The 288,358-nt window shown below is 37.9% G+C and overlaps 2 protein-coding genes and 1 long non-coding RNA gene across 6 annotated transcripts; 2 read left to right on the forward strand and 1 right to left on the reverse strand.

The window, feature by feature from the left end:
* Positions 1 to 4,095: 4,095 nt before the first annotated feature.
* SLC12A2 (solute carrier family 12 member 2) lies at positions 4,096 to 56,852 on the forward strand. Of its 3 annotated transcripts, none has more exons than XM_052701077.1 (27): positions 4,096 to 4,784; positions 20,277 to 20,396; positions 22,215 to 22,290; positions 22,875 to 22,970; positions 23,696 to 23,835; positions 24,619 to 24,729; positions 26,566 to 26,674; positions 27,175 to 27,302; positions 27,398 to 27,482; positions 29,802 to 29,950; positions 32,573 to 32,680; positions 33,796 to 33,919; positions 35,257 to 35,358; positions 36,464 to 36,619; positions 37,515 to 37,614; positions 39,350 to 39,461; positions 41,059 to 41,199; positions 41,411 to 41,517; positions 43,364 to 43,443; positions 44,786 to 44,926; positions 45,608 to 45,655; positions 47,201 to 47,323; positions 47,491 to 47,602; positions 48,050 to 48,136; positions 50,255 to 50,390; positions 51,793 to 51,860; positions 53,909 to 56,852. In XM_052701077.1, exons 1-27 carry the CDS (start codon positions 4,221 to 4,223, stop codon positions 54,042 to 54,044), a joined length of 3,459 nt encoding a protein of 1,152 aa, XP_052557037.1. In that variant the 5' UTR covers positions 4,096 to 4,220; the 3' UTR covers positions 54,045 to 56,852. The 3 variants fall into 3 exon arrangements, with proteins under 3 accessions (XP_052557037.1, XP_052557038.1, XP_052557039.1); XM_052701078.1 differs by having other exon boundaries at positions 44,789 to 44,926; XM_052701079.1 differs by lacking the exon at positions 45,608 to 45,655.
* Positions 56,853 to 71,167: 14,315 nt separating this feature from the next.
* On the reverse strand, positions 71,168 to 229,020 carry FBN2 (fibrillin 2). Of its 2 annotated transcripts, XM_052701072.1 has the most exons (65): positions 228,243 to 229,020; positions 227,581 to 227,663; positions 224,501 to 224,599; positions 223,852 to 223,947; positions 221,803 to 221,898; positions 190,571 to 190,768; positions 180,677 to 180,802; positions 175,495 to 175,620; positions 171,026 to 171,178; positions 170,040 to 170,276; positions 169,203 to 169,340; positions 164,182 to 164,301; positions 163,523 to 163,648; positions 162,765 to 162,887; positions 161,605 to 161,727; positions 157,683 to 157,835; positions 156,788 to 156,841; positions 151,528 to 151,653; positions 150,322 to 150,447; positions 140,037 to 140,156; positions 135,697 to 135,834; positions 134,358 to 134,408; positions 133,791 to 133,916; positions 131,335 to 131,562; positions 130,838 to 130,963; positions 128,077 to 128,205; positions 123,051 to 123,176; positions 122,139 to 122,264; positions 121,676 to 121,798; positions 121,425 to 121,550; positions 120,234 to 120,359; positions 119,063 to 119,185; positions 117,581 to 117,703; positions 115,211 to 115,336; positions 113,079 to 113,201; positions 112,596 to 112,718; positions 107,222 to 107,383; positions 106,326 to 106,394; positions 105,643 to 105,768; positions 105,049 to 105,174; positions 104,301 to 104,453; positions 99,318 to 99,386; positions 98,666 to 98,791; positions 97,699 to 97,824; positions 97,154 to 97,279; positions 96,029 to 96,145; positions 94,128 to 94,256; positions 93,702 to 93,821; positions 91,538 to 91,663; positions 91,159 to 91,311; positions 90,499 to 90,564; positions 90,102 to 90,227; positions 89,873 to 89,992; positions 88,565 to 88,687; positions 88,029 to 88,160; positions 87,208 to 87,333; positions 84,690 to 84,896; positions 83,283 to 83,408; positions 82,588 to 82,710; positions 82,325 to 82,441; positions 81,447 to 81,575; positions 79,823 to 79,942; positions 77,321 to 77,552; positions 75,577 to 75,736; positions 71,168 to 73,075 (listed from the first exon to the last, which is right to left on the reverse strand). In XM_052701072.1, the coding sequence occupies exons 1-65, from the start codon at positions 228,476 to 228,478 to the stop codon at positions 72,701 to 72,703; spliced, it is 8,712 nt and encodes a 2,903-aa protein (XP_052557032.1). In that variant the 5' UTR covers positions 228,479 to 229,020; the 3' UTR covers positions 71,168 to 72,700. The 2 variants fall into 2 exon arrangements, with proteins under 2 accessions (XP_052557032.1, XP_052557033.1); XM_052701073.1 differs by lacking the exon at positions 175,495 to 175,620 and having other exon boundaries at positions 228,243 to 229,019.
* Positions 229,021 to 233,367: 4,347 nt separating this feature from the next.
* LOC128089552 (uncharacterized) lies at positions 233,368 to 242,067 on the forward strand. Its single transcript, XR_008210548.1, has 3 exons — positions 233,368 to 233,449; positions 239,366 to 239,535; positions 241,811 to 242,067. It is a non-coding gene; the product is annotated as an uncharacterized LOC128089552 (long non-coding RNA).
* The last annotated feature ends 46,291 nt before the right edge of the window (positions 242,068 to 288,358 follow it).

The raw sequence follows: 288,358 nt of genomic DNA on the forward strand, positions 1-288,358 counted from the left end.
GTTAGCAAATGGCAGATCCCAGGCCAAAAAAGGGTCATTTACACTTAGAAAACAACGTCACAAGAAGTTGCAAAAGCTTAACACTGTTTAGCATCAAGCGGAAAACAGACAGCTCCATGGAAGAGAAGGCACCTCTGGCTTGTCTAGTCCCTTAGCCACAGCATCTTTGAGGCTGGGAAAGTACCTGCTCGCCTTGCCCTCAGACAGCCTTTCCTTTTGTGGCCAACTGCTTCTGGCTAGTTACTGGACTAAATGAGCTCTTTGCCAACCCAGCACAGCTGTTCAGCTTTGATTTTCTAATGTTCAGGTTCAAATAGATGTTAGATTACTTTTAATACTGCTGATGGCCATGCTGACAAGCACTTCTAATGTCCTTCAGTGTCAAAAGAGTACATTTGTTGAATAAAGGTATCTTTGCCACTGAGCCAACTGCATATGGTACTTCCTCCCATGTGTATGTGCATTTATGAGTATGTACTATATATCCACATGCAGGTTGTAATCTAATGCTTCTTAAGTAGCCAGAACTGAATGTGCTTTTGCATCTTTGACAGGATGCTGAAGCCCTTACCATTTCTAAGTAACAATGTGTGGTAAATAATCTTAGCTGGTACTGGAGTAATTTCTTCTTTTTATTCACTGCATTGTTTTTATTTTATTCACCAATGACACCCAGATTCCATTATATTTTTAGTGTTTTAAGTGCTGCTATGTCAAGAGGTTAAAGTGAATATGCTTTTTTTTTTTCAAAATGCTTTTTTTTTTTTTTTTTAAATCAATGATATTTTACATAGCAGTCCAATTAGGATGTTTGTGCACCTTCTATTCCCATTTACTGTTAGATTCTGTCACCTTTCTCACCTTTTGGGTATATGAAGCCCCAAGACCTTTATGAAGACTCAGTCTCTTTACTTGTCTGTTTTCCGTACAGGGGTATTTCTTAATCTCTTTCATGCTTTCATTTCTGAGTAGCCTGTATTTTACTTTATAGATCTCCCTCCTATTCTTGGGTCTCCTATTTCCCTGTATGCTATGTGGACTACAATAGTGCCCCCAGGTCTGCTCTCACACCTGAGATGGGATGCCATAGAGACAGACTCAGACAGGCTTCAGCAGTGGACCTGGGAGAACTTCATGAGGTTCAACAGAGCAAAGCGCAAGGTCTTGCACCAGGACTGTGGCAACACCCACAATCAGTACAAGCTGAGGGATGAAAGGATTGAGCTCTTTTGGGGGACTGGTAGATAGCAGTTGTACATGAGCTAGCAATGTGCCCTCACCACCCAGAAAGCCAACCATATCCTGGGCTGCAGCAAAAGAAGCACGGCCAGAAGGACGAGGGAGGTAATCCTGTTCCTCTAATTGGTACTGGTGAGAGCTCACCTGGAATACTGGGTCCAGATGTGGAGTCCTCTGTAGAGGAGGAACATGGACCTGTTGAATCATGTCCAGAAAAGGGCCATAAAAATGATCCTAGGGAGGAAATGTCTCTCCTATGAGGACAGGCTGAGAGAGCTGGGGCTGTTCAGCCTGCAGAAGGCTTCAGGTGACTTGATAGTGGCCTCTTGGTACCTAAAGGGAAGAAGAATAAGAAAGAAGGGGACAGACAGCAGGGTCTGTTGTGATAGGAGAAGGGGAAATGGTTTAAACTAAAGGAGAGGAGATTTAGAATGGATATGAAGAAGTTTTTTTACAATAGAAGTAGTGAGGCACAGGAACAGATTGCCCAGAGAGGTGGTGGATGTCCTGTCCCTGGAGACGTTCAAGGTCAGGCTAGATGTGGCTCTGAGCACCCTGATGGAGCTGTAGATGTCCCTGTTCATAGCAAGGGAGTTGGATTAGATGGCCTTTAATGATTTCTTCCAATTCAAATAATTCTGTGGTTCTGTTCATCATCTCATATCACAAGATGAATGCACACACACTTCACTTGCTAAGAGCTCTACACCCTGTCATTTCCTGTTATTCCCATGAGGATCTCCCAGATCCGGATTCACATGCTCCTAGTATTCTACTACTAGAAAGTCCTCAGGACTTTTCAGTGCCCCACTTCCCACCAGAGTACTCCTTTCACCCAATAACCTCTTCCTGCTTCTAAGAAGAACACCATTCTCCAAGCTTTCATTCTCCAGGGTTCCATCTGCCTCCACCCACTACTCTCAGGCAGGGCTGTGGCTTCCCTCAGTACAACTAGGGCCTGTACTGACTCTGGGAATGCAGAACTGCAGGGCAGGCAAAATGTCTGAGCACTGCAGTACAAACATAAGGACAAAATGAGAACTGACATTAAACAGGTGGTAGGCCTTGCAAGTGTAATCAGTACCCATCTAGCCATACACATGAATACTGCTTGAATTAAAATAGCAAACTATCATGATATAAGCTCTCCATTCTCCTTTGCATACAGCAGTTCAGGAGATGTTTCCCTCCTCTTTCCTATTGTTATTTATTAGTACAGAGAAGTGACAGAAATTTGTTAACTATTTCCAAATCGCTTCCAAACCCCTGACAACAGGGCAATTTTTTCACAGGTATGATCATCTGATCTTTATGCCTGCTTATGGAAAATGTTGGGTTTTATTTGCATATCACCAGTTATTAAAGCGGTGTTTCAATCACAGAATCATAGTTTGCTTCCAGTTTTGAGCTGAAGACCTTTATTCTAACATCATCCACTCCTTTCAAAGACCTTACTGCCTGGCAGAAGCCAAACTTTACTACGGTTTCACTTTTTTACTTTCCAGCTCACTCGCTGATTTTCACAATTATACTTCATACAGTGTGAACATTTCCTGAATCCTGTCTGTTGTAGTCTGTCACGCTCCGAAGTTCTGGAGCATACCAGGAATTTCTCAAAAAGAAACAAACAAAGTGATTTTTGTTCTCTTGTAGAAGTGTTTGAAAAGGTAACACTGAGAATAAGATCAGTGCCTCCATCTCCTTTATTCACTCATTCCTAATATCAAATTATTTTTTTGAGAAGTGGGAGGTGGGGGGAAACTGTTGCCTGAGTTTCCTCCCATTCTGTGAGCTATGATTTGCACATGTATAAAACAGATAGCAATGAATAATGACAGTGTATGCGCTGACCTGATACTGTAGAGCAGAAGGTTTTCACATCACTCCAAGGTTCCCCTTCAAGCCTCAGAACTAACTTCGCATGTCCTAATGGGTTGTGCAGGCATCTTTATTGATACTTAAGAAGGATTGGTTACTTGCAGCACAGGACAGAGGAAGGAGACATTACTGGTACCAATTTATGCAGGAAGAAGTGCTTCACAGAAAGGACTCCACACTGCGCTCGGAAGACATCTGGAGGCCGGCAGGGGAGCGCAGTGTTCACCCACTCCCGCTCCGTGGTGACCTCGTGGGCACCCGCAGAGCACGCAGCTCCGCGCTGACCCACAGACGTACACCTTTCTCCGCGCTCGCTTATCCGAGCCGCACATGCGGACCCTCCCCAGACCCCTTCACGCCGGCGCCGAGCAGAGATAGCGCGCTCGCGAAGGATTGAGATGCGGCTCCAGAACGCCACGCCGGCGGCTGCGGAGCCGCCTCCTCCCGGGGGCTCCGGGTCGGAGCCACGCTCCTCTCGCGAGACAAGGCCCCGCGCCGGCGGGCTCGGCGGGGCGGGAGAGCCGGGGCGCCGCGCTCCCCCTCCCTTCCTCTCCCCCAACCTCCGCCTCGGGGCCGCTCCCCGCGGGGCGGATGCGGCGGCTCCACCGTCGTTTCGTTCCGCGTGGTGCCGCCACCGCCCTCCCCGGCAGCGGGCGGAGCCTGAGGAGCGGGCGGCCCCCCGCATCCCGCCTCTTCGCGAGCGGGGAAGCGAGGGGCGCGGCCAGGCCGTTCCGCGTCCCAGTTCCTCTCCCCGCGGCGCGGGGTTCAGGTGGAGGGGGCGGGGGGTGCGACGAGCGTCGTTTCCTTCTTTCTTTCTCCGGTGACGCGGCCGCTCCTCCCCGCGCGGCGCTGTCAGGCGGCGGGAGGCAGAGCCGGACGGAGGGGGCGGGCGGCGAGCGGGGGTCGAGGGCGGCGGCCACACCGGCGGCGGCATCATCACCTGGCGCTGCGGCGGGGCGGGGCGCGGCGCTGCGTTGTCTGCGGCGTGCTGCAGCCCCGGGCGCTGGTTGGCGGCTTAAAGCAGCGGAGCCGCCGCCGCGGGGGGCGTTCAGAGCAGCCGGGGCCGCCGCCGCGCGCACTGGTCGGCAGCGCAGGGAGCAGCCATGGAGGGAAAGCAGCAGCAGCAGCCGCCTCAACGGGAGCCGGGCCCCGGCGAGCTGAAGGTGCCGGGGGCCGCGGGTGGAGAGCCGTGCTCCGAGGGGAAAGATGCGGGTGCCGACGCACCGGGCAGACCGCTGGGACCCACGCCGAGCCAGAGCCGCTTCCAGGTGGACCTGGTGGCCGAGGCGCCCCGCAAGGCCAACGGAGAAGTCGACGCGGCGGGGAAGGGTAGCGAGGAAGCCAAGGGCCGCTTTCGGGTGAATTTCGTGGACCCGTCGGCCGGCGACGAGAGCCCCAGCGAGCCCGGCGCCGGCGGCAGCTCGGAGGGCGCCAACGTCAGCTTCCAGAACGGTGGCGACACGGTGCTGAGCGAGGGCAGCCTGCACTCCGGCGGGCACCACCACTACTACTACGACACCCACACCAACACCTACTACCTGCGCACCTTCGGCCACAACACCATGGACGCCGTGCCCCGCATCGACCACTACCGCCACACGGCCGCAGACCTGGGCGAGAAGCTGATCCGGCCCAGCCTGGCCGAGTTGCACGACGAGCTGGACAAGGTGAGCGGGCCTCGGGGCGGCCCCCGGGGCGGCGGGGCCCCCGGGACGTCGGGCCTCCTCCTGTCCATCCCCTTGCTGGAGACGGAGCCCGGCGGAGCGCTGCGGCTGTGCGTTCCGGGGCCGTGCTCCGCAGCCCGGGGAACGGCGGCCGCGGATGAAGCGGTTTTCCGTTCGCTGCCAAACGGGTCTGCGGGCTCTGCGGGGCATCGCTGCGGGGAGGGAAAGGGAGGGAGCACGTCTCAGCGAGGTGCTGCAGAAGGAGGCGGCCGCTGCTGCTGCGGGGTTTAACGAGAGGTAATCTCAGGGCCGTGTTGTGAGTGGAGCGTTAAAGTACTGCAGCGCAGCCCCCTGGGTTCTGCAGCGCGCTGATGTGTCCGTACCTCAGTTGGTTTTTCCACCGGTCGATTGGAATGAGGGAGCATGTGGGCCGCATCCTAATGAAGTGGGGAATGTTCTGCTTCCAGAGCTCTTTACATCCCATCTTTCACTCCTAGTTGGTCAGGCAGGAATTCCATGAGAAAATGTCGTCTTTGACGACTCCGGTGCTTCAGACCCTCATTAGGCAGCTCAGTGCATCCGTATATTCATCTGTGTTTTCTGGAAACATAGCTGATACAGGGATTGTTTGGTGATGCAAGGAGGTGTCTCCGTGACACAGTTCTGGTTAGATAGCACATTGCTTACTAACAGTAGTGGCATAGTCTTATTGCTTGTTAGGTTTGCTGAGGACTGATACCCGTTAGTCTGATTCTGAGTTAGTGCGGAGCAAAATCGACCAATCACTTGTTTTTGTGAGGTTAGAGCCACTATAAATAAGCCATATGATCTATGGGAAACGCACCAAACTTCTTTCATATTTCTGACTTCAGCTCTAAGCTGGGATGAGGAGCAGAAAGGGAAGGCTGTTGGATAACTGTCCTGCAATCCTAAGCTTGGCAAGCAGGTATTCTGTGTGTTTATATTGCGGCAGCCCAGCAAGCTCTTCGTGATACCATTAAGGCATTTCGGTGCATAATGAAACAGTTTGGAACCGTGCTTTCTATAAGCATCATTTATTCAAATTTAAAAGAATTGTTCTTGATAGGTTGCTTTGGACAGGATCTCAAAATAGATACATTGTAAGCATTGCTGAACTTAAAGTACTAATTTCTAAAATGGCCTTAATTTGTTCAGCAGAATGGATAGGTGTCTAAGGTTTTTTGTTTTTTTTTTTTTTCTGACTTGATCTTTTCCTTCCAACTTCTTATGAACTTGAAAAATTAAACTCTCTAATCAACAGTGATTTTGCTTGTACTGCCATAAGCTGTATTGCATGTAAGTGTTAGCAGGGCTGTTGGTACAAACATCCTAGCAGCACTGAATTCAATGTATACTAAGTAAAGATCTGTTGTTTCCCCACAAAAATGCTCGTTGTTCCTCAGGGAACTGCCATTCATTTTCTTGGCCTTGAATAGCTTCTTAATCCAGTGTACCAAGATTGGCTGTTACTTTGCATCAAGACTGATCTAGAAGCACTCACAGCAGTGTATTTGCTGCTTGAATTCATCTATTTCATCTTACCCTAGGTCTGCACAACACTTTTCTTGCTTTTCAAAAGTAAGTGCATGTTGACAGGCAGTGTTTCTGCAGTGCTAATGCTAGTGCGTGTGAAAGAATATATTTTGTATTTTTTCCGTAGCTTTGTTTACAATATCATTTGTCTAACAGTTGTTCTGATTCTGTTCTCACAGAGGAGCCCTGCTTGAGGAGGATGCGGTGCTTGAGGAAGATGCACATACGGAAGGAATACCTTTTTGCAGGAGTTTGTCTTATGAAGATAGGATAGGTGTCAGACCAGCCACCTGAGATGTTGTTTGGCCATTCTTATAGTAGGAAGGAATTGTTTTTAAAAGTGGCTATGGCAGTACAGCTGGGTGATGCTTCAGTACTCATTGGATGGATTGCATAGTACCAATGTTCTCTCTTATTTTAAGCTCCGAGTAAGGAACTTGTCACTTATCACTGGCTGCAGATAGCCAAGGTAGTTGGTGTTTTGCTTGTCTGCTTGGTTTGTGTTAATCTCTCTTGTAGAGAAACAGTAGTTTGGTGATACTGTCACAGTTGCTAATGTCACAGATAAGGTGATGCAGAAGCATCAGTCTGCAGAGACTTACAGCTGTGAAGATGGTTATTATTAGCAAAAAAGGGGGAGGGAAACAACCTTATGTGCTCTGCATATTTTTGTTGTATTTGCAGTGGTGTGTCCTGCCCTGCTGAGAGGATCTCCTTCAATCGTAACAAAGGTTGATAAGTGACCTTGATTTCCTTTTTTTTTTTTTTTTTCCTTTTTTTCTTAGAGTTTAGGAATATGTTTTGCCTATTAAAGTAAAAGTGTAGCTTGTAAAAGCATATGGAATGTCTTTTGTCTTCCTCAATGTAAATGTGCTATAATATCACACGCCTTACAGTTCCAGAAGGTAGATGCTTTTAAAGCCCGAATTGAATTGTTTAAGTTATCTACTGCCCTACAAAAATGTATGGAAGTGCCTTAACTGGGGAAATTATTTTTGAAACGAGCAACTTCACAGTCTGCGAACTGTTCTGATTTAATATTTGCCTTTTGTTCAGCCACTTAGAACTGTGGTCTGTGTGCAGACCAAGCCCTCTACTGGTAGCTTTGTTCTGTTGTTCGCTAAATACTTAATGAATGTGCTAGCCTGTCCTTTGACAGACACTGACATGGTGATCTCAGAGGACAAACTTTACCCCTGCTATCCAAATTAAACTGGGGGGAAAAAAAAAACCATTCCTTCTAGAACAAAAATGTGCCTGGCTTTCTCCACAAAAAGTCACATATCTTCCAATTCAGAGGACAGCTAAGTAAATAAAATGTTATTGAAATATTAGTGCAGGGTCATCTGAAATCGGGGTTGATTACTTTTTCTAATTTTTCAGTCCAGTTGGATGATGAGTTCTTTAAAATATCTTCTTTAATTTTTATTTTGTTGAAGGAACATTGCAGTTTCTCTTACAATTTAAAACACTGGGTACTGTGGAAAAACTGCATGGCACTATTTTTTTTTTTTTTTTTTTTTTTACAAAGAATATATACTCTCTTGAAAATAGTGAATGATTGCTGCAAAATACAAACTGTCCTTATAAAACAAACTCTGGAGAACTGACATAAAACTAACTGCTGCTGAAAATAGCAGTTTATTGCTTATCACAATCAAGGCAAAAAAAAATATAAAAATTGTGTGGTTCCAGGATAAACGAGAATTTTCCACAAAAATACAAACTGTCACAGTTTCTTCTACTTCTTGGTTTGTGTGTGAAGAACACAGGGCTTACTATTCGTAGGAGACTTAAGATGATTCTGGGCTATCCGGGTAGCTGGTGATGTAATGTGAGGTCTGAAAGCTGCTTCCTCCTTGCTGCCTTTTTTGTAAGGCTGGCTCCTGCAGGTAGGATTCTTCTTGCAGCACCTTGCTGAAAGCTGTCGTCAATCATGAGGCCTCATAGGTCTTGAGTTACTGTGATTTAATTCGGATCGCTTTTTATCTTTTTTTCTTTATATTTGTAAGCAGTACCTTTATTTCTTTCTGAACTTTAGTCCTGCTAAAATAAAACATGAGAAGTTCTCTAGCTTGGTCACTGTACTTCTAGATATCCTAGAAGCTTTTCATTTGTAACTGTTCTTGTTCACAGTTTTTGAAAAATGGTGAACTTTTGTGTTCATGAGCTTGGATGAAGCTTTACTAGCTTTGTGCAAAGTGGTGTTCTAATGTTTTTTTTAAAATCTGTGTGGAAAATTCTCGTTTATCCTGGAACCACACAATTTTTATATTTTTTTTGCCTTGATTGTGATAAGCAATAAACTGCTATTTTCAGCAGCAGTTAGTTTTATGTTAGTTCTCCAGAGTTTGTTTTATAAGGACAGTTTGTATTTTGCAAAATTGTTGCATGAGTTTTCTTTTATCTAATCTTTGTGATGTCTTCTGTCCAGAACCAGTAGAATAACGAAGCCTTGAACTGTCATTAGTAAATTGCTCATATTGTTCTTACTACTTTTTGTTTGGTTCCAGAGAAGCTGGAGATAATAGAACTGTTAACAGGCTATGGTTTGAAAATGCAAGCATAGGTTGCTGCTGGAAGCATACAAATTCTGCTTTGTCTTGTGGTTATGTATTTCAACAACTTTAAGTTGAATCTGGAAATTGGCATGGCTTATACAAAATAAACAACTCCCTCCCAGAATTGGAGATCTTTTTCTCTGACTCCCTAATAGGCTATAACAGTGGCCACCAAACTTCTTTGATTCTGCAACTATCAGTAAAATGATTTCGAGTTCATACCCACAGTATATGTGCATTTATAAATTACATAATGTGCTACTTTATTTATGTAATGTACATAATAAAATTTAAACAAATAGGATATAAAAAAATGATGAGATGAAGATAAGCACCACTTCAAAAAAAAACCAACAAAATCTATTGATGAGTATTAAAGGAAGAATACTCTCTTCCACATCCCAGTGAATTGTCCTGCATGTCTCTTGGTTTTCGTGCATCCCTCCTTGGAGACTTCTGCAGTACTCTGAGCCTTACGAGCATTAATGTCAGAAGGGAAGGCACACTAATTTTCTCGTGGAGTACAAGTAAGTGAGGAAACTTGTTCAGAAAAACATGATTTTTAATAAGGTGGTCTTTGCTCTCATATCATCTGTGTAAGTAACGTATTCAAGACCAAAATGTGAAAGAATAGTACTGGTTTCTGTCTGGATAGCTTTTCTTTCAGTGTAAGCTACTTCACAACAAGTTAAAAGTGAAGGTGCTGTGGAATGAATATGAATGTTCAGATTAACTTTTTTCCCCCTTTGGTACTGTATTTGATCAGATGTCATTTGATTTTTCAGTTCTAAAGAGTATTCTTGCAGAGCGGGATGTTGACAAGATCACTGTCCTGGAGTGATTTAAACCAGTGTGCTGTATCTACCATTGTATCCTTCAGATTTTTTGCTGAAGTTCTATATAATATTCAAATAATTTGAGCAATCATGAATCCATTCTTCCTGCTTCTCTTTTTTTCGTAGATAACAGTAACTGCAGTGTATTCATTTGCTAACTTAAAAAAATGTCTTTTTTAAGTGACTTAGTGATGGACTTAAAATCATTTGCCTCTTAGTGTTTTGGAAATTATCCAGTTCTTGCAGCTTGAGCATGGGGAACATCTTTGATTTTATTTTTTTTCTCCACTTCAGCATGTTGATTATTCCTGATAAACTTAATGAATTGTTTTGTGGGTTTTTTCTCTCAACATTTAAAAAAAAAAAAAAAAAAAAGAAATTCTCTGGACAATAAATTTAACTCACTCACAGATGTGGTGAGTAAAAATAAAAGAAAAATGGTCCTATCCAGTCACTTTAACAAGGAAGCTCACCTTATGTCTTCATTTCCCTTGTTAACTTCCTCAAATGAACAGCTTCTATTTCAGATTATTCAAACTTTTGAATTCAAAGGAAATAGCAACATCTGTTGCAGCTGTGAAGAAGCAGTCAGTGCCAGGTTAATGTTTCAACTTGCTTGGAGGAGTTTATATGGTAGAGAGACTCCTAAGACTATCGTGTGTAATCTTGCTCTTAAGCTGTAAGCAGTTTGGCACCTTTGACTTGAATATAACACTATGCTGGTACAGATGTTGTGCTTCATGGTAATAACTGTGCCCTGTGGTGGCTTAGGGTACTGTGCAGTAAGCTGCATCTGTCACTTTGTGGTATGACATTAAAAACTTAATCACTGATTAACTGATTTTTTTTTTCAATTACTTCACTGGACTATTTAGTCTATTGTAAGAAAATGGGTTAAATGTAAGTTCACTGCCTGGAAACAGACTTAAAATTAGAAACTGAAGAGTTTCCTTTTTTTTTTTTTTTTTTTTTTTTTAACTTGTATCTGCATACTGTGCTGTGCTTACTTCTTAATCCCTACCTCTTGAGTGGGAAGTGCATCGTTCTGTTTATCAGGAATAGATGACAATTGAAAAGCAGTTTCTTCAGCAAGAATTCTAAAAATCAACCTTTTAGAGGCATGGAGTGTAGAAGATGACTTGGGAATTTACTGTATTGAAAAAAGGTTCTTAAGTGAGGCTGAAATAGGGATTCTCCTGCATTTACGGACAGAACATTGTATTGTTTGGACTGTACTTCAGTGTGCAAAGTACTATGTCAGTGGCTTGCTTATAGGATTTGATTTGGCTCTTATGTGATTTAGTGCTGCATCTGCCTCATTATGGAGAAAAATTAAGTTGTATTAAAAAATCTGGGAAAGACCTTTAACTGTTACATATATTAGACTTTTTTTTTTTTTTTTCAGATAATCAAGTGAAAACTGCTTTTGTTCAGAACCTTGATTTGTTTTTCTGAGGAATGATTTTTCTTTTCATGTCAAATAAGTTTGATAGTCATTCATTGTACAGTGATTCTTTTGAAAAGGATCAAATTCAGTGGTGCAGCAGGGAAACCAGTATGATTCTGGAGAGGACAGGAAAGGAATTCTCACTTCCAACTGTAATGTTCTTCACGAGTAGATCCTAACACTCTGCTATTAAAACTTGTAAAAACTGCAGGGGTAAGACTTATCTAAATCAGAAAAGAGTTTGATAATATTTATACCAAAATAGAAGCTTTTACTATAATCCATGAAAACCAAGTCTTGATCTGTGAATTAGGCTACAAGTATTTCTTCCTCTTAAAGCTGGAGAGATTGGTTATCTCAGTGTTTGTGTCGGAAACGATTCCTCTGTGTTTTGTAACTTGACAGTAATGATAGAATTCCCGTTAACTAGAAGTGGAGACACTTTCTAAATCTTCCTTTGCCAGAAAGTTGTTTTTTTTAATGCCTGTGTCAGTTCTTCCTTGAGAGGAAGGGCTGACTTCATCTACCATATTTCTGGGAGTGCAGGATATGAGCATTGTAGATATACCATGGGATAGAGTTCATCTTTTGTTTCTTTTATTTTGGTATTGTGAGCTCACTTGGGTATTCATGTTGTGTTATCCTTATGGAGGAATCTATGAATCAAAGTATGAAAGTGGAGAGAGGTGTTTATCTTCATACAAATGCTCTTTGTCTCTATTATTACTAGCGTGGAAAATGAACTGAATGTATTTCAGATAGGTACACCAGGGTCCAGTCTCTTGAAGATTTCAACAGAACTGGTGTCTTGTCATGTGTAAGGTGCTTGGAAGGATTCTTTCCTTCTCATTCCATCTCATTGGCTGCAGGCTTTCAAATCTTAACCTTTCCTTGGATATTAGACTTGCTTACTCACAGTCCGTGTGACTGTTCCTCTTCAGTAAGTGAAATTCCTAATGGAGTCAAAGACTTAAATCTTAACTTCTTACGCTGACGTTAATGCCATTAAAAATTGTTGATGCTACCACTGTTTCCAGATGCACTGATGAACACTCTCTACTTGGAGAGAGACCTTGTTTTGATCTCATATTTAAAAAGAAATGTGAATTTTTTATTTTTTTTTTTCTATTTTTGAGCTAAAACCTAGTAATGCAGTAGGAGGAGAAGGTAAAGAAGGTAGTGGAATCAACCTTGGGATATGATGCACTGTTCTAATGTCATTATTGATCTGACATTACAAATTTGTCTGCAGAATATTTCTGTCTTTTGCCTCTGTCTTGAATTTTTCCTTTGGTAAAACCTTTGTTTTAAATCATGGTTGTACAACCTTTTGGTTTGTCTAGGCTGTATTGATTGAACAGGAATTATCTTGGGTTACTTATAAAATAGATAATATAGATAATGTATAAGTAGAAAAGCTTCCTTTTTTTGGTATATTTATTGTGACTCCTTGAAGATGTACTCTTTATCTGTTTCAGATTTTATCATAAAATATCTAACTTAGTATGTTGCTTTCTTGCGAAAAAAAAAAAAAAAAAAGTGGCTGTGAAATACACAATTTCTGAAGTTAGGGCTCTGCTCTTTGCCAGGCCCATATTCCTTGATCACAAACTGAACCAGGGCATAGTTGCATCAGCCTGGACTTGAATGAACTCCTCTGCATTGGTGAGCACCAGGTCCAGTAATGTCATCTCTGCCTGGTCTGTCCAATACCTGAACTGAAGGTGGTACTCAGTGTACACCAGAGGTCTCCTGGATTGCCTGTGGCTCACCATATATATTTTTTTGCAGCAGATATCTAGGTGGTTCAAATCCCTCATCAGGATGAGAGCATGCACGTAAGATTCAAGTGGTAGTCTGGTTAATAAGATTCCTATCTGTCTTTTAGTAAGTATACCACCTTCTGAGCACTTTGATTTACTCCTAAGTTGAAATCACTTGTTTGAATGAACTTCATTAACAGTCTTGCTTGCAAGATTAATAATTCCAAGTATTGGTGAGAGCTGGAAGGAAAAACAGATGATTTTCTATTCCTTTGGAAAAAAAAAATTAAGTATGAATGGCTCTTAAAATTGGAAAATAAGGATATGAATAAATACGCTCAAATGTTGTTTAATGTTTGTGTAAGAGTAGTATTGAGTTGCAAGACAGTGAAATACAAGCTGATAGCAGTGATATGGAGCTGGCTAAATCTTCAGCTGACATTTTAATTGTAACTATAAATTTCTCCTGTGTTTAAAATTGCTCCACTTAATCAAAGTACTACAGGCTAATTTCAGTTTAAGATAACAGTAAGAATCTCTGTTGTTGCAATCTCTTTTAAAATCTTTGGAAGTCAATGCCAAAAGTATTTGCTGCTATATTTTAAACATGTAATTGTGAAGAGGATAATGTAACCAAAGCACTTAAGTTTTTTGGTGTCTTGGCTGCAAACTCGAAAACAACTTCCTTTAATTGAAACTGGTATCCAGTGGTTGAATCTGTTCATGTTTCATTCCCTGAATCTTTAAGAGTAGGTCATGTTTCTTTTGGTTAATTAATCTGTTTTTGCAGTGGGTAAATTTTGGGTGCCATTTAATGCATTAGCAGACTTTTTTTCTAGGTTATAGCTGTAAAGATAAGCAGTAAGAAGCACTGCTTCAGCCAAATCCGAATACTGATATACTGAATAGTTCTGCATTCTTAGTAGGAGGGAGGGTTTGGTAAACTCATTTTGTCATAAGTGAAAGCAGTCTAATAGAACTTTAGGATTAATGCTTCTGATTCTGAAACAGATCAGTAGAGAACATAAATAATATATTCTCCATGTGAGTACTAACTTACCTTAAATGTGTGGTGATAGAGTAAAATATTTTTGAATGATTACCTATGGTAATTCTTTCCATCAGACACTTGAAAGCTGTCAGAACTGTAAATGTTACTCAATTTTATTAAAAATCTATTATGATTTGTTGTTAGTCTTCAGAGCAAAGCTATCAACTGTATCTGAGCCATTCTGAGCAGTAGTAGGCTGAGGAACTGTTTGAGAATTACTGTCACCAGATCGAGTTAAAGTTTGGAACTGTTTTGGTTGTTTTTTTTTCTCTCACATATTTAATTACTTAAATACCCTGTATTCACAGGCAAATTTGAAGCTGTTCTTGATAAATGTTCATGCAAATTTATCACAATACCTGTTTGTTTTGTTTTTTTTTTTTTTTTTTTTTTTTGGTCCCTTGGTAACAGTGTATTTTAACATGGCTCCATAGAGATTTACAAATTTTGGAAAGGAAACTCAGTACTTTGTTTTTTAGACTGGAGAAAACCAGGGAGATAAAACCTTTAAAACATGAGAGCAGTTTTTTGAAGACCCTTAAGTGCAAACTGCATGCTACAAACAAAGTGTTTTAAGAGCCAGCGTACTCTTTGCTGCTATGGTAGCACACTTGCATATATTTGCAGTTATATTGGTACAGAAGTTGTGTCTGCAGCAGAGTTGTACACTTATGTCAGCACATTATTCCATGCAGCTATTCTATGTATAAAATAAATTCAGTGCTGCTTAAATTTTATATTCAGACCATAAGAAATATCACAAGTGATGTGGGAGGAAGAATCTAAAAATTCATTCCAGAAGGGAAAATGGAAGGTCTGTTCCTTCAAGAAAGACTTTTTTTTTTTTTCCTAAAAGGGAAACATTTTGTAATTCTGCTGATTGTTTGATAACTATTCAAACTCTCATTTTCTTCTTATCTGTACTCTAGCAAAAGTATGCCTGAATTAAAAACACAATAACATAGTTATTGTTTTTGCTTCCCCATTGTTTTCAGCTTTGTCAACTCAAAAAAAAAAAAAAAAAAAAAAATTGTGCTATCTGTAGTGACAGGTTTTGTTCTTGGTGGTCATAGCATTACCTGTATGCAGCTGTGGAGTTGTAGAGATTATAGTCATAAACAGCTTATGTAGTGATACTTTTACTCTTGAGACAACTGGCATGCCACATCTGGATCAATACATTGCACCAATCGCTTCCTTCCTCTAAAAGGAATTTCTTAGAAGTGGTGGTGCCAATAGAGTTCATCTTTTCTTCCAGAAACTGAAAGCTGCATTGAAGACCTGTAGAAGATGTGTGAGGAGGAATTCTATTGTCAGTGATTGCTATAAACATGTCTAAACACAAGACCAGTAGCAGATAAAAGCACAGTCACCTTGTGTAGGCTTTGGTGGTGGTCGTTAATGAAAACAGAGACATGATGTTAAACCCAGCTGTTGTGCCTGTACTTGAGTTGATGAGAAACCATTCCTGGGTGGCTTGGCTGTTGCTCTGTCCTCAGAAAGTGTGTTAAATGATGAAAGTACTATGCTTGGTATGAGAGTATGTAAATAAAAGGCAGTCTTGAATACAAGCAACTGTTCTCTTGATTAAATGTAGGAGAGAACCACTTCTAAATATTGCTGTAGAAGTTGGAGCTTAAAAATATGAGGCCTTTTGATTTTCTTTGACAGTTTGATAGTACAGGCTATTTAAGTTTACTTCACTACCATATCCTACTAAGGGAAGGAGAAGCTACTGTTCTGAAGCCTAGGGAATTTGTGTTAAAGAAAGCACGTAGTTGGTTCTTTTTCCATGTACTAAATCAGTAACTGTTCAGATTTGAGTAGAAAAAAAATTTGTGTTGCACTCTCAGATGATACTTTAGCCTTCTCCCCTTTCATAAGAGTAAAGGAAATAGGAAGGATTAGGCAAATAAGTTACTCACTATTGGAGTGTGCCAAATCAGATCGAGTACAAAGCAGGTTGTGTATAGGCTTCTATTTAAACAGTCACAGAATTTTTACTTAAATTAAAAAAAAAAGTCCGTAAGATTGTCCTGGCAAAAAAAAAAAAAAAAGGTTTAGAGAAGCTTCAAACTTGGAGTACTTTGAAAGTGTGTTTAAAATATGGGGGGAAGGTGTTGGTGAGGGAAGAGGAAGGAATCTAAGCTACACCTATCCTCAGATTTTGACAGAATATTTGATAAAATCAGAATGAATATGTGGTGTGAGGTCTAAACATTATATCAAGTGTATTATTTTATGGCGAGATAAATTTTTTGTCTCTGTCTCCTAACCTAAGTGGTATTTACGTCTGGAGGATGAGAACTATTGGTAAGAAATCAAGAATCCATCAAGCCTCTGTTCAGTATTTTGAATTTGCTAGTAACTTTACACCGTTGTCTTCTGCCTGTTAACAGTGAATGGTGTACTTGCATTAGCACTGTCCCGTCCCCCTTGTCTTTCCAAGAGCAACTCATTTGAAAATTTGACAGATCAATACTTTAATGTGCATGCTTAAAACTACTGCTTAGCAGACATGTTTGCTATCTGCATTTCCTGATCATTTGTTTATTGACCTGAATATAAGTATAGACATAATGTTTTCATTCAAAATATGCTGAAATACACTCTACTGTAAGAAAAATATTAACAGTTAAGGGCAATGATGGTCTAAATAAGTAATTTTCAGTAGCATTTTTCTACAAAGGCATGTACTATAAGAGACAGACTTAGTAGTTGTCCTGTCCTCTTCTCCAGGCTTCAATGCAACTCTGGCTGGAGTGAGAACAAGTGAGTTAATGTGTATTCTTTCTGGTACTAGCTCATACAGTAGGCTGCAAAGCCTCAATATATCACTTTGAATGGAATCTAGATAAGTTCACCACAAACAAACATGCTGCAAAACTTAAGCAATTATCAGTTGATTCAAAACTCCGATTAGATAAAGCAGCATTTTTTTTTTATTTTTTTTTTTGCTGACAAGTTTTCTGGACACCAGTATACATGCTGCATATTGAAAAAACTCAAATTTCTTCGTCCTGTCAAGTTGTTCCTCATTTCTCATGCCCTTTTAATAAGTATGTGGGTATTCATAGTTGACACAAATAGCTTATTGTTATCCTCATGAAGAAACACTGGAGAGGAAGTAATTATCTTAAACTGTTAAATGAACTATGGTATAGCAATGTAGGTTTGTGTGTAGGAATAGAGTTCAGCTATTTCTTTCTAGATTCATATCAGTGTTTTACAGTTGTTAATGTTTAAATGTATCCTGGCTAAGTGTTGGTGAACGATGTGAGTATTCTTTGAGCTTCTCAGGTAAAAGACTACTTTGGTAGATAACTGCCCATTTCCTTCTGTGCCTCCCAACCCAGAAATTACAAAGTACTATAATGTTTATTTTTTATTATTGATTAAGATCTCATCATACATATATTTTTCCATTTTTCCCTACTCAATGACTTGATTAAAAGCAGTGCTTCCTCATGACCACAAACATGGCAGAATAAACAGTGTCTTTTATTTACAGCTGAGACCACAGTGATGCTTTATTAATCTGGCACTAAAAGACTAAACTTGGAATTATTTTGTGCCTACACTTTGTAATACTTGTGTTCTTGCTGCTGCTTTTTTGGGCACCCATTAGCGCTGATAACTAGCAGTAACCTTTCAGTTATTAAATTTTGTGTGTACTTTGAAATAACTTTCAAAGAAGTATTGCACAGTGTAGAGAGACAAGGCATACAGAACAAAACTTTCTTGTATTCATTGTGTGAGTATCTTGGAAATGATTTGGTAGATGATAAATATCAGTTACAAGCCATTATCTCCTTCAGAATCAGATGGACTAAGTGGTAGACTTGTTTGAGTACTCCAGTGAAATGTATAATTTTATGATGAGTGGAGGATCTTCTGTTACTTGATAAGCTATGGTCACACACAGAACTGTGTAATTGTGTCCTGCACTAGATACTAGGATGCTGTCATCTTTCTCTTAAAAAGCAGAGCATGCAGGAAAATGTTTGCCTTATTTCTTAAAACTGCTGTGACACAGTATTACTATGTTAACTACTTCAAATGTGTATCATGTTTCAGCATTTTTTGGACAGAAATTTTACATCTGTTTCTTGATTCACTCTTACCAGTCTTCCAAAAGAAAGAAAAACAAAATAAAACCCCACTTGTGTTATTTCTTACTAGAAACATTATGTGACTTTTTGTAAACCAGAATATGTTATCAAATGCTGGCAGTTTTCTTGGAGAAAGCTTTAAAAGCTGCTTTGTTAATACAAACGCAGCTCCCTTAATGCCACACTTGAAAACTGAGTTTGTTGCAAATGTGGTGTTGTGCTTTCTGATGGCAGCGTGTTTCTCCCTGGATAGGAATAATTAAGTACAATTACACAATTGCATACTTGACTGGAGGTTTTGTTTCAGGATGGTGAACTTATCAAATGATCTTTTATGACTTCAGGACTTGCTTTCTGAGCTGAAAGCATCTCAGGATTCCTCATTGTTATCAGGTTGCTGTGGCTACTCGGTTTAGTGGTGTAGAAGGAAATGGCAGTGTGTGTGTCACCACAAAAGTCTGTGGGGAGCTTGAATTGCTGATACCAGCAAACCTTCAGTCCATTGTATTAGATGTTCTCTTGATAAAGCAACATAATACTGAAAAAGATAGTACAGAAAGATTTGGATTGTGTCAAACCTTGTGTGCTAGCAGTTGTTTCTTTCTTGTTGAGACTCAAGCTGATCTGAATCAATAAGAACCTGAAAGTGTTCTCTGAGCAAGTTTTAGAGATATCACTCAGGTTTTTGTAGTTTAGAAAATGAGAACTTTTTGATTTTTGCTGTCTGTTAGGAGTGTGGGCAGTTGTTTAATTTCTTCTTCCTAGAGACGAGAAAGCCTACTTGGTAAATGTAATGATCTGAAAATTGTTGGGGATTCTGCCTAATGCCACATACGATCTCTGGATATGTTGTAGATGCAGCTATTTGTATGAATTCCAAGATACAAAGTACTTGAGAGAAGTACAGGCATGAGCCTGTGCTATATGTTTTGGATAAGATTGACATAATCTGTTTGTATAATAGCCTCTATAGCTGACACCTTCTATAAGTGATAGTTGTGTAAATGCTTCCTTGGATTCTGTGCTGATTATATATTTGGTATTAATACATAAGGTGGAGGAACAGAATAACATTTCTCATATGAAAACGTGTGTGCCTGCAGTACAAAGAATATTGAAAGTGTAAATCGAGTTCAGACCGTTTTGTTTTACTTAGTGAAGATAAATTCTGTTTTTACCTCATTGGGATGCAAGCTGCCTCACAAAAACAGCATGAGCTGTTTTGTCGAATAGTCTCTTCTGAATGGTAGTCAGTTTTTCTCCTAGTATATTCATTCTTATATTTGTTGCCTTGGATTACAAGCGTACTTTGCCTAGAATCTTTTCTGAAGAGTTCGTGCAGTGAGTGCAAGAAATACTTATGTTCAAATGCTTAGTTGTTGATTTGACTGGACAAAACGAAACAGGCTCTTAAAGAGCAAGCTTACTGTGTATGTGTGAATAATGCACATGCAGATAAATATATATGCACCTCAAATAATTGAGACTTATATATTGTAAGACTAAGATAAATGGTAAAGAGAAGCCCCAAATCGGTCTTTGTGCATGGGGCTCAAGCTCCTCCCATCTTTCATCATTCCCTTGTAAACTGCACAGTGTTTGTGAGCAGATCCTTCTTCCTTCTTTCCTGAAACACCACTCCCTCTCACCCTCCTTTCCAGCAGCATCATCTTACAATGTATAGTGGAATAGCTTACAGGAAAGTCAATAATTTATGTCCTGGAAAATTGATGAACTAACAGCTCAGCCTGGGCTACAGGAAGTCTTGTAGACAAAACCAGTAACTTGCTGCAATGCACTTTCAGATTAAGAAACAAAACTTCATACGCTGTACCAGTCACCTGTACTTGAAATTATGTACCTATTGTAGCAAAAAATAAATAAACAATAGATGTTTGTTTCTTGGTGCTGGAGAATGGATTCTTAAAAGTATTTATTACTCTGTGAACGGTTTTCACTGAGGTAGAATAGCTAAACTGTACTTCCAACCTTGATGTATATTTGTCAAAATTTGTAACCTATTCCATGTCTGTTGCACGGAGTGTAAAATGGTGATTTATGCCCTGTCACTCTCTAATTTTTCAACTTGCAGTACACTGTTCTTAAAATCTGGGTATTGTGTTCCTTTGTTATGCTGTTAAAAGAGTAAACATTTGTTTTATGTATTTAAGGAACCCTTTGAAGATGGCTATGCAAATGGAGAGGAAGGAACACCAGCTGGAGATGCTGCTGCCACTTATACACCTGACAGCAAAGGGATAGTTAAATTTGGGTGGATAAAAGGTGTATTGGTAAGTTTGATATATTGTACTTAAGTGCCTTAAAAAGGTCTTTCTAGTAACCCTATCTTTTGAGAAGGGACTGTAACAGCTTTGGATAAAGGCAGCACACGATGAACTATAGAAAAGTTTGTTGAAGTTTTCTTTTTACTGAATTTTAAGGATGTAAATACTGATTCTAAGTTTTGAAGCATTTGTGGTTTCTCTGTGTAGGATTTGTTGTTTTGAAGTTGCATAATTTGTAAAACGATAAAAGATAATATAAATATTCACATTTAGTAAAAACAAGCTATTAAACTGTGTATGAGTTGTAATTGGTACAAACAAACGAAAACTGAGAAAATACCTGTGTCTTCAATTTGTGATGTTTTGGGCAGTGAACTTGATACTTTCTTTTTTTTTTCGTAAACAATAAATACTGCTGTATGGAGGGCGCCTACATTTGTGTGGCAAAACTTGACTTCAGTTAAGTATGTGAATTTCATTGAGCCTGTTAGAAGAAGTCGACTTCTCCCAGGTTTTGGAGACTCAATGCTGGTACTTTTTTATGATAAAGAAACTTTTGAGTTTTTCCCCACTCAGAATACTGAAAAATTATGGATAACACAGGCAATTTTGTTTCAAGTACATGTTAACTTTTTTCAGTACTTTGGCAGAGAGAAGCTATGGTTAGTACCTGTGCTCTCCAAAGCTGTGAGACTTTGTAGTGGAGGCTTTAAGTGCAGTAACTGGTTAATATATGGTGAACTCAAACATTAGATCTTAGTTGAGCAAGATTCCACTATGCATTAACAACTTCCTTACAAGTCTTGAAGTAGTGATATGTTTTCGCATGGGAGAAAGAGTACCTGCAGCAGCTGTATAACGGATCTGGTCCCTTGCTCTTGTCGTACCCCAATGAAGGACTGAATTGCTTGTTTCAGAGCGGATGTGAAGCTGATGTTGAATTTCTCTAAACCTGAATTTTACATTTACGCTATTTTTCTAAGCAACAGTTCTAAGTATTAAAGAGTTTGAAAGCAAAGTTTGATAGTGCGTTTTCTCTACGATGACTTGAAGCTGATACTAGGTATTTTCATGGGATTAATGTTGCTGCCCCATGTCTTCAAAAACCTGTTTAGAACTTCTAAGGAGATTTGAAACTTCCAGTTAGTATTTCCCTGTAGGCATGAGCCGCCAAGGTGAATGCTTCTAAGAAGCTCAGATATTTTTGCATTTTGCAAAAGATAAATCTTTCCAAACATTTTACCTTAGTAGTTTGGAGAGGAACCTTCACTGACCAGCTAAACGTTTTTCAGGATTGATGCTGTATTCTCCAGCTGAGAGGGACACCTGAAACTTGCAGTTTGTCTCCTAACTGACATCTGTGCAGTGCAAAATCTATCTTATTGAGGATAAGAACAAGCAGATTCCTGTTAGCATGTTGTTGTACTGTGGTATATTGTTGAGTTTAACAGTTTATTAAACGGAGAAGATATTTAGCAGAGTATTGCTCTAGTGATTATATTCTGCAGTAGAAATTTTGAATCCTGAAGATTGGGGTCTGAATTACTTATTTGTATTTTTTGATCAAGAAGTACTGGAATGTCACATTTTGAACTCTTTAACTTTCTCTTGTTCAGGGTAGTAATATTTTAATTTTGGTTAGATTCCCTTTTATTTTTTTAATCCAACCAAAATTGTCTAACTTATTAATTTATTATTGTAAAAACCATTTGAAAAATAATGAGAGAGCTACAAGGTAACTCAAGCAGTATATAAAGTAGAATGAATTAATGGAGATGACTGCAGCTGTAAGACAAACATTAAATGTCTCTTTTGTCATCTTAGGTACGATGTATGTTAAATATTTGGGGTGTGATGCTCTTCATCAGACTGTCATGGATTGTAGGACAAGCTGGAATAGGTATGCATACAAATGCTATACATTGATTGCAGTGACTTTTAGATGCGATCTAATACAAATGTTGATCCTGAACTTATTAAACTGGAGTAGAAAACTGCTGTAATATGGCCAGTATTTTACCTTTATCAAAACTTCAAACAGTATAAGGTTGCTTAGAACTTCTCATTTGGCTACAAGGTCATAATTTTAAAATTGATATTCTCAAATCTTCAGTAAATTGTAGAGATAAATTTTTGGATATCTTGTTATTAAAATCTGTATATAGACTGTATAGTGTATAAGCCTTTGAAGAAAATAATGTGACTCAGAACTGGACTGTAGCACATCTATCACCTGCAAAAGGCACATGTTTCCTGGAACTTCTAGTATATAGTTTTTACTCTGCTGAGTGAAGATAACATCCAGTTTTGTTTGTATCCAGGAAAAGGAACAAAAGGGAAATACAGCCTTTTTTTTTGGCTTGAATGTAGGGGACCACGTACAGTAAACTCATGTCAGATTTGCAAGACCAATTCTTTAAACAAGTTGATGACTTTTACGTTTCAATTCTCTGTAACTTAAACATTTTTCATCTTTTCCATAAGGTCTGTCTGTTGTTGTTATTGCAATGGCCACTGTTGTGACAACTATTACAGGATTGTCTACTTCAGCTATAGCCACAAATGGATTTGTAAGAGGAGGTAAAGCTACTTTTGTATGGCTTTTTAAAGTATCTAATCACTTTGAATCATACATCTTAATGATGGACTTTTAATTTCTTTACCACTTTCTTTTAGCATCTGGGAGTAAGAAAAGAATGGATAAAAAGCAGGGAGGAGTTAAGTTTTGTCTTCATAGTTAATAGCTTTATAAACAGTTGGTACTAGTGATCTACTCAAACTGCTTCATGACATTACAGGATACCTACTATTGTATTGTGTAGGTAATTGTGGTAAAATTTTAAAAATACGCAGTTAATTCTTCTGTGCTTATAAAAGTCTCATGTTATAAGAATGGAAAGAAAAGTCTCACTGTAGTTTCTGTAGCTACTGTAAACGTGTAATTGTAAAATTATGTACAGTTGCTTCTAATAGTTTGCAATAAAAAGCCCAATAATATTGTTGCCTGTATATTACAACTTATTTTTGTTTATTTTTAAATAGTGGAGCTGTTTTCATTGCCAGATAATACAATGTGTTTTGTGAATCAGGTCTTCTGACTGGTGTTAAAAATTTGAAATGTAGTTCTGTTTCTCTAGTATGCCTGCCCCTGAAATACTGGAATTCAGGGTATTTTCTCATGTGCCAGGAAAGATGCAAGAATAAATTATACTGTAGTCATATATGCATTAAGTTACTGATGCCAGTATGTATTTCTTTGGCTCTTTCATGTAGTGTTTTTGTCATTTTTTTTCCTCTTCTTTCAGGAGGAGCATATTACTTAATTTCCAGAAGTTTGGGACCAGAATTTGGAGGTGCCATAGGTCTGATTTTTGCATTTGCCAATGCTGTTGCAGTAGCAATGTACGTTGTTGGCTTTGCAGAAACAGTTGTGGAGCTCCTTAAGGTATATTGATTGCGTTAATTATACTCTATCCAGATTAGACTTGTCATTTTTTGCCAGAAGTTTTTGTTTTAAGAAAACATGGAATGAGGTTGAAGGTTACTGCAGATTAGTTTACTGATATTAAATAGCTTTTCGATACAAAACAAATTATCACTGGTGTCAAACTAAAACTTTCTACACTGTTTCTCCTTGAAACATATGAAGAATTCACAGTGAATTCCTAAACAGATGTTGAGAAGGGTGGAGGTACAGATACATGATGTAGAACCGTAAGTTTGTAATACTAAGAGTCTTAGTAAGCATTTCTGTCATAAGTGATATTAACTTATATTAAGTTTCTTTTCTTGTTAAGAGCAGTTTCTTAAGATAAACATAACCTGTTGTAATTTTTGATGAAATGAAACTAAGGAAAATTTAACCTTTCAGAGAAGGGAAAAAGTTTGGAGTTCACTGAAGGAATTAAGAGTAAATAATGAACAACAAATTAAATCTGTAAATACAGGATGGTAGCTGTTGCTTTGCTGATTAATTTTTCTGACGCTTCAAGACAGACCATTCTCTATGGTGCTGTGTTATGATGAAGAATGGTTATTTTCATTTACAACGATTAGGTGGCTGAAAAAAAACAAATCATCTCTACAGGGAATTTTAAATGAACAAATATGTAATACAGAGGTTAACTGTTACTAGTAAATTACAGTCTGTAATAATACAGTTCTATTCTGTAGTAGGGAATACAAGTACCTGGTGAAGTATATGACTTGTTTGCTTTTGTTTTGTCAGGAAAATGGAACACTGATGATTGATGAAATGAATGACATTAGAATTATAGGAGCCATCACTGTAGTTATATTGTTAGGTATTTCTGTTGCGGGAATGGAATGGGAAGCAAAAGTAAGTAACTGTTAATTTCTCCTTTGAGTTCTTCAGTTTTGTCTATATTTTCTACTCAGCTCCCTGATTTATTTTTTTTTGGTATCATGTATACTCAGTTTGTTAGCAGTCAAGCAGTGGACAGTTCTTTTATAACAGCTCTGTCGAGCGCTAGCTTGCACAGCATTAGGTGGCTTTGCTCAACTGCAAGCTTAGGTGAATCTGATAACTTCAAAAGATCTGTTTTTGATGGCTTTTTCAAGTAGGTTAAAAGTTACTGCCTTCTGAACAAAAATAGCAAAACAGGAAACACAGTAACATGAAAATTTTCTGTCAGTGGGAGCTTCAAATGAGCTCTCTGATTGGAAAATGTACGTCCAGAGCTGAAGCCAAGCTCAAGTAGTGTACTGTGGGTTTTTTTGTTTGTTTTACTTGGAGTAGTCAGTCAATAGACCCAGCATTGAAGAGGAATGTGAAGGCTGTTGCTGATGAATGTACAGGAGGGCTAAGATACTTTTCTTATCTTTTTGTCTGTATGGTCTTAGATAACTCTATGAAACCAAACATACACAGATCCTAGGATACCTTAAGGTAGAATCTGAATTACAAGCCTACTGATGGGCAACCTGGCTTGCTCATTTTTTTTTCTGAACTAAAAAGGCTCTTTCTGCGTACCCCTCTGTATCATGCTCACTTGTCTCTTTTTTTTTTTTTTTTTTTTTTTCAAATAATTGAGCAGAACCTTATTTTATATTTTAAACTTATATGTCAAGATGCTACTTGTAATCAAAATGAGGGCTTTTTTTGTTGTTGCTGTTTCCAGCTGTAGAAGTAGAGATTGCAGAAAAGGACAGTAAAGATAAATGCATTTCTTGCCTCTACTACAGGGAGAAAAGAAACAAGAAAAAATAATTTTAACAAACACTTTTAAGTTGATCAGCATGCTGCTTTGAAAATTGTTTGCTTTTCTCACCATGTCCTCTCTGTAACTTGTATTCATCTGTATGCATTTAACTTTGAGCAATGCTGTTCTTAACCAGTTAATTTTTGTTTTGAAGGAGCTAGCTGCTACTGAACCTGTAGTCACTGTTGTTTCAACCTTCAGCTCTTGTTTTTCTCTGCAGCTTGAGTGATTTCATGACAATAACTTGCATAGAAATGTTCTCACGTTTAATGTCTCCATATTAAACCTGAACTGTTATACTCCACAACCTCATTTTTACTGGAAGTTTAATAGGTTTTTAAAAATCCCGCTCAGTGTGAAAATCAAGGCTGTTGGCTTGATTTCTACAACGTAAAAAAGCAGCTATGGTGATCTAATTGAGCTTGTCAAACAAACAATCCATGTGGGTTAACATGCAGCTCAGCGTACCAGAACACTGAATCTTTCCTCTTGATAATAGTATCTATGATGTTACCTAGGACTTAGAGAATTCCTTGTAAAAATAAGGGAAATTTACAACAACAGCTTTGAAGCTGACCAAAAAAGCTTATAAGATGACAGTTTCTGGAAAACCGTGCTTCAGAAACAACTTCTTAGAACTCAGATTCTTACCACTTGACTTAATATTGAAGTCTTCGAAGCCCATTTGTTCTAAAGTAAGATTATAAGTGAAGAAGAGATTTGGAAGATATTTTTAGCTTTGTGGGAAAGCCAAGGTTCATTACTGAATACATCCAGTTGGAATTGCTCTGTAGTAACTTCATACTGAATTTTCCACTTAAGGTTACTGAAGATTTCTGTAAGCACTGAGCTGCATCCTTACACCTCTTACTTGTTCTTCCGTACACTTGGCATGTTCTTAACATGGAGTCTTAAAGTTGAAGCAATAGTTTTTTTTTATTCTGTCATTTCAGGCACAGATAGTCTTATTGGTGATCCTCATACTTGCTATTGGAGACTTTGTTATAGGAACATTTATTCCTTTGGACAGCAAGAAGGCTAAAGGTTTCTTCGGTTATAAAGGTATGTTGGAACAGCTAATATAGTATAGTATATTTATGAAAAGTCAACTTGTTGTAATTGAGTGAAAATCTAAAATACTGGGTGAACGTGTAAAATAGCTGGTAGTTCTATTTAACTGTAGAGATTGTCCTGATTGTTTCAAACTTTTGCTGTTTGTTAAAGTTCTAGGATGTAAAGTTGGTGCTCCCAGCTTAATATCGATCACACTAATTGCTATAGTACCATATTATAATAATTATTCAATATTATAATTGTGCTAACTTTTCGAAAATCTGGATGAGATTATATGTACTTCTGTTTTCTTGTTTCTATTTAAACTTTTATTTTGAGAAATTGGAGCTTATCTATGTCAAAATGTTTTCTGGTTGATTTTTGTTAAATAGTTTACAGTACTGTGCTGTTAAGGCTTTACACAGAGCTATTAGGGGGCTAGAGCTGGCTAATAATACAGATTCTGTATCAGTACTGGTGGACTTATATACATAAATCTTTGTCTACAGCTGAAATATTTATGGAGAATTTTGGACCAGATTTCCGAAATGAGGAAACTTTCTTCTCTGTGTTTGCTATTTTCTTCCCTGCTGCAACTGGCATACTTGCTGGGGCTAATATCTCAGGTGATCTTGCTGTAAGTAATGAATTAGCAAATCAGCAAATTTTATTCAGAACCACTGAGTGTACCTCTATCCCTGTAATGACTGTCTACTGATATCTTCCTTTCAGGATCCTCAGTCAGCCATACCTAAAGGGACACTGTTGGCTATCTTAATTACTACGTTGGTTTACATGGGAATTGCAGTATCTGTAGGTAAGTAGTGAATATGTTTATTTTTGTGTTCTTTCTGATGCTGTTTTGATACAGTTCAACTGTATCAAAATTTACAGTTTGTAAATCAGTTCAACTTTTATGCATGGAGAATTAATCACAGAATCTTAGGGTCTGATGAGGCCTCTGGGATATCTTCAAGTCTACCTTCCCCTACTAAAGCAGATTCCCTAAAATAGGTAACTTTCTCTTTGGGAAAGTGCCTATATTGATTTTGAATATCTCCAGAGAAAAATACTCTGCAACACCATTGGGAAGCTTGTTTCAGTGCTCTGTTACCATTAAAGTAAATTTTTTTTTTCTCATTTTCATATGGAAATTCCTGTGTTCCAGTTTGTGCCCATTACCCCTTGTTCTGTTGCTGGGCATTGTTGGGAATTGCCTAGCCTCATCTGCTTTACTCCTGTCTGATAGATACTTAAAAGCGTTGGTAAGATCTTCTCCATCTTCTTGTCTCCAGGTCCCATGCCTTTTTCATACAGGAGATGCTCCATGCCCCTAATAATTATGGCCTTCTGTTGGGCTCTTTCCAGCAGTTCTGTCTTTCTTGAACTGAGGAGCCCAGAACTGGATACAGTACTCCAGATGTGGCCCCACTGACAAAGAGTAGAGGGAGGAGGATGACCTCCCTTGACCCACTGAATAGACAGAGCTGTCTAACTTTCGTTGGTAGAGATTTTGATCTTCAGATGTGCTCATTTCCTAAAATGTGTGACCTCTTCAGACCAAAGAGAAGCTAAGATTTCCTTTGCACTGATACTTCTTAACTTCTTGCAATCATTTAGATTAATGTGCTTAGAATTTGGCAGGAGCATGATGCTTGGATTAAAAGACTACATTTTAAGGAAATACTAAACAAATGTGTGTTGATTTGAAGACTGTGGTAGTCAGCTACTTTACCTGAAGCAAATTGTGGAAAAATCTCATGCAACTTACCTTAAGAGCTGTGTGCAGTAAATCTTCAGAAGAATTGAAAGAGCAAACAGTATTTGTATCTGGCCAGCCTTTTCTAGAAGTGATGTCATTTTCAGAAATCTCTATAGTTGTATCTTCATGTGGCCGGAGCACAAACAGTTGTAGGTTGGTCTGAGTAATGTAGAACCTCCATTCCCAGCCTCCCTTCTCCATGTGGCAGTGGTTTTGCATATTCTCAGCAGTACTTGCCATTGTGTTTGACATTGTGTTTGACATTCTCTGTTCTGCTCCAGAGCTTCAGTGGTTGTTCAGATTTCCAATTATTCACAGAATAATTGAATTAAAGTAATCATCTTGTGCATCTTACCTATGATAGAAACCGTTTTCATACATGTCACAAAAATTAGTTTCTGGGTGTTGTATTGAAAGTCCATGCCGTATCCTAGCTATGCTGCCTTCCAATGAAATTGACATTAGTAAGTGTCATCAGTGTTACCACTAGTGATACTTCCTTTGCAAAGATGGTGGTTTTGCTGGGCTTCTTCTATTGGCTAGCATTATAAGGTAGCTCTTCCAAATACTCTGTAGCAATTGTGCCCTGTGGAGCGTAATTATGTACATAATTAGACTTAATTGTATGTACTTAATGTACTTAATATGTACCTAGTTAGATTGACCACAGGCTTCTACTGCCAAATTTGAATGCTTTAGAACTTGAATCCACATGAGCAAGAAACTGATCAATTTGCTGATAGAATACTTTGATCAACTTTCAGACGTAAGAAACTGCAGTTTTTCATGTTGCAAAAGGAACACTTTGCAGACCAACTGAAGATGAAAGTGTTACTGAATCAGAAATGTGCTGCTCTAGTTGCTGCCTGTGTCTTGCAATTAGAAATCTGGTAATTTAAAAGACTGGTGCTATTATGGATGCAAGAGGTTATGAAATGAATGAAATCTAGCTTGCTTTTTTTTTTTTTTTTTTGAGGCACTGGACTATGAATCAGGCAAATGGAAATCCTCATGTTCTGTCCCCCTCCACAAACTATTCCACATTGTATACTTCTATTGTAGAGCTGAGGAAATCATTAAAACTTAGAAGAAGCTGCTAATATGACTGAGTAATAATCTCTAAAGGGGAGTATATTTTTTAATTTAGCTGACTGTATGTACTACAGTGAACAGGGAATTTCAGATTGAACAGAAAGTGCTTAGAAAGAGGAAGGATTTTAGTCCTTGAAACAGAAATGTATTAAAAATTGTTAATGCCATACTCAATGTACCTCTGTAAGAAATATGCTTATGTTGAAAAGTATTGGAGTTTGATGCATGTCTGTAAGTTTGGGCTTGGTCTGATGCTTATTTTTGTGATTGGGTCCACTCTAGGCTCCTGTGTTGTTCGAGATGCCACAGGGAACATTAATAACACCATTATCACTGAACTGACAAATTGTACTACTGCAGCTTGCAAGTTAAACTATGACTTCTCATCCTGTCAGAAGGAGTGTCACTATGGGCTGATGAACAATTTTCAGGTATGAAGCTTTTCTTACATTTGCTTGCTGGATTTTGTGGGGTGTGTTTTTTTTTTTTTTTTTTTAATTGCTTATTAAGAAAAATCAGTAGGCTAAAAATTCTTACCATAAGTACAAAGTTTGTCTGAAATAGCAAAGTAGTACCCTCTAGAAGGCATGAGAAGAGCAAGGTAGCTGTGTTAAACTTCAGCCTGTTTATACTTGGTTGTTTATAAATATTTACTTTTCTCCTTAGTTAACTGCATAGATTACATGTTGAGACTGCAGCTCGCTCCATTTAGCTGTGAATGTCATCATTCACTGGTGTGGATAGATGCAATCATTGTTTAAGCAATGTGTAGCAATCGTAGATAGTTTGCTCCAGTAACTTTTTTTTCTTAGCAAATATGCTTTTAAAAATGTTGATGTATTTTATATTTTTTTTATATTTTATGATAGGTGTGTTTTGAGGCTTCAAGAAATCTAGTTGTAATATTTAAAAACCATTGGCTTGTGGGGCATTCTGTTCTTCATACTTCATAGCTTGTGCTTGTGAATTATTTGTAACGGTCTGAAAGAAACCAAGAAAAACATACTCTTTAGTAATTGAATTAAACTTGCCTTATAGTAGTTTCTGCCCTACGCTTTTCTAATATCCCTACAGAGGTTTGGTTAGAAACTAGTCCATGAATGAAAAGCACTTGTTTTAATGGGTTCTATGTTTTGGTCATAAGTACATGTACCTACATCAGGCTGTCAGCCTGCCATTAAAGTAATTACAGTTTTTACATGCCAAAACAATGTTCCAGAGCAGGCCATTTTATTAGAGTAAAATATTTTCTTTTGCGATCTGTGTACCTGTGTAGCATTGCCCTGTTCTGGTTCAGGAAAAAAAAAAAAAAAATCTAAACTTAGAAACATTTCAGGACTGCTGTTAGAAGGATGTGGAGTGTTGGAGTGGGTCCAGAGGAGGACCACTAAGATGATCGGAGGACTGGAGCACCTCTCCTATGAGGAAAGGTTGAGGGAACTGGGCTTGATTAGCTTGGAGAGGAGGAGGCTCCAGGGAGACTTCATTATGGCCTTCCAGTACTTGACGGGAACATATAAACAGGAGGGGTACAACTGTTTACATGGGTGGATAGTGATAGGACAAGGAGAAATGGTTTTAAACTGAAACAGGAGAGGTTTAGGTTAGATTTTAGGAGGAAGTTTTTCACACAGAGGGTGGTGACACACTGGAACTGGAAAGGTTGCCCAAGGAGGTTGTGGATGCCCCATCCCTGGAGGCATTCAAGGCCAGGCTGGATGTGGCTCTGGGCAGCCTGCTCTGGTAGATGACAACCCTGCATGTGGCAGGGGGGTTGAAACTAGATGATCATTGTGGTCCTTTTCAACCCAGGCCATTCTATGATTCCGTGATGATTTTTGACAGCTCTCCTCATTTGTTCAAACTTGAAAGCCAGTGTTCTACTGTATCATACTGCTAAGAACTAAGCAATGAGACCTGATGCAATCTAGAGATTTAGCTGACTGAGAGACTCAGCAGTCTTTGGCAGTCTGATCTGGAGCTTTACAGAGCTGAATTTTACAATTCTGTGTAACAATAACTTAAACTAGATACTTTTCCCTCTTCTGCAGATTCAGTCTTTGTATTCTAGTTTGCCAGGATGAAAGACATGTCTGATCAGTCCAAATGATGCAGAACCTCATTTGAACAGACACTGTGTCTCTAAGTGACCATGCTAGGTTTGCTCTGAGTGAAATTCTAAGCTTTTCAAGATGTTATCAAATTATTAAGTACTCTGTCTTTAAGCAGCCTAAACTTTAATTTTGAAGGGAAAGTATCCATTAAAACTGACTGTTCTTAAATTCACGGTTCTTTATCTTAACTGACACTTGAAATGCTGTATGCATCTATGATAAAGGAGTAGAGCATTAGAATGGCAGAGGATGATAGTTCCTAGGCTGTATGATAATTAGGCAAGAAATTGCTTTGCTTTTTATTTGGGATTTTTTTGATTATATTAACATCACTTCTTTACATCTGGTTTACTCAACATTTATTGGTAGTCCTCCAATCTGCCAATAATGGTATATTGTATTTCATTCAGCTGATTGAAAATATGATCTTATGGGGATGAGAACCAAACTTGTGCTGTCCTTGTAGATGGAAATGGGAAACAAACAAACTGGGGGATGTGAGTGGGAAGCAAACCTAACTTAGGTGTGGCAAAAGATAAAACAAACCTTCCCAAGATGTTCCCCAAATTCAGTTGCTTTGTTACTTGGGCTGTTTCTTAGTGACTGGATGGTCAAAATGATTTACAGTGCGTATTTTTTTACTTCCATGGCTGAAGTTTCCTTTCTTTTTATTAGCCCATTGAGATTTCTGCCATCAGTCAGTTTACGAAGTTGGACTAAATAGTATGTGATAAGCTACTTTCTCTTATTCTGGATCACATAGATGTGAATGTGGCTTTTAAGTGAAGAGCGTCAAGTATTTTATATACTTTTTGTGTGCTGCTAATAGTAGCTTGTGTAGTTAGAATATTATGCTTCTTAACATTCTTTTTTTTTTTTAAAAAAAGACAAAAACAGCAACAGAAAACCCACAGTGAAACAAAATTTTTCTACTTGCAGGTGATGAGCATGGTATCAGGGTTTGCACCACTCATTTCTGCGGGCATTTTTTCAGCCACTCTGTCATCTGCATTAGCATCTCTTGTGAGTGCACCTAAAATCTTCCAGGTAAGTATGGATGCAAAACCGAGATCTTTTCAAGAATAATTTTAATTAAGTTTCAAATCAGAATTCTGGAAAAGGGACTCTGACATACTGTAATCATGACTCGTAACTGCTGCGTCCAGTAGATTTGCCTGTTTACCTGGTGCTTAAAATGGAAAAACAGCATGCTGTTGTTACTAAATGTAGCCAGAATGTAACTTATGTCAGATTTTAAGTAAGTGTGTCTGATTACTTTCTTAGGAGTGAATTATTACAGATCTTTGTAATGTCACTTATCCAAGACTTTCTGCCTTTTTGAACAAACCAAGGATTCAAATGAGTTGAAGTGAATGAAGTGATGGTTACTCTTGAAACTGGGATCTTACTGGTCATGCGTCCCAGGGTGCTTATATGTGGCATCCAAATGTGCTGCTATCCTTGTTTTTACTCTGTGGAGTGAGGGGTGCATAAAGTCTGTATTCTGTAAATTGCTTTTTCATGGAACTAGGAAGTTCCAAGAAATGAAGTACCACTAGCATACCATTAAAAATAATAGATCAGTTAATTCCTCAGTATAATGGAAGTAGAACCTGTAGCTCTTGAATCCTAATCACGGAATACTTCCACAAAATAATGCAATTGTGAACCAGTTCTTGTTTACGTCTCTTTACATTAATTTTGTTGGTGTTTCCAAATGAATGCCCCTCCTTCTTAAACTCCTTAATCTTATTTTTATTTAATGTTCTTTTTAATTGAATAAAACTTTACTGTTATCTAGTGGACCTCCTTCCCCGGAGTGTCAGTAAGTAGTCAAACGTAAAAGAGGCTTCGTTGCAGAATAAAAACAGAAGTGTTGATTCAGAGAACTACTGTAAATGTTAGGTAAACTTTCCACTTTCTGGAGAAATTGGTTTTGTCCTTAACGAGAGACTGACTGTGAAGTACAGTTAAAGCATTTAGTGAAGAGTGGCCCTTGCTTCTGAAGGATAGAATATTGGAAATGCAAAAAACTGAAATGATAAGACAATTGCTAACAGAATAAGTACAAGTTAGCTTCTTCTAGGAAGACAGCATTAGTAAACATTAATAAGGATATTTTTTACTCAGTGCACGCTAACTCTTTCATTTTATTTTTTTAGGCTTTGTGCAAAGATAACATCTATCCAGGATTTCAGATGTTTGCTAAAGGTTATGGGAAGAACAATGAACCACTGAGGGGATATCTTCTAACATTTTTAATTGCTCTTGGATTCATACTAATTGGTTAGTTTGAAATTAAAGTAAATCTGAATCTCCTTTTCGTCTTTCATAAAGCATTCTTTTCCATCTCGTGACTTGATGATATTGTCCCTGAGGTCTAACGCACAGCTGATTCCTAAGTGAGGATTCTAACTTTGTTTAGTTTAAGGATTTTCTTCTGTATCCTAAATATCTCAATGCTTAGAACTGGAATAAGTCTGAATTGAACAATAAGTAGATTTTGCTTTTCCTAATCACTTCAGGCATCTGTTGTTACAGTCAGTCAGTGAATGAAATACATTTTGTTTAAAGTAGAATGACATAATTTGTTGTAAATATGAAAATTTAATTTAGATTTTAATAATTACAAATGGCTTCAGTAAATGGCAAGCTTATATGAACTGAACTTTTTAAAATGTTCTTCATTTACACTACAAATGATAGAGATGATTGCTGCTGCTGTTGGCAGTAGTGAAGAGAGTCTAGGTGAAGGATTACCTTTGTTCTAGGAAGATGGTGAACTAATATTGCTATGTTTGCTCATATGTTCTGTGCTAGCACTCTCAGCTCTTCTAGTTATGTTATTTTATCCTTTATCCTGAGGTGTGTGTATATATATGTTGTCTTAACTGCAACAAGGTGACTGGAGGCTTAATTATAACAACTAAATGCTTGCAAATTGACACATTGTGATTGCTACTTTTTAATAGAGAGGGTACTGGTCTGAATTTTTTTATACCATACTGCCTTATGGAAGAGCTTGTTGCTTTCCTTTATCTCTTTCTTTGAAGAGAGAATATTCATTGCTGTTGCAGTGGAATTGATAAATAATAATGCACTAATGCTAATACCAATAATTCAGATTTTCAATTAAAATGCAAGCAAATGAACATGTTTGTCACATTTGTTCACACTAGTTTTCCTCTTACCATTTGCCATAGATGAGTATCTCTTGTTCTTACTAGCCTTTTACTTTTTTTTTTTGTTTTGGACCTAAGACATCACATAAAGAAATCTGACTTCTGGAGTTCTTCAGAACCCAATATATTACAGCACTGTTTAATCAAACCATGGTGGGAAAGAAATTCTCTCAAGTTATTTTAAGAAAGCATATAGTAATGAGAAGAAGCAGTTGTGGAATGCTCGATGGGCATGTAAAAATGCTTATTTTTAAAAAACTGAAACTTTCATTTCCTGACTATCAGAAGATACCTCAGTTAATACAAGACATTTAAGTTAATAGCTGCATTTACTGGAAAGCACAAAGTGATTTTGCCTATGTAACATAAAGTTAAGTCTGAAATGTACAAAGCCATTAGATGGTATATATTATAACATTCTACTTTATTCTTGTTTTGCAGCTGAACTGAACGTCATTGCTCCAATTATCTCTAACTTCTTCTTGGCTTCATATGCCTTGATTAACTTCTCTGTGTTCCATGCTTCTCTTGCAAAATCTCCAGGTAGGAACTGTATTCTCGGGTTCAAAGTTTATCTTGCAATTCCTAAATGCAGAAAAATTCAAAAGATACTAACATAAGTGAAAGTCTGCTTTAATTCAATACTGAATGTCTATTTGACTTTCATGACACATCTAAGTTATTCTTAATATAATATGTCCTTGAGTCTTCCAAAATTTGAAGGATGAAATGATTCAGAATAGCTTGGGAGTTAACAGTATTTGTCACTTTTGCTGAGGAAACAGAAGATAATTCAGTACTTGTTCAGTAGCTCTTGAATAGATCTCTAATAATATGCCTCAGCATCTCTTTTCTTATCAAGTATTCTTGAGACTATCTGTTCAAGAAAGTTTTCTTGCTGAATCAGTTTCTGGTGTTCAAGACCCACTCTTTTGTCATCTTTGGATTTCTCTTATAATATGTTCAGTTTTCTAGCCCAGAAGGAAATAGTGGGATGAGCATGTTTTTGTAGCCTTTGTTTGGTATGGGAGGCCGGTTAAAATATAAGACTGTACCAAGGAACAGTACTTGCAGACTATTGTTCACCTGGTCTCCTTTGCTAAAATATCCCTAAATGTAACAGTTAATGCACAGCTGCACAAATGTGTTTGTGGAGTATCTGTATGAGGGGGCTTTTCATATAATGAAGATTTCTGTGTGGAAATAGTAAATGTACCTAAAAACAGTTCAAAGTAGAGAGAGAGAGGTATTAGCTGATGACTTACGTTACACTTAGGCTGAGGTTTTGCTTTGAAAGGAAAAATCTATTTTCTTGAAACTTGTTGCCAAAGGTACCTCTAGTTTGCTTCAATATATGTACTGGCATGAGCATCTTCAACCTTTAGAGATAGCTTTTAGAAGACAACATTGAGAACTTTTACGTATCTGTGCAAGAAAAATGTAAATTATTTTGATAGATGGTGAAAAATTAAGTTTTTGTAAATGTGCCAAAGTGTCTATTTGTTATACTACTGAAACTGGTGTGTGTTATGGTGAAATGCGATTCAGAGCACTAAGCGAGGGAGAAGAGGAATAGGACCTTCTTTCTCTTGAATTAAATTATTTCCCCCTCATTCTTCTCTTATCCTCCAAATCAAATTTTGACTAGGTTGGCGTCCTGCTTTCAAATACTACAATATGTGGATTTCTCTTGTCGGAGCCATTCTGTGCTGCATTGTGATGTTTGTCATTAACTGGTGGGCCGCGCTTTTAACATATGTCATAGTCCTTGGTCTCTACATTTATGTCACTTACAAGAAACCAGGTATGTATAGGGGCCATTTCTGGTTCTAGTGGGCAGAAGAGGAATGTGGAAGATGGACAAAGTGCGTGTGTGTGCATGTGTGTGTTGGGGTTGGGGAGAGGGGAAATAAGGAACCTAAGTCTGTTTGATTCAAACTTCTGAAAGCATATTGCTAGCCAGAAGTGAAAGGGAGTATTTCTTTACCTTTCCAATTGGAAAAATGATTTTATTAGTATCTGGGTTTTTTTCAGTACACCATTCCTATAGCTTTGAAGAGGACTACATACACTCTTCCTCTGAGAATGCTCTATAACTGTAAGTGAAAGATGGAGCATATCTGAGCCAAAACATGCTGGCAATAAGGAAAAGACCAAATCCTGGGCTGTGTAGTTTCAAGTGTTTGAATCATAAGGATCATAAGTTCATTGTAGCTATCAAAAATAAATGGAAATAAATAGCAAATACGCTGGGAACTTTAATTTCCCTACTTAAAAAAAAATATCCATGTAGTACTGCTTAATCTAGACATTGTCCTCTTTACTGCTTAAGTTATTCACAGAAAGTAGTTGACTTGTTGAGGCATTGTTTTAAGGTTGCGTTTTCCTTTGCTGTGATGTAGCATAGCTCTAAGCATCTTCTTTCCAAAAGCATTATTTTTGCAGCTTTGAATTTTATTCTCTTTAATGTTGCAAAAAATTCAGTTCTTTCTTTCTATTTGTAAAATAACAAACTCTTATTTGCCAAAACTTCCATGTAAGTTTTATCTTTAATTGGAATTGCATATGTAACTTGAGGGTTTGTTTTGTGTAGTGTAGAACACATTGAGGTGTAGCTTAAATATTGTGTGTTACATGATTTAAGAAAAAAACATGTTGAATAGCTGTAAGTAAAACACTGAAAATGTCATATTTTACAGATGTAAACTGGGGATCATCAACTCAAGCTTTGACTTACTTGAATGCATTACAGCATTCTATTCGTCTTTCAGGAGTGGAAGATCATGTGAAAAACTTCAGGTGACACTTTTATACAACAAATTATTTATGCTGTGTAATCAGTAGGGTAGACTCATGATGATTGCCATGACAACATTAAGCTGTTTACTTCCTGTGGATTTTTACAGTTTTGAATTTAATTATCATGGAGATTGTCTGGACGTGGCTAAATGAACATTTTATTTTAGATTAAGAGTCCATTTCAGAAGCAACCCAATAAATGATGACCAGCTATTCACCGTCATGCACGATACATCATGTTTTCATGGAGTGCATCATGATCTATGAATTGTGTTGATTGTTAATGAAACTGAGCTGGTAGATGACCTCCCAGCAGCTAACAAGTGTTCAGTGCACATAAAGCTAAATCTGATCTAAGCTAAAATCCCAGAGATGTGTGTACTGTCCTAAACACCAGTCTCACATTAGATATGTTCTCATTGCTGTGGTAAATGCTACAGCTACAGACATGTTTGACACAACAGAAGGAGTGAACTGGTTTGTTATCAGCCTCTGACAACAGCCCAGGAAGAGCTTACTGAAATAGGCAGTATCTTGCATTATTTATTCCACTTCATGGGAGCAGGCAATTCCAGAGGAAATATGCTCTAAAAAAGCCGTTTAAAAAAGCATGTTGACTTACTAGACTTTGAGGAAATGGTTTATGAAACAGCTCTTTCTGAAATCCAAAGGTTTACGTGACATTAAAATCCCTGATTATTTACAAACACTGTCTTACCTCTGATGCCAAGTTGCACTGTTGTCAGCAAAATAGTCTGACTTCAGAAACTGATTTGTTGTTTCTTAGCCATCAAGAGCAGCAATTTTCAGTCTTAATGCAAATCTCAAATTTGGCATAAATAATTTATATTATCTTGCTATAATTAGTGTAGCATTGTCTCTAGTGCAAGTCTGTTTTGGATCGCAGACTGAAGAAACAGACATTACAGGAAAATTCTTGCCAAATAAAACTTCTTGCTTGTGCTGATAGTGAGTGCTCTGCTGGCCAGTATGCGTTTTAGGTTCCATTGGAAGTACTTCAGCTGTTTTGTTCAGAAGTTAGTATATAACCTTTTGAGTTGTAAACTTCACTAATTATTTTGTGAGGAAAGTATAGATCTTCTTGCCAGGTGTAAGCACAGGAGCTTTAGGGTAATATTTTTTGGCCTGATACTGGCTTCTCCTATGTAGTTTAGAAAAAATAAATAAATTTCCTGGAGCTTCTGGAGAGATGGATACTTCACTGATTCTTGTCTTAAAAATGAAGTCTTCTACTTGATCTTTATAATTGATTAGTAAGAATGGCTAGAACAACTGAACTTGCAGTTGTTTGACTTCTCAGTGCTAACAATGAGAGGAAAAATTGTGTAAGGCCACTTTTCCTGTATGACATAAGAATTGTAAGCTAGAAAGTGTAGGGATGTGACTGACTAATAGGGGAAGAAATTTACCTGCCTGGCTTAGTCTTGTCTAAAGTCTGTTTCTGATCTTTTTAAATGTGTAAGTTTTCAGAATTAATGGGATTTACTGATTTATTTATTTATTAGAAACCAGTTGCTCATAGATCTGCTGACAATTGTGGAAGATTGATCTTTGCTTAATTTAACATAGTCTTGTAAGAATAGATGAGGTTACTGTTTTCACTGAAGATTGTTCTTTTGGGACCAGCATTTAGAATTAGCTTTTCTAAACTATATAAACTCTCAAGATAAACAGTACTGTAACTATTTCTCCCAACTCTTATTCACAATTTTAGGCCACAGTGCTTAATTATGACAGGTGCCCCAAATGCACGTCCAGCTTTACTTCACCTTGTCCATGCTTTTACCAAAAATGTGGGCTTAATGATCTGCGGCCATGTACATATGGTAAGTGTATTCTATCTTTAAAGTTATATTGTGTTTTTGTTGTTTTTTTCCTTTAACAAAACTGTCTCTTTCCATTTTAAAGAAAAGCTATAGTATCCTGGGGTGTTGAAGTAGAGTAGGATCTATTCATGTATGTGTCATCACCATTCCCACTTAGGTGTGATGCAATTTTAGGGAGTTATGAAAGTTGTTAAAGCAGCTATTACAGACATCTGTGCGGTATGCTTTTTATATAATCTACTTGTACTTAAAGGGATCTTGCTCTGGTAAATGTGGAGGATATGCATGAAATATGGTGGAGAAGGGGGATACTTTGCAAAATTATTATCTTTGATCATTTAGCACTTAAATTCCTAGCAAGCCTTATAGGAGTAAAGTGAACATTGAATTACGGTGTACGTCTCTTTCTGTCCTTGTATCATTTGGTCTAAAGTATTCCATCAGGCCTTGTTTGGAGCAGTATGTGAAAAGTTTTCCTCATTGTGTTTCCGTGAAGCAGATATATTCATTGCTATGCTAATATTTCTTATACACCCTAGCCTAAAGAAAGTCTTACTGAGTAGTAAATTTTGTATCATTTAGCTGGTAATTTAGAGCTGTTTTTAGCTTCTAACTAGCTTTAATCCTGATTTGTTCCACTGGCAAAGTGAAACAGTGATTATTTCTAGTTATTATTAACAGTTTTTTTCCTCCCCTCCTTCTGTTTCTGACCAGCCCTGAGTATTTCAGTAACTTTTCATCATTTCTGTCAGGATGTGAGAGTCCTGGGAATGGGGAAAAGGTTTGTTCTTGGGAACGTAATTTCAGCACTTATTGCTACTTCACAACAACAACAACAAAAAATGAAAAACAAACATAATCACTTTAAGCACAAGAACAGAATGTGTCTGTCTTCTACTGAACACCAGTATTGGTGGGACAGAAGGAAGCAAACTTCAGATTGTTCATCACAATGCTATTCTGAAGAACGGTTGTCTTAATACAAGGTGTTTGTTGTACTACCACCTGTCCCAAAACTGCAATTAGCTGCGTTGTAGCTGTTGCATCTTTGGTAAATGTTACTGAATGCACTTTAGAGCAGTAGGATCACAAAGTTTTTTGCTAGATATTTTAGTGTCACTCTTTTGCAAATACAGTACTAAGAACATCTAAGTAAATGTAACATTTAAAGTGTGACTTTAGTACAAACCTTGGTTACTCTTCTATATGCTTCAACTTAACCATACTTTCTAAATAAGACTTATCATCTAAAATAAAAAAAAAAAAAGAGCAATACAGAATTGTATGCTTTTAAGCAGATATTGCCCAATTCTGTCTTCAGTAACATAACTTGAGCATTTTGGTGTCTGCAAGGAGCACAGGGATACATACTGATGCAGGTCATTAAAAGAAAAAATGAAAGAAAAGATGACTTTGCAACATGTTTGTTTTTTTGTTTTTTACAGTCACAGGCAAAATTGTAGTCCTTTTTCAGACAAGTTTGATTTTGATTCTAGCATTAAAGTAGCTTAAAAAAAAAAAAAGCACAAATAACACAGGGCTTTACTTGTGCTCATAATTCTTGTTCACCTTCCTTCATGTTTCCTCGTTTTAAAAGGGTCCTCGGAGGCAAGCCATGAAGGAGCTGTCAACTGATTTGGCTAAATACCAGCGATGGCTCATTAAAAACAAGATGAAGGCTTTCTATGCACCAGTGCATGCAGAGGATTTGAGGGATGGTGGACAGTACTTAATGCAGGTGTACCTCTCTTCCTTTTTCTTAATGAAAACAGGGACTTCTAATATCAAAAAACAAAAAAAAAACAGAAATGTTTTTACACTTTGCTGAAGTATTTTCATTATGTAAGGTTATCTTAAACTCTTCAAAGCTGTATTTTCTGCTTGAAATAAATAATTGAACCTTTACTAGTGTCAGTAACACAATTTTAAATGTATTATGTTCTTCTTAGGCTGCTGGATTGGGTAGAATGAGACCTAACACTCTTGTTGTTGGATTTAAGAAAAACTGGCGACAAAGTGACATGAGAGATGTTGAAACCTACATTAATTTGTTCCAGTAAGTAGAAAATGCAGAGAGGTTGCATTTGTGTTCCATTTCAGTACGTTTCTTAAAAAGTGAAAGAACTTCTACCCCAACGTCTTTGTTGCATAAGCTTTCCTCCTGTGTTTCAGATAGACTCGTCTATACTGCAATACAGAAAAGCTAGGTTTTTTTCCTGGTACAGGAATTATATGACCAACTCTTAATAGCTTTAGCAGACCCGATTTCCACATAACTCCTTCTGCCTCCAGAAGGAGTTGTGGCAGTAGTCTGAGATTTAACAATTCCTGTCTTCAGTGAAGGAAGTAGTGTCTTATGTGTCTGTTAAATTCATTAGACCATATTTTCTGTTGAAAGTGGGGGTTTTCTTACCTTTTTTTCCTCTGTGCAGATTAGGTGTAGAAAATGAATCAAGTGTTGGGCTGCAGCTTTCCCTCTTATAAGTAAGATACTTAGAGCAGATGCACTGCACTGACACCAAAAGTAAAAAGTAGCTAAAAGGTGGAAGAGAAAAGAAATCTGTCTGTACTTTCGGTAGTACTGAAAAGTAGACCAGTTGTGTCTGAAAATAATATTGACTGCTACTACTAACATTTTGGAAAAACATTTACGTAGATATTTCTTTCTGTTTTCCTAACACACTGTTAAACCTGTTTCATCTGTATTTTGCACTCATTTACTATGCTTTTAAAAGAAAGATGGGAAAGGGATTACAGGCAGATTCTAGAAAAGGAAAAAGCACACCCACTCAGTCTTCCAGTTTCTTTAAAAAAAAAAAAAAAAAAAAAAGTAGGAGTACAAAATAGATTGGAAAATAAGGCAGTATGTTGGTGAGTTCTTGGGTTTGCTTTTTTCTTTATTATTTACTTTGAAATGTCTTGTACTGGGAGAACTTTCATGTCCAACCCTCTGATTCTCTGTGTGATTCTCTGCATCACACAGAGAAACCTCGGGAGACAGTAACTGCAAGGCAAGTGTGTTTTCAGAAAATTTCTGGAAAATTGAATGTTTCTAAGATGCCCAATGCAGTACCATAGAGATCTGAAAAATTAAATAATGGGTGAAACTACTTAAATTTATCTCAGTTTCTTGCATTTGCTATAAAAATGTTGATACTTGAAACACGTTTCTTTAGAAGTAGTGAAACTTAATGAGAAGTGTTGAGTGAAATCTTGTAGAATTCCTCTGTGGGAAAAGCATAGGAGTTATCTGAATTAGTTGTAATGAGTTGTTGTAATTTAAAGACTGATGAATGGATAAAGCGAACAATATGATATGATTAATTTTATATTAGATTAGTCCTAAATCTCTGGGCATTCTTTTTGTTCTTCATTTCACTTAGACTTTAATTCTGATTATTAGTCAGTCTTTTTTTTCTACAATAATTAAGATTCCTTTTTTAGTTTCCAGTCTTTATAAGAGTGAGTTTCTTCCCCATCACATACAATGGAAATGAGTATCTAGTAGCTGTTCTCATTATAACTTACAACTTCATAGATTGCTTTTAATACCCAAATGTTTTGGAAGTTCATAACTATCAGGAAGATCTCAAGATAAATCCCTTCTTTGATGCCTCACTTTGCAGCATCACTTACATTTTCCAGTTCATCTTGTCATCATCTGTGTGGAACTTGAACGGCCTGTTACTCTTTTATCATTGTTCTATATAGGACAGAGTCAGAGGAAAGGTAGTAAATAACCTTTCCGTGTGTTCCTTTGGAATTGAAACTGAAATTGTAACAAATGTATGATTTGGGAGTTTAAATGGCAACATTTAATCATTAATATTTGTCTACAGAGGGCATGTAAAGTAGACTTTCTGGGAAAGAAGAGGTAAAATGTTTTGTTGTTTTCTTTTTAGTGATGCCTTTGACATTCAGTATGGTGTGGTTGTCATCCGCCTAAAGGAGGGTTTAGACATTTCTCACCTTCAGGGGCAAGGTAAGATTTTGTTTCCTGTCATTATTAGCTGTTACTGCTTTTAAAACCATTTTCTGAAAATACTAAATGAAGGTAGTTTATCTAAAAAAAAAAAAAAAAAAAAAAAAAAAAAGTGAAAGAAGGCAAGACTCCTGCACCAGTCTTTTCATAGAACAAAAGCCATTGAAATGAGTGAGCCTGAAATGTGCAATAAAAATAACCCATGTTCAGCAACAGAATTTGCTTTTCTGTGCATTTCAACTATCTGTATTTGTAAGTTGTTGCTTTCAAAGGAATTATATTTTTACTGAAATGATTTGAGGAACAAAATCAGCATTAAGTATTTCTAGATTTGGGCTGCCTGATCAGGTAGTGTGAGTCACGTGTCTCTCCCTTCTTCAGTGCTCCCTTTGCCACTACATACTTTAGAGACCACAACTGCAGTCTGTTGGGTTTCGAAATGTGTCAGGAAGGTGCTAGTACCCACTGAGACAAATAAGTTTGCTTTAACTCTGGCAGTAACCAGACAGCTCCACTGAAGCGAAGTGTGGGGGGGAAAAAAAAAGGAGCATTTTGTTTCGGGACCTGGTGTGAAGATAAACTTCCAGTTGGAATTAGAGTTTACAATCTTTTTTTGCATGTAAAATGTTTCATGAAACACATTTTTCCCCTTTTTGATTGTCAGGAAAAGGAACCTCAATGTGAGATGAAACCAGTAGTTTAACTCCATTAATATAATGGCAGAAAACGCAGTGCTTTTTTGGTGTGTTTCAAACTTAAGGCATCTTGTCAACGTTATGTTTACACTATCTGGATTTTTGTGCTTGCTAGTAACTGATACCAAAACCCAATATTTCTAAGAGGATTTTCCCCTTGTGGGGAACTTTACCTCAATGTGAAATATTTCTAGCCAGCAGTTATATTTAGCTCCCACTTTCAAATTCTATTTATGCTAGAGGTACTGTCATTATAGTGCTAAACATTTGCAAATAAAAAAAACAAGCCCCATAATGTAAATGGTAATTAGTACAAAATGAAACTTGTACTTCCTCAATGTTAAGTAGCTCTGTTTGATGTTTAGCCTTTGGTAATGCATTCAGAACTCAAAATCTCTTGGAAGTAGAGACTCAAGCTCTGTTCAGAGCTCTGTTCAGAGCAGGTACCTCTTTGTACTCAGAAGCTGTTCATTTGTGGTGGAGGTTTATTTTTGTTTTTGGTTTCCCTCTTTGCTATAGCATGACAGTGGCAGTGGAGTTGAGCTGTTTAGCTAAATGCAAATCATCTCAGTATAGGCACGTACCTCCATCTTCTACCATCTAGGACAAGTCAGTGGTTTATAATGTGTTTCTTTGCTTTCCCAAAGAAGAGTTACTGTCATCCCAAGAAAAATCTCCGTGTTCCAAGGATGTCATAGTAAAGGTGGATTATAGCAAGAAGTCTGAGACAGACACTTCTGTAGCTTTTGTTCCATCGTCTAGTGAGAGAACTCCTGCTCTACATAAAGGTAACTAGTTAAGGTAGCTAATTGCTAGTTAGCAGTGAAATTTGAGTTCTCATTCTTTCTCTCATTACCTCTTCAGTCCCTCTCTCCTCCTATTTTGTTGTATCTGTGAAAGAGAAGTTGTCATGGTTTTTGGGGCGCTGATGTCTAATAGCTCAAACACTTTGCTTTAGAGACTACAAGTATGTGAATCATATTTTTATGACATAAGTAAAACAGATGATGGGCTGTGACCAACAGTACCTTTTTTGTTTTCTTAGTTAATTGAGTGCCAATAAAAGTTGTTGGGAATCAGGCCTCACAGATAGTTGTTAGTAATGTGGTTTTTAAGGCTGGTGAATTCACAGTGATGGTTTTCACCTCAGGCTTGAATATTTTATGATCTGCATGTTAACCAACACAAATGATCCAGAATACCTGACATAACAATAACCAACCTTCCTCTTTTGCAAGTAAAACTTTGGATTGACTAAACTATTGAGAAATACGATTAAGTTACTATTATGTTCAAATACCTATTATTTTAGGACATGGTAGACCAAACCTGTGTGCTTTTCTTTGTATGAAAATTCACTTCATTTTGCATTTTTCTTTTCTTTGCTTTTTTTTATGCACTTGTACTGTTTTCATTAACATCACAAAGGATATTAACCTTTTTATTTTGTATCTTTAAAAATCTTCCAGAGGAGGACGAGGATGGAAAGACTCCAACACAACCACTGTTGAAAAAAGGCAGGCATTTTTCACCTTTTTGTTAAATCATACTTTCACATTGTTAATTTCAGTTTTCCTTTTGTACTTCATCCTGCACATATATTTGAAAGACAGGAAAATATCAGCCATACAAGCTCAATTTGTTTCTTCATATTTGCTCTGGAACGTGCTTCATCTATAGGGATTAAGTGTGTTCAGGAGCCTGCTAAGTTATTTATGTCTTAGGTATTTGAGTCCTCATTTGATTTTGGGCACAGTATAAGTATTAATGATGTAGTGGAAGTGCCTCATTGGTCTATTCAGTCATCTTCTAAAGCTATAATTGTTGCTTTTTTCTGATTTGTTCAGTAGTTTGCAAAGCAAGGGATAATGCAGCCAGTCTGTGAGATTAACATCTGAAATACTGTGAAGTAGTCATTCAAATAAACAGCATTTTCAGAGGTGAATTTTCACCTGGTTTGTTTCAGATGCTTTTAAGTGCAGGTTTTTAATCTTACCTAAGAAGCACGTTATCCTATTTGATGTTTCCTTCAGAATTTCAACATCCAGAAACCCTTGTTTTAATAACATACTGAGATTACATCTTAAACCACAAGATGGCAGTTTGGAGGAACAGTGTGTAGTAAAGTAGGATACTAATAAGTCAGTTACAGATGTACTCTAAACTTCAGAATAAAATAAGGACTGAGGAATGTTCAAATTCCTTGTTAAAACTAGTCTCTTAACTAAGCAGAGGGAGTTAATTTGACTTTATCTTTTTAGTTGTTACTTAAAATACATTTTCATGTATTAATGTAATTGAAAAAGCCAGTGTTGTCATCTTCTCAGTAAATCCAGTCTCTTCATTGCAAAAAATAAACTGCTTTGTGCTTTAGAGCCTAGCACACATTAAATTACTTTTTGCAGGTGACTTTGACATCTAGAACCAGCTTTTCTTTTGTCCACTTGAAGGAAGAAGAATTTGAGGAAAGATCAGTCCTGAGCATCAGGGCCCAAGAGAACGGCATGGAGCTGTGTGAGGGAGGGGCAGGGAAAGGGTCTGCACCAGAGGGCGGTGGGCACGGCCCTGATCTGCTGCAGCTCAAGGGACGTTTGTGTTTGGGTGGTCATTTGTGGAGCCAGGATTTGGACTTGATGATCCCTGTGAGTCCTTTCCAACTCAGGATAATCTGTGAAGAGTTGGTGTTTCCTTGTGAATTAGCATGTCAATGAATTTCAGAGAAATATTGTCACATGCAAGAGGTAGCAACAGTGTATCGCTTAATGCCCTGAATGTATGTGTGAAATGTAATTGTCCAGGCAAACAAGCATATCAAGATCTTGCAATCCTTTGTCAAATGTCTGCTAAATGATTAAGAGATTGAAGTTTTAACTACTGAAATTAGGATTTTACAGGCTCCCTAAATGTAGATCAGTTTCTATCAATTCAGTTCAATTTTGCAGCTTGGGGGATAATAGTTTAAGTAAAAAACATAGGGAGTCTGCAAAATATTAAGATCTTATTTGATTTTTGACATTATTAACCATAATACTTAAAAATGAACACTCTTTTTTTTTTTCTAGATTCAAAGAGCCCGTCTTCTCCTTTAAATTTGGCTGACCAAAGGCTTCTTGATGCTAGTAGTCAGTTTCAGAAGAAACAGGGCAAAAGCAATATTGATGTCTGGTGGCTCTTTGATGATGGAGGTGATGTACTTCGTATTTTAAAACTGTTGAAAAGAATTATTAAAGCGAAGTGATTTAAAACTTACTCTTAATAAATACTTTTCAGATGGTATATGTACAAGCTACTGTTAAATTCTCATATGAAACTGTACTTTCTGACACATTCCTAAATTCTGATCAAAATGCAGGTTTGACACTATTGATTCCGTATCTTATTACAACCAAGAAAAAATGGAAAGAGTGTAAGATAAGAGTGTTCATTGGTGGAAAAATAAACAGGATTGATCATGACAGGAGAGCGTAAGTTTACCTTCAAAATTTTCATTTCAAATGCTTGAAGAATAAGTGAGACTCTTCTTAGTAGCTTTTTAAGTTGTTTTTTATCAGAGGTGTAACCATATTCTATTTCTCCTCTCCATAAAAATGTTCCACTGCCACTAAATAGCATTAAGCAAGTTGCTTCAAAATAAAATATTACTTCTACAGCAGTCTGGCAGTAACATTTTCTCTAGTTTCTAACTAAAGAACTTCCTGGGAGAGCTTGAAGAGAGACTTAAAGGGAAAAGTTCTTATGTTTAAAAACAGTTTGCTGTTCGTTTCTTAGCAGTATGCCGGGTTTATAGCAATACTAGTCAGACAATTTCATGTTTAAGTTGCCTTTTTGAAAAAGTGTATTTATTACCAAATACTTACCTGTTTACCCTGGGGAAAAATCTGAATATACATTAAGGCTTTTTTTTGGTACAGGATGGCTACCCTGCTCAGCAAGTTTCGGATAGACTTCTCAGACATTATGGTTCTTGGGGATATTAATACTAAGCCAAAGAAAGAAAAGTAAGTCTCAGAAAAACCCAGCTTGTTTTTGAGTTCTTAATCTATTTCATGAATAGAATAGAGTTGTTTCCAACATAATAAATGTCAGAAAGAAGGCAGTATGGCATCTGGTGCCTTACAGAAATCTAAAAAGTAAACTAAAGAAAAACTCTTGCATCTAAGAACAGACCATTTCTTATTCTTCGGATCTCCAGCACTTAGGGCATTACATTAAACTTGAAGTTGTCCAGTTGCTAGAAATCTGGAAAAATCTTTAAAAAAAGAAATACTTGCAAAAATGTGAATTGTTAGTCTTACTGGGTGCTTAGTTAAATGTCATGAAACTTCATCTTCAAATAGTCTGATCTGTTTTTCCTTTAATTTTAGATTAGCTTGGATTTGTAACTTACCTAATTATGATCATGTATGTGAAAACTGATTTTCAAGATAAAAAAAAAAAAATACAAATTATGTGGAATATATCAAGTATCTAAAATGGTAGAGCTTTAGAGTACTCCTAGTGCTCTAGTATGTTTGTCTTGATTCTTGGGATTCCAGTACTGTAAAATGTGTAAATCAAGAGGCAGTGTATAAAAAATTGAGACTGTAGAATTTCATGCAAACATTTTTATTTCATGGAAGTGTTTAATAAGCTCTTTCTTCTGCAATCATTTTTCTTCTCTCTTTGAGAACATTCTCTACAATAAATCCAAAAGCTTATTAAAGAATCCAATTTAAGTTAACAGTATCTGTAAATTAAGTAGAAAGAATATTTATACAGTGCTGAAAACGTTAGAGGTAACAGAATACTGTTAATGGGGTCTGAGTTCCAATTTGACTGCGTGGATGCTTAGGTGTAAGTACGTTCTGATATTACTATATATCCTAAATAGTGGTTTTGAACTTTCTGTACTGTAATTTTCAACCATAGAAGCTGGTAATGTCTTGTTCTTTATATTTAAAAAAAAAAATTGACGTTTTTTAATTCATTGGATGTAACACATACTTTTCAGTGTCCTCTGCTAAACTTTTCATTGATGTTCTGACTTCTCATGTCATAAGCTGCAGATATTCAAAGATAAGTTACATTTTGTAACATGCAGCAGCCTTACTTTACTATTGAAGTATCATAATGTGGGTGGAGAAAGTAGGATAATTGTAAATCACCCTAAAAAAGTTGGGTGCTAATGCTAAGTCAGGGCCTGAATTAGTGATTGAACACCTGGTGGGAAGGCAGGGCTGACCCAGTGAAGTTCAGGTGCATGCAGTGCTCCTGAGTGACTGGAAGGGGTGGATGCTGGCCTCATTTAAGGTTTGGCAGTGAAGAGGAGGGTATTTCTCCTAGGAGATCCCTGTCTATCTGAGGCCTTCTAAAGGTAAGCAGCCCTTAATTTCTGTGTCCACGGCTGCTGCATTTGGGCTCATTCTCATTTGCTGCAACAAAAGACTTTGCCACCCCGCTATTATCGCAGTTATTTCCATCCCATTGTAGCATTACAGTAATCTGCTTTAAGTAGAAATCAATACCCTTCTGGCCTTCAGAAAGCTTTCTTTTGAAGCTGTTGATACAACATCCAAGTAGTTTCAAAATGACAGCTTATATTCTTGAAAAATAAAAACTAACAAAGAGGAAACAAAATTTCACTGCTTATTTGCAGTTGAATGCCACTTTTAGGCTGTTACAGGAAGATGAAAAGAGCAGAATGAGAACAAAGCTGAAGCCCTAGTGACACTAGCATGAGACCTGATAGTAGTTTAGGGCTTTTTTGTTTGTGACCTGTAAATTCATCTTCAAACTTAATAGTTTCTTCCAAATTCTAGCTTAGAAAGTGTACAGTAACTAGTCATCAGCTTTGGAATAACCGTAGTAAAATTCTTTAGTAAAACTCGTTAGTTTCTTTTAAACTGTCTAAAACTACATTTGCACCCAGAAAACAGTGAAAGTCACTAATTGAAGTTAAACTGCAGTATCTGCTTTTACCTTAATTGTGACATATATAAGTAGCTGATTCCATATTGCAAGTACAGACAGTTTGCTCAGGTTTTACATGTCAATCAAACTTTGTCTAATAGTGTGAAAGTCATTTTTGACACAGTAGTGCCATGTCTGTTTTAATGACTGTTCTCTTGATGTTACAGTATTGCAGCTTTTGAAGAAATGATAGAGCCTTTCAGACTTCATGAAGATGATAAAGAGCAAGAGCTTGCAGATAAGATGAAGGAGGATGAACCGTGGAGGATAACAGATAATGAACTTGAGCTTTATAAAACAAAGGTTCTGTATTCTTCAGCATGTTGTATTAAACACCAAGAAACTTTATGTTCTACTGTATTTGTGCACATAATGCCAGCTGGCTAATTATTGCTGTTTTGTGTTTCTGTAGTTGCTTTCATGAGTAACTACTAGAAAGCATCTAAATCCAATGGGGGGGATCACTTATAGTTAAAAAAAAAAAAAGTGCATTTTATGATTGTGGGCCTGAACCATTGCATTTTTTTTTTTTTTTAGTTGAGCCAAGTCTGCCCTTCAGTGCTTCATTATTTAAAAAAAAAAAAAAAGCAAACACTACCTACCTAGTTGTGGTTTTAGTGGATGTTTAAAGATGTGATGGTTTTTCTCAAGTGGTTGTGCACTGTACACTCCAGAAAGATTCCTTTTCCAGAGCTTCTGTGGAGGAGACTTCAGCTGCATCTTATAACAGGATGCAGACACAGACAAGAATCTGAAGACAGACTGATTAAAATTTCAGTGTTTGGAAGCTCTTAAAGATGTACCACCCATAATTTTATTTTCTGCTTCCTGAATTTTTTTCAACTTCTCTGAGGATTTGCAATGGAGAATAAATGGGAATGATAGGTCATGCTGCACTGCAAGTGTAAAAAAGCAAGGATTTAAACAACATGTAGATATAGATTGACTGGCAGCTTATGGCAGGACCTAGTAACTGTGTATTACAAAGATACTCGAGGAAAAAACTTACTAGTTTTCTTGTAGATGCTTTGCTGTCCCTCATAACTTACCTGCAAAACCTTTTTAACAAGATCATAGCAGTAACTTATCCATTTCCTCCTGATAGCTTATTTGTTACTGCAGCTAGCAGGCCAGGAAGAGACTTCAGCTGAGCTGAGAACAGCAAAACTATAAGAAGTAGCTAATAATGAATGTTTTTTGCAAGTTAGTTGACAGAAAAGAGATCTGCAGATGACTGTGAGTACAAGCTAAGAAAGAGAATGGCAATAGGAAGAATGAGAGGAACATCTTCAGCAGAAGATGTTAAGAAAGAACAGAGTGATAAAAAAGGAAGTACGTTCCTAAAGATCAGGATCACTTCTGAAATGCCTCCTTGCTCTGAGTGTACAAGATACCTTGTACAAACCTTGAGAGCACAAGGGCTCTTGCTTCCAGGACCTTTGGAGGATGATACTATTAGTAGAAAATCTGTATTGAAGTTGGCTTTTGTGGTACTTGGTTTAAGTTTTCACATTTTCTCAACCTAAGTCTTAGAGTCATAGATATTTAAGGGAAGTGAAATGGGTGCCAAACTGAACAGAAAGTACATGCTTATATAATGCTTAAATAATTCATACCAAAGAATTATTATAACTTATCGGTTTTGAAATGAACATTTTTTAACTTCTAGAAGATCTCTTCCTAACAAATTTCATTTTTGTTACAGACTTATCGGCAGATCAGACTAAATGAGTTGCTCAAAGAACACTCAAGTACAGCTAATGTAATTGTAATGTAAGTAAATGATTTTTACTGTTATTTTAATTCTAATTAATATAGAATTCTAATATGAACTATAAGTATATGTAAATACAGGTTGGGAAAAATGCCAAGGCATAAGATTGAATTATAGAAATAATCAAGAAGATACCAATGCTGGAAATATTTCAGAACACTTTAGAATTATGGACCTAGACTGCAAAAATAAGCTTTTTTGTCTTCCAAAACTCCCAAATTTTTCTTTACAGGGCTGCTCTCAATGAGCTCTTCTCCCAGTCTGTGCCTGGATCTGGGATTGTCCCAACCAAGTGCAGCGCCTTATACCTGTCTATCTTGAACCTCAACTTCTTTTATGAAGTTAACTGCATTATTGAGCAGCAGGTCCATTAATACTTCACCTCTAATTGTTCTGTTCCCTACCTGGAAATTGACCTTGGCAGATGCCAGGAGTATCCTGGGTTGCTTTATCTCACCATATTGCTTTCTGAGCAGATATCTGCATGGTTGAAGTCCTCCATCAGCATGAGAGCCTGTGAATGTGATGCTTCTTGTAGTTGTAGCTGAAGCAAGACTATCACGTCCACAAGCTCCCCTTGATCAGGTGACCTACAATAGACCTGACCATCAGAAGTCCATTTTGAGCTGGTCCCTAATTTAACCCACTAGCTCTCAACCTGTTCATGGCTGTTTGAGAGGCCATATTCTCTGCATTCCATGCACTTCTTAACATGAACAGCAACTCCTCTGCCTGTTGTGCCCTGCCTATAGCTTCTGAAACAGAATTTGTGAACCTCAGTACAGTATTCCTGTGGTGTAATTTGTCCCACTGTGTTTCTGTGACAGCAGTTAAGTCAGAGGTTTCTAATTGCACCTTGGGTTCCATCTTACCTGCTTATCTTCCAAGCTATATGTGTTGGTGTAGAGACACTAAAGCTACCTTCTTAGAGAGCCCCTCCCCTAATTTCTTTGGGACAAGTATTTTTTTTTTTTCCCTGCTGCTTTCTAATGTTTCAGTGTTCCCTGGCTCTTCTTTGCCACACAAGTATATCCTCTTTCTTTTCAAGTCTAGTTTAACTTCTGCTGGTCAGTGCAGTCAGCTTGCTGTCCAGAGCACTGTTGCCCTACCTGGGCAGTAGGTTTTGTCCCATCCATTGTCAACATGACTAGTCTCTGGAAGGAGTCCAAGAAAATAGAATCCAAAGCTGTGAGAATGGCACCATCTGCACAGCTGTTTGTTCATGGCCCATTTGCCTCCTCCTACCAGGGTCCCACTCTCCAACTGGGATGACAGACAAAGAACACTACCTGTGCTCCTTATCCCTTCAAAATCTTTCCAAGGGCCATAAAATTTCTTCCAATATTAAGTAATATCCTTGTGGCAGCCTAATGTGATCTACTTTGAGAAAGTAAGAGTGGATAGTAGTCCTCTGGCTTTATTCTACCAGATAGTAGCTTGATATCATTCATGTGGTCTCCTGGCAGACAGCAAACCTCTCTGGAGAGACTGTCTGGATGGCAAATGGCTGCCTCACTGCCTCTTGGTGAGAAATCCCCATTTACTAAAATGCTTTGCCATGTTTTGGTGGCACCGGTTCTAATACTGGTCCTTGGTTAGATTGCTTGTGGTACCACATTAAGGTAAAGTTAGAACAGGGCAAGTAGACTTAAAGTAGTTGTTTGAAGGAAAATATTATGGTGGTAGTTTGAAGGAAAATAGTATGGATATTTTGGAATGCCTGTGAGAAGGCTGCACCAATGTAGGATCATTTTAAAAAAAAAAAAAAAAAAAACTTTTTAAAATTTTAAAATCCGGAGTAGTAGTTCTCCTAACTAAGAAGAATTCCCCATTAAGCTACTTGAATACTGAATAGTGGTAGAAGGCCAAAAGTGAGGTGTGGATAGAGCCTGTTGTTGATTAACTTACTGAATTCTGAGGGGAAAAAAAAAGCAAAAACTTGCGAGGTTAGGAAATCTGTCTTAACCTCTTTGCAGAATTGTACTTTCATTGTATATGATAAATGTGTTGTTTTGGTTTGTTTGTTTTTCCCTAATGTGAACTTCAGGAGTCTGCCAGTTGCACGAAAAGGTGCAGTTTCTAGTGCACTCTACATGGCCTGGTTAGAAGCTCTTTCGAAAGATCTGCCACCAATTCTTCTTGTTCGTGGGAATCATCAGAGCGTTCTTACCTTCTATTCCTAAGATACTGCTCATGAGACAGCTGTAAGGACATGGTACTTAAGTGCCCTAGGAAGAGTGACTGATGTGGTCTATAGATTATTAACATCACAAAGGCAAAAAGTGACTCTTCTTTCACTATTTCACTGACTTGAAAGCACACAAGGAAAGTCAATGTATTTCTAAAGTTGTGACATCTTCAGTTTTATTCTATATTTTCTGTAATTTAATCTTGCTTAATGGGGGAGGATTCCTTGTTAGACTGAAGAACAAGGCAAGCTTTTTGTTTGCTATTTGAATAGCAGCAATAAAAGTGGTTTATTTTTAATCAATGAAAGGATTATAGATTTATAAAAGCCTTTTAGCCTTGAGGTGCCTTCTGAAATTAACCAAATCTCATCCATACATCCTACTTTGTAAATTTATATAGAATGTCAAAATCTGCCTTCAACTAAGACTTTAGATCAGACTTTCTTTAGTTTTTAGTCTCTTCCATATTACAATAAAAATGAATGCTGCTTTTTAGTCTTCCATTGAGTTATTAGTTCTTAGTACTGTATGTTTTCTATTGTCAGAAAGTTTTGTTGATTTTTTTTTTTTTATTATTATTATTACTATTATATCTGTTAGACTTTAAATAAAAGCAAGAATTGAGGCAGGTCAGTTGAACAAAGACAAATCCTTGATGTTGTCTGGACTTTGTTTTACTTTAACTGTTACAAAATTTAGCTCTGTTCCAAAATAAAACTGCTGTCAGAGAGAATCCTATTTCTCAAATTTGACATTGTGCTCTTTTTTGGCATTAGTCTGAAATACACAGCTATAAAGTTAGCTAGTGGTGGCAAAGGATGCTGTATAAATCCATAGTTCTAGTATGAAACAATTCATCTTATGGACTAAGGCCATTCATCTCCTTAAAATTGGAAGAAAGGACCTGTCCTAGTTCCTGGCCTATTGATGTTTTGGTGTCACTTAGAACTTATTTTGAAACAAAACTCAACTTAAGGCTTAAATGGGGATAATATGAGCAATGTGATGCTATCTAACAGAAAACAGTAAACACTATGTGGAATCTTGCTATCCAAAACAAAAACAAACAAACAAACAAACAAAAGCTAATGTTCTCTTGCATTTCTCTATAAATGGTTAAAAGGACCACTAGTTACTAGGGGGAGATGTTTTTAGTCAATTCATTCAGTTGTCAGAAAATATACCTAGTCTTATTAAAATATACTCAGGTTTGATCATCTGCCAGGTTAGATTTTTTCCATACATTCTACTTTATACATTTTATATGTTCAATCAAGAAACTGCCAATCTTGTGTGCCCTCTCGTTGTGTATTTTGACAACTTCATATTTTAGTCTACTATGTGAACACCTACACAAGAAATTACACTTGGGCCTTTATATGGAGGTTAGTAATGTGAGCTGTTTTTTAAATTCCTATGTATTTTGGATAGAAAGGATTGCCTAAAAACATTTCACAAGCTTTTGATATTAGTGTTGGATGTGCTAAGAGATCAGTTTACCAATGCTTCAGTGACTTTAATTTAAGGATGCACAGAAAAGTTGTATTATGCTAAATACAAGATCAAATTAAAATGTAACTGTTCCTTTTGGAGAATAAAACAATTAGTCATTGTGTGGCAACATAAAGCTTCGAGTTATGATTCAAGATAAAAATATACATGTATTCTACACAGTGCAGTATACACTGTCAATTTCTTGGTGAACTACGAAGATGTTTCCATTATTTCCATCAATTGGATTTAAGTCTATTCAATCATTTTGCCTAAACAAGAACTTGCATGTATTGCTGCTAAGTGTGAGATAACTGATGCCAGCATGAACCCAGCTTCTTACAGTAAAAATTATGATAAGACAGTTTGCAGTAGAAGTTCTACTTCCTTCTAAGTGAGGGGTGGGTATCAAAATTAATTAATTACAGGTTTCATTATGGTTTTTGGGAAACATGAATGTCACATTGTGAGTATGGAATCATTGCCATGTTTCTTCTTGTTTTGTGGGTTTTGCTCTTTTGAACAGACAGTAAGGCATAGACTTAGTGCTGCTATCTTTAAAAAAAAAAAAAAAAAAAAAAAAAAAGAATTGTGCACAGGTACACTTATTTAAAAGGTTTTTTGCCCATTCAGGAAATCATTGCTTGTGATCTGTAACACAGAAACCAAATGAAGTGTGTGTATACATGCATATATGTGTATAAAATTATATAAAATATATCTAAATATGCATATGGGGATAGTTAGGATGATGTCTGTGAAATACTGTAGGATGCTTTTCACATATGCACTCTCAGAAGTCCACTAACGCTAGGCATGAGGTCAACTTCCAAGAAACTTCAGTAGTTAATAGTGATTGTTAGCAACAAATGTTAGTGGCAGTCACTCCTGCTTTGATTTTGACGCCAAATTTAGTTAAGTTCCAATCGTGGTTAATTACTTGAAAAATGAAATATCACTGACACAGAAATTCATACTTTCTATAGGTTAGGTTTCTTTGTATGGATTTAGAAAGACAGCTGGAGAAAATCAATTATTTATTTGCTCACTCTGTGTTTGTATTTAGGTTTCCTTTTACATACATTCTTTTTGTATGCTTTTCTGACATTGCATATTTAAAAATAACTGAAAATAATTTAAAGATTTGAGCGTTTGTGGGTAATGACCCACTTGGTTTGAAGATGTAATATTTGATACTGTACTGTAACTGTCACACACAAATGCTTTTCTAATGTTTTAATGTAACTATTGCAGTTAATACTTTGTACCATGGGGATGTCACTGCAATAAAAGGAAGTGAATTCAATACAACTGAGTTGTCTAACAAGTAGCAAATCGTGTTCATAATTTAACTGATTAACTTCTAATAGTATTTTCTGCTTATTGTATGCATCTGCTATTTCTTTTATTGTGGAATTTGCGTAGGATCGTTACACAGATGTCATTCTGTTGTGCAGCATAGGTTGACAAATGCTTATTTGTGGATGGAATGCTTGCCACTGCCTAGAGAGTTGGTTCCATACGAAAAATAATCCCAAGGCATCTCATGACATACCAGACACTGGACTAATCTGCAGTATGTGGTATATTTAAGCTGGAATGTAACCATTTCAAAATCTGTTTCTGTTACCTATGTAATATGTGAAGGAAAAACTTCTCTCATACTGATAGCACACTAGGATACAAGGAAATGTAACTTCAAAGCACAATTAGAAACGGCACGTACATAGAGCCACTGAAGAACTGTTTAACCTTATCCATTGTGATGTCTCATAGGATAGCTGGATGACTGCAGTTTTGAAGGTTAACCTGTAGTAATAATTTCAAACCACTTATCTATGTCCTTAATTTAGTAAATGCATTTTCATATCTATTTAAATGTAGGCCACAGGATTAAAACTTGGAGAAAGGAAAATCTTGTTTAACCTAAACTGTCATTGCCTCTAATCTGCCTTATATGCAGGTAAAGAGGTAAAGAATAAGGTACGTATTGGCTTTCCGAAGTTGATTTATGTGATGAAGAAATTGTTATTTACATAAGCATATACTAGCTGTACTCACAGGTAAACAGCTTCGCTGAAGGAAAATGGGATCAAAGGTGATTCAGCTGCTAAGCAGTGAGAACACATGATGCACAATCACAGAATGGTTGGGTTGGAGGGACCTTAAAGGCTCCCCAACCCTGTGCTGTGGGCAGGGCTGCCCCATGCTATCTGAGGCTGTCCAAGGCTCCATCCAACCTGGCCTTGAGTGCTGCCAAGGATGGAGCACCACAGCTTCTCTGGGCAGCTGTGCCAAGGAGATGCTGAATGGAGAACAGATGGTCTCTTGCTTCAGTACTGCTGCCTTGATTCATTTTTGGATGAAAACATCTGGATCTGGATTTTGGGGTGTTTAGCAGTGCATTATCATGTCTCTTGTTATGCTGCCTGTTGACAGCATGCAGTAGTTTTCAGGTTTAAGACAGGTTTAGTTTCAGGTTTAGTTTGCCTTTCTTTAGAAGGGAGAGGAGCAAGGTGGTGGAAATGATCACTGTTAACTTCTGAACCAGAATGTTAAAGCAGCAGTAAATGCCTCTTAAAGCAAAAGGGGGGTGACGTTTCTGTTAAAACGTAAGATGCTCTGAGCTCCTTCCCTCCAAAGAGCTACGTTCTGCCGCAAGCTCAACGGCTGCTAAATGTTCCCTCATGCACAAGATCTGTCGTGAGATAGATGAACTTTGTAGTATAAGCCCTCAAAGTTCAGGGGTTGGTGTGCTTCGTAGCAGACACAAGCACTTGCCAACGTAACACCAGTATTTTGCTGGAAAAGTATTGACTTCAGCGCCGTGCCTGTTTGTATACTCTGGTGTTTGCTAATGCACAGTGTTGTGTACTGGAAGTGTATTTTTACTGTGTTTTTGTAAAACCTTGCAAAGTATGGTACTAACAGTGCCCAATAGCATTTGCATCCACGTGCAAGAGGAGGAAGGCTGCGCGTTCCCACCCCCTGGGGACTTGGAAAACTGGCTGTGGATCCAGTTCTGGTGGGGAATTTAGGGTCAGGGTACCTCTTCTCTAGTCCTTCAGTTTCCATATAATAATAAAGAAAAAATGATGATTTCAAATCTACTGATCCTGTTTGTAATGGAAGGAAGATGTTTTCTCTGACTAATTTGTGAAAAATTCAAACTATAGTAACACATGGTGGCACTGTTGTCTTTCAGGTAATGAACAAAACTGCACTGTCAGACAAATACACTGTTTTACACTGTTCCTGTTATTCTACGGGCTAAATGACTCACTACTTTCAATAAATTTGATGTATATCACCATAATGGAACTTCTTTGCAATACATATTTCATAATTCTGACTGAACTGGGCAAGAAGAGTAGACAAGTTGTTTATTTTTTGTTTTCCTTTTGTTGTCAAGGTACTGTTTCTGTTACAAAGAATGTACCAGTCTACATGCAGGTACTGCTTGTTGATTTTGAGTAGCCTCTAGCACACAGCCACCATTTCACAAAATGCAGTGACATCCATTTTTCATAGTTATTTTCATCTGTGTTAACTAGTGAGCCAAGATAATAAAAGCTCTGGTTGGAAAAGACCCTTGAAACACAGTGAGTAGTTTGACTGATGTTCAATTTCATTTCAGAGATATCTATAATGTTTTCATCAGATATTGTTGCTTCATACATAACAAGCAAGACAAATATCCATTGCCCTCTAGTAGTGTAATCCCCAAAACAGCATTCCCTATTTGAAGGAGCGTGGAGGCAGAATTGTGCAACATTTGGCATTTTCAAGCTTATTAAGTTTGAGAATATCACTCTTTTGAAATGCTTTGTGGTTAATAATAAACCTTGGGATGCCTGTCAGCAATTAATTTTGTCTCCGCAAAGCAGATGGGGAAAGGGAGTCGTAAGTGAAGGATTTCCACAGCTCTTGGGGAAAATTAGAGAGCTGAGATTAGTCTTGATGTGTCCTCACTCATTTGATCATCTGCAAATTACAAGGGTCTCAAATAATTCCTTGCTATTACTGTTACAAATAGCACAGATTATGAATTGTAGCAAAAAAAACCCAAAAACAAAAAAACACCCCATGCAACAAAACTACATGAAGCAGAGGGTGGAATGTATTTATAGAAGGATGTTCCTGGTAATGTGGTGTACGATGAATTTGCTGTTCTATTTATGCAGGATATGATGAGCAGTGGGTATATATATATAAAAAAAAAAAAAAACAAAACAGGACAAACAGACATTAAGTGCAAAAATAAAAGCTCAAGAGTAAAGCATCATTGCTTGTTGTAAAACAGTAATTTAAGCATCAGTAACCTACAAATCATAGGTCATAGTTTCTGCCAAGCAGAGCCTGCACCTCAAAGGAAATTCTGTTTTATGGAGCTGACCAACAACAGCCATTCATGTTATTAACACATGAAATCAGGGCTAACCGCAGAGCAGTGTGGGCTCCCCCATGGGATTTTGGCTAACCTCATATAGAATTACATTTTATCTTTGATTGCATGGTTGAGTGTTGCTAATTGTAAGTTTATTCTCATTAAAATCTTTGTGTATCCTTCGACTAGCAGTGGTACAAGGGCTGCTCTGAAAGTAATGCCTCCTATTTTATGATGCTGGCTCGCAGTGTCGGAGGCAGATGTTGGTAGTACAGCAGAGTTACTTGCCACCAGTATCCCACTACGTGTTGTTGCTGTGGGACAGATGGCAGCAGAGGGGCAGTCTGACAGAATGGCAGCTGACGCAGAAGCATGCATGAAGCAGTGGTGTGTCATTGAATTCCTCCATGTGGAAGCAATGGCACCCACTGATATTTATAGGTTGCTTGCTGAACTTTCATGGAGACCAAACAGTGGATGTCAGCACATATGAAGATAATTTTCAGTATTGATACGCTTTAGCTATATTGTATATTTTGTGTGTGGCCTGAGACAACTCTTTGTTCAGCATGGCCAAGGCAAACCAAAAGTTTTGACACTTGTGCTCTATGTCATAAAAGTATATTAGGAAGAAAGCACATATATTTTTAATTAAATTATGAAGAGAGAAAAAGAAAAAAAAAAGTGGGACATTCGACCATGTTTTGTGAAGTCGATCAGTCAGGGGTTGCTCAGCAAGCTCTCGAAGTGTTCCTCAGGGATGTTTGATGAAATCTTATTCTTCCTGTGCTTCATCCTTGGAAACAGTTGTCCACGAATGTCTTTCCTTTTCCTTTTCCTTTTCCTTTTCCTTTTCCTTTTCCTTTTCCTTTTCCTTTTCCTTTTCCTTTTCCTTTTCCTTTTCCTTTTCCTTTTCCTTTTCCTTTTCCTTTTCCTTTTCCTTTTCCTTTTCCTTTTCCTTTTCCTTTTCCTTTTCCTTTTCCCTTTCCCTTTCCTTTTCCTTTTCCTTTTCCTTTTCCTTTTCCTTTTCCTTTTCCTTTCCTTTCTTTTTTTTCTTTTCTTTCTTTCCCCTCTCTTCCCCCAGGATACTTACAGGAATAAGGCACGGTTGTGAAGCAGGACTTATCTCTCAGGCGAGAGAGGACTTATAAAGTCTGGTAAAGAGCCACAGTCAAATTTTTGAGTTAATATCTGATTGCAACATCATGCATTTGCAAATTGGCAGGTTTTACTGAAATTGGAGTCACAAATAATAAAAAGATATTGGTGCTTTTTTTTCAGAAGTCCTAAAACCAGTGTATCAACAATGCATACAATTATTTGCCGTCGCAGTTATTGAGTTATTTTCTGTCATAGTATATAGTTTTTAACTCAAACCAGGAGTTCTACTTTGTGTTGTTTTTTGTTTTCTTTTATTCTCTCCCACATCACGCTGGGAAGGTGTGAGCAAGGAGATCTGTAGTGCTGAATGCAGCTGGATTAATTCACAACCATATCACACTGTTCTGCGTGCTGCTTTGTAAGCAGAACTGTAGAGTTCAGCTATAAGGATTTTAAGTGAACTATTCTTTCAGAGATGTAATGGCAACTGCACCAACGCCCCCACTAAAAGCCTCAGGGAGGGCAGCAGTGCTGGGCATGGAGAGGAGGAGACGGTGTGTCTAGTGAGGGCTGTTCAAATGTGGAGGAGCCATAAGCCACCATTTCATATGGCTGCACAGTGAGGAAGCTTGTAATCTCACTGTTCTGTGCCTGATGATAACTGCAGCGGCACCTGTTAACAGGCTGGTAACCCGGCAAGGGTGGAGCCAGCACTGCTGGCTATAGAGCAGAGCTGATAAGTCACATTCTGTTAAGACTGAGGTCCTAGAACTACATGCTAGTGCACGGGACTCTGGCTGCAGTGAGTGCCAGAGGCTGGCACTACGATACAGTTGCCATCACAGAAATATGGTGGAGTGACTGACATAGCTGGAGTGCTGTAACGGATGGCTACCAACTTTTCAAAAGAGAGAGGCAGGGCAGGCGGTGGTGTAGCCCTCTGTGTTAAGGAAGAATGTGACTGTATGGGAATTAATGATGGTGATGATAAGGCTGAGAGCTTCAGGGTCAGAATAAAAGCTAAGGCCAATAAGGCTGACATTACTGTGGGAGTCTGCTACAGGGCACCCAAGCAGGATGAAGAGGTGGATAAGGTGCTTTATAGACGGTTGGGTGAGGTCTCGAGATCTCTAGCCCTTGTTCTCATGGGGGATTTCAACTTCCCAGACCTGCTGGAATTATAATACAGCAGAAAGGGAACAGTCCCAGAGGTTCCTAGAGTGTGTGGAAGATAACTTCCTGACACAGCTGGTGAAGGAGCCAACAAGGGGAAGCACACTCATGGACCTGCTGTTTGTTAACAGAGAAGGTCTTGTGGGTATATAAAGGTTGGAGGCCATCTGGGACAAAGTGATCATGTGATGATAGATTTTTCAGTCCTTCAACCATGGAGGGGAGTCAGCAGAACTGCCACCTTGAACTTCCAGAGGGCAGACTTTGGTCTCTTTCAGACCATGGTTGAGAGAGTCCTTTGGGAGGTAGTTCTGGAGGACATGGGAGACCAGGAAGGCTCAGAAAACTTTGAGTAAGTTATTTTAAAGGTGCAGGAGCTGGCCATCCCGAGGTCACAGAAGATGAGCCGATGGGCAAGGAGACCAGTCTGGCTGTACAGAGACTTTTTTTAGAACTCAGAAACAAAAGGAAAGTTTATGGTCTTTGGAAGAGGGGGTTAGCAACTTAGGAGAATTACAAGTACGTAGTGAAGTAATGCATGAGAAAGTCAGAAAAGCCAAAGCCCAGCTAGAATTGAACTTGGCCACTAAGGTAAATGGCAACAATAAATATTTCTGTAAATACATCAACAGTAAGAGGAGTGAAAGGGAGGATCTCCATCCCTTGTTAGATGCAGAGGGCAACAAGGTGACCAAGGTTCAGGATAAGGCTGTAGTACTTAATGCCTTCTTTGCCTCAGTCTTTAATAGCTAAAAGACTCGTTGTTCCCGGGGCACACTGTTCCTTGTGCTGTTAGGTAGGAGTGGGGTACAGAATAGGCCCTGCATAATCCATGATGAGACTGGTTTGAATCTGCTCTGAAAGCTGGGCACTCATGAGTCCATAGGGCCAGATGGATTGCACTCTAGAGTGCTGAGGGAGTTGGCAGATGTTGGTTGCCAAGCTACTCTCCATCATTCTTCAGCAGTCCTGGCTAACCGGGGATGTCCCAGTGGACTGGATACTGGCAAATATGACTCCCATCTTCAAAAAGGGCCAGAAAGATGATCCTGGAAGCTACAGACCTATCAGACTCACTTCGGAGCCAGGGAAGGTTATGGAATGGATAATCTTTGGACCTTATTGCTCTCTTCCAATATTTGAAGGACACTTACAGTGAGAGCGGGGTTGGTCTGTTCTCACTGGTGACAGGTGACAGGACAAAGGGGAAATGGCGTCAAATAGTGCCAGGGGATGTTTAGGTTAGATATCAGGAAAAAATTCTTTACAGAAAAGGTTGTTAAGCACTGGAATAGGCTCCCCAGGGAGGTGGTTGAGTCACCATCCCTGGATATGTTTACAAACCACTTGGATGTGGTGCTCAGGGACGTGATTTAGCGGACGGTTGTTAGTTAGGGTAGTGTGGTTTGATTGTGGTTGGACTTGATGATCTTTAAGGTCTTTTCCAACCTGATTGATTCTATAATTCTATGACAATTTGCGTTTGAGTGGTCATTTGTGGAGCCAGGGGTTGGACTTCATGATCCTCATGAGTCCCTTCCAATTTGGGATTATGATTTACGAAGAATTGAGAACTCTTCCATTGAACTCTGTCCAAGAGAGGTTCCTACCTCTACATCTCCCACCAGTCCTTCTCCATTTGTAAACAGCAGGTCCAGCAGTACACCTCTTCTGCTAGACTCTCTTATCACCTGTGTCAGGAAGTTATCTTCCATACATTCTAGAGATCTCCTAGACTGCCTCTTCTGTGCTGCATTGTATTTCCAGCATATATCAGGGAAGTTGAAGTCCTACATGAGAACAAGGGCTGACAATCACACAACTTCTGCCATTTGTTCACAGAATGACTCATCTGTGTCTTCATCCTCATTAGACATTCTGTAACAGACCCCCACCAGGATATCTGTTGGCTCTCCCCCTGATCCTTACCCAACGAGACTCAACCTTATCATTCCCAGCCCCAAGCTCTACAAAACCAAGGCATTCTCTAACAGAGAGAGACACATCACCACTCCTCCTTCCTTGCCTATCCCTTCTGAAGATCTCACAGCCATCTATTGCAGCACTCCAGTCATGGGAGCAATCTCACTATGTTTCCGTAATGGCAACTAAGTCATAGTTTGCCTGCTGCACAGTGGCTTCCAGCTCCTGCTGTTTGTTGCCCACTCTGCGTGCAGTGGTGTAGATGCACTACAGCTGAGCCCATAGTCTCACCATTGTTCCCTTATGGTCATCTCCAGCAGGCCTGGTTTTATTCCCTTGTCTCTTCATATCAAATTTAAAGCCCTCTCAAGGAGGGCTCCTGGGCTAGGGTTTGTTTCCCCCTTTGACACAGGTGAGACCCATCTGCAGCCTAGGCCAGGTGCTGAGTAAACAACCCCGTGGTTAAAACCCCCAAATTCTAGCATTTGTACCAGTCTCTCTGGTCTGAACAACAGAGAATGTGACCCTGGCACTGGGAGTGTCACATTTTCGTATGATCTGTGAGCAAAGAGATCTGACCTAACTTTACGTGGACCTCAGTCTTGACACTTTAGAAATATTATTAGAAAAAATGCTGCTTTCTACAAAGGACTGGTTTGGGAGCCTTGGTGTGGCTTTTGTTTTTCCTCCTTTTCTTCTTTTTATTTGATTTGGTATTAACCGTGTCAAGTTATGTACATTTTTGAGGTTCATTTCATGTCCTCCTTTACTGGCTTTTGTCTCACAAGCAGCAAAGCTTTGGCGGTTTTTAGTGTAACTTCACGGGAAGGAGAGCTTTTCAATTATTTGCTTTGGTTGTGCTCAGTTCAAGTGGTGGTTACTGTGGTTTATTTTTCTTGGGTATTTCATCGGGGCTGTGTTTTCCTTAAAAACGTATGTCCTGATGAAGAGAGGTTTTGTTTTCCTTTCTCTGAAAGGAGCTGAAGAACATACGTGGTCAGAGAGGATGTTAGGCATGAACACAAATACGTGAGAGCCTCTTCGGTCCACTGAAGTGGAAGAGGGCAGGAAGGGAAGAGCCGAAGTGCCCTGTGGCATGTTGGGTTCACATACATGAATGATCTGCCTGTGAGCGATGCCATCACCTTCTGCCCACTGTTGCTGCTCTTCTCAGGAGAGCAGGACATGGAAGTGGTGGGTGTTCCCTGCCCCATGCAGAAGGAAATGGCTCAGCTGTGGTTGGCTCTGTCTTCCACACACTCGGGTATTTTGAAGTGGGCGCATTTATAACATTTTCATCTGTGTTCCCACCAGTTGGGAAATCACTTAGAATTCTGAAATTTCCTTTCAAACACTCCTCTGCTTTCATGCCAGCCTTAACACTGGGTTCCAGGACAGCTACTGTTCAGCCAAAAACCTGCTGTATGTAGACTGAATGGAACTTGTTATTCTGTGGGATACTTAGAAATAGTGTTTTCTTCCATCACACGGAGTGGGAAGCGGAATTTTGGTCATGCAGCTAACAGCATGCCCAGCAGTCAGTAGGTGTGCCACCCTAGGGGCCATCCCAGTGAAGTTCAGCTCTGAATAAAGAGAAGTTCTTTTTGACCGTCCTTCTGCGCTTTGGTCAGTGTAACTACACTGTTAGGCAGACCGAAACCAAAGGATTAAAATACTGTGTACTGTGTGCCTAATAATTCACTGTATGATAGAGAAAAGTGCTTTCCTACAGCTTTCAGAGGCACATTGAACAACAAAATGCATTTTCCAGGGACGCAGCACTGTTGGCTGTGCTGTCTGTGATGCTGGTCTCCTTGTTTGAGAATGAGAGACATAAAGTTGAAAAGCAAAAAGAAAATGCACAAGCAGAGAGGCAGGTACGATAGAAAACTATAAGGAAGCTGCTAGGCTGTGTAGGGACGGAGTCAGGAAAGCCAAGGCCCAACTTGAATTAAACGTGGCAAGGAGTGCCAAGAAAAACGAGAAAGACTTCTACAGATACCTCAACCTGAAAATGAAACTCCAGGAGGGTGTAACCCCACTAGTGAGTGACAAAAGCAGGCTGGTAACAACAGGTAAGGAGAAGGCTGAGGTACTTGACAAATTTTTTGCCTCCATCTTCTCTGATGACTGCTCTCCACAAAGTCTTCAAATGTTTGGTTTGGTTTAGTAGGAGGAGACTGGGGAAGCAACATCCCTCCCTCTGTGAGTGAAGAACAGGCGCATGTCCACCTAAGGAACCTGCGCACCCACAAGTCTATGGATCCCAGTGAGATGCATCCCAGAGTCCTGAGGCAATTAGCTGTTGTCGTTGCCAAGACACTCTGTATGATATTTTAAAAGTTGCGGCCATCAGGTGATGTCCCTGGTAGCTAGAAAAAAGGCAACATCACACCCATTTTTAAGAAGGGTATGACCCTGGGAACTACCATTCTATCAGTCCTATCTCTGTTCTGGGAAAGATCATGGAGTATATCTGGTATAATATATCTGAGTATAATTGGACTACATATACATGGGAGACAGGGATATGATATGGAAGAACCAGCGTGGCTTCACCAAGGGCAAATCCTGTTTGATCATCCTTGTGGCCTTTTATGATGGTATCACTGCATCAGTGGACAAAGAAAGAGCCTCTGATGTAATATATCTGGCCTTCACTAAGGCCTTTGACTCATTATCATATCCACAATGTCCTTCTCTCCAAGTTGGAAGGATATGGATTTGATAGGTGAATTGTTCAATGGTTGAAAAACTGGCTGCAGGATCGAGTCCAGAAAGTGGTTGTCAATGGCTCAATGCCTGGATGGAGATCAGTAATGTGTGGTGTCCCTCAGAGTTCAGTGCTGGGACCAATACTCTTTAATATCTTCATCAGTGAAATTGACAGTGAGGTTAAGTGCACCCTCATCAAGTTTGCTGATGACACCAAGCTGTGGGGTGTGGTTGGCACACAAGAAGGGCGGGATGCCATCCAAAGGGACATAGGCAGGCTTGAGCAGTGGGCCCAGTGAACCTCATGCAATTCAACAAAGACAAATGTAAGGTCTTGCACCTGGGTTTAGGCAAACCTCACTACTAATAAAGCTGGGGTATGAAAGGATAGAGTGCAGCCCTGCTGAAAAGGACCTGGGGATACTGGTGGGTGGCAGCTGAATATGAGCCAGCAGTATGCCCTCACAGCCTAGAAAGCCAACCATACCCTGAGCTACAGCAAAAAACACATTACCAGCAGATCAAGGGAGGTGATCCTGCCCCTCTGCTCTGCGCTGGTGAGCCCTCACCTGGAGTACTGCATCCAGATACGGAATCCTCAGTAGAGGAGAGGCATGGACCTGTTGAGGAGCATACAAAGGAGGGCGACAAAAATGATACAAGGATGGAACGACTCTCAGATAGGCTGAGTGAGCTGGGGCTGTTCAACCTGGAGAAGAGAAGGCCTTGCAAGGTAGCAGCCTTTCAATATCTAAAGAGGACCTACAGGAAAGAAGGGAACAGACTCTTTAGCAGAGTTTGTAGTGATAGAACAAGGGGCAATGTTTTGAAGCTTAAAGAGGGTAGATTTAGGTTAGATAGAAGGAAAAGATCTTTTATAGTGAGGGTGGCGAGGAACTGGTATAGGTTGCCAGAGATGTGGTAGATGCCCCATCTCTGAAGACTTTCAAAGCGATGCTGGATCAGATCTTGGGCTACCTGATATAGCTGTGGATGTCCCTTTTCATTGCAGGAGAATTGGACTACATGACCCTTAGTGGTCCCTTCCAACTCTAAGGATTCTCTGATTTTAAAGCTGAGGTATCTCAGGAGTGAGTTTAGTCTTAAATATATTGTAGGGGGTTATGTTTGGCTCATCTTTTCTAAGCTGTGTAGGTTTTCTATGTTTCATTTCCATTTTATTAGAATTCTTGGAATAGGAAATGAAACTTGTTTTACATCTATTTGAATTCAACTCCTTTAAATCTTTTGGTAATATCAGACATTATTAAATTTGTAGATGGCTGTGCATTGGTATTAGCTAAGTATTCAAGATTTCTTTTTGGTATACATTGAAAAAGTGTTGGTTGATCCAGCAATAGAGTCCTCATCAGCATTTAAGAAATACTTTTTCTGAAATGTTTCAAAAGACATGGATTAATTGTACTATTGAGTTGGATTTCTTGTTACAGTGATCTGTGTGAGCACACTGTTCGTAATTCAACTAGTTTTCCTTTGTTCCCAATCAGTAGACATTTCACAAAGTAATACACCTGTGGAAGTGAAAAAGGGCAGAAGCACATACTCTTCCAAATCAGTTTTATGAGCTCAGTACTGTTACATTAATAATGAGACCTGCATAGTATTTTCCTTGGGAAATGCAGACAGAGACTTAATCGCTGTGGTAGGAATGGTGCCACTGTAATCACGCTCTGTTCCCATCATCCCAGTTGAAATGCCTCAGCTTATTCGACTGCTATTTGCGCAGCGACTGGAGTTCAGACCCTTGAGGAAGAGGCCTGTATTTCTCGTTCACTTTGCGTATGTTCATTGCTTCTTCATTAAGTTCTTTGATGTGCCATCTGTAGGAGCGGTTGTGAGGTTGGCTGCATGTGAGCTAGCTCTGGTCACTGCTGTTTGGGAGATGCCCTGCATTGGCCTTGGAGCTCGGAATTCCAAACCTCCAAGTCCATTGGGATGACCAGTGCTTCTGGGGGCTTCAGAACAACGGCACAGACCAGCAGTTCGTGCTGGAGTTCCTCGTGCCTCAAGGGCTGGCTTTGGCCCTGGGCAGAAACAGCCCGTACTCGATGCACCCAAGCAGCTCATCCTGAAGCGATGTCCAAATGCACAGTTGAAACATTTCTGCCATCACCCTCTCAGAAATGCAGAGCAAGGCTGGATACACTGTTCTGTGTGGTTTGGGAACAAAGAACGCATGTTCTCTTTCTGCTACTGCAACCTGGTGTCAAACGCATAAGCAGTTGTGACAGGGACTGGAATTTGATGCCAGATATAGAGCATAGAACTTCTCCCTGCTCATATTTTTCTTCTCTCTTGTTTTCAAAAGTGTGAATGAACCATCATGAATCTTTATCCCATCAGAGTAAGTTATGAAAATCCAACCGTTGGTTGTAAAATGTTTTTCACAGCACTGGTTCATTTAAGTGCTTGGCTGCGTGTGTAACACGTGGGAAGAACAAGGAAACACACCTGAGGCTGAGAGTCTTTGCTGTTTGGTTTTGCCATGCACTGCCAGTTCCAGGTTCTGTGGGCTGAACACAACAGCAGCTCTTCAGCTGTCTACAGGCCACATCCACTACACCAAAGCTGAACGGTTGGCTCCAAGTCAACCTAACAAAGCCCTGTAGAAAAATACCTCTTTTAGGATGCTAACTGGAAAACCTGGCCTACGAACAGCTGCTACAGGTCTGTCCTTTGCAGGTCTGTCCTTTCCGAGGATTGTGAGCAATCTGAATAGATGGAGCATTGTGCTGGATGCATTGAGGTGTGGCCATGAAGAAAGGGCACAGAGCGCTCAGAAGTAATTACTGAATGCTTAAAAAGTCCTCAGCAGTACCCCCAGCAGTGTAGTAGTAGGAGAAACGGGTATAGTGGGTATACAAACATCTACTGTGATAGACTGGCTGGGGGGGAAGTGGTTCTGCTTTGGATTTTTTTCTCGGAGGTGATTTTCTTTTTAAGTCTCAGATTTTATTTCAAGCGGATGTGAAGCTGAGGGGAGGATGAGGACAACCTTTCCCTGGGTACTGAGCTGTCTCATGCATTTTAAAGTAGTAGACGGCAAAGTAAATGGCTTTTTTTTTTTTACAGTTTGTTGGCTAATTAACATGAGTGTATCTGATGGAAACTTCTAGTTCAGAAAAAAGGTCTGTAATGCTGATTTGTGTTCAGCTCCTTAAATCTGCTGTGTTCACAGTACTTGCAAAAGCTCACTCTGTATTCCAGTAAAATCCTCCAAAACTTGCAGCCTCAGCGGAGTCATTAGTAAGAGCATTGCTACTATTTTCTCTCCTTCTTTGAGAGTTGGCAGCAAAGGATAATGCTCTACTGGGTTCAGTCTGACAGCTTTTCTTGCAGTAAGTGTTTCCTGGAAAGCTCTCATTTTGGACAAAGAGCAGCCCTCTTGGAAACTAGCTGTTAGAGCTGTTAAGTCAGTGCTATACTGGATATATCTATCAGACTTCTAAAGAGCTTTTTATTTTTGTAGACTTCAGTTATTTTACCCAGAAGCTGCTCTGAATCAGAAGGAAATCTGCATGACAATATCTAAAGGAAATACCAAATAACTCTTGTTCCAGGTAAAGTCATACTTTGTTCTTTAAAATGGTGCAGTATTAAATGCCAGATGAATCCAAACACATCCATAGCCCTTGAGTAATACCAAGAGCAAGTAGATCAGTAATTGTAAGAATAATGCCGTAATGCCTGATAATTTTCTTTCTGGAGTGAAATTACTTAAAAATGATCCAGTTTAATCAAGAACGGAATAAAAAGGACAGAGTTGCTTTCTGTATAGTGATGTCTTTGTGGAAACCTTGAATACTTTACTAAAAAATAAAAAAATCATTTTTTCAACTTCAGGGGTGTGCAAAGAGGGGACTATCAGCAAGCAGAAGTGCTTCCACTGATGATCATAACATATCCTTTGGTATTCAGAGATGATGGGGGTTTTAGACTCTTAAATGCACTGGAAGTTTAAACTGTCCAATTTTAACTGTGCTAGTCCATGACATTGATAAGCACAACCTTTGTAGGGCCAGCCCCCTTAATCCTGCTATATCATGAACTGTAATCAATGTAGAGTCCTAATTGCATAGGGATGATTTAGTTCCTATGTTTAGCTCCTGTGCTGATAGAGAAATTAAGTCAGCAAATGCTGCATAACTTATTCCTAAGTGCTGCATAACTTTAGTTCTAAGTGAAAAAGCATTTTGCACCAGAGCAACTCTCTTTTCTACCTGAGAAGTCCTTCAAGTTTACAATTAGATGCTTCTTTACTGTAAAGAACATCAACATTTTAAAAGCCCCCAAATTACCCGAAAATAAGCTTTATTGCAAGAAAAGTGTCATACAAACCTACAAACAAAACTTTTTTTTCTTACAAACGTTTTAATAAAAATGTATTTTTTTTATTTTTTTATTTTTTTTTTTCAAAAATCCCCATAAAGAACAAAAGAAAAGAAAAACCACTGAGTATAACTTGATAGAAATCTTTGGTCAGCACCGATATGTGACTGAAACAATCCTAGAGTCAGCGTGTGCTTTGGCTTTTTCACATATGAGATTCTGTTACGCAGCCGGTTACGAGCACCAGCTGTAAAAAAAGCACCATAGAGACATACACTTAACACATAATGGTACAACATTTTAAAAAAAATTACTAAAGTAAACTAAGTGTCAACTCATTGTACACACATCGTTCTTACAAAATAAGCTATGATAAAATGAGGCGTACGGTGTATAACTACAGTATTAATGAAACTTCTACCAAATGGATTTCAAATACACATTTTCCTTGTCTGCACTGCATAAATAGTTTGCACATATGGCAGTCCTGATACAGCTCTCAGTTTTTAGTAAATGCACCATTAACTCAAGCCAGCACCAAACAGTATGAAACATCATGTATCCCTTTCAGAGTGACGTTTTCTTCAGCTGCCTACAGTAATGCAAGTATGTAGAGCACCTTTTGTCAGAATGAGGTGTGTTAGCATGTGTGGTTCCTTGAGGTTATTGGAAGGAAGTACAGTACAGTTTGGTTCTGCATTCTAATGGTATTAAAAGCAGTCAAGGTATTTTGCTACAGTGGTTGTGCCTCTTACTTTATCTGATGTGGCTGATTCAGAAATACAATCCTATTAACCTGCTGTGAAATATGATCTCTGCTGAGATTAGTACTGCAATTCATGCCCTTTAAGTCTTTTTTCCTTTGAAGACTCAAAGTTTTGCAAGAGCACTTCAGAATAGCTGAAGATGTATCACAGTGCTCTTTCGGCTGTGATAAATTTTAAAATTACTTATATACTATTTGAATGACTGGCACAAATGCAAATGGAAACATCTTTCAAATCTTTTTTTTTTTTTTTTTTAAAGCAAGTACCACTAAAATGTTATAGCTCAAATTTATAAATCTAAAGAAAAACAAGCACGTTTCCCTTTTTGTTTACATAATTTGTTATTTTCTCCATATATTACTGCATTAAAAATAAATAAACATCTATATTTTTTAATTAGGAACTATAGCAAAATACCCGAAGTGTTACAGACTGCTAACAGGAAAAAAATAGCTCACATTTTTTGTGCCATTTAGTGCCATATGATGATCTCTCAAACTTTAGCTTTTTAATATACTTTTAAATTGAGGTTATATAAAAGATACAGTAATCATGATTGCCACAAGTTGCCCCTCTTGCAAGGGTGGTTCTGCAGTCTCCATAGAATAGAGAGAAGTCTTCCCTTCTCCCTTCATCCCCCAAAAGTCAGTGACTGTTCTAAAACCTATGAAAAGCAGATATGTTCAGGTGGGTAAATAGATGAACAGAAGTGACTGAAGAACTGGACTCAGTCTGGAAGATGGCTAGTAGAGTTCTAGCCACAGCCTCATTCTGAGAGCTTCCCCAAGCTCTCCAAGGAGGTAGTTGTCCTCATTGCTGTCTTCCAGTCTCTTTAGCTCCTTCTTCTTGTATAGAGGAATGCTAGTGATTTCCAGTGTGTATGTTCCAGGCACTGACTTCTTTTTAGCTGTGTGCAAGTAACTGAGTCCATCCCTCTGATGGATTCGAAAAATGCCGTCATCGTTGCCCTGTGAGATGATGTAGCGCACGTGGTTGGTAAGAGGCTCAATGGCTGGCATGAGCTGTAGGATGTGCTCCTTGCTGTCGAGCCTTGAAACGTTGACTCTCATCTTCAAAGGACTATCCACGTCCAGGCTTTCCAAGCTAACCTCCTCAATCTGAAATAAAGGAGGAAATGAAATTTAGAGCAGGAAAGGAACAGATATTTGTTTGCACTGACAGAGGAATAGTCACTGCTTAGCAACAGTTTCTGCATTTCTCAATCTCTAGCAGTAAAGGAAGCCATTGAAAATACTTTCCAGCTGGGAGTACTGCTTGATTTCATATAACACACTCTGTAAATCTTAAAGGCTTCTCTCACACGCTTAGCAGAATAATTAAAGTTACAGCACCAAGTCTGTACAGAGGGCTCAGATTTCAGTCTCCTTTCAGAATGTTTAACTTCACGCGTGCAAAAAGTCCACGTAAAGAAGAGATATATGTTTAGTATTGAATTTAAGGCTGTAAGAGAGGCACAATCTTGTTCTTAGGATCAGCTTCAGTGTGTAACGTTGCCGAAACTGAACGGACACAAGACAACACTGTACAGAAACTCCCTGAAACTTGTGATAAACTATTTAAATCAATCCTGGCTTCTAAAAAAGGCAAGCTCAGCACTTGGTGATGAAGCACAGTGATTCAAATGTAAATCAATGCAAGGAGAGAACTGCTGTAGTGTTTGCTTTCTACAGAAGCAGCTGGTATGTATTGCTGTCCAAATTTCATTGTACTTTCACCACAGAGAGGAGGTGAAAAGGAAACATACTGACATTGTTTTTCTGACAAATGATAGAATCGTTTGAATTGCAGGGGACCTTTAAAGGTCATCCAGTCTAACTCCCCTGCAATGAACAGGGACATTTATAGCTACATCAATTGTGTTTTTAAAAAAAAACAAAAAACAACCAAAGCTTAAGTATGTCTCTGCTGCCATGTAAATCAATTCCAGAAGTATTAGTTGGGAACAAACTTGGGGCTGGGAGGTTGAGAACAAGGGCAAAACCATCTATGAAAGAACAACTTTTAAGTTCTCCAAAAATACACAGGCCTTACACTTCTTCAAGAAACTTGATAATAAGTGAATATCCAGCCTAGTTGTCAAGATTACTTTTGCACTTTAAAAGATGGGAAAGGATTCTTCCTTCTCTCTGAGGGAATTCAAATCACATGTGCATACATATGCGAGCTACTTAGTAATGTAATTAAAAACGCATAGCAAAAACAAGTAAAATTTGTGAGTAGGAACCAGTACAGAAGTGTAATAAATACCACACTCCATATACATCATAATGATATGATCATGGATAATAATGAATATTTTTTGCCTTGTAGTTTTATGATGTGAAATCTCCTTATCTCACTGCTGAGGTGGTAAAAAATCTTAGTGCTATCAAGCAGTAGTAAGTAGAAGTAATAATTCAGAACAAGATATGAAATTAACTATGCAACAGAAAAAGGTTTTTCAAAACCACCAGGTGTTTCTGTGGTGGGTTGATCACAGAACTCAGATTAAAATGCAGGAGTGGGAGTGGGGAGGGCAAGTGATATTTGCGTGAAGTTTGTGTTTGCGTGGGAAAACCAATCATTTAAATGGTCAACATTATATTTTTTAAAGAAGAAATTATATGACTGATGTCTTTTTTAGAAAGCCAACATGAGAACTGTCTTCAGTGGCAACAATCATGCAAAATAGTGTGTACTGAGATGGCAGCTTCTGGATTGTTTTAAGTTCTCACTATTAAAGGAGGCTTGTTTACTTATTCTTTCAGTATAACTCGTGTGTTCAGCACACATTACTATTTAACTTGAGTGTTTGTATTTTGCCTGTTTGCATTATGCAGCTCTTGAACTCCTGAAGGAAATCTCTCCCCCACTAATTTCCCATTACCTACTGTATATTCCAATACAGACACCAACAATATAAGACAACATTCTATCTTATGGAAGAGCAAGTGACAGATGTACGCTTTTGTTTAACTTGAAACAAACACAGACGTATTTAAATGGCATAAATATTAGGGCTTGCCTTTTATGAGTATTCTATAATTTATGTTTGGAAAGTTAGAAGAACAATTGAAAAGTAAGAACAGTTTGAAACAGAAGTGCAAATTTCTAACACCCTCAGCAATTTTGCAAATGTAGGAATTAAGCAAGGTCCTCATGAGCTAGGCCATGGACTCCAGTCTACCCACAACTACAACCAACTAGGGGAAATTACTTAGACTTCAGCAATTTGCAAGAAGATACATTTAGCTGTTCAAGACTGCAGGACGCTGTTAGGACAGCAGAACAAACTGCAGACTGCAGAAATGACTACTGTGCCAGCTCTCTGTAGTTACAGGAAAACTGAATTTGAGATAATCTGAGGAACTAGACCACATCTCAGATTAGAGACATTTTAAAAACTTCAGCTGTAGATAGCTGTTGAAGTCTTTCTGACTGTTACAACATTTCTGCCCAAAAAAAGGAAGTGTGAAAATTATGAAGCAAACAGGGATTTTTTCCACTAAATGTGGCCTGTAATAAAACTCCCTCCTCTTACTGACAGTACTTAGCATTGAATCTCTGAAAATACCTTGAATTAAAACTGTTAATAGTACTTCGTTTTCCTGATACATACAGTTTCATTAAGACTTCTTTTCTTTCTGTTGTCCTTTTTTGGATAGCCGTTAATTTTGCACTCATAACAGGCTTCAGGGGATAAAGCATTTTCTTCATCAGCATCTCCATCCACTGGCAGGTACTGGCCTTTGTTAAATCCCATCCCTGAGACACAGTGGCTGTTGAATAAAAGCAGCTGTTTTAGTTTTTGCAGTTTTATGAACTGTTCAATTAAATGGAAAATGAGCGTATATAATCTGTTCTATGGTATTTGTATCCCTTCTTTTCTCTTTATTCACCAAGATGTCTGTGAATTGATTTTCTTTGCTCTAGTAAATGAAATACATTCACATACTGAATGAAATGCAACTGCTGGCTGAAGGTGTGTAAGTTTTTCTAATTTTTGTAGAAAAATTTTACAGATACCATGAAGAAACAAAATAAAACCATTATTCCCTGACTTCTGGCAATAAAGATTTTAGTGTTTGTCATGTATCAGAATGATTTGTGTTTAACATTCTGAGTTGACCACTGTGTCTTAAATCTCTTGTGCTGGCGTCCCCAGAACTGGATGCAGTACTCCAGGTGAAGTCTCATGGGAGCAGAATAGAGGGGCAGAATCACCTCCCCCACTTTCTGGTCACATTTCGCTTGATGCAACCCACAATACAGCTGGCTTTCTGGGCTGCCAGCACACACTGCCGACACGTTTGAGTCATCAACCAACACACCCAAATCCTACTCCTCAGGATTGCTCTCAAGCCATTCTCCATCCAGCCTATATTTGTGTTTGGGATTCACTTTACCCAGGTGCCAGACTTTGCACTTGGCCTTGCACCTCTTGAGCCTGTCCAGGTCGCTCTGGATGGCATCCCTTCCCTCTAGCTTGTCAACTGCACCACTCAGCTTCTGAGTGTTCTCTGCAAACTTGCTGAGAGTTCACTCAATCACACTACACCTACAAAGATGTTAAATAACATCAGTCCCCAACACTGATCCCTGAGGAACACCACTTGTCACCAATTTCCACTTGGACACTGAGCTGGCTTTTGACCACAACTGAATACCACACCCAGTCAATTTCTTATCCAGCAAGTGATCCATCCATCAAATCCATTTTTCTCCAATCTGGTGATCAGGATGTCATGCAGGACAGTGTCAAACACTTTGCACAAGTCCAGGTAGATGAAGTCATTTGTTCTTCCTTCATCAAATGACACTGTAACTCCATCATAGGAGGCCACCAAGTTTGTCAGGCATGACTTACCCTTGATAAAGCCATGCTGGTTACTACCAATCACACCATCTTTATTTTCCATCTGTATTAGCAGGCCCTTCAGGAGGATCTGCCAGGCACAGAGGTCAGACTGACTGGCCTGTAGACCCACAGATCCTCTTTTTTTCCTTTCTTGAAAATGGGGCTACGCTTCCCCTTTTCCAGTCAGTGGAAACTGTATCAGGCTGCCTTGATCTTTCAAATATAATGCACGGTTCTTGTTATGATACTGGCGGAAAAAGGAGAATTAACTGTACAATGTTGGTTACACATTAGATTTGAAATGGGTGACAGGAAGCAGGTAATTTTTTTTTTTTAATGCTAGAGATATTTATTCACAACCTGTGTATATCATTCAGAAAAAGTGTAGAAAAAAACATGTCAGTAGCTTGACCTTCACTTGCTTTTCAGTCTAACTGTTCTGCCATTCTGCCTTTTTGTCACCCTTTGAATGAGTCTGATGAAGTACTGTGCATGATATACTCACCCCTGTCCAACTCTATAATAGCCTGGTGGACAGCCACAAAGATAACCACCTTCAGTGTTGGAACAACCATAATTGCAGGGGTTCTTGGCAGAAGAACATTCATTAACATCATGGCATGCACTGGAGAACTGGTCGTAAGAAAATCCTGAAGGGCAGGCACACTTGAAACTTCCAAGCGTATTGTAGCAAGAAGCAGAGCCACATGTGTTAGGATTGGAACACTCATTTTCATCTATAAAGTAAACAAAAATATACTGGTACCTTCTAATCTGGACAGACATCAGACAGGCACAACATAGCTAACAAATCAAAACATATTCAAGTCCTTGGGCTCTGCTACGTCCTTGTTATAAAGATGCGGTCCACAAATTAAAAAATACAATGGCCACAGTCCCAAACATTAACAGCTGGTAAAGATGTTTTGGGATACTGTTACTTCTAAGCTTTTCCCCTAAAGCTCTGCTTTCCTTCAAAGCATATCTCCAGTTTTGCTAAGGGGTGCATGCCAATACTCTTTTTATCCTGGAGGGGTATATTCCTACCACATGAGATTCACAGAATAAAAATGAGTTGGAACTCCAGTCTTGGGCTTGGCTATAATAGTGTTGGGCTTGGGTATAAAAGTGTTAATGGTTAACTAGGGATAAGGTGGAGGTAGCACATATTTGTAGTAGAAATCCATAGGTTCTGTAAGGGGAAAGACAATCTAAACAGCCACCTCAAATGAAAGAGAAATCAAGAACTGTTATCACACTGTGGGTGGTAAGATACAGACATGGTCCTCCACTCAGTCCAACTAATTTGTCTGCAGGTTATACTGTGAAATATGAGTAAGGAAAGTAGCTTGTTGCATCAAAGATTATGCATTTGATAACTGGTAGGTATTCTGCTTATTTTATTTATCTTAGCAAGGTTCTGATTCCCTGTACATGTCTTCTCCAGCATCGATGGTGCATTTTTCATCATTTTGCCAGCAATTACTATAAGTCACATTCTTTTGAGGACTATCTACATTCAGTGACTACTGCTGTACTGGAGATTTGTGGGAATTGTTACCTGTGTTCCTGCTTTTTTTGTTGAAGAGTAGTATTAAGGAGTGATGGTGGTGACTGGATCTTAAGAAAAACTATATGGTGTATTATTTAGTGCAAAGCACATATAGAAAACTGATTTTGATGTGTGACAGAGCTGTTAGATTAGCCTATAGATCAACATCACTGCTCATAGCCATCCTCTGATTACTGCACCACACAGGACGTGGTAGTTTGGCTGTTCTGGTTTTTATTTGTATTTTTTTATTTCTTAGATTTCATTGTGGGAATTGGCTTAATTCAGGAAACAGAGAAGAAATGATGGACTGAATGAGCCAAATGCAGAAGAAAACTGCTAAGCTGATTAGTTTGTCCTTATTGCCTGTCCAATGAACTAATGAAAGTCACACACACAGAAACACATAGAATTGTAGGGGTTGGAAGGGACCTCCAGAGATCATGGAGTCCAACCCCCTGCCAAAGCAGGTTCCCTACAGCAGGTCGCACAGGTCGGCATCCAGGCAGGTCTTGAACATCTCCAGAGAAGGAGACTCCACCACCTCCCTGGGCAGCCTGTTCCAGTGCTCCGTCACCTCACTGTAAAGAAGTTCCTTCTCATATTGGTGTGGAACTTCCTATGCTGCAGTTTCCGGCCGTTTCCCCTTGTCCTGTCTCCACCCTGTCACCCACCACTGAAAACAGTCTGGCCTCGCCATTCTGCCCCCCACACCTCAGATATTTATAGGCCTGGATCAGGTCCCCTCTCAGTCTTCTTTTCTCAAGGCTGAACAGACCCTGTTCACTCAGCCTTTCTTCATAGGGGAGATGCTCCAGGCCCTTCACCATCTTTGTGGCCCTCTGCTGGACTCTTTCCAAGAGGTCCCTGTTTTTTTTGTACTGGGGAGCCCAGAACTGGACGCAGTACTTCAGATGAGGCCTTACCAGGGCAGAGTAGAGGGGGAGGATCACTATGTTTTGAAAAGAAGGAAACCCTTAATTATTATGTTGGTATTTTTTCTCCCTTTTTATTGTAGACTCTGTTCTGCTTTATTCCCAAAAAGCTAATGATGGTGATTGATTCTTTCTCATGAAATGCTATACATTTTTTTTTTTTTTTCTTTCCAACAAAGCTATTTGCTTTAAGCCTGAATTGAAGGAATTCAAGGATCACCTTTCCACCTTTCTAAGATGAGGATTTTCCTGAGGAGAAGGGAGTCAGAGTAGGAGAGACATCTTGTCACAGAGAGCTTTGACAATATGGATACGATGAATATATTACGAACATGAATGTTTTCTCTGTCTTCTGTCATTGATCTACACTGAAGTGGATGAAGGGGAGAGAGATTAAAAAACTACGTGCTTACGTATCTTTTGCAGACACGTGCAGTGTCCATTCTTCTCCTTACTGTCACTGTAATCACAAGCATAGTTTTGCTCTTTAAATGTACTGTTTGTTTGTTTGTTTCCTTACCAACACACTGATTCCATTGGTAATGCTGAATATACCCTTGTGGGCATCCACATCTGTATCCACCTAGGATGTTTTGACAGCCATGCTGGCATCTATGATTTCCATCGCATTCATCCACATCTTTGCATTTGGGAGAGAAGCAGAACATGAAATAATTACATCAATATATATGTTGTAAAATATGTTACTCACTTCGAAGACCAGCCAAACACCAGTATTTGTGACACAGTAATACTGTTCTGAGCTGTTGAGGCTATCTGTTTGGAAAGCCTGATGCTCAATTCATGTGGAGTTCTATCTATCAATCAATAATCAAGTGGTTTTCAAACCATTACATGACTCATATTTGGAGAAGAAAGACTATTCTGTGTAATTGCACAATGTTGATGTTATGTTTAGAATACAATTGGAATTGGACTTCAGTTTTCAAACCGACTCCACAAGACTAAGCCTTACGTTTCCTAGATGGCTAGAAAAAGCCATCCAAAAAGTCTGCGATCAATATGTAAATAATGGGGACAGCCAGAAATAAAACTGAAATGTAAAAACATGACAGTACGAAATACTGTCTGCTATAATAAATAAATATATACCAAACCACTGTAAGTAGACAAGTGTGTCAGGTACAGCTTGCAATGCCAGTAAAAAATTTAAGAAATGATACCACAAATACTAAATTACACTCCAGTTGTCCACAACTGTCCACAAATTCCATGCAATTGGGATGTCCCTAAATCTGAAATCCAGAAAACCACACCAGGCTGTGCTTTCATGAGTAAGTGCACATATAGCAGTTCTGATGGTCCAGTCAGTTACATATTTTGTGAATGCGTTGGTATGTGTAATTAGTGTTTTGTTTCATGGTTACTGGTTAAAGTATGCAAGAAGGATGAATGTTCTTGAAGAGAACAAAGTAAACTTGACAGATGACAATGCTTTCTACAACTTCTGGCTGGGCATATGCTGCACCTTTATTTTAGAGATACGCTCCAAATATCAATTCCTATTTTAAATACTTTCATCAAAGTAACTGATGCTTTGACACCTCATAAATTTATATACTTCTTCCTTTTTTCTTTGTTCATTATCTAAAACCCATTAAAGACACTGGAACTCTGGAATCCAGATGTCTCAGCCAGGGCTCCTTTTTGGAGAGAAAGATAAAGCTGTAGAATAAAACATGTAGGGATTTTAGAATCTGATATCAGATACCTTCAGGAAGATGATTACAGCTAGGAAAAAAAATGGTAGACATTCCTGTCAGAGTGCATGAAAATTGAAAGAAAAAAAAAAAAGATTTTTGATGCATAAGCCTTATGTGAAGGTGACGAAGGTGATGACACTCTGAAAAGAGTTGTTTGAGAGTCTAACTAAATAGCCCTTTTTAATTCTAGCTTGATAAACTTCTTGATAAAATTCTAGTTTGATAAAGAGTAAGGCAGTACATTCTTACATACATTTATGTTTTAAATACCTCAAACACATTCCTATTTATTATTGGTATATACTTTTACTCAATCTGCTGATTTGTTTTATGATTGTGATTATCTTTGACATCATAGGACCAACTATACACAGAGGTATGGATTTGCACCATAAAAATAAATTGACCTTCACTAGTTACCTTCACAGTTTAATCCAGTAGAATCCAGAGAAAATCCCCTTTGGCATTCGCAGGTAAAACTTCCTGGAGTGTTTTGGCAAATTCCTTTCGATCCACACAGTGATGGCTGAGAACCACATTCATTGTTGTCTTAAAAATAGAGAGCATAGAGAAGAAGATAGCATCCCTTGGGATAAGATGTTATGCGTGTTCATAAAACACATTTTTAGAGGCTGAAAATCATAGAGATGCAAAAATTGACTTTAACAGTGTTACTTTTCATATTCAAATTTCAGATGATCTGATGACTCATGGAGAGCTATAAGTATTTAATAAATAAAAATAAATTAAAATGATAATAATAATAATTAAAAAAATAAATAATAAAAATAAATAATAATAAAATAATAAACAAATAAAGCACAGGTTATAATTCATTTATGAGTCTGGAAGTCCAAGGTACGTAATTGTTGACAGAGGAAAAATGCTGCACCTCTGTATTAGCTTAACTAAAAGAGTTCCAGTGGCAAGATTCATATGCTTAAGATTTAAAGACATCTGTATCTATTAAAGAAGAAAAGGCAGTATGTTTTTCTTTTAACTACATTTTAAATCAGATTTTAATACTTTACTCCTTTGTGTCCATGTGGTTATACTTAGAACATAATAACATGTATTAAATAGACATAACTGTTTACTAAGCAAGAAAATACAGTTGATGGATACCCTTTCTTTTTTCTTTAATAACTGTAATTGCTGCTTTTCAAGACCTGCTTTCTGAACTGCTGATATTATTGCTTCAAATTAACACTGTTCATACATTGAAAAATTCATGGATAAAAAATGACAATGTTCCTTTTAGAGAAAAACTGATGCAAGAAAATTTCTGTTTCTCTTACCAATACAAGCTGTGTGATGTTGAGTAAAACCAGGTGGACATTTGCATGTGAAGCCTCCAAGGGTGTTGACACAGAGAAACTGACAATTGTGCTGTTTAGTTTGACATTCATCAAGATCTGAAAGTAAGAGAAGCTGTCTTATGAAAAGCCAACATAATAGAGGTACACCTAGCCTAACTTGGAAAAATAACCACACTTCAAAATTATTTCATTTTCAATCAAAGTGCAATAAAATTGAAATTACTGTGTTTAACTTCCCTTACCTTTACACGTCTTCCCATCTTCTTGAAGGACGTAGCCTCGAGGACATGAGCATTGATAACTCCCTTCTGAATTCTTGCAGATAAAATTGCATGGTTTAGGAGACTGTGAGCATTCATCCAGATCTAAAGAGAGAAACTGTTAAATATTTCTCATACTGGTTTGTTTGAAACATGTTTCCTGAACACTTGATTTAAGAGAAAATTGTTTGTAGATAAAGCATCTGATACACATTTTTGCAGAGTTTTCATTTCTTTCCCTACTGTCACCATGGAGTCTCTGTGGAGTTGCCTCTACAGTGGCAGAGTTAAACATTAGAGTGACAGTGATATTAATATTTTCAATTATAGACAAAGGATTCCTTTTCAGGCATACTATAATATACTTATCTGAGTTAACCAACAGGAAAATGAACCGGTAAGTTCTTCTGTCAGTCAAAATGGTTGTACAGCTGGAGCATATTTCAGTGTTCATTCTACTGCAGATATACTGCCAATACAGCTTGTTAACTCGTTTTGCAAAATGAAACATAAACCCAAACAGGCATATTAGGAAGACAAATAAAGAAAAGAGGAAAGAGATAAAGAGATAAAAACCACTTTGACACACAGAGGCTTACAAAGGGTGACTGAGAGTTGCATTGTATAATGATGCACCCATTATTAAATAAAATTAGAATTAAGAGGCTGAATCTTACCCACACAAGATGTGCTGCTGATGTCAGTTGTATAGCCAACTTTGCAAAAGCAGCGGAATGAGCCCATAGTGTTGATACATTGTCCATGTCTACAAAGGTTTGGCATGACTTTACATTCATCAATATCTGTAAAGAAAATACTAAATATGTAATCTTTTAAAAGATAAGTATTAGCTTTGAATTTGACACCTGCAGTTCACTCTTTCTTCTGAATAAAAAATACGAAGAAAAAAGAGCAGCTTTACACCAATGGCCTTCTCAGCATTGGTTAGGCTGCAAATGGAGTACCGTGTCTTGTCTGTCCCCCTCCCCCACAGGACAGACGTGGATATACTGGAAATAGTTCAGAGGAGATGACAAAGTGACTAGCACACTTATCCTATGAAGAAAGCCTGAGAGAGCTGGGATGTCCAGTCCAGAGAAGAGGAGGCACATGGGAGACCTTATAAATGTCTGTAAGCACCTGAAGGGAGGGTGCAAAGAGGATGAAGCCAGGCTCTTATTAGTGTGCCCAGTACCATGACAAGAGGCAGTGGGCACAAACAGGAGTACAGGAATTTACCTCTGAATACCAAGATGCACTTCTATGCTGTGCTTGTGACTGAGCACTGTCACAGACTGCCCAGAGAGGCTGTGGAATCTCCTCCTTGGAGATCTTCCAGAGCCACCTGAATGTGGTCCAGGACACCTTGCTCTAGGCGTCCCTGCTGGAGCACAGGTTGGGCCTGATGGACCTAGAGGTCCTTTCCAAAACTAATGGATCTGTTATTCCGCACAACGCCATGGAAATGTTGCTGGGAAACTGAAAGACATGCTCTCTTTTTCAGTTTTTCCACAGTTCCTCATCATCATGCTTCTGATGGTAACTTTACCCTTTCTTTGTCTTTCAAAATGGGCCTGAACACACAGGCAAACATCCCTGAAACTTTCACTATCATTTTCTACATCAGAATTTCCTGCTATTTCATTGCATAATCTGTTTCCAGTTTTGATCAATCAGAAAAAAAAACAAGAAATCAATTTTGTTATGAGCAGTAAGATCTTTTTTCACCACAACTTAAAAATTATGTGTAAACGTAACAGCTGTTAGAGTAACTGCTGTTGCCTTTTGCCTTATACTTAAAAATTCCCAGCATTCAAAAGCTTTGGGTCCATTTCTTGCCTTTAGTTACTGGTTGATCTTTCCTTAGATCCCAACTCTGAAAATTATGCACAGCTGTGAGTATTTCTAGTGCAGCTACTGTTTAAAGATGTTTTTAATTTCTGGTCATGCAACAGCATTTGAAAAATCAAACTCTTGTTTCAGAGGAAATTCTTCGAAGCAGCTTCAAAGGGGATAATGCATTTTCTTAAGAATGTGAGTGAATTCCTTTTCCATTTTCTACCTCCTTTCATCTCTGCAAATACCTCTTCCATCTGTAGTATATCCTGGTCCATGTGGACAGAGTTTCTTGTATTGGGTGGTTCCAGGAAGTGGGCAGAGCTCACACTGGTTACCCCAGCCCCGGCCTCCATCACAGCAGCACTCAGATTTGGTGACAAGATTCCGGCTGCTTGATGCCATCTGACACATTGTCTGTAGAACTTCAGCAAAACAAAAGCCTTGGCGGTTATCTGTAAGGAAAAAATGGAAATATCAAGAAAGGGTAGGAGCTAAACATCTGAGCCATTAAGCATCTGATGTATTATTCTGGCTCTCTGTCAACTCACGCAAGCAGTAAATTAGCAACAACTCTGTGAAGTCTGCTCTGAGTTAGCCTTTCAAAAACTTGACATGTCTTCTGAACATCTGTTGTGATTCCAAGTTTATATCCTAGGTTCAGTACCTGTATGACTTGGTATGAGTTGTACTTCTAGGAAGGATATGGCCTGAGGCATACCTGGCAAGCTTGCCTGATGCTAAAATAAGCTGGAAACCAAACTGAGCTCCCACTTAAGCTACCTATGTTTGGCTTGTATTTAATAGATTTTCTCAGAATTGGGGTTCTTGGGGTTGGGTTATTGTTTTGTTCTGTCTTATTGGCCATGGATCATCTGTAGCTTGATACGATTTACATGACAAAATTCTTAGCACTTCCACACAATTCAGTCGTCTTTTTAATGGCACTACCAGCTTGAAGGCTGGGAAAACAGATTTATATAACCATACGTTTTATTGCCTCCTCTTAATCAATTTTCCTTTATTTTTTAAAGTTCTGATTAGTAGCTGTCTATCACGAAAGATGAGTAAAACTACACAGTCATTCCCTCCTTTGCATTTGTTTCAAACAGGCATCTAAAGAGAGTTCCCAGCTCCCAGCTATCATGGAAATTCTAAATTTTGCAGTAACAATACTTCTGAATAGGTTATGTCCCTTGTTTAATATGTTAATTAAAATGGAAATACTGTCAACTACAGTCTGATGCTTATGTTTCTAAAGGAAAGATGATTTCTGGTCTTAACGCTTAAACTCTTCCATACCCCTCTGAAACTGCGTATGTCTGAACACCACGCCGACCTTCTCATTTACAAATAATCTGTAGATTTTATACATGAATTAGGTGAAATGTGATCTTTGCCTTTAAATGAAAGTTGCTTTCGGCTCATAAGATAAAGCTGTCCTCGTGGAAAACGCTGCTTGTGTGAGATACTGCGTTTGCTGTGGGGATTTGCAGTACTCAGCAGATTTCTGCTACCGTAGATAGGTATTTTGTGTAGAACTTTAAGTCCTGTGTACCTTAAAATCCTATAATGCTTTGTTTCTGATTTCAGATTGAATATATTTTAATGTGAGCAGAATATACTTTAAATAGTATACACTAAGATTCAATGTTTGTGCTTTAATTCTGAAGATATAGTTTGCTTCTGTCAGACTCGTCTTTCAGTCATGTCTCATGTGGACAGCATTAAAGAAAAAACAGTAATAAGCAAACTAACCCAAAGCACAGCTTTCAAAAAATAATGCATGTATATATGTATATATACATTAAAAATATAAGAAACCAATAATGAAAGCAGGACATTTCCTTGCCAGTAATGACTGGCTGGAGTTAACAGCCTGCAGCAGCCTTTTTCCATCTGGTCCTAATCCTTAGGAAATACCCTGTACTTCAAATATTATTGCTTTGCCATGAAGTCAGCATGCTACTAATGGCAACTTACAGACAGCTGGTTATTCAGCATATACATAGTATATATAGAATACCTCAGTATTCTGATTGAATCTAAGTATTTTAATGCAAGTGTCCTTTATGTACTCCTACATATTCCCGCAGTTTCACATGCTGGTTTTGTAGAACACTTACTTGAACACTGGTCATGAAAATCTTAATATTCTGCAGTTCTGTTTGATTTTTAAAAACACAATAAGAAATTTTATGGTGCAAATGACAAGTCTGAGCATACTGATAAAGAATAAGGTTGATGAATATTAAATCTTTCATTGGTATTTAATGTGCAGGCATGTCTCCATAACTTCTAAATATATTCTGCTATTTTTTGTGATGCTCATATTTTTTATTCATTTTCATGGTCTCCATTAACAATACAGAATATTCTAGCTGAAATACTGTGGTGATTAAAATAATGTTCTGATCATGGAAACACTTCAGTTTGCTATGCATTGCAGTTCGTAATCTAAGGTAACTAAATTCTGCTTCTTTAAAAGTAAGTAATTTGTCTGGATAGTAGCATGTTTATGCAATTTGGAATTTAGATGTAAGGCCCCTGATAGCTCGATTCAGCCCACATTCTCAAGATGCTCTCCATCCATTATTTAATATTTTATCACTGAATTTGATTTCACTGCTTTAATTAATTAGAAACATTACTTAATTTATTCACATAAGAGCAGCAGCTGTACTCAGAAACTTAATTTAAACTCCACACCCTTAACTGCTTTGATACTCTTTGATATAAGGTGGAATGTATACTTATGGCACTTACCAAGGCACTCGATGCCTGACGGGCTTGACAGGAATCCTTCATTACATTCACATCGGTAGCTCCCAATAACATTCATGCAGCGACCGTTCTCACAGATACCTGGCTTGGTACGGCATTCATTTTCGTCTTTACAAAAATACCAAATGCAAGTTCTTGTTACAAAAACACAGATCTGTAGATTGCATTCAGCATTTTGCATAATGTTTGCAAAAGAGGAAAAATCAACAACCGATCAAGCAGAAGACGGACCTTTGTTATTCCATGCCTTGTGTTCTGCATCTAGGATGAAGGCTCTACTCCTCCTATACTCTCTGCATGCATAGTAAACATACATTTTGAACTACGGTAGTATCCACATCTCTTGCTCTTTGTGGCTTTTATATATGTATGAAACCTAACAGTTACATGAAAATTTCATAGTTCTAATTCTTTAAGGAACTGCCACATTATTTATAGACAGTATTAGTGTTGAAGGAAATGTAACGTTTTATTTACAATAATTTTCCTTCTTACTTACCAGATAAGGTCACTTTCATCTGGCTATGTAATACTTTAACAAGTGTCTGAAAACCTTCCTGACATTGCTGGACAACTAAAGAAACAAAAACAGATTTTTTCCTCCAGAACACTTTTTAGTCCGTTAAGATTACTTTCAGATAAGCTCAAGTCTTGAAAATACAAAGTAAGATTGAGATGTTGGATACTAACAGATATCTTAAGCGTACTTTATGAACTATTACTTTCAAGTTCATTAAACATGCATACAGAGAATTGTTTACTTGCAGGAATTGCACCAGATGTCTTTCTTTTCTAAGCTTTACCTGTACAGCCTTCTCCATCAGGTCTCCTGGTCATTCCAGGAGGACAAATGCACATGAAGGTACCAATCAAATTTTTGCACATCATGCCTCTAGACTCACAGTCATGGAGACCTTCAGCACATTCATCCAGATCTGTAAAAATACATATACTTTGTGTTTGAACATCTTTGCAGTAGCTTCAGTTACTGAAAATAACAAGCATTTTCACAAGAAAAAGGACATCTACACTTCCCTAGCAAGCACTAAAAAAACCTGAAAGCTATGCTTAAGTGCAGTTATAATCTTTCTGAGTTGGTAAAAGATGAACATCATCTTGATGTTCTTGCCTTTACAGCCCACAGCAAGAATACACGAAGCACTAGATACTGGTCTTACGCAAATTTTGTCTTATCTAAGTTTTTAAAGAGAAAATAATCATTGCTGTTTGCTGCATTTCTCTGAGAGAATGAATGTAAGATGCACAGAAATATCTGGAATACTTTTCTGGTGACACAAGGTGATGGAAGGTGGGGAGAAGTTTACATTTCAGTCATTACCTTTGCACATCTTTTGGTCTTCTCTCAGTTCATAGCCAACTGGACAGGTGCATTCATAGAACCCATAAGTATTGATACATCGAAAAGCACACAGCAAGGGGTTCTGAGCACACTCATTTATATCTGAACAGAAAGAAATAAAAACATCATTTTCCCTGAAGTTTTAAAACAATCAATTGGAAATTTTTATACTTTACTCCTATTGTCACCTAAAACTATTAAAAATGTAATATAATTTTTAAAACAGAAAATTGTGGATGTCTGGTTTTGAGTAAACAGAGGAATGTGAATGAAGCTCTGTATAAAAACAATGACACCATTAATATGGAGTTACTTAGAATGAGTTGTATTCTCATTAAATGAAATTTAATGACAAGAAATGTCAGCTTTTTTTCAACTTTAAGAATATGAATTCTTGCTTTGGAAAGCAAATTAATTGATTCATAAATGATTCATGAAAAAAATAAAATAATATTTTTAAAAAGGATCCTGTTAAGGATCTGATGAAAACAGAATTCCACACTATGAAAAATAAGAGGTATTTATTCAAATTAACAGAGTATTGGCCCAAAACAGATGAAAGAAAATACTTTTCTAAGTTATGAGAGAGGTGAACTTCTGTATCTTGCTGCCACAGGAGGCTATGGATGCAGAGGTTACCAGCAGGTTCAAGACTGTGCTTCACAGACTCTTGGATAACAAATGCATAAATGGATAATGATTCCCCCACTCTGCAGGGAAACGCTCTCCTGTATAAACCATATTTTCCCTAGATCCATAATTATTGAGAGGAATGAGCTGCTGAAAGTTGTTAGTCATGCTTGTACACTGTTCTGAATTAGCACTATAGAGCACCACTGAGGGGTGAAAAAAAGGACTAGATGGACCAGTGGTCTGATTTCAGTTTATTGGATTCAATACAATTCACTTGTTATTATGATTGTGATGAGTGGCTCAGCTTATAGCTAAGCTGCCTCACTTACAAAAACGCTCTCCAAATTGATGCATTTTTGCACTGGTTTGCTCTATTTTTTCTGAGGTTATTTCGGGGACCCAACAATTATCATTTATTTTTATTTTTTTACCCATCTCCATCAAACAGCTTAGTAACAAAACAAAGACTAACATAACATTCAATATCAGAAGCCCCGTGACAAACCAGAAGTGCTGATTAAATCAATTTATTATTTTCCCAATGAAATATTTGAAGCAGAGAAACTTTCTTCCTCCTGCTTTTTACTCAACAGAATGTCTAGTAACGCAATTTGATGTGCAGAAATCAAAGGAAAAATGTAGAAGACAAATTACCTTCACAATTCATCATTGGGCCTGGCTCAAATCCTTCATGACAGTTGCATTCAAAACTGCCAATCACATTAGTGCATGTACCATTTCCACACGGGTTGCCAATTGAACATTCATCAGTATCTGTACATAACAAATGAGTAAATGTAAGCTGAAGAGAACTGGGACACATTTTTAACTGTGTTTTAAATTAAAATGCTATAATTCTAGCACTTATGAAGCAGGGACACACCGATACAATGTACTCCAGTGAAATCTAAGTTGTATCCCATTGGGCACTCGCAGCGGAAGGATCCATCAGTGTTGATGCAGTGACCATTTGAGCAAATCCCTGGGCTTTCAAGGCATTCATTAACATCTAAAAAGCAGGAAAATATTAGCAACCACTTATTAGCTTCTTTATCAAGTCTTAATAAAACATTTTTAAAACACAAAATGCCCCATTCTGTTTGTCTTTCTCCACATCATTTCAAAGGTAATCTACCTCATACTGTTCCATATGTATTAAAAGTTAGCCTCCTGTCACTTGTGGACCATGGGGAATAAGCCATCACATAACGCAAAACTCAAGTCTAGCTTTGAGTATAAAGATACATATTTTTTTCAATTAAGAGGGAAATAATATCTACCTTCACGTGTATCATCAATTCCAGGAATAGTTCCATGACCATATGGGCAGAGGTCCTGAAAAGCAACTGTGGAGGTACATATTTTTAAATAGAGAGCAACTGAGAAAGAGAACCATGATAAATGGCTAAATGTATCTAAAATCAGACATCTCTACCATACTTTTCAGAACACAATTATCACAGGTCTCATACTATATTTGCCAGATGCAAAAGCGACACCATCTCTAAGGCAGGATAGCAGTGCTGGAACATGCTGAGCTTCCAAGTGCACATGATGTATTTTCCTTTCTCCAGTTAAATTGGGAGAAAAAAAAATAACTGAAAGTGTTGATTACTTCAGGGATCCTCAGCACTGCCCAATTTTACTCACTCACTTTCATGAAGCAGATTAGGACATCAGGACATATCTAAAATCTGTGATTCTGTACAATTGAAGGCTCCTAGTTCACTTCTCATTTGAGCCAAAACAGTAACTGAGGTGTTTTTCTTTAGTTTCTTCTATTTGATTTTTTTGCTTTAGTTTACCTCATAATTATTACACTAAAGGCAATAAGAGAGAGTGATAAACACATCTCTGTTTCGAATGATCAAAAAGATACAAAGCAAACATATTTCTTTTCTCCCACCTAAAAATCTTCACTTGAATCCTGAAGGTGTTACCTTCTTCCTCCTTTGGGCAAAGCTCACAAGGATCACCCCATCCTTCTCCTGGCATTTTACTGCAGCAACACTTCGCCTTCGTGGTGTTGAAAGCCTTTGGGACAGAGCACTTCCCATTCTCAAAATTAGTGAAACAGAAGCTCTGCCGGGTATCTAAAAAAAAGAAAATACTGTTTTGTGTAGCTGGAAGCTCTTAACTGGTTAAAAAATGCAAATCTAGCTCAAGAAGGAACCATGTTAAGATTGTATTTTCCTATGGTTTCGAAAGCACTTTCCAGCACTCATAATGACATAGTTTGGGAGGGGCCTCCAGAGGTCCCCTTTCACCTTTTTCACACAGTACTTGTTACCTGTTACACTGCTTAATCCTCAAACTTACCAAAACATCTCCGTCCATTATCAGACAGGACAAAACCTGTAGGACAAATGCACTGGAAGCCTCCTGGAGTGTTTGTACAAGAGCCAAAGAGACAGATGTTGGGATCCTCATTGCACTCATTAATATCTGCAAATTTTATGAGAAAACATTGATAGTAATCCTATAAGCCATGAATTCATTTTAAAAAATTATTTATTCATTAACTTCAGCCAGAGGCATTCATTAAATAAAGCATCCAAGAGATAAAGCAGCCTGAAGGTCCGGCTCATTCTTTCGAATTAGAGTATTTCACTGGCATTCCCTTTCCTCTGCAAATATTAGTTTTCTGCCATATTTACACCATAAACTTCAAATAAATACTGAAACAGAGGAGGAGATACAGTTATACGAAAAATATTTTCCAATCAACATAGAACATCTGAACACGAATTTTTAGAAATTCTCTGTGTTGGGGATTTTTTGTAATAAAAGGCAAATTAACTGACTGACTCTTGAACTGAAACTATAGACAGAGGGAGAACTGTAAAACACATATTTATATTTACCAGTTGTTTTTTTTTTTAAATTCTGCTTAATTTTATAACTTCGAAAATATAGTTAAGGCTACCTAAACATTTCTTTTTTTTAAATAACTGATTTTGCATTTAAATCACAAAAAAGCAAAGTAAAGGAGTATTTAATATAAATACAAAATATCTGTAAAATTGCACAGCTGAAATAGTAGATGATACTGATAGATGAAGAGTAAGAAAAGTAATAGTTTAACATACCTTAATTTTTCATATTTATTATTTTAAACCAGATTTTAGTTTATTCTTTTCTGCAAATGCTGGCAGAAGAAATAAGCCTCTTTAGTGATTTCTAAAGGTAATTATAAGGTAACAGATTCTGAAGTGCATTTTAAAATTTGTCAATGCTATACCTGCAGAACAACTCCTCTTGAGTCTTACACTAATAGACACTAAAGAAACATCAGAGACCTGTGGCTGTACATCTGTACATCCACACCAATCTTAAAAGTGTAAGCAGAAATAGGTATTCTCCATGAAAGTATGTTTCTATTGATGCTGAGTCACACATCTTAGTGTCATTTTTCCTGATGCCAGTTAGACTCTACACTACAATAAATTTGACAAAACTGGTCTATATTTATCAGATAAGGCAAAAATGGATAAACACTTCTTTGCATAGAAAAAGATAAGTGGAATGTGGGGAGAATACAAGCAGAGACAGGTCCTCTTGAAGTTATGCCTGAAAACTGTCCCCTACGCTCCCCAGTCAGAAGTTACTACTACATACTGCACAAGAATAAACCACTGTAGCATAAAGTGGCATGTGACCAGACTCCACATTTCCTTTCCAATGACAGACTCCTCCTATGTGAAGTGTTTTGAGTTAGCTCAGATACACTGCAGAACAAATAAGTACTTGGCAGCCACCGATTTTGTAAAAAAATATCAAAATTTTTGTCAGGATATTCAAATGGTCACAAACAGTGATATTCCAGAAAAACCAAAAGCTTTCATTTTAAATTAATGATTTTTACAACCACAGGTGATTTGAATTTATCTTTAACACAACTGCTAATGTGGGAACAGCAGCTAACAAAAGAAACCATAAAGTTGGCAGGAAAACTAAGCATTATGGTACGATACAATAGAATGAGAAAGCTCTGGGATTTAGAAAATATATCTTCTTGTACATAACAAAAATTCAACAAAGTTCCTTTGTTCAGTCTTTGTTCCTGCACTCACAATATTAGGTTAATATAAGACTAATTATTAAGTTTTTTCTTCATTTCATACAAGCTTCTTGTTTATAATTGGGACTTACTTCAATGAGTGTGTTAGGGGATGTCACACCAGCTAACCTCAGTAATTTAAGCTGACAATTGGTCAGCTTATGTAGCCACAGTAGAGAGACAGCAACTAATACTTGTCCACTGGCCATTCAGGAACCAAAGGCTCCTGAATTCGCTCCTGAATATCACCTGCATGCACCCTTCTTGCAAGTGCCTCACATAGTATATTTAAATGGTAAATTCATTCACAGCAGTTCTGATAAAAAAAACCTGAGTTATAACTTGAATTTCTTCCTCATCCTCATAAACCAAATCTTAATTCACCATTAATTCATTTGGAAGCAAAATTACAACTTGCCTTACCAATACAACTTTCACTCTTCACTTCATATCCTGGTGGACAGATGCATCTGAATGATCCTTCCAAATTTTGACAGGTACCAGGGGAACATGAACCAGGCAGTGCCACACACTCGTTAGTATCTTAAGAGAGCAGATGGCATCAGGAAAGACTTAGGATCATGTGATTCTTATGACATTGTTCTTGCATTACAAAACAGTGTCATTCATTAAAAAGATGGCAGGGTATTTTTCTCATTTTCTTCTTTTTAGGCATTTAAATTTACAAAGATCAATTATTCAAAAAATCAGTTATTTCTATTGAGTTATACTGAAGTCTTGAAGTACATACATACTTCACACTGAAGTTATTTTTTTCATTCTTAAATATTCAGTTTTATTTTTTCATCTCAGCAGTACTGTAACATCTCATTATGGTAATATACATACCAATGCAATTCTTGCCATCTACAGTAAGTTCATATCCTTCATTACATAAACATTTGAAGGAACCAATTTCATTGAAACACCGGCCATTTCTGCACACCTGACCAAAGAAGGAACTGCACTCATCAATATCTGTAAGAAACAAAGCAAAACCCCAAAGCAAGAGTTGATCTCTCATTGAAATATATAAGCAGGTGCAGTGTATACAGTATGCTGTAAACAAACTAAAGTAGCAATACATCTGTGTATTTCCATGGAAAAGGCAAATACTGCAGCAACAAAAGAACAGTTGACAAATGGAAAATAACTCTCACTCAAGTGCTTTAAGATATATGTGCTATTTTTTTTTTTGGTAGGGAATTATACTTTTTAAATTTGCAGCATTACCTCAGCTACTGCATTTGGAGACAGTTAATTACTGCCAAGTGACTGTATTATACTAACTCCAGACATAGAAAAGGTTACATGGGGTGTTCTGGACTTTCTCTGGATTTCACATGCGCTCAAGTAGATACGCAAACTGAAAGAAACACTTTATAATACAGTAATGTATTACAGATGAGTATTACAGATGAAAAAGTGTAAGAAGAAAGGAAAATCAAGTAGATTGGGTTAATATCATGCTGGAAGAACAATTTATACCTCACTATGGTAAAATATTTTAATTTGAATGATGAAGACTTACATCAGTTTTACTAAAGAGGTTTCTAGTTGTCTTCAAAAATGTAGAGTAACAGCTCCTGAACAAGATGTACCCTCTGCTTCAGCCAGTAAAGTTGTGCCTGGTTCCTAGCTTATTCCACAGTGCATTTCTTGCATGTTACAGTTTCACAACTGCAAATATGTTTGGAGTATTACAGTGCAGTGGGCTTAAATTGCTTATGAATGACTGTGATAGCTTGGAAGAAAGCCCCAGGTCTCTCCAAACTGTCAAGAAACATGCTCACAAGAGCCAAGTCACAGAGTCAGCTCGACTCCTTAGCCTCCTTGAAGGCATATTCTGGCAGAGAGGCACTGGATGGTCCTGGCAGTATCCTGGTAGCTTTTACTGCCACTGCAAAGAACCTCTTTGGAACAAATACCATTGCAGTCTCTTCCTTCTAGAACAATTTTTGAATTTTCTCTTTTCTGGACAAACAAAGGATTTAAAATATTTTCAAGATGTTTTAGTTCTCTCCTGAACCACAAAGGAACCAGCAGACTTTGTTTTGTCTTTCTTCTGTAGCAGAAAGGAATGTGGTAGCTTGCTTTTTGGCTTTGCACAAGTACAATCTCCTGAGACTTAAAAAGTCTATTCTTTAGCTGAGAAAGCCTATTCTCTATCACAAGTATTAAAATCGTCCAAAACCATCAATATCCTTTTGTTGGCCACTATTAAGGAATAGGAAACAGAAGTATCACTGTATATAAGCAGAGTTCACCTCAGGAGAGCAGGAGATTTAGAAGACTAGTTATACTGTCTTTCTTACTGCTGATCTCTTTTTTTCCTTCACGCTGTGCAAAAATTTCAAATAATATGGCAAAATAAAGAAATTATTTTATATTCTTGAGGTAATGCTGGTGTTGTGATACTACTCATACTTACTGTGAGTGGTTCTTATAGTCTTTGCCAGTAGCAAAAGATGTGTGCTACAATTGCCCAATTAATCTTTTTGAGGGCTGTCTTAAAATGCCAGTGAACGGTAAGGCTGCCCCAGCGGTCCAGAGTTTCAGGGTTTACATTATCTCAGGCTGCCTATGTACTTTGAATGTTCAAAAATAATAATAATTACTAACTATTCCTGGATTCAATTAACTTCCTTAGCAGTCCAAAACATCTTAACATCTTTGAATTTTAATTATACAACCTCCTTCACTTATTAAGCCAGCAACAATGAAATCAAAGTTTGGATTATATCACCTACCCATACAATCATTATTATGAGTTAATTCAAATCCTGGATAACACAGACAGTTATATGATCCAACAGTGTTTTTACATGTTCCATTTCCACATGGATGGCGTTCACATTCATCAACATCTGCAAAGAGAAACAAAAGTGTATGCTGGAATTTATTTTCCCCAAGTATTTGTTAGTGTGATACATGTGCACACAGTGACAGCATTCTAAGCGTCAGTCTCTCCCTTCATCTCTTCTATGTTTTATTTATACTACTGATTTTTACAGCACGGCGTGTAAGTTCTTACAGTCCTTATGCAGGACAGTAAGTACAGTGCATATGACACTTATTTTTCACTTGTATTCTAAAACATACTCCTACCTGGAAAGATAGTGCATATGTGCATAAGTGCATTTATGTTTTTATTTTCCCTAGTAATAATTTTTCATTTCTTAATGCATGTTACTTATATGAATTCAATACAAAGGATAGAGCATCTCAGCCTTTGGACAGTCTGAAATGAATATACACATTTTACTTTTATGCACATGAAAATCTGCTGAAAGTGCTCCATATTGGAGTTATGTAATTGCTCACAATGTAGTTTGTATAAGCAAATTTATGATGCCATAGTGCACCCAGAATTATAAATTTTGCCTAATAAGTCTTGGATACATCTACTTTTTAGGGCACATTCAGTACTTTCTACCTTATGTTCAAGTTGTACTTGGAGTCTCATGAGGATCAGAATGACACTTAGGTCTTAATGTCTTAGATCTTTTTGACTTTCTGAAACATTTTTATTTATTCACATATATAAATTTTCCTGTGGGATAGTTTCCATAACCTCTAAACTCTTATCACATCACCTATAAACTTTTCTTTCAAGATGTTATGTATTTTAGTGAAAATGGGGTTAACACACTCTTCAGTAACATGTAGCTATCTCTGAGAATACTGTGATTTGTTCTCCAACTGACATATTTAATGGCAACTTCATGTGCTTTATTCATAATATTCAAAACCATATGAACAGTCTTTTCTAATGCCAACGTATTCTTCTTATACAGTTAAAATACATAAATCTAGATTCACTCCCTTCTGTCGTCCCCCTGTATTTAAACCACAAAAACATTTTCTTTACATACCCATGCACATAGTCTGGTCTTGAGATGCCTTAAAACCATTGTGACATATGCACTGGTAACTTCCCTGCATGTCCACACATAAACCATGACTGCAAACATTAGGAATTTCCAGACATTCATTGCGATCTATAACAAAAATATAAAACAGATGGCACACATTATTGACTTTTATTATTCATTCATTTTACACAAATATGCTCTTACAATCTGTCGTTATAATTAAAACCAGATTCAAAATTATTCATAACTAAACCTGAATCATAACAAAAATTAATTTTATAAGAACTTCTTGCCTATACACCTCAAGGTCAAAACTACTGTTACTATTTGGTTGATACCTCAAGAATGTTTGAAAAATTTACTCTGTCTTTTCTTTCCTTGTACAGAGAAACAGAGCTATAAAATAAAAACTGTTACATAAAACAACATTAGAATATGCAAGGCAACAGAAAATAAATGTTGCTTTTATCCTTCTAGAGAATCAAGTACAGACCTTGGATTGGGTACAAACAGATTCAGACCAGAAAAATCAACTGATTTCTTACCAACACAGGCACCATTGGGTGAAAGTTTAAAACCAGCAGCACATTCACAACGGTAACTACCAGGACTGTTGATACAGTCTGCGTTCCTCTGACAGAGATTGTCTCCATTACTGCACTCATCAATATCTGAAATACCAAGAGACAAAGTCAAAAACCACAAGACATTCATTTCCGTCTTAGTATTTGGATTGCATTGTCAGTCACATGCAAGACTGATCTCGGTAGGCTGTCCTCAACCAAGTATGAAAATGCTAAATTCCAACTTCTCATGCCATAAATGCAAATCAAAGGCAAAATCAATAGCATTTCATCAACAGCACTCTTTTTGGATAAAAGAAAATCTTACGAAACCAACTCCGTACACACAGAAGCAGCCACGCAATTTTAAAGGGATACATAAATCAATTAATTCTCTGTATTAAGTTCCTCTGTGCCTCTGTATATGTTAAACAAAACAATTTTTTAGGGGAAAAATAAGTAGCACATATTTTTAGCAGTTTAGGGCACAAGTTTCTTCAGCAGTAGTCCCCTGAATACCAATGATAAAAATCCTATTAACTTTAGGACACATAAAACTTCACTACTATATTTTACAAATATCTGATACTTGTTTACCTATAAAACCACAGATGAACGGATAGAAGAAGGAAATATCAAGGGAAGCTTTTCTTTGAACAAGTTTTAAGAACAAGGATCAAATTACCACCTCAAAACAGAAGTATTTCATTTACTAGCAACTTAGGCATCAGTGCATTACCTGACACAAAACAATGACAAATTAAGTGTATGTGCATATGTATTAAAGACAAACATACCACAAACACATTTATAACAGTCTTGAACCCTACAAGAAAACTCACAACTTATCAATTAGAGCTTCAAAAACTTGTAAGTTAAATTTGCTCCTTCCTTTTAAGATAAGTATGCTTATGGGGACTAGGTAGAAAATAACATCACTTCAAATCACCTTCACAGACCAAGAGCAGGTCATTGTAGCTGAATCCAGTTGGGCATTCACAACGGAAGCTGCCGATCTGATTGATGCAAACACCATTTGCACAGATCCCTGGGATTTCTTTACATTCGTCGATGTCTGAAATTCAGATGAGCTGGTCAGTTCTTGTGGCTTTACATACTGCACACGTATGCAGTATTCTCAATTTTACTGTTCTTTACACTGAGCCGAGACGTTCCTTTTAATCTACTTAAGCTATATACACAACATAAATCTAAGTATGTATTTTTCCACTATGAGAATATTTTTCCACTATGAGAAAAAATAATCTATGTGGAGTTCCATAAGTGATACAGAGAAATAAGTATGAGACAAGATTCAGAGCTATTACAAACGTGCTAATAAGTCCACCAACATTTTTGAAAGTAAACTTTTCACCTTACTAATTAAAACTCAAACCTATGGAATAGGATGGAAGGGGAGCAAAAAAAATTACTAACAAATGTAGGAATAAAAACAATAAAAAAACCCAAACCATTATAAGTTTGCTCTCACAACATGTCACCTGCAGGTCTACAAAAAGGAATAATTAATATTTTATGAAATATTAATTTCAGTACTATCTGTAAGAATTGTTGGTTAAAATAAGTTTATTCAAACTTACCAACAGCTTTTCCAGTATGAATGTCAAAAGTAAAGCCAGGAATATTGCCACATATGTTCTTGAATTCAGCTAGAGCATATGACAGAAAAACGTATTTTCAGTATTTATAGATCTCCCAATTACTTGTAGTTTTCTCAGAGCTGATATAAACCAAATACAGACAGAAGATGCCACTGCACCCTGTACAAATTAATACTGAAAATTCAAGTTGCCAGTTAACAAATGTGAATGGAGCACTAATTCATATCTGTCTTTTTGCAAATCTTTGCAGACTTTGGCATGAGAAAAAAACTGTCTGATTTGAGCAAGCAGAGCTTCAGGTTTTGTTTTAAACTCTGAACTCTGTAACTTGCCTTTTAAGGTTGGTTTCTGCTTTCTAGAAACATGCAGAGAATCTGCAGCAAGTTTCAGAACGAAGGAATAAATGTGACTTACCTGTTCTCAACCTCCTCTGACAATACTGTTGCTGTTTCTTTTTTGTAAAGATTACTGCAGCTTAGTTCCACTGAACTGACGAGCAGGATGGACACTCTACTTTGAAAAAGGTGCTTCAAAGAGCACTGGTTCTCTATGCTCATTTTATACCCACTTTCCCAGAGCATCCTGAGAATGGCAGTTGGACTGGATAACCTTTAAAGCTGCTTTCCCAAACAATTCTGTGGGAAACTCAAACTCAAATCTCAAACAATTCTATGGGAAATGCACACAAGTATGAAATCAGTAACTGCAAGGTACTGCAGGCAAGGTATATGGAGTTTAGTGGATTTCCAGCATACAGACAAAAAATCAGCTACTTGTGAACAAGTATCTCTATCTAGTTCTTATTTCTAGATACCACAGAATCTAGTAATAATTGCAGGATATAAGAAATAAACAATTATGTGTCTAAGGAAAGTATAAAGCACCTATATTGATAAGACCTTACTGGTACAACAACATTTTCAAGAATAAATATGTAACATGTTTACAATATACTAACTTTGATCCAGGCAGAAATACCAAAAATAACATGACTGTAACTGCTGTTTGCTATGTCATTTGTGAAATACTTAAGAGTACTGGTGGAAATCCATACTGAAATTCCACTTGTCTGAGAGGAGCAAAATATTTCCAGTGTGAAGACTTGAAAAACTTATTTCCATGAGGAACTTGCATTAGGTTATGTGTTTGCTAACAATAAACATCCAGCTCCTGTTTAAAATCTTGTGGGATGCTATGAACAGTCAAGTTCTCCACACAAAAAGTATCTTTCCATCCTAACCCTTTATAATCTTCATGAAAAATTCTAAGTAATGTGATAGACATTCATACCTGCAAAGACATTCATACCTGCAAAGTGTTAAGTCAAGGTAAAATTTTCTTTTAAAGAATATGGATAACAATTTTTAAATGTCCCACTTAGCTAAAATTCAAAGTGGTTCTGAAAGAATAACATCTGAAGACTTTTGTAAGTGCTCTGTCCACTGATGAGAACCCAACAGTAAGTCTGCTCTCTGACAGTTAGTGTTCAAAGAAAGTGAGCGTATGAACTTAACTCAACTCTAAACCTACAATTTAGACAAATTATTAAGGTATCTCTTCCAGTACCATAATGAAAAAAAGAAGACCCTTCTTTTTTTCCAGAGTGCTGACAGTTTATTTCTCTCCTGGCTGTTGTCTGAACTTCTTGATTCTCTACACTTTAACAGTAGCTTTTCATTAGCTTAAAATCTTACAAAGTTTAATCACTGGGGTTATAACTTGAATACAAAATATATATTAATTTCAGCAAAAATAGTTGATTGCTGCTCAGAATATGATTTGGAAAGATAATTTTTTCACATTCAAATATCCTTTGTCATTTTTGTAGGTAGCTGAGTAGGCTCCAACATCTGAACCTCAGCATTTTCTTCTGTCTTCTGTCTTCATCTGTAATGACTGTTTAATGCCTGCTGAAGTTTGTCTTGTGCTACAGAATGGAGAGTCTTAAAACTCAATGTCACAGTGCTTTGCCATCCAGCAACTTTCTGCTCTTTCATATCAATAAGTATAAGATTTAAGGTTCTTTTACAGTTCTTTTCTACACTGAGATTTATGCCACCTACTATTGTCAGTAAATCTGTGAAACATACACACTTGCTAAGACGAGGGCCTAATGTTTATTACCCTGTCCCTATGGATGATGACAACCTATTCCTGTGATAATGCCTAACATTAGTTCTGGGACAATGAAAAAACAGCTTTGAAGATCGCAAGCCTACTTTCCTATATATTTTACATCTTATTTAATGGAGTTGTTCCTATTTTTTTTCTTTTCAGTTTGCACTGTGTAGAAAAACAGCATGTAATACATCAGGACTGCAGCATAATGCTTTCATAAAAGAGTGCCAAATTAGCAATATATAAACACTCCAGAGATTTACTTTCTGCAAGCTTGCCTTTGCAACTATTTTTTAAAGACTATTTCCAAAACCCACATACTTTTCACTGTATTATTTTTCATAGGACAAAAAGATCTAACACATAATACGGAAAAAAAAACCCTCTGAAGTCAAGCACTTTCAAAATGATCCAACCATGAAAAAAGTTCTGCAAATACCTGGCTACTTTGTAGCACTGAAGCAGCTTTTTACACTTCTTTGGGTGGAAAAAGCTGCCCCAAGAATGATAAACTCATTCAGGCCTCTACAGTAATGTTATGATCAGTATAATGAGTAATCCTAAGCAATCTAATCTTTACTATCTGAAGGCATCAGAGACTGATTGTTGTTAAGCATGAATACATGAAAGAAAATACACGAAGAAAATATTTCACAAAGAAAATATTGGCATGTGAATTTCGTTTAGAGGAACAATACAATTCTCATCAGAGTAGAATAATGCTTTTAATGAGCTACTGAGCTCAGTCTAGCAAAATGGAAAAGGTCACTGTATCTTAATCCCTGTCTGTGATGTTTAGCTCTCTCTTAGATTTCAGAACAACTGATTATATCCTGTAAGTTCAGCTATTCAACCATGTACACTAGCAATCTGTGTCTGATCCCTCACACAATCTATTTTCATGGTTAGAAGAGGGTCAGCTGTGTTTCCAAACTCGGGAAAAGCACTTAAAACAGCTAACAAGGCCATGCCGAAGTACTTCAGGAAACACTTTCACCCCACATCTTCTTTCAGACTCAGTGAAATTGCTTTAGCAAAGCTTTAAAAATGGCAAACGTTTTTGAGAACCTGTCTTACCAATTTAAAAAGAGAATTCCTTCCTCAATTGAGAATATTAACTGCATGAATCCCTGTAAGTATTTGCTGCATTTTCTCATTGTGTTGTCATCATGATAATTTTATGGTAGAGAAACAAATGACTGTGGGAAAGAATTTTATGAGCTCTCTGTGATAGCAAGTATTTCCTCTCTTATTTTCATCTCCCATTCCTGACTGCTAAGAACACTCCATTTTCACTCCTCCTATTCAAGAAAGGAAAGGGAGAGGGTGTTTTTCTTTTCAGTTCTATTTTCCTCCTCTTTACTTCTTGTGCGAGAAAATCTTCCCTAAATTATATGCTATTTCCCTTACATCACCAGAATATACTATTTGGAATGGAAGGAATATATTATTTACTCTAACACCACAGATGATGCACCCACAAGAGGTATGACTTTAGCGACACTAGCTCAGCGCAAAGTTGATTAAATAGTAAAATGTATTTGTATGAAACAGTTTTTTGTTCTCCTCCCACCCCCCTATTCCCCTCAATTTAGGAAAGCTCTTTCTATAAGAATCTTTTAATGAGGTCCAGGTGCTACTGTCAGGTTTCCAAGCTGGTAATTCTCTGACCAATGATTTTTCCTTGAAAGCTGAGCTTTCAAGGGTGATTTGTTCCAGGCAAGAAACTCAATAAAGACTAACCGAAAAAGAACTGAAAACCTTATTATTTTCACCCTATTTTGCAGAATGAATTTTTTACTTCCCTTCAGCATGCCCTGCTTACTGAGCTTTTGCAACTTGACCATCTTCAGCAGATGGAATGCAAAAGCAACTAAGAGGATCGTGCTCAGACTTGAGACACAAATGAAAAATCTGGAAAGGTTAATACACTTAAGTAATGAAACACAATCTTTCTCTTCTGACAGAGATTAGAACTATCTGGATAAATGTATTCATCAACAATTCAGTTACTGAATTCTATTACCCTAAATTAATTATCCTGCAAGATTGATCAGCCAACAGACATCTTCACCCTAGTATTACTGCATGATGATTGCTTTTCCCAAAACCACGAGCAGACAGCTTTAGAGATGGGAGGTCTGTAATCACGTATTCAGAGGACTCGCTTATGCCTCATATGTCAGTCTGGTAGTCTTACTCTCACAAACATAGATTTCTGACATATAGATAAGTCTGAATGCAATTTTATGTACATGCAAGACCTGTGAAAGCCTTTTTTATTTGTTAGAAAGAAAGATCAAGGCAATCATAGTATACTCGTTTTATAGAGCCATTTTATAAAATCCTGACTCTTCATTTTCATCACAAAAATGAAGTAAATAATTAGATCTAACTATAACAATACATTTTAGTTACTCCTGATGATGATGGAAAGGTCAGACTGTATTTTCCAGGCCTTTTTACTTAGCTCCATACAGGGAGACCTAACAGTATTTTTTTCCCTTGTCCTTGACCTCAGAGGAAGCTTAGAGGGAAAAATCTGCATACTCTTCCTAAATACTTTTTCCAACCTGTGTGAATGATTGTTTCCCTCAAGCATTCATACTGTATCTTTCCACTCAATATGGAGTGATACTTCAAGAATGGAAGAAATATTAATTTCTTTTTAGCACAGCCAGACTTAATTCAGCCAGTGAGAAGTTGACAGAGTATTGTCACTGTGCTTGGGAATGGTGAAAAATGTGTTTTTTTCTGGCTAAAATATTAACTTTAGCTAATATGTGAAAGGAGCAGATGAGTAGTGATGTAAAAAAAAAAAGAGATGATTGCAGTAGGCTTTACCTGTTCCTGGAGTTGGACATGGTTCACAAGGTTTGTTCCAGGCTTTCCCAACATTGTAGGTGCAGCAGCACATCCTTTTGGTTACATTGAAGGGCAGTTCATTCTCACAGGTAGTTCCATTATAACTTCTGTAGCAAAAGCTTTTCCTCATGTCTAGATGTGAGAAAATAATCATTTACAAAGTCAACAACAAACGGACTTGACTAAATATTAATACCCCACGACCGAGAACTCTGGCTTCTGAATGCAACTCTAATACAGAGACATTTAAAAAGAATTTAACGATTGTAGTTATCTGCTTTCTTTGCATTAGATATGTCTGAAATTTGGCAGATTTTCAAGACATAGGGGTAAAAGCAATATTCCTAGGGAATCAGAAACACACTGTAGATGCCTACTGAATCCAGTTATATATCAAACTTTATTACTGGAAATGACTAGTGAAAAATATTTCTGAGTTCTATTAAAGAAGAAGACCATGAGAACACTGGCAGTCGTCTGGATCTCTTTTCAGACTATAAGACATTACATTCTGAGAGTTAAAAGTAAGAAAAAGCAATATAAAAATTCAAATTTATAAAAAACATGAATAAATGCAAGTCTATTCTTATGAAGTTTCAGTTTTCTGGTTAGAGATTTCTAAGAGATTGGAAATGACCATGTCAAAAAGGAAATTTTAGAGCAGAGAATCTTATTCCAAAACTAGCTGATATCTAGACAATTCCAATGAAGATAATATTCTACATACCCATGCAGTTATGTCCTCCATTGACCTGCATATATTCAGGAGGGCAAATGCAGGTGTAGTTTCCCAGAGTATTGTAGCAGGTGCCAGGACCACAGACACCAGGATGTGCAACACACTCGTCAATATCTGCAGACCAATTGAAAATACTACAGTTAACAAAGGGAAAGAAGACCAAGCCCTGGCAAGTATTTCGGAGAAACAGATCTATAATAAACTATACTACTATAACAAAAATGCTGCATTTAAAGGCTAGCTTAGAAAGCACTGCTTAGATTTGGGTCAATATGAGAAGCCTAGTAGGCAACATAAAGCATTAAACAGAATATCCAGAAATCATTAACAGCCACCTTACCTGTATACTACATACTGACTGTATCTAGCTGAGATCTATTATTTAGACATAAATATTAGTATATGCAAACATTATATTTCAAACATTATATTCATCCTACCAGCAACTAAAGACACTGATTCAAGAGAAGATTTTAGGCAAGAGTGTGGACACTATATCTACTTATGAATTTAAGACTAAAACCAGTAGAGTTTTTCACCATAATTGAACTGTGAAAAAGAAGACCATTTCAAGGACTCAACCTTCACAGATTCTTGTCTCTTCACTGAGGTAGTAGCCTTTTGGACATTCACACTGGAAGCTGCCAAAAGTATTGATGCAATTTCCTCCTTGGCAGAGACCTGGCAGCTCCTGACATTCATCAATGTCTAAAAATAAATACAAAAATTTATGATGAAAGGAAAGAACAGACTGAGATTTTAAGAATTAATACATTTTAACTGCAATGTGGACTTTTTTTTTGCTTCTAAATCACACTTCATGAAAGCATGGATGAGATGCTCATTGTCTCTTATTTAACTAGTTTTATTCTGGAGCACGTTTTCAGCAGGAATTTGGTGTCTAATTTCTCGTTCCCGCATACTCATTGGAACTAGGTCTTTTTGTCCAACTAATGTTTCCTGAAATTTATACCTTCCACTGTAAATTGTAAGTTTCATAAAAGATCTATTCTTTTTTTAATTTTTAACTTTTAATTCCTACTCAAGTAAGGAGGTACACAAAAGCTATGCATCCATTTATTTTCCTAGAGAAAAGCTAGACTTCTTCAATGTTTTTTTACAATGCTCCTTATCATTTTTGTACAATACTAGAAAAGGTTTGCTTTGCAATAACTGTAACAACTTCTTCAATATGTAGTTTCTGCATATAACTCTCCAAAGACGGCAGGTTTTTTACTATTTAAGATGATATAAGATGAACTCACCTTCCAAAATAATAGTGATGGGATTTGGTCTGAATCCTTCTCCTCCTGGACAAAGAGTATTGTATTCCGCTAAGCCATTGAAAGAGAGAGCATATCAGTCATAAGAAATATAAAATGCTAACAACAGAAACACAGCATTTCAAAAGCGTATTAATGATTCTCTTTCCCTACAGTCATTGGTTTTCTATCCTCCTTGGTCCACTCATGTATATAAAACAAGTTTAAAAAATGAGATTAGTGGAAAATCAAGGTAATACTGGCAACTCTGCTTCAAACATTGTCATAACCTGAAATATTCTTATAGGCAAGTACAATGCTATTTCTTCTATAGTGTTTCTGTATAAGGCATATATGCACCCTACTGACGTTTTACCATTTCTTTTAGTAAAATATCCCACAATACAATAGATAAAACTGTACATTAAATAAATTAATAAAATAAATAAATAAAATAAAATAAATAAAATTTATTTAATAATATTAAATAAATAAATAAAATTGGATTTCACCCTATTTTGAGACTGTTAAGAGTAACATGTGTGACGTTTCTTTTGCATTACCCTTCCAAAGAACTTCACATATCCACAAAGCTGTTAGGTATTAGCTGTTGACTAACAGTTTTGAAATTACTGGAGTGACTTAGAAATTGTTATGTAACAGTTACCAAAACTCTCATCTGAGAGCTACCACCATTTTCCAAACTGAAGCATTAGACTTTTCTTTCCCCTCTACCAGTGAGGAGCTGACAACTAATAATTCTAATAGATGCATGCAACCTTATAGAAGAAAACTGGTTTATTAAACAATAGCCTAACAGCAAAATAGCGAAAGATTTCATCCTTATTAGTATCTTCTACAATATGTGGGAAAGGGAGAGTAAGAGAACATTTCCTTACTGCTATTTACAGGAGGACATGTTTCACAGGGGTTTCCCCAAGCCTTTCCCAGAGAGCAGCAGCACGAAGAACGACTGACTCCAACTCCAATTTCAGTATTGCAGGATAGGCTTCCGTCCCCTCGTGGTCCATACTTCAGGTAGCAATTGCCAACACGATTATCTATAAAGCACATATATGTATAAATCACATGAGTACAGCTGCAGGCAATGATGTGTGCAAAGCAACAGTAGGTATTCATTTTAACATTCCAGTTCTAAAGGAGGCAGTGAGATAACACTTCTTTTAAAGTCAATGACAATCTGGAAACACTTGTGTCCAGTTACTGATGTTGAGAGAGACAGAAAGGAGAAAGGATAGCTTCAGCTTTCTGAACATCCAGAGACCATTTTTAAGTGTCTGCCTTTCAAAATCGCATGATTCCCTAACATACAAAGGACATCCACTATTCCCAATCTTTCAATTCACATAAAAACACATTAAAAAATAAAGGAAACCTTGCTGCAGTTTACTAACAATACTTTTTCTCTACTTTATGATATTCATTAGACTTAGAATTAGAATTTAGAAGAGTCATCTACTTTTCTATGCAATTACAAAATAAAGTCCCCTCTGTTGGAAGAATTGTACTTACAAATAAATTCTCCAAAAAGCATTAGTATTGAAACAATCAAGACTTTCAGTTAGTTTATGCAAATTACAACTTTGTAATATAGACAACTGTTAGCCCTGGTTGAATAAGCAGAGAGTCTGTTCAGAGAAGTAAAGCTACGAGTTTTCTCTCTACTGCGAATATTGTTTCTTTGTGCCCCATAAATGGAAAGTAACTAACAGTGAGTAATAAATACAAGGAATGAGAAGTCAGTCAAGAATTACAGTATTTGTTATCATAATCAAATAAGAGGGACATACATTTCCTTGAAGTTAATGTTATAATTTTAAAGATCACACAAGATAACTTGATTTCAAAAGTTACCCTTAAAGAAGCATAGAAACACACTTGACAAGAAAAGGAGATATCTGCTGTATAAAGATCATCCTTCTTGTATTTTTACAATTCTTATTAAAGGTATGACTAAGAAACATATATATGAATTTTTTGAATGACTTTCCAAATGTATATTTTACAAGTAAATACCATATTTTTGACTTACGACTTGCCACATGCTACAGTCCTAGCATTTTCTACGTGAAGTGAACAAAGCATGATAAATGTGCACCATTTATCATTTCAAAACCTCCAAAGTTTAGTAAGTATCTTTTCTAAAATTTTCCTGAGGTTTCACACATATATATTAAAAAAAAACTGCAAAGGAAACTTTCTGCTAGAAATAACTCGATCTCAAGATCTTCAGTTAAATATAGAAACACTGACTCATTAACTTTGACAGTGAACATTTCTTTCAAACACTATTTCAATCTTTCCAAATAACTTATATTTAAGCATTAATAGACAAATTCAGGTATATCTTTCTGTGCAGTTTTAATTGCATATAGTAACAGATCACAAAAAATAAGTATGTTCCTGGGCTCAAGGTAATCTACAATAAATGTCAGTATGTAAACATAAATGATCACTGCTGTAAAATGTCAGTTAAGGGCTGAATGGAACAGACATACTTATTCTGCACTTCTGGGCCTCTGATGGTAAGAGAAGTAGGTTATTTTTATCTCTCCAGATACCTCTCAGATACTCAGATATCTCAGATACCAGATATCTCTCAGATACTTACCTGAAATCACTGATCAGCATATTCAGAGTGGAAGCCATTTTCACTTACTAAAATTAAATTTATTACCCTACTTTTTTATTTACTACTAGATTCCTGGTAATAAATACAAGTTTTACAATCTGTTAAGGCTGAAAAAAGGCATATCCTGTCGTTGTCATTATGGACTTCAGCTGATACAATCCAAAACAGTTACTGTCAGAACACCTACATCCTCATGCTCTCAAAGGAACTGCATGCTACTCTCCATTTGCAACAGCACAAAACATCTGCTTTTTTAAGAGAAGCCAAGAAGAGATTTGGCTTCATTCTTCTTGTGAGAAGTGTTAACAAAAAAAGAACATTCTGGAATATGGCTCCAACCAATGGACCGCAGGTCCATTATGAGCAATAGGAGATGACAGACCTCGGAAAGAGGGCAGACAGTAGAATTCTCTAGCAGAGAATCTACAGTGAGTTCATAAAGGGTTTTAGGTTTCAGTTTACTACTCACATGAATTGCCTTGACAAGGCACCATGTTCTTTTTTTGCCAAAGATAATATTTCTGCTCCTTCTGAGAGGAAAACTTCAATTTTTGTTCAAGTGTGCAAGCGATAGTTACGATTGAAGAGAACCAGAAGTGCTATTCTTTGACATTTCTGGAACACTTCTTTTTGCAAAACTTTTGCACTTCTCAAGAAAGAAATCTTAGTTTTACAGGCATTACAGTCTGTGTTCTTTTTCCAAGTGACTACAATCTTGGAGTGAAAATTGGGTAAGGCTTGACAGTTGCAAATGAAACAAACTTCATAATTAGTGAAGTAATTTGGACTTGCAGTTCTGAGACAATAAATAATCCCAAGTGAACTGAACTTTAGTTCTTCCCTGTTTGGACTGCCTAAGTCAGTAAAGCAGACACATCCAAAGCATACAACCTCTGGAACAAGAAGTAGTATGGCTGCACTGAAATGGCTAATGTCTCAGTGTTTCCTTTTCCCTTGTTAATCTGTTTAACCCTCTAGAAATATTACTAATAAGAACAAAAGAAAAACTATAAAAACCTAGCAATGTTTATAATCACATAAAACAGCATAACTAAGATGTCTTTCTTTGCACTTGATACCCTTATCTCTTCAAGAGCACTACCGTATCATTTCATCCATGGAGTAGGACCTCTGTTATCTTACTCTGATAATATTTCAAGAGAAACAGAGGTTTGGATGCCCCATTTAAATCAAAAACTGAATCATTAAATCAGACTGTAGAGAGATTGAAAATGTGCATCTGAGGGTTACAACTCATTCTATATATATGCAAGAGGATTTCATTCACTTCTGTCACCATCTGAAACTGAACATAAAAACATGCTTGCTCTACTCTTCTGTAAAGGCGATCATTGAGGAACTAAAGCTGGGAAAAATAAGGAAAAGGAGAGATAGAAGGGTCTTTTAGTACCACAGAGAGAGGCCAAGTACTGTTTCCTTAGGATAGAAATAACAAAGGGACAGTATTTATTTCACTTAGTTCTTAAATATGTTTTCATCAGAGAGGTAAAGCTTGCTTTCTCATTTGTGATTTTGATGTTGCTAAATTTAGCTTGGAGGAAAAAAAGTCTCCTTCCAACTGTGGAGTGCTTCCTGGTGGAACCACAGGATCCCTGCTGAAGATGTCACTGGAATAACTGGTTCCAAAGTAGAGTTACAACTCCCTATTTTTTTAGGAAAACACATATTAGCTAGCAGAAGGATAATTCATTCACATGAGTTTCTTCAGAGACTAGTCAAATCTTTTGACGATAACTCAGGGCTCGTGTGTTGATTACACACGGTCTCAGGCTATAGAAAAGAATGAGGATCTTAGTAAAATGCTGAAATGAGCCCCAGAGGCAGGAATTCATTACTTAAACTGAATCAACAGATGAGCAAAGTTAAGTGTGAGTCAAATGGCAACTGAAGAAGTGTCATAGTTTTGTTTGGTTTTCAGAATTCCACATCATAACATCATACAGTGCACTGGGAATTAAAGTGTCAATGCTCCAATTCCAGGTACCTGTCCCTGTACATTACAGAAGTCACGGGACTTGGCCCTTCCATGAGGGGTGGTTTCTTACTGCCTGGCAGTGGGTGCTGAAGGGTGCTTTCCTAGCCATACCAAGCTTTTCAGGTATGACTCAGTCTCAGGAACTTTCTCTCTCCCTTATTTTATTTGATTTATTAGTCTCAATTTCAATTAGATTGTATTATACTGTGTTATCTTGCATTCCGATATCATAGTAAAATAAGTTTTCCTCCATAGATTGTTGCCACTGTTTTTTTTTCCTTCCTTGAGCCCAGCTCCCATCTCCCTACCCCTTTTCCCTTTTCCTTTCCATTTTGTGGGGCTGGTGGGAGACCCAAGGGCACCCCCGTCACGGGCATAGATTGATCTAGTTAACTCCGTGACAAGAAGAAAGATATTAAGGCATGTATTTAAAAAAAAGTCTTTAGGAGACAGAAATGAAGATTTCCAGTTCAATGGGAATAGATTACATACATTCTCTTCCTCTCCAAAAATTTCAGGTTAAAATTTTTTGAAAAAGTCATAGAATCCTTAGAGTTGGAAGTGACCATTAAAGATCACCTAGCCCATCTCCCCTGCAATGATCAGGGACATCCACACTTGTTCAGGTTGCCCAGGGCCTGATCCAGACTCGCCTTCAAAGTCTCCAGGGACAAAGGGATGGACCTCCCGCATGAGGTTCACCTGGGTCCACTGCTCAAGCCTGCCTAGGACTCTCTGGATAGCATCCTGTCCCTGTAGTGTGTCAACTGCACCCACGGCTTAGTGTCATCAGCAAACTTGATGAGGGTGTACTTGACCCCACTGTCAATGTAATTAATGAATATTTTAAAGAGTACTGGTCCCAGCACTCAGCTCTGGAGAAGAACACTCATTACTGATCTCCATCCAAACATTAGTGCCACTGACTCTTCAGGTCAAAACTGGTCAACAGGGTGAAAATCTCAAACAGGATCTTACCTCCAGGATCCAGCAAAGCAACATAATGTGGTGGTTTTGGTGGTGCCATAATGTAGTGGCAAATAAATATTATTGTAAATAATCAGAAAATGGAAAGAGTTGTAATTACTAATTTAAGCAAAACTGAGTTCCCAAAGTATTACAATAAAAATGCTGTTTTCCAAATTAAATGCTAAAAAGCTTTTCCAGGATCACATGACAGTTCTATATAAAGCGGAAAATGTAATGAAATTGGAAAATGTAATGAAAGTTCACATTATGTATGTACTAAGCCAGAGAGAACAACATAAACTACAGTAGGATCAGCACTAGAATGGGGTCCCCAGGGAGGTGGTTGAGTCACCATCGCTGGATGTGTTTAAAAACCATTTGGATGTGGTGCTCAGGGACATGATTTAGCGGAGGGTTGTTAGTTAGGGTAGGATGGTTAGGTCATGGGTGGACTTGATCTTTAAGGTCTTTTCTAACCTGAGGATTCTATGACTCAATCATTATTTTTCTATCTTGCTATCCTCACGCTGGCAGAACAGCCACCCTGCCTTTGAAGAGAGGCCAAAACTACTATTGTTTGATATATCTAGTATCCATACAATACATGATTATTAATTTTTTTCTACAGTAATACTTCAGGGTAGCTTTTACTTACCCACACAACCCACTCCAGTAGGATTCAGCTGGAAATCTGGAGGACAGTTACATTCATACCTCCCAGGAGTATTTACACAAAGACCATTAACGCAGTTAATGGGATCAGCACATTCATCAATATCTGAAATAGGAAGGCTACATTCATAAATCCATTCACTGGATGGAAAACAAGACACATTTTACATTTTAAGGCAAAACAAGCAGGAAAATTTCAAATACAAGTTACTGCTAAATAAAATTGAAGGAGAGAACTATTAATAATTCTTCAAACAATTTATGTGTTAATAATTTTTCTACAGTTAAGAAGCAATTGTTTTAATCCGTTTTTTAATGACTTTATAGCGTGCGATTAGCAGGGAAAAAAATATATTTGTACTGTTGCAAGAGAATACAATGCATGTTTTGTGAACTCATTCCAATTTACTTCGTGCAATTAAAAAATATTTTAGTCTTAACATATCTACAAACAGATGAAATATACCTGTACAGTTTCCCCCAGTTCTATCTAGTTCATAGCCATCATCACAGATGCAATGAAACATTCCTGGTAGATTATTACAGGTACCAAATACACATATATTCTGGAAGGAGCATTCATCGATATCTGAAGGAATATATTAAAACCAGAAAGTTACATATGATTACCTCATAAGTATTTACAATAATGTACTATACTTCAAAATGTAAATGGAGACACATGTAACTTCTGAGCTGAAAGCAACTAACAGGAAAAAAAAATCTGCAGGTACTGTCAAATAGCAAGACTCCTAAGCAGCCAAAATCAAGCAACATCGCAAAGGGCTCAGCAGCTCTAGCATGACCTGGAGAGCTATTTTTAGCAAAGACGGACAGGAAAGCAGAAAGCATTTATATAATTGTACAATGAACTGCTGAATCTTCATCTGGAGTTCTGGGTACTGTGCTCTGTTCAAGAGTGATGAGCTAAAACTGGAAGACATGTAACAAAGGAATATTAAAATGATCAGAGTAACAAAATGGCAGTGATGAACCTGGCATGTCTGCCTTAGCCAAAGGTTGAGAAGTGATATAATGCCTCTTTACAAGACCATAAGAAATTGAGTGACTTTCTGAGAGGAAGAAGGGAGAAAGAAGGGATCAATTTTTACGAAAAAATGACATTTAAGATAAATATTTAATATCCAACGGACCTCTATTAATTTAACCTGGTCATTAAAGGAAGATTTCTAAGTACTGTTGAGAGTACAGCCATGAGATGACTTCCAAATTAGGTCAAGAACACAATTAGTATTATGATAAAAGTTAGCAAAGGTACAGAAAAGACTGCGCCATTGAGAAGGGAATGCATGAACATCTCATTTCTGCCGAAATTAAATCCATTATTTATATTACAATTATTGCACTATATCCAGGACTTGGATTTTATCCACTGATTGAAGAAATTTGCCAAGGAGTCACCTTATCAAAGGAACACATTAATATACCAATTTTTTCTTTTGTTTAGAATTCTGAAGTATTCAGCATTCATACAATTTAGTTCTCAAATTGTACAGATGAACCTATGTAACGCTTCCAGATTTCTACTGGAATCACAGTAATATTCCAATATTTTTTTTCCAGAATCTTCAATTTCTTTTTCAGGGCATCATTGTGGACCAAATGAAAAGCCGAAATTTCATAACCTGCTGTTCCAAAAATTAGAGTATATTTTTTTCAAAATACTGATTAGATAGTTTGTATTTGGGAATTTTTATTAGAACATCGGTTTAATTATGAATTGGCAACTGAGCTGCACTGAGAAATTAACTAAATAAGACAATCAATAATATGTTGTCAGTGTAATTGATCTAATTAGAACAACTGAGTAGCTGATTTTTCAGAAGCTCATGGCAGAAGTCTCTTTTGTACATGTACTCCTGCATATGTGGATGTGCCAAGTTATTGACTGAATTTTAAAGACTACATTTTGGAGACTGTTTTAAATGTCTCATTATAAATTTTAATTTTCTTAGAAGTTAATAGTTTTTTGCCATTACAGAATAAATAAGTTGAAAAGCTTTGGAGAATTAGTTACAAAGAATTTCTCTAATACACAATTTTCGCATTACTCTAAAAAAAGATCCAAGAACACAACAAGGAATAGAAACTGAACTGGTTTAGAGAGAGAATAACTTCTGTGCTTCAGATGATCTGGTACAATACTGAAGGTGAATGCGTGACAATTAAAAAAAGCTCCAGGATACATTTTAAGGAGTGTTACAGACTTGTCAAATATAGTGGTGATTTTCCCACTCTAAATTTTCTGAAAAAATATTAAAAATGAAGTCACTTAGGAAATACAAACTTCACTAAGTAAACACATTAATGAAAACAGTGATTAATGTGAGATTTTCAATGTACTATTCACTAGCAACAAAACAAAGAAAAATAGTCATGAATTTGAAAACTACAGAGCCAAACTCCACTTAGATTTTTGGACCATGACCAGAAACTTTCTTACTTGAAGAAATCACTTTTATATGTCAAGTTCATGCTGCATATTCTGTTCCAGGCAGAGGTACTTCCAGCAATTCGTGTTGCTTTATAGTTGCCAATCCAAACCCAGAAAATAAAACTGAAGTACTGGTAGCTTACCTTGGCATGATTTGCTGTCCGAGGCAGGAGTGAATCCCATCTCACATTCACAACGGTATGCACCAGGGACATTCAAACACTGTCCATTTTCACACAGATTAATATTTTCTGCACATTCATCAACATCTGTGGGAGAGAGAAACTTTCTTCAAAATAAAATCCTTCAAAATATAAAAAATTTTACACTACCACTATGTTTCTGGGCACTGGCTTATATAAAATATTTCTACCTGAAGATAACTTGTAAGAACAAAATTTCTAAATTGATTCCTTTTAATCAGCTAAGAGTCTTCTTTCATCATGAGAATTTAAATTTTTGTAATAATGCAAGGTTTTCAGTTCAGTACTATTAGCTTTAATAATATGTGTTAAAGTTAACCACAAATGTGAAACATACAAAGAAGTAAAATTAGAAGATCATACTTCTGAAAAAACAAACTCCCAATGCCAATCAGACGATCTTACATCAAACATTATTTTTGGTCTAAAGCCAGTTAGCTAATTACGAACACATTCACATTATTTCTTTGCATTTTACTGCTGTTCAGATGCACTCCTTCAAGCCTTCAAATTTGCTGACTGCATGCATAGCATATTAGAACTCTAGAGCATAGACACTGTTGCATCTTCCACTTTAAGTGATAAAACACAGTAATTCAATGCCAAGCCAGTCATGTTGTACAAAAAAATCTTTACACTTTACATAATTATCTCAATTTAGGGCTACTTTGAAACACTGCATGCCAAACAGTGTTCGCTATTAATAGCAAACAGTTACCAATGAATTTAAATCACAGAATCACAGGATCACAAAATGGCCAGGGTTGGAAGGGACCTCAAGGATCATGAATCTCTAACCCCCCTGCCACATGCAGGGCCACCAACCTCCACGTTTAATGCTAAACCAGGTCTCCAGACCTGGAACAGTACTCCAGATGGGGCCTCACAAGAGCAGTAGAGAAGAGGGAGACAATCACCTCCCTGTCTCTGCTGGCCACCCCTCTTCTGATGGAGCCCAGGATACCATTTGCCCTCCGAGCCGCAAGAGCACACTGCTGGCTCATGTTAAGTTTTTCATCTATCAAGACCCCCAGGTCCTTTTCTGCAGGGCTGCTCTCAAGGACCGCTCCTTCCAGCCTGTACGGATGCCTGGGATTCCTCCAGCCCAAATGCAAAACTTTGCACTTTGCTGTGTTGAACCTCATCAGGTTCACCCGGGCCCACCTTTCAAGCCCCTCGAGGTCCCTCTGCGTGGCATCCCCTCCTTCAACCGTGTCGACCGCACCACTCAGCTTGGTGTCGTCAGCAAACTTGCTGAGGGTGCACTCCATTCCTACATGATGTCATTGATAAAGATGTTGAAGAGCACCGGTCCCAAGACAGACCCCTGGGGGACGCCACTCGTTACCGGCCTCCACTTGGACACAGAGCCATTGATGACTACCCTCTGTCCGTGACCTTTTAACCAGTTTCTTATCCATTTAGTGGTCCATCCATCAAATTCACACCCCTCCAATTTGGAGATACGGATGTGGTGGGGGACCATGTCAAAGGCCTTGCTCAAGTCCCAGTAAATGACATTGGTTGCCTTTCCCTTATCCACCGATGCTGTCACTCCATCATAGAAAGCCACCACATTGGTCAATCATGACCTTCCTCTGATGAAGCCATGCTGACTGTCATGGATGACATGCCCATTCCTCATGTGGTCGAGCATGTCATCCAGGAGGATCTGTTCCATGATCTTCCCAGGCACAGAGGTGAGACTCACTGGCCTGTAGTTCCTGGGTCCTCCTTGCTCCCTTTCTTGTAAATGGGAGTGATGTGACCCTTCTTCCAGTCATCCGGGACCTCACCTGACAGCCACGACTTTTCAAAAATGATGGAGAGCAACCACTTCAGCCAGCTCCTTCAGAACCCTGGGATGCACACCATCCGGCCCCATAGACTTGTACACGTTCAGTCTTATGAGGCAGTCTTGGACTTGCTCTGCCCTTACACTGGGGGGGGATTTACTGCCCCGGTCCCCACCTAGAGGTTTAGGGATGCAGGGCTCTTTCTCATTGTCTGTTGAAGCGAGATAAATGCAGACATAACAAAGTTTTTCAACTATTTCTGAAAGAGCAAATGCCTATTTGCTGTGGAGGAAGAAGCACAGGAAGTTCACTCAACAAACAAGTCCCAGTGTATTTAGTGCTGCACACACTCCTAAACAACAGTCAGCCACCTCTGTGAGCATTTCCTCAGGAGATGGGAGTAACACTGATTTTAAAATATATTACTGTGTGTTTGAGGTTGAGTCTAATTTTGCTAAGCTTCCACACAACAGAAACTGCCAGAGACAAATCAGCTTTCACAGAAAGTACATACCAGAGCAGGTAAATCCATCTCCTGTGAATCCCTCAGCACAGGCACAGCGGTATGACCCTGGTGTATTCACACACTGAGCATTCACACTGCACTGGTGTGTTCCATTAGAACATTCATCAAGATCTGCACATCAGAGGCAAAAAATTACAAGTGTTAATACAAAAGACAGAATACTTTCATGAAACCATCAAGATAAAAAAACACAGAACATCCTATCAATGGATGGAATTCGACTGATTCATTAGTGTAAATGTTGACACCATTGCTTCAGTGTTATCCTGTTAAAAAGCTTTCATTCGAAGTGACTTAAAAAAGAAAACAACAAAACACCATAAAGCAAAGATGGTGAAGTCAAAATCTGGCACATTTGATGACTCTTCTCAATTATCAGAACACAAAAGCAGCCTAAGCTTATGGAAGTCAATGCAAGCTTTCTTACCAATTTAGGTGTCACTGTGGATTTGAAACAAAACAAAACAAAAAAAAAGGTGGAAAGAAAGAAAAAGACAATTCTCCTGACACTAATGAGCAATTAAAGCTTGATTTAGTGACCATCCAGTTGAATGACATGCAAGTCAGAAATAAGTATCACACTATAATAGATGCTACAACAAATTTGACAGTTACTTTGATATTCTGCCTCACCCATCTGTAGCTGTCTGTAGAGGGGTCTCCTGGAAGAACACTCTCTATTCAGCAGCTATTTTAACTACAAGAATGCTGCCAGAATTTTCTTTCTAAATCCCTTCAAATAGGACTTTTTATTTGCCTAGTTGAACTTCACAAATTTTTATTACATGATAACAATAAAAACCACAGAGCCTTTTTTTTTTTTCTTCAGACTTAGTTTTAAACTCCACAGTAAAATGTCATAATACAATATTTTATCTTTCATATATTACACCAATAAAGTCTAATTTGTATGTGAAATTCTGATTCCACACTTTCAAAAACATTTTGCAAAAAAGGTAAATTTTACAATCTCTTACATACAAAAGTTAAAAGCAAAGGCAAGGGGACATGATTTGGTTGCAGTAGCCCAACAAAAGTAGAATCAAGTTTCCCATATGCTGAGTCTAATCTGCGTTATATTAGGCCTATCAACTGATAGGCCTGTACCATAGGATTAATACAAAAAAGCTGCATTAAATAATAGAAATAGTATCTTACTGGCAGGAAATCACAAAACAAACTCAGTTGTATTTTTGACTGAATTTTATATTTTGCACATTTTGGACATTTCATACTAACTTTGTAAAATGCCTATTTAATTCAGTAGAATGATACACAGGCAGGCTTTTGAGGAAAAAAAAAATCCTCCAAATCTCTGAAATCTAAGAATCCTCTACACTCATCTAATCACACAGTGCAGCTGAGAGAAAAACAAATATTTGCTTCTAATGAGGTATTCATAGTTCGATTGCATGCATCATTAATAAAATAACAAGAAAGAGAGAAAACCTTAGTTTTCTGTATACTTACCAATACATTTAATGCCATTTCCAAACCATCCCTCTCTGCAAGTACATTTAAAACTTCCTGGTACATTGACACATGAGGCATGCATGTCACAATTGTGAGCACCCATTTCACACTCATCCACATCTGCAAGCACAAAATAAACTATCAGTGTTTACAATCAGGAGCACCAGAATATTACACAGATGCTCTTACATGTTGCTCATTCCCAGAGTGCAGTTTTACAATCTTTTAAAAAATAAGACTTCAAAACCATATAATAATTTAAGCAAATGGCTTTGTATTATAGCTTAATAATAGTTATAACTGTATTTTCAACTGTACTTTTAATATGCTTTCAACCTGTTTTTTGTAAACATGAAGAAATTAGGTTGATTTCCTACAGCTCCATTTTAGTGTAAAATTAAAGCTCTCTTACAGACATACTAAACATGCTGAAATGTCCAACAGGCTGTGGGTGAGAGGCACATTTTAGTTACAGGAATTATTTTACTTATAAAAATGATGCAGAATAAATTCCTAAATGTAAAATTATGAGAGGAATTCTGTCAACCTCCCTAGAAAAGTAATTTTGGAAGAACCTAGCTTGCTTCAACGGAGTTGACCCAGTCTGCAAAGGAAAATATATTACTACAGGACGTTGCACGGTTTGAAACAGAACTACTCTGATTCTTTAAAATTTGTTAGCATGGGATAAAGGAAGGCATTTATTTTCCCTCTAACATAACTGCTTTCTTTTTCATTCTTCTACTGTTTTCCCTTTTGATCTTTTTCTTAGACTTCTGGGTCATTTCCTGCAGCTGTGGTTGACACGAGTACCTTAAGTATGCATGACAAATAGTTCAGATAGAATACTTAAACACAAATACAGATGCACCTGGGCAACCTAAGTTTCATACCGTAGATATTCCCTCAGTTTATACAAGAACAAGGTTTGCCTTTAAAACTGCCATTATCCACAAGGCCTCTTCAACCATACTGGTACTAGTCAAGGAGTACACCTTTTCAAACTCCTGGAAACATACTGACACATACAACAGTTAGACTCCTATGCTTACTATTATGAAGAAACAACAACCTCGCTTGCATGTGAACACACTTGGGCATTTATTTTACCTTAAAGCCAAGTGAGATATGTATACACCATGATATATATGTTGGAAATTTGCATTACCTGTGCATCCAGTGGTTCCTTTCTTGACTGAATATCCCAGCTGGCAGTGACAAATGAAGGAACCTTTAGTGTTCTCACATTCCCCAAACATACAAATGTTGGAATTCAAATCACATTCATTCACATCTGTAAGTGCACATAAATTTATTATTAGTTACATACTGCTGTCACCTAAAAGCACACTTTTTCATTTTGGAAAACCATTGTTCAGGTAAAAATGTCAGAAGCACGCTAGGAGAAGCTGCTGACTTCTTTGAGGCTGACGAGGCCTTGCAAAAAAGCACTGCGGAGGGCAGCGCTGAGCTCTGCTGTGTGTGACAGCGACAGGGCCGAGGGAACGGCGTGGAGCTGCGTCAGGGGAGGGCAGCTGGGGGTCAGGGAAAGGGGCTGCACCAGAGGGCGGTGGGCACGGAACGGGATGCACAGGGCGGTGGGCACGGCCCCAGTGCTGGAGTTCAAGGAGTGTTGGGACACTGCTCTCAGATGCAGGGTTTGGGTTTTGGGTGGTTTGGATTTTGTGGAGCCAGGGGTCGGTCTCAGTGAACTTTGTGGGTCCCTTTTAACCTGGGATACTCTGTAATTCTAGAATAGCTTTGACATTTTGTAACCTAACTTTTCCTCAATGTGTTTGTCTGTACACCTAGGCGCCCTTGTTTAAAATGACTACTGAAAGGTTTAATGGACAGATTTCAGTATTTAAGTAACATAGCCCAAGCATCTTAAAATAAATAAAGCATTGTATATAAAAGGTGGTGGCTTCATATAAGCACCTAACTAAACATGTTAACTGAAACTGAAGAAGTACTTTTATTTTGATTTCCTTAATAATCATGCATGATACCTTTCTGTAGTTGTGAGCACAAACTAAAATATTTAAAAGAGTTACAATAAAAGCCTGAGGCACCCAAAAATTGTCTTCTCAGTCATAGTGCTCTAGATAAATCCCACAACTGTGATTACATCAATCCTATTTTTGGATTTACAGGACTTGATTCACGCCTAGAGTTTTCTCAATATTTCTTATACCCTTCCTGTCATTTATACAGTGGCAAGAAAGACCTACAGATCTTTTGTTTTCTACAATTTAGGTACCATTCCAAAACTTTTTTTGAAGGATTGAGCAGAAAATCCCAAAATGCAAGCTGTACGATTTTTAGACTTGCATTACCTTCACTGCATACAGATACTTACCAATACAAGTTTTCATGTCCATAGAAGCCATAAATCCATCGTAACAGAGACAGCGATACTCCCCTGGAATGTTAGTACATTGCCCTCCGTCACATATATCTGGATTGTTTTCACACTCATCAATATCTGAAATAAAAGTAAAACTAGTTCTCTCACACTGGTGCAGACTTCCAAACCATATTCATATTGGCTCAAATGCTTTAACTTTCAATACATTTTAAATGAAATCCAATGAGGATAATAAAACATACCTGCACACGTCCTGACATCTGGCATTAGAGCATAGCCATCACTGCAGCTACATTCGTAGCTGCCTTCTGAGTTAGTGCAGTGGGTGTCACAGCCACCATTCATTATCATACATTCATCAATATCTGGGGAAGCAACATTAGTTACAGTAAGTCCACTTTTATAAGGAAAAGTCACTTCATCTTGCAATTTTACCTAGGAGACGAATGTGTTTGCCATGATTCTAGTTTTTAGTTCTTATACTGCACTCTCATGATTTACATTTTGTTCAACCTTTCGCCTTTCAACTGCATTTCATATGTAGAAAGTAGCTACTTTTAGTTTTGCTGTTGTGCTGCTTTTGTTCACATTTATTACTGGAGTTGTTAAAATAAGTGCAAAAGATATGTGGAACGTAGTATGAAAGCCATATGAAATAATATACGTGGCAGTAAAAATGTACAGTTGAAGGTATGTGGCACTTGCCTACACAGCCCTGTCTGTCAGATGTGGCTTGGTATCCAGAGTTACAGGAACACTGGTATGTTCCAACCATGTTCACACAGTTGCCATTTCTGCAGAGATTGTCACTTAGTGAGCATTCATTTACATCTGGAAAAGAAGAATTTATATTGATTACTTACTAGCTAGAATGCAGACTACAACTTCTCAAATGCCCAAGAAAGAGGATAAAGAATAACATTTTAAACCAGCAGAATTCAAACATGTTCAATTTCTCGTTCTTTTTATTTTCCAGTTCAAGGTATGCACCTCTGTATATCAGGTCTAGCGATCAAATACAGCGTGTATAATAACCAAATGTTTATTTTCTTCACCTCTTGTCTGTGAATATTAACAGCAGCACATGCTGAATACTGACCCTCAGCAAGTGCATGTTACTCCAATTTGCTGGAGTTTAAGCCATCTCATGCAGTGACTATGCATCAAACACAGCGACCAAACAGGCAACCTGCTTTACAGCTTTTACTCTTTTCCCCCCAACTTTTTAGAAGATTATGTGCAAAAAGCTGAGCTGCATATCACCACAGAGTCAAAAAACCTTTTTGTTATTGCAGGAACAAGGTTCACTTTGTACTTTCATGTCTTTTAATTGAAAGTTGCTAACATGAGCAGTACAGTCCATTCAGTTGCTTAATAAACCCTAAAGGCCTAGTAAAATAATTCAATTTGAAGTCAACAGTGCCAAGGGCACTGGAGATTTTATAGGGTCTGCTATAAGGCTGTAATTCAAAGGTACTCATTTTATTTGAAGGTATTCCAAGGAAGATCAAGAATCCATACACAATATTCTGCAGTCACATCCTTACCAGTAACACATTGTACGAAATATTGCTCTTTTCAGAAAGATGAAGACTATTACTCTTAGTTGAAACTCACCAATGCATTCCTCACGTGATGGTGACAGCTCATGTCCCACAGGACAGTTACACTGAAAACTCCCTTCTGTATTCACACACATGCCACCTCTACACAGTAGAGGGTTGCGTTCACATTCATCAATATCTGAAAATAAATCATGATAAGTAAGCAAAAATTCATTAATAAGGATCAAAAAAAAGGGAAAGGCAGTCGTCAGAGTCTGATAGTGTCAAGTTCAGGAGTTCACACATGAAACAACAGTTTAATTCAAGCAACACTACTGCTTTCCTCATTCTATGTAACAGGGCAAACAAAATACTATAGATTACTAAACGCTAAAGTGAATTGGATTTATTTTATTGGGGGAAAAATATAACATTTGAAATTAATTATTCTAAGACAAGTAGGAAACAAGAAAAGAAAGCATCTGTTTAGATGGTTATTATTTTGAACAATGTGTTAACATGATAATTTTTTCAAAAAGTTTTTTTAAATTCAACAAGATATGTATTTATGTATGCACTGAAATTGTTGTCCAAGAATTGCAAGTAATGGGACATGCGTGCAAACTTTTAACTAAACTGCTGTTCAGTTTGAGAGCTACTGTTTATATGGATACGTGGCAGAGAAACATACTTTCTACTACTTACAATGAAAACTGAGAATTTGACTCTCAAACTTGATAAATGCAGCCAAGGCTACAGATAGAAAGAATTACAAACAAAAGACTATGACTGCAGGATGCAGTTATACTTTTGGACTCCCAGGAAGAACTACAGCTAGCCTTCTTTGAAATGGGAGACTTTCATTCAAATAGATTTAAACTAGTGTTACGTTCTGTTAGCCTGAGAGATTAGCTAAGGCATCACAGGATTTTGCAGGTTATTCCCATTAAGGGAGAAACTGACTGATGACAGAATCCAACTTCTTTCTTGGTGTACTCTTGTTTGGATCATCTTCAAAGCTCCAAGATGTTTTGATTCAGAACTATTCCTTCCTTTTCTTATTTTCTGCAAAAGGTCCTCAAGAATTCATTTTTCTTATTTTTTTTACTGTTTATTAATCTGACAGCTTGGTTCCCTGCATCTGTTTTACAGAAAACAAGTAGTATTCACCCTCTGCACTTGTACCTTGTCTTTCATGAAGGCTTCCATGGTTTAGCTTCTTTGTTATGTTAAGCTGTAATTCAGGCAATGACTTTTCGGTGATTCTTGGTATCTTCAAGCATCACAGTGTACAGGAAATCATGCACAGGTGACAAGAGGCCTGCATGGGGGCCTTAGGACCACATATTTAAGGTCAGTTGAGAGCACAAAAAGAAGGGACAGGTGATCTATGAAGAATATAGAGGCCCTGCTTGGGTATGCAGGGATTCCATCACAGTCTGACTCTAGCAAGGGACAATATGAAAGCAAAAAGAAAGTCCTCTACAAGTATATCATTGCCAAAAGGAAGATAAGAGAAAATACAGACAATACAGAATGAGGAAAAGGAAAAGTGGACAATGGACATCTGGCAGAAGGTATATGTTTGCCTGGATGAGGTGCCTTGAGATACGGTTTGATAGTGATAGTAATGGTGATAGGAGGACGGTTGGACTAGATGATCTTGTAGATCCTTTCCATCATTGTGATTCTATGATTCTATGATTCTATTCAAAACTGTCTTGGCCTACATCCTCCCCAATATTTGCTTTCAGGAATTTGAGACTTAAAATCAGCACTAAAGTCTAAAATAAGGAAGACTTACTCTTGATGGGACATTATCAAGTTAGGGAACTTTTAAACAAATGTAACATTCACAGGTCCATGGAACCTTGTGAAACATACCCACAATTGCTGAGAAATTTAACCAATGTCACTGTGAGGCCACTATGGATCATCTTTGAAAAGTTATGGCAATGAGATTAGAATCTTTTGTATGGGAGGAAATCTATTACAAAAAGGGTAAGAAAGAGGATCCACAGAACTGCAGGCCATTCAGCCCCATTTTGATCCTTGGGAAAGTGATAGATCAGAGAACATTTCAATTTGGAAGTCATCTCTAAACATACAAATGAAAACAATATGGCATGGTTAACAGAGACTTCAAAGGAAAAATCGTAACTGACCAACTAGACAGTTTTCATCAAAACAATGTCTACATCAATGAGTGAGAGAGCAGCAGATGCTTTTTATGTTGACTTCAGAAGGGCATTTGACACTGTCTTCCCAAAGACCCTTGCAGACAAACTGATGAATTAGGAACTAGATAAGGGCATAGTGGAGTAGACTTAAAACTGAATCAGGAGCTTCAAAGGGTTGTGATAGCGTCACAAAGTCCAGATATGAATAGGTTCCTTGTGGTATATTTCCAGCAGTCAATAATGGGACAAATACTGTTAAATAAGTTTGTTAATGACATGGATGATGGGTCAGAGTGCATCCTGAGGAAGTATGCAGGTGATAGAAAAATGGAAAGAGTAGTTCACACATCAGATAGTTGTACTGCCATTCAGAGGAATCTTGACTGGCTGGAGAAACAAGCAAACAGAAAACTCACAAAACAAACAAACAAAGGCAATGTTCTGCTCCTGGAATATAATGAACACACTCAGAAGGACAGGCTGGGGACTGGCCAACTGGAAAATAGTTTTGCAGAGTGGGACGTGGGGATCCCAGCAGGCTTAACATGAGCCAGCAACACGCCTTTTGCACCGACAGTCAGCAGCACTCTGGACTGTGTCAGGAATTGTACCAGCAGAAAACTGAAGGGAGTGAGCCTTAATCTCTACATAACAAGGATAAGACCATATCTAAAGCGTTGCATTCGGTTCCAGGCTCCCCAGTACAAGACAGACATGCATATACTGGAAAAAGTTTCATGGAGAATCACTAGAAATGGGATAGAATTTCAGATATATTTTAAGAAAAGCTTAGACTCCTGTGAATGTTCAGTCTTGAGAAGAGAAGGCTTGGGAGGGTTTATCAGTGTGTGTAAATATTTTATGGTGAGGGTAAGGAAGACAAAGCTACCTTCTGACTGTTGTCTACTGACAGAACAAGAAAGATGTGAACAAAATTGAGACAGGAAATTCTGTTCAAACATGGAAAGGAACTTTTTACCTGGTGGATGCTCAGAACAAGTATCTGAGAGATATGGACAAGGGAAAAGCCACTGATGTCACCTATCTCAACTTCAGTAAGGCCTCTGACAAAGTATCCTACAACATCCTCCTCTCCAAGTTGGAAAGGCAGAGATTTGTTGAGTGGCCTGTTAGATGGACAAAGAACTGGCAGCTGAATTTAGTACACAAAGTGGTGGTCAATGGCACAACAACTTGATGGAGATCAGTAATGACTGGTGTTCCCCAGGGGTCACTTCTGGGACCAATACTCTTTAATATCTTCATCAGTAACACTGACGTAGGGTCAAGTACACCTTCATCAAGTTTGCTGATGAAACCAAGCTGTGGGGTGCAGCTGACACACTACAGGGACAGGATGCCATCCAGAGAGTCCTAGGCGGGCTTGAGCTGTAGGCCCAGGTGAACCTCATGCAGTTCAACAAAGACAAATGCAAGGTCCAGCACTTGGACGAGGCAACCCCCGCTACCAATACAACCCAGGGGATGAAAGGATAGAGTGCAAGCTGTGCTGACAGGGACCTGGGTACAGGCGGGTGAGAAGCCGGACAGGAGTCAGCAGTGTGTCCTTGCAGCCCAGAAAGGCAACCATATCCTGGGCTGCATCCAAAGCAGCATGACCAGCAGATCAAGGGAGGTGATCCTGCCCCTCTGCTCTGCGATGGTGAGGCCTCACCTGGAGTACTGCATCCAGGTATGGAATCCTCAGTACAGGAGAGGCGTGGACCTACTGAGGCACATCCAAAAGAGGCCACAAAAGTGATCCAAGAGATAGAACACCTCTCCCACGTGGACAGATTGAGAGAGATGGGGCTGTTCAACCTGGAGAAGGCTGCAAGATGACCTGAGAGTAGCCTTTAAGTATCTAAAGGAGAGTTACAGGAAAGAAGGGGACAGTCTCTTTAGCAGGGTCTATGGTGACGGAACAAGAGGAAACAGTTTCAAGCTTAAAGAGAGTACATTAGATATAAGGAAAAAGTCTTTTACAGTGAGGATGGTAAGGCACTGGAACAGACTGCCTAGATATGTGGCAGAAACTCCATCCTTCTGTCTCTGGACATTTCCAAGTTGAGTCTGGATCAGGCCCTGGGCAACCTGAACAAGTGTGTTTGTCCTCATTCACTGCAAGGAAGATGAACTAGATGGCTTTCAGACGTCCTCTCCAACTCTAAGGATTCTTTGATTCTATGACAGTGCAGTATCCATCCCTGAAGATTTTCAATATCCAACTGCATATGGTCCTTGCTCTAGTTTACTCTGCACTCAGCAGCGGTTGGACTGGACAATCTTCAAAGGTGATTCTTTTTCAGGAGTCTTTGCTGAGAATTTGAATGATTTGCTCCTTTCATCAACAGAAAGTTAGGTCTTAGAGTCACAATCATAAAACTGAACTTATTTAGGGAGAAGAGCATTCAACCAAGATCAAAATCTCAAACTTTCAATTTTTATGGTGTATACAGAATGTTAACATCAGATATATTTTTTTTAAGGTGGTTATCAGCATTTATTGTTTCAGATCTATTCTTATAAGTTTTGACCATTTAAAGATACGTGGGTTTTCAGAAAATACTTTCAAAATTTCTTAAGTCCTAATAGTATAAAGGAAATACAAATCATACTACTTTCAAAATACTTTTATTCTTAGCTGTATATTTCAATACCTCATTAGTCACTGCTGAAACTATATGAATGGTCATTGACAATGTATATTATCTATATAGAAATATGTGAATTTGTCATCAGCAAAAAGAAAAAGCAAAGCTGTATGCATAGTTCAGTTATCCGTCCTATCTACTGAACATGTCTTTTTTTTCCAAGAAGTCACAGCAATTATGCATATGAAGCATTCACTGCAGCATAGCTGGTATAGTACAAGTATACAGTAAATGGAAGAACTTAGCTCATCTTGGCAACACTTACCCATACAGTTCTTCATCATCATGAACCCACTTTCATAACCATCAAAGCACTCACACTCAAAGCTTCCAGGAGTGTTAACACAAGTACCACTTCCACACAAGTCTGGGGAGATCCGGCACTCGTCAATATCTATATTACAGTAAATGGAAAGGTAGAAAAATCAGAGTTCAAAATGATCCTACGTTTCACAAAAAATGGTCATTTTAAATGAGTTAGAAGAAAATCTTATGTAGTACATAACTCAGAGAAATGTTATTCATTTCATATTTAAAATGATCTGATTACATGAAAAAGTTTGTGGAAGATTCATGATGCAATGACTTTAGAGTTCTTAGCTGTACACTAAGTAACAAGTAGGCTTCCATTAAGTGTAAATTAAAGCTATATTTCTAAGGAAGCTAATTGTAATAAATTCTAAGTCATTATTACCAGGCACCATTTCACCCAGGAATGCATTGCTATTGACATTAAATTGCTTTTCATGAATACAATTCTCAAGTAACAGCATTATAAGCTTACAACAAGTTTTTCATTTAAAATCGAAGTAGCTCACTTGAAAGCAAGAATTACAGTTCACTAGTTTCTTGTAGCATGTGTAGTTTACGAACTAAGTTTGAATGATACTGTCATGGTTTTGTGATTTTTGGTTTTTGGAATTCCACATCATAACATCATATAGCGCACTGGGAATTAAAGTCTTAATGCTCCAATTCCAGGTACCTGTCCCTGTACATTACGGAAGTCATGGGATCTGGCCCTTCCACGTGGGGCCCTTACTGCCAGGCAGTGGGTGCTGGAGGGTGCTTTCCTAGCCATTCCAAGCTTTTCAAGTTTGACTCAGTCTCAGGAACTCTCTCTTCCCTATTTCAATTGATTTATTAGTCTCAATTTCAATTATATTGTATTATATTGTATTCCAATATCATAGTTAGTAAATAAGCTTTCCTCCATAGATTGTTGCCATTGTTTGTTTTTTGTTCTTTTTTCCTCTCTTGAGCCCAACTCCCATCTCCCTACCCCTTTTCCCTTTTCCTTTCCATTTTGTGGGGTCACAGGGTGCCCAGGGGCCTACTGCCCCCCTCAGGGTCATAGATTGATCTAGTCTTCATGACAGATACTTTCTCTGTAAAACTATACCAGGTTTGTAGAAGGTAAAAGAGAAGGAAGGATTCATTGTAAAACACACTGGTAGTAAGGCAGGAATCTGAGCAGAATTTGTAACATAGATACGATTCAGTGAAACAGACTGCTATTTAAAAAGAGGACTGGAAAGGACTGGACTGGACAGTGTATTATTTACTGTCTCTCGCATCTTTTTAGACACAATTCTCCTTATTCTACTGCCCATCCACTGTTTCTGAGTTGAACTACCATACAATTCCATCAGTTCATGCCCTCCTCTCTACAATCCCCACAATTCATTCACAATTATTTTTATTTAATAAGAAAACATGAACTCCGTACAAGGAATAAAAGTTATAATGTATTTGAAATAATAAAGATACTAGACAAAGAGGATAGGGTTCTGACATCCAAGAAATCTGGGAAGCAAGGAATAAAATAGCAGAGAAAGGCATCAACATGTCTGTTCTACAATGGTGACCTGGGCAATGGAGTAACCCAAGAAAAGAAGGAAAATGGAAGCTTAACTGAAGAAATGAAGAAAGAATAAAAGAAAAAAAGAAAGAATCAAAGACTAAGCGGTTCATTTTTCACCACATGTAAGAATCTTCTCTGCCTTGTTACTCCCCTCAACAGGTTTATGTTGTATAAGATCAGTTCTCATACGCAGATGTGCAGAGGTGTAGAATGGTAATCCATGTGGCGGGCCTGGGATGTCACTGAATGTGCGGCTTCCTACAGGCTTTACAAAATATTTTGTTGCTAATATAAAACAAATGAACAAAAAGTCTCCCACTTAATAAAATCTTTGTCTCTGTTACTGTTCAGCGGAACATTTTAATCAGAATAAACTTTCTGTGAAAAACAGAACCAAATGAACTTTTGTACGGAGAATTTTTTTGACCTTTTCTTGTTAGATTAGAAATAAAGTTAGTTAAATGCATTTCTCATCCGTGCAGTCACTATAAAAACAAGGAAATCACCAGTTAGGGCAACATTAACATCCAGATCAACCTCAGTTAACATGCCTTACCACCCACACTTCATATTACTTAGACTCTCTCAGATCCTGTGTGGAAAAAAAAACCTCCTTCATTTTCAACACAGAGCCACCCACAATGCAGGCATCCAGTTTCTCATAATCAGGAAACTATCACACTTATCTTCCATTTCAGCTTTCTAGGCAGTAAATAACAAAATACTAAACTTTTAAATTAAATGCAATTAAATTAAATCTTGAATTAACACTGCTGTCAGAATTGCACAGGTATTTCAGTATGTGCTTAGTTACCATTATCTAAATGAAAAATAATCAGTACTGGAGTCTCTCAGTTCATCTGGTAAGAAGAAAGTGAGTTAATCTGTAAATTAAAACGTTGAAATTAGCTTTACTGGTGACTTTATTAATTTTTCAGAACGACAAGCACTTTGAGCACCAATTTAACAGATTCTTAATGTCCGTGTACCAAATGAAAGTAAAATTAATTAGAGAATCACTTTCTAAAAGGAAAAGAAGACAGTTGTCCGCTTTGACCACAGATTAGAAATTGAAGGAAATCAATTACATTAAGCTCCCAGATCACTAAGCTATGTAACCATCACAAGTTCCTTTAAAAGCCAGAGAAAATGCAAGACTTACCTGTACAATTTCTTTCCTCCATATCTAAAGCAAACCCACTGTTACACCTACATTTGAAACTTCCAATTGTATTCCTGCATTTACCATTCATGCACATACCAGGGAATACCTTGCACTCATTGATATCTACATAAAAAAGAAAAAAAGGAAAAAGAAAGAAGGCTCAAATATTTTAAATATTTATTTACTTCTTTTTGTATTTATATGCTTATATATGTAATGGAAGTTCTCTTTTCCTTCTTTCCTTCTTATTGGCATGAAAGGAGGAGTCAGGGCAGCAGGAGACACTAGTCAGGGCTGGGGAAGGAGAAATAACTGAGAAGGATGAACATGCAAGCAGTAGGTTTTCCACCTGTAGTGCCAGCTCTGTAAGGCAAACATATTTACAGTATGTCTCATCTCAAGTACATAACAGATACAAACCCTGGCATCTCATTAGAATGGTTACTGAAACGTACATACAATTTTTAGATTTTTAGATAATAATTAATTCTTGCCTTTATAAAATGGTCTGCCAGTTAGAATATCTCCTCTGTTAGAAAAACCAGGACCTCTGGGGCACAGAGCCTCATACTCCTTTGTGCCAGGCTTTGGACACTCCTCACAGTCAGAGCCCCAGGCAGCACCCACAGCACAACAGCAGGCATCCATACGAAATTTGCCAGGTACAGACTGAATACATTCATCTTCATCCCACTTCAGGTAACACTGCTCCATGCGGATATCTGCCCAATTTAAAACAACAAAGGGAAATGTTACATTTTGGTGGGGTTTTCTGTCTTTCAGAAGCGGCTGTTTCCAGGGCATGATTACTTATGTGTTTCAGTTTCTGCAATACAGATTTCTGCTCAAGATACCATACACTGCACAGAGTTGAAGTTTGAAGTTGCTATTGGTAAGCTTTCAAATCTCTGCTGTGTCACGCAGCAGTAGAAGTATTTCTCTAAATGCTAACTTCTGCAACTTAGAAAAATGAAATGGAAATTGTTTAAAGTATATTTATGGTTTCCTGCAAAGTTCCTCATATCAATATAATATTTATTTTCACTTCAACAGATTCAGCAAACACAATTCTAATAAATACTTGTTATCACTAAAATCATTCCAGTGGACTCTGCAGAAAACAAAGCACTTGAGAAATATATGCCACAGTGCTTATGCAGCACAGGAGAAAGCACATATCTTGTAATGTAGAAGGATATTCTTTCATTGAAATAGGAGAAGAAAAAATGGATTTGAGGGTAAAGGAATTCCGTGCATTGCCTGAAAACAACTCCATTGTTGCAACCACCTCTTCTTACGAAGTTTCTCACTTAGAAGTAATATAGGATTGAAGGCCACAGATGACAGCGGCTGAAAAGAGAACTGATAAGTATGGGATAAAAAAAAAGAAGTAAAACCTAGCAGGAGAAACAGAAGATGCATCTTGGTGGACTTTGTTTTGAATTATTTCTTTTTTCTAAGAGAATTTTTATGCTGAGAATGTACATCTGTTTATTTTCAAATTTCTCATTTTAAAAAATGTCTCTAGAGCTGCATTCATATTTTAGAAATCATCAGCAGCAACAAAACACAACCTGGTAACTGTCTGTATCAGCTACTGATAAACAGCAGAACAACTGAAGGAGAACTATTGCTTAAACTCGAATCTCGGGGAATAAGAATACCACTGAAACAGAAAATATGGGTTAGAATAGCCAAATTCTTGACTGAAGTGAAGCAAGGGCTCAAAAATTGCAATTGTTCTGTTCTGTTTTCGCAAAAGAAATCAAATGCTGTCAGTAATTATATTTTTATAGTCCTTAAAAAGGGTAAAAAATTAACAAATTCCAGAATCTTTTAAGTATTCAGTTCACTTACTTTCATCTTTTTCATCTCTGACTACTGATCTTTAAAGATTTCAAAAGGACAATCTGAAAAGTTGTACTGCAAAAAAGCTGAATCCATAGATGGAGAAGGTGTGTTTAGCATAATTTCCTTTAAAGCAGACCTGCACTTTTTAGGATACACTACAAATCACAACAAATTTGTCTCTGTTTTTTCCCATAGTCTTATAGATAAATATCATTCTAAATTATGAAATGTAGCTTGTTTAAAACCATGTAAACATTTTGTGCAATCTGAATTTGGATTTCACAGCTTATCAGATGTAAAAAATAAAAATTCTTTCAGGATATTATAGAACATCCAGCTAAAAAGGAAAGGAAAAGAAGACCAAGTACATTCACTGTCAGGCAATGTTGTGTTATTAGGATAACTTAGATGCTACAGAAACGTGTAGCAATGTAACATTTTATAAAACTTGTGACTGTAAAAAGCACTATCAGATCTCATTCATGCACTTCCATTAACAGACTAATAACATTAACTATACTTGCTACAGCATATTTTTGTTTCCTTTAACTTATATACAGTCTGTAATACTTTTTATACATAAAACCAGGATATTATGTCTTCACTGACATCATGTTTTGTAGTGCACAACAAAGATGAAGTCTTAATTTTACCTACACCCATTTTACTTACTTTCAAACAAATCAATTTCAGTCTGCATATTTCTGCTACAGGATGGTACCTTAATGTCATAAAATGAGTAGATAGAGAAAAGAACAAGTCATTATCCATTACAAGGCCCTGGCTGGCCAGCAAACTGCTTATTGCCTACCTCACAGTGAGTCAGACTGGGCAATGTGAATTACATTAAGGGGAACACTCTAGTAAAACCTACTGACTGCAGTGAGGGCAAAACCTGTCACATCACCAACATTCATATTCCCTAACTCTTCCCTGAAGTGAATAGGTATCTGAAATCCAAGCACACATAAACTAAAACATACACTTAAAGCCAGCTGTTCAGAAAACAGACCAAATGTCCCTTCTTATTCCTTTAAGATTTATTTCAGACAGTTATTAAACACAGCTAAAAGGCTGCCAAAGTTGACTATGTTCTTACCCAAACACACTCGCCCTGTTCCATCCAGCGTCAGTCCTTCTGGGCATTCACAATGAAATGAGCCCCTACTGTTAACACATCGTCCATTGGGACAAACTCCAGGAAAAACATCACACTCATTTACATCTGTTGGTAAAGTGAAGGGATGAAAGAAGTTTCAGAATGTATGCTAATTCCAGCAAGGAGATAGTGACAACTTTACTGAGAACTTCAGCTGTACAAAAGAAAGCACAGCGGTTTCACTCATGCTGTATTAGGATCTGAACAAGCATCTGGCTCCCTCTCACCCAAGGGAATCTTATAAGATGGTAAGACACAGGACATTAAGATGCCATATTCTCTAAGTAAGACAAAATGCTTGTGGATGAGAGAATGAAAAACAATTAAATGTATTATGAGGGAGCACTTCCATCCTTTTTGTACCATTTTGACATTCTCCAACAGTGTTAAGTAGTAAGTTCCCAACAGTCATTAATTGATAGCAGCTCTAAAATTAGTATGATTACAGCTCACCCTCTCATTTGTTTTCTGAGAGAAAAACGAGTGAAAAGAAACACAAAACTTTACCTTCACAGGTAACACCCTTAACTCTGGCAAATCCTCTTGAACAAGCTGTGTCTGGAATCAAGCAAAAAAGATGCATCACTGCTTCAGGATGACACATGACAGTAAGCAATATAGAATAAAAAGTATCTTTGCAATTATCCTACATTATCTAAGTTTGACTGTATAACGTAGTAAGTGATCTATCCTCAATGAAAAAGACTACTGACTCATATGTCTTATTTAGAACAAATAATAACTGAGGAAATTAAATGTTACATAGTTACTTCGTTGTGCTTTCCACTACTAGGGACAGAATGAGATGAATCTCAGCACTCAGATGTAGATGAAAGGTACATGTCCTGTAAGGCTACAGGATTTAAAGCTTAGTGATGCCAGTTATCATCGAAGAGTTATGGGGTTTTTTTTTTGTGTAGGTTTGGTTTTTTTTGTTGTTTTTTTTTTTTTTTTTGGTGTGTGTGTTTTTCCCCTGTAGCTTTACAAAGCATCTGAGCAAAGATGTTATTTTAGGATATGTATGTAAAATGTAGAATGATGTAGAGACATGCGAGATTGCTGAAATCTAGAAAGTTAAAGAAAATAAATTAAATGTACTCATGAGCACTTAGATGTACTCATCTAAGCTAATGAGTGCTCGAGATTAATGAGTCTTTGATTAGTTCTATAAGCCTAAACTCACCATGTTGCTTCCTGTACTCCAAAGCAGTATCTCTGCTCGATGCTCCACTGCACAGTTAAAAGCACTGCTGGATGCTATTTGCACCATGCTTATTAGATCTGACAGATCTGCCCACAGTTATTGTTTCAATTAAGAACCACAGGCTAAAATGTCATGACATTGGTTCAGTCTCTAGTGGTTTTATTCAAACCTTGGGGCAAGACTGTGGCACAACATATTCTCCACAAAACACAGTACACATTAATATTCCTACTTCCAATCTCTACCCTTAAACTTGTGATCTAATACTAGTCCTACTACAGTCAATAGTGATACATAAGCTATGTGTGTGAAAATAGCTGGGATGAGTGTTAACAGCCCACAGAATAAAAGGCCTTCAAGATTTTTAACAGGTATTTCACTTTATTTTTTTAGTCCTTATTATCTCAGTGCATTATACTTGTGGAGAACTACTCAGGAATCCACTCAAATATTATTTCCTCACAGTCTCAAAGTTAGAATGGTATCTGATGGTGGAGATTACAAAAGATGCTACAGGAAACATTCTCAATTCATAGTGTTTTTGTTTGTTTTAACTGAAAAAAAAAAAAAAGTGAGAATTTTTCTGGTTCTACACTCACTTTTCTCCCAAAAGACACAGAATATGAAAGCGTAATAGCATACCTAATTCACACCGCTCACATGGGCTGCCCCAAGCTGCTCCTAAAGTAGCACAGCATTCAGATTTCAGTGTAGCACCATTGATGTTGACTTCACAGCGACTGTCCTGGATATTAAGCCAGCAAGTCCCCTTCAGGCTATCTGCAGCACAACAGAAACAATATGGAACTGTCACAGCAGGAAGAGCTGACATCTCATAATGGCAGACACAGTACAACGAGAGCACAGTCTGTCTTCTAAAAGCAGGATCTTCCACTTGAGTCATTTTGCACATTTTTTGTTTTAGAAGCAGAGGATATAGACAGCACTATCACCAAAAATGAGTGATAGAATGTATCCCTTGAGGCAATCTACAGGACAGGTCTTACAGCTACCAAAGCTCTACCAGCGTAAATTCTGCTGCCTGAAATTGTCTCAAATTCTCTTTTAGGTACCCAAGTATTTAATTCAAAACAACCATGCTTACAGTGCACAATTCACTTTTTAAAATATAAGTTAGATCCTAAATCAAGTATGAATTTTTGAAAGTAAAATACTTTGGTTCAGTATTTTTATACTATTATATTTAAAAGAGACCAAAATTCTTAAAGCAGACTACAATCTTGGTGATTGGATAGTTAAAAAGCAGTCTGTAAAGATCTAAGCCAGATTTGGAAGACAGCCTGGATGGAGTTTAACAGCATGCACATACCCATAGTTCAAAACTAAGCAAATGGCTCAGATTAACGTAACAAGACAATTAATGCAAGATGCATAGGAATTGGTTTTAAAGGTTTATGTATAATTCACATACAGAAAGTCAGACTATCTATTAGGTGCTGTTGATTGGTATTACTCAGAGATCATACTTAGGAGCAATGTGCTCCAGAATTTTTTTTCTTTAAAAAACTTGAACTTTTCTACAAAACTGGTATTAGAATATTATGCAGAATGCTGAGAGCACAACCACTGTTTGTGTAATATAACAGAAAAAGAAAAGCTTGTGCAAGAACGTTCCTGGAGCCAGTTCTGGAAACTGGTTCTAGAAACTGGAAAATTTAATTCATAAACAATCAATTTTAAGAGTCATATTATTTAGATTACCATTGGTCTCAAAAAATGTAGAGTACAATGTTACAAATCAGTGAAGGACAAATGATCATGGAAAAAATCATTTTTTCTAATCCTTAATCATCCTTTATCCAACAATCAAGACTAGGGATAACATTACAAGACCAAAGGAAGACATAACTTATGAAGTGACTTCCTGGATCTGCTCTTGACCTACTACGGGATGGGTATGTGCTTTCTCATCAAATGTCCCAAATTCAGGGCCTTGAGACAGGAAGGATGAAAGTCTCTTTAACTATCATAGAATTATAGAATCACCAAGAAAAGATCCACAAGATCACCCAGTCCAACCATCCACCCATCACCAATAGCTCTCAATAAACCACGTCCCTCAACACAAAATCCAAACGTTCCTTGAAAACCCCCAGGGTCGGTGACTCCACTACCTCCCTGGGCAGCCCATTCCAGTGCCTGACCACTCTTTCAGAAAAGCAGTATTTCCTAACGCCCAGCCTGAATCTATCTCATGCTACACCCAGCTTGCTGGCCTTACGTTGATATACCTACTTCATTTTGTCAAAATGTAAATGTTTATATTGCTTCATTGATTAGCAATCATTTGAGCATGATATTGCACATTTTTAGTAACCAGCTTTACATGATCAAAAAGTCAAAATAGTATCTCAAAAAATAATTTTAACTATACATATTAGCAGACGACTTTCTTCACACCAGCTGCATCTGCATTATCCTGCTGAAGTCTGCTTGTCTCATCTTTTTTTCTGGTTGTGAGTTAATTTCATTTATTTTACACAACCTCTCTTGTCCAGACAAAATTTACAACGGGCAGTCACTGTGACTTTTGCTTTGGTGAAAAAAAAACATTTTTTATATTATAATATATTATTCAGCATCAAAGCATTCTTTCTGCTACTTGCATCTCTTTGATTCTGACTTGAAGAAGAATATATGCATACTACAGGCAGATGGCAGCCTACAGGCTGTGTGCTATATGAATTCCAAAAACATTGACTAAATATTCATTAAAATAATATATTAAATGTATATTTCAAACAGCACAAATGGCAGTACACCCACTATACAAACAATTCCCAAAATAGCAATGCAGCAGTGGTAAAACGAACAGATGTATTTCAAAACAGTTCTATTTCTTTCCTCCTTTAAAATAGGAGTAGCCTTAATACAACAGGCAGAGAGTTATAAAGCAAAACAAATGCATAATATATCAACTTTCTCGCTGAAAGCTTTTACTGTAAAGGCTACACTAACAACCCTAATTTGCTGGAAGTTTGAGCCAAATGTTGCGACTTGAATTCTTGCTCTTAGTGTAACAAGTCATTTTCCCTCTGCGCAGGGAAGTTGACAGAAAGAGACAAATGACTTATATCTTAGCAGAATTTCTGCATGCAATACAGATGCAAATGGCTCAAGACCCCTGGCTCTTCAGCATTAAGGCTGAGCAGATCAGGCAAAGGAACCAGAAAAGACAAGTTTTGTCTTCAGAAACCGAGAAGAGGGCATGTGCCAGCCACAAAGCTTCTCGAGGACTGTCATAGGTCTGACCTGAGTCCACGAGATAACAGTGAAAACACAAACCTGTAATCTCAAACCCTTACTCACCTTCCAGTAATTTAGTCTACCCTTCTCCCATCACTACCAATTCCAGTGGAAGTTTTGCCAAGGTAGGAGAACATAAATTGATTCTATCTCTATAAAAATGTATTTCTTACATGAGCTGTTCTGACACTTCTGTCCTGACATAGTCTCAGTTGTAGTACAGAAAACTTCCAGAGAGAATGCTGATCAACAAGAACGAGTAACAATTAGGCCCTACAGAATAAGGTAGCTCCTATCCTTCCCTTTTTATTTGACTATTCAAGTATTTGTATTATTTATTTTACATTATTTACAAATACTACTCAGGCTAAATAGTACCTCACACTCTAGTCATCCCAATGGAAAAAATTTGCAAAGTAAATCAGGAACATTGTTACAATTAAGCCCTTAATGAACTCAGAAAACCTTTGGATGCCAGAACACAACAAAATTAAGCACAGGTTAAAGTGGTCACGTCAAGATATCAGCACAATGTGAAATGGAACAAGCAGAATACTAAACTGTACAGGTCAGAGGTGGTGGTAGTACCCCTAAAAACCTAAGTGAAAGGCTAGGAGAAGGCTTAGGTGAAAAGTAATATTCACTTAAAAAAACAAATCAAGGCACAGAGAGATGCCTTCATTAAAAAGAAACTGCAGTCTTTACATTAACTTTCCAATCTTAAGAAAGTCTTGGCACGGCAACAAAGTTGAATCAAGAACACCAGACAAATCTATCTTAAAATAGAAGAAACATTTAAACTAAGCATCATCGCATTGTTAATGACACTCCAATCCAAATTATCCAACATATCCTACAATAAATTCAATTATGTTACACAAATGGCAGCTTTTGAGCAACTGAGGAGTGCTGATGTGTCTAGCCCTTTGAATCTTCTTGGAAAGACAAGAAAAGAAAAGAGAATGGCTTCCAAAGATAATGGGAATAACATCTTGCAGGCAACTGTTGCTGCTAGCTCTGATAAAATCTGTGCTATGCTCTGCTCTTTTTCAGTGCAAAAGAAAACCTCCAAGGATGCTAACAGTATTTATGTTACATTATTTTTCTATACATATATGTCTTGCATAAATACACGGCACAATACTCATTTTTCCTCCAGGGACAGGGATCCTGACAAATTTTCATATGTTTTACTCTCCTTTAACAGCTTTCTACAATAGAGGTAAGGATTGTGCTGTAAGGCAAACATCACTATTTCTTGATAGGTAGGAAAAGTAATCTCCGCAGTTTATGAAGAATGCCATGAATCCTAAAAGCCAGGAGCTTTCATATCACTATTTGAGTAGATGTTGGTCCAGTTTTACTCTCTTGTCTCAAATATATAGAGGACAAAAAATTGAAAAGGTATTTTGGCTTTGCAATTTTTCAGTTATTACCCTTACTACCTACATTTTTACTCATATCTTATCTTTTGTAAGAATGACAATAATTCCTTAACATTCTTCTGCTTCCATGGAATCAATCCTATTGGTTTGGATTTGTTTGGTCTTACGCAACTATACATGCAGTCTACTACAGGAGGAAAATAAATTAATTTCTTGCTGATTTAATCAACGCTTTAAATGTTTATTTTTGGTTTTGTTTGTTTTTAATTAGTAAGAAAAACAGATAAAAAAAACAACAGCAACAACAGCAAAACACAAGGGAAGACCCACCGATGCAGATCAGTCCTGTAGAGTCCAGCTTGCTGCCAGGTGAACATTCACAACTGAAAGATCCAAGATTGTTCCTGCAGGCACCATTGACACATGGGCTGCTTTCACATTCATTTATATCTACAATCCAGAAAGAAAAGACACTGTTAGAACAGTAATGTGCTTCTGGGAAAAAAAAATAATGAAATAAGGAGCATCAATGCTGCTGTGGATTGTTTTGCCAAGAAAGTCTGGTATATGTATTTTTTCCCTCCTTTCTTTTTTTCATTGTCTGCCTGTCTTCCTGTCTGTCTTTTTGAAGCATGACATATAAAAGATGAAGACAGACAGTTAGCATTTATGTACATGAGTATAGGAATGCATATTTTGAAAGCATTAATTAAATGACTGTTTCCTCCAAAGACAAGGGTTTCCAAGAACGTGGAATATAAAATTTTCCAGCATAAATTGTAACAGCCTTGTGAGAAATCAAAATTCTTTCATCATGGAAAGCAATGCATCCCTAGCCACAACACGCTGTGCACAAACAAAAGTCTTATTGTTTCTGTCATTTATGGCTCCATAAGGCTTTGGAAGAATTAAGAAAACCCTGTCGGAATCAAAATATTCCAATGCTGGCTGCAATTCTGTAGCTCTGGAAAGTATTCAAGAAATAGGAGTTGGAACTTGTATAGCGTAAATGGTGCTTTCCCCTATCCCCTAACTCCTTCTATTTATTGCCCGTATGAATTTTTTAAGCTGGCTCATATAAAAGAATAGGACCCCTGCAGACAGTATTATTTGCTGGTTTGATTTTTTTATTATTATTATTTAAAGTCAAATCAATTCTAAGATTAAAACAATACCAGCAAATTTTTTCAAAGAACAGTTGCAGATGCATGTCCACTACTTTTTCCTAAACTCAACCAGTTCAATTTTTTTTATCTGGATCTCTAATCAAGTCATACGTTCTAATCTAACCAGACAGTTTCTCTGTCAGGCCTGAAACAAAATTGCTAGTGCACACTTATGTTTGCTAGTACTGTCCAAAGAATAATGTCATATTGATACACAAAAATTAATTATAAATTAACACAGGATGTATGAAGCACCAGTAACATTAATAGTATCAACAGACTGTAGCACCCTGCTCATTGGTCAGAAATCATGCAAAAGGTACCATTTGCTATTCAGTGTGCCAAGAGGGATCAAGCTGTCATTTCACTAGACCTGGAGGAAGATTCCATGAAGGAATCTTGCGACGTTTATGGGGTTGTAGGAATCATTTAGAATAGTCACCAAAGGATATATACGGGCGGATGAGGAAAGAAATAAAGAGATTGAAAACACTCAGAAATGCTTAGGAAACTGAGTCATCTCCCTCTTCACATCCAAGCCAAGAAGCTAACTATAGGGCCAATTTTCACAGTTTCTTTACTTAATGGAATTACTTGCCTACAAACAGTAAATAGACTTGTCTTTGAATGACAGCAAGCTTTTGAGCAGCAAAAGAGTAAAATCTACTCTCTGTCTTGTGTGTTAGCCAGCTTACACAGATGCAGACACGAGATCCAGGAGCCTTTACCATATCAAGCAATTGTGTTTAGGACTTCCTACACAGGGCTAACTGCTGTACTAATCCTGAGATGCTAAATCCCATGCTACCAATAATGCTGTCCCTGCATTGCTCCTCCAGAGCTGCCAGTCCCGAACAGACGTCTGCCTGATGTCACAACAGGCATAGCTTCCACTTTTCTTCGCAGAAAGCCTGCTTAGATAAAGTTGGTTGTGTTATCTCAGGTTTTATTTTAACAGATCACAGCCCACTCCAGCTTGCCGAAGAGTACAACAACAGTGTATGCAAACATGTGGGGCCAGGACAGGCTTTGCACTGGTCACGTACCAACACAACACGGAGGTAATCACGTAAGATCTGCAGAAGCCAGATAGTTTGTGCAGAGCAAAGCACCTCTGTATCCCAGCTGGCAATCTGGAAAACGTTTATCTGCTCTGCACCCCTTCCCCTCCCTGTAAATACATTTCACACTTTATTACCTCAAGTTTTACAATCTAGGGTACGTTTCCTGCCTCCCTAGTTTCCCTATCTTTTCCTAGCCAGCAATACCTGGTAGCAGAGAGTAATATCTGCTGCTTTCACAGGGAAACCAAATATTCCCAAGATTAAAAACAGATCACAGCGAGGCATAGAGATAATCTTTAAAGCACTGTATGTTGAATAGTTCCCAGTACAGGGGAAGAAAGGAAGGGAAAGTGGACTATACAGAAGATACACATAGTTGCTCCCAGTCAAAAGCATCAACATGTCACCATCACTTGCATTGCAAGAACAAAGGGACAGCCAGTGAAGCTAGCTGGTAGCCAAACAACTAAACAAACATTTACACAATGAGTTGAGAAATTGGAAAACCTCTCCCTGGGATGTTGAAAACTTTCACGAATCAACATCAATCTGGACAACTTATTGAACAGAAATCCATAGACAGTTATTAATGGAAAGATCCTACTTTGGAATCACAGCAGTACAGAGAGTATTTCTGGAAAGCAATGCTCTGTACTTGCTCTTTTTTAGTTAGCACTGGGCCAGAGGGCTCTTTGATCAGTCTCTGCGTTTATGCTTCTGCTTTTATGCAGGTGTGGTTATCTGTCCAGTTCAGTGCTCTTCCCTGTTCACCTAAGGCGGAAACTTCAGAGAAGTTACCATGATGGACCATGCACAAGCAGCCCCATGGAAATTTTGGAGCTCTTGCACACAAAGAATATAGTATATCTCCACTGAGTGAGTAAATGCAAAATTAGACTTTCAACTTAGCCAAATCTGAGCACAATTTCAGAGTAAGGGGGGGACAAAAACAGCTGAAGAACTGCAGTAGCATAAAGGAACAGTAGTTTTTTGAAGAAGTCACAATATTCACATGTTTCTCAACACACAGATCAACATTTTCTTAGTAGCTAATCATTCTTGGAAACAAAGTGTTTTGTCTGATATTTTTAAAGTAGATTAGAAGTCTGAGTCAGAGACCCAGCAAGGAAAACTGTAGGTAAAATGCTTCAAGTCTGCCTAAAAATATTACAGATCTAAGCAGGAGATTTTCATGGAAAGTGTCACATCATTTTCACAGCTGTCAGCCCCACCACACACACACCTGCACATACAGCACCAGTATGTAAGACAAAACACGATACTGAGCGGAAAGTAGTACTGCTACTATCTAAGACACTATTCATATTTAGAACATAAAAACACATAAAAATTAGGATCATTCATATTTATAAATTTAAAATGTATCAGGTTATTACACCTATCTTTAATTCCCCCTGAAAATTAACAAGTTACATTTATAATCTTTTTTTTTTTTTTCTAGGAAAATACATCTCTGCTTTTGGTTTTCACATTTAACAAGAAACTCAAACCTACGAAAAAATAGCTGAGAACCATACGTGAAAGTCAGCATCCCCAAAACTGAAAGATACAAGAATAAATGGAGATGGAGAGGAGAAAAGCATCTATAGGTTTATGGGTTATGTTCTTTACTCTTTGGTAAAAGACAAAGAAAAGGAAACAAACTGAGCAGCCAGCTGATCAAAAACGTAGAAGAATAGGGAGATTCATACCTGTCTATTGTCAGTGCCAGCCACTCCCTGATCCTTCAGACAAATGTTCACTTTCCTGTCTCCGGGTTGAAAGTGGCAAAAGCAGATCAAAAGCATAACCAAGATCAGGTGTGAGGGACTCTGTCTCACAGAGCCATGCTTTTCCTTAATTTACTTTGTCCTGATGCAGATGAAGGAATACTTATCCCATGCCATTTCTCACCACAGATTATAAATATGGAGAACAGATTTCAATGAGGATGAGGTTATGCATTTCTGGAGGCATTAACTTCTAGCTGTTTCGAAAATGATCTTGTGACTGTGCTTCGGGCCCCCAAACTTGAAAAATTTGTTTGTTACATTCTGCATGTGATACGCTTCAGCTCCACGTTAGCAAAAATCAATCAACGAAATGGAATAGAAAGAAACAAGAGCCAAACCAACAACTCCCCAAAACCCAGTCCTTTTGAGTACTCAGAGGCTTATAATATTTCCCTGACTACATCTCAAAACCACCATTCAGAAAAAAAAAAGAAAAACTGAAGGATGAACGTACTTCACCAATAGTGCTCTGCTGAATCAGGACAAATAAGTATCATAAGCACAGTGTAAACAAACTCCAAAGATTGTTTCCATAGGCCTTCTAAGGTGCATTTTAAAAAAAAAGCAAGAAAAATATTTGATTTTAAATACTGTTTTATATTTTAAAGTAAAAAGCAAATGTACGAAAACATATATTTTTTGAAGACTTTTTGCTTAAGAGGAATGAGTGTACATTGTAAATGTCACAGAAACAAAAATTGAAACAGTTTGCTGTACATTCCTGGAAATAAACTTCAAAGCACATCTGGTTTACGTTTAACTAGTTATGTCACTGGAAACACAATCTAAACCACAGAGCTTGTTGTAAAAATCTCTACTTTCACAGACTCTGAAGACTAGAACAACTCCTATGCTCTCTGCAACAAATCGATAAAAATTTTCAATTCAACTATAATTGAAAACAGTAAATGGTTTTGTTGTTTCATCACAGTTACTGATGACAGTTATATTAATTAGAAATATACTGGTGAGTAGCAAGCATCAGAGCATTTTCAGAGAGCTTAAAGAACATAAAGCTTCTGTCTTTTTTCTATAACTAGTGAACCGGTAACTCAAAACTGGATGACTAATGTCCATTTGAAATCAGAATTTAGACAAAAAAGAGATGAATATATTCCTTAAATTGCCAACCCACTCAACTTTAGAATACATTTAACAGGTTTCATAGCAAGTTTTATGCCAAACCACTCCTGAATCTTTTTTCGTCTGATCAGCTAAATCTAAACTTCAGTTTAATTTCCTTCAATTCCATCTTATCCGAGATGGTGATGATAAATTCTTCACAACCTGTGCAAGCAATTTCATGTACATAAATGTACTCAAAGAAACTGATTATCCTTCCAAATCTGCCACACAGACAATAAAAATTTACAAGTATTTTAGAGTTGATTACACTAAAATAACTGTACAAAAAGAAAATATTCTTGCAAATCTGAAGTTTTGGCTAAGGGTTGGTTCTTTGGTTTTGTCTTTTTGTTATTTAAATGATTTTTTTTTTTTTACATCAATAACATATTCGCTTATTTTAAATATTACTGTTGCATTTGTGCCCAACCATGCAGTCATTCCTCAGAATTCAGCAGATATGTAGGATTATGAAAAAGAACAAAGGGAAACAACAACTGTTATTTCATGAAGGAAATAAACTCATTACAAGTATATGGAAACATTTCCAGGTAAAAAAGAAAAACAAGTGATTAAGTGCATTAATTCATCTATCTCCAAATCCAGGAAATAATAAATGCACAAAACAGAAACCTGAACAGCTGTACCTAATGATTCTGAATGATCAACTCAGTCATTCCTCCTTTACAGCAGAATAGACTTTAACTTACATATCAACCTCCTAATAAGGTGTTTGCATCTTCTATATTCAGTTTGACTTAAATTATGAAATGCCTTAGTACCTACATTACTAGTTGACTGTCACCAAGTACTGTATTGTGTTATTCTGAATATATCACATGAGTTCCCTGTTCCTATTTTCAGATGTGATCCCTGAACAGTTTATTTGGGAACTGCACATATATCCTTTCGATAAAAACTAAAAGAAGTCTCATATTCCTTAAAAAAGTGACTATTTAGGGATATCTATACTTTTACTAGAATCTTGTCTTCATAAAACTTGCTTTAAACTCTATCTAGTCTTATACGTAACCTGTTTAGATACTATGATTTTGCAGTCAAAATCTGCTGGCAATGCTATCTAAAGAACTTGCCTGCTCCTCAGTGAACTGGACAAAATGTCCAGCATACAAGTAGTCAAAGGCACAATGCCATGGATGAACAACTAGTCTGCTGATGACTCAGGCTCAAAGTGGTATGGTAAATGTGGTTACATCAGGTTGGCAGCCAGACAATAGTGGGGTTTCATGGAGCTCCTTTTAGGGGCAGTTCTCCTAAGCACTGTCATCAGTGACTTGAATGCAGGACTTGAAGATAAACATACACATGTTCACTGATGACACTAAATTGAGATGAGCTCTTTATTTCCGCAGGAGTAGAGAGACCTTGCAAAAAAACTGAGATAAAGGGCATAAAGTTAAACAACAGCAACTGACACATTCTGACAGATTCTACTCCTGTGACAGGTTAACTCTAGCCATACATATGCAGACCTAGGGACAAGAGCTGGAGAGCAGCCTGCAGAAAGGGATCAGGCTGCTCTGGCTGAACATGAGGCAGCAGTGTAACCTGGAGCCTAAAGGGCCAACCGTACCCTGGGAGCAGAGGGCAGCACTGAGCTCTGCTCTGTGTGACAGTGATGGCCAGAGGGAACGGTATGGAGCTGCGTCAGGGGAGGGCAGCTGGGGGTCAGGGAAAGAGGGCGGTGGGCACAGAATGGGCTGCTGGAGTTCAAGGAGCATTTGGACACTGCTCTCAGACACAGCGTTGGGATTTTGGGTGGTGCTGTGTGGAGCTGGAGTGGGACTTGACGATCTTTGTGTCTCCCTTCCAACTCGGGATAATCCATGACTTTATGAACTATGAAATTTTATGATCCCCAAAACCTGTGCTAGCAGAAGACCTAACACAGGAATGGTGATGGAATAGTCACAAGGATGCCAGGAAGACAGAAAAGATCACTTTTTCCCTGTAGATGTTGTGGCCTAGTGCAATCATGTTTCCGCACACTTTTCTGTTCAAAACCTTAGCCTTTTATTAATATTTCTGATACCATTACTAGTTCTATTGCTGTTAAAATACATATTTACTTTTTACATTTGAAAATCTGGATATACTACTACTTCAATAATTAAGCTATTTCCATTCTGGTATCTCATTGGTCTATCTTTTGCTCAGTGTTATGCTTTGAAGTTGTTGGATTTTCCATTCTGATAATTAAAAGCACATGGAAAGCAATTTTCACTGCTAGAAATGTTTTTAGGCATGGAAACGCAACATAAATACAGACTCTGAAGACAATATCTCACACAAACACTGTGGATAGATATGAGGCACTAAGACAATTTAGCACAGTGTGCTATAAATCCATGGGAGCATGATAAAAGAAAACGCCTAACCTGAGCGAGTGCTGCTAATTTGTAACATATAAGAAGAGAAGAGATTTTAACTCTTAAAAGTGGCCTCTGAAACACACATGTACTGAAATATAAAGAAACATAATTCCTTTTGAATAGAAGGGGTGAAGAGGTGAATGATTTGATACCGTCAGAATTTAAACCATTTCATGAGATGTTTTGAGTGTAAACACATGTTCACTTTCTGAACAGTTGGAGACATTCAAAACACTATTGCCCCCATGCTGCTTGCTTCCACTGCTCTGAAGAAAACTGCAAAGGGCACATGAGCCTTCCTCACTGCTGCAGTGTTAAGTTAGCCCATTCAGCAAATGCTGCGAATGAAATGTTTTAAGTTAACCTGACTGATCTTACACAGCAAGAATATTTTAAAGAGTGCTTCCACTTTCCATTTTGTATGTTTGCTTAGCTGTATGGAAGTAACTTGTGGCTGATCAGTAATAACAAGCAGCTGAGGACAATAATGTCTTCTGTTACTCCAGGCAAACTTAGAAGATTATACTGGTTTATACAGTACGTATTCCAGAAGGATTGTACCTTCATCATCACTCACTCAAATGTATAATTATTCATTACAAAAACTTCCTAATCGTAATAATATTATACAAAAAATAATATATAATAAATAATTTATATTTAATATAAAATAATACAATGCAAAAAATCTAGTCATATATATTGCTGCTCTGAATACTAATTAAAAATGAGACAAAAGCCAATACTTTCAACTCCCTTATTTCACAGCTTTGCTTAAAACTAAAAAATAACTAAATAACTAATAATAATTACTAATAAATCAGTAAAATTTCTTATTCAAATTTGCTTGTCTTTACTAGAAAGACCAGTCTTCAAGAATCCCACTTCCCATAGATCAAGGGGAAAGGTTGGAGCATAGAAGATGGAGATAGTCTTCTGGACTAGAATCACTCCAGGGAACATTTAAGCAAACTGGACATTCATTAAGACCATGCGTCCTTGCAAGCAATGAGGGTACTGGCAAACGTCGTTGTGAGGATACTTTGCTTGGTCATACACATATGGGGAAGTGCCTAAAACTGGAGGAAAGCAAATGTCACTCATATATTCAAGAAGGGCAAGAAGGAGGACCTGGGAAAACTACAAGTCACTCAGCCTCACCTTGATCCTTGAAAAGCTGATGGAGCAGCCATGCCTGGAAACCATTTCCAGGCATATGAAGGAGTTGAAAATCATCAAGAGCAGTCAGCATGGATTCAACAAAGGGCAATCATGCTTGACCAACCTTGTAAGCTTCACTAATTAAATCATCAGTATGATGGATATGAGTGATATTGTCTACCTGGACTTCAGTAAGGCCTTTGACACTGCCACCATAAGATCCTCATAGAGAAGCTTTTAACGTATTCAGTTTGGATGGGCATACAGTGAGGTGGATTAATAAGTGTCAGAACTGGCAAACCCAAAGGGTGGTGATCAATAAACCAAAGCCTAGTTGGAGGCCAGTAACTTGTGGTGTACCACCCTGGGGATTGATCCTGGGTCCATTCTTGTTTGGTAACAACAATTTGGAAATTAATAATTGGGATGTTAAAGAAGTATGTACTCTCAAGTAAGTCTGCAGATGCCACAAACTAGAAGGAGTAGCTGATAAATCAGACTCATGCTGCTATTCAGAGCAACTTTTACAAGCTGGAGAAATTGGCTGGCAGGAAACCCATGAAGTTCAACAAGAAGTTCAAAGCCTTTGGGAGGGCTTTGAAACTGGAGAGGAACAGACCCAGACACCAGTACATGGCTGGGGGCAACCCAGCTGAAAAGCAGCTTTGCAAAAAATGCCCTGTGGGTCCTTGCAGACACCAAGTTGAACAAGGCCCAGCAATGTGCCCTTCCTGCTAAGAAAGCTAATGGCATTTGTGACTATATTAAAGAATGCACCACCAACAGGTAGAGGCAGGTGATCCATCCTTTCTACCCAGCACTGCTGCATTCATACCTGGAAGGCTGTGTCCAGGTCTGGACCTCCGAGTAGATGAAAGACATGGATGTACTGAAGAGAGTCTAACTAAGCTCCAAGAAGATGATGAAGGAACTGGAGCACATTTCCTGTGAGGAAGGGCTGAGAAAGCTGGGATTGTTTAGCCTAAAGAAGAGAAGGTTCAGTTGGGATGTTACCAGTGTATACGTTCAAAAGGAGGGTTCAAAGAAGACAGAGACAGGCTCTTCTCAGTGGAGCTGAATGACAGGATAAGAGGCAATAGGCACAAACTGGAATATCAGTAAGCAATTCCTCACTGTGCTGGTGACTGAGTACTAGAACAGATTTCCCAAAGAAGTTGTTGAATCTCCTTCCTTGGAGATGTTTCAAAGCCATCTAGACATGGCAAAGGGCAAGCAACTTGCTCTGAATAGCTCTGCTTGAGTCAGGAGGTTGGACAACATGACCTCCACCAGCAGTTCCTTGCAGTCACAATAATTTTGTGATTCTGTGTTCAGTTTCTGCAGTGTGACACTTTCATTCCTCTGACATTGTCCATTAGCATGAAAACAAAAGCAATTTTGACTATAAGGTATGAATTTTGAGGAAAACAAAAGACAATTTTTTATCACCAGGCAGTAACATTCAGACCCAGGAACTCAAACATCACATGCATATGAGAATATGATCTACAATTAAAAATCATCATAGACTGATGGGAAAAAATGAAGTCTCTTGTGATCAAAACATGCAGTTTTCCTTAAATTATAAACTTTATGTCATCACTGTATAATACAAGGCAAGTATATACTTGCTTCTATTTCATCTTCCACATGTATTGTCTAAAGAAAGGAAAACATTTTCATACAACAATGAACTGATTACTTCGATAGAAATTCACTGACAAGACCCAAAACACTGAAAGTAATGCAGAAAAATTATAAGAGGAATGCTTTATGCCATACCTTAGTACTCTCTTTTGCTCTTGTTCTTGCCTCCAGTCTGAATGGCTTTTAATCAGTTAGCTTTAATACTATGCAAGCAATAAAAGCAAATAAAATCAAGCAATAAGATTAATAATTTGTACATTTCTCACCTTCGCACGTGTCTGTCTCAGTGCTAAATACATAGCCCTTTGGACAAGTGCAGCTATAACTTCCAGGAGTGTTTCGACAGAGGCCATTATCACACAGCAGCCCATTCACTGAACATTCATCAATGTCTGTAACAGATGAATTAACATCAGTAAGATCAAATGCCTCAAGAGGCCTTAGTCTCTCTAACAAGCTCCTATTGCATTCTACAGCAACAATTAGGTTACCAGACGTGCTGCTTCCTATAACGACTATGCAGTGAAAAATGCCAATCCTTTTTTTTCAAAAATCTAAATCATTTTCAGATTCTTTTTTACCCAAGTCTTAAAGGTTTTCAATAGCAGTCTTTAAAAACAATTGATGGGTAGTCTTAAAACAATATTCCTGTGCTCCTAGAATGACCTTAATAATCTAATTGTATGATTATAGAATCTTCAAATTATCAGCTTTCTTTCTGTCTTTTTTTTTTTTCTTTAAAGATACATAAGTAAAGGCATGTTAGACTACTATTCTAATCCTCTTTCATAGTAAAAAAAAAAAAAAAGGATTTTGAAATCCATTAAATTAATATGTGTTTAAATACAAATTGAATAGTTCATGCACGGTAGACATCTTAGATAACATATACATACCACGACAGCAGGTGTGTATCATATATCAGGAAAAAGAAGCTATGATTAAGATTAGGATAGGAAGCATACTGAATAAGAAAAACCCATCAATTAATATCGGCGCCTGATCCCCCTTTAGATTAAGCATAGCATAACATCACCAGGTACTGTTCATTTTGGTAGTGGTAGCCACATGTTACATTTTACTGTGCAAAACCATAACTTTCAATTCTTGTCAACTTATCTTCAAGTCTTGAAAGTGACACATTTTAGATTCTCTTGTATAACAGAATATCCACGCTCTTGAGAAAAACAAATCCAAGCCTGCAATGATATGTGATGCCTACACATCCAAGACAAACAGTATAACAAAAATAAAATAAAATCATCAAACACCTCTGCCAAATAACAGAAAAAGACAGAAGTAAAAATACTGGCTATGGAGTTACCAGGGAAGGTTGGATCAATAGAAATTTTTTGTTTTCACTGCAGCTGTAAGAACATATGTCTCCCTTGCAACCCATGTTCTATCAATTCAAATTATCATCAATGTGGTGATGAATTATTCAACATTTATAGCAAAATAGAGAAACTTACCCACACAGTTCCTTCCAGAAGGATCAGGCTCATAGCCACTGTTACAGTTACAACGATAGCTGCCACGCAGGTTTTCACAAATTCCATTTGAGCAAATGTCAGGATCCAATGCACACTCATTAATATCTGCAGAAGATAACATATTGGAAATAGAAGATATTGGAAAGTATAAAAAACCTGACTAAGTGATGCAGACAGAATCAAAATGAAGGAAGCATCTGACTCACTGGAGGCTGGGGCTGTTATTTAGAGCAAGGGTGTGGACAGGAAGGTGAAGGAAGCAATTATTCCCCTCTATTCGGCACAGATGACAGTAAATCTGTGTTAAACAATGTGTTCAGTTTTGGGACTCTCAATCCAAGAAAGATACCAGAAGAACTGGGGAGAATAACTCAAAGTGTTGCAAAGATTGTTAGAGGGGTGGAGCATACGATACATGAAAAGAGGCTGAATGAATGGGGTTTCTTTAGTGAGTAAGACCATAGTGACAGGCAGATATGATAGCAGTTCACTCATAATTAAGATCATTCCTGCATGATGGATGCCCTGCATCCCTAAACTTCTCGGTGGGGACCAGGGGGGTAAATCCCCCCCCAGTGTAAGAGCAGAGCAAGTCCAAGACTGCCTCATAAGACTGAACGTGTACAAGTCTATGGGGCCGGATGGCGTGCATCCCAGGGTCCTGAAGGAGCTGGCTGAGGTGGTTGCCGAGCTACTCTCCATCATCTTTGAAAAGTTGTGGCTGTCAGGCGAGGGCCCAGACGACTGGAGGAAGAATTATGTCACTCTTATTTGTAAGAAGGGGAGCAAGGAGGACCCAGGAACTACAGGTCAGTGAGTCTCATCTCTGTATCTGGGAAAATCATGGAACAGATCCACATGGACAACATGCTTCATCACATGAGGAATGAGCATGTGATCCGAAACAGCCAGCACAGCTTCACCAGGGGAAGGTCATGCTTAACCAATCTGGTGGCCTTCTGTGATGAAGTGTCTGCATTGGTGGACGAAGGGAAGGCAACCGATGTCATTTACCTGGACTTGAGCAAGGCCTTTGTCATGGTCCCCCACCACATCCATATCTCCAAAGTGGTGAGATGTGGATTTGATGGGTGGACCACTAAATGGATAAGAAACTGGTTGAACGGCTGCAGACTGAGGGTGGTGTTTAATGACTGTATGTCCAGGGGGAGACCGGTAACCACTGGCGTCCCTCGGGGGTCTGTCTTGGGACCGGTGCTCTTTAACATCTTTATCAATGACATCGATGATGGAATCGAGTGCACCCTCAGCGTTTGCTGACGACACCAAGCTGAGCGGTGCGGTTGACACGGTGGAAGGAAGGGATGCCATGCAGAGGGACCTCAACAGACTCGAAAGGTGGGCCCGGGTGAACCTGATGAGGTTCAACACAGCAAAGTGCAAAGTTTTGCATTTGGGCTGGAGGAATCCCAGGCATCCGTACAGGCTGGAAGGAGCGGTCCTTGAGAGCAGCCCTGCAGAAAAGGACCTGGGGGTCTTTACAGATGAAGAGCGTAACATGAGCCAGCAGTGTGCTCTTGCAGCTCAGAAAGCAAATGGTATCCTGGGCTCCATCAGAAGAGAGGTGGCCAGCAGAGACAGGGAGGTGACTGTCCCCCTCTACTCTGTTCTTGTGAAGCCCCATCTGGAGTACTGCATCCAAGCCTAGAGCCCCCAGTACAGAGACCTCTTGGAGAGGGTCCAGAGGAGGGCCACAAAGATGATCAGGGGGCTGGAGCACCCCCCCTAAGAAGACAGGCTGAGGGAGCTGGGCTTGTTCAGCCTGGAGAAAAGAAGGCTGCAGGGTGACTTTGTGGCAGCCTTTCAGTACCTAAAAGGAGCCTATAAACAAAAGGGGAGTCAACTCTTTGAAAGGGTTGATAACTGCAGAACAAGAGGAAATGGTTTTAAGTTGAGGGAGGGGAGATTTAGATTGGATGACTGGGGGAAGTTCTTTACAGAGAGAATGGTGAGGTGCTGGAACAGGCTGCCCAGAGAGGCTGTGGATGCCCCAACCCTAGAGGTGGATGAGGCCCTGGTCTAATATTAGCTGGTCTAGTATTAAATGGGGAGGTTGTGGTCCTGCATGTGGCAGAGGGTTGGAGATTATGATCTTTGAGGTCCCTTCCAACCCTGGCCATTCTGTGATTCTGTCCCAGAGAAGATGGAACAAACCCCTTCTCCAAGTTATACAATAAAAGCGCACGAGACAACAGTTAAAAACAGCTGGGGAAATTTTAGCTGAATGCTAGGGAAAGACTTCTTCCCCATGAGAGCAGTTAAGCACTAGAGTAAGCTGCTCAGAGAGGCTGTGGGAATTCCATCCTTGGAGATCTTACAAATACAACCAGGCAAGGCCTTGAGAAACCTGATTCAACTTTGAAGTTAGCCCTGCTCTGAGCAGAATGCTAAAATGGATGACCTGTAGGCATGCTTTCCACCTTAAATCAATAAAATGACTACATGTTTGTAAGAATACCTTGATGCAAAATACCAAGCCTGTGTACTCAATGCCTGTGGTTTGAGGATCTAGGTAAGAAGATATAATTTATTAGGTGATGTTAATACGTTTCCTAATAGAGAACTAATGCATACATCAATACCACAGCATATTCAGGTTTACAGAAATCACAGTATTTATTGGAATTTTGAAATTTCTCTTGGATGGACAGAATAGGATGATGAATGAGATATATTCCCTAAATTTACAGTCCCATATAGAATTTCTGCTGTAGTTGGAAAATTCCAGAATATTTATATGAACTATAAGAGCAGGAACAGGCTATTTTTAATATTTTTTTTTTTACCTCTGAGGAAAAGAGGGGTTTTCAAAACTAAGTTAAGTTATTTCTTCCCATACGGTAAGCCCATTACTTGAATAGTTCCCTTTCCAAACACTGGAAAAAACAGCAGGTATGCTGGTCTAGCTGTGACTTCATAAAAATATTGTTTTATATTTGTACAGTTCATTTTTTTATAAAGGACATTTCCTCTTGAAACATAGTGCAGTTTAGACCAGGATATTCCTCATAATTTACATATACTCTGAAATGCATTTGGAAAATACTGTTCAGTCTGGAGACAAGAAGGCTCCAGGGAGACATGATAGCAGCTTTTCAGTATTTAAAGGAGGGCTATCAAAAGAAGGGGACAGACACTTTAGCAGGAGCTGCTGTGATAGGACAAGAGGAGATGGTTCAAAACTAAAAGAGGCGAGAGTTAGACTGAATGTAAGGAAAAGGTAGTGAGGCACTGGCACAGGTTGCCCAGAGATGTGGTGGATGCCGCATCCCTGGAGACATTCAAGGCCAGGCTGGACAGGGCTCTAAGCAACTTGATTGAGCTGTTGGTGCCCCTGTTCATTGCAAGAGAGTTGGGCTACGTGACCTTTAAAGGTCTCTTCCAACTCAAATAATTCTATCATTCTAAAAGTTATGCTATGCCTGGATTAAACTCAAAGATCTGAGATATCTGAACATTACTTAAGAAAGTATAAAGTAGTATAATATTTCAGCTTTATGTTTCCTTTAAAGCAGAAAGTTTTCTGTATCTTCCTGGCCTCGTTTACATCTTGCAGGAAAACCACATTTCATGATTCTGTTTCTCCTTATAAAGTTAATAATAGAATCATAGAATATCCTGAGTTGGATGTGACCCAGAAGGCTCATAGTCCAACTCCTCAAAGTTAATGCTTTTAGAAAGTCCTGTCCCTCCCTTTACTTTTTATGTTGAACCAGACAGTAAAATCTTTGCCCTCATCAGTGCATTCGGATTCCTCCCACAGGAAGATTTAAAGGTTTTGGGCTTGTTAACCACAAGCTGAATGCAAGCAGTAAGTATGTGGTGATGGATAGCAGCTTAATTAACAAGCTATGAATCAACTGAAAGTCATTCTATATGCCAAGACCTTCACTGGTAAAATATATTCCCATTCACTCAAGATAAGGATTCTCATTGCTTTTGATGAAGAAAACAATATAAATTAGCGACCAGATGCAGGATCAGTATTCCTCTCCTTCAGGACATAAAACTGGCAAACAATCTCCTATGGTGTAAATAGCAGTAGGAATAGCATCAAGAAAACTATGTATGAGCTCACATGCAAGATGTACAAAAAATACCAGTTTTATTCAGATCCCCCCAAGAGATTATGGTATTTAGCTTGCAGTTGATGGAGAGCTTAACTAGTCTTGCATTTTTAGTGAGAAATTTCATTTTCCACATATCCAAAAGACTGTAAAGCCTCCTACAAGTAAATCCTAACAGTAAGGCAGCATTTGTACAAAATCATGATGCACTGCATTTACTTCTTCATGAGATATACAAACCACATATTTCACATTGCTTTTAAGTTTGGCAAGACATTAAGAAATGAGCTCAAAAAGCAAGGATAAAATTATGCACATGTAATTACTGAACCCTTCTAATACAGTGCTTTTTTTTTTTTGAAGTTATGTGACTTTTACTAGGTATCATGTTCCATTGGTCTCAGTCTGTTCCTTCTGAACTGAGTAAGAGTTTTAACATTGATGAGGATAAAAGCTATACAGATTAAATGCCTCGAAATATTACACGTACAGTATCTGGCTGCAACTTTATTAACTCATCAGGGAACAACCTAGCAAAAAAAACACTCTTTCTTCAACCTGTCCTATTTAACTGGAAGGTAAAGCACGTCTTGCCCTTCCTTCAGGTTTGGCTCAACTACTGCTTATAAAATTCTCCTCTCTGATGATAGAAAAAGAAGCTACAACCTTACAAATTCCAGCAACAAATAAAATCTCTCATTCCAGGAACTACATAAGAGGACTTTTTTTTAGTAAGCTTCCTTCCAAGTACCTCATCAGAGAAATTATCTCTGGATCTGGAGTGAAGAACTGCTCCACTATTATTCCAAATGATAGAAAATCAGCTAAAAATGCAAGTGATCCCTGTCATTACCCAAATCAGAGGAACCTGTCTTGTATCCTAAAACTCACATAACATCACATAATGAAAATCACATAACGAAATTAAAATGGACATGACTGTTTTTTTCTTGCTGGATTAAGATAACATCTACGATTGTAGGGAACTAATTCTGGCTCTTTCTTTAGATGGCATTTAGTTATTATGCTTTAATAATGAAAATGCTACAAGTAAAATATTAGTTTCATGTATGTTACAGAAAAATCTGCTTTTAAGTATATCATTTTTTCCCATCTCCAATCACATATACTAAATAAAACGTACAACATACCTCGTCCATCCACGGTAATGCCTATTCCACTGCTACACAGGCCATGAAACTCCGCTATTCATTGCAGCAAGAGATGTTGGGGGAAATAAAAAAACAAAGTCATTTGCAGTGTTTCGCTTTTTTAATCCTAAAATAAATCCACTTGATTCTTTCTCAAAATAATTTTCTACAATTTAAGTAATAAAATGTCAGCGTTCACATGAATTATAGATACCTTAGCTAGATATGATAGTAACATTCCACTCTGAACTTTTGCACATATTCAAATACAAAATTTGATAACAAGAATGAAACCCTAGAGTGATTTCATTATAGTCTTGACAGTACTTCTTGCTCTGATATTACTTTCAACCACAATCCAGTTTTTCTTCCTCTAAAACAACATGGAATGGAATTACCATCCAAGACTTCTTATCTCAATTCTGTTTGCAAGAGTCTTTTTTTTTTTCACTGTCTATGCTCATTTGAAGAACTAATTCCTATAAATTACAGATTTCTAAAGTGAATACAAGACTTCTCTTAAACCAGATTTACTGAACTATGAAATGTAAAGATTTATCAGAGACGTCTGCTTATTCTCTTTACCTAATCATTATTTAGAGTCAACACTTAATTCAAGTATCCAGTTTCATTCACAGAACTCATGTTCCTTCTTTTTCAGTTTTGTCACAGTCAGGGCAGCTCTGTAACTTGGTTTGCCTCAAATGTTACAATGCATAAAAAGTCAGTACAGAATACCAGAGAGTTTGCTTTTCTTAAAAGGAGCAAACACTTTCAGTGTACAATTCTATTAAGTAAACTGTTCATTTTTCTTAAATGTATGAAGTAAATGAGCTCTCTGAATAAGATTTAAAAAAAAAAACAAACCAGTAGTTGAAGAAATATAAAATTCTACCTGAGTTTTTAGCAGGGCAGGGGTGACATGGCTCTCCAAAACCATAGTCAGGATTGGCACAGCAACATTCAGATTTTGTCACAGCACCAGGGAAGGGACGAATGCATGCTCCTTTTTTGATACCTCCATAGCATGTGCTACGCATATGAGTATCTAACAAAGAGAAAGCAAATAAATCTTCTATTTCTTTAGGCCCCAAGTGAAATGGATACACTATCTATGAAAGGGACCTGCAGGTATTGATGACAGTAAGCTCAACAATTTTCAGAATTTTAGGAAATTCTTTTAGACAGCTTTTAACATGTTTTGCTATTGCTGTTCATGCTGTTGTTTTTTGTTTTTTGTTTGTTTTTTTTTGTTTGTTTGTTTTTGTTGTTTTTTTTTTTATTGGATATTTCAGGGTCAGATGCCTTTTGCATAAATGTTTAAAGGATAATATGGGCTACCTTCCAGCAAGAGTGTTTGTGGACAGTCAACCTAAACATACAATTGAGAACAGCAGGATACAGAGTAAGCAGTCTTTAGTTTTTACTTTTACACTTCTGGAGACACTTGCTAGAACTTCACACTTGCTAGAACTTCAGGTATCTACAGACTAGGCCAGAGCATGGCTTTAATTACATTCCTCGTTGAACTTCCAGTAGAACTATGATACGCTGAGGTCTGAACATGAGTCTCAATTCACTTAAAGAGGATCCAAGGGAATGCAGATAGATGCCTTAAACATGTCCTGAAAACAACAAAGAAATTTGCACGAAAAATATAACAGCGCCAATTCCAACAAGAACTGGCAATTTCTTACGTGTCCTTCCAGCTCTTAGCTGTAAGCTGGCTCCTTCAACATGGCATAGCCTGTACATAAAACGTTGTCCATGGTCTCCCATAGGACAAGCAGTTCTGGAGCACAGCTAAATGCAGCCCAGATTTCAGGGCTCATTCTTTGCCAAGAGCCTAGGTGAAGCCAGTACAATTCACTTGCACTTGACAGCAGGAAAAGATTTTTATGCTTGACAACAATAAAGTATCATTGCACAAGAAAAGTCTGCTTATGTACCCAGCAAAATAGTTAGTCGCACCACATCCTTTTCCTTCATGTCTAGAAAGTCCAGATGTCAATCTGTTCACACTCTGCTATGAATAAAAGAGCTTTGATCACTGTTCTCTCACAGAAGAGAAGGTTTTCCCCTAGTTATGTGTCCAGGAGAGAATGAAGAAGCAATTCAAGAGAAGGAAACACCTGGAGGAGAAATTTTCAGTGGGAGAAAAGATTGGAAATTATGAAGAAGTACTTTATTGGAAGGTCGTCAAAGATGTGAAGGTGGAAAGCAGCTGAAGGAAGCTACAGATGCCATATATTAGGAGGAAGCTTTTTCAACAAAGTTTTTATAAAAGAAGAACAGGCAATCTGATGGAGAATTTCTTCACAAATTGTAGGAAAACAGTCTAATCTACACTAACACTGATTCACAAAGCCCACAAAGAAGGAATAAATAAACTCATTCTTCAAGAATCTAAAATACTGTGACAGGAAAAATGCTCTCCCAGGGCTGTGCTTCCCGTGCTCCATCTGCACATCAGCTGCTTGAGGCACCTTGCTAAGCTGAAGTTTGCCATGTCGCAATAGTTCTGACCACACGCCTCACTGATGAACCTACTCTGCTCCCTAAATAGTTTGATCAGCCTTGGGCTATTAATTTCAGAATGCTGGGGAACTTATTTTATGCCCTGAACCATATCCTAGCATTGGTGCTTTTGTAACCATGTGCTTGTCTCTGGGATTTTATTCCATATTTTTCCGGAGAATGGTCTTGGAAGACCATTTATAGACTCTCAAATTTTGTAGTGAAGCACTTCAGCAGCTGGAATATTAACACCACTGTATTTGTGGTCAGGGTCTGGTGGACCAGTGATTGACCTATTCTCAGTGAAAGCCACTGCACTTATCCAGATGTCTTAGAAGGATGAATCATGCAATGCTCATGACAGGCACTGCAAAATAACCAGACTAAAACTAAACTTAGCTATTTTGTCCTGGATGGCTGTATTTGGGCAGAGATGTGAAATGCAGACTGAATCATAACTAAAAGTACCTCAGCAGAGAACAAACAACATTGTACAAAGCTACAGCCACAGGTTAGTGCAAGTTCTGAGATGACACACATACACACAGAGCCAGCAGAGGTATCTTAGCATGAAGTTGCAGTTGAAAGTATAGCCAAATTCTAGATGTGTGCAAATACTATCTTGGCTCTGAGTAGTTATCTAACTGTTCCTTTTCCAAGCATTTGTTCTCCTTTACTGTTCTTTTTTTTTTTTTTTTTTTTTTTCCCTAAACTTGAATAACATTTTGTGGTTAACCCTAAAATATTTATTAATGTTAAATAAAAGAACACTTTACTCCTTTATTCTATGAATAATCCCATCAGAATCAATGTTACTATTCAAAAGCAAAATAACACTTAAATTTGAAGTGAGACTATAGCTTTTATTTTTAAAGTCATTATTGTTCCAATAATTGCCTAGCACGTTTGTAGAATTACTGCTAGAAGGATGCTGCTCCATGTAACTTACTAACTTTTGGATTATAAATGCCCTTAATACTAATACTTTTCCAGCAGCCAGGTTGTCTTGTAATAAATAAGACAGAATAGCCAGAGAATTCCTGTAGCTAACACAGCATGTGTAAATATATACATACACACAAAATTCTGAACAGCAAACTGGCTCTGAAATTCCATTCTGAAGGTCATGTATAAGGACATCTTTGTTACGCACTATTGGAAATTTCCTCTTTTATTTTAGACCTGGAATAATTACATCATCTTTTTAAAGAGAATTTTCCAAATAAATCATGATTCTGCCTTATGATTTTTCCCATATTAAGGATATTTCCCGTTGAAAATTTAAGCTTTTATGGTAAACCCTAAAGCTATGATATGTGGAATTAAACACTTTCAAATAAAACATATTGTTCATAGGTGACAGCCAATTTGTGAAGCATTTCACTGCTAGAACTGTGGCAATGTTAGGTAAATGGGAACGCAGAACTGATTCTTTGCAGCTGTATCACTGACAAGGGTGAAGATGAGGCCAACTTGGACCATGAAAAAGGTACTGAACAGCTTGTACTCAAATCTGGTTTTGCTGCTGTGTCATATGCAGTGAAATTCCTATATTAAAAACAGTACACAAAACTTCTTCTCATTCTTACATCTTTTGACTGCTTTTCTCCAAACTTTTAATAAACTAGAAGAAAACAAACAACCTGACCAGAGAACAATCCTTGTTTTTGTTGGTTCAATTTTTAGTACAGTTTTGCTTACTAAAAAAATCTCATTAGTTTAAAATAACAAATACTTGCATTCCAGCTGAATCTAAGAAACTGCTTTTTATTAAGATCAGAAGAATAACAGGTAAACAAGAGGTGGCACCAGCCTGATTCCACAAAGAAATGTAAGCTTTTACATTTTACATCTTGACTTTTAACACTGGCTTTATGTGATAGAATTCCTAATAATCAGAAATAAAGATTTGATTTCACAGAACCTATTCATCTAGGTTTTGCTCCTTCTCTTGCTAAAGTTTTATCTTTTTTAACATTATGGTAGGAGGAGAATGTTTCCAGATTAGAGAAAGATAAGAAAACAGGAGTGCAAAAATATCAGTGCCCCACAGTAGATACACTTCCTTTTGTGAACTGAAGTAGAAGTTGTGCAACTGAATATAATTCTGAATGTACATACATGTGTACACACCTGGAAACAAACATATAACAGAGCAAAACAAAAAAGGTCAATTTTATTTAAGAAAAAGACCTCCTTGGTTTATTTTAATTCTACAGCTGATGACAACATGTCCCAGAAGGATATCATATAATGCGTAAGTCCCCTTGCCTTTCAATTAAAAAAAAAGTCTCACTCACCTACACACACACGACCATCAACTCCAACAGCCAAGCCAGGTGGACATTCGCATCGAAAGGATCCTTCAGTATTTATGCAATGACCATTCATGCAAATTCCCGATGTCTGACATTCATCAATGTCTATCAGGAGGAAACACCATTCAACAACATATTTGCTGTTTAAGCAGGTTTACAAATAGTGTTTTTAGAACACCACCTATTGTCTGTTTGATAGCAGATGAATCACTGAGACATGCTAGGTTTGTTTCTAATAAAATCTCAGCTAGGAATCATACTATGTAATCAGAATTCCAGCTGTGCACTAAAACGTCAGAAAAAAACTTTATGGAACAGCAAGGTACTTCAGATTGAGCAAAATTAGTGATAAATGTTGCCCTTTGTTCATCTTCTGATAAAAGAAACTCACAGAATATCTGTATGATAGTGAACTTTAACTTCAAGTAATTTTTAATGGTTGTGAATTTCTAAGTGAATAGCCCAGCCATATATGCAGATTAAGAAAAACACAAATAATATAAACAGTTCAACTTCAAGGCAGAAAGCTAATGTAGTTACATGATTTTCTACCTCCTAGAAACGCCTCACACTCAAACCTACTTCTACTAGCTGCAACAGGCATTTTCCAATACTTTACTTGAACAGAAACTAAATCAAGCTCTATTCCTAAACCACTTTATGCAGTGTTTCCACAATCTCATTTAAAAAGGATTCAAACTCTATTTACCAAATATGGTGTCCTAAATTTTGAATTGCTAGAATAGTGGTATAGAAGGAATATTCGAGCATGTTCAAAATAAAACATTTTAACCATTTTAAACTTCCCGTATTCTACTAATTCTACCATTTCATAAAAGGCCTGCATATTTTGCTGCATTTGAAATGATTCCAATATGTTTCAACCTAATTTATCATCTGTTGCAGTACTTTGTAATAGTGCTAAATAATTCAGTTATTTCAAAAGAAAAATTAAGAATGTAAATTAAAGAACTATTTTCAGGAAGCGTAGGACATCCTCAGTAACAAATTAGTAAGGTGCTAGTATGATATCAAATCAATCTGATGAGATTGCCATTTTTTGCACGAATGAAAATGCAGGAAATAATAATAATGCTGTTTTAGTCAAAATTCTCTCACTGTTACAGCACAGTTGTACATACCAGTACAGTACCGTCCATTTGGAGACAGAACAAATCCTGGTTTGCAGATGCATTTAAAACTCCCATCCTCATTTATGCACATCCCATTTAAACACATGTTTGTAGTTGTACACTCATCATGGTCTGCAAAGCATTGCAAAGAGAATTGTTTACACCTCTTCAACTCCAAAATATGACACAGTGTGAATAAGCAGTCATAAGAGATGTGACAGACTCCTTCACTTTAAGATTAAATTACTCTTTCAACTGATGAAACATCTGAAGTTTTCAATCTACATTGAAGCACAGCAGCAGATGTGTACACCATCATAATCAGTTGTTTTGTGTGTTTCAGCAGACTGTGCATAGAATAACAATGCACAGTCTTTTTTTATGTGAAAGCTTCAATCACCTGTTCTAATTAAAAGCTTGCTGCAAACTGCTTTTTATCTTGGAAGATTTTTTGATGCAGAACAGCCAATATAAAAACAGTGATTTCTTCATCAATTCTGATATAGGAAGTGCTTACTGTGAAGCTTTAGGCAAAAATGCTACTGCTGGCACTGAACTACCTGTATCTCCTGAGATGTAGCTTTGAAAACAAAAATGACATCAACTGTTATTTGAAAGCACACTGTTTCATACAATGTCTATTTGATCACAGAGGATTAAGTTCACATCAGGTCATGTCTTATTTCACAAAAGATAAAGAGCACTATGAAGTACAATTTCTACAATCACCAGACCAGTGCATGCTATATATGAAGACGAGTTCTTACCCACGCAGTTTTTTCCATCTGTAGTCAATTCAAATCCAGCATTGCAAATACACTGAAAACTTCCATCAGTGTTTACACATCGGCCATTTTTACAAAGGACACCATTCTGGATGCACTCATCTATATCTGAGGGGGAGGGGAAAAAAAAAACAAACAGGGAAAAGGTACCATAAAATAAAAATGCATATAGTGAAGATAATTCCATTGAAAAATGCAGGGATGTTGCTTAAATATTACTTTGAAAAAAATAATAAATAGTTAAGAATTTGCTCTCTTTCCATTGGAGATACAAAAAAACAGTATCTTGCAAACTTGTACAATAAACTTATGGCAGTGGTGCTCAACAATTACAAATTGAAAGCACCTCTAAAAACCTGTCCAAACATTCATCTGCTTCCATACATAAATGCACACTTGCACAATGATAGTCCATTTCCTAATTTTTTGTAGAATTCTTGTTCAGAATGGACTTGTCAAATAATAGGTATTCCAGGATAATGGAATAACATCATCAGCAAAATGGCAGCCGAGAACAAGGATTCTAATTAACACAAAGTCTATTGGAATTTACTGAAATAGCACTAGCAACTACATTGAACATAATCTGACAGGAGACAGAACATCTGCAATACCAGTAGACATGAAGCCAATTTTCTTACCAATGCAAGCTTGCTTGGTAGGAGTTCTCTGGAAACCCGCATGGCACTTGCAGTAATATGAACCAGGTGTGTTGACACAATCTCCATTAGAGCATGGGTTGGACGTGCATTCATCAACATCTGTTGGCAGCACAGGGGAACATCAGTCAAAACACCACGTACACATCTTATTTTTCAAGCCTAGAAGCTTCTAAGTGAAAAAGACAGTAAACTGTCAAATCTTGAAACTTAAAACTTGTTCATGATACAAAATCATGACTTTCCTAAGAACGCACAGTTCTCACAGCAAACTAGCCTGATATTTTCAAGAAACAGTGTCACTGCATCACAGCATCTGACAGTTGCCAGGTTAAAGCAACCCTTTAGTCAGCAGAGTCTCTTTTAACTGAATAACCACTTGTTCTTTAGAATATAACCAGCACTAATCAAAGAAGGCATTTAAAATGCAGAGCAGATCTTGTCATCTGAAAACTGTCATCTTGTCATCTGAAAACTGAGACTATATTACAGGTTTATGGTAGAAATGTGAGGAACGGCCACGCACCAGCAGAAGGGATTCTTAATGAGGCTGCACTCTGCGTATGGCATCTCAACTTTTTAAGCTTCACTGCAACCTCAGTCCTAGCCTGTTTTTACATTTCAGTAGTGCTGCTTTTACCCTACTTCTTCTCTAGAATGAACCTTATTTTCCTCTTCAAAAGCTTTCAGTTTTTTGGAGCAACCAGTAATATAACCAGAAATACACTTCAACCAGTTTAAATTTTAGATAACCGATCAGAAATTACTCCCATCTCACACAGGGCTCTGAGAACTTATTGCCTTTCAAGAACCCTTCTCAGGTTTGATTCCCAATGGCTTTCTGTGAACCAATTGTGACTCTAGACTGAGAAAGTTATTCCTAGCTCCAAAACCACACTGTTTGTTCCTCCCTCATTATGGTTTCTGAAGTCCTCCACAACCTCCCACCTTTATCAGTTCTAGTTTTAAAACTTAAATCATTATATCTTGAAAATAATAGCACTGAATTAGAGATCAAACTCACAAAAAGTATTTTTTTCCAACACAGGCCATTCTATGACTCTATGATTTTCACTTACTGTTAAATAAATGCATACTTCTTTAAAGTGCTGTAACATGAATAGCTAGATTATACATGTGCCAATTAACATAAACAACATCACACACTTCACAGGATTTAATGTGTATACAGTTAAAACCAGTGGCATCAATATACAACTCAATAAGATCTAGGACTACCCAAATCAATGATTTTGTGAGCTGGCTCACAATATTCCTGGTGGTTAGATATACCCAGATTGTTTTGGGTAAACAGTTAAGTAAACGGAGGTAAAACAAATGGAAGAATCAAATACCTTCTTTTACACATATTTAGCCTATTCCTTTTTGCATAGGCATCACTCCAGTAAAACCACAAGAATGAAGCAAAGTAAAGAAAAGAGAAATTCAGAATGTTAAATACAATTTAGAAGACAAAACATATCAGCTTTTTACATTGCAAAAAAAATATGTCTGTGTAGTTATAGCAGCTTCCTCCCCTCAGGCTTCTCCACAGTGCCTGTTTGTTGGGATGCTTCTTGTCTTGAGTAGGTATATTTCCCCAGTGCTCAGCCAGTTTGGGAACAAAGGAGATCTGAGCATGGCTCTATCAGAGCAAAGTTCTCAGCTACCAAAAAGATGTCAAAGTCTAAATCATATTTTCACATTAACATCTTGCCAAACACTGTAATTCAAATGAATTTACAGTATATTTATGTTGCTTTAGGATAGGGGAGGACAGAGGAAACTTACAAATAATAGCTAAGGCACTCTTCTATACTGTTTAGTTTTCATACAGAGATTAGCATTTATGGCATATTATAAGTCAGTTAGCTTAATTTGTTAAAGAAATGTTCATGTTGTAAGTGGACCTCACTGTAAATTGATTTATAAATTCTACAGCAAGAATGCAATGCTCCTCTTTGAAATAGCTGACATAAGCTTTGAAAATCCCTGCGAAGCCTTGTGTGTGAGATGATTTTCCCATAAAACATTCATTTTAAATTCATCTTATTTTTATGAGCTGTTGGTAAAAAAGGGAAATAGCAAATATATGTTAATATAAAGAAGTTGTTGGCTTTGAGTTTGCATTGCAAACATGCATATTCAAGCACTGTAAACAGGAAACATATGAGACAGATATTCAGCCCATTTCATTCTATCTCCCTGCACACCTCTTTTCAGTGACAAATATTTCTTTTTCATCACTTACATCACAATTATATGCCTTTCTCAGGGTTTCACCTGTAACACTTGTCAGAAGAGACAAAACGGAACTTCCAAAACTCACTTGAGACTTACTGTGATGAGTGTGAAGATCCATTATAAAATTTAAAACACAGAAGTCTAGTTGTCTGGTAATACAAATTGCAACAGACCACAGAGGGCAGTGAGGCCCTGGCAGCTTCTCTGCCCAGAGAAGCTGTGGTGCCCCATCCCTGTAGGCACCTGTAGGTCAGGTTGGATGGGGCCCTGGGCAGCTGAGCTGGTGGGGGGCAGCCCTGCCCACAGCTGGGGCTGGGTGGGTTTTAAGGACCCTTTCAGCCCAAGCCATTCTATGATGTGATACGATATGATTATGCTTTGATTTGTCAGAATACCTTTGAAATAATGATTTTGTTTTCTTTAAACAAAAATGTTTAATAACTTCTGGCTTCTTAATTTACTGCTTGGGGAGTAGGCAGCCAGAGAGAGCAGCATAAAAGCAGAGATCATTTATATACCATTAACCCTACTTTACTTGGTGAAATTCAAATGTTATCAATACCCCAAGTCGTGTTATTTCAGTATGAGAAAAGTACTTAATTTAGACTGAAGCAACCCTCTAATATGAGTTAATATATATCAATACACACATGCAGTTAATTTCTTGTCTGAAGTTCTGAGACAACTTTACGTGATTCACAGCAACTAATATTCACAAACCAGCACTTCAATGTGGCACTTAATACACTCTTACTACTTCTCTGTAATGCCATTAGAAAGTAACAGTGAAACAAAGCTGTGTTATCGAGATAAATATTCATAAAGTTCACCATTTCGTACAAGGTCTCTCAAATGTAAGCAGCTCCTTAAACTACAAGCCACTGAAAAGTCAAAATAATTAGTAATGATTAGTTCGGATTATTTAAGTATGCCAGCTTTCAGGAGATACTTAGAGCCTTCCAAAATAGCTTCCCAAGAGTCAAGGCTCACCACAGTCTGGAGATAACTGATTACAGTGACACAAAATTAACTGCTGTCAACAAATGGCAAGAATTCTAAACATAATGGAAACAAAGTATATCCAGGCAAAGCAGACTTACACCAACATTCCTACTCCTCAGCTACAATGCACTTATACTTACTGTGGCCCAAGAATGTAGCAAGAGAATAAATCCCCAGTATTTCTCAGCCAGGTAAGTGCTCTATAAAACTTTTGCCAAAGAGAAAAAAGCTGATAAAAGTTGGATTTGCCATATATATCACAGATGACAATTCAGAAGATGAACCTTAACACTCTCCAAGTACACAAAAAAACTGAGAGAAAGGTACTAAATTACTTTCCTTAGTCCAGCAGCTCCGTGTCTTCTTGCATTGGGAGACTTCAAAATGCCTATTTCTCCAGTTTAGAGATGAGGATGTGGTGTGGGACCACATGAAAGAACTTGCACAAGGTCCAAGCAGAAGACATCAGTTGCCTTTCCTTTGTCCACCAATGCCATCAGTCCATCACAGAAAGCTACCAGACTACCAGGCACAGTCTGCCCTTAGTGAAGCCATGCTGGCCGTCTCAGATCACCTGCTCATCCCTCATGTGCCCTGACAAATGTTCTGGAAGGTACATGTCTTCTAACCAATGTACCTGTAGAATCCCTTCTTACATTCCTTGCCAAGTTCAGTTCTGTGCCTGCCCCATCTTCCCCTGCCTCTAGTAGAGCCCAGCACCATCTTTTTTGTTTCCTAATTTCAACCCACAAGCTCTCTCAATCTGTTCGTGGCTGTTTCTCAGAGGACAGAGGGCAACTCCTCCAACCCCTCTTGCTGGGCCTATCCCTTTTAGAAAGTTTGTAGCCCTCAATCGTAGTATTCCAGTTGTGAAATTTGTCCCTCCATGATTCTGTGGTAGCAACTAGGTCACAGTTTTCTAACTGTACCACAGTTTCCACCTCCTTCCGCATATTTCCCATGCTGCATGCACTTGTGTACAACCACTTCAGCTGGGATACCAGCAGCATTATTTTCTTGAAGGAAACTCCCAAAATCCTCTGGGACAAATCTGAGTTTTCCCTGTTTGTTTCCTCAAGTGACAGTGTTCCCTGGCTCTTCCTTTGCCATTCAGTAGCACAACTCTTTTCCCTCTCAAATCCAGTTTATAACCCTGCTGCTGAGCCTAGTCAGCTTGCTGACAGTGTATTACTGCCTCTCCTGTTCAGTTATGTCCCGTGTAATGTCAACATGCCTGATCTACCAAGGATGCATCCACGATCTTAGTATTCACAACTTTAGTGTGGTGACATCCATGTAGCCACATATTCATATTCCATTCTCTTCCTTCTGCTCAGGTCCCAGTTTCCAACTGGGATGATTAAGAAGAGCACTTCCTGTGTTCCTGATCCCTTCAACATCCTCCCAGGGGACATATCAAATTGGCGTGGGAAAGGAAAACAGTGACATCAGTAACAAACAGGGGCATCCAATGTAAACTACTATTCAACTCTTGTCCCATTTCACTTCTCCAGAAGGCAGCATGCCAAGCCAGAAAAGTCCTGGTACTCAGTTTGCAATTCAGGAGGAAAGGAAAACATGCAATTCAGAGCTGCAATAATTCCCAGCTTTTAGTTGATGGCCTTGGATTACAACATTATTTTAACGACTCTAGTAACTACAATTTTTTGTGATTCTCCGATTCTGCATTTTCACCTTATCTAGGAGACACTAGAAAGTAAAAAAGACAATAACAGATCTAAGAAATTTTTACTTACCAATACAATCACCATTTGCATCCTGCTTATACCCCATATTGCACTCACAACGGTAACTAGAGATGGTTGGTATACAACGTCCATTTAAACAAAGGTTTGGATGATGCTTACAGATGTCTATTGTCTGATTGAGTATTGCTGATATGAAAAACAAACAAACAGCAGAACACAAGTCAAACATTTGTATTTTCAAGTACAAGTAAACTTTACATATATGAGAGTTCACTTTGGGCTTTCAGTCAAGAAAGTATTCTTGCAGAATGGGTGAGTTCTACGTTTGGGAAAACAATGAAAGAGAATAATTTATTTTAAGTGCTAAGTATTTTGGAAGTACTTTGGAATTTATTAGTGCTGACAAAGACGGACCAGCAGGCACCAGCACAACTGGAAAATCCAAATCTTCATGGTGAACTGGGAAGCCAACATATGAGCTGTATATGACTAAATAAACTGGCATAGAGTTAATAGATAAATCAATGTAAAGCTCTTACCACCAGGAGACTGTGATAAACACAAAACTCAGTCATGGTAAGTCATGTGGTAAGTGAAAACAACTTGTAAACACAAAGCCAAAAGATGGCTATAGGCTGAAGGACTCTCTAAGTGAAGCGAAGAAAACAAATCCATACATCTGAACTCCTGTCAGAAAAAGGACTCCCTAGCCCTCTAATATGTGATTTGAAGTCTCCTGTATGTGGCTGAATGCAAAGGCATGCTAAGAACATGTGTAAAGAACACAATGCCATTTTCAGAATAAATACAAAGCAGAAGAACAGGAAAAAAAAATTGAAAGAATCAAAAAAGAGATTAGAAAGTAATAACAACACAAATACTTACTTAGCCCTGTTATTATTGGGCCATTCCCAGTGGGGGTCTGACCACCCGTTCCTACTCCTGCTCCACCTACACCTGGGGAGAAACCATTATTTCCAGGGATGGGAATGAATCCTGCTCCTCCTGGGCTGTAGCCATTGCCATTGCCACCTGGAAGGAATCCATTTCCTCCAGTTCCACCACCACCTCTGGAGCCACCTCCAACAGGCACACCATCCACACAAAGCCTGCGGTGTTCATCTATTGAAGAGGAACACGAAAAGAGGCGTAAAGTAAATGAGTTCTTCTAAGTCAGCTTATTAGGAAGATACAGATCTTTGCGTGCTGCAGCAACCTCACTGTCTTTACTGTTATGTGTTCCCTCTCCCATTTCTAATCTCAAGGGAATTCCACAGTTGTGACAGGTGTTATTTGAGGGAGGTCACTAAGAACAATAAAATGAAATATCTTAATTTACAACCGTACGTTTAAACCATTTTGTTGATGTTTCCAACAACAATAACTCCCTGATACCTCAGAGATTTTGATACAGATAAACTGGAAACACATTTCATGAGGGATGTGGAATATTGTTCTGTGAGTATAGAGTTGAAAGAATAAATGAAATACTGATGCATTCCTAGTTCAAAGTAACATGAAATTTTATGAAAAGAGAGAGCAGCTGTTCCTTTAAATCGAAATGAACTATGGACCCTCAGAGTCATTTCCTCTTTGAGCTTGACCACAAAATCTTCCCCATTTCCTGAGAACTATTTCCAATGTCAACAAAAGGACGTTAAAGAAACTAGTCCCAAACAATAAAGGACCAGAAAAAAATTGCTCACAGATGGAAATATCATTATTAAAAACACAAGAATGAGTAATAATCTAAATCTCTTTCTTTTTAGCCTACATTTTCAAGTAGTTTAAAATGATCTCCAGCTAAAGTAGAAGGGACAGCAAGGAGAAAACAAAACAAAACAACAAAAAACCCCCACCAGACCACTCACCAGATCCTCTAACAGGACACATCTCTGGAACAGATCCAATGGCCCAGCACCGGCCAGACTCACAGCAGCACTGCCTTTTGGTGAATCTACCAGGAAGTTCCTGGGCACAGCGGCCATTCACTAGGTTGGAGAAGCATGTACTTGTCCTCTGATCTGGAAGCCAATTTAAAAAAAAAAAAACAATAAAAAATAGTAACGTGAACTCTCAAAGCTACTTTCCCTTATTCAATTCATATAAGCACTAAAATGTTTGAAATGTTGTATCTAAAAACAAAGCAAAACATCCAATAAGTATCTGACATGATCAGCACCAATCCATTCTATATTTAATTTACTTCATGTTCTTTTAGTTTGAGTGATACTAGAATTGCATTAATCTAACATCTAGTTGTCAAACTCATCTTTCCTTCCGGTCATGACAAGTACTCAATTTCTTTCAGAAATTATTTTGTGGAATGGACTAGGTACACTTTTTATATTAGCATCGTCAACACTCAGTACAGAAGTTTTGGGAAAGAACAGAAATCCTGTGGGTATTACACACAATTATTTCAGACTTTGTTAGGTGAGTTTTTAGAAGAAAGCAAATAGCACGTTCTTCAGATTCAGATCCCAGCCAAGATCCCGATGTATACAGGACATAAGGACCTCAGTAATTACTCATTCTCCTTTACCAGTCCTTCCCTTTTCTTGGTTTCAATAGGACAAGCAACAACAGGCACAGACTTAAACACAGCAGGTTTTGTCTGAACATCAGAAAACATGCTTTAACTATGTGGGGGAGAGAACCCTGGGAAAAGCTGCCCAAAGGCTGTGGGGTCTCCTCCATAGTGATATTCCAAAGTCACCTGGCCACAGGACCAGGCACCCTGTTCTGGGTGCCCTTGTTGGGTCTGGGATTGGATTGCATGGACTCAGAGCTCCCTGACAATTTCAACCATTCTGTGACTGTTACTGTAGTCCCAACCACATCTATCCTTATTCACTACAGGTATTACCTACTGAACAGCATCACTGATATACAGCTTGTAAAAGAACAAGGCTAAGCCAATAATAAAATTTGAAAAAAGAGACTATCAGCAACTAAATATTTTATATCACAGCCTGCTCTGCTACTCAACAATCAAAAATGGAAGAAAAGTGTATATTTCAATGCAGTCACAGTAAAATGATTAGGACATTTATATGCAATTGCTACTCAAATGACTTGAAGAAAATCGTGTTACTTGCTGGACTATGACAAACTTCTACTAATTTACTGCAAGGAAAAATACTTAGTTGATCAATTTATTACCTCTGCTCATAATACAGCTTCAATATGACAAAGAATGGCTATAGCAGGTTCCCAGACATAGTCACTGGAAAACAATAAACTGATTCTATTTTAACGTATTCATTTCAAAAAGCTGCTAACTTTGAAACACTATGAGAATCAAGTAGGTATAAAAAGCAGATATATACAAGGACTGAAAACTAGCATTGGTTTTATTTAAACAAGCAAAACCAGGAGATTTCTTTTTGCAAAACTCCTACCAAGTATAGCCTCGTGCGAACATCATCATGCTCTTAAAAGCATAATGCAACATTTTCCCTTGAGTCATTTCACTGAAATTAACAACTTTTGAAGATAAAAAACATGCAAGAAGAACAAAAGTCAGCTATTCACTTTCATTCAAGTATTTTCCAACAATTAACATAAGCAGTAAAACAAAACAGTATGCATAAGGCAGAAGATCACTGTTCCGTTCTAGTCTGTCCTTGTGAGGCTCCATCTGGTGTACAGCAATCAGGCCCCCAGCAAAGGAAGGATGTTGAAGTAGGCCCTGTGAAGAAGTAGGCGGTATGATAACCAGAGGGCTGGAGCACCTCTCCTGCAAAGACAGGCTGGAAGAACTGGTCTTTTCTCTGGCCTGGAAAAAAGAAGGCAGTGAGGGAGACCTCACTGCAGCCTTACAGTACTTGAGGGGAGATTATAAACAGAAGTGGATTTTTTACAAGGTCTGATAATATAGAGATAAGGAGAAATGGCTTTAAACTAAAAGAAGAGAGATGTAAGCTAGATTTTAGAAGGAAATTCTTTACATAAAATAAAGACAAACAGTTGCTAAGGTCAAAAACATAAATCTTAATTATAAGCATTTTTGAAATGACAGGCCCTCACTCAAAAGCTATGTTTAAGAATCATTTTGAACATTTAGTTGAACATCAGGAGATTTCATTCATCTTTTAAAAAGAAAAGGCCAAAATATTTCATAGACTCTGGAGTGTAAGGCAAAGAACCCAGTGCTACAAAATATGGCAGAAGGCTCGGGTGAGGAGAGGCATCAAAGATTTCTCCTTACAGCACACTAAAGAACTGTTCACTCACACATTTTTAATCATAAAGCATTACACTGCTCTGATCTCCAAAGTTGAGAAAGATGCTGCAGTGCTCAACGTGGCTGCCACACAGCAGGAGCTGGGCCTGCACTAAGGAGGGCCTGCACTAGCTTCTTCAAAGCAGCAGCCATCCCACCTCCCAGAAAAAGACCTGCAGTTCCCCTGCACTATCAGCAAGATGCCTCCACTCCAGCTGCCTTCCCTCAGGTTGCAGTTGGGGCAATAATAGTTACCTTAGTATCTATTAGTATCTTAGGTGCCTGAAAGCATCAAAGTGCCTAACAGTTTCAGGGCCTCATTCAAGTCATGCTCTCAGTGTATAAACAGTACATTTAAGATCCTAAAGTCTGTTCAAGCTAACAGGAAACATGGCTGATACAAAGGATACCAAGCAATACAAATAGACACTAGATACAACTCTGAAAAGCCCAGTGTGACAAAAATTAAGACAACAACTGTGACATCAGAATATCTATGAAATTATTTTTTCTTATGTGTAGATACATCTGAATGAATAAATGTCATCCAGTCTTCTCTTAAAAATCTAACATTCACACAGCATTTTCAGTGTTAGTATGAGATTTAATGACTGCTTCAAGTGTCCAACTACTAATCAGAGAGTATAAAACAATTGCTGTGTATGCTTGGTAACTAAGCTAAGGATTTGTTTCGACACATGCTCCTGCTTGCATGAATTAAAGTTCCAATTTATAGTTATAGAAATAACTCTAAGCACTTTTATTTCCCTTTGATCATTTTCAATCATGATTAGTTTCAACTGAAACTATGTATATGTTAAAGGCAGACTAAATGCACAACTGTATTTTCAGTATTTCCCCCTGAGAAATACTCGTATAAATATGTCTTTTATGTCTTACTCCTTTCAAGGACACATCCTCTATCATTTACTGTCATACTCTGAATGCTGAATAGGATAAAAGCTTAATTAAGTTGGAAGGATGTAGTATAAATTATAATAACTAAGTACATTCTGACATTTTTGTTAAAAGCAAGTATTTATCTTAAACTGGTGAAAATGAAGTAATTTGTATTAATGATTACATTCCTCACTTTTCTTTTGAGCACTAATTTATCCAGTACTCTGACAGAACAGGAACTTCCAGACAAATGTTCGCTTATTTAAAGGAAGAAGTTTGACACAAGAGCCTGCCTTAACAGATTATGATATGCACTCTGTGTACAACTGGCTTTGGAAGCTTATTTTAAAAACTGGATTGTAAAAATATGCCAAAATCCATCAAAATTTTGATCACCTTGGAAATCATAGGATCTTAGTACTACTGAGACCAGGCACAATACATTCAAAGCCTGGCATTCCTCAGATGAGCCTTGATATAAAAACTGACTATATCATGCAAAAAATTATTCATGTGAAATCCCTTGCAGGTCTTGTGTTACTGCTGGCTCACTCCCCGTATCTGTAATTCAGAACTCCCTTTGGAATTACCATCCCTTTCCCAATGTGAGGACAAACTGCTCTGATATCCAAAATAAAAACAGCCACATGAGACCTACAAAATACAACATTATTGTACATGTATTTTTCATTAATTCACCAGTATAGTTTATACCATATATTCGACACGTGCAGCTGTATAAAAGAAACCTAGTAAGAAGATCCACAAAATGCATTACCACCTGAGAAAATAAGCATACATCTTTCTTATTAATATTGAAGCAGATTTTTCAAATAAATTGCTTTGTAAAGGCTGCAGTCTAATGAAAGTTAATATTTGGCTTGCTAGCCAAATTAGTGACAACTCAGCACACTCTATTTAATGCCTTACGCTGGTCTCTGAAGTCCTAGGCCCAAACCCAGATCCCTGGCAGGAGTTCCCTGTCTACAGTGACATAGAGTAATCAAGAACACTGATAATGATTGCTGCTGTGGCAATCAGAGGAGGATAACATTATGCATTGTAAGCTGTCGGAAAAGAGCAATGCTAGTGAGTAAGGACATCAAGGTCCTGGGGAAAATGCTAGATGGCTGGGATAGAAGTTCTCCTGCTGCCTATCAATTGCCTCAATAATCTTAAGAGTTCTTCAAGTCTACAGGATGGAACACCTACCGATACAGCGGGAGCCATCTGTAGATGAGACATATCCCCGGGGGCAGAGGCAGAAATAACTTCCCACTGTGTTAGAACATTCACCACCTTCACAGACTCCTGGGATGATGCTGCATTCATTAATATCTATCCAAAAAGGAAAATAGATAGGATAATGAGCAAAACACTTCCAATTATTGTTTTAAAAAGAGGGAGGATAGCCTTTCTGAAATTGTGATTTAGCTCAGATTTAATAACATACTGCAAGTGCTTATAAACTGCTGTGAAGGAAGTATGCGCAAGTCATTTCGTTTGTCATCTAATGCAGGCTTTCCTTCTATGTTCAAAGTGCACACGATGTCAAGCCTCAGAGTGCAGGAGGGGCAGAACCTAGACTTCCCCTAAATGACACATACTGTCATCTCGATGTGGCACCTACAACACAGTGCCAAAGAATACAACCTCCTTCTTAGCTGAATGAACACCGAGCATGACAGCTCTGAGTTTCTGTGACCACAAAGGTACTGTTCATCAAATCTTATAGCTTTCTGGCTTTCTTCTAATACTTCAGGTGAAAGAAAGAATTTTGGCCATGATCTTCAGAAGTATAAATCAAATGTCGCGTTTTCACATTTTCTTCAAGTATTTTTAATCCACAAAAACATTTCTATTAACCAAAAGCAGTGGTGTCACCCAAACACTGAAAAAATTCGCAGCCATATATAAACTGAGATGGCATCAAGCTGATGAATTAATTACTGCAAATAGTGAGGAACTGTACGGCACTGAAAGCCAGGACTGAGAGCATGAAGCAGTGTCCCAGCACAAACTAAAATGAAGAGCTGAAGCAACAAGAAGCAATGGGAGGCAGCTATCTGACTGCACTGATGAAGAAGTGAAGCACAGCAGAGCAAGCTGGGATGAAAGAAATACAATTAAGGAAAACAGCGTAAGAATAAAAACTGTCATAATCATTTACACAAATAAACCACTTTAAGTAACCACTTCATTCCAAAACTGTGACAAAATCTTAAGATATTTGCATGTACTACAGTCTAAGTAGAGAGATTCATCTTGTCTTTAACTGTCAGCAAGGATGAAGTGTGGCTGATATTTAAAAAGATGAAGCAAATATGGCAGAGCAAAACCAATCTTCTTGGGATGAGCTACATTTTCATGTTGGAATTATAAGATAGCACAGGTTTTTCATGGCTTCATACCAAAGACAGTCCTAAGTAAAAGGTTGTGGCTTAACTCGTTAGAAAAGATATGGATGATATTCTCTTTTACACTGGGAAATAAGCTAATTGGCGTAATAAATCAGACTGTTGAACCCAGCTGTCTCATGTAAAATAATGTCAGAGAAGGATCAGAAAAAGCACATAGTAGAAATTATGTTGTGGTGACACTGAGTCTTCACATTCCTGGCAGTAAAGTCTTGGGACTTCATACAGACTATTGCACATACAGACAGTCATTTCCTAAACCCTGTCACTCTAGAAATTGCTCAGAGATTAATGAGTACCTGAGAAACAAACTTTATCTAGTGTTATTTTTATAGAAGGCTTTTATGTGTGCTTGTACTTCCCCTCCCTTTACATGCTCCACACTGAGAACTAAAAGAAAATAAAGTGTGCCAAAAGGATTTAGCATACATAGGGTCTTTATTATTAGAAAGGTAACTCCCCAGAGTCCACACATAAAGAACTCCCTATAGATATGAATCTGCAGGGTACACTCAAGAAATGCAAGGAAAATTAAATTTTGCACAAACACACTAAGAATGTGAGAACTGCTCTTTGTAGAGTAAACATGAATGAAGCACCCTGCTCATCCCTTCAATCATGTCTTTTTGGAAGTGACTGTAGAAAAGACAACTTAGAGTACAGGCAACATCTCTACAAACTACCTTACTCTACACATACAAGCCTCCTAAGACCCCTTTATGTATCTTTTACATGATGAAAACTGAAGTAAAAATTCTCTCTTTAACAAGGCTATTTAAGCAATTTGAAGGATGTTACAAGCTTAAATTTTACTTTAAAATAGCCATGAGACAGTAACAGCTATTCCCCACATTTCAGAAAACTGTTCAAGCTTGTACAAAAGTACATGCAATTTCTGCTAAATCAAAACTCTTTCAAGAAATAATATTTTCCCTCAAGACTTCATAGTTAACCAATGTAGAGAGGCCAGAATTTGAAATGACGGTGTAAGTCAAAAGCAAATATGTTGCCAGGAAATCTCTGAAACCTTGTATTACTTTACTGTATTGAAGATAATGTATATAATGTTGTGAACTGCTTACCATACAGTTTAATCTAATGAAAGGGAACAATGTGTACAAGTCAAAACAGAACCAGAATTGGCTGGATGCCTTGTTGGGATCTTTCATGCAAACGTCTTTCACAACTTGTAAGTCTTCTAAAGCATAATACTGCCTTCTGTATATGCACATAGAAACTAAAACATCACATCAGATAGGCAACAAAAAAGACAAAAGGAGGACTGTGCAGGAACAGTTTACTTCTGGAAAGTGACACATTTCTGATGGCAGAGTCATTCAATAATCATGCAAGAAGACTCCCTTACTTTACCATCACTTGAAGCACATCTTCAACCTCAAGGAAATATGACAAGGGCTGCTCTGATAGTAATGCCACCAATTCTATTACGTTGGCCCATGACATCAGATGCAGGAAGGTTCAACCACTACTGCCATACCACCATGTGCCTCTAGAACTGTGGGCCAAAATAATAAAACAGGAGGCAGCCCTTGTACAAACAAGTAGAAATCCACCTTTTAAACCAGCAAGCACAACCAAAAGCTTAATTTCTCCCCTCTGCACCTTGAACCTTTCCATAAATTGTCTAATAATACAAGAAACCTCACTGACAACAGCCTGTCAAAAATTATAAATCACTAATATAGATGAGCTTATAAATAGAAGTAGTAATACTGACCCCCGAAGAGGATTAACTTCAAAGACCATATTTTACCAAATAGCCTAAGATATCTAGTTTCTTTGATACATGTGAGGGCATACATGCCCTCATAGGACAACTTCATAGGAATTGTTCTAGTATACTTCGGAAATTTTTTAAACCCTATTTACTGATGTAGAATTGTCATTAACTTCTGAAAGGGCAGTGTCAGTAAATTATAATCTACAACTCCAATAAATTTTATATAGTGAATATATGCATCCCTAATGGTCTTTTAAGAAAATAAATAAATGTGGGATTATTGGGATTCATATGTCACACCTTTTTTTTTATTTACCATAGTTTTACAACATCTTCAGTACTGACTTAAAAACATCACTGCTCCGAAGAGGAGCATTTGTCGGGTTGCATTACTTCAGCACCTGTGTTGATAGACTTTTTCTCACATTTTGATATGCAAGAGCTTTTAAAGACTCTCTGATCTGAGAAAGTGGAGACAAAAGACAATACAAAGCAGCTAATGGCACTAGCAAAGAGCTTCTTCTGCTTAAAAACAGGAAACAATTCATCAAAGACAGTGGTTCTTCCCAATTTTCAATTCATGTAAGAATGCTAGCCACCATGCTCTGCTTCCTCATTTATAATTCACCAGAAATGCTTCAGTTAGACATGTTATGGGGGTAATGGTGAGGGATACAAAGCCACAAAAATGCCAGCTACTTCTCCTGCTGCTGTTAACACAATACAGAAATAAAAGGGAAATTACACATTTTAAGAGTGGGTGACACAGATTCAAGCAATTCCAACAGCAGCTTTTTTTACAGCGCCTCAGTAAAGCTCTTGGTATTCCCGTACTTCCAACATGGCTCAGACAGAACTCCTTTCACTGTGAACCTTTTTGCTTCCTGCAGAGCACTAAGTCTCTGTGCACTCCCTGATACCTATCACACACTCTTGCATACAGCTAAGTATATATATATATATATATATATGTATGCACAGACGCATGCGCAAGCTGCTTTTATTTCTCCTCAAACACGGCAAGAAAAGCCTTCAGAGCTTCATTTCAAAGGTTGCAGCTTTATGTATCACCAACTGCTTCTCGTGGGACTTTGAGAAGACATACAGAGGCTTCCCTAAAAACAGCACGGGATGGGAATATCACCGCGTATAGAGCAGAAATTCAAACTGGCCAACATCAAGAACAAAATGACTGAAAGGTGAGATAAAGACAGAATCAGAGAAAAATATCTGTAGATATTTATTTTATCTGCTCCTCAGTATTACCTGCAATAACATCAGCTGCAACCTTTTCACATAAAAAAACACGCTTTTCACATTGAGTACATTACTTAATGTCTCTGTGAATTCTGTAGTGCAGGAAAAAAAAAGAGAAAAATGTGATTTCAGACATAAGCTACAAACAATGTGTCTGTAACAGAACAGGAGCACAATGAAACAAAGCAGCACACTTGAATTGCTGCCCAAGCACAAATCAACACCTTGAAAAAGCAGTCCTTTTATCACTGTAACGTAAATATGATAATATATTTACCTATTTGGTTGGAGTTATTTGGAGATCAATGACTAAAGTTTAAGATTACTAATTTCTTCCAGTAAATTCTTCATCAAACACGAAAATACTCAACAGTTTTCTATTACCTTATTTTATACTACACAGAATATTTACTTTCAATTGAATCAGTATGTTTACTGAGTAAAAATGGCCTGTAATCACTAAACTATGTTTATTAAATATGGCCCATTTGATTTTTCTCCTGCAAATAGTTTTCTACATCTTTTTTACTTACCTAGGCTCCTCAAAATAAAACATACACAGAAGAAATTTCTTATGCTCCTTACCGCATCTGGTTTCCATGCTGTGATCAGTAAGCTGACAATAACTACTTGTATCAAAGTATTCTGGGCAGTTTTGAGAATACAAATAAAATCAAAATAACTCAGCTACTGCAACTTAGTGCTCACAGATTCACTCTTTACCAACACTTGTAAATTTTGAAACAGCATGAACACTGCAGTTACCCAAACGAGCGTGAGAGAAAAAAACATTAAACACAAAATACGAACAGCAAAATAGTAACAGATAATACTGTGGCCCAAGAAAAAAATACAAGACACTGCACCTTTACAGTATCTGATCCGAATAGGCATATATTCAGTGCCTCTTCTTCCGTTACCAAGGAGCTCCAATGCTTTATTTAACCATTTTTTAGGTTTGCTATCTCACACCACTTACCATCACATTTTTGAGTTGCCTCATTCTGCCTGTGACCAGCAGGACACTTGCACTCATAGGAACCTACTGTATTAATGCAGTTTCCTCCTTGGCAGACTCCAGGAATAGCCTGACATTCATCAACATCTACAAAGACAAAAAAGAAAGAATATTTGGCATAAGATTAAAAAAAAAAATCATAAAATCATAGCAGGGCCTGAATTGAAATAGCCACGATGATCATCCAGTTTCAACCCCCCTGCTATGTGCAGGGTCGCCAACCACCAGAGCAGGCTGCCCAGAGCCACATCCAGCCTGGCCTTGAATGCCTCCAGGGATGGGGCATCCACAGCCTCGTTGGGCAACCTTCTCCAGTGCGTCACCACCCTCTGAGTGACATTATGACAGACATCTCTGAAATTACTTTTAATAGTAACCAGAACAAAGCACACTCTTCTCACCAGCATCACCAGAGGGTAAGGGAAAACAACACTATGATTCTCCATTCCATGCATGTTAGTTTTGATTCCATTAAACTCAAAACTTTCCATGTATAGACTTGACTTATTCTGCTTTTAAGTAACATGCAACTTAGAGTTGGTATCTCATGACCTAAGATTATTCCTTATACTGGTCATTACAAAACACAGATGTTTGTTTTGAAAGGACTCCTATCTGCACACACGGACTACCTCATTGCCCACTTCAACTAGATGTGATAATTCCTTCTGGACAGAAATCAAACTACTGATGTCAATAGAAAATAGGTGCTATTCAGCCAGGATCTTGTGGACCTTGTTAATTTTCCACTGAACAAAGTAAAGGCAAATGTCCTTCCCAGGTCACAGAGAAGAGAGCCATGTGGTTTCCATAGGGCCTCACCTGTTCAAGTGCATACTATCTTCTCAGACAACAACCCAGTTTTTGTTACTCCTGGAGCTGTTTTTAGGTACGTTTACATTTCATTTCTTAATCTGTGCTGATTTAGTACAGTACAGTGTCCAAACACAGCAGAGATTATGAATAGATTAAGGACTTTACTGGAGATATTATCTTTGTGGAGCAATGTGTATGGTGCAATCTCATTTGGACAGAAAGCAAACTTTTCCCATGTGAAATACTTCAACGAATCTGGATGTGATTTATCTATGTCTAGACAGAATGAGAGCTTAATTACTTGATAACACCCATCCCACCCAGCAGTTCCAATCAGAGTGAAACTAATACAGTGTTTGTTCTTCTCACTATTGGGCCTCAAAATGCACTCAGGACACATGTTAAGCGTGTGCCTTGTGTCATTTATTAATGCTTACTTAAATTAATCCAACTGTGTCAGTAGATCAGTGATTAAAAATAATCACTGTGTATCTTCTACAGTTTCATAAGTCAAGAATGTCAAGTAATAATAAATTAATGGTAGTAAGAGCAGGAAATGAGTAATTTCCCAAAAGAGAAAAGGCCTTGAATAGAACAACATTTTAAGATTTAGTGATCCCATTTATTTCTTTCAGTATTAATCATATGGTGTTAAAAGAACAAATAAACATCAAGTTCTACTGAGTCCGAGAAGCCAGCCTGAATTATGCTACAAAGCGTAACACTTGTCCATTGATAAAAAGCAAGTGGTCTCATTATGTATGACGAGAAGCTGAAAAATCATTGAATCATAACAGCTATCTTGCCTCTTTATGCTGATCTGAATCTTAATCTTTGAGGGCTTATGCACTATTTTAAATATATTTAACGTAAAGACAATGACTGTACTGTCACTGAAATCTTGTGTGATGATTCCCATGACTGCAGTGTGGACATTGACAGCCACAAGCTGTTCAGAAGCAACAGGTGAGGAAGTAGGGCAGGAAGCGTTGCCCTCCACATCAAGCAAGGAATAGATAAGAGTGTGAAGAGTTTCACTGAATAATAGCCACAAGCAAGCTGAGAACATCTGGGTGAGAGTTAGTGAACAAGGCAATAAAGCAAGGCTTATGGTTAGGATCTACTGCAGGCCTGTAGGATCTACAGGATCAAGTAGAGCCTGCTGATGAAGCCTCTCTCCTCCAGTTCTGCAAAGCATTGTGATCTCAGGCTTCTGTTCCTGCTGGAGGATTTCAACCCTGCTGATATCTGCTGGAAAAGTACCAGGGAAAGCCACAGAGCACCCAGGAGGCTATTGGAATGTATCAAGAATAACTTCCTAAGTCAGATAATAGACTGGGGGGTTGCAGTGCTGGACACGTTGCCCTTCAGTGCAAATGAACTGATTTGTGACATAAGGATTGGAGACTGTGTGGGCTGTAGTGGCCAAACTCTCGAGAGATATCAGACAGGCAAAAGAGTATAATTAGGAAGCTCAATTTTAAGAGAGCCAGCTGCCAGCTCTTCAGCGAATTAGTCAACAAAAATCCCTGAAAGTCTGTCCAAGAGGACAATGGAACAGAGCAGAGCTGGAAGATCTTCAAGGAATCTTTCCTTCGGACACAGGAGCACTCCATCGTCAGGTGCTGGAAGTGAGGAAAGAAAGGTAAGACACCAGTGCGGTTGACTTGAGACCAAGTCAAACTTTAGACTAAGAAAAAAATACACAGGAAGTGTAAACAGGGACAGGTACCCTACAAAGATTATAAGGACGATGCCAGGCTGCAGGGCCAGGAAGGCAAAGGCATACCTGGAACTGGACTGGGCAAGGGGTGCTAAGAGTAATAAAGGATTCTATAGGTACATCAACTGGAAAAAAGTCCATAAGGATGTACCTCCCCTAGTGAGCAACACGGGCAAGCTAGTAAAAATGGGCAAGGAGGAGGCTGAATTATTCAGCAACACTTTTGTCTCATTTTTCATCAGCAACTGCTCTTCACACAGCAGTTGAGCAGATGGTTTGGAAGCTGAGAACTGGGGAGTGATGTCCCTCCTGCTCTCAACAAAAGTCAGGTTCATAACCACCTGAAGAACCTGAACATTCGTAAGTCTACCGGATCCCGATGAGATGCATCTGAGTCCTGAGGGAACCGGACTGACATAGATGCCAAATCATTCTCAATGGTATCTGAACAGCCACGGTGGTCAGGTAAAGTCCTGGAAAAAAACGCAACATCACATCCATTTTTAAGAAGGGTAGAAAGGATGACACAGGGAACTGCAGACCTGTTAGTCTCACTTCTGTGCCAGGGAAAATCATGGAGCGGATTCCTCCTGGAAGTTATTCTAAGGCACGTGGAAGAGAAGGAGATGATGTGGGAAATCAGCATGGCTTCACCAAGAACAGATTCTGCCTGATCAAACTAGCGGCTTTTAATGATTGTTTAACTGCATTAGCAGACAACAGAAGAGCCACTTACATCATCTGCCTTTGACACTGTCCCCCACAACAACCCTCTCTCCCAAATTGGAAAGATATGGATTTGATGGGCGGACTGTTCAATGGACGAGGAACTGGTTGCGAGAATGTGCTGAGAGTGCTGTCAATGGCTCAGTGACCAGATGGAGATCAATGATGAGTGATGTCTCCCAGGGGTCAGCCTTTCAGTATCTAAAAGGCAGTCTTTACAGACTCTTTAGCAGAGTCTGTTGTAATAGAGCAATGGAAAAGTGGTTTCAAACTAAAAAAGAAAGGGGAGATTTAGACTGGACATAAAGAAGAAATTTTGTACAATAAAGGTGGTGAGGAACTGGCATAGGTTGCTCAGAGTGGTGCTGGATGCCCCATCCCTGGAGACATTCAAGGTCAGGCTGGATGGTGCTCAGAGCAATTTGATCTAGATCTAGCTTTGTGTGTCCCTCTTCACTGTAGGGAAGCTGGAGACTAGGTGTGTTTAAGAGTCCCTTCTGATTCAATTCCATGATTCTATAACTTCACTGTTAGCTTAAAAACTGTAGCTGACATACACAAGTATACACACTCTAACTAGCTAAAAGGTAACAGCTATGCACACCCTCCACAAGCAAAGATAGTTTTTTGCCTATAATCTTCTGATGTTAATCGATTAGTATTTTAAAACTTAAAAAAGCCTGAAAGGACAAACCACTTTCTTAAAAGGGCTATTACTTTATTTTATAAATTGCTTCCTAAACACCACTCGAAGATATCAGCAATTTTTATTTTTTTTTTTTGACAGTGCAACAAATTTGAAATCAAGAAAATTTTTATTTACTTCTTATATTTCTGACAAGTCAGGTTAAGCAACACATGAGTTTCTGCATTATTAATTTATGCTTTACTCATACTTTTAAACCCCAACAATAATAAAGCAATAAATTTTTTTCCATAAATGCAAAATCAGATGAATAAAACTCTTTAGATTCAGTGTATGCAGAGGTTCAATATGCTACAGATAAGTAAGAACTTTCCACGTCTTCATAGGTTTGATCATATTTGGCAAATGAAAAAAGGTACTTAACTTTTGCAGAGTTTTCTCAGTAAATGGCAACTGCCTGCAGGATTCGCAGGGTGTAACTGAGAAATGGATTGCTGAAGAATGCAAGGAGGAACAGAAAAAACATCCAACATAGTATGTCTGCCATTACACTAAGGCTGTGTAGCAGTGGCAGTAATATATTTCAAGTGGAACACTCAGAGTTGTTCCTTCCTGAATTCCTGGGAAAGAGCATCTCTTAACAACTACAATTACCATTTTTTAAGCAGAGGCCAAATTTTAAGCAGAGGCCAAATAGAAACTGCTGGAGAAAAAAAATGCAAAAAACTTTGATCCTTTGGTTTTATCTCTTTAACTTATTCTTATTTGTTTATAGCAATACTGAAGAAGTAGTACTAACATAATGTTGTATACAAGCACATTACTATTTGAGCACAATTAATCCCACGGAGCATTATTCAGTCAGGAAGACTTCCATAGTAACTTATGTGTGAGTAAGATAGAGACAGAATGAATACAAAGGCAGGCTGCTTTACCACCCATCTATTCAAATTCTACTCCAGTAAAAGTGCTACTTGATATACACTAAGATATATGTAACGTGCATATTCTCTACACAGTAGGATCAACTTCAATAGTTTAAACTTGTCAGACTGCTAATTAAATGCCTACTGAAATTGTGATCTTTTTCCAGTACTAGGAGTTGGAGTTGCCAGTTCTACTGATTTTGAATTGCTCATACTAAACTCCCACGCTGGCCTAACTGTTCATGTGAGCATTCACTTAAAAAACACCAAACATTCAAACCATGGTGGCTGCTCTTGAAAGCAATGCCTCCTATTTTATTATGTTGACCTGTAACATCAATGGCATGGCAGTAAAGGTTGAACCTTCCCACCAATATCCTATTACACGTTGTTGCTGTGTGACAGATGGAAGCAGAGGTCTGACAGAATGGTGTCTGACATGAATGTGCAGACAGAGCTAAGGTGTGGCACTGAATTCCTCCATGTGGAAAAAATGGCAGTCTCTGACATTCATTGACACATGCTGTATGTTTATGGAGACCAAACAGTGGATGTGAACACAGTGATGGGGTGGATGGTGCATTTCAGCATAAGTAAGAGCAGTGTGAAAGACCAGACGCATTCTGGATAGCCACGCAAAGCCATTACAAGAAAAAAAAGAAAGAGCATCTCCGTTAGCTCACCTGCACAAGTTGGCAGAATATGAAAAGGGAACTGTGTACTGAGGTGAATACTGGCTTCAATGTGTTAGAAATGATGGCAGCAATGTTGGAATATCACAAAGTTTGAGCCAGATCGGTCCCATGATTACTCATACAGGAACAGAAAGAACACCACTCGCAAGTTTATCAGGACCTACTGAACTAGTATACTGAAGGTAACAGATTCATGAATCACACCACTGCCTGTCATAAGATGCCACATCATCACTACAAGCTGGAGCCAAAACAGCAGTCTATGGAGTTAGCACATGTGAATTCCTCACCAAAGAAAAAGTTCTAGATGTAGCCCTCTTGATGTAAAGTGATGTGCACTGTCCTTTGAGACAGAAAAGAAAGGAGTGATCCTTCTGGATTTCCTGGAATTCAGACAAACCTTTGACTCTGACCACACCATCACAATGCTGACTAACCTGAAGGCTCAATCTTTGAGAATCAGGCCAGAAAAGAAGCAAACCTTTCAGCTGCAATGCAATAACTCCAGGCCCCATACCAGTTTGAAGATTGTGCAGGTTCTGACGAAATAAACAGGAGGCATTACTTTTAGAGCGAGCTATGTAGTTACTGAGTAAGTCTGGTCTAGTATTGTATTGTGACAAACCAGACAAGGCTACACAGGGCCCCATCCAAGCTCCAGCGATGGGACACCCACAGCTTCTTTGGGCAGCCTGCACCAGAGCCTCACTGTACTCTGAGTATTTCCTCCTAACTTCTACACTAAATCTCCCCTCTTCTAGTTTAAAACCATTCTCCCCTCTCCTATCACTACCACATCATGTAAAGAATTTCCCTCTTGTTATTAAGCTCCCTCTGAGTACCGGAAGGCTACAATGAGGTCTTCCCAGAGTCTTCTCCATACTAAACAAGCCCATCTTCCTTACTCTTTCTCTGTAGGAAAGCTGCTCCGGCCCTCTGGTCACTTTTGTGGCCTCCTCTAGATCTGCTTCAGCAGCTCCATATCTTTCTTGCTGGGGGCCCCAAGCCTCCACACAATAGTCCAGACAGACCCCTTGCAAGGGCAGGGGACAATCCATTCCCTTATCTGCTGCCACCCCTCTGTAAAGGCAGTCCATGACACTGTTGGCATTCTGGGCTGCAAGTGCACACTGATGGCTCAAATTCAGCTCATATTTCACTGAATGAGGCACTCTCAGATAGCAGTTATTGTGGTTGGAGTACAGCTGTTTTTTGTATGGCTAATAATCCACTTTTGCTCTATTCTGACTCCTTCTTCACAGTTGATTTTTGCAATTATACTTTTTACCATTATTGAGGTTTCCATCTACGCATAACTCACAGATATACAGCCCTTTTTCTTTCTATCTTGGATTAAAATTTCTGCTTGCCTTCCTGTGTCAGGCTCTCTTCCAGTTGTCACATGTAACTGCAGCAAAAATCTGCAATTTATATCTACAGATTATGAATCCCAATATGGAGTTTGGAAAGTAAGCAATCTCTATAACAGCAAGTGGTGTGCTCTCTCTCCTCCTCCATTAGTGCAGTATGATATTCAGAAAAGAATGACCAGACGGCAAACATAATGGCAATTACTAAAACTCAGAGCTTGCAAAAGACTGTCTTAACTGTTGGATAAATGAGGTAATGATTTTGTGGAACAAAGAAATCCTTTGTCCTTCTTTTCCCACACAGAAAACCTACCTTTTGATCGTCTCCTTGTGCCTTACCATTATCTAGTAACATCACGTACTAACTCCTGCTGACATAAATACAATGAGATCTTCCTGTACAGTCGTAATATGCCAAAAATGTAGCAAAAGTGGCTGTTTAAGCTCCCTTTGTTCATTCATCACACAGTAGACTACCACATCGTTTTTATACTTCCCAGTGGAACTCAGCAATTACGTTAACTGAGTAAGTTAAACATTTCTGCCACACACAATAAACTGGCAGAAAAAGAAAACACAGTCTTACGGACATGGGTGCTGAAGAATTCTATAGATCTCTCAAACAATTTAAATGAAGTCCCAGAAGCCATGCTGGGCTTAGTTTGGCACAGAAGCTTTAAGAGTTTGTTATATCTGGCCAGCATATTCATCACACAATGGAGTTTGACTTTGAGGCAGCAACCAACACACATGCCTTCAGTACAGTGTTTCTGTTTATGACGTTGTTATGAAAAGAATGTCTAAAATATACTAATCAATTCAAGATGAAGAGTATAGCATAAGCAGTTAAAAGCAGACAGAGGCCTATTTCTGACGTTTAAGGAAAAGTGCAGTTGAGTATCTCTCCTCTGTAGAATGTGGATGCTTTAAGCAGTGTAAATACAGAAAACAGAAATGAAAACATTTGAAATGAAGAAAAATGAAGGGATTTATTGCTGCTTAAAAGCAATCTTAGCATTTTAAATAAAATAAATGCCTTTGCAAAGACAATTCCAGAGGATTTCCACAAAGGAATCTGAACTAGTAGCCCAAATTTTAGTTTCAGGTCAATCATAACTCTTTGTGAAGAAAAATTCACTCTCTCTCTGTCTCTCTCTGTCTCTCTCTGTCTCTCTCTGTCTCTCTCTGTCTCTCTCTGTCTCTCTCTGTCTCTCTCTGTCTCTCTCTGTCTCTCTCTGTCTCTCTCTGTCTCTCTCTGTCTCTCTCTGTCTCTCTCTGTCTCTCTCTGTCTCTCTCTGTCTGTCACACACACACACACACACACACACACACAAAAAAGCTTTATCTAGTTTTAATATGAAATAATTAAAAATCTTACACCATCTCAATTTTCTCTCCTTTTTTCAACTTGGGTTAGCAGAGACTCTTACCTAGAGTTCCTACACAAGAGCTAAGTTGCTTATCATTCACATTTATGCAATTTTTAGCCACTGAACTAAGATGTAACATAGGGGAAAGCAACAATAAAATCAATGCACAGTATGGACTGCAATCAGAACTCAATGAAATCAAGCTGTTTTACAGTACATGACTTCAAATTTTAATGCTAAACTTGATCTGCACTATTAAACGACAGAACTCTCATAGAAGTGTCCTTAAGAACTCAACCAAGTGTTTGCTGATGTGTCTTAGGTCCAAGTTATACAAAATGAAATACATTCAATATATTCAAATGTCTCTGCCCACATGGTTTCCACTGCTCCTTAGGAAGATTCTAAGACAATGACTGCATCTATGAATAACATAATGACTAATGACAGAATCTATGAATAGATTGAGTGAACTAAACTTTATTTAATACAAGAGCAGTATATTCTCCTTACGATGATCATTATTACTGCATTGTTTGTACAGTTTGTTCTATAATCCATCAACAGCAACAGAGTAATTGGATGCTTATTTTTCAGGATAAGTGGATTACAGTGAAAATCTACAAGAAGGAGTGATCAGTTTCTTACCATCACAGAAAGAGACACTGAATAAGCTAAGAAAATTTTCCCATTTCTCAGACTATATATTAATTTGAAAACAGAAGACTGAAGTCTTTCCTTACTAGTGCATTTTCCTAGCACTGCACAAATAACAGAAGAGTCACAGAGAACTGAAGAATCGCCTGGGTTGGAAAGAACCTTAAAGTCGACTCAGCCCCAACCCTGCCACAGGCAGGGCTGCCCCCCACCAGCTCAGCTGCCAAGGGCCTCATCCAAGCTGGCCCTGAGCGCCTCCAGGGATGGGGCACCACAGCTTCTCTGGGCAGCTGTGCCAGGGCCTCACTGCCCTCTGAGTAAAGAATTTTTGCTAACATCTAACTTAAATCTCCCCTCTTTTAGTCCAAAGCCACTCCCCTTTGTCCTAACCCTATACTCCCTAATAAAACATTCCTCTCCATCCTTCCTCTAGGCACCTCAGATGATTAATCTACTTAGGTTATACAACAGGACTGCTTTATATAAATGCTGGGATTAAAAAAATCCTATGTAATAACCGTTCATACTTTTGAAAATGAAAAGTATTCAGCAGCAAGACCAGTGAATTTTTCAATAGAATGAATGACGTACATATTATTTAGGGGCAAAAGCAACTCCTGTTGCCTAACTGGTGCACTACTGCAGTAGCTGACTGCTGCATTCTACAGATATTCTGACCTTCTCAGGCTCTACATTTATGGCTCTTTGACTGGTATTCATCTTTTTTTTTCTAAGCGTGTGAGATTTGTTCTATAAGTACACTCAATAAACTCTAGAAGAAATAGAGCACATAGGATCTTGTTAAAAGTAAGATTCAGAACACGCACACTCACAGAAAACAGGAATCTCATTTAAGTGGATGCAGAGCTTTCCAGATGCCTATCAGCAATACAATAGTCATGCACAGTTTATACCAGAAGGCTTACCTTGACAAGCTCCAGTGCGAATATTAGGGATGAAACCACGACGACATGGCTGAGGCTGAGCAGGGCACATTTCACAGGGGTGACCCCATGCACGCCCAATGGTTGCACAACAGAGGGTTTTCGTGCAAACTATTCCGGTTAGCTGGCCTTGACACATCTGATTATTAACTTGTGTGAAACAAGGACCTGTTCTGTAATCTGGAAAAGAAGAAACATCACTGTATTACATGAGGCAGTGTGCTAGTAAATAAAGCAGGAATCTGTTTTTAACAAAATAAACACCTGTACTAAGAAGTACGCAGAAGTAGCATGACCTATTCCACTGAATGCAATCATTTCTGCAATGTTACCTTACCTTTCAGTGTCCTTCTTTCTGATAGGTGTAATGAAAGGCAGCTTAATCATTAAAATCAGTAAAATCCGTAAGTAAAAGGTTTTTTGAAACAAACAAGCTAACATGAGAAAAGATAAGGCAAACAAGACCTGCTCCTAAGTAAATTCATGCCGGTTGATGGGAAGAAGCTCCAGACCACAAAAGCCACACATTTGTTTGCTTCACTTTGATCAGGGCCGTGACAAAGACTGCCACAGAATCAACATTCCTGATGGAATGCTTAATGCAAAAAAGCACAACATGCAGAGCACTAATCAATGCCACTTACTTTCAGAGGAATAACATGAACTAACACAGCCTATTCAAGCCATATTGAGCACACTGAATGCAGCATACAAAGAATATGAAAATATACTCCAGATCAAATTCCTGTAAATGATTTAGTTATTTGGGTTCAACCCGTATATAAAGAAGGATTTTTCTGACCTTATGAGGAAACACAAACTGGGAACAATTAGTTCAAATTCTCTAGGAACAAATGAGAAACAGATGGTTGCTTTGACTCAGATTTCATATCCTTATGGAAACTTTAAGGGGGGGGAGGAGAGGGGTAAGGGGAGGGGATAAGAAAGTGCAAATCTTCCACAGGACACAGTCACGTGAAAAAAGGCATAGCAGTGGGGATATGATCTCTGTGTTATCCTGTCCCGTTCTGATGCTTTTTTCCTATTAAAAAGAGATTCCATAACCGATGTATAAGTCACATACTGCCTCCTGCTCTTTGATTGGTGTGCAACTGGGCTCAGAAGCAAGTTATAGTTGATGCCTGCTAGATTCATTCTGAAAAATAAAAATCTGAGTTTCTACATGTTTGTAAAAGGAGAAAACTGTCCTTCTAACATACTTCATATTAAATTTTCCTTGGACTAAAAAGTAAGTCTTTTAAAGTAAAAGCTAGCTCAAGGAGAAATAGATGTTCTGCTCCCTGCCTTTGATTAGGTTCATTCAGATATCTCTTTGGGAAAGATTCTGTGACAGTTATTTATGCACAATGGAAAATATTTTCAACTGTATTCTTCACATTAACAAAGGTAAGCATGCATGTAAGTATCTGTAAGAAAAATGTATAATAACAGACATTACATGAGTACTAAGCAATATGAAAATATCTTAAATGTCCCAACCAGATTGTGAATTTGAATGTTTCTTGACTTTCATTAGAATATTGTTTTCAGACTTATGCACTTCATGTCCATCAAGTAACCAAAACAATACTTTAAATAAAATCATAGAATCATAAAACAGTTTGGGTTGGAAGGGACCTTTAAGACCATCTAGTTCCAATCCCCTGCTATATACAGAGACACTTCCCACCAGACCAGGTTGCTCACAGACCCATCCAGCCTGGCCTTGAATGCTTCCAGGGAGGAGTATCCACAAAAAATGTTCATTACAGAAAGAAAATCCTATTTGTTATAGTTTGGTTTCAGTAATCTTTCTTCCAGCACACTGGAACACAGGCTGCTTCAAAGCAATCTCAGTTTAATTAACTCCAAGGCTCCTGCCAAATTAGAGATAGCTAAGTCAGAACTTGGTGACTGAGAGAAAATAGCGATTTCATCAAGCAAGAGCCTCATATGAGAACGACAAATACTTAAAACACAAACTCCAACTATCAAATTCCATAAACTCACGAAAACTTGCCTGGATTTCATTTAAGAGGTAAGTGTAAGGAAGACCCTGCCAAAGACTATGACTATATATTTCATTCATATAAAGTTTACTCAGGTGTCATAAAGATTGCGAAATATGTGTTAGACCATATTTAATCTGCAAATCATCAGCAATAGTCAGACTGCTATCAGAAGAAAAACAGAACTGTTCAGAATCCAAGAACTGAAATAAATGGAATTAAATCCTGGCCCCAGTGAAAGCAAATGGGAATTTAGCTATTGAACTCAATGACAACACAATTTCATTCTCGGAAATCAGTACTGTGTTCTTTAGCAATTGGCTGTATTATAATTTATGGCCTAATATCATCTGTAAAAGCATTCGCTATGTCACACAGAGAAAGTAATAAGCTTCATATGTGTAGAAAAAAATTTTACTACTAACTCTTCAGACTAACTGAGCAGACTCTTATTCTAGTGTCAAGTAAGTTATATACACTGTTAATACTGCTGTAATACAAATGATTAAAAAGACTTAACTCATTTTATCTTCTCCTTAGTTACTGAAGTACAAATAATAGGCAGACTCTGGGAATGCCCATGGTCTACTCTATGTACTGAGAGCTGACTACCAGACTACAATCTGCACATTACAGAACTTTTGTCCACGTGATATCAGATCTATAAAGAGTGAAACTTTCCTCAAAATTCAGATTGAATGAGCTTTTCAAAACTATGAAACTCTATACAAGTCCTGATGGGCTTATGATGGATACATTCTCAAGGTATCTTAAACACGACAGCTGGTCAGGTATTACTAACTCAATTCACCCAACTGGTATCCAGTTCTTCCTGGGGGAGTGGCCTTTATAATGCAATCAAATAAGGATTAATTATTTATCTCCATATTTCCAAAATTTAAATTTCTTAATCTTGACATCCAAACTTATTTTGGAATTCCTACTCAGAAGTAATACTGCGTGAAAGTGTTCCTCTTTTATACCACTTGTTCTTCAAAGTATACTTGTACAGAGGACCAACATCAGATAAAACGTAACAATTACAGTAGGAGTAGAAATTTTAGAAAACTCGCATTTTTATTATTAAGGATTGGAGATCTACAGAAATATGCTGCCCCCAAATCATCCATGTGAAATTTGTAATTCACTCAGACAAGACTAAATTCTGAGCTTTAACTTGAGGTGCGAAGTACATTTCATTGAATCACAGAATGGTTTGGGCTGGAAGGACACTTAAAGGCCCCCAAGTCCAAGCCAAGACAGGGCTGCCCCCCACCAGATCAGATGCCCAGGACCCCAGCCAAGCTGGTCTTGAGCGCCTCCGGAGATGGGGCACCACAGCTTGTCTGGGCAGCTGTGCCAGGGTCTCACTACCCTCTGAGTGTAGAATCACCTCTTATTCATCAGTGGTGAAAATGCATAGCTAATGGTGGTGATTGAGTTGAAAACTAGTGTTCTGTAGCAGAGAATTTTCTTTGTCACGTAGTGTTATTGTGATCTTTGTAGTAGTTTCCACACAAATAAATAGGAGGCATTATTTTTGGAGCGACTTACCTATTATGCAATGAGTCAGAAGAGTAGTGAGAAGTTTCAAAAGTATGGCTTATATTAATACTAATATTTAAAAATAATATAATTCGTATCCACTAAAAATACATTAATTTTAAACATCTTAATGCATTCAGATTATCCAAAATGAAGTCCAAAGATCTTTAGCAAGATCTGAGCAACGGCTGGCCCTCAAATCTAAGAAGACGGCAGACATAAGGTTTCACAATAAAAAGGGAAGGAAAGAATGCTTGGATTGAGAGTAATGTACAGCTGTTTATATAAAGATACTTGGTAACATAGCAAAGACTTACTTAAGAGAAGCAAATACATTAAGACAAGAGGCAAGTCTGAAGATACTTCATAGTTTCAAATGAATCTGTGGATTTGATTCCCAATTTACCCTGCAATAGACTACGGTCTTCCTTACACAGCCAATCAGACAGATAATTTTAATGGTTCATCTGAACTTCAAATTCCAGAATTTGTAAATCAATCATCCGTTTCATATTGTTTTATTTTTAGGCGTTTCTTCATTAGCTCTTTCCCCAACATTGTTGCTGGAATAGCTTTGCCAGAAAGAACATATGTTAGAACATATGTTACAAATCATTTGTTGCTTAGAAAGGGTAACTGTCTTGGTGAAAGAAAGTGATTTTCAGCACATACGTGTTACTCATTTTCTTTAACCTCAGACAGTTGTATTCAGTATGCACCGTGACTTAAAGAATGACAGTCTTTATCAACAATCAAAATTCTTACAATCATTAAATTTAATAAGACACACTTTTTCTTGGCATGAACGTTGAGGAAAAAAAAAAAAAAAAAGATCTGGAAATAGCACACTGGACTTTTAAATTTAACTGTACTAAATCTATGCCTTCATGAAACTGTATTTTCTGCATTCACAGACTACATGAGACAATCAGAGTTCTTGAAATCTTTTTTCCCAAAAAGGCATTGATGAAAAAAAAAAAAAAAAAAAAAGTTACTTCTAATTCAATTTGCAATTAAAAAAAAATAGCCATTTGACAGGGAGCCTGTCACAAGGATTAGAATTGTAATAATTCTAGTATTGGACATGGTCCAATATCCATCTGCTTTGTTTTTCTTCCTCTGTCTTCTGGCTAGAATCAGATGATTCAAGTGGAAGTGTAGAAGCCTGCCGTAAATTGACATGGGATAATCTGTCTGCCACACTGTATTTTCTCCAGGTGTCTAGCACACACCTGCTTGAGGCCTAAAACACAATGTTTAATATCCCAACTACCACTTGTTGCTATTCAGGACAAAAACCTAAAATATTTTGATACACATATAGGTATCCTATTTCCATATTAACATTATCACACTTTGTCTCCACAATTTCATGCTGTGCTAACCAACTACTGCTGCCCATGAAATTCTTCTGAAGTAATTGGAGAGTTAAAAAAAGTGAGACAAAAAGAAAAACGAGAGGAAAAAGTACCTAATGTGCTGGAATATCCCTTACATGTTATATGGAAGAAGAAAACCTGCAAGTTTCTTCTCACAGAGTGAAATAAGTTTCTAAGGTCAAAATGTCATGTGAAGTCCAACAGTACTAGTGGAAGTGCAGCTGCAATGTCCTGCACCCATATAAACCCCACATACGTAAAAGCCCTGTAAGATTGGAAGTCTGTAGCACTGGAGCAACATATTAAAATAAATCCTATACTTCACTTCGCATCTAGAAAGATTAGCAGGAAGATACTGTGAAGACTCTTCCATCATTTTTACTTAAACAAAACTCCATAAAACCATAACTAAACGAGGAGGTAATGTGCCTGGATGTAAATAATTTCAACTATAAGCTATTTGGAATACTCATACTTCAGTAACTCAAACAAACCAGAAACATTAAGCAAGTTGATCAGTCCGAATCGCAAAGAGTGAAAAAAATATTTATAAATAAGTGTCCCAACTTTGTCAATTAGAAAACAAAATCCTAGTATTAGGGAAACCTGTTTTACTTCCTTATGCAGTATGTGTGCCCCTCAAAATGACTTTACACTGATCCTTTCTCTCACAGATGTGATCTAGAAAATATCAAGAGATCAGAAAATAAGTAAATCCAGCATTCACTTCAAAAAAAGACTCAAATATAGTAAACGTGATTACCTCAAAATTACAGATACCCCAAAAATCTATTTCATACATCAGCACTGTTAGATAAACAACCTAATACTCAAGAACCTAGGCTTAGAATGCTGGAAGGTAGTTATCTGCCATTTGTGTTGTAAAGCACGTTATTCCACTTTGACACAAAATAGCAGCACAGTGAGTGACATCCAGGTGAGCAGACCAGGCCCATTTTGGCAAAAATCTGAAGTTAAACTCATGCTTTCAGATGATGCTCCAACCCAAACCATGCTGCAGCTGCAACTGCCCCTATTGCAGCTCTAGTAGGATGCTGTGGATAACTTTCCCATAAGCTCCACTAACATTCCCAAGTCTCCAAAAACCAGCAATTTATTTTTGCTACTTGTTGCAGCACCTGCTCCTTGAATAGTGATGAGATTTTCAGTATCAGAATTTTTATCATTTGCAACATGAATCTACACATTTTGAAAATTAAAGGTGTACTTCATCTCCTGCAGTGACAAATAACACAATCTGCGTCTTTCCCATAATGGTAGGGCACAGTGCACCCCCCATTCTCTCAGTGAACCTACGCAAATGACAGCACTGTCCAGACCTCTGTCTTTATGAAAAAATGGGACATCATTACTTTTTCCTTGATTAAATTTTCATCCAAGTATGAAATGGTTGACAGTACTCATGGCAGCACTCGAGTTCAGACCACAAGCCTATAATGTATGGATATGCAAGCACTACCCTTCCTATTGAATTCCACCATTTTAACTCAGACTATGCAAAAAGATGAAACGTTACAGAAGTACATAAGTTTGTTTCACTAAAGATTGTCTAAAATTGTTTTTCCTCCAATTTAATCATCCTACCATGGAAAATTGTTCTTTTCTGCAGTAATACGTAGCTGCCAACAACAAGGGATCACCATAAGGGAGGTTTCAAAGGTAACAAGAAGTTAGATGAATTGTACTGATTCGGGCTTGATATAAATAAAAAGCATTTTTTCTGAAGGTGACATCCAACAAGTTGCGGAAAAAAGATTGTTGGCTAGAAATTAGAGCTAGTCTCTTGGAAAATGAAAGAGGCTTGGCAAAGCTATTAATTTCTCTTGGAAAAAATAATCTATGGGCAGTACAGCTATTTAGACTAAGATGTTCATATAAACCAAAGCCTGAATAGTAACGTCTGAGCCAACTCCTCTCCACTTCCCTTTTTTGTAATTCAAGAAAATTTGTATGTCAAGTCCTTAATTAGGCTTATGATTTATATAAATAATGAACACTGAAGTCTTTTAAACATTTTAAGTCATAGGTAACTCAAATAAGTTGAGACAAATCCCCATAAGATTCTGTGGTCACCAAACGAAACAAGGATTTTTATAAAATTTATTTTGATATGTAGCACTGAAGAAGAATTGTTTAGTTTAAAAGGTTCTTGAATACTTATGCTAAATGCATTATGAAGCCTTGAATGTTTTCATAGAGCTGACAGCTTCCATTTTCAGGTTTAATTCTTACAACTATTCTACTGGTCCCACATGACTATTACTGACCAAGTGCTGTGATGCAAGACTTTCCATCAAACAAACTCCTGTGATTGATTAGGCAACTTCATATACATATGGTAACTAAAAAGTGAGTGGAGAGAACCTCTAAATTAAAGAGAGAAAGTAAAGAAGAAAGAGAAAAAAAAGAAAAAAAAGAGAAAAAAAAAAAAAAAAAAAAAAGGACATGTTTAATGCAGCAGTCTATGTGGGCTTTGTAGCTTTTAGCAAAATTCCAGTTTCCACCAGCACTCCTGTCATGTCCATTCTAAGCACATTCTCATTTTCCTTATGCTGGAACAGGAAAAGCACCTCTTTTCCAAAATCAACATTCCTGAGTTTGCACACCCATTTTATTATAATTGATATTATGTCAGTTTTAAGCAGACATGGGACAGTTGAAGTTTTGTAGTAGTATCTACAGATCTTTGGGAAAGGACAGCAAAGTAACAGATAATCAACCATACTTCTGAAATAAGTGCTATTTTCTGTAATTAATATAAACGTCAAGAAAAATGGTTTAAATATTTAAGATATTCTTTTAAAAAACATACACAAGAAGGAGAAAAAGAAAGCAATACAGTGTAAGATGGAATTACACAAGGATTTTCCTTTAGAAAGCAACAAAATCCCAAGAATAGCAAAACAATACTGGGAAAAATTCTTGGAGGAAGCTTCTTTCAAAATGCAACTGCAGTGTCAGTAACTGACGGCTAAAAAATTCAGACGTGAAAAAAAGCTGGTAAATAACTATCCCTAGATCTTGGTTCTAGCAAGGACTCTACTGTCCAGTTTGTCACCTTCTTATTGATACATGTATGTCAATATACTTTCAGAAGTACTGCTACCATATATACAAAATCTGCAGTCGAGGTTGGATATTTTGCTCTCGTTAAACACCTCTACAAATACGTAATCTGAGGAACCAGGAAATATCAGTTATTCTAAGAAGCTGCAGTCTAACTTACTTCTGCAAAATGTGCATCTAAATGAGAAATTACAATTATTATTTTTGCAAAGCTCAGCAGTTTGTGCTCACCATCCCAGTGCTACATCTTTACTGTGCTGAGGTGTTCACAGAATTCAAAACAATTAACAGTGCATCCCTGCTGCTCACCAGTCCCTCCCGTTTTCTCACACCGAGCTACAAACATCCCCAGCAAGTGGCACTCTGATCCACAATCCGTGCTCCTCCCAATTTATTTACTGCACAGCGAGTAACACCCTGCTCACCAAAATCCAAAGATCCACACTTTGACTCTTCAGTGGAAGGAAAAACAGAGCTTTTCCTCTCTACCACATAGACTAGGATAAGACCTTATCCCACAAACTACTGAAGGACCAGAGTGAAGCTGTGACCTTTTATGTCAATACTGGACCTCTGAAACAAACATCAACAGCTCTTTGCAGCCTCTGCAGCAGAACTGTAGCAAAACCTACATCTCCTCTGCTTGTCAACACTGGGGCCTTTCTAAAAAAAGAAAGAAATTGCATCCCTAGGCTTTCCAGTCTTTTACCAAACTGATTTCCACCTTTAACATCATTTCTTTTCTACAAGCCAAAAAGAAAATATTGCTTCGCTTTGCTTTATAAACTTATTTAGATAAAATCCTCTCAGTTTTTTGCAGTTCAGTAAGAATAAACCCTCACCATGACAGTATGCTGTACTACCAACAAAGCCTTGAAGGGGAGACATGAGAGCCCAGAAGGATCTCTATTATGGCCTGACAGCTGGATGCCCAGTTTTAAATCACACACAGGTATCTCCTTCCTGTTGTTGAAGCTCTCTACTCTGCACAGATTCCTGTATGCAGATTTCAGGGACAAGCCAGGATTTGCTCATATGACAGAAATACATTTAACATTAAAAAGCAGGCTCTGAAAAGACAGACAAATGCACATCATATTCTTATTCTTCATACCTCAGAAAATGAAGAAGGCAGTGCCTGGCCATATGACTGTAAAGCAAATAAGCTACATTTCTGGACCTTGATGTTAAAATGTTGCCTACAGCTTCCACATCTTTTTGTCACGCTCTGCTTCCCCTCCGTAATTAATGTTGTTCTTCAAACAAAAGAATGTAAACCCTTGCCAGTAAGGAGGAGATTTTAAGATTCAAGTTTTCAGGTGTCACAAACTTTTAAGAGTGGTGAAGAACAACAGTACAAAGAGCACAGAGTAAACTCCCCCACTCCAACACTCCAAGCCCTTTTGGAGTCATTACACGCACCAGCAGTCAACCCCACTAATGAAAGTGAGCCAGCTTCTTCTGGTTAAGACTACTCACATGAAGAAGAATTAGAGAACAGGTCCAGAAAAAAATGCTTAATTATTCTCAGAAACTCTGATCTCATCATGTTACGTTGGGACATATCTTTGTTAGCCAAAAGAACAGTTAGAAACAATTTAAAGGTGAAAATGTATGTTCCTCATTTGCTACAAAATGAAAAGCAGTTACATTTAAGTCAAACTTCTGTGGAGATGTGTTTTTTTTGTTGTTGTTGTTTTTTGGTTTTTTTTGTTTTGTTTGTTTTTTAATTGGCAATTTGCATACTACATTTTCTGGTCAAAAAAAGATCATCAAAAAGGAGACAGTGTCCACACGTTAGACCCCAGCCAGCCACAGTTCAGAGGCAAAAGAAAGTCAGGCACCATCAGATGCAGCAGAGCCCCCCTGCTGAGGTCAGGGAGGGGTGCATAACCTACAGCCCTGTGGACTTCCCAGTTAACTGTAATTCTTCTCAGAAGCTATTTTAAGGAAAGTGTACATGCCCAAAACAAAAGAGAAAAAACATTTCATAAGAAACTCCTGTGTAAATAAGGAACAAAATGTTAAAAGTACTAGCAGAACAGAAACCCTATAAAAGCCACAGACATGCAGCTGAATTCTTTTGTTAATTTGATCAGATGAAGAAAAATAACTGTTTCATGCAGTTTTCTCTTAAGAAAAAAATAAAAAAATCACATTTAGCTTGCAATAAACACTTTCCCAGATGACTGTCTAGACTATCCTGATATGCTTCATGAGTTCATAATAAACTACAAACCCAGCCAGTAACTATTTACTGGAGGTCTCTCTGTGGAGTGGCATAAACATGGTTTCCCCTTCTTCAGATCTCTGGCTTTTGTTCATCGAAAATAAAAAGCGAAACAACTACTCTTCAGCTTATACAGTGTTTTCAGTGGGACACTGTAAATCACAGCTTCTTTTAACAATCAAAAAACAGGACAGGCGTTCATTCACATAAATCATCTCTTGAGAAACAATTTACTGCCATTTCTCATAACAAAGATCTACTACTATGAAGTGGAGTAAACCACATTTCCTTTAGCACTCCAGTATTTCATAATACTGATGAAGTCAGACAAGGCCGAAGACTTAAGGCAGGTAAACTATTAAGTACTTCCAAACTTCATCTTTACTTCATTTAAAATTCAGCAATACTTTGAAATTAATAAATGTTTTTTTTCTAATACATAATTGCTGTGCTGTCCCACACTGTCAAAATAATTAAAACTCTAAAATCCGATATGTTCTTCAACAGCCACATAAGCTTCACTTTTTGACCACTCCAAGTTGAGTAGCAGCACTTCCTAGCCTCCATTTTCTAGTTATTGCAGACCAAGACAGTTAGGTGGCAACATCAGAAGATCTATGCTGAAATTGAAACAGTGGCTCTGGATCTGAACTCTGTTCTTAATCAAAACTCCCAGTAGCTTCACTGGGACTTCTGCCAGACTCAATAGTACAGGACCAAACCCAAAAAGCTCATTTGCATTGGCATCCATTATTTCTTGTGAATCTGCAGAAGCAGAAGCCCCTCATTTGTCTGCCAGTGGGAACCTTGAGAGGGGCACTGGGTGGAGGGGAAGACTGCACGCAGAGACAGAGTGAAGTCACGGCATGGAGAGGCAGATATGTGCACAGTGCAGTTCATCCTCACCAGAAGTAAGCGGAAAGATGCTCTGATGTTAACTCAGACTACTCTTGGCAGCTGCTAAGAGCTCCTGCATCTTGTAAAATCTCATCTCCAATACAAAATTGGTCAGGCAGCTGGTAGCAGAACTGTCACAGCGTGCAAAAAACACAGCAGGAGAATAAAGCAAGGAAATTACTTCTGAAAATCTGGTATCTGTCTAGCTCCCAACCAAGGAATCCTTTGCAGCCCACAGCTTTTTGTCTTCCACACTGATCCTTCTGGCTCACCATTTAGATTTTTTTACTAAACTCCATTTTTATTAATCAAAACAAATATGAGATTAACACTGAATGGCTACACCCTATATGGGAAAAGTCAAAAAAATAAAAGAAACAAGCTTCTCATTTCTTATTTTTCAGAATCATGAGGAGGCTCAGGGGGGATCTCATCCATGCCTATAAACACCTGAGGGGAGGGTGCACAGAGGACAGAGCCAGGCTCTTATCAGTAGTGTCCTGTGCCAGGACCAGAAGCAATGGGCACAAACTGAAACACAGGAGGCTCCCCCTGACCATCAGGCAGCACTTCCGTGCTGTGCAGGTGACGGAGGCTCTGGGACACAGACAGGCTATGCAGTCTCCTCCACAGAGATCTCTAAAGCTGCCTGGACGTGGCCTGGGCATCCTGCTCTGGGTGTCCCTGCTGGAACTGGGGTTGAGCTTGATGGACACAAAGGTCCAAACTTCTGTCATTCCAGTAAGTCTCTGCAAATACTACTGAACAAGTTCAGTTCACACTACTGAACAAGTGCGTTTATACTTTTCATTTTATACTTGTGACACTTCTCAACTTCTCTACTTAATACAGAACCTGTGAATGCACAGAACATTCATGCATATACCCAAAATTAAAAGCTCACTTGTTACATATGATGACTTTCCTCATGGGCTTATCAAGACTGAGTTACATCATTCTGACTGATAACAGTAATATAAAAAATGTAATTACCTGTACAAAAGTACACAGAAATATAAACATATATGTACTTTCATAAAATACATATAAATACTCTTTTCCTATATAAGCTTGTATAAGCACATATGGTTACAAGTATATAATATTATCAACTGCACAGCAGGCTAGCATACCTTAAGTATGCTTTCCTGCACGCTCCCATCTAAGAATTTGGAAACAGTAGCATACACTTACATACATTAAGGTTTTGGCTTATGGCTATCAAAACTACAACCATTAAAATCAGCCTGAGCAATGACATAACTAGCGCTGCCAACATACTTCACAGGTTTAAACACTTTGACAACAGAATTCTAAGCACTGAGAATGTGTAAAGCCTTTTTTGAATGTATATTTACTGTCCCAAAGGATACATCTTTCAGTACTAAAGTGTTACACAGAGTAAAGTGTGGTTTACAAGCACTTGTTACCAGTGCTAGGAAGGGAAAAAAGGTATTTCACAGTCATCCAGAGTGTGAACTCATTTCAGATTTTAATTGCCAATGTATTAGTAATAAAAACCTATAGAGTATCATACTGAAAACTAATAAATTCAAGGGATGAACACTAACCTTCATGCTGCTTTTGTCATTATGAGATTTTCATCTCTTATTTCCAGTTCTGAAAAGTGAATTATCACTGCTGATAAAAACGGGTTGGTTGCTTAATTGTTTTGTCCAGGAAAATATGTTGTAAGAATCTGTACTACTCTAGCTTTGATAGTTTAGGTACACATTTTAGGGCATCTGTGTACTCTTATCACATCTAAAAAGACTCAGGACAAACCTGCTTGGTTTATGATTACATTAGCCAGTCTAGGAAGAACCATCTTTCCCTCTAGACCTTCCTTCCAACATCTCCTTAAGTATGCTTAATTGCTGCCCGTATGCCAGTGCATTTCCAAGTGTTACTGCAAATCAACACAGAAGAAAAAATGACATCCAATGTATTCAAAGATTTTTCCTTTCTTTCATGGGAGGCCACTGAAATCAGTAGAAATCTTTCCAGTGGATTTCAATAAACTGTTACAAGTTTAAGTGCCGGGTTTGTTGAACTTCTTTTGAAGGCAATCTAAACTCGTTCTGTGTACTTCTTTACATCTATTTTTCCTTCTTAAAGCATAAAGTGTGAGGAGAGAGTGGGATTACTAAAGCACTCACAAAATCTTAATGTAACAATATATACTGTGGCATCAAGTGAGGCAGCTTAGTGATGGGACTCAGCAGTTCAAGTTACCAGTTCGATGTGATTATCTTGAACATCTTTTTCAACCTAGATAGCTCAGTGTTTGTTTGTTTGTTTGTTTTAAAGAGAAGAACACTACTGTTTGTTACGCTGTTGTATTTTAGGAAGAGCTATGTCTTTGTGATTGCAAATTTCAGATGTTTGCTCATAAGAATAAGCAGATTAACACTGCACATACGACTAACAGAGAAGTGCATTCTAAAAATGCAGTATGAAGCAGTAGCATCACACCTCAGCAGAAAAGCTTTCTGGCACTAACTGAAAAGAATGTTATTGAAATACAATGACACAAGAATAAAACTACCCTATTTCTTCCAAGCTCAAGAAATAAAACAAAAGTTCTTCAGTTCGTAAAGTTTTAGCTTAACTAATGTGAAGATCTGTGGTTTGGATAACTTTTGTATTGTTTTACATTGTAAAATACTCACCACATTATAGAACTTTTCATCATCTAAGATAACAGAAGTGAGACAACTCTCTAATCAAAAAAGAACAGAACTTGTTATTCCTGTACTGCACTCAAAATGTGTTTTGGATACCTTCTCTAGGAGTTCAAACAATGGCTTTACTCTGCAAGCTCTTCTGTGAGCACTCTGATCTCTATGTTAGAGCAGCATCGACCATTTTCCCTGCACTGGTTTATGACTGAAAACAATTGCTCCCACAGCTGACAGAAATTATGCAGATCACTAAAACAGTGTCTTCCACCTTGATCAAAATGTCTTTTCTGCGTGCAAAACACAAGGTTATATCGGAACAACTTAAGTCAATTTAATGAAGTAATAGAACAGTAACTGCTGCCTGCTTTCAAGGTTTTTCCTCTGGCAGGATCATGATGGCCCCCGGGAGATCTAGAGCTCTACAGCGGTACCACGCAGCACAATGCAACCTGCGCTTACAACAGGCAAACAAAAGGATCTGGAAATGGGGACTAAATGCAGCAACATTAATTTCCAGTTCTACTAAACAATATAAAAGTAAAAATTCTGCATGATCACATCAAGTTTTTATCACTAATTAATTTTGCATTAAATATCTTTTTTCTAAAATGGAGATTGAACACAATTTCTTACGTATATGTAAATTGCCACACTTGCATTCAGCAGTCAAACAACTACAAAACAGAATATTCCAACTTGTACCATCTGAGGTTGGATTTTATGACACTGACATCCAACTTTCAGTCAACCAGGATTTCAAAAAGAATTGTTTCTCAGGAAAGAAAACATAATTTAGTTTCAAAATATATGATTTCTGTACTAGAAAATGTCTCTTCCATTGTTACATTTTATTATTTTCAGATGGTTTGGGTTTAGCTGAGAGGCCTTTCTTAAACTTTCCTTTTACTGCAGATATTGCAGATTAGGCTTGTCTTACACAAATATTCAGAAGCAAGGAAATTTTGGGTGCATCAGACTGCTTAGCTGAGATAAGCAGATTATGTCTCAGGTAGTACAAAGTCTAAAAAGCCATATTACAGTGGAATAGCAGAGCTCACAGTCACATCAAGGGGAACTGCTGAAACGATGTGAAAACTTATCAAGGATTCTCCCTTTGAATTCTTCCAGTGCTCCACGCTGCAAGGTGCAAATGCTGAAAAATGTGAAAATACTCTCCACATCTAGCACAGAAACTGAGTTTTTCAGACATCAATTTCAGATATAAAAAGTGGACACAGCTCAAGATCCTGGAGCAGTAAAAGTTAAAGTAAAAATTTTAACTGACATGATCTGCAGATTCAGAGTAACATACATAAAGGAACCGAGGCATGATGCACTCATTCTAGAAATACAGGCTGGCACTAAAAATATAGGGAGGATTATAGAAACAGCCCACTGTGCCTGACCCCAAAATGAAAGAATAATAAGGGAGCACAGTATGGATAAATGCAGACAACAGGGCTTGATATCATGACATTACAGAGATGCTTCTTTCTAGCCCCGGCAGGTAAAAGTTTCTCTGAAAGGACAGAGTTATAGCTAAAGAAAATGACAACATAAAGATTCCTGCAGGAGAAAGAGTTTAATATGACAGTTTTAAGGTGTGAGGAGAAGCTTTGGACATCAGCTTTAAACATATTTTTCCCTGCAGATTTGCACTCACTGAAAAAACAGTGCAGTGTGGATACTTCAGGAGCCTGCTATCTGTATTACAGCCTCAACTCCATACAATGCCCAAACCACCTAATAAATCTATAAGAAATTGTGTTCATCACCTTTGTAAAACCCAGACGCTGAAAATGATTTTTCTGATGAAGAAAAAATTCAATATGAGATGGATGTCAAATAAGTGTTCTTGGTAGATAATGTCATCTACCATAACCATGCATTCACATTAAAATGATGCTACACACCTGCTTCCCAAGAGGAAAACTCAAGCAGAGAAGCAACCATACATGATTATCATACCACCAAAACTTTCTGTCCTTCCTCAGTCCTGAGAGTAGATGATATGATATTTATTAAGTCACTGAAAGGAGTGAGGAAATCTTCTGTCACCATCCATTTTTAGGACACACTGTGTATGCCATGACTAACTTGAAAAATCAGCTGACAGCTCACTAAAATACCAGGCTGTACATGTATGAAAAAAGCATGTGCACTATGCTTTAAGCTGCAGAGGCAAAATACAACCTTCAAGAAATGTTTTCTTAAATCTGAAGATGTTAAACTTCAACCGTTTACAACATAATTTGCCCAATAACCTGCTACACTAGTAGTCAATGGTTTCTTTTGCAGAAAATACACTTTGTGTTGCAGTTGTAAAACTGACAAATGAGCATACATTCTCCTACAAACTCTTTCAACATAATACGTAGCTGTGGTGCTAATAACGAAATTGCCATTACCCTCAATGGGGTTAGTTCTGACCCTGCAGACATCCAGAAGCACCTGTAAATTCAAGTGATACCCAACTTTTTGCATCATTTGATGCATCATCAAATTTTTCTTTCTGATTTCTCTTTCAGACTAAAAATGCAAGTTTCGTTCTTCACACCACAGAACACCAAGAATGCTCAAAAACTTGTAGTAAAAAGCAAACATATATAAAAAGGATAAAAAAGAATGCAAGACTGCCACAGCTCCACAAGGCCACATGCTGAGGGAAGCACCCTTACTGAGGCACACAGTAGCACAGATGCAGAGAAGAGAAAGCAGACCTCTGCCATTTCTTCTCCGTTCTGTTTCCTTTCTAAGGATTATTATCACCCTTCTTTTATTCACTTTATACTTAAGACCACAGTTAAGATCTAACGTTACCAATCTCCTTCCTGCTTTTCCTGAAATTCATCCAAAGTTCTCCTTGCACAGCTTTTAACACCTCTGTGAGTTTAGTGACATGTCAAGATTCCCAGCCAGCATCTTACTACAGATTTTTCAAATGTGCTGATAGCATTGCAGTATGCAGCATTCCACTGCAGTGAAAGGACAATATGTTGAAACTTGGCTACAAACTGACCTTGAGCACTAAAGTTGTCATTTTCCACAGGACTCATCAAGACGCTTCTTGCCAATGTCTGTCTGATGCAGATTTTACACTTTACCTACACTGCTTTCATTCAATTCAATTTTACTGACTCTGCTTTCCTTCCACCTTTATCAAAAGCTCACTGCTACATAACAAATATTTCGACTCCTTTATTTATTTCCATTGACTTTTCCAATGTTGTTCCTTGAGGCTTCTTTGGTTATTTTCCACATCACTGGCTATTATATGGGTAAGTTAAGGTAGCAACTATTAAAATTCTCTATGAAGAGTCAGCTAAGATCAGCAATAGGCTTCTATAAACCAGTGTTTCTAAGGAGACACTACCCAAAAATGTGATAGTTTTCTTCCACCGTTTTACTGCAGAAAATCATAGGTTCATTACAAACATATTTATTGATGGTCCAATAACAAATCAATCCAAATTCAACCTATAATTATATAAAATGTAAATATTAAATTAGCTAATATTAACAAATTAAGCTACCTTCAATCTCTGCAAGCGCTCTGCTTTCCAGTATATGAAAAGATAGATTAAGCCATCTTCAGCTTTCTACCATTTCTGAAATTTCAAGCTCTTAAATAAGCAATCTCTGATGGTGCAGCCAACCTGGGCCACTCTGTAGTCTCAGCTGCTAAAAACTAGAGCAGTGTATAAATTAATCTGTGACAAAACTAGAGGAAATGATACCCTCCATACTTGCATTCAGAAAATCCAGATCACTACACTCTGTAGTCCTCTTCTTGGGAAGAGCGAATCAGCCTGAACACACAGCTTCCTAAGAAGAATGACCATTCTCCCAAAGGAACCATAGCAATGCACTTTCTAATTAAGCATTTATCCTCATCATTTCAATAAAATCTTTGCCAGTAACATGTTTTGTACAAGTTCGGGTTTTTTTTGGTCATGTTCTTTCTGCTTCACAAACAATGAACGCGACAGAGCTAACTCTTCTTCAACTGTTTTTCAGATAACAACGATTTCTGTGACTACGTGATTTACTAATGAAATCCTTTCAGTGAACATAACTTCGCGTCCAAGCATAAACTCAAGACCATTTGATGAGTCGTTATGACACAGTCTGAAACCCTGAAAGCAAGGGAAACAAGTTACAATACCAATACTTAAAATGGTTGGAATTATAAAGAAGTCTCATGTAAAACTCCAGTGAGACTAGCCTGTGCTTACATTTACTTAGAATTACAGTTTATTTTCAACCTGTTGCATCAATTATTAATTCTTAATTTTAAAAGTGAATTTTAAAAGTTAATGTAAATTTCAACTAGAGATGAATTCTTGGGAGCTCTTGTTTCTTCTTTTCTTTTCTTAAAAAGTTCTCTGTAAATCTGTATTGATGAGCTTTTTAGTTGCTATACGGAGCTCATTTTCTTCACAGCAGCTGGGACAGTGCTGCGTTTTGGATTTGTGTCTAAGACTGTATTGGTAACACTGCACTGTTATGGCTATAGCTGAGCAGAGCTTTTCCCTCTCTCTGCAGTTCCCAGTGAGAAGGCAAGGAATGTATGAGAAGCTGGGAGAGAATGCTCCCAGGACAGCTGACCCCAGTAACCACACGGATGTTCTGTACTGCACGATGTGTTATAAACAATAAAGCTGGGGAAAGAAGAAGAGGAGAACACTTGGAGTGACAGAGTTTGTATTCCCACATCATCAGTATGTGTGATGTCCCTGCTTTCCAGGAATGGCTGAGCATCTGACAGCCAATGGGAAGCAGTGAATGAATTCCTTGTTTGGCTTTTCTTGTGTTTGCCATTTTTCTTCACATACAGAATTGCCTGTATCTCAGCTCCAATGCTTCAGCCCTTCCTGTTCCTTCCACCATTCCATTGGGAAACGAGGAGGAGACTGGAGGGGACTGAAGTTGCCATGGCTGGGCCTGCCTGGCAGAGGAGCCACTTTAGCCACAGCTCTGCATCTTTGCAAGGCTCTGCCCAGCTCCCAGATTCACACCTCATGCTTTTTGGAGATGCTTTTGGCTAGTAGGTCAATGCTAAGGATGCAAGGCAAAACCGCTTTCTGATTTGCCCCATCAAGACCTGACAGTCTTCACACAAAGACTAAGAGAATCACTATAAAATGCTTTCCATGCTGCATCTTAAGGACAGTTAAAGCTTTCCATTTAAAAACTTCTTTTCAACACTAAATATTAGTAATAGAAAATGCATAATACAAAAGAGCTGCAGGAGGTGAAACGTTCCCAAAGTTATTTCTATGGAGAGAATCCACGACCAGAATTTGCAAACCAGAGGACTAAAACAGTCCTGTGAAGCAAATTATCAGACAGCCAAAAGGAGACATAAGCCACAGAAAGCCAGAATACAACTGTATTACAAGTTTACAGAAATCCATGTATCTTCTCTAAAAGAAAGCAAAAGATTGCAGAATTCTTTTAGCTTCCATTCCTAACCCTATTCCAGCACCGATCTGAATTTAAAAACATTCAGAGTCAAAAAGCATACTGTATGCTTCCTTTTGTCAACATCTAGGCTTCAATTGATGAAGGAATACTGATAAATGCAGCACTGTGGAAGAATCAATGCAGCTTTTGTACAAGAGAAATCAAAGTCTATATACTTAATGGAGTTCTGTAATGAGTCAACACTTCCATCAGATGGGAGCAGATACCATCCACAAGGAATCCCAAAGGACCCCAACCAATGGGTCTTCAAAAAACCACAGAATGAAAGAAGAGGTGAGTGATAAAAATGACCACTTGGTCAGGAAAAATTCTGAACTACAGAGCTGGGAGAATACTGTAGGGAAATGTCACTGAAGGTTTTCCCATTCATTTGGCTATGGTGGGGTGGGGAACATCAGTGAGACTGCTCCCTGGGTCTGATTCTGTGGCAGATCTCCTATGCTCTGCAGCTTCCTGTTCAGGCACCTTCAAGAGCTTCTTTCAGTTCACCTTGTGTTCCTGGGTAACAAAAACCTCTCTGCAACATTAAAAGCGTTTCAGACTGTATTTCAGCAGAATCTCTTCATGAGCACAGTTTTGCAAGCACTCCCTCAGTTCCCTCCTCCAAAAAACAATACCAGTTTTAAGCAGAACAGAAACCAAACACAAATTCAACTTGTAGTCATTATAGAAATTAACAACATTCAAGGTTCTTCAATAACCTAAAACTTCTTCTCAAGCTTTCTCTTAACACGGTATTTTTAAATTTGTCAGGAAATCAATTTGTCTAACCTTAAAAAACAAACAAACAAACAAAACAAAAACAAACAAACAAACAAAAATCCACAAACATCATTTAACTTTTCCATCATTTCACAATATCCTCAAACTCTTCAAGTAAAGAGTTTTCCATTTTTTCCCCCTAATTTAAAATCTGCCTACAATGCTTACATAAGCAACAGTAAACATCAGCACTTCCTAAATTCCACAGAAGCTTTCCTACTCACCTGAGTATTTTGGGGGGCTTTGCATTTTCTTTTATGAAAGGCAATCCCTATCAGCAAGTCACAGTTCTTTTGTGTTGGAGGTTTTTATTTTATTTGCTTTCTCTTCAGAACACCATTTCAAGTTAAGTAAATTAACTTATTTTTTTGTTGGAAAGCTTTCCTTACAAGCTGCTGAAGAACTCAAAACCTACTGTCCCTAGTAACAGCAGCTCCTTTACATTTCAGACTGCCTTTCCCATACACCACTTAAAACTGTGCCTTTCTCATCCATATCTTAAGTGCATTTTTCTCAGTCTAAACTTCACTTCAAAATCACAAACTGCAGTCTCTTAACAACCCTGGATTTTACTGGAGATAATCTGGAAATATGTCCATACTATTCAGGAGATATTTACAAAAATTTGGTTAATAAAAAACTGTACTTTTTCTTTTTTATTTTTCCCTGAAGATATTTCTTTTTTTCCTTCTGAAACTTAACAAAGCCATCACAGTTTTGTTCACCCTCTCATTAATCTATTAAAAAAAAAAAAAAAAAAAAAAAGTCAATCTAATGTATCTGACAAAGAGAAAAAAACACTCAATGAGGAAAAAAAAAGAGACAAAACTGGACAGAACTTTCCTGCAATCTTCTTCTCCTCCGCAACACACTCCCCACTTCTTTTTAGGGACTGTTGATCTTTGGCTTTCTTTTCAGTGAAAACTTTCTAGATTTTGAATACGGTCCACTCCAAGATTCAAACCTTCATTCTCATCTTTCTTTAGCAGACTTGCTTTAAAGACATAATTTCTGCTTTTGTGTAACACAAAGTATGATAACCCTGGGTCACTTCAATAATTAGCTGTCATGCCTGAACTAGCTGGAAACTATTAAGGATACCAAGTGCTTCAAAACCAACTAGTGATAAAAGTAGTAAGGCTGCTTTGCTGAAAGATTTGAGATGGTCTCATTTTTTGGATGAACCTACTGATAGGTAGGACACAGCATTATTCATATTTCTGGTTGTTGGGGTTTTTCTTGTTGTTTTTTTTTGTTTCTTCCTCCTCTTTTCAGTTTCAGCTTTAGAGAAGCTTATATCTGCTCTATACTACTAATTCGAAGCAAAGGGCACAGGAACTCTCTACACCAGAGATTATAATTGATTAGTTTATTAGCAAATAAAGCTCTGATCTCTGACATAGATTTTAGCTTGTTCCCAAACGATTGTGCTTCCACTGCATCTGTCAGCCACAGGCTCATACTTGCCAAGCCTGCCATCATGGTCTTCTCCTATCCAAAACAACATAATCAGCTTTATCTTCTGCATTCAGTGACAACGTACTACTCTCCATGTATATACTACACAACTAAATGCTAGCCTTCACTAGTTTTTCAGTATAAAGTGGCTTTGTTTGCTGCACCCATTTTTTTCTAGATACTTACAAAACAGACTGAATGCAATGATAAAGACAGAGGAAAAGATGGAAGGAACACTAACCAACACACATTTAAGTATTCAAATTAAAAAGGGATTACATTATTATCTTAATCATTACTGCCATCAGCACGTTCAGTGTAATCTGTTATCTTTTTTAAAACTGCAAAATGTTAAATCTTCACACAGCGAGAAAGGAGAAATTTTAAACACATGTAGACATCTTGTTGGGTTTTCAATTTTGAAAAGTTGTCCACTTTTCAAGCGGGGAGAAGGGAAAGTTGAAAGCATTTTCCCCCTCCACCCTCCTTCCCCTCTGCTTCTGCAGTGCAATCTGAACATGCTGGATCAAGGGGCCAAGGCCAGCTGTATGATGACCAAGAAGAGTAAGTGCCAGGTCCTGCACTTGGGTCACAACAACCCCCATGCAACACCATTTGCTGGGGGAAGAGTGGATGGAAAGATACCCAGCAGAGAAGAACCTTGAGTGCTGGTCAGCAGCTGTCTGAATACAAGCCAGCAGTATGCCCATGTGGCCAAAGAGACCAACGGCATCGTAAGGTGTATCAGACTGTGGACAGCAGCACAGAGCAAGTCATTTTCCACCTGCACTTGGCCCTGTTAAGCCTGCACCTAGAATACTGTGTTCAACTTTGAGCCCTTTAAACGAGAACAAAAGTGCTGCTGTGCATTCACAGGACGGCCACAAAGATGGTGATGGGTATAGAGAATAAGTCCTTTGAAGAACTAAGGAAATCAGAGTTATTTAATCAAGGGGGAAAAAAAAAGGTTCAGGGGAACCCTCATTGCTTTCTACAGTTACCTCAAAGGAAGCTGTAATGAGCTGAGGACTGGTCTCTTGTACCAAGCAAAGAGCAATTAGGACAAGAGAAAACGGCCTCAAGTTACACCAGAAAAGGCTCAGATTGGATATTAGGAGAAATATCTTCACTGAAAGGGTTGTAAAGCATCGAGACAGGCTGCTCAGGGAAGTAGTTGAGTTGTTATCCCTTGAGGCATAGATGTACTGCATGGTTTGATGGGACATGGTTTGGTGGTAGACTTTACAGTGCTACATTAACGGGTGGATTTCACAACTTTAAGAGATGACTATGATTCTATGATACTATGATCAAACCACTCATGTATGCAAATATCTTCAACTGGAGTTGCCTGAATATGGACCGCACTTAACTGCGCAAACCAAAAAGTACATCATACTCAGAGTTTGAGATCTCTAGTCTCAAACAAACAATGAAAATAACTATCAGGATCTTCTAACAAACAATCTGATGTATTTCTCTAACTTAAGATATTCACCTTCTTGTTCTTCACAAGTAGACAATTTCAATACCTATATATGGAGTTGCCAAATTTATGTCAGATAAAATCTCACCTCATTGCCACAAACATCTGTAATTGTTATCTCTTACTATCTTGAAGGGAAATAAGATAAATGAAACTGAAGCATTTTGCTAATACACAGCTTTTCCTATGTATGGGAAAAGCTGACATAAATGCTTCTTTATTGAGTTTTGGTTTTTTTTGTTTGTTTGTTTTGTTTTGTTTTTTAAGAGGGGATTTTGTAGCACTTTTAACCCATGTTTTTATTTCACTGTAGATGAACACCCCTGTGAACTGAATGAGGCTATCAGAAGATGCCACTGAAATAGTATTTTTCTCAATTCAGTCAACAGACCCAGAGTGGTTCCTTTACAAACAGAAAGTGTCTCAACACATGATCCCAATGGATAAAAGCAGACTGAAACAAAATTAGTGTTCAGCAGCTAAGTATTCCATTTTCTATGCACTAAAAAAAAAGTAAAAAAAAAAAAAAAAAAAAAAAAAAAAGGATAATAATGTCCGGCATTTTCAATTACATTCACTCCCTGAGCATGCAAAATGCAAAATTCAGCAGTCTCACACTAACTCCAACAAAATGATATGTATGACCTCTCTAGTTAAAACAACTCAGGATATTGGTTGACTACTAAGCCTGCTGAAACAACCCTGCTCAGCCTTCAATGAATTGCAGTCTCACAGTGCCCCATTCCCTTTCGGAGTGGGTGAAGGCAATAATACATGCTTTGTCTGGTTAGCTCTTCAGAGCAGGGACACACTTACATGCACACATTCTATCCTAAACAATGAAAATCTATTTCAGTTTAGCCTCATGCTAGCCACTATAAAGCAAAAACAAACAAAAAAAGAAACTGCAAAAATAAGATATTACATCCCCACAGCTCCTACTAAAAGAGAAAAGCTCATCAACCACAAGAACATTTTTGCTACTAAACATCCAAAAAAACTGGGGTACTCCTTCAAAGCATACAATCCCATGTGTAAGCCCTCAAAGGTCCACAGTTATTCTCACTGTAACTCACAGAACTTGAACTATCTCTGCTTCTCATGGTCCAACAACCAAAAAACAGATATTGATGAACTGCATACAAGATCTTTTACATACCTGTCACAGGAAAGTGAAGCTTCTTAAGTATTTTATTTCCTCCTTGCTTGCTTTAAATCTGAATTTTCTCCTCTTCTGCTTCAGTTAGTATATATGCTGTTCACTGATATGTCCCTTCCTTTACCCTAGTTATTTCTTTGCATTTGTTTAACCTCAGCATCTTGCTGGATTGAAGAAATATTTTCTTTTTACCCATTCTCATCTTTGTCCTTAAACAGATCAAGACAAACTACCTTCCTGTCGAGAAGGTCACATGAAAGCAATTGCTCTCAAATACAACGTGAGATGTATGCTCTTTTATCCCAGGAAACAGACCTCCGTTTCAGTGACATCATACAATCATCGAATGTCCTGGGTTGAAAAGGACCACAATGATCATCCAGTTCAAACACCCCTACTATGAGCAGGGCTGCCAACCACCAGAGCAGGCTGCCCAGAGCCACATCCAGCCTGGCCTTGATGCCTCCAGGGATGGGGCATCCACAGCCTCCTTGGGCAGCCTGTTCCAGTACTTTACCACCTTCTGTGAAATACTTCTTTCTAATGTCTAACCTAACCCTCTCCTGTCTCAGTTTAAAACCATCCCACCTTGTCCTATCAGTATCCAAATTTGAAAGCAGCCGTTCCCCCTCATGTTTATACACTCCCTTCAAGTACTGGAAGGCCACAATGAGGTCTCCCCGGAGCCTTCTCCAAGCTAATCTAGCCTAGTTCATTCAACCTTTCTTCACAGGAAAAGTGCTCCAGCCCTCTGACCATCTTACTGGTCCACCTCAGGACCTGCTCCAAGAGTTTCGTGCCCTTCACGTTCTGGGGGCCCCAGGTCTGGATGCAATACTGCAGATGGGGCCTCACAAGAACTGACCAGAGGGGAACAGTCACCTCCCTCTCCCTGCTGGCCACCCCTCTTTCAACGCAACTGAAAACACAGTCAGTCCTCTGAGCTGTAAGGACACACTGCTGGCTCACATCCAGCAGACTGCCTCAAGCCTATTTGGATATTCCCCTGCAGTACCCCATTTCCCAAGCCACCCTATCCCTCTGTTGTCATCTCACTTTGCACTCTTCCATCAGTCCATTTCTCCTCGGACTCTTCTGTCACTGATCAGAGCTGCTGCTGACACAGGGAGGTCACTTCATGTACCACTAGGAACTGCAGGTGCAACATGCACACTTGGCTAAGATTCACAAGCAACAATTTTACTGAGAACAACCCAAAAGCTTCTCCTTTTCTGAAGTTCTTATGCTGTGTTCAACTGCTATATTTACTCTTTTTCTCTTCATTCATCTGCCCGACTTGAAGTTCTCTCTCTTCTTCGGTGTTCTTCCCTAAGCTATTCCTACTCAATCCAAAAACCCCTTGCTTCTCAATGTAAGGCACCCATCCCACCACTTTTGCACAGTCTGCAAGCACTGTTCTTCCACGTGGGATGAAGGCAGATTTTCAGCAGTGATAGGATGTCTCTCTCCCATTTCTTGTCCACTAACCCATGACAAAGAAGGAAACAAATGCTGCTTTTCCATCCTGCTACATAAACCTCTATGTATCACCGACTATTCAAAAAAAAAAAAAAAAAAAAAAAAGTACAGGATGTGATCAGGAACAAAAATATTATTTTCTCATATAGACAGCTTGAGAAATCAGAAGAACTGATCATGCCAGAAAAAAATTGAGGGTCAGGCCATTTATTCTGCTTCATTTGGCTTCTTGTGGACTTTTTTTTTTTTTTTTCCAGTTTTCTTCCACTGGGTAGGACAGCTAAATTTCAACATCTTTTTATTTTTATTTTTTTTGTAAAAACAGACAAAATCAAATGCTTGCATCTTTTGTGTTTGCAAATCAAGGAGAAGAAGCTGACCAAAAGAACAGACTTCGACAGGAAATATAAAAGGTCACTGTATGTATCAGAAAGAGTAAAGCACAAGCTCCCAGACAGGTTCTGCTTTCTTGTTAACCCAGCAGCAAGTCTCAAGTTAAATACTGTAATCATGCCAGTCATTAGTTACTGCTCAGCCTCCTGTCTCCAGCCCGGAAATTAGTCTGCTAGGAGCCCAGATAGCTGAACAAGCAGTCACGTTTTATCATATAACTGAGTCTGGGAGGCCAATCTCAAGGAGAGCTACATATGTTCTAAATTAGGAAGAAAATATCTATTTTAAAAGAACTTAATTTACAGAACAATAAGAATCATGCATTCAAAACACAGTAACGTAAAAAAACCAACAAGACAAAATCCCTTATAATTCTGATAAGATTATGTGAACTGCCCTTGCTAATGACAAACTATATGATTTTAGTTAAGGAGTAATGAACTGTTGCTAAAATCAGTCTAAAATTAAAGTACAGAGGCTTTTTTTTTTTTTTTTTTTTTTTAAACTGCAAAGCATAATGGAACTTCTACAAACAGATAAAGAAATCACTGACTTCTGCATTTTGTTGTAAATTATTAAGTTCTTACTAGGTTAAAAATCTAACCTGTAAATTACTGTTGGAGAGAATAAAGATTTAAGGTATCCTTTACATTTTTTTTGATGTAATTCAGCTCAGGTAAATTAGAAGTATTGCATTATTAGCAGTCACTGCCAGGATACATTACACAAATCATCTTTCTTTTACTGAACAAAAGTACAATAAGTTACTAGCTTCTTCTTCATAAAATTTTGTCTTGCCATTTACACTTGGAAATATGACAGAATTTTCTGAAAGTCAGCAAAGCATGCTATGTCAATAAATTCTAAAATCCAGCGTCTTCAGAGATGCTCTACCCCACTTAAGTCTAAAATTTGCAAGCCAATGGAATAGATGAAAAGGAAAGACAATCTAATAAATCAACAGCAACCAATGTGTTTATATACAAGTTTACAAGCTGGTGGTCACCCTCATAAGAAAGGCAATATCAGAACAGACTACAGAGCAGTGCATGCAAGAGCAGCTTTAAGAAAAATACTGTGCGACCTTGTACGTTCTTTGCATGTGTTTGATGGGTTAAATATTGTGCATTGATCCACTTCCACAATTACAACCTTAGGTAGCTATGAAAAAACAGAGAAACTATTTATTTTAGAGAAATTAATCCCTCCCTATAAGCACATCACACTCTGTTTAACCTGACAAGCACAGTAGTATCTATGTTGCCTTGCCTACAACTAGCTTTCTCGTATTTTACAAAGTATTTCACAAAGGCCTAACATATTTAAAACACACATGAAGTTTGCTACCACATGTTGCACCACAGATCATGAACTCCTACCACAGTATTTTTTTTCCCCCCAAACAGCATGAATTAGGACTATGTAACGGATGCCATGTAAGAATGGCATGTAAGAAAAGCCAGAACTTCACGGATCGCATATACCCCTCTTTATTCATTTTATAGTACTTACGACCCTGATATCGTAACTGAACTAAGAAAGGCTATGCAACATCAAGAGAAAAGATGAGGAGAAATTTAATTTAATCCTTTCCACTTTACAAAAGCATATTACATGAGATATATATATATATATATATAATATATAATTTACATGTGCTACATTTTGGTGACCATAGCAGAAGTAAATTTTGCCTACTATCTCTAATTTCAAGCAAGAAGCTTCAGACGTCTAAATACAACATACTTTCCAACTAAAAAAAGAAGGAAAAAAAAAAGAACAAAAGAACAATGGCTTAAATGTCCTTAAACAGTAACATTCTGCACATCATGTTTCAATAGTAGACTGAATACATGACTTTGAAAGACAGCTAACAGAGATGCCAAAATACAGTTATTTACTTCCTTTTTCTCTTGAATTCTGCAGTTTTATATTTTCATAATGAACTGTAAGAAAGCAGACTGTAAAGCTTTTGTCTGAGCAAAAATGAAGTTAAAACATCTGTTAGCACTAGAATCTTTCACAGAAGTCAACCTATTTTGCACACATAACCATCCTTAAAAAAGACTAAGTCATTCCCACAGTTGGAGTCTGTCCTGTCTATTAATAAGATTCCACAGCGCTGAAACAAGTCAGATCCTAAACTAAAAGGAAATCTTAATTATGGGTGACTGCTTCTGACAAAAAGAAAGCCTACCAAGTTTTCTGGCATTAAATAAAATATTTCTGAATGCAGACTACACTAAGAATAATAAAAATTTATTTTCAGTATTATGATTCTACTACATTATTGTCCAGATAGAACTATTATCTATCTATTGAAGGTATCCAAGTATTAGCTCCACATGAACTATGGCTCAAACTAGAAAGCAAATTCATATTGTCCAACCACTTCACATTGCTTTGAAAATCCATCCTAAATTGATAAGATAGGTAGTGTTTCTTTTTGCTAGATGAAACCATTCATTCTACAAAGACAGATTTCTGAAAACAGTTACAAACACTAGCAGAGTTCTTGACAGACTGATGTTTCTGACTTTCCACACTCACATAAATGTGAAAGAATTGGGTACTTGAGCTTCATTCACAAGAATTTACTGTAAGGAATGGGCTGGATATAACACACCAGCAAAAACTAAACCAACAGCAGCAAGTGTCAATCTGATTTTAAGAATGAAAACCGTAAGTAATTACAGACAAAGAAACAAATTCGTACTTTACATTTCTCTGTTGCTTGTGACATCTAGTGGGTATAAAAAACAAACACGGAATAGCAAATACAAATTCCTGGTTTTTTCAGTTTCATTCAAATGCTTTCAGTTTCATCACTGCTTTCAAAATTAAGGTAACTAACATGAAGACAGGAGGGCAGTCTGCTAAAGTCAGTCTGCCTGACTTAGCACATGACCTAGCAGAAGCCTTCCATGGTGAGACAGCCATTTGAGAGAAATAGGCTGAATACACGAACCATAAAGAAGGTGAGCAGAAAGCTGGTCTGCTTGCTTAAAGAGTTGTGCAAATTGCAGCTGAGGACAGAAAGCTAGTGCAGGCTTCAGGGAATATCACTGGAACAAGTAACAGCATAATGTGTTCATTAACAACTTGGGTAATGGCACAAGAACACTCTTTCAGCAAGCTTGGAGAAGACACCAAACCAGAGGCACCAGCTGATATACTGGAGGACAGACCCAGAGTGACCGGACAGCTTAAAAAATAAAAATAAAAAATAGCCTAGGAGCTATTTCAAAACATTCAACAAAAGCAGATGAAGTCTCACAACCAGGATGAACTAACTCAATGGAACAATACAGGCTAGAGACCAACTCACAGCCAGGAGGCTCTTAGAAAGGGATTATGGGGGCCCAAGTAGACAAAAACCTTAATATGCATTAGTTGTCCATCACTGCAGCAAAGAAGGCCAGTTCGACGGGGTTTGTCAATATGAGAGGAGCATCCATTCCAGCAAAGAGACCCTCTGCCCCTATCTGGCACTTCTTAGACTGCACCAGAGTAATGCGTAGTTTTTCACTCTCCAATAGAAGAAAAGATATGGACATATGGAAGAAGGTTCAGGGAAGGGGCACCACACTGATCAGGGAGCTGGAGCACCTGCTCTGTGTGAGGAGGATGATGGACCAAAGTTTGCACAGCCTTAACAAGAGGAGAGTTTAAGAGGGGTATATTGCTTCCTGCGATAGGATGCAGAGAAACTGGAGACAGATTCTTCTTGGAGTCTCAAAGGACACAGACAAGAGGCAAGAAACACAAAATCGAACATGCAAAACTCTGATTAGGTATTAATATAGAAGTTTCCACCACGAGCGTGGTCAAACAGTAGAACAGGTTGTACTGGGAAGGTGAAATTTCCAATGCTGTATGTCTTCATACTACAACACTGCTGATAGGACACAAACATGAGCAAGCTGATCAGATTGCTAATTGAAGGGCTGGACTAGACGGCCTGGTGGAGGTCTCTTCACATTTACATTATTCTATGATTCTGTCTGATTTTGCCCTGAGTGTCTTACCCACTGCTCAAGTAAGAATGTGATGTTAAAAGAGTAACCCTAGACTATTTTCTACTGACGTAAATGACCCCATCCTGCTTTTTAAATTAACAATCGGTTGAATGTTTAAAGGGGTAAGACAACAATATTTGAAAGCGCTTGGGACTTCACAACACTGTTGCTCAGTTCTTCAGTGTCCTTTTTGATGAGAACATATTTGCAAACACACCAACTTAAAGGAAGATGAAGAATAACATTTCTGCTAAGATCTTCAGCATCAGCTTTGATTACAGTTGACAACTTCATTGTAAAAAATGTATGATTCTTATCATATTCTGTAAAGCAGTTCCCATTTATATCCACTCTTTAAAAATCCAGCCCAGCAGGACAGTCAATTGGGTTAAGCTTATTAGTTTGACACGCACAAAATAATGTTGAGCAGCAGTTCTACATTACTACTTCTCTAGAGTCACCTTTGAAAATAAAAACAACTTTCTCATTTACTAAAAAGCATTTAGATTTCTGAGAGTGCAAACAGATCAAGAGTAAACGGAGATATACAGACAGTGCCTTAATTATTTATGTGCTAATCACATAGTGTAACACTAGAAACATTTTATTCAGCATCATTAAAACTGACTTTTTGTCAGAAAAAAGAAAGCTAAAGAATTTCTCTATAAAATTTTAAAATAATGTCCTACGTTGATCACCCAATTAACAAAAGCACTTTAACTTCAGTACTTTTCAGTTGTTTTCACAAATGAGAAATGTTTCTTCCTTGTCTTACTTTTTCCTGTACAACAGAATTAACCAGAGCAAATAATCCTGATCTAATTATGTATGTGCGATTCTAATACACAGCAATCTGAGGTGCAATTTGCTCTCATATAATATCATGTAGCTAAGAGAAAAAGATAGCTCATTTTTCAACTATCACACAAAACAGGATCAACTCAAATTCTTCCCAGCTGTACGAGCTTTGTATTTGCCATCTTGAGCTGTGGCTATCCAACATAAGGACATGCTTTCTAAAAGTACAAACAAATGACTTTTGTGAACTTACTGGCTCAGCTGGCAAATATACTTTTCAAAACTTGCACATGCACATGGCTGCATATAACTGCTCATAACTGCCTTATTTATTTCTTTTACCTCTTTCACACTGAGGGCCAGTAAACCCGTAGACACATGCACAGCGATTAGGTCCAATACACCGTCCTCCATTCTGGCAGCCTTTTTCACAGACAGCTTCAATTAACAAAAAGAAAGAAAAAAAAGCTATGTTAACAACATTTTATGCATCCATGTTATTCAAAACTCATTTTTTTCCCCGTCAACTCCTCTAAGTCTCTTTGGACCCAAAGACAAACATTAACAATAATGATTGTTCAGGTCAAATTCCATTAGTACTTACACCTGCTCCACCTTAATTGCAAGCAGCTGTTTAATTAATCTTATTCAGCACAGCTTTTTGGCAGACACTTAACTTCAGTACACTATTTAAACAGTTGTGCAGCAATAGTCTCTAATCATAAGAACTTACATCCATCACCATTAGCAGGTACAAACCCAACTAATTTGCGCACACATTAAGTTGTGACATTCACTTGCAGCAGCAACAAACCTCTCAGGAATCAGGGCCTGGGACTCAGGATTCATAATGCTAGCAGAAGAAGAGAAGCTTGGAGCAAGGGAAAGGAATTACCAGTTTAATTTATGTTTAAGCACCATCAGAGACCAAGCTTCCAAAAGGATCCCTAAAAGAAATAAAACTTTTTTTTTCTTGGTAAGAAGGCACAGTATGGAAAGGAGGAAAAGGTACTTCTGCAGTTATGAAAGTTCTGCACACTCACTCACTCTCTCAATTTTGTCGATGGGGAGAACCAAGAACAAAGCCTCCCTTCAAAGCAATGAAGCCTTCTCAGGCTTTGAAAGAGAGGCAATTCATCAACTAGTTCAAATAATATCATTAACATTTTTTGATCAACTCTGGCTATTATCCGGGTCACTGTTTCCAGGACATACAGCCTTGTTCAAAGTTAGCATACAATCCAAATCAACAAATTTCACCTAAAAGACAGTCTCACTGTCTTTAAGTCATGCGAAAAGCAGCAAAGAGGTCCCAGTCTAAAAGTTTCTAGGCCAGGGTTTATAATGTATTTGAGTATCCAGTGCGAAAAGGCCTCAGGAATATAAAGGTAGTAAATCTTTCAAATCAGAAAAATGCTCTGTATCACAGTGGGGAACCTAACAAGATATTCGCTGAGACCAGTTCAGGCTTTATGGACTGCTTTAGAGACATCTTTTCATCTGTTTACTCTAAACATGCCTGTCTGAAAGCGTTCACATTTGGCTCAGGACTTTAAAATGTGCACGATGGGGCCACCAACATTCAGAAGTAAATCTGTCATGAACAAGGGTTGTGTTGTTACAACTATTACCTTAAGTTTTTTGAGAGCTTACCCAAGCAGAAGAAGAAAAAAAAAAAAGGCTGCTTTAAAGCACTAAGTCAAAACAGCAAGACAAAAGGATATTCTCCTAACTGTCCAGTCTGACCAATCTTTGCACAGCAGCCTTTTTTGTTTCTATTTCCTTCAGACCTCCACCAGCTAGCCTCTCAGCTAAGAACTCAACATCTAGCCTCAGAACACCTTACTTCAAATCCTTAAACTGCAGTCTCAGTAATTTCTATTGTTTGCTAAATCTGTATAGCCTGTCAATACTGCCCTAGGTAGAACTGTGCAAATAATTGACTTTCTACCTTGTCTGCCAACTAAAAAACACCCAAGAGCTTGAACTATATTTAATCTTTTTCCTTAGTCAAAGAGAAAACAGAAAAACTTGCTGTGGCACACCAGTTAAGCACCTATTCTGAATAAATTTCTTCAAAAAGAATGAAAAATTAATTGACCATATGGTTTGAAAACAAAAACAAAAAACACGCAAATGGAATGCATGCTGTCACCACTCCTAAAGGCTTTTTCCAGTCAGAACTATTTGGTGAACTCAATCCCTACTTTGAATCTCAGAGATTACAAACGCACGTCACAAACGAACTGACTTCCAGCTACATGCTGTTCCCCACAACAGCATCACTCTGCTCTAGCATTCTGCTCTGTGTTTTCTATGTTCATATCCTGTCTGTAGGAGGATGTCTGGCCCGCAGGACTGAACCACAGACACACCAGGATGGCTACTTACGCTGTCCACAGTAGACCCCAACATAGCCCTTCTGGCACTGGCACCGGTCATCAGCGCAGGTACCACCGTTCATGCACCTGATGCTGCACTGCTGCGCTGCAGGGACCAGGAGACATATGGGCATGAGCATTTATGCCAAACACCACAGCAGGAAGCAAGCATGGATAAAAACAGAGACATCTGAGAACAGACGTCAACTTCGTATTTAAGGGCATGCTCAGGAATTCCGTAACAAAAGCTGTTACGTACAGCTATTGGGAAAGACTTTATTTTTAAAGCATTGATGAAGCTACAATGAAGAGAGTTTCTCTATGACCATATTTAGCAACTTAGTACTTTTAATTAACTTGACGATTGCATGATTTTCACTTTTAGGAAAATGGACTCGAGGAAGATGTTAATACCGCACACATTTGCATTAAAACATGTTTACCTGTTTAAACACATCTTTTTTTTTTTTCTTTTTTCAATTTTGTCACTATGAGTAATAATGCACATACGGAAAACCAATCCGTATCAAAAAGCCTATAGATACTGAAGTCTGTGTTACATATGCATTCAGCAATGAAAAATTATTATAATAATAAATAGATAACAAGAATTATTTAAAATGATATCTCTAAGGAAAATAAATACAGTAAGTCCTTACTAGATTTCGGTCCACAAGTAGGTGATATTTGTCCACTTGCACAAGTGCACATGTTAGGGCGAGAGCAAAATCCATCACCACAGCTATTTCTGCAGATTGCTGGGGAAGAACACATTTCAGAAGTCAATGATTCACAGTAACCTTAGCCTCAAATTACAGGAAAAAGCTAAAGGTGTGTTAACAGCTTCTCCTTTAAAAACAAACAAGAAAAAAACAAAACCAGCGCCCCCAGTTCATTAGGTCAGCTAATATACGCATAAAAAATAAATGTAAGTTAAATAAAGCAGACTGAATTTTGGAATAAATGGTATTTCTGACAATCTTGGAGACAAACAGAATGGAACTTGACATATTCAAACACTGGTCTGACCACTTGATACAAATAGTCAACTCTTTCCCTCATCAGAAATGCCAACCTACTACGCAAATAATGTAAAATTATTGGAATTATGTATTTTAGACCACAAGGCCAGTAGAAAACTTCAGGAAAAATCAAAGTTCTGAATGAATACAAACAATATGATCAATGAACTCTACTTTATGGTAAGGCTTCTCTCTTACAATCCCTATTTCAGAAGCATTTCAGGATCTCTCTTTTCTAAGACTGCCTGCCCACACGCAAACCTGTTTTTTTGGAAGCCAATGTTTGAGCTTTCCATATTGTGTGGGGTTTCCCTAAATACTGTATCTGTACTCATGTATCCCCACATTTTCATTGTGAAACTAATTTTACATTGCTCTCCAGAAAGCCTGACCACAATACATTATGAACACACAGTGCACACTATTGTGCTGTCCTCACCATGCCTCAAGTTATTCCTTCTCTCCTCCCCCACCAGCCAACGGAGCTCTACTGCACAAAGAAACCACAGAGCCAGAAAATAGTTAAATTCTAAATCCAAACTTCAAATGGGATCCAAATGAATTCACCTAAATAATCTGCTGGATTAGCAAATGCACCACAGGAGAGCCTGAGACTTTAAGGTCCAGTCCAGCACAGGAGGATCTCAGAAGTACACATCTCACAAGAGATGTAAAGCAAAAATGAAATAAATAAATAAATAAGACAAGCAAGCATCATGGTGCCTTTGTAGCTATCTCCAGGGTTTTAACAGAACTAAATAACCAGTAAGAACATCTCTCAACTGAAGGACTACAAATGGAACAAATTCCTCACGCAGATAATCTGCCAAGGATATACTGAGTACCTAAAAAAAGTCCACATTAAGAAAGAAATAAGGCCTTTCCCAGAATACTTGTGCTCCACTTCGGACGTAGGAAAACTTGCATGAATGAGCTGTCTCTCACAAGAAAGCAAACTTTTCTTGCCCCATTTCAGAGTTCAAATATGTTCCTTGCAGAATGTGCATTCTCTCTTCTACCTTTTCTCCAGCCTGGGTCCTCATCAGCATACTTGAGTATCACCGGCTATAGTCACCAGCTAATTATAATCAACTCATCTCCAGTAAGACATCTGCTGCCCTGTGTCACCCTCAGGGGCTGTGCCCAGCTCAGCAACTCCAGCAAGAGGGACCATCACCTCCACAAACATTTCCTGTGAGTGTAGAGATCTGTGCTCTTCAACTTTCACACAAAATACAAATTGGAACACGCCGCTGCCAGTCTGACAGCTTGGCCTGGCAAGGTCATTGACTTTTCAAACATGTTGGAGAGCTGCAATTAAAGTCCAGGAAGTTAAGCAGGAGCTAAAAGTTGTTCTTTGTGTGTACAAATTAATGGCAGGTCAGAAGTTAGTCTGGCTGTGAAGAGACTTGAGACCAAGGTCTGCAAGAGTCACTGAGAATCACAAGAGTGATTTATCCAGATTTCTGAAAGCACCTAAATCATTGAATCTCCATGACTGCTGTGGAGCTGGGTACCCTGCAGAGTGAAAAATCTATTACAAGCCAATGGCATACTGGACAGCCAGAATCCATTTCTAAAACTCAGTTTAATTTTTAAATAAGTCAATACTGAGACTTGGTAAGAGACAATAAATAAGGACCAAACATTATGAGAAGCTCCTTTTACTTCACAGCTGTACTGACACTAAAAATGCTACGGTTAGCCTGAGATGAACAGCAGTGACCCATGGTGCAGTCAGGTGCAACATTAGCACTGCCAATTCACTCATGATGAACAAGCCCTGCTCAGCAGGCAGCAGCCACAGCCACTTTTCAGTGCCACACCAAGGTGCTGGTTTACCTCCCATTCCTCCTAGCTTGGTCCAGGATCTCTGTACCTCATTCAACAGAGTAATACAAAGACCTCTATTGCTTGTGCTTGTGGTAGAGGGAGTGTGTTCTTGAACCTGAATTCTGAACTTGAGCATGATTTTTAGGAAAAATGATGACAGCAGGCTGGGATGAATGGGAAGTCTCCCATTAAAAGGGATATACCCAATATTAGCTTTTATCTAATAGACAGAAACTTTGACTTAATTCTGAATTTCCTTTCCAAGCAGACAATGTTTCCTACATGGAGCATCCTGCAGATTTTTTTTTTTTCTGCCAAGCCATGTCAACAGCACATCTGTCAACACTCTATCTATTATGAAAAGACAATAATCACAGTCTGTGTGCCCTATAGCTATAAAAAATACAACTAAAAAAGAGGATAGGCATCCCAGATGTAAAAAAGTTTTCCCAAGAACTGCAGTTCCAAGCCTACCACAGGAGTTTCAGAAAACTTGAGGTCTCAGTTGCTCTCTCCATCAAGACCTTTTGGACTTCTTTCTTTCCAATATTACAGTATAATTTGATTTATGGAAGGTTGGTTTTTTTTTCATTTTTCCTTCATTGTCTTGTTCTTTTATTTAAAAAAATAAGTGGAAACATGCCTTTTACAAATGCACCAAAGAAAATACAGCAATCTGCCAGTCTTTCAAGATATGTGGACCTGATATGTGGACTTTTTTTTTAAAAAAGGAAAAAAATGTAATACAAGGCCAACGACAGATCCAGCCAAATGAATTACAGCAGGAATTCTCCTCCCTCACACTGAATAGAGCAGTAACTCACAGAACACTTATTCTTATTATTGCCCCTAGGGCAGTAGAAACTTGAAGTCAAGACACTTACGAACAATGCACTGATTTCCTCCTGGGAGCGTTTTCCATCCAGGGCAGCAGTAGGAATGGAATCTAGAGCCACACACATTTGGCCTGTCACACAGACAAATACGTATAAATGTGTGCATATACAAAAATGTTTACATAACAGTATATATATATATATATGTATATATATATATATGTATATATCAATACAAGCAGAACCCACAGTTTTATGAACACATGGGAAGAAACTTAGGTCTGCCAGTGACATGAAACACAAAAACGCATAGTCCTCCAGAAAGCAATAATGCTTCCCCTATGGTAAGGCGTTCCAAGCCCTTCTATTTCACATCAGTAGCACTGGTTAGCATGAGAGGAAAAGCAGAATAGGCGGCAGGCCACATGCACCCATCCTTGCAGGAACTGCCGAGGGGACGGACACAGGGCTGAGCACACATGCCTGGCTGTACAAGCTGCCTGCAGCACCCGGGACAAGAGGGACCGTTAAGACTTACAGACTAGGTCAGCGATAAGTGCCCCGAAACATTCGGGAAAGCCATTTTTTGTTGAGCACAGCGCAAAGCATCGCCAACGCCAAGCTACCCCCCAGCGCTACACGACCCCGGGCGGCAGCGAGGCGCGGGGCAGCGGCGAGGCCCCATCCCTCCCCGCGGAGCGCGCCCGTACCCGCGGAGCGCCTCCTGCTGTCCCCGCCGGCGGACCCGGCCCGCAGCGGCGGCACTGCCGGCCCCTTCCTCCCGGTGCGCGACGACGGCGGCGGCGGGGTAGATGCCGCCCGCTCCTCCCGCAGGGCGGACCCGCGGCGGCGGCTTTTGTTGCCCGGCGGCTCCGTTCGCGCAGAGCGCCAGGCAGCTGAGCCACAGGAAGCAGGGCTGCAGGCGCATCCACCGCCGTCTGCCCATGCTGCGGCGGCGGCCCCGGAGGGAAGCGGCGGAGGAACGGCGAGGCGGGGAGAGGGACAGCGCTCCGCAGATCCTCGCGGGGAGGCTTCAGCCGCTGCGGCTCCTTCTTCTCTCCTCTTCCTCCTCCTCCGCAGGTTGCAGCGGGACGCGGTGGTGCCAGCAGCAGGGTCCACGTTGCATCCCCCCTCCTCTCTCTCCAAAGAGGGGGGGAAAGGAAAAATAGTTAAAAAGAAGAAGAAGAAAAAAATGGGTTTGAGCTTCCACTCCCCTCCCTCCGAAAAAAAAAAAAAAAGAAAAAAAAAAAAAAAGAAAAAAAAATCCAACGGAACGGAACCAGGCTAAATCTAAATGTCCGCAGTAAAAACAGCAGTAAGATAATAATTAACCGAGTCCAAAGAAAGAAGTGTGTAGAACGGGCAGCGAGAAGCGCACAACTCACTGCCAAGCACAAGGGGCGGTTTTACAGCTGGCTGCGGTGCGGGGGAAGCGAGGAGGCGGGGGCGGGACGGCTCCTCACGGCCGGTGCTGAGGCGACCGCGGGGGAAGGGGCGAGCACGGCCCCGGGCGGGGGCCGGGCCGGGCCGGGCTGAGGGGAGCGGGGCCGAGGGGGAGCGGGCGCACACGTGGGGCGGGGGCCGGAGGAGGGGGCGGAGGGGGCGGCGGGGGCGGGGAGCAGGTAGGGCCGGCCCCAGGCATAGCTCGGCGCTCTGCGGCCGGGTGTGTGGAGGCGCCGCCGCGAAGCAGAGGAGCGTGCGGGGTACCGCGGGGATCCGGCCCGAGGCGGCGGGCGCGGGTTGGAGGCTGGCGCCGCGTTGGGCGCTGGGAGCTTGCAGGAGCTGCTTTCCTCTCGGTGCTTCGTGCACGAGCGGTCGGCAGGTTGGCAAGGCTCTTCAGAGCGCCCTGGAAAACACGAGGTTTCCATCGGATGTTTCATAAAATTCACACCCTTCAAGTCTTCCTCGTTCTCCCTTCACCATTTCTGCCTATACAGGCGACTTCAAACCAATGCAGATAAACGCGTGGCTACCCTTCTCATTACTTTTATAGGTGTGTGGGATAGCCAGTCACCAGTGCAGCCGAACAGAAGCGATACAGTCGCCTCCTTGCTGGGAGTCCCCAGCTGGTTCTTCTGATAGCCGTGGGGTATGCTCTGATTCTCTTATCGTTACTGCAAATTACAGCTATAGGGATGAGCATCTCATTGTGCTAGGACTACTGCAGCAACCACAAAACTCTTCTTTACTTCCAAAGCAAAACAAACAAAACGGCAGCTGCTTTCAGGTCTGAGTGCATGTTATCTGGCACTTCTAATTCTGGAATGAGAGGCAGGAACCATGCTTCGTTATCTCTGAAATAAAGCCTCCAGCTTAAAGGTCGCAAAGCAATCCCCTCATTCAAGTCACTCTGCTGCTTTGATAGCCATGGCTCTAAGCATGGCTCCAATCAGATCTACGTTCCAGTTCATCTGGAGTCCTTTTTTTTTTTTTCTTCTTTAAAGTTTGGAAGATTATAAAAAATAAGCTTGCTGATGAAAATCTGAATCTTTAAAAATGATGCCTTGAGAAGTTAACTAAAGGAAAAGTTAATAGCTGGAAAGAAGAGATCAGGAACCTCCGGAATATAAGTGAGGTTTGGAATTTCCTCAGATTTGAAGATGCTAAATCTGTCGTGAATGAGGTGCTCCAAACAAAGGCACTGAGAGAGGATTCCAGCGGGTGAATAAATCTCAAGAAAAATTGCAAATAGGCAGATAGCCTCCAAAGAATAAAAACGAAAGGGCTGATCTGAGATAAGCTTAGGGCCTTGGATATCAGGAAGCACAGAGATAAATAATTCCCAGTAGATAAACAGAGCTAGATATTGTAAAAATTGCAAAAGAAAAAAAAAGTAAAAAAGAAGTTAAATAACAATGACAGAAGGATGACAATAGAAGGAACCAGATACACAGTGAAGATTTAGAGGAAAAAAAAATAGTTATGGCTCAAATCCAAGAGATATAAACTTTGAATTAGTTTTTAACATGAAACAGATACTGAACACAACAAAAGCAGAATGCCACAACTGATATGCACGTAGCTGATATGCCCCATCCCTGGAGGCGTTCAAGGCCAGGCTGGATGGGGCTGTGGGCAGCCTGGTCTGGTGATTGGCAACCCTGCACATAGCAGGAGAGTTGAAACTGGATGATCGCTGTGGTCCTTTTCAACCCAGGCCATTCTGTGATTCTGTGATAAGGCTCAGAGACTGATGCACTGAAGCTAGAAGAGAGCTAGGCAGCATCTTTCTAGAATTTTGAAAGGACGTAGTACACAAGGCTATACAGCATTCAAATATAAGGAATATTAATTCCATTAGGAGTATGATATAAAAGATTTGTATAAATACATGTTCAAGTGATCTAGTTATCAAGAAAGATATTTTTTATTAGAAAGAGAAACATTACTACATTTTATAGATACAACACAAGACAAAGATTAGAAAAATTTGAAGAGCTGCACAAAAAAAGCATGGACAAGGGAAAAGAATAACTGCTAAATTGTGGGTTCTTTAGCCAGTAGCACTTCTGGAAGAAAGGAAGAAAGGAAAGACAGGAAAAATGGGAAGAAAGAATGGAAAATGGGAAGAAGGAAGAAAGAAGGGGAGGGGAAAGAAGGGGAGGAATATATTTTAGGATAAAATTAGATTACTAGTTGGGAAAACTGTCATAGGCTTCGTTTGCCAACTGTTAATAAGCATGTGAATTTGGTGAGATTTCCTCCCATCCCATTCTGTAGCTGTTATAAATGGAAGATGCCTTGATGCATAGACGTCAAGTGGCCTGTGCAGAAGGATGAATTGCTCTAGCTGAAGTTCCATTTCTAGTCTGACCAATTCTAGTAAGAATAGGTCAATGTTATATGTAGTGGATATTCATGAAGCATGTAACTGTACATCTCTGTGCAGAAAATATTCACCGAGAAAAACCTTTTATTTTATTGCAGGTTATTTTAGAATCTGCATTTTTCCCATGTAGTTGACTTTTTATTTTCCAAACGGGGGTGAGAGTTATTTTTAAGTAAGGGCATCTTACTATTTTGACATTTGGAAACAAAGATAAAGTATGGGCTGTTATACTATCACTTTCCTAAAGCAGAATCCAAGTAAACTCACAGCTGCAAATATTTTATGTTAGGACTAAAAATGGATGTCTTTCAGTGGCAACAGTTCACTGACAGTTACAATCATTTTCACCAATGCCTTACTCTGAAATTGTCAGAAGCTGCCAACAACAACAACAGTACCAGTATTAAAAGCACAGACAACAAGAGGCGTGTCAGGACTGGAAAAAAAAAGAAAAAAAAAAAGTTAAAACATTTATTTCTTCTTACTGTTGTTATTCACATGCTATGGATTTGACATTTTTCATCACTGAGAGGATTTTAACCAGTAGGAAACAAGAATCCCTTCTCACTCAGGGATTTCAGTTTTTCTTTCTCCTTTTCCAGTTACGTTTCAAATTCCACCTACATGACTGACTTGTTCCACAAAGTAGGAGTTCTTGCTAAATGTGAGCATCCTTTCAATATTATTTCAACATCACTTGTGACAGGAGTACAAATACTCTCACCTTACTTTTTGCCACGACACTTTTGGAGCATTCAAAACACAAACATCTAGATGTGACAGAAAGCATTTGAAAAAATGGAAACACGGGAAAAGGGTAAATTGTGTTATAAACGTGTTGGGTGGAATACCTGTGAAGTGCAGTGTGTTCTTTCCTCTTTTTGCTGGACTGTTTTCTCTTTTGATAAAGCAAATTGTGAAATATTTATTGCTTCCCAATAATCTGTAGGTTCCTAGGCAGTCTTTCATGTGCTTACTACTAAAAAAAATTTCCAATGCAAATCCTACTTTCTTCATTTTAAGGACCTCTCCCCCCGTTCAATTTTTATTTCCAGAATCTTCTTACCTTCTACTTTCTTGGATAATATTATCCCATTTTTTGTGTGTGTCCATATCTTTCTTCAGACTTTCCAGATTTTCATCTGTTCCTGCGATCTTGATTCATTCTGCTGAGCTGATCTCATTCACCGCATGAGGTTCTCAAAGCTGAAATTGGTTGTCTAGCTTAGTCTGTGCCCAAGTTGTTCAGAGAGGAAAGATCTATTTATTTATCTTACAATCTGAGATCCACAGTGTTTAGAGGTCAGAGGATACCTGTATTTTCCAAATCATGAATAATATTGACTCCTTTTACCTTACAGTATTCTCCTATACTCCATATATGCTGTGTTTTTCCACACAAGTGCTACAGAGGCAGCAAAAAACTTCCATTTCAGTTAGCTGAGCCACATACTCCCTCTCCCTCCTTTTTTTTTCCTTTTTGACCATTTATCTAACTTACTGAATCATTTTGAATTCTAATGCTGTCCTGCTGCTCTCTCTCCAGGTTGGCACTGATCTGCAGATCAAATAAATTATCTATTATCTGATCTTAAAGAAAAATAATGAAGAGTAAAGCATCCGGGGCATCTGTCTGAAACAGTACTTGTTACCTCACGGGTGATCAACTATTAGTTCACATTTCCTTTAAGCAATGACGTACTCATTCTGTGGCAATTTAATTTGGAATAATGTCTTCCCTGCTTAGGAGACTGACAGTTGAGTCTGTTTCAAATGCATTGCTAAAACAACATAGATTTTCCTATCCATCTACTCTGTTATTTGTCACATAAAATCTGTATGGAACTTGCTTGTTCTTTGTAAGTTTCACTTTTTTCTGATGTTATTTTTCTCTCGTAGAAACTCACTCATAGTTGAATTGTTTTTATTTGCATTTTTTTCAGGAAGCCAGGGAATTGGACAAGTTGACCTAACTTCCTTTTTTCCTCTAATTTCCCACAGTTTAGCAGTGAATGAACACTTGATGAGCAAGATGAGAGAAAACTGATTAATTCCAACTCTGAATTTGTTCTCAATCAAAAGAAATCAGTAAGTATTTACGATCTCTTGTATGCCTATACTTTGTAAAATTTCCATGCAACTGGAGTATGTTACGAGGATTTAAAGTTCTATTTCTGATTCATATTTTTTGTTAGTTCACTTTAAGTTGGTCTACAGTTAAGACCTCAGGTACTACTACTCAACAAACAGTCCCTCACATACGCAGAGTCCTGCAGACCTGCATGTTTCACTATCTGTTGAATTTAAAATAATTCTAGCAGTGGTTTCAAAGCAAAGTTTTCACTACAGATTTTAAAAAATGTATGCATATAGTGTATGTTAACGAGGTGTATTGAAAAGATGAGGTGAAAATATCATTATGAGACTAAAATAGAACCAGAAAGAAATTTAAAAGAGAAGGAAGCAAACTGAATAGAAAAAAAGAAAAGAGAGAAAAGAGAAAAGAAAATCAGTCCTAATTAATGAAATCCTTTATGAGGGAAATTTTCCATGCATTTAAACAAAAAATATTTCAGAGATACAATGCTTCAGCTGTACAAGGATATCTTCCTTCTGAATGAATAACTCTTGGGTAAATTAGTGATACATTTAAATTGGTAACTATTTTAACTTTTTGATGCAAATGAAAACACATACAGAGCAGATTATCTTAGTATATCCTTCCAGGACTCATTTGCTTATTTTACCTGTAACATGCCATATTATTTGTTCCAATTGATTGTTTTAGCATAGGAAGGGTAGGGTGGATTACTTCACTCCACTGATTTTTCTTCTTTTTAAGTGAGAAAAACAGAAGTGAAATGTTCCTAGTTTAGACTTCTACTAGAAATGAGATGCTGCATACAGTTACAGAATTTAACATCAAATGGTAGAAGGTAATAAAGAAAAACAAAAAATAAGCAGCTATTTTTTTTTTTTTTTTTCCCAAGATGCAGAAAAGGGTAGTCAGATTCTGTGTGCAAGAATCAGCAGTGAAATAAGATCTGTACATATGGCAGGAGATTGAAGTCACCTCTTCCTAGAGCTCAGACACTCCAGTGCCTATTTTAAAAGAAATCAAATTAAGTCAAATTAAATAGAAAACACAACTGAGATTTTGGATATTCTGTTGTACTTTTGATAGAGGTGTCTGGCTGGTGTAGTTTTTCCCAGATTTCAGGAGCAGGTCTATTGTTGCAATTATTTTGATTTGTCTTTGTTCTGGAAACTCTACCCTGGGGAATCTGTAGGTGGAGCACATGAAAAGGCTCAATTATTCAAGAGAAATTTAATCCGGTACTAAACCACAGACTATGTGGTTTTAATTACTTAAATACGTTAATAATTTGATGGCTGTATGCTTTTAAATGGTTGTTCTTTTATAGGTGCCTTTGAGCATTATTTTTTGACCCACCTTCTCATCAGCAATATCTTATAAAATGTGGGATTCTAACATGAATCTCATCGAGATGACACCATGTATTCACATCCACATTTTATCTGTTTACCTTCGTAAAAGCGTGTGTGCTGTTTGTTACACAGTAAACTAACAACATCTCCACAGTTACTCTGTGCTCTGAAGCAGTTTTCTTTGTCTAAACCAGTCAGTGTTGCCAGGAGTTGCACCTACACACATACAAGCACTGCACCACGAATCAAGAACCTGGAAAAAAAACATACTGTATCAAACCCAATCCCTTCAAGGCTTCAGTTCTTCTGCATGCTCATAGAGAGATCAAGCTTTAAAAGCAGGGATGAATTGGGTGAATATTGAAGTGTGGCAGCAAAGTGGTGGAGTTTGTGCTATCTGCTGCTCTGGCTGCATCGCTGTTTGAAGCCCATGTTCTCTCTCTTCAATAAATATCATTGCATCTGTGGAATCACAAAAGTAAAGTGAGCTTGGCAGCCGTCCCAACAGTCTCTCGTAAGCCCCACACTATGCAGCAGTGCTATCTAAACAGAAATGATTCTTAACAAGGAATCAGTGAAGTCAGGTTTTTTGTTGTATTTATTTTGTTTTCCCTTATGTGATAGACATGAAGTCATAGTTTCTGCATACTAGAGTCAATTTTTACTTTATTTTTACCAGAATAAAATAGCTTTATGGAAAAATAAATATAAACAGACTTCAATTCTGTGCATTCTGTAAGATAAAAATGTTAAATTGTTGTCATTGCAGTTCTTTTATTTAGGCAAATGCCAATGAAAAACGAAACTGGAAATTTTTACTTACCTGCAAATTTTAGGTAGGCAGATGCTGCATTTATATGCAGTTCAAATCAGTATAATCTTGATGTATGAAACTTCAATTGTGGTTCAGGAGGTTTAAATAAGCCCTGTGCTCAAAAGATGTGTAGGAAATAAATATCAGTCGTATATTTTCAGTCCTTATGGAATGCTTCAGTAATGTGTGATCGCACTACGTATACTAATCCATATTAAAAATGTGCATAACTTATTTCAGAAGCATACAGTGATTACGGCATGTCACACACAGCACACTTCACTTAGAGCAGTGGTAGGATGGATAGGTCACGTACCAGTGCAAGTGTCATAAGAAAGTTGGTAGTCACCAAAACTGCCTGTAAACTTGCATACAAAAAATGTGAAACTTGAGGGATGGTCTGAAATTCATCTGCAATGGCTATAAGGACAAGTACATAATTTAGTATATAGTTAGCAAAGAACAGCTTCTTAAACGGATACCTAAAGATGTAGGGGATAAAAGATACTGTGAAACTGTCAGCTTTCTTTTTTTTTTTTTTTTTTATTCCTTCAAAAATATAACTTCAGTCTTTTTAATTATTGGACCCTAAGGTACAATCAGTCCTGATGTTTTCTATTATGTAAAACAAATCTGGACTCATGATTACAGACTCTAGTTTTGCAGTCACATGAATCTCAATGTATTAAGAGAGAGAAGCCATGCTAATTCCATACAGATGTGCTGTTGCATTCCTGTAAATTTTCAGACTGAAAAGGAAATGCTAGTTACACCCCTTTCCTCTACAGCCTACGGTAGAACATTTCACAGATTGCATATGTGTTTTGCGTTTGAAGAAAAACAGTCATAGATCTCTCTGACCAAATACTCCTGTTTTTAACTTGTCGCCAACATTTTAAAATCAAAAGTCTGTGCTTGCCAATTTGTGTGTCATATCTATGACATATATATTTTTAAACAATCTAAGAAACCTAGCATACACACAAAATTTGAACAGTTTTATTCTTGTAAACATTCACTTGTTACTTGGAAAGAGAATGCTTTATGTTTATTTGTGTACGAGCATACAAATACATACTTTCATTTTTATTGTCAATTTCAAAGAACTAAGAAGACTGAGCAAAGAAAATGCTAATAATTCTTACATCAGTCTTGAAAGTGTTTTGCATAGAGTAAGAGCAAAGACTTGTAAGACTAACTCATAGGAGCTTTTCAAACCAGTTGCTAAAACTAGGCCGCATTTTCCACCGATTTCCACTGGCAGAGATATTAAGGAGACTTTCAGTGTGGAAAATATGTGTGAATGTGTCAGTAGAAAACATCTAATATCTATCTTCCTCAGAAAACTGATAGACCCCTCAGAAAACTGATAGACCCCTCCACAGAGAGAAGTGGCTGAAATAATAGAAGAATGGCAGAATATGCTGAGTTGGGTGAGCCTAGCACAAACTTTTCCAACTGAAAAATCATCCTTGACCATCACATTCCAGTTCTGAAAGGGTGCAGATTTCAACATAGTCTCTTCGTTCAAAGTATTCATTCTTCATGCTGAGACCTGGATCTGGATAGTGATGTCTATACTTCAAAAACGGCTAATAAGATTCCTGTTCATAAACACAGTGCAGAGAAACCTCTCTTAAGTCACTCCACTGGGGACTCGAAGTTTGTTGCCAAACAGAAATGGTCTGTAACTAAAGGTCAAACAAAATTTGTGCTTGAAACCATGGGGATACTTTAGATCACTTAGAGCCTGGTTGTGGTCAGAAGGACCACTTCCTTGTACTGTATTCTCTTTGACCTAACAATTCAAAATTTGCTGTTATGAGTAAACTTTCAACTGCTTTGCAGTTCCATTTATCTTGACAATGCTGTCCTGGAAGTATTTTCTAGAGTTCTTTTTATTTGATCTCAGACATTTATCCAGGTAATGGCAAAGGCAGAAGGAACACAACCTCTATAATATTCTCAAAGTATGACAGGTTGCAAAACACCCCGTTCCCCTCTTCTCCCCCGCCTCTCCAATCTTGATCAATACCTGCTAGAGTGTCACTCAGTTGTGAAACAATTTTATGCAACACTTACTATTTTTTATATCATTACAGTGACATCTAGGGGTTTTATTAATGAATCAGGAGCGTGCTTTTCAAGCATGACATAAATGTGCTTCTAATAAATTATAATAAAATTTTAGGATGAAAATGGATGTTTTGCAGATGTATTTAGGACTTTTTTTCCAAAGTGGATAGAGGACAGGAGAGATGCAACAATATATCAAGTTTTCAAGCATGCTTCTATATCACAGGCCAGACAACAGTTAGCTTCTTGGTCCCAAATAAGACATAATAAATAGGACTGTAAGAGATTCAAAGGAAGGTCGCATAAACTATATTTGGTATAGTAAAATATGTGAGATCAGTGAAACAATACAAGAAATTTAACTTTGTATTTGCAACCTGTATGTATTCCATATTTCAAAGAGCGGACAAGGAGTGGTATCATCATCGAAATGTGACAGAAGTGAGAATTTTAGTCCTGAAAATGAAAACAACTGCAAATAATGATGAGAGTTTGTGCCTGAATGACAGACAAGATAGAAATTCCACTCAAAATGGTTAGAGGAAATAGGTGGAAGAAATGTGCAAGTACAATTTCTTTAATCCTTGCAGACCTTGCACTAGTAGGCTGAATTCCTAGGCAATAAATCAGAGAACAGATTAAATTTGAAAGACAGAGACTCCTCTGAAGTGAAGAGACTAGATTAAAAAAAAGCCATATGTATAGAATGTGAAAAAAAAATAAGAAACACAGAGTTCTGAGTTTTTAAGATAAAGCCGGAAGTGTAGAAAGTGCACTCTGTGAGCTAAGAAATGTGAAGATCCATGTTTGTCATCCTCTAAATCTTTTTTTTTTTTTTTAAGAAAACTAAAATTTCTGAAAAATATTAAATCTATAAGATGATCTTGTCTGTAATCAGTTCTCTTGGCAGACAGCAAATTACTGTCAAGACTAGAAAATTTGTCACCATCTGTATTTGCCATTTCAGCAAATTCTCAACTGGCTTAATACAACACTAAATTCTTTTGTCATGTTTCCACAACAGTATTAGGAAATAAGCATTAGGAAAGGGCTTGCAGTTGTTACTGAGAAGTTAACTTAGTTGACAAGTGAGCTTCAGTAATGGAAGATAATTTAGGGACAATATACAACATGTATTTCCATTGTAAGTTTAGCTACATGACTTCAAAGTCATACGCCTTCAAACCTTATGGTCTCTGGTACTAACAGGTTGATTCGTGGCTCTGATCTTAGGTACTTCTCATAGTAAAGCATGCCAGTAACACCCTGCACACTTTGCCTCTCTTAACTGGCTATCTTAGAACACGTATACTCTTTCCTGTTGCTTGAGCAAGAGCAGATGAATACTTCCCCTACTTCAGTAGTAGTATCAGTCTTCTAGAAAATTATCAAGGTAGAGAAACTGAAAGATAACAATAAGTAAAACAAGAATGCAGCTTTTCTTCTTCTGGTTTGCTAGACTTCCTTTCAGATTTCAAACAATAATGTAACCACATCTTTAAATCAGCGGTATCATTGCACCCATAAATATGAGGAATACTCCAAAGTAATACTTCCTGTTCTATTATGTTGACCCATGACATCAGAGGAGGATATTGGCAATATGACAGTAAAAGCTGAAACTTCCCACCAATGTCCCATTACATTTTGTTGACATGTGACAGATGGCAGCAGAAGAGCAGTCTGACAGAATGGCGTCTGAGATGAAAGTGCAGACAAAGCAAGTGTGTATTATAAAACTCCTCCACATGGAAAAAAAATGGAACCTACTGACATTCATCAACACTTGCTGAATGTTTCCAGAACCAAACAGTGGATGTAAGCACAGGTAGAGGTAGGTGGTGCATTTACTCAGTGGTGACAGTGACAACAGGTCATATTTTCTGGCACAGATAGTTAAATACGCAGATTCTTGTTCATCACTGAAAATACACATATACATAGATAATGGTGGTGTCAGTATTGAAAAATAGCTTTTTTAGCTGAGAATTTGCTCCATCAAATAGCATTATTCTGCTCTTTGTTGTAGTTTGCATGGAATTAAATAGAAGGCATAACTTTCAGAGCAACCTACGTAAATATATTGACTGTAGAATAGACTTTTGTCTTCCTATGTATGAAATTATCAAAACAATTGTAAAATATTAATACAATAGTAAAATACTATTATTTATATATTTCCATTCTCTTGGGAAAAGAATGTGTCATGGTTAATAGATGCATAGAACCATGACAGAATGGAAATTATTTCAACATTTATTCTTCAAATATTTTGTTAAACATACAAATGGGGAAAAATTAATTTACTTTCTTCTTGTAGCAGCAATATGGCATATTCCTCTGGAAAACTTCATTAATTTTATTTTCAAGTTTTCTTGGTGTTTCAAAAATATGATACCAGCACTTACTGAAGTGTGATGTATTTAAAATCTGTAATTTGAGACTAGAGGAAGCTTTTGTTTAACTTCACCAAGTCATAGCTAAAAAACAACAAAACTTAAAACAACCCAAAATCTAACAGCTCACTGTTTGGCTGAATCAGATTTGTGTTCCAGAAACAGTGTTCTACCATACAAGGCAGTATAATACTGACTACATAAAAATTTTTGGAAGAAAGGTATTTTCATGTAGAATATTGTCTTTTATTTTCAACCACGTGTCTTAAATAAAGAACAGGAAACTTTAATATTAGAATTACTCAAATTTGATCTTGGAGAAACTGAGAACAGAAACTGGCAGGTGATTGATTGCATGGACCTACCTCTAATTAGTGGACATAGAACTGGTAAATCTACAGCGTGAAGGAAAAATAGTTTAAAGCCTTTTTCATTTGCTGACGTGGCAAAATTCAAATCCAAATTCCTCACCTCCTTACCCTAATATTATCATTCCTTATGGTATTGGCAGCATAGCAATATAAATAAGGTAACAAATTAAAATGCTTTCCTAGCCATTACAAATTTAATTACTCATTATTACAAATCAAATAATGTAAGAATACACATGCTTCCAATCATTTCTTCATTTTTTTCCAAGTGTAACACTGTGCTTCTTCTGAAAACATATAATTATTATTTCTAATTGGAATTATAAATCTACTATTTTTGAATTCACAATTTTATCCTTAATATTGAGTTTAAACTCGGACTACCAAAATTACTTATAAGGAAATGCTGCCACCTGAAAACACTGTGATGTCTGGAACACTGTTTATCATACACAGAAAAAGAACTAAAGATACAGGGCAGTAAGAGATATTCTGAAGGAGGCAAAAGCCTAGGCACTCTCTTTGTCAGCACTATCATCCTAATTGAAATAATAGTGAAGAGAAAACTTTTTGATAAAATTATCAGTAAGTTATCATCTCATTAACTGAAATATAGCGAAATATGAATTTTGAAAATGTTCATTCAGTTGGCCAGGTTTAATCCATATAATATTCTTTATGTATGTTACATGTTGTGTGATGTTAAAGCTTTTAATAAGTATCGTACATCATTCCATCGGATCCCTTTCTGACAATGAAATAGTTACATTTGTCCTTCAGTTCTGCAAACTACAGTGCTAATGACAATGTTATCCATGTAATTATTTCCATTAAAATTATGTGTATGTCTGATAAAGTATTCATTATTTGAAATTTGTGTCGCCTATTAAATTGGGAAGTTTCAGTTAAATATGAGGCTAAACCCATAATGCCCTGGATCTTATGATCATCTGATGGCCTTTAAGCAGTATGGACTGACTGACTTTTTTTTGGCAAGTACTTGGACTTTCTCCAGTATTTCAATGTACCAGAACTTAACAAAGTTAAACATTGTGAAACTTTCTATACATTTTATCTGAAACATCTGATTGGAAAACCAGCTTTGATTGATAATGATAATTCATATCTCTTTCAATTTTGTTTCAATAATATGTTATTTCTACATATTCTCTCTATTTTTGTACCCTCCCAAAAGACAATCTCTCTATAAAACTGGCAGGATTTTTCTAATTACTGACGAAGTCTAAATTTCACATCAAAATATGGAACAAATATTTTTATTAAAACAAGCAGCTTTCCTTGTATATTGCCATTTAGTTAAGTACTGTCATCGTGCTTTCAGCCCCAGTGACAGAATTGAACTGATATTCTTGAAGCTGTTGTTGATGATCTTGGCTAAAATGGAAGTGAGGTAAAGGCAATGAAGGAATTCTCAATGAAGGAAAATGGAACATCTGCAACTGAGTACCCTCAGCTACACCTAGTCTCCTGAAGGGTTTATTAATTACCCAGTTGTGTTTTGTCTGGAGTTTTTATACCAGGTGCAAATTGCTTGCATTGACTTTAATGCCTTTTAAATATCTTCTTATTATTTTCCTTAGTATATATTAGGATGCTTCTTCTTTTTTTTTTTTAAAAAAAAAAAAAAAAGTATCATCCTTCTTTTCCTCTAGCTTCCAAAACCTCCTTTCAATAATTTAGTTTTCCAGCTCTACTGCCACCAGTCTACATTCTTCTTCCATAGTATCTTTTAACAACCTTGGATAAAACCCATCTGGACCTCAGGATTTATTGGTTTTGAGTCATTGTAACTCATTTATCACTTCTGTCTTACTGACCTTGAAATCATCTAAAATAGCGAGTGCACAGCCAGTTCAGTTGAGATTTCATTAATGCATTCTGTCTCCAGTAACTGAATTCAGGAACTATGCGTAACTGTCTTGAATATGTAAACTTAAGTGGAGAAATATGCATACACAGACAAGAATCCCAAATCTTCAGTTTTACTGAAGACAGATGAATGTGTGGACGTGGGGAGGAGGGGTCCTTCTGAGCAGTAATCTCCAGTAGCAGTAAGTTACCTGTTGCGCTGAACATAAGATTTTTATTTCATGTCTACCTTGGTGTAAAAATTGCTGACTTATGTTTCAGAGAGATAGACTCATGTTACCTTGTCATTTCTATACTCCATAATCTCAGAGAATTTTAACTTTGTTTGTTTTTTTTTGAGACTCAGTGAGCTAAAATTTTTTGAGAGAGGAGTCAAAACGTAGGGGATTGAACTTCATATGCAGCTGAGGGTGAAGAGAGCTGCTTTACCTGGGGTGCTGATGAGCCCATTTAAACATCTAAGTGTTCAACAGGTTCAGAACGCAAACATTATTGCTATAGGAGGAAACATTAGATTCAAAGCAGACTAGGGAGTAATTTGTTCTGCGTTGTACCACTCATTGCTTGCTGGTGATATGTGGTATCATGTAACTTTTAACTGTGTTTGTAGAAAGGTCAGGATGACCTGAGGACTGAAGCTCTGAGAATTTACCGATGGAGATGTCGTATGCAGAAGCCACTGAAATGCACACAGTTGATGTAGATTACGTTCTCGATTGCAGAATTAAGGCATATCGCACATTCAAAGTTTGCAGATTTGTTTAGCTGTCAGTTACTGATTTAAGCATTTAATCAGGAATTTTCTACTCCTTTTTAGTTTGAAGGAGGATGGCTTTACAGACTACGATAGATGCTTGGGAGGAGTCATTTGCTTGCTCTTTTGTTTCAGTCTGAAAAGAGCTGCTTACCTTATGGCAGAAGGTAAAGACCCAGAGAGTAAAAGTGTTTTCTAAGCCTATACATAGCAATTTACTGTTTTTAACTCCTACTTCCAAATTAATTTAGTTCTCAAATGATAAAAAAAGAAAAGACATATAATTTTTATTCCTGGTTCTCAACAACTTCATTGTAAATCCATGTGAAAATGTCTTCTGATTTTTTCCTTCAGTTTTAACAAAAAAGAAAACCAAGCAAGCAATAGAGGGACATAGAAACCCACATTATTTCCCCATGGGTAAAAATTCTGAAAATCTGACATGATTAAAAGAAATTAATGGATATGTTGTGCAATGTGACTGTTGCTCCTGCTGACTGCATTGAAATTAGTATTTCAAATATTCTGGAGTCAGCAACATTTAGTGCTTTTCAACATGCTCACATATGCTGAATGCATGAGAATGCTCTGCTGAACATTGAGAAATACACTGGACAAGGATAACTGGAATCTCTGAAATGGGTGAATTGCACACAGTGGAGAGATACTCGACCCATTTCTGCAACTGATTACAGACCTCTCATATACACTCACACTGAAATCATATTAAACAGAAAAAAAGATATCGTCATCAAAAGGTGACCAGAATCTACCAATGATCTGACCTTGCCACTCTGTAGTTTCCTTACGTCTTCCTTTAAGCCTGATGCACTCAAGTACCAGATAAGAGCCCATTCTGTATTATTAGAATTATTGCTCAGTGTCAAAATAGTTGTCTGTATGGAATGAAAAAGAATATGGCTAAGAATGTTCTTTGCATTTATGGTGGTCCATTTGGCTACTTCATTATGTAATTAAATTTCCATTCAGAAACAAAACTAAAGGTCCCACCTGCATTATGTATTGCTTTCCCTTATCTTTACCCTTGCAGTCATGTACATAAGTTCCTCCATTTTGGCAATTATTACTTGCAGAATAATTTTTGAGCACAGCAGGCTGACCAAGAAGGCGTTGCCTTGACAGATACAGAAATGGGGCTAGCCAAAAAGTTTTTGACAAGAATTATTAGTGCTTGTCCTGTATGTTCTTTGAGAACTCTGAAGCATATATCCCACAGAATAAATCACATAAATTCCTGAACTAAGAGAGTTATGAGAATCAGGCAAGCAGAAAGACTCTCTTATGCTAGACAAATCAGTCTAGCTCCACAGGAACATGAACTGAAAGAAGCACCTGGAAATCATGCTTCATTTAATGCCACTAATCAAGGCTCCTGAAGAATGCATTCCCCATTCCAGTTCATGTTTGGTCCCTGCTACTTCTTCCCCTCTGGTTACATGCTCTTTGGTCTGAATCTTCTGATGAAAAGAACTTGCGTGCATATGAAAACCACTGATTTTGTTGCTACAGGTTGCCAGAGAGAGATTTTTCCATGAGCTTCTGTCTCATTTAATTGTTGGAGTGAATTTGCTGAACTGGCTCAAAATGTTGCTGAGGAGAGAAACGCTTCCCTTCCATGGAGACTTTGACTTTTGTTTTCTTTAATCTAAAAGGAAATAATCCAGACAAGTATTGTGTGTTTGTTTTAATTTCCTTCTTTTGCAGTGTATTGTCTCCATCCCTTCCATGGCTACGATATGTTTTCCCAGCTCTCCACAGGCACTTTATCTCGAGTAAAAATGCATATATGATAGTGTTGTATAGGAATGGATTACAGCAGCATCTCAGAGGCATTATACCCTATGCTCTGAATAAAATATGTGCTTTCAAATTGCTTCCAACATATTGCATACATAGCACTACCTAAGTTAGCTGATGAAATAAGATTTTAGTTTTAATCCATGAAGATATTTGAAGTAATGAAAGAATGGAGTTAAAAGGTGGAGTATGAGTCTCATGTGACGACATCTGAAGCCTAGCAATAATTATATAAATACATAAATTTTTAAAAAAAAAAGTCACAACAACAACAACAAAAAAACAATCTATATTTTGGTCTAGAACTGTGATTCCTATACTTGATCAATAAAGCTCCAGTACCCAGTCTTGAGGTTGCCCTACAAACTATTTAATCTTAAAGAAAGTTAAACATGTTCAAATTTTAACATGTTTAATTTTTAAATTAAACTGATTTTTATTTGAAGCGTGAAGTTGGACAGTGATGCATGAAAAATAAAATTGAGTTTTAAGACTGACAGTGGTGCATAGTATTTGGGAGCCAATATCTGGGCCCGGAAACTGCTAAACGTCCACCTTCAGTGAAGTTCAAGTACATTTCACTAATAAATCTGGAAGGTGACTGTGTGTAAGTAATACTACAATGCTTCGATTCCCTGAGCATTGCCATATAAGGAACATATTATTTGGAAACTTAAAGAAATGAGGTAATAGTTAAACATGAACATTATTTTAGCTCACAAAGTAACTGGATTCAAAATTTCAGTCCTCAAGGCGTTTACTCCCTAAAACTTTGTTGTTATGAAAAAATAGGAATTCATTTACTGTTTCCAACAGAGAAACCTTCATACACACAGCTGTTCAACAGGTTAGTCCATACCTGTCAGGAGGCACTTTCCTTCAACTTTTACTTTTTCTGTGCATTGTAACTGTAGAACACCTGTGTAGCCTTGAGAGTGTCATGCTATCTGTAGATGCCTTTGTTGAAGGACTTCATAGAACAGATAAAGTCATTTTTAACCATCATTCCAGCAGGGAGCTATTAAATGGTGGCCGCATGAAAACTCTTGCAACAAGAACATCCTTTTCTGTTAGGGCTGCTCTGAAAGTAATGCCTATTTTATCACTGACCCATGAAGTCAATGTTGGCAGATGCTGGTGGTATGGCAGTAGATGTGGAACCTTTCACCGATATCCCATTACATGTTGTTGCTGCGTGACAGATTGCAGCAGAGGGGCAGTCTGGCAGAATGGCATCTGACATGAAAGTGTGGATGAAGCAAAGGTGTGTCACCTGAATTCCTCCGTGCAGAAAAAAATGACACACACTGACAGTTATGGATGCTTACTGAATGCTGATGGAGATGAAACAGTGCTTGTGAGCCCAGTGAACTGGTGTTTGGTGCATTTCAGCATTGGCAAAAACAATATCAAAGACAAGCCATGTTCTAGCCAGCCAATCTCAATGAACTCATCCACAAGAATTGGCTACTGGTGTACCTATGCTGAAAAACAGCTTTGTAGCTGACAATTAGCTCTATCAAGTAGTGTTATTGTATTCTTTGTTTTAGTTTGCATGGTCATAAGTAGGATGCACTACTTTCAGAGCAGCCTTTGTAGTGAAATATCTTCAAAGAATTTTTAATTTTGCTAAATATGCTTTGAAGGAAAAAGTCTTGTAAAAAAAAAACAGTTTACGTTTTGTTTTGTTTTTTTTCTGGGATAGTCTACAGCCCAGAAGGACTGATCATTCAAAACATGTAAATATTTGAATTTTTTAATGAAATCAACATTTTGATGTTTACATTAAAGTATGAGAGTTGCAGGATACCTGTATTTCAGCTAGTGAAATCCAATAATGAAATACTTATTCATTATGGATGGGGAAAAAAAAAAAAAAAAAAAAGATAAATGTTTTACTTCTGGCAAGTTCATGTGACTTCTTTCAAATTTTTGCTGTTTCTTCTTTGTGCTTACCAAGTGAATCAAGATTTTCAATAAACTGTATTTATAAACATTTGTTTATAATTTATTTCCTCCTCTTATCATTGTAAATCAGATTAAGCTTGGGGAACTTAAAAGAAACAGGATCTGTACCCCTGGCCTTTCCTTGGAATCTGATCAGTCCCTTACAGGTGATGGGGAGCCAGCTCCTAACAGATAATAATCAGTATTAACCTTACTTACTTTACTGGCAGCCCTTTACATAGTCTAACTGCAAGGCATATCCTTTTTCTTAGTCATAACTGGGATGAGAAATGTCTCATTAATGTTCTTTGTTTAGACCAAGTGCTGACATGCTGACACAAGCTGACCTGTAACCACGTGAATGCTCGTGATGATTTCAGCAGGGTTACTGTTGGAGTGCACCAACAGCATGCACGAGGTAGAGTGGGATGATAGCAGCCATCCTGCGTAGTGACAGGCACCACCTGTGACCCAGCTGTGCATGCCCATCCTGCCGCTCCCCATCCAGGGGTATCTCATGATGTTCTCCTCAGGCCTGAGGTGCTCACAGCTCCTGGCTTCTCCCGGGACAACTGTTAGACCTAAAGTAGAAGAGCCTGGCTCCAGGCCCCAGTCTCCCATCAGGGCAGTGGTGTTACCAAGCATTGAAGGGTTTCCATAGTTCTTTATAGGATTACAGCCACAAGCCTCAAACCTTCCACAGTTAACTCTTTATTGGCCAATGTAAGAGTGTCTGAGAGTGGTGTCAGCAGTATGCTACTTTCCGTTTTTGTTACTCAGACTTCTGCCAAAGTACCAAAGCGTGCCAACAGCTACTAAGCACAGCTGCTCAGTGACCTCAGAGCTGAAGTCTAGACATAAAACTAAGAAACATCTTTAAAGAAGTTCTTTAAACATCATCCAAACCAACAGTTTAGATGGTTACAGTGCATTTTGGGCCAAAATCATTATGCAACTTTGCCCAAAACAGGTGCTTCACTAATAGAGATATTCAAATGTGTTTTGGCTTTTTTTTTTTTCTTTTTTTCTTCCTTTCTGTAAATTGAGTGAAGCCAGCTTTCCATTTCAAAGTGATGCTTAGATTCCTGTGAGCATTTTAGCCAACTAAGAAAATGAAAGCAATTATGTGAATGAAGGTTTCTGGAAAGGCTTTAATTCCAGCAACTAAAGACATAGAATTTCTCAGCTGATTTCAACATATCATAAGAATCAGCATCTCCTTAAACATGGGGTGATTTGTGAATGTACTGAGGGTCTTCTTAAGCGTGGGGCACTCATGGATGTGGTGTCCATCTCATGCATAATCCCCCTGGTCCCCTTTGCCTTTTTTCTCCCCATTTTGAGACTGGCACAAGCACTGCTTTTGAATGAAGCAGACATTCCTTAGAATGTACTGCCAAAAATAATGGAAAGCTTGATACAATGGAATGGTATAAAATGGTACCTGAAATGCTTAGAAAACCGTAAAATTTAATGTTGTTCAGCTCTCATAGTCAGTGCCAACTACTGCAGCTGTGAAGACGTACTTGAGGAATCTGAGAATTTTTTTCCTTTTTCTGTGGAGTCCCACAGACATTTGTCTTAAGGAGACTTTGTTTATAGTATCAACAGTTACAGCCTATGAAAGGATCCAGAAAAAGTCTTCTGTATATTCACAAAGGTCTAAAAAGGATGAAAAAGCACTCCTAATAAATTCCCTCACAGGAATTAACAGTAGAATGAAGCATTGCAACTTAAAAGTTCTTCATAACTCTTTCAAATGTAATTTGCAACCCTGGCATTTTGCTAGGCACAGTTCTCTGCAGAATGCAGAGGAGGAGGGCGTCAGCCCGCACTGTGTGATGAAATGCCACACCACAGCAGCAGGATGAAGGGTGGTCTGACTTCCTTTGTCAGACCTTGCTAAAGATGTGCAGTACGTGGTGTGCAAAGCACATGGACATTGACATCTGTCCATGGCATTTCTTACTCATAGCCTTGTGTGTGAGGGCAAGAAGCAGCTACATGTCAGCTGGACCATAGACCTCAGAGTACAAGTATCTCCTGTCCGAGTAATCTAAGTTTTTGCACATCAGCTTGATAGCAGACCTGTAATTGATTAAATGCAGTCAAGATGTGTGATGGAACACATATTTTCTTCCATGCTGGTATTTCCCCGTAGGATAAAAGACAGGGGTTTTCCCTCTTGCTTTCTAGGTGGCTTGCTCTGGGTACTCCTGCTTGGGCCTTATGGATGCCAAATAGTTTTAAGAAGAGGAACTAACACTGCAAAATGTGCACCTCTTCTCCTTACACACACACATACACACACACACACACACACAATAAATAAATAAAATTAAAGGATAATTGGGACCAAATGAGAAAAAAAAAAAAAAAAAAAAAGTGATGCATTTGGGGAACCAAGAGTGGAAGAACATAAAGAACAATATGGATGCACTAGAAAGAGAAATCTTATGGAACCTAAATTGATTCTGGCAGTGAAATAACGAAACAAAATCTTCCTATACTGTATCCTTTCTTCCACCGTGTTTGTAAACAGCTTAAAATACATGCCTAAGTGAAGATGTCATCAGCAGTGAGTTTTGATATAATCAGGGCAAGGAAATAGACATAAAATTTATAAGAAACTCAGAAATTTTTGTACTAATCTCACCTTAGCAATACGCCAATATTCCAAGCTTAAGAAAATACACACTGTGTTAAATTGCTCTTTCAATTTGAATTTACTGGTAGACAACTAAAACAAGAACAGTTACCTCTATAATAATGCCTTCAGCTACAATACGCAAACAACTTGTAGAATTCTTGAATGGCATAGTCCAGAAATTTAGGAAATTCCCCACGCTTGGTCATACCAAACACTACTTCTGAGAAATGACCTCCATTCCTTCTGGTATTTGAAGCTCTAAGAGACTGCTTCCTTTTTCAAATATAATGTGAAGAAATAATTTATATTGTGCATGAACTATGATTTCTAAGGAAAGTCATACTAACTTCTGAAACTCCTGGGAAAATTAGGTAAGTTACAACAGTATTATTGGGCATGCAGCATTTCTATATATTACTGCTTTCTGAGAATTTATAGCTCTCTATATAGAATTAATCATGAGAAATGTTTGCAAAACTTGCATGTTTTTGAAATATCTTTGAGTAGTATTCTCTACTTTCATCTTCATACAGCTGCTTGATAGTGATGTTCTGCTTGATTAACTTTTTTTTTTTTTAATAACTGAACAAATAGAAGGCATATTTATATAAAATAATCAGTTAACTTTTTCAGGGAATTAGTTTTACAAAGCTACCCAAGTAGTTTTACATGTAAAGTTACACAGCTGATGCCATGGTAACGTAGCTAACTTTAAGCAGACATGCTTTCACCTTTTACACATCTGAGAAAATTACAGCTGTAGCATTGAAGAGGTGTTCACATTTAAACTTTGAACATTCTCTCAGACAATAAAACTCACTTACACATAAAGTTCAAGCTGGGGTAAGGTGGGAAAAGCTAATATCTGTGCATACAGCATACCTGTGCTACGCCTGAGAAAATATTTGAATTCCGAATAATGAAACAACAACTGGTTGTTAATGCTTTTGTGCCATTCAGAGCAAGTTAAAAGAGATGGGCAATCAGTATCCACATAGTGGTATAGTGCCATTGTACTAGAAACTCTTGGCATCTTGAGGGCTACCATTAACGTGCTACTTTTTGTAATAAAGGCAGTCAGTATTTCAGCTCTGTATCTCAAGCCCAAATGTTTGAACTGCTCTCTTGGAGAGCTGTACTCTTAAAACCATCATCAGCTCAAGTTTAGAACATAGTATGGCCAGAGTCTGAAAGCGTACAGCCTCTTTTTCCATCTCCTATAATAAATTGAAAGATTTGTTCCTTGGATACATTTTCAGGCATGCTATGAGGCATACATAAATTACTATGCAGTTGTCACCTGCAGTCTTGTACAAAACCATTTGATAAGTTTGGTGTGTAGCTGCTTTCTCTATTTTGTGCCCAATAAACTATCTCCAGGATGATGGATAGCAAGCTTCAAAACTCATAACTTCAACCGTTGTCACGCAGGCAACATGACAGAAATGTTTCTCAGCTCACAGTACTGCTGAGCCAGAATAGGAAACTGCATTGTTTGAACAAGGAGTTTGCTAGCTGTTTCAGGCACATATATAGCCACTTCTGAACATGGATGACTATAGATAGACATTAAGCAACTCATTCATCATAGAAGCAAACTGCTTATAATTTCTTCAAAGAATATACTTTTTTAACTACTTGCATTTATGTCAGCTTGAACACCTTCCTTTAATAGATGGAATGAAGGAGGGAAAAGTACCATCATGTTTAATGAACTGCACAGAATATTTCTCAACTAATTCATTTCACAAAAAATATGCAGCAGGTTAAGGTCAGACTCATGCAGAAAGCTCTTCATAATTGAGTATGACTTATTTGCTTGTAAATTAAGAAACCACTCTAACCACAGTGCAGTAAACGGATCATGTGTTTCTCCATTTCCCTCAGAGAAACAAATGATGGAAATACAGAAGCTTTTCACTCCAACCGCTGTAGTGATTGCCTAATCTTAGGTGGCTGCATCATATGATCACCCCTAAAAACTCTAGGATACATTAATCTCCAGAGGCAATTTCTAACAAAAATTTTTCTACTGAGTTGCAAAAAAAGTATGGTTATATTTCATATTTCTATGTTGTATTTCTTTATACCATGAAGGTCATCATATTGTATCACTATTCCTCATTAGTGTTTGATTTGTTATTTTGTATCTCATGTTAGTTTCTGACGTTGGTCTGAACTGCTGACTGTGTCTGAGATGCCATACCTTTCATCCATAATATCCAGGTAATTCAGAATTACAGATCTTTCAGAAGCTCTCTGAGAATCATCTCCCTGGGACCAAATAAGACAGCAGAGATACTGATGGTGTAATGATCTGGGTATATAATCACAGAATGGTTTGGATTGGAAGGGACATTAAAGCCACCCTGACACAGGCATGGTTTCCACACACCAGGAAAGGCTGCCCAGGGTTACATCCAACCTAGTTTTGAATGCCTCCAGGAACAGAGGAAAACCTGTTCTGAATTACCTGTTCCAGTGTCTCACCATTCTCTGAGTAAAGAATGTCCACCTAACATCTAAAATAATATCCTTTATTTTAGTTTAAAACTATTCCCTCTTCCTTATCACTGTCAGACAGTGTAAAAAGTTTTTTTCCCTCCTGTTAACAAATTCCCATCAAGTACTATAAGGCCCCAGTGAAATCTCCCTGGAGCCTTCTCTTCTCCAGGCTGAACAAGCTCAGCTCCTTCAGTTTTTCTTCACAGGAGCGGTGCTCCAGCCTTCTGATCATTTTCATGGCCTCTTCTAGACCACTGAAACAGCTGTGAATCCTTCTTGTGCTGGGAGTCCTAGGCCTGATCACGGTACTGCAGATGGGACCTTGTGAAGGCAGAGTAGAAAGGGATAATCCCCCTCTCTCCCAGCTGGCCACCTCTCTCTTGATGCAGCCCAGAATACTGTTGATCTTCTGTGCTACAAGCACATATTGCTGACTCATTTTGAGCTTTTTGTCCATCAAGACCCCTAGGTCCTTCTCCACAGGGCTGCTTTCAGTAAGTTCTTCTCCCAGACTGCATATTCATCTGGGATTGCCTCCAACCCAAGTGCAGCATCTTGTGCTTGGCCCTGTTGAATCTCATTCAATTCATCTGGGCCCAATTTTCAATCCTGTCCAGGTCCCATTGGATGACATCCCTTTCTTTTTTTGTGTCAACTTCGCCACTCAACTTGGTTTCAACAAACTTGCTGAGGGCACATCCATCCCACTGTCTATGTCATTGATGAAGATGTTGAAGAGTATTGGTCCAAAGGCATATTGCTTGGGGACACCACTTGTTATTCACTTCTGCCTAGACACAGAGCCTTTCAACACAGCACTTGGGCTGCAGTCATCCAACCAATTATTTCACTGAATATATCAGCTTTCAAATCTATTCTAGTCAGGGCATAGTCAGTTACTACAGCCCAGTCTGCCTCAGATCTTGGCCTCTTTAATGATCTCCTCTGCATTGCTGAGTACCAGATAATAAAGGTTCACCTTTGGAGCGTCTGTCCAATACTTGGACCAGGAAGTTGTCCTCATCAGACTCCAGGAGTCTTCTGAATTGTTTGTACAAATTCCTTTGTATAGCAGTTTCAGCCATAACATAAAAGGAGACGTTTCTGACAGAATATATAAGCACAATAATGCCATAGATTTGAAAGATATTTCCTGTTGCTTCTCCCAGGACAGCAATAGTGTTTGCTCAGAAACCTTTTTATTACTATATGTACAATAGTTACAGAATAGATGAGATGCTTCTTGTTGAAAACTATTGTTTTCTTCTCCTCAGCAGGAGGAAATTCATTTATTGCCCTCACCAACAGAGGAATTAATATTTTGGAGGCAAGTCTTCCTGAGTCAGCTAAATATTACTGCTTTTGTAATATGCTTTTAGACTGTAATTCTTTGTTATAGAGGAAGCAGTTATTGATGCAGTTTCCATGTGGAAAAAATAAACAACAGAAACACACAAATGAAAAAATGCTCAAACACCTAGAAAGTAAATCCCATTATATTAATAACAACTACAGCAAAAAACCCTCACATATAATTCAGCAACTCAGTTTTAATTTCAAAGACAGAAATGCAAACTAACCAAGCAAAAACCAGCCTTTTTGACAACACAGAAATGAGCTGTATTATTTTTCACAGAGACAGGACAATATACAAAAGATTTGTTTCTTGATTATATTTCATGATCACCAAGAAGAAGAAAAGATTTTAAGAAAAAAAAAAGAATAAAGGCTTGAATGTCTTAAATTATGACCAGTAGAAGGACTGCTCTTTCTTGTGCAAGGCAATTGCACTAACAGCCCAGAAAAGTACTCATTCAACAAGCCATTTTATCCTGGAAAGTGTTTTTACTGCTGAGCAAGATGTTGGACTATTAAACTTTTGGACTTGTCCAAGACATTGATGATAATTGATCATTATTCCAGTAAAATGTAATTATAATTATAAAACCCCAATAAAATTACATATTTTTCTATGCACTATGTTGATTATTATTAAATTTATTGCTTCAAAGAAATATTTTAAAAGCACCTACTGGCATAGCAGAGCATAAAGGCATGGAAACACAGCTGCTTGCTCAGTTGTTTCATTCAGATTACTTGTGGTGACTTTTGAAAAAGAGTGTTTTGTAGTTGAGAGTTTGCTCTACCAGGTAGTGTTATTGTGCTGTTTTCCTCCTTTGTAATTTCAGTGGAAATAAACAGGAGGTATTACTTTCAAGGCAACCTATGTATATCTCTGTCCCTTGTATTTTCACTTGTTATATGAAAACAATCTTTTCTCTTGCTCAAAACTCAGCATTTACTGTATTTCTCTATTATTGATGATCACTGTGATCCTCGGGGACATTGCTCAGAAGACTTTTAAAATAAAGCCTGCATACAAGGCAAATTATTTTTAAATTAAACTAAATCCCAGCATTTCATTTCTGTTTCTGCAGGGGCAAACAAGCTATGCTCCAGTTAGCCATGCAGATTTTTACAAGAGTGGCATGCAAGCTCTTGTTTGTTGCCAGTGAAAATGTGTAACTAATGGCAGCACCTATGTTGAAGAACTGTTCTGTAGCTGAGAATTTTCTCTATCAAACAGTGCTATTGTGCTTTTTGTGCTGTTATAATTTCTATAGAAATAAATAAGAGACATGACTTTTAGAGCAACTAGAGATATATGTCTCAGGATAATATTTTCTTTACGCAGCCCTAGGTGAGCCAAAAGGCTGGATACCCACGCATTTCACAATGTCTTATGACCTGTGAAAACCCAGATAAAGAAAAAGATGGAGAAATAACCTTCCATCAAATCAATGTTTCTGAACAAATCTAGTTGTCAAAACGGTACACTTCCTCATTTGTAATTTTGAAAGACTACTTATTTTGTTGTTTCCTTTTTAGTGTTTCCACTTTCTAATAATTTGCACCCAACTTTCCTTGGGTTGATGTCACAGTAACAGAATATCAAGCTCAGTGTTTCTCAAGGAGCCTACGTTAAAACTTCATTAAGCTTTTATTTTCCCCAGGGAGTCCAGCTACACATTTTGTGGCAATAAAATAGTGATAATATTATATCACTGAATATTTTTATTGCAGCAAAATATGTAACTGGATCTCTCACAAGAAATGAGTAATAAAACTTAATTTAGCCTTATAAAAGCTAAAATTACAAGTTTTCCCTCATTCTCAGGAGGCGCAGTTAAAATCCGTACTGTAGCAGACATTCAGAAAACTCTGGAATTCTAACTACTTTGATTTACAACTCAGCAGTTCAGTTTTTACTCCAAGGGCACATTTATGTTGTGTTTAGTAGCATAGTGCAGAAACCAAGATAGCTCTGCCTTGGGTGGCTTTGTCCACATAGTGCAGTACTGAGTCACGCAAGCGCAAACTCGTACCATGAAAACACAGTGATGCAATTAAACTGAGCATTCTGGAGCAGATTTATTCAGCTCCAGTCTGAAGCTGAAGTGACTAAAATCTTGTTATGGCAAAGAGATTAATCACAGCTTAAATGTCTCTTAGCTCCTTAGGCTTCAGAAGTATTACAGATATTAATAAAAATATTTTTTTTTATTAAATTTTCTACCTTTGGTTGTACTCATGTTTCACTTTTGAGTAGTTTCTCCTTCGTTATCTTTTCTGCAGACAAATCTGACACATACTGTCTAATTCTATTAACTATCTTTACAACCATGGTAAAAAACAGAAGAGATCATTGTTACTAACTTTTTGTCTTCTGTATCACCTTAATAGGTGATTAACAGAATTCAAATCTGAATTGAATTGGAAGGGACACTTAAAGGCCACGTGGTCCAATTCCCCTGCACAGAACAGGGACACCTACACTAGGTCACATTGCTTAGAGCCTCATCCAGCCTGAGCTTGAGTGTCTCCTGGAACAGGGCATCTACCACCATTCTAGGCAACTTGTGCCAGTGCCTCAATAGCTGCTTTATTTGTATCTCACTTTATTGTATCTCTCTCAAAAACAAACAAACAAGCATATTCGATCTCACTTTCTGCTATTACACCAACAGACTACCATTGTCTGGCCATTTTTTATTCAGCTGTGTAGCATAATTATTTTTTCTACCTAAATATTGTAACAGCAGTGTCTTTACTCACTAAGTGCTACATTTTCCAATTTAAAGCCTACTTGGACAGCAGAGTATCATTGCTCTTTAGAAGAGGATGTCCTAATACTGGACATATTCAATGTAAAAGACACACTCCTCTCAGCAGTGCTCTGTAAACTTTGTTATTCTAACACCAGAACATAGGCTAAGTTTGGATTAAGCTACTTTGGGTGTGGAGCTTGAGAGAAAGTGTTAGGATGGTCAGGGAGAAAATTAGAAAGGCAAAAGCCCAGCTTGAACTCGGCTTGGCCATTGGGGTAAAAGAGAACGATAATATTTTTACTTAAACATATATTAACTGTAAACAGAGGGCTAAGGAGAATCTCCATCCTTTACTGGATTAGGCAGGGAACATGACCACTGAGGATAAAGAAAAGGCTGAGGTTATCGATACCTTCACAACATCTGTCTTTAAAAGTCAGGTTAACCTCAGGATGCTCTACCTGCTCGACTGGAAGTCTTGAATGGGGAGCAGAATAAACCCACCACAATTCAAGTGGAAACTCTTGGAGACCTGAACTGCCACAGGTCCATGAGGCTGGATGGGATCCACCCAAGAATGCTGAGGGAGCTGATGGAGGTGACAACCAAGCCACTTTCCATTATCTATTAGCATTCCTGGTCAACCAGATAGGTCCCAGAGGGCTGGAGGCTTGCCAGTGTGACTCCTACCTACAAGAAGGATTGTAGTGAGGATTCAGGGAACTACAGACCTGTCAGCCTTGGTGCCAAGAAAGGTTATAGAGGAGAACATCTTGAGGGAGATCACATCCATGTGCAAGACAACAAGGGAATCAGGACTAGCCAGCATGGGTTCACAAAAGACAGGTTCTGCTTCACAAACCTCATCTCATTCTGTGGTTGAGTGACTATCATTGGATTATCTCTAGATATTAGTCTTTTTTACCACAGATTGGATCCATATAAAATAGCACTCTAGCACATCACACAAGCCAGGAACACTATTGTTAAAACTCTGTTTTATCTTTGAAAGGCACATACTTTGTAAAAATGAATGTATGTATAAAAGCAGTGTGGCTTTAAGCAAAACAGGGTCATGATTTATGGAAGACAGAGTTTAATTAAATAGACAAACAACTGTTTTGACAGGCATCTATATTTGTTCTTTCTTAAAGGCTTTTCTTTAGTTTCCACCAGGGAAAATTACTATTTGAAAAGAAAAAGAAGATAATAAATTGGCTTTAAAAAATTGCTGTGTTTAGGATTAAAGTACTCGAGACATTCAGTGTGTACTCAAGACATTACTGGGTTTTAACTTGACAGGAATATTTAAAATCTCCATGATGCCATTCTGAAGAACAAAAAGTGTCCTCAAGATTCTACTAATTTTGTGAAGGGAATTGCTTGATTGAGCTCAGACTAGTTATAAAAACAATGTAAAAGTGTTTGTCAAATACATATATCTACTGTGTATATTCAAAATTTAGGAATGAGATATGTGTGTTTATATACATATATATGGCAAAAATGACTGAAAAAAGCTGCTTTACATGCACACAAATCTCAGTTCAGCCTTTATTCGACAGCCAGAGTTGATTCCTGCATAAACTTCAAGACATATGTTGCTTTGCTTTCTCATGTTCCCCTGAAGATAATGCAAAACTGTGAAAACTTAAAACTGTGTAATGTAATCCAAAAAAATCCAAAGCATTTGGATATAAAACACTCCAGAGATCTCTAACATAAAATTGCACCATGTATTGAAACATATTATAGCAAATATATTAAATTGATGTACACAGCCAAATCACTAACTCTTCCTTCTAATATTTCACAAGCAACAAATTCCACCAGTAGTAGTTCTGGAAAGAAATCTTCCTTTGGATAAAAAAAATCCAGGATTTCTAAATGATTCTGGAGTTTTATTTGTTACACATACATTGACTCGAAACACTGACAATACTCTGTATTTTTTTATAAACCATGTAAAAAAAAACAACCACCAACACCACAAAAAAAAAAAAAAAAAAAAAAGGTTCTGGTTTTCTTCCTTCCCAATAAGAAAATGTTGGAATCATTTTTAAAGCATAAACGCAACCAAAACGTGCAAGACTTCCAATAAACTCTAGGTTGAGTCTCAGTTGCTTCACAGATACTTAGTAAAACTGCAGAAACCTGAAGAAACACCACCTTGTTTATGATCAGCATAAAGAAAACAATGAATGAATGGGCAAGCAAAAATAAATGGGCTACAGTAATACAAGCAATGACTGAGTTTGGGTGTGTAGCTGTGTATGATTTTTGTGCATTACTTATTGTTGAATATTCCTTATGCACTGAGCACTGTCACACTATAACAGATGTAAGCAGAGAAGCATGAATGACACTGCATTAAATTCGGGAAACTTTGGAAAGCCGGAGAGAGCATATTATTTTACTTTGTGCAGTTTTCGAATGTGACTTATTTAGTCTTACTTGAAATGTAATAATAGGTTATAGATAGAAGGAGATGTATGGGCCTGTGTTTATTGCCCATGGCTTGCTTATAACAGTAAGTGAAACCAGTAATTCATGTAGTGCATATAATCTTTTGTATCTATGTGATCTAAAACATCCGCATGACAATGCAGGAAATACTATCTTATCCTCTGAGAAGCTCCAGATTTTCGTGTTCATTGTTAGTGATTATATGTAAGAAAGGCGAGTAATATGAGCATTACCTGGACCATAACCAATACGTTTACAACTTTCACCAAATCACGTGCTGACATTTCAAACTAGCTGCCAAATCCAGTGATAAGTATAAGCAGCTTTTGTGAAAACTATCAGTATGCAATTTTATCACTCGTTCTCTATTTATATTTTGTGCTACGTTTGCTGACATATTCTGTTTACAACATGCAGATGTTGTGTATTTCTAGACAAATGGAAAATTATTTATAACTTCAAATATGTACAAAGGCCTATCCACAATGTCTTTATTCAAGTTTATCTCATGTTTTCCTTTGGCTAGAATACAGCTATTACAAGAATCCAACTACTTTTAAGAACAGAATGATTTTCACTGGAAGAAGCAACCCACCAATATTTTGGGTATTTTGAGAACATATGAGAATCACTTATGTTCTCTATAATGGCATACAAACACCATGTCTGTTAGAGATGAAACTGTATAACCCAAAGAAAACAACTGTAGTGACTAAGCTCCTCAGAAGCTTTCTCCTGTGTGAGAAATCTCATTTCAGAGAACTTTGAATATGCTGTTAATGTCCAGATAAAATCATAGAACTCTAGTATCATCAAGGTTGGAAAAGATCTCTAGGATCATCTAGTCCAATCACTCATCCAACTACAAATATTTCCCCACTAAACCATGTCCCTTAATACAACATCTAAACATTTCTAGAACACCTCCAGAGATGGTGACTCCATGACCTTCCTGGGCAGCTTGTGCCAGTGTCTCACCACTCTTTCTGAGAATAAGGTTAGGTCATATAAAGGAAAGCATACATAAAACCTTTGTATCTCACCTTTTGACAGTGATGTTGTAGTTGACTAGCACTATGAAAACAAGGAGTTGAGTCTATAGAGCAGTTACATTTGTAACCCTAGTGTTGCTTCACTGGTTCTCTAGAGAATATCATGAAAGAAAAATAATGTGGGAAACTGGATTTTGTTGTAGTTAGTTACGAGGGACAGCATGCAAGTTGTCATTTTTTGGCTTGAGTGTCTTCAAAGGGCTAGGAATTTAACAGTATTTTTCAGAGCATCCCAATCACAGACATTAAACTGGTACTGGGCTGTACCTTCTGGCTCCTATATATTCTGGCAAACATAATTTTCACCTCCTTTTCTGCTCATAGAATTTACTACTTGCTTTTCTAGGAAAACTACACAGAGCAGGTAAGTCGAACTAAATGAGTTTTATTACTTCTTTAGCTCAGAGGAAATAATGACTTCATTGACATCAAATGGTATTTTCCATCAATTTGTTCTACACTGATGTAATTACTGCATGTCTTATAGTAAATGTTAGAGCACGTACCTCTGCAAGAAAACCAGTGATGGCCCAGCATGCTAGATTCTATATTAACATCTTCATCAAGTTTTATATATTGCAACAAAAACAAACAAAAAACAAAAAACAAAAAACAAAAAAACTAAACACACACACATATACACACACACACAAAAAAAAAAATCCATGGAGGCAAAGTTCATAAAAGAGATGAATGATTGCCACAGTGCTTTAAAAACTCATTATCTGCCAGACTTCTGATACTTTTCCATTTCTTATGACTTATGTTGCTAAATTACTTCCTGCAGAGGTGCTCTGCTCTGAAATAGTGAATGTCACAGAAGATTAGTTCAATTCTTTGCTCTGCTTGAGAAAACTGAACTGAACTTACCTCAGTGCAAGTGATTAAGACATTCACTGAGGAGGAATAGATTATTTTAGGCTCAACTCAGTCATATAATAGTATTTAAATTGCCCTAAATTTAGTTAATTACTGCAGTTATTAAGCGTGTTATTTTGAATAATTCTGCTTTCTAGTATTACTACCCAAACACTCACTGTTGTAAGTACTGCTTGTATGTAAATTAACAAATAGAAAGAGTGGCAAATTGAGATGTGATAAAGACAAATTTAGTAGGTGAGGGATAACTGATAGAACAGCTCACTTTTTTTCTTTTTTAATTAATTGTTGTGTATTTTGGAAATATATTTCCAGAATACTCTTCTCTCATTTGCCCATGGAGATTCTAACAATATACTACATTAGTTCTGTACTTTTTATCAGTAGAAATTTATTTCTTGTCACTCACTGAAATCTTTCCAAATTAAGCTCATTCTGTTTTCTTTTTACTTTGGTCAAGACAATGATTTTCTCCTTTGATTGCAGCCTTTTACATACTCAGAGGTCTATCTGATCTTTTTTATCTCGTGCAAGAAAACCATCTTAATGCAATTGTTTGTAGTCATAACTTAGTTTTAAAAAGGAATTGTCTTGCTACACTTTCAGGAGTTACACTGTATTAAGAGCCAATGAATACCGGCTTCTTCCATATCCTAGGTCAGAAAAAAAAAAAAAAAAAAACACAATTCATACATAAGCAGCCATCTCTGGGAACAGCATATGATGGGAAAGCATATGATGAAGTAGAAGCTTCCTTTCCAAGTAAAACTCTGAATTTTACATGTTCTTCAAGCACAGCGTATACCTGCTAAATATTATCTCTGTTTTGTATTAACTATAGAACCATAGAATTGTAGGTTGAACCCATAAGATCATCTAATCTGACTGTCCTCCCATTGCCATTGGTACCACAAGCCACTAAGCCATCTCACGCAGCACATCATCCACATGCCCTTGAGCACTGCCAGGGATGGCGACTCCACCACCTCCCTGGGCAGCCATTCCAGTGCCTGACCACTCTCTGAGAGAAAAAGTTCTTCTTTATGTCCAACCTAAATCTCCTCTGGTACAACTTGAGGCCATTTCCTCGGGTCCTGTTTGTTGCCTGGGAGATGAGGCCAAACCCCTCCTCACCACAGCCTCCCTTCAGGAAGCTGTAGAGTGCAATGAGGTCTCCCCTGAGCCTCCTCTTCTCCAGACTGAACAATCCCAGCTCCCTCAGCAGCTCCTCATAAGACTTGTGCTCCAGACCCCTCACCAGTTTTGTTGCCCTTCTCTGGACACGTTCCAGGGCCTCAATGTCTTTCTTGTAGTGAGGGGCCCAAAACTGAACACAGTACTCAAGGTGCAGCCTCACCATTGCTGAGTACAAGGGATGCTCACCTCCCAGCTCCTGCTGGCCACACCATTTCTAATGCAGGCCAGGATGCCGTTGGCCCTCTTGGCCACCTGGGCACACTGTTGGCTCATGTTCAGCTGATCACCAACCAACATCCCCAGGTCCCTTTCCTCTTCACACTCATCCAGCCACTCATCCCCAAGCCTGTAGCGCTGCATGGGGTTGTTGTGGCCAAAATGCAGGACCTGGAACTTGGCCTTGTTGAACCTCATCCCATTCACCTCAGCCCAGCGATCCAGCTTATCTGGATCCCTCTGCAGGGCCTCCCTACCCTTAGGCAGATCGACACCACCTCCCAACTTGGTGTCATGTGCAAACTTACTGAGGGTGCACTCAATCTCCTCATCTAGGTAATCAATAAAAATATTAAACAAGATGGGCCCCACTACTGACCCCCAGGAGACACCACTTTTAACAGGTCAGCAGCTGGACTTAACTCCATTAACCACTACCTGCTGGGCACAGCCCTCTGGCGAATTCCTTACCCAAAAAAGGGTATACCTCACCAGCCAGTTTCCACAGGAGAATACTGTTTGAGACCATGTCAAAAGCTTTGCTGAAGTCTAGGAGGAATACATCAACAGACTTTCCCTCATCTAACAGGCTGGTCACCAGTTGTAAAAGGAGATGAGGTTGGTCAAGCACGACCTGCTTTTCACAAACCTGTGCTGGCTGGGCCTGATCCCCTGGATGCCACACACATGCCATGTGAGCTCACCCAAGATGATTTGCTCTATAACTTTCCCTGGTACCGAGGTCAGGCTGAAGCCTATATTTCCCCAGATTCTCCTTATGGCCCTTCTTGTAGATGGAAGTCACATTGGTGAGCCTCCAATCCTCTGAGACCTCACCAGATAACCAGGATTGCTGGTAGATGGCCGAGAGCAGCTCAGCAATCACCCCTGCCAGCTCCCTCAGTACCGAAGCACAGAGCCTGTTCGGTCCCATGGACTTGTGACATTCCAGACGGAGGAGGAGCTCTCTAACTGTCTCCACCTGGATCACCGGGGGGGGGGGGGGGGGGGGGGGGTATTCTGCATAGCATCCCAGACTTCCAGACCAGGACGTAAAGTGCCCTGAGGATAACTGATCTGCCCATTAATGGCAGATGTAAAGAAGGCATTGAGGACCTCAACCTTCTCCTTATCCTCACATTCCCTGCTGCATCAAGTAAAAAATGGAAATTCTTCTTGGTTCTTACCACTGATATATTTGTAAAAGGATTTCTTATATCTCTATAGAGATACCTTTGAACTAGAAAAAGGAAAAAAAAAACAGCCTACAGTTTTATAGGATTTGTATTACACAGTAATCAAGCTCTAACTATAGCAATGTTATTAAATAACACTAGCTGACACTGATTTCATTTCCTACTTATGAAACAGTGGCATGAGTTATAGCAAATGTGATCATTCATTCTTTTTACTGACTTTCTGTTCACCTTTGTAGATATAAGGGTCTATATACAGAACAGCCTTCACAAGTTAATTCCCACTGCCAATCAAAGAGCTTGCCAGTATCAACAGATGCATATCACTTTTTAAACAAAGAAGATGGTGGTGTTCCATAGGTTATTCTTAGAATTAAGTAACTCCTCCATACTATCGCTGGAGATACTATAAATATACACAGCTGTGACAATGTACAGTTTAGCATCTGACTTTTTTAGCAGCTTGAAGCATCACTCAGTTACTTCAAAATAGCACTGAACTATAGCAGATACTGCACTGAAAGGAAGAAGAACACACAAGAAAATGTGTGTTTACTAAGACACTTAGCAAATAAGGTATTTTGATAAGAAAAGCACTACTCAGTTCAGCATTTGGATGTTTCCTAGATGAAATATTCTGCTTTTTACAATCTTATTAATTCTTTGTTCTTAATTCTTAATTTTTAATTCAGTAGCTGAGGCAATAAATTTATCCTGGAGATGAACAGATTGCCTAAAGAGACCGGATCTAGCTTATTCAGAGAACAATTTTCCCTACCTATTTTACAATAATATGAAGCAGAAGTAGCTTGAATTAATAAAACAAACAAGGTGGATAAACTAAGGCAATATCTTCCATTCAAGGAGTCATTGTGTTCTTTGACTGCTTTTTCCCTTGGCTGTTGGGACAACTAATTCCAGTCACATTTGATACCACCCACAGCTTTCTTAATAGCAGAAAGTCACACAGTACAAAGACTTGTTGCAAGTGGGCAAGAAATATTCTGTTCTTACACAAAGAGAAGGGGGAGAGGAAGGGGAAGGGGCAAGGGAAAGGAAAAAGGAGAGGGAAAGGGAAAGGGAAAAGAAAGGGGAAGAGGAACAGGAAAGGGAAAGGGAAGGGGAAAATGAAGGGGAAGAGGAGTGAAAAAAAGAAATCTATTCTTTTTGAAGCTTCACATTTTTCCCTAGAACTTCACATCCGGGCTTAGTGACCTGTTGTGAAAGCTTGCAGCCTTTGCAGAGATAAACTCTGTTGTAGTTTGGACATGTTTGGGATTACAGAAAATATAGAAAGCTTGTTTGTGACCTTATGAGAAAAATGGCTTCCCCATAGAGTTAAAGGAAATGCTAAATAAAGGTTTTGTGGCAGAAATAGAGTAGAAGGCAGTTGTCTGGTGAGAAGTGTAGCATTTACATTTAAATGTTTCTCACATCTGTACAAACCTTCCTCCACAAAAAGAAAAATCTCTCCCATTTCATATTGAATATACTACTCAAATTGTGAAGGACTCAACCACTCTCAGAAGGTATTGCATGTCCAAAAGAGGAATATTGTTTTCTATAAAGTGTGCATGTGCTGGTATATTATAGTATTATATATACGTGTGTGTTTGCATGTACGTAAAGTAAAAAAAAAGTAAAGTCATCAAATCTTTAGAGTTCAGCACAATCCTTTGCGATTGATACTTTTCATATGCAGTAGGCTGTCAGAAACAATGATGGAGAAAAGAAAATGTTAGCCTCCGGCTAATAACAGAATACACACTAAATAATGCCATAAAACCTCCTTGGGGAAATCATTGTTTGGTGAAAAACAATTACACATTTTTTTCTTTCAATATTCCCTCACTTGCCAGATCAATTTCTGAAAACAACGTTTCATTCTGCCATGTTTGCACATGGAGGGCATTGAGGCATTTGAAGAGAATGCAGTAGACTTTCCAGAGATATGAGTTCAAGTTTTTCAAGTTTAGATACACTCTAACTGAAAAAGGGCAGTGAGGCTTTAATATTCCAAGAAGATCTGAGATTTCACAGATTTTCCTACACCATACTTTAAAATAGAAAGTTATTCTTAATTTCCTTTCCTGAGAGGGCAGTAGTGAAACTACAGTTTCACGAAAGAAATCTATCAGCCTCTTCCTACTTAGAAAACCAGGAACAATGGGTGAGGAGAGGAGATACCCACACTGGTTGCATGGCTTTTTGCAGTTCTCTATGAGAAGACTAATACCTTGTTGCTGCCTCTCAGGCTAATGGAATCCATCTGCCTGGCCTGGTGCCCAGCTGCTTGCTGCCCATCACCAGGGATGCAGACGTGCCTACATCTCCACTCTCCAGGCTTACTCCTATGCATCTTAAAGAACCATCTAAAAACTTCACATGAAAAACAGGAGACTGAAAACAAAGGCAGTCTGTGTCTTTTGCTGTTTCTTAAACCATTTCATGTGTTGCAAGTGTTAATCCTTACACTAAGAAAACACAATACAGGCTTTGTTTGGGATGTGTACAAGCTTTCTTGAATGCTTCTGAATACCAAGTAAGCCACTGCATGGTGCAAGGAGAAGGCCAGTGAGTACCTCTTAGACATAGATACCAGACAGGAGCAATCAGACAGATTCTGAGATCAGAGATCACTAAGATTTTTAATTTTGAGGAATTCATGAATTAATAAGCACTGAAAATTCTAGTTTTAATTGAAGTGGAGTGGCCTACTACTTACAGGAAAGTAGAACGCTTCTCCAGCAAAACAGGAAGCGCAAAGTTTAAAACATTTGTTAGAATCATGGAGAAAGGAACTTTCAAAAATATTCTTCCAAAGGACAAGAAATCAGAAATAAAATTACTGAAAGAAGTGGGATTATCCCCTTGCTTCCTTTTCCATACAACTGTAAATTAGTGGAGCTGGCTTAGAAATCAAATCCAGAAGTAGTAATACTAGGTTTCAAATACAGTTCAGGCAGAGGATCCTAATTTATACTAGAAAACGCTACTTTGACAATGTCTATTTCCCTGGAGACACATTCCATTGGCCTGTTTGAGCTGCACAGTCTACAGCATGCTACATTTATCCAAATTGTTAGTACTCTTTTTTTTTTGGTGTTCTTGGTGTGTGTGTGTCAGTGTACTACAGCATGTGCCACCTCTCCAAAACATTACATACCTTCAACTTCTCTACCCTTCTGCCTTCCTCCTTTCATTTTTTAAGTCCCATCTGAAATCACGGATGGATTTAAGTTGTACTCTTGCTGCAACCACTGATATGGTAGGGAATATACAAGAAACCGAGGCACAGTGTGCATAAGAACTGATTACCTTGTACCTGTTGTGTTGTGTACAGTTCCCTCTGCAGACTCTGTGCGATGCTTTCACAACACCTAGCTGTCTGTGAAAGTCATGTTACTAAGCCACTCCTGGCTAGAGTCTGAAGAAAGGTAGGGTAGATAAACGGGGCACCCAACAAAATATTACTTGATTGGATAGTTGTAGGTAGAGGGCTATAGTCAACAGCTCCATGTCCAGAAGGAGACTGGTAGCAAGTGGCTTCCCACAGGGGACTGTCTTGTTCCTCTATAACATCTTTATCATTGTCACAGACAGCAGATTGAGTATATCCTCAGCAAGTTTGCTGATGCCACCAAGCTGAGTGGTACAGCTGACACAACAGAAAGAAGGAATGTTATCCAGAAGGTCCTGGACAGGCTTGAGAAGTGGGGCCACATGAAGTGAACGAGGTTCAGATGTTCCATTTGGGTCAGGGTCAATTCCCAATATGCAGGCAGACTGGGAGAAGAACTCCTTGAGAACAGCCCAGTAGAGAGGAACTTGGGAGTTCTGATGGGTGAAGAAGTAGACATGAGCAAGTGTGCATTTGCAGCCTGGAAAGCCAAAGGTATCCAAAGAGGAGTGGCAGCACAGTGAGGGAAGGAATTGTTCCCCTCTGCTCTGCCCTCATGAGGCCCCATTTGGAGCACTGTGTCTAGGCATGAGGCCCTCAGCACAAGAAAGATGTGAAGCTTGTGGAGAGGATCCAGAGAAGACCATGAAGATGATCAGAGGGCTGGAACACCTCTCCTGTGAGGAAAAACTGGAGGTGCTGGATTTATTCAGCCAGAAAAAAAGGCTCTGAGGAGATTGACTTCTCATTTTTGAAAGATGAGTGCCCAGCGTAGCAGAAAAGGCACATATTAAAAGTAGGAAAGGGACAGCAGTCGTTAATGATCACTATCTTGAAAGTCTGTTAGGTGAGTTGTATGGCCACAAAACAAATCTGGACGTGCTGGCCATCACCACACTGCTGTAGCAATCAGACTATTACAGATATTTCCATATGTAAATTTTCACAGCTTTCCTTTTCAGTGTGAATGCTTGTCTTTATGGATTAGAAGGAGAAGACACTGACATCTTGTGCAAGCTGGCACTGCGTAGTGTATCAGTGAAGAGAGAGCTCTACACTCTCTGCCCCACCAATACTCTAGTTTTCTGCTAGTAGTCTACTAGTTTTCAGAGTATCACAATAATAATCCAATTTTTTCTCTGAAAATCTACTTAAGCCTTTGAGATATATGTGCATCAGAGCATACCTACATACAGTAAATCTACATCTGAAAGCTATTTTGAGAGATTTCCAAATGAATTGAACAGTTTTTTAATTCTAGTATTATCTCAAGTCTCTGCTTTATATCGTGGAGCAAATGTTTAATGAAACATCTAACTCATTATTGCTGTTTTCTTAACAGTATTTTTTTCTCTAACCCGTTTCCTGAAATAATCTTTATACAGTTCATCCGTTTCTTTTGAATATATTTAAGAAGATCCACTGAGATGACTCAGAAAGTCACATGAAGCCAACCTTGCAGGAAAATGTTTGATTTGATTTAAACTTTGTTGTTGTTGTTGTTGTTGAACTCCAGGGTACAATTTCTTCGTGTTGAATGTGTCTTCTTTGGCTTAATACCATTGCTAAGCTATGCATTGACTCAGAACTTTGAGAGTTTATTTTTCAAGAGCTGGGAATATGTTGCTATATTCAGAGAAACTAAGTTGCAGCTGTACATTTTCTCCTCTTCCTCTACTTTTCCAAAATCCGAAACCTTGTGGTAATATGATCTTTATCTCTTAATCCACATGGAATACCCTTTAAGTCTACAAATCGAGAAAACAATGGCCCTGTTTTTATCTCACTGCTGTTGCAATTTGAATCACATTTCTCAACAGGACCAAAGCTCTCAGGTAGATTTTTTTTCTTTATTTGCTGCCTTGTCTTCATTTTCAGCGCAGAGGACAGTATAGATGAGGCACTGTTGATATTTTTCCAACAGCAGCATCTGGCTCTTTGGCAAACTGTTTCACTAACTGTTCAGACCTCCTGACAGCTCCAGCATTGCTATTGAGATCTGTGTAGATTGGCTGGAATATATATGGGTCATCTCCTTTAATTCTTCCTTTTGGGAGCTGTTTTTATGTCAGTAGCGAGTGATTCTGAGGATTTTCATGTAATGACTCTGTCTATCAGCAAACAAAAAGGCAAATTATGATTAATTCAGTATTTTTTACATCATTGGAGAGAAAAAAGAAACATTATGGGTTTCTTTGGTACAACTTAAATGCTAATGCTGCTGGTTAGAATTAACCATTTTATTTCTGTTTAGTTAGATGAAATAAAAGTTCTTGTGCTGTAGCTCATTAAGTAGGAATGAATGAAAAGTTTTGTCAATTAAATTTAAAGCTCTGGAATTTCTTCAGAAGGTTAATAAATATACTTAATTTTCTCTTTATTGTAGTCAATTAGAGGAAATACAAACAACTTTTTTTTTTTTTTATTTAAATTTAAGATACAGTTTTCCAATGTTCATGATATCATTTGACAGAACAAATAATACTTACGTCTTCTCTGAAGAGAGTATTCTTTTCTCCAGCTTAGTACCTATTACTGGTGTTCTGGTAGTTTAACTGCATCAGATGTACTCATCATTCGATGAAAGTCACTGGACCTCAACAGATAAATTAGAAAGCCTTTGATGAAAGTGTTAGTATCTGTTGATATTTATTGCCATTGTCCTTATTTGCCACCTGGGCACACTCTTGGCTGTTGTTCAGCTGAACATCCACCAACACCCCCAGATCTGTTTCTTCCACACAGTTTTCCAGCCTCTGTGCCCCAAGCTTGCAGTGTTGCTTAGGGTTGTTGTGGCTAAAGTGCTGATCCAGCATTGGTCTTGTTGAGCTTCATCCTATGTTCATCAGGCTAGCTACTCAGCCTGTCTATATCCCTCTGTAGGGCATTCCTACCCTCCGGTAGATCAACATCTCCTGCCAGTTTGGTGTTATCTACAGACTTACTGAGGGTGCACTCACTGCCCTTCTCTAGGTCACCAATAAAGATATTGAAGAGGACAGGTCCCAGGACTGACCCCTGGGGAACACCACTCATGACTGACTGCCAGCTGGATTTGACTCCATTCACCACCGTTCTCTTGGCCCAGCCTTTCAGCCAGTTCTTTATCCTACAAAGAGTGTACCACCAAAGAGTGATTTTTATTGGTTCTTTGTGCTCTAATGAAAATGTCTATTTACAACCTCAGTGCAAACAAGTCTGTTCTATTAATTGCATTATTGCTGTGGTTGTACGTATTTGTTATAAATTTTACATAGAAAATAATGGACAAATTAACACTGGTATGCTCTGTGTACATATCATATGAATAATTTAAGACATATCCAACCTGTGGCCACATGCCATGTACAGCTTGGCGCAGCTCACAGTTTGGCCTTGTCCATGCCCTGCACCATCTGCTGTGGCAGCATCTCGCAGCCCAGCCCGGGCCCAGGCCACCACCTATCACTCACAATAACCACACAGCTGTGTGCCATTGGCACTGCCTGGGCTGAAACCAGGGCATGGGGGCAACACATTGCACTGCTGACTCGAGTGCTGGAAAATAATTGTGTGCATTGTGATACACTGGCTAAACACAGATCTGTGAACAGCAGAAAAATACGCAGCTGTGCTTTCCAAACTGATAAAGGAATTTGAGAACAGGCTGCACAATTGCAGTCTTTTTTTTTTTTTTTTTTTTTTTTTTTGATACATTAGCAACTTTGACATAAATACGTTACCTGCAAATTTTCAAATGGAATGTAGAGTTGAAATCAGACATTCAACTCAAAAATCTTATTGTGTCTCTTTGTGTCTTTATAAGACATTTCCTACCACTAAAAAACATTCCTCTCTTCACTATCACACCTTATTCATGTCACTGTTTTTTGTCAGTGCATACATTTGTGAACAGATATTTTCAAAGGTGAAGCACAGGAAGAGTGAAATTTCATCAGAAATCTCTGACAAGCAAACACCCCTGAACCCCACTGATACATAAGTTTCACAAAAGCAAGTTCAAATTCTCCATTAGTTCTCTGTTTTTGTTGTTTTCTTTTTGTTGTTGTTGTTTTAATAAAAAAATATCTAAGATTAAAATGACTTTATTTACTGACATTCAGCAACTATATCATAGATTTTATGGGAGCAATGCCTCCTCTTTTATGACATTAGCTTACAGTGTCAGAGGCACATGTTGGTTGTATGGCAGTAGATGCTGAACTTTCCCACCAATATCCCATTACATGTTGCTGTGTGACAAATGGCAGCAGAGGGGCAATCTGACAGAATGATGTTTGACATAGAAGCACAAATGAAGCAAAGATCTGAGTGTCACTGAATTCCTTCACGTGGAGATAAATTGACATTCATCAATAGTTGCTGAACATCAGTGTGGAAACCAAACACTGGATGTGAGCACAGTGAGGTAGTGGAGTGGTCCGTCTCAGCAGAAGTAATAGCAGCAGTGCATCATCTCTGATGGTGCAGATTGTTACAAGCATGTCATGCAGGCTCTTGTTCATTTTTGGCAAAAAAGCATAGCTAGTGGTGGGGACTGTGTTGAAAATTAATGTTGTTGTTCTTTTTTGTTTGTTTGTTTGTTTTTGCTCTATCAAATAGAATTATTGTGATCTTTGTATCAGTTATGTTTTCTATGGAAATAAATAGGAGGCATTACTTTTGGAGTAAACTTTGTGTATGGTGGCCAGGACAACTCCTGTTCATTCAATGAGGCCTAGGCAAGCCAAAAGGTTGAACACCCATGAATTAGTTCATGAAATCACAAAGATACAGCATTTCTTTTGAAAAGATTACTTGTTAGGAGTCAAGAATGGTAAAAAGTCCTCCCTGGAGAAGAGTCATCTTTTGCATCCTAAAAGATGTGTTCGGTCCACTTAGAAATTTTATCCTGCCTATTTCTTTCTTGCTTTATGGTTTGAGTGTGGTTCCTACTCTAAAATGAGAAACTGAAAACAAAGTAATGTCAACTCTTGGTCACTGAATATACTAAGGTGTAGAAGGTTATATCAATGTCCTTTCCAGGAATTAAGGAAGCCTCTGCAAAGCATAAGAGCATTCACATTTTTCAAGATAAACCCTGACACCTCAATGTAATTAAAGTAACTATGCATTCTGAATATTTCCCACATGTAACACTCTCAAATCTAGCCCTGTTGAGTGTGAGAAGGGATCAAGATGTTTTGTGAAGAATATTAATCTCAGTTCATTAGTTTTGTTTCTTAAAATGCTTCATAGACATTGCACTGTATGTGTTACCAAAAATGCTGCGTTTAATGAATGACTAAAATCTTTTCCACAGATACCCTTTCATACTTTCCAGGATGAGTAGTACAAGTCCATAATATTCAGAAAACAAACAAACAAACAAGCTAATGTTGTCTACATCTTCAAACCAAAATGTTTTCAAAAGCAATTCAGGGAAAGTAGAAAGCTTTTCCTATTATTTACTGTGGGGTCAAAAGTTGCATTACTGCCCCTGTTCTATACAGTACAGACTTGACACATCAAAATCACCTATGTAGTAGATGGATAATAACCTCAAAAGTCACCACACTGGAAAAGCATTCAGGTCAGCATATTACTATTACTACCAGGTATGTAAGAAATTGACTGTAAGATAATTGTAGTATAAACAATCAAAAAATTGGAAAAATTAATCTGAGCTAAGTAAATATTTTTTAAAAACATTCCAACAGATATTATTCTTTGGATATATATCATCTTTTATCCACTAGAATCTCTTTTTTAACACTTGCCACCACACGGGTGTGCAAGTAGCTCCTAAACATGCAGAGAGCGGACAGTCAACTTTTGCAGTCCCCATTTCCAGCTCAACGAGGAATAGTTTGCTGAAAACCCTAGAATAGCAAGTATAAATGAAGTATATCTATGTGATTAAATGTTATGATGAATGCAATTTTGACTTATTTATGCCCTCAGAACTTCTTTAACAACTTCACAGACTAAAATGATTATTCATCATATTATGGAATGAGACAGACTATTCTTCAAAATTATATATAGCTGCTACTTCTGTAATAATATAGTAACAGGTTGGACAACGGATGCATAAACAAATTCAACTCCTAAGTGAAACACATTCAAAAAAGATTAGAATTGAAGATAAGGACTAACTTACCTAACTTACCTAAAACACTAACTATTAGTAGGATGAAATCATGATAATGCCATGAAAGATCTTGCAGTGTTCAAATAATAAAGAAAAGGACTGACAGAAAATGTGTAACAAAATTCACTGGAAAAAAAAAAACAACCAAAAACAAACAAACAAACAACAACAACAAAAAAACACCTCTATCTAAACTTCAAGAAATATTTCCCGAGAAATCTACTAATGAAATAGTTCATTAAGGGAAATTCTTTTGCTCAAGCCTTTAGGAACTAGACTGGAGCAACAACTGACAGGGGAGTGGAAAAGATGATCTAATTCTCGTGATTCTGTGGTTATTTTAAGTGGAATTTTTTGGAGTTTATTTTGTTAGCACACCTTTCCTTACTGGTGAGGTCTTAAAGACCTTGTACAGCTGTTGTCTGGCTTTATCCTGTCTGGCACTGTGTGTAAGTTAAATAACACTTAACACACGGCACTTGGAACTTGCAGTGTTGGTGTTGCTGCTCTGGTCTTTCCAACCACTACATCCCTACCGGGAACACTGTGCTCCAATTTAATCCTGGACCAAAAATCAAAGAAACTATACCTGTTCGCCACTTCGTGTTAGCTCCACTTTAAAATATTGTCGAAAAAATATGTGGTGTTAATACATTTGGTATCAGAATAGGAGTGAATTATTAAGATTTAGGGCTGGATTTTTAATGTTAGCCTCCTTCAAGAGCCAGCCATCTGCTTCGTATTGAATTACAAAAAGACCACTGTATTACAATTATACTAATGGTCAAATTTAAACAAAGGTACCGGGATTGAATTTTCAGAATTACCCAATAAAAGTTACCCTAACTTCAAAAGCCATAGAGATAAGGCAATGCGGGGTGCATTTAATGGTTCCAGACACCCAGTTTTGCAAACATAGAACAATATACAATACCAGCTGTATTGTTGCCATGTAGTGGAAAAACATGTAATTGTTTGTCATCTTAATCCCAACCATGTGTTTCTCTTGTGTTATTTGGACTGGGAGCACTACAGTTTGCCATGCCAACGGCTGAAAAGAATTATTGAATCCACAGCTCTCTAAGGCATTCCTTTGATTTTGACTACACTGACAGTTGTGCTTTCAGGAACAGGCCTTTATTTTGGATCGCTAGAAAAGAGTAAGTACTAGAGACTACTACATCAATGTCTTGTTCTTCCGTTAGATCCACTCTTCATACACAGTGTTCAGCTTTCCTTTGCCCTTCTTCATTCTCTCGTAACTTTCCCAACTCTGAATCTCAACAGAATAATGTGTGGAAATTTAAAAAGAAAGAATCAAATAAGCTTGTGAAGTGTTTGTCATAGAATCATAAAATCACAAGATTGGAAAGGATCTGCAAGATCATCTAGTCCAACCATCCTCACACGAAGGCAACACACAACAAAGCGAGTAGTGTGTCTACTCTCAACACAATTGCTCTATCTGTCCTGAAATCATGAAATCAATTCCACTACAAACAGGATGAAAAATACTGAGAAATCAAAGTGGAGAACAAGGTTGAGAAGGGGTAACAAACATCTTGAGAACTGAAGTCTTGTCTTACGAGGGAAAGATAGGAGGTATTAACTGATGAGCAGAAAATATGGAAAAAGTCTATAAATAGTTGAAGCATGACTGACAAACATACTATATAAATTAGAGATTTGCTTCAAAAAGAAAATGGAATACTCTGCAACTTGTTAAATTTGCAGTTTTGTATTATCCATACTATAACAGTCTTTTACTCTGAAGGCACCGTTTCTGCTAGAAAATTGGTATACTTTATTGGTCTTTTTATGACTGCGCGTGTTTCATACTGTGATTTACATTTTTGTTTGTCATGGACAGTGGGATAGAAGCAGCGATCATCTTTCCCATGCTCAGAACAAGACACTTGAATTAATTGTAAAAGCTCTGTTTGATAATATATTTATATCAATTAAACATTTAAAAACACACAGACCGCCTTGTCTCTACCCAGGTTTAGTATTGGAAATTAGGAGCAAGGAAAGATAATGTTTTTATAAATTTTGTACTACTGTAAAGCTAAGAAGTTGGAAAAGCACTTCTAAAGTAGGCATACATGTGTGTGCCATGAAAGTCACCTAATTAAAATATTTTTAATACCGTCAGACGGGTGCCAAAAAACTGAAATAGACTTTCTTGGGATTACTCAGATCTACCTAAAGTATGCTGTTCCCTTGTACCATATATTGCATTGGGTAACCTCTACCAACATATGCAGAAAGCATATGCTACATATTTTTCTCACAGAACTCTTTCTTTATTCTATATGCTCATGGAGCTGTTTTCTGCTGGCAGCTAACACACTGCTGGCACAAGTCCGTGGGATCTACCAAAAATCACTAAGACAAAGTTATTGTCTGTGAGCTTAAATTCACCTGGAAGAATAAACCCAGATCTAGAACCGAGAAAGGCTGAAAGCAAATGATGAATGAGTACCTGAGGGATGTGCCATAGGAGGCCAGGAGAAAAAATGTCTTTGTTCATTACCAGTTTATTTGGTCTATTACGGTTTGTTTAGGTAATAACCTACTACTAGAACTACTGGTTAATTGATAAACACTCAAATGGAAATGAAAGGTGCTAGCTGGTGGTGGCTTTCTAAGATCCTTATGTTAGATTATATGCCTAACTGCTACTGAAAGCAGCATCGTTATGGCATAAAATGAAGATCTAAAACATCTGATGTAATATGCCTATAACTGTTTTGTTCTTTCCAGAATTACATGCAATGGCAATGGAAACTTTTCACAATAAATAACAGCAAAATAGTCTTACAAAAGCTGTTTTGACTTATATTATTTAGCACAATTTGAATTAATGCCAGTGTTCTAGTTAAGATAATTAATGCATATGTCTTTTTCTTACTACACTGGAAGCAAAGAGTGCTGTGACCATTCTTAATTTACGTGATCTCCCATTATTTATCAAACAGAACTGCAAGAAACATTTGAGAATCGAGACCATGGTTGCCAGTGGTATTTAATATTGTATTTCAGCAATTAGTTCATGCTAAGAAAAAAATAATAATAGTTCATTTAAGGGGACACAAGTAACTTCTCATTAAAATGTCTAGAGACAGAATTCTATTTAAAAACACAAAAAACAACAACAAAAAAACTAATTTGATAGTTATTTTGACCATGATATACAGATAATATTGATTCACACAAATTTCACAGTCATGGGCTACACAAGCTACCACTGCTAATATTTTTCCTAGCCACCAGCAGTCTGCCAGCTAAGAAAAACTTTTTGGTGGTTCTATGATGCAGAAGCCAGATAAACATACACAAAGATGCATATGTGACTCCACACAACATTTTAACCCATAAAATTGAACTGGATTTGATATCTGCTATTTTGTTCAATTTAGAACCACAGTTTGAATTTGTAACTATAACTATTACTTTAAAATCAGTAAAGCACTTTTGAAGTACTGCACTACAAAAAACAATTACTTTGTATCTCCACTGCTACCCAACAGACTCCAAATGTATTTTTGAGTCTGACAGACAAAACTGTGTAAGTTTAAATTGATTTCAGCATTATCTTCTCTTACATTCCTGCTATTGAATCCTAATCTTCCAGCAATCAAGTCTCATAACATTAACTAGTTATACATTATACATGGAAGTTTAAAATAGTAACCAACTGTAATTGCAGCTGCACAGCCATGTTAACACCCTTTTTGATATCATTTACATTCACTTGGCTTCAGATTTACATGATTTTAATCCTTGTCAGCTCCAAATATACTGACATGCTCTTGAAGGAAGAGAACAAGCATTCTATTATTTACAGAAATTGGAGCACACAAACATTTTAAGAATGGGGGTTTTTAAAGATTGCCTCGATGGTCACTGAAACATTTGGGAAAATCATTTACTTCTTAAGAAAATTGAAAAACTAAAGGCCAAATTCTTTAAGTTACACTTTTTTTTTTTCCACCGTGGTCTGTCACAGCTCTTCATAGTGAGGAATGACATTCCAGACCCATTGTTACAGCATCTCAACATGCACAGCAGCCCGCAAAAACATTAAGACATTAAAAATGCATCTGGACTATGTGCACTACATATTTTTTATAAGGCAATTAGCATTAAAGATCACATACAGATCCTATCAAAAACCAATAGGATGGAAAAATCTCTCTCATTCTGCTACCATGCAGTATTTGAATCCAAGCAGCCTCAATGCCTGCCAAAGCAAAAACCAGTCTCATTCAAAGTAGAGCCAGTTCTTGTGTTTGACAGTGCAGTGGCTTCCGGTCAGTTCCTTGATCCTATAAATAATAAATACTCTTAAGTAATCTTATATAGTATTTTTGTGTTGCTTGTCAATTTAAAACAGAATGTGGATTTTGAAAATGATTGGTTGCTAAGAGCAAAACATTTCTATGCATTTTATAGCGCAGCATAAAGTTACAAGTTTTCCAGTAACCTAATAAACGTTCCCTACCAAACCAGAAGGAAGATGCATCAATTATATCAGTGAAAAAATTAAAACATAATTGCTGTATTCCAGCAGTTTTTCGTATTGAACTACATGCTTAATGAATAGTGTATCCAGGACAGAGAGGTTTAAATAGTTTTACACTGAAACCACAAAGCGAGAACATATTTTCACTGCTAGGCAATTTCTGGGGATATGTGATGTTTGCCAGGAGTATCTGGAAGAATATTAAAAAAATAAAGCATTCAAGACAGACCGTTACTGTCACTTAAAAACAGACTTTGTCTTATTCCTGGAAAGTCTCAGAAGCTGATGAATAAGAACATCTAATACCACCTGCTTTCTGCCAGAAAAGTGTCCTCAGAATAGCTTCAACTTTGCAGGGTCATTGAAACTGACTGCTTTTAGCTATTTCTTTCTTTCTTTTGCTTATAACCAAAGCGAAACCACCGTGCTTTTCCTCTATATCTTAAAGTAGTTTTATTTCCTTGCTGCTGTGCTCTTTACTACCAAGTTATACTCATCCAACAAACACAGAGCCAATTAGGCAACTTGAAATTTGCTTGATATTCTGTTATTCTTGATATTCTTGATATTCTGTTCCCACCAGTTAAATATACACTTTAACAATAAAAAATTGTACGTAAAACACAAGTCAGTTTTGTAGTCAGTATGAAACAAGAAAGAAAAAAAAACATTATGTCAATGTAATGTTTTTTGTATATGCTGCACTCCAGAATAATGTTTCTATGTTTCTAATGTTTCTATAAACCTTTCTATGCTCCACATAATAGTTTTCAAGGAAGCCCGCCTCGACCGCCTTATATTGAACTACAGTAAATAACCAGCTTCTGGATTTTCCTTTTGGAATAGCAACCTACAGGTTGGAGCTGTCTTTCACAACTGGCCTGAGGAAAGCAAATGGATGTATGTCTGTTCTTAATAGTTCTCCCATTCAGAAATTCTCCAGATTCCATGAATATGAGTGGATGTCTGTTGTTAGAGACTAATTCTCTCAGGCTTTCTTTGTGACTGAAAAGAATTAATAAAAATTTGATTAGTCTTGTATAAGAATCCTAATAAATTAAAATTAATTTTGACTTTTTGCTGAGGTAATAAATTCTATGTGTTCTCACAGATGCTGGTATAGCAATCTCCTGAACTTGCACTTAAATAACAAGTATCCTGTTTTGAAATCTTGTAGTAAGTGACACTGCATACTGCTCTTGAAAGCCATCATAGAATATGAATGGAGGGTTGACTGATTATGTGCATGCAGATCTTTTGCAAGTATGATAAGCCAATCAAACTTTGAAAATCACCTCAGCTGTACATTCAGACATCAGCTAACATCGTATCCATGGTAGCACTCATTTCAATATCATCTCACAGACAAATGTTAAAAAAGCATGTGATCTATGCTTCCTTGCTATGTTTTCTTGTCTCTTAAGATGCTCAGAATATTTATGTGAGAATACATCAATAAGTACTCAAAGGAAACACTATTTGCCTGTATCTTTTTTGATTGATAGCAGTGGCTTTTGTAAGGAATGTGCTGAAATGTGTTAAATCCTTTGAACTGTTAAATTTATTCCTATATGAACACAAAGCTTTTCTTCCAATAATAAAAAAAAATATTTACTTCACTGCTGTAGAACTGTTGACACAAGAACAGTTTTCAAGTTGTCTTGGTGGAGCTAGTATATACCTCATTTAGTTCACACCAAGATATGTCTGTAGCGATGACTTAATCACTTTGTAATGATTCAGAGCAAAGTAGAAGGTTTTGCTCACAAAAACCCAAGTCTATTGAAGCTATAAAACAGGTAAAAATATACTTCATATCAAATTCATCCCCAGGTAGTGATCACATTTCACGGACTGGCTTTCTGAGTGTTTGGCGTAACAAATATTTCTCAGAGATTACATGAGTCCTATCAATTTTACTTATTATTTTTATTTGAATTGACATCAGAACTTTTACCAATCACTGACTACAGTTCTTAGTCTTTGTACATCTCTTATTCATAGGAGACAGTCAGCCATGAGTTGACCCACCTATATGCAATCATGGTATAATGCTGAAGTTAAAGGATTCCAAGACTCAATTTCCAAAATGTTCCATTCATTTTTCAGTAGAGGATAGCTGTTGTCATTGCTGCTTACTTACAAGTGTCTTTGCAGGTAACACTCTAGATAAAATTTACTGAAGATGTTTCATAAAGGTGCAACACAGGCACTGCAAAGCATTAAAGAAGATTAAATTTGTGCCTTGGAGCTATCCCTATGCCCTTGTAATCATAGATGTTTCAGTAGCTGAGCTGGTTTTCAGCACAGTTGAGCAATATATCATCAGCATTGCAAACATCTGCTTGAACTTCCCTGAGGATATCACAGTTAACTAAAATTTCTACAGTGCTATTTGATTGCCATTCCCAATGCTGGTCAATCTAGCAAGAAGACTCTTATTTGGACTACTCCTGCATAGTATTCCAGTTCAACCATTGGAACTGCTATTTGTTTCTGTAAAGGAACCTCAGAAAATACTGTTATAGTCAGTTACCACTTTACTTGATCTTTCAGATACATTCCCAACTTATGATGACTGGCTATATTTTAAGATTGGGTATGGCTGCTTTCCTGGGGGTTGTACATCTGTTTCTAAGTGTTGAGCAGAACTGAGTTAAGAAAAAATATATACATTGTCAGGAGGCGAAAAGAAAGCAAAGGAGTCCTCAGCATCTGGAATTTGTTTGCACGGTATTTGATTATTTTCTGCATGCATCCATCCACCTGCAGCAAATTTTTTTTAAGTTTGCTAAGCCCATATATCTTAGGATGATATTTTTAAATTACTGTTTACTTTAACTACTTGTCTGTCGTTCTATAAGACAGAATCTAGAAAAGCTGCTTTATTTCCTAGTGAATTTTTATGTCTAATGATTTATTCCCAGGGAACAGAGGGTTTTTAAGAGAAGTCAGAATGAGCAGAATACCTGCAGGAATGTATCACTGTTTAACCTTTGGGACTGATAATTTGACAGGATCTCCGTAGCAAACGTGATGAGAAAGTTGTCAGAAGGGACAATTCACTGACATTTGAGAGCCGCTCAGAACCACTGAAATAGAAAGGAAAAGAGCCTAACAATAAACTAACCCCAGAAAGCTACATGGCACAGCATGAGCGAAAGCACAAGAATGGGAAAAAAGCAGTGTCGGAGTAAACAACACCATAAGAAGCAATGCTACGTTCAGAGAAAATCAGTCATGGTTATTGAGAATTATGGACACAAGTGAAAAGTATGCTATGTCTTTTTCGCAGATGTGTGCAAATACTGTGCTGTCTTTATGCTCACTGCATAGCCAGGAATAATGATTAATCAATTTTTTTAGAAAAGTGTTAAAAATATGATTATGAGGTGCCAGGAATTGAAAAGAATATCCAATAGTTCTGTGGAACACTCTTTTATTCCTCTCTAGTACCAAATCCAGTGCTATTCTGGTGTACATGTCGCAGGTAAGTAAGGTCTTTTAAGTTCTTCAACTTGACCAGAGCTATTACATCACTGTCAATGTGGAATACACCATAATTTCCTTAGTTTGCTTGATGAATTCCCTTTTTTTCCCCACAGTTTACAGTGGCAGCATAAAGTTTATGATTCAACTGTAAGTATACGAAAAATGAGGAGCAGATATTTGTTGATCACTTGTAGGAAAAATAGATCTGAGACAGAGAAAGAATTTTCTGCAGACAATACCAGAACAATGCTACCATTCTGTGATTCTGTCTCAGTGCTGCAGGCAGAGTAACCAGCTCAGTTTGAATACCAGATCCCTCATAGACTGCACAAGTACAGTCATGCTTGCATTTTTAAGGCCTCACCATCTAATGGAATAGTCTTTAATGCATTTATAGTAAAAAGCTGTAATGGAAGTCAAATCCCTTTTGATAGTAGATGTGCTCTATGTTAGTGGAAACAGACAAGCATTTGCATAGCTCTCTGATTGCTTTGGATTGTCATCCCAATTCATTTCCAAGAAACTAAGCATAGACCAGACTGGAATAGTTCATTTGGAATTTCAAAGATTATCTAGTCTAACTGCCTGAACAGTTCAGTGCTAACCAAAAGGTAAAGCATATTGATGAAGGCATTATCCAAATGTCCTGTGGACACTGACACGCTTGGGGCATCAACCAGCTCACTAGGAAGCCTGTTACAGGGTTCATCACCCTCACAATAAAGACATTATTTTTTAATGTTCATTTTGAACCTTCCCTGGAACAATGTTGTGCCATTCTCATGCATCCTGCTATTGGTTCTGGGGGAGAAGAGATCAGTACCTCTCTCTCCATTTCTTCTCTTTAGGAAGTTGTAGAGAGAACTGAGGTCATCTCCTGACCTTCCCTCCTCCAAAGTAGACAAATCAAGCATCCTTGGCCTCTCCTCACAGGGCATTGCTTCCAGCTCTGTCACCAGCTTTTAGAGACCTCCTCCAGACACATTCAAGAAAGTTATCATCCCTTTTTATACATTGCAGGCCAGAACTGCACACAGTATTCAAGGTGAAGCAGCAACAACACTAACAGTAACAGAAGAATCACCTATTTTGTCTGGTTGGCTATGCCAGGGCTGCCAGGGCACACTGATGATTCATGATGTGCCTTTTGTTGACCAGCACCCCCAGATTCCTTTCTGCTGAGCTGCTCTCCAGACCATCAACTCCCATCCTGTGCCTGTGTCTCATATTATTGCACTTCAGATGCATAATCTAGTATTTACCTTTCTTGAACTTCATGATGAACTGCTCCAAACCTTCCTGTCCCTCCAAGCAGGCAACAGCATTTCCTGGTTTAGTAGTATTGGCAAATTTAAGTTGAAAGTTAAGGACAATTTCAACTCCTGCATCCGGATCACTGATAAAATCTCCAACAGAACTGGCCCTAGAATTGAGCACACAGGAACAATGTTAGTGGCCAGCTGTCTGTCAGATATAGCCCCATTCTGCATGACCTTTGTGGCTCTATCACTGAGCAAGTTCATCACTCAGTGGAGCGCATTTTTATCAGAGCAGGATGAGGTCCAGTGTCAAAGCATTACTAAAACCTTTACATACATACATATACAAATATAAGTAATATCCTACAATAATGAGACAGAACAGTTTCAGCAGACAGAAATAAATGTCCCGGAGTTCTGGACTTAAATGAAAAACAGTGCGTTTCCTGTACATTAGGGAAAATATGCGCTCCCTCTCTCTGACATCTCAGGAAAGTCTCCCATTTTCTAGATGAAAGAAATGGACTGTGGTACAGTGCTCTGTACCACTCCCACTGTGGCTCACTCAGCTCCCCTGTTTTCATTCTGCTCCTCTGCTGTGAAAGCCAGAACATGTGTGGCCACTCCTAGGGTGTGCTTGGCAAGCTTCAGAGCACAGACGCCAAGCTCCGGAATGTGTTTTTTCCAGCATTGATATGTGGGACTGTAGCTGTCTTCTTGGCTGGATTTCTTTATGCTGCTGGCTGGCTTCACGTTTGGCTGCTGAAACTAATGAAGGTGTTGCCAACAGGACTGGTGTGGGGATTAGTCTGGTTTAGCTGTACTAACCTTCAGGATGCCATGATCCTTCAATTTCCCTTCCACAAAAACAAGAAATAAATAAATAAAACAAACAAAAAACCCCACAACCTTTTATGTTTAAGATCAAGTTTCTAGAAGCATTTTTTTTTCAGAGATCATTTTTCAAGAGACTTTTGTGGTGAAGGAAGAGGAAGTATCTCAACTTTTACAACATACACAGCAAGCAAAACCTTGTGCAAATTCTACACATTATTTCTGTGCAGCTCATAGATTCATCAGGTTGTCTTAGACTTGCCGATAGATACATGGGAGAACTAGTGTATTGCTACATTTCTGCCTTTTATTTAGGATTGGTTATGTGGAGCATTTTAAAGGCAAAACAGTGCCTTTATGTCTCAGTGCTATTTTCGTCTCTAAAAATATAGTACAGAGACATACAGACAGCTTGTATGCCAAGATGACTAAGGATAGAAAAGAATACTACAAGAAGAACCACTGTCTGCATCTTGAATGAAGGTGTACTAACACAAGCTTTCCCATGAATCCTTTGTATGCATACAGAATAGTGAGACTACTGAGACTATCAAGATCTACCTGAGCTGCTAGGTGAATATCACAACCCAAAAGCAAGTTGAAGATATTGACAAGTTAGGAAAATAACACCTATTTCATTATATCTTGGCTGTATGAAAAAGGTGTATACAAAGTACATCCTAAAAATGGGCTGGAAACGACCCTTCTCTGATACATTTGGGAGACTTGAAATAAACAATTTTATTGAGGCACAAGGCATTATAATGCTCTATGGGGATTAATGTGGTTCTGCACTGATGGGATTCAAGTCAGTGCTTACAAGCCACATGAGAATCTATCACGTGTTTTCTCCAGTATCTCTGGTTTCCAGTGAAGAAATATCTTTTGTACTACTTTCCATAAGAACATCCATTGCTGAGCATAAGCATGGCCTGCAGAGGTGAATACTCTTGGCTCTCTGTGCTTTGAAAAGTTCTCACGCATTTGGTGGCTACAGTCCTTCCTGGAGCACTGCCTGGGGTGGTGTTGCTCCACTCTCAGTGTGAAACAAAATGCAATTTGCACAGACTGTTCCTCAATCTTTTTTAGAAGAATGAAAGTTGGGAAATGTTTCCATCACTGAAGTGCTTGGAAAAAAGAAGGGGAAAAAGATTAAGAAGCCCAGACACTCAAAAACAAAGAACAGGAAAAAAAGATAGAGGAAAGAGAGAAAAGGAAGTAGCAGAAACTGCATCGGAGATGGATGTATTTAGAAACTACAAGGTTTAAACATTGTGAGCTTATGTGTAAATCACAAAGGGCCTGTAGTTTGGGGCCTTTAGACCTTAGGACACCTCTGGAATGATGTAGTGCTTGACAAGTGTTAGAAGGTACAGCAAGTGCTTTTCCAGAGACAATCGCAAGGAAAGAACAGTGAAAAGTATAAAAAAATCTTGTACAATTAACTTGACTGTATAAATCATCCTTCTTTTCTAAAAGATTATTCCTAGGAGAAAGAAAGTATTAAAAGGGATAAGCGTTTCAGAAAGATCGTTTATTTTTTTTATTTTTTATTTTTTTGTCTGAAGGGGATATGGAAAGTAACTGGAACTTTTATTGATCCAAGGGATTTAAAATGAGCTGGATTTAAAGAAGGAGGAGGGGGGAGGTTCTTCAACAGGAAAGAACTAAAAAAATGGATTGAAAGAAAGCAAGAAACTTTTAAGAGTTTGTAAGGACAGAGATTATATTGCTGTGTTTGTGACTGGGGGCATGAAAAGTGGGTGCATACCTTTAAGTAAGCATCAAAAGCCCGGGAAATGCTATTGAATGATCCTGAAAGCTCTTTATCCAAACCAGTCTGGTTTGGAGGAGATAGCTTTTCTTGCAGTTCATTTCTGTTTCTTCCTGTAGCCAAAATCAGGAAGCAAAGAGAAAAAAAAAAAAAAAAAAAAAAAAAAGAGAAGAGGTAAAGAAAAAGAAAAGAAAAAGGAAAAAGAAAAAGGCAAAAAAAAAGGAAAGGAAAAAGGAAAAGGAAAAGGAAAAGGAAAAGGAAAAGGAAAAGGAAAAGGAAAAGGAAAAGGAAAAGGAAGAGGAAGAGGAAGAGGAAGAGGAAGAGGAAGAGGAAGAGGAAGAGGAAGAGGAAAAGGAGAGGAAAAGGAGAAGGAAAAGGAAAAGGAAAAGGAAAAAGGAAAAAGGAAAAAAGGAAAAAAGGAAGAGGAAGAGGAAGAGGAAGAGGAAGAGGAAGAGGAAGAGACTGGTGTGTGATAGCTTGTACTGTATTTAAATAGACAGAAATTAATAAGCATGTACATAGTGATATGAATGAGGAAATTTTGAATGGAGATCCCTACAGTTGCAGAAGTGAGTGAGGTATTATTTTACATTTCCAGAACTTTTGATTCAGTTTTGCTTTGCTTTATGTACCTAACAGATAAGTAGATGAGGATTATAAGCATTTTTACATTCTAATTGATGCTTGATAAACAATCCTATTTAGTTACTGGAAAAGCACTTTTATACCAAAGTGTAGGAAAGTTTACATTGGTTTCTTGTAAAAGATAAGGTATGCAAACATTAGATGTTAGAAGCAGGACAGGAGCAAAGATGGCTAATTTTCCAGGACCTCCTCTTGACATCCTAATCATATTTAGATGGCCATGGTACAATAAAATAATACAGGCATGCATGACTTTGAGCACCTTACTCCCTTCTGCCCAAAGAATAAAGAAATACAAAGTAAAGGAACTTCCTTGTAAGTATGTAAGATGGAAGAAATTAGTCTGAGACTTCCAAATTCTTTCGCCTATTGTTCTTAGCTGCCTACTCTAAATTTGCTGGGAAATACGCATTGTCTTTCTCTAAAACTTACAGGTTATCATCTGATACAGGACTTCATTGTGAACAATTTAATAGTTTTCTATGCAGGCAAAAAAAAAAAAAAAAAAAAAAAATAAAAAGAAAGTAAAGAAACAACAGGGCAAAACAACCTTACACCGTTTTTTTTTTTTTTTTTTTTTTTTTTTCCCCCCCTCTTTTTCTATAACTGTTCCAAACAGACAAACCTGTGGTTTGATTGTGTAATCTTAGTGACTCCAGAGAGGTATTTGGAAATAATCACTTGACAAGCATATTGCAACGTGCCCATTTGTTGCTGAACTACATGCTCTCCTCATGAAACTCTAAGAATTATGGTACAATGTAGTGGCTCTCAAGAATTCTTTTCTAATAATACATAATTCAACATTTTTAAATGTGTATGTGACATTTTCAAATTACGTGGTAGCAATAATGCTGAGCATGACAGTCCTCAGTGCTATTAAAATGAATTAAAATACTTCAGATGTATTGGGAACCATACAGACAGGCATAATTAGATGAGTGAGACGACTTGCAGACAGCTTAATTTATTTCACTGTGATGCTGCTGGGATATATTTTAAGAATCACCTACACTGATTTCTGTTTGGTGATTTCTGATGGTAATAGGACAAGGGGGAATGGCTTCAAACTAAAAGAAGGGAGATTTAAGTGGACTGGAAATTCTTTCCTCAGAGGGTGATGAGGCCCTGGCACAGCTGCCCAGAGGAGCATCCCTAGGAGGCACTCAAATCCAGGTTGGATGGGTCCTGGGCAGCTGAGCTGCTGGGGGGCAGCCCTGCCCATGGCACAGGTTGGGGCTGGGTGGGCTTTCAGGGTCCTTCCAAGCAGGGCCATTCTGTGACCCTGTGATTCTATGGTTCCTATGATTCTATGGTTCCTATGGTTCTTCCATCTTTATCCAATCAGAACCTGAATGTTTTACTGAATTTAAGCAAGAGCTAATAAATGCACTCCAGATACATCAACAAAATCTAGATTCTCCCACTACAGGACACCAAAGGTCCTTTCAGTATCCATATATAATAATAGTTTAAAATAACTAGTAACATAAGACTTTCCTTTATATCATCTGCACTAGCAGATGAAACACTATTCCTTTAAAGAGATCTTTTGCAGGAAACTGTGTTGTATTCAGAGTGCTATGAAAAAAAATCTTTCTACATACAAATGTAATCTATGCAAATTACGTACTTTTCAATAGTAACAGGATTCTTTTGGACTACAGTGTGACTGTCAAACAGCAATTGCCAACCTGGAACCACTTTTTTTTTTTTTTTTTTTAAATCTTGAACCAGTATTAGTGTGCATGGCCAAACATAAGCATAGTGGTATCATTTTATTTGCTGCTACTACACTTTTTGTAAAAGCCCGAGAAATTACACACATTGTTCTGGTATTAGGACAATCTGTCCAGCAGCTTCATACTCTTTTGTTTTGCTGTAGTCGCATCACAGTTACATCACATCTTGAAACCAAATCAGTATTGGCAAAAAGATGAGAACCAACATGCAAGGGAACAGGTTTAAAATGAAGAAAAGTCTTCAGTCTTTCTGCATATGGACTTCTAACTAGTCGCTTATGGACTTCTCTCTAATCATAAGAGAGAGGTTAGAAGAAACTGATGGTGACAGTGGTGAGTGTATGCTATTCATATTTTTGATAGAAGGCACATCGATTTGATTTGGCTTGTTTATTTGTGTGGGTATAAAATTTTAAGTGATAACTTTTTTTTCTGTTCTGAATATCAATACGCAAAGAGCATTCCTGCTGATATTACAATATGTCCACAAAGCCCATTAGAACCTGTATTTTCCTTCCAAGGTGCAATGGGATTTAGCAATACATAATTCAGGTTATTTTTACTTTTATTTTACCTGTATTTTTACTTAGATGTGCTTTACCTTGAAAGCAGCTAAACACTGCATAACTGCACTTTAATGCAGCCTGAGTAATCCATGGTTCTAAAATTGTGTAATATGCCACTAAACATTACATCTTCACTTCCCTGAGTTGTGGACCAGATGGGATACATTCTCCTTAAGCAACCAGACAGTTTCTATTTAAAGGAAAATGTAACTATTTAATTTTTTTTGCAGAAGTGAAACTGTCTGATTTTAGTACTTGGTACTCATGGGATATGTTCTAGGCCAAGTCAGAAACCTTAAATCAAAATACCATCGTTGGTAGAAAGTTGTGGATTTTGTTTAAAATATTTTGCTTTTTTTGTGAGATTTTTTTTTTTTTTCACTAGTTAACACAGAAAAATCTGTATATGACAGTACTTTATTTTTTTTTTCTTTTTTTTTTCTTTTTTTTTCTTTTTTTTCCAGATTGCAGACTGACAAAGCAAAACAAATCATAGCAGAAAGACAAACATGTGTAGATAATTCTCATAATATTTTCTGTTTCTAATATGCTAGAAATAACCTCAAACTATGGATTTCTTTTTCTTCCAGGAAATTTCTCACAGTTAAAATAGGAGTGAGTCCTCCAGATCTATTCAGAAGAATTCATACCTATCAAATAATGGACTCCTGGGGGTTGTTTCAACTTCTGTTTGCAAATGGAATAGTGAGATTTCGGAAACGCAGATGTTACTAACAGGTAATTCAGGCAGACAAGTTATCAGGGAAAATATACACAGAGATGATAAATGCATAACAAAAGACTGTACACAGTCTTTCACAGCCCATACAAAGTCAAC

This window comes from Tympanuchus pallidicinctus, unplaced genomic scaffold, assembly GCF_026119805.1.
Source record: "Tympanuchus pallidicinctus isolate F22 unplaced genomic scaffold, pur_lepc_1.0 scaffold4, whole genome shotgun sequence".
Taxonomy (NCBI): domain Eukaryota; kingdom Metazoa; phylum Chordata; class Aves; order Galliformes; family Phasianidae; genus Tympanuchus; species Tympanuchus pallidicinctus.

Excerpts from the sequence above, each read along its gene's own strand:
- SLC12A2 (XM_052701077.1), top strand. The coding sequence starts at position 4,221 with ATGGAGGGAAAGCAGCAGCAGCAGCCGCCTCAACGGGAGCCGGGCCCC. Across the intron at positions 26,675-27,174 it reads AGGTTTCTTCGGTTATAAAG|CTGAAATATTTATGGAGAAT; the intron begins GTATGTTGGAAC and ends CTTTGTCTACAG. Across the intron at positions 51,861-53,908 it reads ACAGCTAATGTAATTGTAAT|GAGTCTGCCAGTTGCACGAA; the intron begins GTAAGTAAATGA and ends TGTGAACTTCAG.
- FBN2 (XM_052701072.1), bottom strand. The coding sequence starts at position 228,478 with ATGGGCAGACGGCGGTGGATGCGCCTGCAGCCCTGCTTCCTGTGGCTC. Across the intron at positions 128,206-130,837 it reads GGAGGAAAGAAATTGTACAG|ATATTGACGAGTGCCGGATC; the intron begins GTAAGTCTTGCA and ends ACTGTAATATAG. Across the intron at positions 121,799-122,138 it reads TGACAGACAGGGCTGTGTAG|ATATTGATGAATGTATGATA; the intron begins GCAAGTGCCACA and ends TTGCTTCCCCAG.